We start from the raw sequence: 288,358 nt of genomic DNA, 5'->3' as shown, positions 1-288,358 counted from the left end.
ATCCCAGGAAATAGCATCATACAATTAAGTAAAACAGTTCCTGAGGTAAGAGTATTTGCTTTATTACTAACACACTAGGAGTTGTGTATTTCTAAACTACCCTATTAAATCTATAGCTTTTGTTGAGAAAAAAACAACCTGATACAAAACTCCGACCAGTTGCCTTCTATATCTCTGTAGATTTATCTTGTAACATATACAGACGTAACAAGTACTTCTAAACGGCATGTATGTCTCTGAAAAAAGAGGGAAATTGGGAAGAGGGGGGCAGGAGCATGGTATAAAAATTAAGTCAAGCTGTATTTTAGCACTTTTTTTTCCTTTAAGGAGAGCTATTAGATATCATCACATTCACAACAGCAGAAATACTTAATATTGCTCATCTTCTTTCTGGTCTCTCATTTTTTTGTTGCAAATCAATATGGTAATACATTACCTTTTTTATTAATTAATTTATTATTAAAGCATTTATATTCTACCCTTCTCACCCCAAAGGGGACTCAGAGCGGAGCACAACATATAAACGGCAAACATTCAATGCCGAAACATAACTAGACTATACACATACATAAACATTAAAATCAATTATCTCAACATTTCTTCTTGGTAACTGACTCACTTGTAGCATTAATTGTTATTGTTTGGGGATTATTATTTTTTACCACAACAATATATTTTATACAAATATTGTCTGGGATCCAGACAGTAACGTAAGGAAACCCAGATTCCCTCATGTTTCATGGATTTTTTCTTCCCCTCCCTTTGAATATCACATCTACTGCAAATAATCATATGGGAGGGATGGTATTTAAAATACAGAAGCCCAAAGGCTTTCTTGTCACACAGATCTAGTAGCCTAGATTATGGATTGTAACCAGCAGCTGCAAGTGGGAAAAATCCCAATAAAGTCACCTGGATGGAAACACTTCAGTGTTGTGCTGTCTTGCAACTAATGTCATAAACAAGCTATATATTTCAACAATTGTCTGCATACATATCATACAATATAAATTGATAACTGTATGAATAATGTATGCTTTTCTCAACCAACGAAGTGATTCATTAAAAGTGCCTCCTAATTATAAACCTAATTATAATCATAAATAAAAATAGGGAAAGCAGAAAAACTGATAAGTCTCAACAATAGAAAGGCAGGCAAGCATTTAAATCCATTTACAAAACAATCTTTATATGTGTTTGCTTGGAAGAAAGTCTGATTACATTCAAATACATGTTATTGAAATATAAAATGTATAAAGGATTGCAGCCTTGGAACAGATACATATTATTACTGGGCCAATAAAAAACTATTCTAAGAAAAAGGAAACACTGAGCATTTCTGAAACTTATCCCAATAAAATGCAAACACCTTTCTGCCCCCTGTTGCAAGATATGTGACCAGTCGCATAAATTAATGTACTGAAAGGTTACAATAAGCATGCCAGGAGTACACTACTGCTGTTACAATAGAAAACATAACTGAAAACCATTCCAAAATTATAGAATTGTTATTAAATTGTTAATTGTTATTAAAATTTCAGTGGAATATGCTTATTTTCCCCACACTTAAACTAACAAAATCTGATCCACTTCCACAAAGACATTCCTATTAAGATATAAAAGAACCAAGAAAGAATCACTGCAATGATAAAAAATTAATGTTTTGATTTCTTACCCTGATTTTTTTTTAATGGATAGCTGTTTTTTTTAAAATATCAGGGAAAGATACCAAAGCATCTCATTTTCTCAGATGGTGATGGGTAAAATCTGAGCCAATGCTTATTCTGAGCCAAGATCTATTCTTTCCTAGGTAGTCCCTGTGAGCTAGCTCAACATTTTAACAACTTTTAGTAGGTGTGTAGAAAACAAATCACTCTGAAGCTTTTCTCTTTGGAAAAAAAACCCAAAAAATCCTCCCTGTTCTTATTTTATCATGATGACACAAAGTGTTTTTCTACAGTCACATGAAAACTACAGCTTTCCCCTAAACCACTACGATTTTCTCTTAGGAATTTACGTCAGCTTCTTTTATTATTGTATTTCACCTTCTTTTTAGGTGTGCCACTTGAGTGCCCTCAGTCCCGTTCCCCACAAGTCCTCACATCTTTCTGTTATCAAACTTTGCCTCCACAACCACACTGTTTTTGTTGTTTTTTTTACAACAGTCTTCTGAAATATCCCCCTGTTACTTCAATTTTATTAAGCTTTTTACCTCTGTTTATTTCCTGTCCCTTATAACTGATGCTTCCACGGTGCTCATGGTGATGCGTTTTCCCAAAGAATTACCACCAGGCTCTTGACTGAACATCTCTTGCTCATCCCAACTGATCTAACTAGTGCCACTGCTTACATGAAAATTAATCATGTTTGTTGTCATTTATACAACACAGATGGGAGTCAGATAACCTGGGAATATACAATTAGGGAATTGCTAGGAAAGAAGAGTTACTTTTTTTCAAATTACAGTACACGCAGACCTCTGTATCCATAGATTCGGTATCCACAAATTTGACCACCCACACTTTGAAAACATATAAAAAGATTCAACCATCAGTAGCTTGAAAAATATATATAAAAAGAAATCCAAACAGCAGACTCTGATTCTGCCATTTTATATAAGGTACATAACTGTATATAATGGGATTTGAGCATCCACGGATTTTGGTATACGCAGGGATCCTGGAACTAAACCCTATCAGACACCAAGGGTCCATCATATGCTGAACCGTTATTATAGTAGTAGTTAGACCATAGGTCTTTCACATATAGGACAAACAAATACATAAAAACCAGATTATTAAATACAATATAAAATACACCATTAAAGACTATTTAAACCATTAAAATGCTATATCTATCAATGAGTTCTATCCTTTACAATCTGCTGCTTTGGGACAGCATTAGCAGTACACTGGGGACCTCTAGTGGTATATTGGGACACTATTAACTAAGATCTTGCTTGGAAGAAAACTATCTAAGAAAACAAGGAGTCTTGTGGCACCTTAAAGAGGGAAAAAGTTATCTTTGGCATAATCTATTGTGAAACATGTTTTCCCAGGATCTCATACTGTTCTCTACACTTCCCTTCCTTTCAACACCAGTGACCCCTTTATTGTTTTAAAAAAAACATTTCTTTTTCTATCCTAACCACCACCCTTGAAAAAAGTTTGACTTGGCAGTAGTTTTTGTGGGTTGCAATCCATGGAAACATATGAAAAATAAGGTCTGACATTCTTTAAAAGGGCCACAAGATTCTCTGCCTGTTTTGTTAACCTAACACAGTTCCTGATGGTCTAGCCCTCATTGGAAATTTCTTGTAAAACAATTTTATTTTTCCAAAACAAAAGTGACATCACTGAAATCTTAGACATTTTAGAATGTTTTATAAATTCAACAGGTTTGTCTTCTTATTTACTTAACAGCATTTCTGCCCCAAATTGGATAAACTGCTTTCACCTCAAAACTAAAGCTTTTGGGGTACTTCAAAAATACAACCTAAAACCATAGCATACATTAATATAATTAAAAAAGATGAATTATAAAGCAGATTAAAACAGCCGAATGATAAAATGAAAGAATATATACATTTAAAAAGGGACAAAAATATTTCAGCTGGGTACAACATGATCTGTTATAAAGTGCCTTTAATGGTCGGGGCTCCACAGGCAGCACACTGCTTCACTGTGAATATCCAACACATTATGGTTTTATGAGTGAATTGACTTTATGTTTAAGTTGTGTTTTTGGAAAACACAAGCTAAGGATTCCAAGTCCATCACTGCTTTGTGTTTTGAGCATATGTTGATCTAAATTCTTGAACAAATCCAGGGGTAATGATCCCATGCAGGGAATGAAATGTCCTCTGTCAAGGAGTGCCATGGGAGTGGACAGAAAGATGAAAGAAAAAAAATAGGGTGTGAATCCAGAAGCAATATATTTTTGAAGTGCTGGCTCCAGCAAGGTGGTCAGCATAAAGAGGATCACATGTTCAAAATATTATGTTTCTGTTACAAAATATAGTGTTCACAAGATGAAGCAGAAATAGTATGGCTTCTTATTTTGGCCTTTCCTTGCCAAATGTATCTGAATAAAAGAGGGTGGAAAATTTCATGGAATAATTCCATTTTAAAACATTGCAAGAAGGGAAGAGTATCCGCATTTTTTTTTGCAAGGCTGCCAGTTCAAAAAATGGAGATATGCAACCATTTCTGTTAACTAGTTATGAGACAAGTCTGTGAAGTGTCAAGCCGTGTTTAACAAATGTGTTTAATCTGCTAGTACTTAATTCAGTATAGCTTGCTTGGAGCAAGATAAACATTTTCAAATATTGCAGTCCATATTTGGATAGAAGGAGGAATACCATTTTTACCAAGTCCCTTGAGAACACTTGTGTCTGCCTTGTTATTACAGTGTCTATTCTTGAGAAATGTAAATCCCCCAAAAAGAACCACACATGGTGTCAGTTAGGCAAATATTTTAATGGCTAATGGTCTCCTGCCCTTCATCTATCCAGAATCAAACTGAGCTAAAAGTAATGGATATACACGATGAAATTGTGGAGTGCATTTATATAAAACATTCCTCCAGAAGTTGTGACCTAAGGTCAACACAGCTCACCAAATATGTATTTGGGACTGCTAGGTGCCTGACAAACCTCCCTGTTCTTGCAGGCATACAGAACAGGGGACATATGTAAGCTCTCTAAACAACTCATTACAAACTATTTTGTGGGCTTGGTTTATCAAAACAATAGCTGGAGTACTGTTTTGTGCATGTTTATGTACACCTACAAATAGACATTCTTCTCAAATATGGAAGATGGATGTGCATGCACATTTTGCATGATTAGCATCACATATGGTGCACTTTGCACCTGGAGATGTGCATGCACATTTGGTTGCATAATACTAAAATTCACTAATGAGGTAATATTGCATAATTGTTGCCTAACCCCTTAGATTATGCTCCATTGTCCCCATGGAGAATTGTGGCCTTAGTGTGGCAAAGATCTAATCTCCATCTCGATCATTTTGTACACTATTTGCAAAAAATGTCTGGCTATGCCTTATGATTCTCTGTAATGGGTTTAAGAATGTACACAGAAGTTACATCTGGGGATAGATTTGTGTCATATATTCAAAATGTGTGTGTCTGAGTTTTCACTGGGGGCACATGATAGCTGGTACATGGTAAAGGCACACAAGAAAGCTGCAGTCACCTCTGCTTTTGAAAAAGCCTGGGAAATTTACTGAACGACACATAGACTTGCTGTTAAGATTGTTTTTGATGATAAAAAATATCTCAGAAGTGAAAGGTCATGTATTTTGTTTCAAGCAGTGTGTCCACTCTGAAGTAATCTGCACTTGCACTAGCCAAAGCACTGTTTGCCATGTGTCTAACACTTCACTCTCCTGCTCTCCCTAGCTCCACAAAGATTCTTAATCCCCCAAAGAGAAGATCTTAAGCACTTTGCACTGTCCCTGAAAACCTCGGCTTCCTAAAAAACATTCTTTATTAAGTGTCTGCTTTCCTGTTGCCATGGAGAAGGTGCAGTACATGACCCGCTCTGCTCTGAGGAGAGCCTCAACTATTGAGGTCAACCCACAAACCCGTCAAAGGCTTCAGGAGCTCTTTATAAATTTTTGCCTTATCTTAATATGCCTCTTGCTTATCTGCATCATTGTGATGCTTCTCTGAAACCCAGCATATTTGATTCATCTTCACTCCATTATGAAATGGAAAAAGCACGTCAAAGGGGGAAAAGAACCGAGCAAGAATCTTCCAGAACAAGGACATGCTTGCAAGGAAGTCCACCATTTGGACTAAGCAATGTCTCATCAACTGCACAGTTCACTTATCAACCATTGTAACAGAATTAAAATCACCTGATCTGGACAGCAATTTTGACACCTACTGCCACAAGGCTATGCATGAGCTAAATCTTACTTGCCCTGCTAAAAAGGAAGTCTTCTGTGAAAGCTGCAGCCCACTGTGTTTGGTTTGTTTGTTTTACTGAATTGATGTGTTAGTAAAAACAGCTATAAAATGTTTAGTAGAAACCATAAACGTTTGGTACCAAATGGTAAATCTGAACTACGAAAACACCAAGGTCAGCCATGAATGAACTATTAATAGGTATACTATATATTCTAGAAACACCCTTGAGCAGTCTGTTTTAAGAATGTGATTATCTTGATTTTGAATTCAAGCTGTTAACAATTTTGTTCGATCATATTTTCAACAGAAACTCTGAAAATAATGTTAAACATCTGAAAAATAAAAATATTAAAGTGAAGTTGATTATTCACTTTAATCTATCATCAATTATTCTCAAGTTCAAAAATCAGAACTAGGACCGAGATTGTGCTCAAACACTATTATGGCCTTTATGTTACTTGCAAAATCAGATATTCTTTTTCAAAGTGTGATAGTGAGAAACCGGTGAAAGACACTACTTGATAATGTATAACACGTAGAGATTTTAACATTGATTTTTGTGGAGATTAAACCAAGCAATATATAGTAAAACTAACTTCCCAAATGTAAAATTGAGAGACTGCATAAACAGCCAAATTAATGTTTCCCATTTTTGCAGGACTCAATAGCAGTTAAACCAAAAAACTATTGCCAGTCCACAATGCCTCTTGCACTTTGGTCACATCTTTTTTATTTTTCTCATAAAAGTGAAGTCCAGAGAACTTAAGAAACTGTAAGATCTTTTTTTTACAGAAAAGTAAAACACCATATTTGTTTGAATCTAATACTCACCTTTTGGGGCTAAATTACATAACTAAAAGTGAGGTGTGCGTTATATTCAGTGGCACATTAGAACTGCAAACAAAAACTGACCTGCGCCCATCCATTAGGCCAAGGCTTCCCAACTGGTCTCATTCATGAAGCCTTCAAAACCTCCCCCTTGGTTATGATGGGAAGCCGCTGCCCGTCTAACAGGCCAAGGCTGGCAAGTTCACCAGTGTTGTCCCGTGAGAGGGGCATGACTTCTCTTGCCCATAGGCCATTCTGAGGCAGACTGCAGAATGGCTGGCAGGGAAGGGGAAAACCACGTATTACAGCTGACATTTTTTTTTTTTTTTGCTTTGTGCATTTTGAAAATTGAGGTGTGCATTACAATCAATGGTGCATTATACTTGAGTAAATATGGTAATTTTGGATACATTTTTTTTAAATAAAAAAGAGGTGTACAAATAGGGTGACACATAGCCAGTGATGCAGGGGTACAAAATCAGAGGCTGTATTTTTTCTTTGGAAAATCTTTCATATCAAATATTTATATTCCAGTCTCCCAAATCAAGGGATGCCTGAATGGTTTTCTTGTTAATCATTCATGTCAGATAGACTAAATTATAGGATATGATGATCTAGTTATTCTTTGGAGGGGACAAGTATTTACAAGCCCTAGCACTGAGAGGACTAGACTAACAAATGAATGCAATGCTATGCTTGTTACTATTTCACTGAATCTCTTGCTTCTCAGTCAGTTACTAAGTACAAGAAGTCAAGTGGTAATTTAATTTGCCTGTGCTCACAGACTGAAAAACATTAACAAAATGTTTAAGTAGTTCTACTGAAGTAGTTTTTCCTGAACTTAAAATGGATATGTAGTAAATGAGTGAAGCTGAAGGTACTTTACTTATATCTCAGCAAATAAAAGGGAAAACTGTTGATATGGCATGCTCTCTTTGGGCTTGCTAACTTTTAAAAAGTATTATTTCAGGTATAGCCATGTTTGTGATATATATGGGAAATATATACTTTTCTCTTTACGTTATTAAAAATATTACAATAAAATAATTACTATAAAAAGCTTTGAATGTGTTTGAATGTAATATTTCAGTAAGATGTCCTAACTCAAATAATATTATTTAGTTACACTTTTTTTTTCAACATGGACACCATTGTGCATATCTGATGCATTTATAATACTTCCACTCTCTTAACATGGTTAGGGAATATCAATTAAACTACAAGGTTTTGTGTTCCCTATCCTCCTCTAAGACAAATTTTCTTTCTAACCTCAATCTTGGTTAAAGCTAAACTAGGCAATGAACTTAACAATAGTTGATATTAAATGAATTTACTAATAGCCAAAGCTTTGGGAAAAAACTAAACTCTGGTTCATTAAAATAGTGACGGTTCATTAAAATAGTTTGACTGCTAAGGACAGTTCATGCCAAAGAGGGGAAAGTAATGGGGAAAAGAGGTATATGGTAGAGCAGTCAACTTCCTTAACAACAGTCAGTGGAATGAAATGATCAGATATACATCAATCTGTTGTGCCTTCTCATAACCAAGCCAGTTAGTGGTATCACTTGGTCAGCTGAATGCATGAAAAATCCATTCTCAGATGAAAGTTATCCAGTATATATGTGTGTGTTAACAGCATGAAATCACAGACCGAATTTTCTTATCACTTCTATTAGTATTTGTGCAATCATTTTAACTGTATATGGTATGTTATCACTTTTACTGATATATGGTAAGAAGTAAGAATGTCTAATGGTTTGTTTGATCAAAGCTGTTAAATATGTTAAGAACATTTTCTTCATATAATTATGTTACATATGAACTGTTTCCACCTTGTTGAAAAATAACAATTTCTTCTTAAAATAAAGATGAAGGCTAACTGATTAACAAGATGCTTTGGGGTTATTTCACAATGTTTTAATTTTAGATAGCAAATAAATTAAATATAATTTAGTGAATTTAAAACAAAATGAGTTTGATAATTTTCAAAGCAAAATTGGAAGCACACCTCTTTGATGAGTGGGAAGGGGAGAGGTCATATAAAGCTCCCAGATCTTGGGAAAGTACTTGTGGCCATCTGTGTCTTCTATGTTGTCAAGACAAAAGACAAGAGCTGGGAACAGGAAGATACCGCTTAATAGTCAATATTATCTAGTGAAAGCTTTGAGAAAATATCTTGTTCTGAATCAAAATCCTCCATCTTTCCATGACAAATCAGTTAATATAGACAGGTGTAATCAAATATTGGTTCTGACCTGGTAGGCAAGTCAGAACTTAGTGATCAAGTCTCCACACTACCATCTTTAGCACAATCCTATGGATTTTTATGTAGAACTTGACGACTATATTCTATGGGATTTAATTCAAAATAACATGGGATTATAACCTCATAGATTTTCCACTGAGAGCATTAACAATGGGGTTCTTGCTTTTCCAGATCCATACTATTATGAAAGAGAGGTTGAGTCTAAAGATTGAGGGAAAGACTGGGGCTTAATTTGACAGTGAACATGAAATGTGTCTCTCAGCCAATCACTATCAAAATGTCCAGTCCAAGCTTCCCTCTAGAATTAGACACTGGGGATTTTTGTAAAAGCAGGAGATTCAACCACCTCTGTTGTTCACCACCAAAGCAGCTGATTCTAGTCTTCCCTTCTGAAACCTGAATGAATAGCTGAAATCAGAATGGAAACCTTTTCAAGATGCCATCTCAAACTCTTACTTTAGAACTGGGAAGGGAACTGCCATTCACTATCCATCACAAGCTCATTCAGCCCTATTCTAAGCTACATGATAAAACTGAAAGTCTAGTCCTCTTTGATAAAGTATAATAGACAACTTGTCAAGGTGACTGTGACAACTGGAAATATGGACAGGTGAATAAACCTGAAATGTGACATGGAGATAGAAGCAAATACAATAGCAGATATCTACAGAGGAGCAGTCATTTTTTAGGCACACAAATTAACTTTCAATACTAAATTTAGTTAATTTTTAGTTGGTTAATTTGGCTTTTTCCTAAGGTGTCTCTTAAAGTCAATCAATTAAAAACATTCACAATAAAATGTTGAACTAATTAAAATTAAACAATTACATGTTCTCTGAATAGTCAATGTTATTTAAAATGATAGGAGATTCAAATAACTGAAAACTTCTGGAGCACCTTTGTGTTATTATTAAAATTAAAAATATATTTCAGCACACACACAATGATAAAAATATGGAATTATTCCATTAATTGCAAAAATTAAACAATATAAGTAAACAAACTGCTTCTTATTAAATGTACCAACATTTGTTACCACATGCTACTGAATTCTTTGTATCATCTCTTAAGGCTGGTGTTTTGTTTTTAGTGATATAAGGAATTGGCTTTAACCTCTGTTGCTCATCAGCCATTTTCTCTTAGGTGAATGTCAAGACAGGAGTCATGAATTGAAGATGTGATATTCAAAGCTGCAACCTCAATCTACTGCTACTGAAACTGAGCAAGGCTAAAAACTACAATTAAGGCTTTTGTTCAAGCCACTCCTCAAAATGGATCTTTCTACAAATAGAGGTCTCAACCTATTACTCAATTTCCTGCTTATTTTCTTGGTTCTTGTTGTCATGTACATCCTTGTGAAGTTGATGTGAATTTTTGGTCTAAGACTTACACACCACCATGACAACTTGAACCTTTAAACTACAAAACAAGCAAAAATTGGAAAACTCACGACCCAATAACCTGCTGGTTGGGCCAGCTTTCTCTTTTTTTTAGGCAAATTAAGAATAAGAATTTGTTGGTGTGCATTTTTGTAACAGGACAAAATAAAAATACAGTGTAGAAAAGCGACGCCTTCACGTTTTGGAATTAAAATAAGCAACTTCAGTGATCTATATTTAAGTATCTACTGATCAAAAAGCGGATTTTGGATTTTAGTCCGACAGACTTTCAAGCAGAACGGGGAGAAAAAAACTACATCACCACAACCTAAAAAACAATGAAAGAGAAAATGAAACAGCAAACATGAAATGTCCATCAAAAGAAGATAACAACGGCAGAGTTATGTAAAGAAAAATGTAATCTCCTGTGACTTTGATCTGGGGGGAAGGGAGAAAAAATAGTCATTACAAAATGTACAGAAAAATACTTAATGACAACAAGTAGGCATCCTCATTCAGAAGCAGGCCTCACCACAGGCAACACTAAGCTTTACTCCATATATACTTGGGGATAAAGCCCACTAAACAGAAGTGAAACTTACTATAAATATCTATATGTAAGTCTAGAAAAACTGTGTGATTTTCCATGGGTCAATAACTACTGTGCCTTAACGTTGGAAAAAAAAAAAGAACCACACCCTTCTCTTGAGTGTTTCTTTTAGGTTATCCTGGGATGTACTAAGCTGTTTTCTTTTATCACACTAAGAGAACAAATAGCCCCCTTTTTATAAGAGTTAATACAGCACCTTAACTTTTGTCAAAAAAGAAACCATCACCTTTTCTGAGTAGACTGATGAAAAGCCTTTTTTAATGCCTGGGTGGGAAAATGACAGTAGTGGTGGCCAGGGGCAACTGGCCTCATAGAAACGCTGGTGCTTTCCTGTCTCTGTGGAATGACTTATCCATGGGCCACATCAAAATTCATAATTTTGGCCTCAAAACAGGTCTTCAACTTCTCTATTAGTATATATGGTGCTTACAAACAAACAAACATGAAAATGATTTTAAGAAGATATGTAGATTCCACAACAACATGCTAATTGTGACTAAAAATATCCTCTCAATAATATACACATTAAGTTATTCGTAACCTTATGTTATGAAGGTCATAAACTCAAGCCCACACTCCAAATCTAGGCCATTCCCTCTCCTTATTTTCAGACCAAGTTTGATTCCATCTTTAGCTTCATAGGCCTCCCAAACTCTAGAAGATAGTATTTTACAGAGTACACATCATAGTGGGTGTACTTAAGAGTTCCTTTCTATTGGTTGCTCTTTGATCTGATGTAAATACAGACATGCAATTATTATTTTAAACAAATCCTTTAAAAATTCTGAATGCAGATGTCTCTACACTAAAATACTACCCAAAAAAATTCGCTAATCTGTTGTAAGGTCATGTAGAGCCCAATTGTACACTTCTGGATCTTCGAGGTCCCTGCACCCTCCTGCAACTCCCATGTATCAGAAAGTGCTGCACTGGAAAATTGAGAAACCATCAGCAGATTTTAGGCAGAAAAATGCAGTAATAGGATGAAGGGAAGAAATTTTAGATCTGCTGCCACTAGATACTTAAGTATACTGTTGAATCCTGCCCAGTTTCATTTATAAAACCACTACGTTTCACAAATGTAGGTATTTTTGCACCTACTCCTTTAACATCAGAAACATGACAGAACTCTGGATGTATACAACAAAGACTCAAACATCCCCCATTGCCCATGCTTGAAATCCTTTTACCTGTGTGTTTAACTCTTTTTAAAATATGAAACTTACATAGGAAACATCCTCAGTATTTATCATTCGTACCAATTTTGCTTTAGTTCCCAAGGTTTAATCTAGTCTCTAATAGTTAAAAGCTAAGGAATAATTAAAACCACTTAACTAGATATTTCTAAGCCACATTGTTTTGTCAGTCATTGTTGTAAAAAATAGAAAGGTCACACTTAGCAGAAAAGCTATATACACCCATAGATATAAAACAATTATCAGAATGTACTGCTGTTAACGTAATTTGCCAGTATTAAGAACTGCATCAGTTTAAAGAAATAAAGATGGAAATAATCTTAATACATGAATTTTATTAAAGAACGAAAATTGAGGTTATGTGATTCTTTCTTTCTTCTTATTGTTTTCTTCTCCACATCCAGAAATATTGAAGATGTTTTGTTTTGTAAGCTCATGATCACGTATAATAAAAATGAATGCAGTCCCATTTTATTTCAATTAAAGCTTTTGCAATATTTCAATTACAATGAATAAAAGTCTTTATACAACAGTTATGTACTAGACTGAACACTAGGGAGAGCCACTAGTCTTAGTTATCAATATATTGTTTGATACATCAATGCATCTGAGGAAGTGGTCTGGAATCCACAAAAGCACATACTAAAATAAACTGGTGTCACAAGATTCCTCCTTCCCTCTATTCCATACCAAAGCAGACTTAACCAGGCTATGTTCTTTAATACTGTATTATATCATTTCTTTTTCTATCCACTTGAGGGCAGTAAATGCTGCTTTTAAATTCTTACCTGAACATGATGCTCACTTCCCGTTCTAAATTCTTCAAGCTGCTGTAACTGCCAAGAAGGTAAACTGTATGACTCCTCAGAAGACCTAGGCTCTGGTGGGTTTGTATGAAATTGTTCTGTAAGCCACCGCTGAGTCCTCTCAGAGGGCTGAATGGGAAGTCCGCTCACAGCCTGTGCCCCCAAAGTTATATATCCAGGATGGAAAGCCTCACAGTTTGATATAACAGGCTTGCTTTCAGGTAAGGCACTATAGGTCATGTCTAAGGCATGTCTCCTGTTTGAGGGATCAGGAACTCCCAAGTCTTCTTTGCTGCAACTTTCAAATTTGTATTTGCAGTCCAGGGTAGAAGTTCTCATCTTCCCTGTTTCTCTGTCTTCAGTTTTGAGAACTTCCATACTACTGTGCAAGCAGCTTGTCCCATTTGTTCTTAATGGTGGTGACACAGTCTTGTCTCTTCCCATTTTTTCCATGCTGACCCTGCACTCTGCTGTGTAAATGCCCCCATCCTGGCTACAGCTCATAGACGGATTGAGCTTAGACAAAGATGACCATTTTCTTACAGGTCTCAAGTCCTTCATGTCAAGAGAGCTGTCCAAAATGTCCTGATGCCTACTTCCAGCAGACCTCAAAAGGCTTGTGCTCCATTTTGAACAATCAGTCTTGAGAAGTTCCCGATGTTTGGAAAGTGAAGCACTGGCATTAGTCGGCATCACATGGGCAGTGGGAATTGAGACCAGGGAGTGGCTGGGCTTAAACGAGGAGGTACCACTTGAGGTGGAATGATCTGGGGAAAGAGATTTTCAATGTGTGAGTGAAGATAGTACTAACAAAAATAAGCCAACATTGCAGGCCACAATACACAATGTAACATGATTTTTGTTCCTGGTTGGGAGGCTTAGAGGGCATGCTTTGTGTCCCATCCCTCAACCCATCTCTGACAATCTATGCAGTATCTGGAAGATTCTAGGGCAAAAACCTGACCAAGAAACTGCAATGCCCCAATAGTAGACAGTGGCTTGGATCTTGAGTTGTAGTTGTACAAGAGGAAAATACGATCACTGGACTTCCACGTTTGATCCTCACCTTAACGCTGCAACCCTCCCCTCCCCTTTCTCAAACACATGAGAAGGCTTCCTACACTGTCTGACAGAGCCTCTGCAGATACTTTTATGGGCTGTAGAGAGCTGAACTGGGAACAGGGAGGCTTTATTTAATGGAACATAAGTTAAGATTCAAACCTTTGTACTAGGAAAACTATGCAATATGCAGCAAAGATAGAGTTACTGCTTTGGCTTTCAGCACTCTGGCTCCATCTTGAATCTGAAATGTCAGTAGGCTGACAAAAAATCCCAATGTACCAATGTTCCTAGACAGACAAGCAAGTTAAAATTAACAAAGGTGAGGCAGAGGTTATGGGAATTTGAGTAGCAGCTCTCCTATGCCCAGCAACTGCTGTTTTGCATCAGAGCCAGCAGACAAGCAAAAATAAGCAGCTAATCCTGGCATTAGAATCTTAGCCTTTACTATGGCACATGGCTCAACCTTCTCCCTAGCTGTTCACGTTGCTCCTGCATGCAAAGCTTTTTTAAAAGTCTTACTATTTCACTCTAATCATGGTTCTGGAGTTACATTGGTGGCTTTTTAAAGAAACTAGAAGTGGACAAACTAATGTAGCTCCACATGTTTTTGAATTCAACTTCCATTCCAACTAGCCAACTTAAGCAATGGCGAGGAATCCTAGGAACTTCAGTTTCACAACATCTAAAGATTGCCCACTGCAAAAAGCGGCACTATGGAAGATAGAAGTTTAGCACTGGTTTTCTACATGTTTAGTAAATCCCATTGAATTCAAGGTAAGTTTGTATGTGGTTCTACAATTCACTAAACTGAATGGAACTTCTGTCTGAGTACAAGTGGTAACCAGTGCACTGCAAAAAATGCATTGGCATGTATTGCAGCTGAACACTCATACCTTAAGTTTTCTTTTATTAGTCTTGTTAGAGAAGGAACCACAGCAGTTCTAGTTTGAATGTCAAACCATTTGAAAAGCACTGGATGGCAAGTAAAAGAAAAGGTCATAGTTCAAAGTCCCTCTTCAATTAGGACACTAAGGACATACAGAATATGGTTCTTTATGCCCTGCAATACACTGGTCTTTGTCAGAGCCACACATCCTGAAGTCTTTAGTAATTTACAGTTCCACCAAATAAGCAGGGTGAAAGAGAAGATGTTAACCTTTAATTATTATTTTTGTTGATTAATCACACTGATCAATCAATTAAAGCTAGCAGCTTGTGCTTCTAATGCATGGCACGGGGACAGCAACAGTTCTATTATGTTTGTTGGAACAGAGGCAAATTCAGATATGTTACATGCATTGTTTCTAAGTTTAATTTCTAGTGCTTCATCTATTCAGCCATAATTAAATTAATGCCCTTGAGAAAATGGGCAAGTGTACCCTTGGCTGATTTTCCCCTAATTGAACTCAGAACATAGCAAGACAGTGAAGCTGTTTCTATTCAAAGAGCTGTTTGCCAACATTCAGACTAATAAATATTTGGTTACAAGATTCTATTTTGCTTCAGAGTTCAATATGAGTATTCCTGTCACACAATTTAAGGGAGGAGATGCTTTTAGATTTCTCTATTCCTGTTTTTAAGTCATATAGTGCAGAATTTAAAACAATAAAACAATGTTCTGGTCATTTTCAAACTAAATAGAAATTATTTGTGATTTTAATGCTCACGATTAGTTATTAAGAAAGAATATAACAAAAAAATATATCCCAAAGAATGTATCTGGTTTGGAATTATGCAAACCATTGTGAAGAGATGGGACCACCTGCCCACACTGTATAAATCTGAGATCAGTGTTTGGAGGCAACTTCTCCTCTATCTCATTATCGCCCTCTGGAAATTATGACTAGCAGCAATAGTGTACATGGTTGCTGTAAAACTACCAGATGTTCTTAATAAAAAACACAACATAAGCAGAAAACACAACTAGTTCCTTACGTTCTTCTTGGTCCCAACTGGTTTTAATGTCAGAATGGAGAGGTGCTGTATAAACTAATGCTGCAACATTGCTGTGTTCCCAAAGTTCAGAAACAAAGTACTGGCGGTCCCTGAGTTATAAACATCCGACTTACAAACGACTCATAGTTACAAATGGGAATGAGATAACAGGACATGAGAGAAATCCACCCCTAAAAAGAGAAATTCACTTCAATGGAGTTATCATGTCTCCATTGAAGCTTTATCAGAATCCATGTTTCCACAAGCCAAAATTTTCAAAATACAATTATCATAGGGATAGAAATCTTCTGATCGGGCACACAGACAGCAAAGCAAACACCACAGGGGTGTTAACCCTTTCCTATGATATCCAAAAGTTGGAATTACATTTTTAAATGTACCTGTTCTGACTTACAAACTAATTCAACTTAAGAACAAACCTATAGAATCTATTTTGTTTGTAAGCTAGGGGCTGCCTCTGGTGTCACATGATAGAATTATTAATAGGACCCAGAAGAGAAGGGAAAATATAGCATTATGACAGAACAGAGAGCTAACTATTGTGAGGGGGGCAAACAGAGGCCCAGAATCTAACTGTATTATTATTATTATTATTACTACTACTACTACTACTACTACTACTACTACTACTTTATTTGTACCCCGCGGCTTACACAGGCCAAGGCCTCAGAACACAATAAAACAATACAGTACATAAAGCAAATTAAAAACAGTTAAGCAGAATAAACAACAGCAGTAAACAATACATCAAAACACTATAAAACTGGGCCGGGCCAGAGTAATGGGTACAAGATTAAAAGTGCTGATGTGGCAGGAGGTTTGTAGGATTATAAGTAAGTGCAGTGTGCAGTAATCTTAGTTCTACTAAAGTGCTTCTGGGACTTGGTATTGGAGGTTCCTAATCTGAAAAGGCACATCAGAACAGCCAGGTCTTCAAGTTCTTTCTGAAGACTGCCATTGTAGGGGCCTGTCTAAGATATCTTGGGAGGGCGTTCCAGAGTCGGGGGGCCACCACAGAAAAGGCCTTGTCTTGAGTCCCCACCAAGCGCGCTTGCAACGCAGGCGGGATCACGAGAAGGGCCTCTCCAGATTACCGAAGTGAACGCGTGGGTTCATAGACAATGATGCGGTCATGCAGGTAGGGTGGTCCCAGACCGTTCAGGGCTTTGTAGGTAAGCACCTGCACCTTAAATTGGGCTCGGAAAATAAATGGCAGCCAGTGGAGCTCCTTGAACAGGAGGGTTGACCTCTCTGTGTAATGAGCCCCGGTTAACATCCTGGCTGCTGCCCGTTGGACCAGTTGGAACTTCTGAGCCGTTTTCAAGGGCAGCCCTACGTAGAGCGCATTGCTGTAATCCAATCTAGAGGTGACCAAGGCATGGACCACCCCGGCCAGATCAGCCTTCGCGAGGTACGGTCGCAGCTGGCGCACAAGTCTCAATTGTGCAAAAGCCCTCCCAGACACCGCCGACGCCTGAGCCTCAAGCGTGAGCGATGAATCCAAGAGGACTCCCAAGCTGCGGACCTGTGGCTTCAGGGGGAGTGTAACCCCGTCCAACAAAGGTTGCCACCCTATACCCTGATCCGGTTTGCGATCGACCAGGAGGACCTCTGTCTTGTCGGGATTGATCTTCAGCTTGCTCCTCCTCATCCAGATAGACACAGCAGCCAGGCACTCGTCCAGCACCCGAGAGGCCTCCTTGGAATTAGGTGGAAAAGAGTAGTAAGAGTTGTGTGTCATCTGCGTAGAGATGGCACCCAACTCCAAAACTCCGGATGACCTCTCCCAGCGGTTTCATGTAGATGTTAAAGAGCATGGGAGACAGAATAGAACCTTGCGGGACCCCACAGGTCAAAGGCCAGGGATCCGAGCAGGCGTCTCCCAGCTTCACCATCTGGGTTCGTCCCTCCAGGAAGGACCAGAGCCACGACAAAACCGTGCCCCCGAGACCCATCCCAGAGAGACGACCCAGAAGGATACCATGATCGATGGTATCGAAAGCCGCTGAGATGTCCAAGAGAACCAACAGAGTCACACTCCTCCCGTCTAGAGTCGAAGTGGTCGCCCTCACAGCCCCAAGGACCTCTTCCACGGTCTCAGGAAGAACAAGCCTAAAAGAATCCCACAAAATTGGACAAGCAGATGCCTCCGTCACCTCATCTGGTACTGTGATGAAATTGGAGTCGAGCTCAAGGTGTATCTGAGCAACTTTGCCTGCAAAATGGTGTGCGAAGTCGCAACACCGAGTTGCCGGGTCGTAAAAGGTCTCCTCCACCACAGGTGGGTGAAGGAGTTCCCCGACAACCCGAAACAACTCCGAAGATATATTTGCTGCAGACGCTATACAGGTGGTCGTGAAAGATTCCCTGGCCACCCGTATAGCCACAGAGTATGCCTTAAGAGAGGCTTTAGCCCGTGCTTGATCAGACACGTCCCGAGATCTCCTCCACTTGCGCTCTAGCCCCTTCTCGTATGCTTCATCACAGCCAACTCCCCAGTGAACCAGGGAGACGGCCTGTCACGACGCAACGAGATGGGGCGTTTGCGAGCGATCATATCTATCGCCCTGGACATCTCCCTATTGTAGAGATCCACCAAGGCGTCAATAGAATTGCCAGGCTCCATGGCAGGAAGAACCCCAAGATTCCTCAGGAATTCATCCAGATCCATCAGTCTCCTGGGGCGGACCACCTTAATCTGTCCTCCACCCCTGCGAAGGTTGAGGGTCGCAGAAAGTCTAAAACTGATCAGATAGGGATCAAACCATGACACCGGAAGGATGTTTTGTTCTTCCACTCTGATCATTCCACTGTCCGCCACAAAGACTAGGTCGAGTGTATGTCCAGCCTGATGGGTGGGTCCAGATATAATTTGTGACAGTCCTATGGTCGTCATGGCGGCCATAAAGTTCTGAGCTGCGCCAGACAAGGAGGTCTCAGCATGGATGTTAAAATCTCCCAGCACCACCAAGCGCTGGGAAGCCAGGGCCAAATTGGAGACCACCTCTGCTAGCTCAGACAGGGAAGCTGCTGGGTCGTGGGGTGGGCGGTACACCAGCAGAAACCCCACACTGTCACGGTTCCCCACCTTCAGGTGGACACACTCAAATCCAGGTGCTTGCGGAGCAGTGCATCTGACCACGGCGATGGATTGCCGAAAGACTACTGCGACTCCTCCTCCCCCCCCCCCCCCGTCTGGCCTGCTGATGCACCCCGAAACCCGGTGGACACAGCTGAGTGAGGTTTACTCCTCCCAGCTCGTCCAACCAGGTCTCAATAATGCATGCCAGATCCACTCTCTCATCCAGGATCAAGTCCTGAACGGCAGCGGTCTTACCATTGACGGATCTAGCATTTATCAGCAGGACCTTGAGACCGAGGGGACTGCCATGGGGCCTACCACTACCTACCTTCTCCAGGGTTGCAAGAACTCTGTTGCGTTTCTCCCTGGGGCGTTGGTGACCAGCAAATCTCCGCCCCCACACAACCTGAATGGCGCCCCCCTCCTCCGGGCCCCCCTCCCCCCTGCATGGTTGGACACTGTGGCTAGTCAGCTCTCAGAAGAAGTAGGGCTGGAGTATAGTCTCTCTTGGGTTTCAGATAGGGATGCTTCCGATGTTAAGGTGGACAGAGAATTAGTGAGGGAACTGAGTGGGCTGAACAGGGGGAGTGTTCTTGGGCGGGAAAGTGTGGCTGATTGTGAGGGGACAACTGGAGCAGATGGGGTCTCAAATTGGTACTGTATGTCTACTATCAGCTCCCTTCTTTTCACGTGATCAAACCTGAATGACAAATGGCCACAAAACCTTACTGGATATACAAGGTATTTCTTCATCCACTGCTACAACTCTTAGTACATATGCAAATGTTTGCCTACAGCATATCCTCAGAGAGAAGCCAGGTATATGTTCATGTATAAGTTGACCTCGCGTATAAATTGGGGATTATTAATTTTGATATGATTAAAAAAACCTTGACAAATCTTGCAAAGACTACAAGGGTTGTTTTTATTTCTATTTTTCTTTATTTAATCAAGCTGAATCTAATCTAAATCCACAGGAGAGGTCCCCCCGCCCTTTGTAAATGGTATAATTCAGATTATATGTAATAAAGCAAGACCTTTAAATGGTTCAAAAGGAGAATGAAGACATAAGAAAGTGATGCTTATAATAAAATTCACTATATTACAGGCACAATAAATTAGCATATATTACTTTATTTCTTCTTCCTTTTTTCAACTACAGACAGAAACAATGGGTCTTATAAAAACACTGAGATGGTGCAAAGCAGAGCAAAATTTAACTGGGCATCAAAACTCCAAGGGGCCAGTTACAAATTAACCAATAATTAATTCCAAACACTTGTGATATTTTAAAGTACATTTGCTCTTTTTGTATTTTGACACTCAAAATACACACTGAACATCAATAGAGATTTTTTTCTTCCTCTCTACACCTCCCACCCCAGTCATATGACCTATAAAACTTACACAGAAAAAAATATCTAGGACTGAGTATTTGCTTTAGTTTTGTAAGGATTCCATTAAACCACAGGATGCAATGGCATGGCAATCTTGTGACAACTGCAATGTCAATACTACATAAACTAAAAAAACAAAAGTTGCATTAAATTAGCTGACAACTCAGCAGGCAGAAAGCGTATTATAACATCTAGAATACCATAAGAATTGACTTATGGTAGGCATTTGTGCATCACCTTGAGATCTATAAAAATTGCCATCTGCTACTTACTAACTGCTTTTCTGACACCTTCTCATTCTTCATTGACCTTCTATTTTTCTGTAGGTCATGCTATGGGTCATTTTCCTAGCTCAGTAATGTGTTGCTCATTCTGGCAAACTGCCCAAATTCATTGTTTTACCCTTCATTTGTACTCTTACTATGTGCCTTCTAATTTAGATAACTGTTTAAAAATAATGGAAATACATGGAAAAGTTCGGCTGAACTGAGTTGAAAGTCAAAGCTAATCACACATGAAGGCTTTATATTTAAGTACAGTGTTCCCTCACTTATCGCGAGGGTTCCATTCCAGGACCACCCGCAAAAATGAAAATCCGTGAAGTAGGGATGCTATATTATTTGTAATATTTATACAGCCAAATATACAGCCAAAAATTGGGCCAAAAGCCCAAACAAATCCGTTTCCAGTTGCTTCCGGAGAAATCAGTGCCTGATACAGGGAAGGAACACTGCCTGGCGTAGCCTTTCACAGCCCTTTTGAAGGCTGCCCGGAGCTCCTAAGGGTGGCCAGTCCACCCAATCGAGGGAGAGAAGGGTCTGCCTCCCATTGGCTGGCCACCACACTGGAACTTCTCCCGCCGAGGAGGGGGCTGCTGAGAAGAAGAAGCCCCCTCTGGGACAATGGCAGCGGAAGGAAGGCAAGGAGGGTGGGTGGGAAGGTGAGGAGGAGGAGGATAGATGTAGGGGTGTTGGGCTCGCCTTGGAGGGTTCGCAGGGAAAATTGCAAAACAGCGAGTCCACAGTAAGCAAACCACAAGGCAGTGAGGGAACACTGTACATTTAATCTTATTTGCTCCCTCAGCCATTCTCTTTACCATTACTGGACTTTTTGCATTACATTTTATTCCTGATACTGTTGCTTCTCCTCTGTTATACCCTTTTACCACTGGTAAAACCTTTTACCATGTGCATCAGTAGGATTTACCAAGATGTTCTCACCATGTGCTATGTATGTTTCTGAACAATTTACTGGAAGGAAAATGCTGTGATCTAATTATGGATGTTTTTGACAACAATGGCAACATATGCAGTATCTTGGACTTTTCTACTCATTTCTATATATTCATGAAGGATTTATGAAACAGAATACAGGCATGTCCCCAAGAAAGGTTCTGTAGGTTTGTTCTTAACTTGAATTTATTTGTAATCTGGAATAGATAAATTTTAAAGTGCAACTCCAGCTATATATATGCTATGGGCATTCTGATTCAAATATAGTAATTAATTATTGTTCGTTGCTACTTCCATTAAAATAACAATAATAAAAAAATAAAACTTTATTTATATACCGCTCCATCTTCCCGAGGGGACTCAGAGTCGTTCCCAGGTAACATCACAAAACATACAAAGTAAAAAAACAACATAACCATAAGATTAACAAAACAAAATATAAGCATAAAAATTGTCGCCATAGCACACATATATTAAAAGAATCCTGCCTGTTCAAGGCAATTTTAAAATTTTAAAAGGCCGGGCCAAGATTTGTGCAAGCCCAAAAATTCTAGGGGGCCTAGAAATTAAGTGCAATGCTATGGCAGGCAACAATATTAGGTACGGGTCTGTGTCTGTTCATTCAGGGGCTGATTAGAGGAAATGATCTGGGTAATTGGTAGGAAGAATAAGGCCGTATTCGACAATGTGTAGGGCTGAGTTAGAACTGGTCATTTTCAAAGGCTTTCAAGCTCTTACAAAAGTAGGGGAGGGATGGGGCCTGTCTTATTTCCCTTGAAAGGGTGTTCCAGAGGCTGGGGGCCACCACTGAGAAGGCCCTCTCTCTCGTCCCCACCAACTGCACTTGAGATGGTAGTGGGACCGAGAGGAGGGCCTCCCCGGAAAATCTTAGAGCTTGTGGCAAACCCGAAGTTTACAACTCTCCTTCAGTCGCTTCTCCCACAATGTGAGTTTATAACAAACAGCAATGCTCTATTCTCCTGAATACAGGAAACCGACGGTTCGGGCCCCACCTATCTTTGCGATCGCATCTCCATCTATGAACCGGCACAAACTCTAAGATCCTCCAGGGAGGCCCTCCTCTTGCTCCCACCTCCGTCACAAGCATGGTTGGTGGGGACGAGAGAGAGGGCCTTCTCAGTAGTGCCCCCCCCCACCTCTGGAATGCCCTTCCAAGGGAAATAAAGACAGGCCCCATCCCTCCCCTCTTTTCGTAAGAGTTTGAAGACTTGGTGGCTTCAGCAAATCCTCTAGAGTGACCAATGCTAGCTCAGCCCAGACACTCTCCTGACACGACCTAGCCCCCTATATACTACCCTGGTCATTCTCCTGACAGGCCCCTGGGCAAAGATACCATAGTATAGCTTTTAGATTATATGTTATATGGATGCACCTGTCCATTTTTCAGCAATCCATCCAACAGCTTTTTATTCCATCGGGAACTGTTACCTGGGAGTGAAGAATTACTTTCAACCCACTTACTTTTAGGATTAAGCCATGAATCTAATTGGTTTTTGTGCATAACCTCACTTCAAATTATTGAACAATCTTCTGTTAGCTGTTTTGAAGATTCTCTAATGATAAGCAGTGTTGTTTACTAGTGTGATTTATATAGGACACAATACATTGTACTTCAAGGTGCAATCATCTGTTCTGGGTAGAAATTACACATAAAGTCAGATGATAAGCTACTATTCCAATACTATTTGTGAGCCCTTGTACAGAGCAAATTCATTTCACTTCAATCCTGTTTTTGGGAGGGGGCAAGAGGGGACTGCACAGGTTGTATAGCAGTTTATCCTTCCACAACTTTCTATATTCAGTTGCCTATCTCTTATGTGTCTTCTTCAACTTCTTCCATCTAAATAATTTTATCTTCCAAGATTCTGATTTTCATCTGCATGGTGATATTACTTTCCAGTGGCTTTATTTTTTCCATTACAACAAAATACAGACATTTGTAATACTATCATGAAATAGTAACATTATTCTTAACCACCCAAGCATTGCCTGATACAATAAAAATCTGGCACAACTATTCTTGCCAAGTAAATCCTCTTGGAATGCCCAGTATTTCACTAAATATGTATCACAGATAAATATGAGGTGTAAATACAACAATCCATTTCTTTGACCAACTATCCAGAAACTTTAAATCATTCAGCCTCCTACAAAACCTCTTCTGCAAAATGGCCTACTCATGTTACTTTCCCCCCTTAGTTCTTAAAGGAGAGGAGTAGAAATATAAAGAGTTATTTTACATAGTGCTATTTCTGACTTGATTTTATGTCCCCTAATAGCAACAGCAAATCCTTTATTGAAATGGTATCTGATCTACAGCAAAGCTGTAGTGCAACCCCTAATATATGCACAAACATACATACTCAATGAAGAGAAACATACGAGGATTTTTCAAAGCCTGAATGCTATGTTTTCACCATTATTCACGGAGAGATTTAAATGAGTAACACACCAAAACAGTTTTGCACATGACAAAAGGACACAAGTGATCTGACAAATCAAAGAAAAAAGTCAGTAACAAGAAGATGTGATATTTTAAAGAAAAAGGGTTTTAGCAGAAATACTACTTTACAAGGAATCCACAAGACAGAGAAACTGACAGAAACAAACTGACAGAAAGAATGTTCTGGGCAAAGATACCATAGTATAGCTTTTAGAATTCAGACAAACATTGGCTCAGAAAATTAACCTTAAATATGCTGATTGCTGAGCTCTCTTTTAATAATTCAACCCTTCTACTGTATAGAATGAAGAAGAAAAAAGTCCCGGACATCCAAATATGTGGTTGTTAGATACTGTGGTGCCAGGAAGAATGGTTAAAAGTATAGAGTTAGCTTTGATCAGAGAAGTACCAATGTACTACAATTCCCATCTAATGCATACAAAATATCCTAAACCAGCAAATCTGTGGCCCTTGAGAAGGCAACCAATTACTAGTCTCATCATTATTGGCCAGGTTTGCTAAGGCCGAGGAGAAATACAGACCACATGTTCTCCTGCCCAAATCTATGTTGGTGGACATTCAATGAAATATTACATCAAATAATAAGGAGGCGCCCCCGGTGGTGCAGTGGGTTTGTCGGCAGGACTGAAGACCGACAGGTCACAGGTTCGAATCCGGGGAGAGGCGGATGAGCTCCCTCTATCAGCTCCAGTTCCTCATGCAGGGACATGAAAGAAGCCTCCCACAAGGATAAAAACATCAAATCATCCAGGCGTCCCCTGGGCAACGTCCTTGCAGATGGCCAATTCTCTCACACCAGAAGCGACCTGCAGTTTCTCAAGTCGCTCCTGACACGACCAAAAAAAAAATCAAATAATAATTGTTTTCATTTGTGATTAAAAGCAGCAAAGCATAATTCATGTCCCCAATACTGAAATCCATATTGAGATCTGCCACTATGTCCTTATTTAAGTAACAGAACATTACAAACTACTAAAACATCTTTATATAAGATGTAAGGTAATTGGTAGATTATGTTTTATTTAATAATTCACTACAAACTGTTTCAGAGAGAACTAGGCTGTAAGAATGTTCATAAATGTTGAAACCTTCATTTTTCAAATGCAGTTAATATTACAAACATTTACAATGTATAATCAATGAAAGTGCTGACCACTTAGAAGCTTTGCTGCAGAGGACAAGAAAACAAACCACTGCAGGTCTTGGCAATCCTGTTATGAAGGTATGTTAATCCAATTTCAATTCATTTTTTATTAGAGAGGTAAGCAAAGAACATTACTGGCATGCAGCATTCCGATGCTTTATAAAACCTAGCATGGTAGCTAGATATGGGTTTGGATCGTAAAATAATATATAACTCATTGCCAACCAGTTGAAATTCCCTGAAATTCAGCCTCCAATAACATCCCTCTAAAGTTGTGGGGACAAAGGACATAAAGATTATATAATTTGCTTTATGATTAATACCAACAATGTGTCCAAAACAAACTTTTATCAAAATGTCTAAAAATGCATTTGTGAACTTTATGTTAGGATGTATTCTTCTTCCTTGAGACTTACTTCCCATAAGCAAATTTTGCTTCACTGGTGCTAATCTTGCAATTTGTGTGTGTATGTGCGTGTGTGTATTCTTGTTGAGGCTGACAGTTGGTTTGCTGGCTTCACTGGACATTTAATATTTTAATATCTGTTTTAATTATTGTTATATGTGTTTCTATAATTTATACTTAATGTTTTATATAAGATGTAAGGTAATTGGTAGATTATGTTTTATTTTTAAATTTTGTCGTAGCTGTGGTTTCCTTTCAATATTTGATTAGTTTGCTTTTGGATTTTAGTTTATGGATGTTTTTGGCACTGAATGTTTACTATTTTTATTGGAATCTGCCCTGAATTCCCTCGGGGAATGGAATTTCTTTCATTACAGCCATTTCTAGAGGCCGTAAAGTTGCGAACCCAAAAGGCTATAAGCATGTGGTAGGTAAATCTTCAAGCAGACAATACTAATAGAAGTGGTTGTTAATGGGAAGAGAAAGCCTGAGTTTCTCATATAGCCTGATGTAGTGAGATGGCATTTTGCCTATATGAACAATTAGCCTTGGGCAATGCACTGACACATTCAAATTGGCTATACTATACAGAAGCAAGAGAACACCAACTGAATCAAATCTTTATAAATAATGCAAATGAGGCCCATAAAAATACACTGCTTTATATTTAATTCATAAGAACAGTCATAAATTGACACAAACCAACACATATGGGTGGGGAAAAACAGAGCCCTTTTCAACGTTGTAAAGGTTACCTGCATGAATTTTAAGACAAATAAGATTCTTTACACTTTTCCTCTGCATTTCTGCGCAAGCAGCATGTTTCCTTTCCTGGCAGCAAGTCTTAAAATGTAGTCTTTTCTGTAGAAAATGTATTTTATGTACAAAACCCTACATGTATTTCTAAATTCCCAAAGCACAAATGGTGCTTGAAAACTGTACAGAAGCCTTCATATTCCTTTTTCAGAATGGAAATAGTGGGGAAATGGTTATTTTGTCTGAGAACAAGGAATATGCAGAGTTACATCTCTAGTTTGTACCTTTCAGAGGTTTCTTTACAACAAAGCATTATACCAGATGCACAAAGGGGTCACACAAGACACAAAAGAGCTGATTTCTACATACTGTGTGAAGACTGCAGTGTTAGTCAAGAAGATTTTTTTCTCCTCTATTTATGGGGTCACCTTCATGCGACAGGCAACTTGAAGGCACATACACACCTAACACATTCCTGGATTCCCTGTTCCTTGTGTTCTGACCATCAAACAAGATTAATATCCTAATGAAAGAATTGTGAAACCTAAGCTAGAGAAGCCACCAGAAACATACTCTTACAATCAGAAATAATTCTACATCTCCCATTATTCCATGCAACAGAGTTTCTTCAGAATCAAGAAGCCCTGCCTTGATAAGAGAAATGAACACAAATCTTATATTACTTTCTCCCTAACATAACATACTGGTTGAAGTACAATTGAACTGTTAGAAATGTATTGTCAAATCTGCAAATGATAAAACTTATCAATGATGTTTCATTCTAAGCACACCAAAGAAAAAAATCATGCAAATCTTTGCTTTTTGTGGTTTAGTTGCTTAAGTGGTGTCACTTTCAACAGCAGTCCTATTTATACGTATACTATGAAAAAACTGGGTCACATATTTACTTGAGAACAGTTCAATGAAGGCTTAGTGTGAAGCATTCCTAATGAATTTCTTGTGCTGTTAAGATCATCAAGAAAGATATTCTAAGCAAGGTAAATCTACAGCCATTCTCATCAGGTGTAAGCCATGATTATCCAAAGTATTAGAGGTTCCCTTCTGCAGGTGGGGCAATGAACTCTGGAAAACTGTGAAATTAATCCTGCTGCATTTGTACACATGAAGCTGCTGTAATTTTAAACCTTTGATAATATCAATTACTCTACCAACTACCAACAAGATCCCACAGAATTAGTTTGTTGTAGTGACCACTGTAGTGACAAATAAATATTTAGTCAATAAACCAATGACATTTGGCTTTACAATAACAGGATCTAAAGCAGGGATAGATGCCATGTAGGTTGGGAGATACATGCACCCTTAATGCTGTTTTGACTGCCCTGGAGCCCTCAATCCTCTACACCAGAAAAATATAAGGATCATACTTCCAGAAATCAGAATTCTTCTCTACAACAAGATGTCCCAACACATACATGTTGTTTTAGCACACATAAAATAAAAGTAAAATAAGAAGTGACCACTTCTGCTTTGGCCACAAAGGGAATGATCCGGGGGGTGACGGGATGTGGTTCTTGGACCTTCTAAGGTTAGCTACCCTTGAACTGCATGAAGGATATATTTTGGCTATCTTTGCTTTAAAATAAGTACCTCCACCTCACAACTAAATACATAGATACAAGTATGCTCTTTTTTGATGCTCATCAGCAATTTCATGATGAGCATCAAAAATCATTTTTGTTTTATCCTTACATTGTTTATTAAATATTAAATTTATTAAATATTAAATATTCATTGGCAAGGAAAAAGTAAAGAAGCAGGAAATGTACCTCCAGATAAGTTGGGCAGAGTTGCAATGTGGCACCTTGACCCTTCAAATTTGCCTGCCCCTGCTATACAGAACTGATGACCCAATAATCCAATATAACTTCAAGGTAGTGGAGCCGTCATAGTGCTAAAACCACACGTTATCTCAAAGGAAGGTACTCCTCATTTCCCCAAAAACAACAGAAATGAATGGCCACTTTCAACAATGCTTGTTACTTTAGTTTGTATTCTTGCCAAAAACACACGTCTGAGCTTAGCTTATTTTATACTGAGACAGAAACTCTGAGTACTTTTGTGGGATTTCAGAACAGTCTGGTCCTTTAACTGCTATAGGCCTTAGAATAGATTTTTTAGGTTTACTCACAAATATTACTTGCCAGAGTATGGTATGAAAATGTCTATTTTACATGCATTATAGCAATTTGTTTGTTCAAATTTCTTATCATTTCTGTGATAGTTTTACTAGGTTGTTTTTATTATACTGGTATACACTTTTAGGGAGGACATTATGAGCCCACAAATTCATGCTGTGTGTGTGTTTGCATAAGAAGCATATTGTAGTTATTCTCCTTGCTTCTTTATTTATGTTTATATTCAGCTCTCTTTATCAGATTCAATTTTTGCATTGGATTTGTTCATTAAAAAAACCCAGCAGTTCTTTGGCACGACAGTTGTTGATTGCTACAACTAAAACACAATGGATCACTCAAATGCTGCTCTCTACAGGATCTTTCCTTAACAAGCAGTTTTCAAATAGGTTTTAAACACTTTATACCTTTTCTGGTCATGTTGAACTTGATAGTGAGCAAAAACAGTTTGAAGGAGTTGATTTCTGTATCATAATTTTTGATGGCAAACACACAAACATTAAATACTTCAAACACTTGTTTAGTTCAATGAGGAAATTAATCACTTCCTTAATGTCTTCCTTCATTAAAGGGAGATTCAATGCTTAACTTGAACTGGGGGATGTCCCAATTTTGAGAGTCTGAAGTAACAGACTGAGGGCAGGCAGATAAATACACACTTCATACCTACAAATCTATAGAAAATAGGGAGTCCGAACACCTTCCTCATTTTACATTTAGATGTGGAAATGTAAAATCTCTAAGAAGATAAACATGTTTTTAAGATGTCTGTTTTGATGTAACTGATCCCTATGTTTTTCAAAATATCCCACATAATTTATCAGAACACTTGATTAGTTCTGTAGCAAAAAAAACTCAGGCAGCAACACTTAGTTTTCTTTCTCTTTGAAGCTGAGAAAAAATGGCTGTAGTATACTTAAATGTGATAAGCAGGCATATATTTGTATAATTCACTGTAATACTCAGTCACCTAGCAACAGTTCAACAGGAATCCAAAAGCAAGAAAGAGAGACATCTTTAATTCCGGTCCAATATAAAATCAGCAGGTTGGCCAACGAAGATATTTTTGATTTACAGCCAGTTTGCTTTCCAACTAATTACAGTCTTCTATTAGAGAATCTTAGAGACTTAGAGTCTACAACCAAAAAAATCAATACATGTTGCCAAGAGAATCACCCCCTGCACTAAGTGCATTTGGTGTGAGGAAGAAATCTGTCTGAAAGCTTTTTGCTTTTCTCCATGGAATTACATTCTGTGGCAAGACAGTCTATTCCCTTTCTCTCCAATTTTTCATTTGCCATCTTAAAATCAGATATTTTACCGCTGCTCAAATTATTCTGCTAAGTTACAGTTCCAACATTTTAATGCCATTAAAAACGCATGCATCATGTGACTGTTTACTAGTATGGAATCAATGTGTCTTTTAGAACCGTTCAGTTTGCCCTTTAATAAAGATTCTATCCTTCCATTTGCCCTAAAGTGACAGCCAAATTGAGAAGGAATTTGTTTCTGTAGCTTGTATCTTTTGTATTAATGAAAGGATTTTTTTTCATTTGTCAAAAATAATTCTTACAATATAGATCAATTCCCAATGTTTTACCTGGGAAACAAAGGCTGAGACACAGTCAGATAGATCTTCTACAAAACAATTTCCTTTTGTTTGCGAAGGGGTTTGGAATCTAGAGGAAGTTTTCCGCTGGAGGGAAACTGAAGTGAAAATGTGGATTATCCCTGCTTCTCCCTTCAACCTTATAATGATCTCCCACACTATTTCAAATGGTTCCTATCCCAAAGAAAAAGTCCCCATTCTCCTCCGGTCTCAGGATTCATCCCATGTTCTAGTTAAGAGATTACTTGTGTGAAGTGAATAGAACATGAACTCAACACTGCTTTTTCTATATGAAAAGTAGTGAGATTAAAAGGCCACAGCATAACATTATTAGAGCTAAAAGAGACTGGGTTGCCTTTTTCACCTTATCCTTAAATACGCAGATGAGGGCGGTGGATGTATAGAAATGGGGCACAGAAAATCTAGTCTTTCTTTAACATCTTCCCTCCCTTGCAACTATTTGTTATACAAGAGCTTTCCTGGTACCAAGTCATTGTCAGGATCTGAAACATGAATGGTATCCCTTAACCTGGATCATCTGTGGAAGGAACAACCATCAAATTAAGGATGGCAAGAGATTCAGTGGCTACTCTGATAGGGTGCTTTAGATTCTGAACACTATCTTCAGAACACACTATGGAGGAGTTTGATTTCTGAAATCAGAGACTGGAACTTAAACCAGCCGTCCTGGATAACTGAACCTTGACTGCAGTTTATACTGAGAAGAAACAGTACTCTGCTTGTGCTTAAGGGCAAAATCATTTAATCGTTTTTTTCAGAGGCATGTTGCACTCAAGAAAGAGATTTTATACAAGCTGTGAGAGAAGGCATAAGAGGTAAAATACTTGCTCACATTCCTCTTATATTTTCTCTAATCACTCTCCCTTCCTTTTCACTGTTAGCTTATAAATGGTTGATCTTATTTGTTCCTGTTGCAGGCACCACATGCCCATGGTTGGACTATCCAAATAATAATGGAAATAACTGATTAGAGAAATAAAAGAATTCAGTAGACCCCAGAATGACCTCAGCTAAAGAGCAACAGGATGCAGTCAGCAGCACACCCCAGGATTCACTTCCTGTACAAACACACCAGATACCTTGGATATGCTTCACTATGTAAATAAACCCAACAACAATCACATCAGTCATGACCAAAACTATAAAAACCTTCATCTGTAAGGTTAAAGGTTTTCAACAGAAATCAGTTTTACCACCACATATTAGATCTAAATACCAACAATTAAATGCGAAAAGAACCACCAGTACTAGCAACAGTGAATCAGAATGCATTATCTGGATGCTTCTGCATATCTGAACATTTAATTCAACAGCTCAATTAAAATGGTACAGGTTTCACCAAAAATTATGAAAACATGGACAGCTGTTATGTTTTAATACTGGTAAGCTGTGGGACAGACAAAACAAAATGATGTGACATTAACAGCCCCTTATAATGCTTAAATGTGAACAGGATGCATGGACTTGTAATTTCCTAGACCATATTTAACAATAATAAACTTTGATATATATTTAGCCCAATCTAGGAAATGTATTACAAGAAAAGTCCTGTTAAAAATAAAATTTAAATTAAACACCAAGCAATAATGTAATTTTAAATGAAATAAGCAAAACAATAAATGTGAATGTAGGCCTTCAAACACAGTCAAGCAGCCCTTTTTCTACTGAAGATGCTCTCTAGCACCCCATTTCTTGTATAAAGAAGGGGGAAGCACTAGACTAGTGGTATCAAATTTATGACCCTCCACGTATTTTGGATGACAGCTCCCAGAATTGCTAGCCATTGGACAAGCTGGGCAGGGCTTCTGGGTGTTGGAGGCCCAAACATTTAGAGGGCCACAAGTTTGACACCTCTGCACTAGACAGTCTCAAGGATGCATCTAGCTGTGGTCAGTTTTATTGCTTTGATTGCTTGTGGCCATTTTATTTCATATTAATTGTGAGTATCCTTGTGAGTTTATTTTTTTACCAGAAAAGTGGTTTTAAAATTGCAGAAGTAAGTAAAGCTTATCTATCTGGAAATTAATGTTATATATAATACAGACATAACTTAGTTAATGTGGATCTATGACAAAAAAACTCTTTTTTTATTTATAAAGTTTCTGTATGCCTGCCTATTTTCTTTTCTTCCTTGACCTCTATCTAAATTCCTTGGCCTCTATCTAAATGGAATCTTTTCAGTGGCATCAAAAGTGGGAAGATGGTGAAGAATAACTAGAGAAATACATATTTATAGAATCATAAAATCACAGAGTTGGAAGAGACCTCATGGGCCATCCAGTCCAACCCATTTCTGTCAAGAAGCAGGAAAATCGCATTCAAAGCACTCACAACAAATTGCCATTCAGCCTGTGTTTAAAAGCCGCCAAAGAAGGAGCCTCCACCACACTCCAGGGCAGAGTGTTCAACTGCTGAACAGCTCTCAGTTAGGAAGTTCTTCCTAATGTTCAGGTGGAATCTCCTTTCTTGCTTGCAGAAGCAGGTCTGTAGGAAGCAAAATAATAAAGCTAGAGCAGGGAATGAGTGGGATTGTACTTTAGCCGCTTCAGCCACTGTGGTATGTGCCTTTCTACAACAGGAAAAGTAAACAGCAATTGTCTCCCAAATCCCTCACTGAGCATATGTGAACTTTAAAAAAGAGATAAAAGGAGAAAGTTTGTCTCACTAGCTTCCACCAAAAGCACAGACCTATACTTGTGACCACAAAAAATGCAAATCATAAGAAAAGGGGAGGCTTCAAGTAGTCCCTAGAAGGTTCAAAATGTTTTATTTACTTGTGCAAGGCTTACCACACCTGGTTGCTCCATTTCATACATGCATATTGTTAGTTGCTGAAACAGGGTGATCTATTATTTTGGGGGAGGGTGTGTAGAAACCTAACCTTATTCTTACGATGAATTTCTGCCTCAGTACCACATTTTCTGTTAAAGTTGCAATGCCCAGGAATTGATCTACTTCATTAAATAAGGTACATCTTTACTAAGTCAGAAGTCCAAGCAAGCATATATAAAATATGCTGAGCAATCCCAATTAAAATGTGAGTAGTCTGTGGAATTGACTTAAAATTGACAGTAGTTGCTCTGTATTTGCTTGAGTTACATGCCAATGTTTACTGCAAAGGGACTACAGCAGAAATTCTCTGTCTCTTTTTCTCTTTTCAGCAAGAATGAATTGAACTGCTCACAATGAGGCATCATATACACACAATTATTTCATTAGGGCAGAAATGGGACAGGGGAGGAAGTAATGCAAAACCACATTAGGATATCTGAGAAAGTATAACAGGAATGGAATTCTGACTGTTGATACATTTATGATATTTTTGGTTATGTTGAGGTACCATTCTTTGTTGAGATGAGTTGCTAAAAGTGTTATTTCTTTATTGATCTGACTTAAAATACAAAACTTTTCACTCACGGCCTTAGTAGCTATTAGTACATCTTGCAACAAGGTTTGCTTCCACAAGGGAAGGGAGAGACTTTAAGCTTCACTTCCGCTCCTGGCAGCTTAAACACTGCTTACATTGTATTGCAGTTTTTATGAGAAAACACATTTCAAGAAGGAGCCAATGAATGGTCTTGGGAGTAGCTCAGGCTGAAACACCGCTCAAGCTAGGCCTGGATCAGAAGCAGCCCCTTGTAAAAGCAGCAATTAAGTATACTAAATAAATGGTTATGCTTTCCTTTTTAAAAAGAATAAAACAATGTCAAGGAACAAATTTTAAACATCTGTCAATCTACTGAGGAGTGGACAGGCCAAATAGTGCTGGCTGTCATACTTTCCAAAAAGTACAGAAAATAGCATATTCAACAGAATAAAACCAAAAACACAAACAATAAACAACAGCATCTTAATTACATAAAACATATGAATGCATAACAATATAAAATTACAATAAACACAATCACAGTGACAATGGGCGGGCTACATGTAATGATTAAAAGAGAAACTAATTAAAAACTGATTAAAAAACTCTGGTGAGATAAAGGAGAAGCAGGTTATTTGCGGAGGAGGAATGGGAAGGGGTGGTTGAAAAAGTGGGAAAATTAGGTAGAAAAGGGGTAGCTAGAAAAGTAGGACAGATTAGGGTGGGAAGGGGGCAACTGGGGAAGGGGACACAATTGAAGTATGAAAGGGGGGCTGGAAACTGGGAGAGGTTGGGATGGAAAGGGGGCAGGAAAAATGGGAAAGACCCCCAGTATAGAGTGTGAAGGGGGGTATTGGGAATAGCTGAGGAAACTGAGGTGGGAAAGATGGACAGCTAGAAAAAGATTTGGATGGGGAAAGGAAGATTGCAAAAGACTGGGATCCCAAGACTGGGATCCAAAAGGGGGGGGGTTGAAATGTGGAAAGACTAGAGTGGGAAGAAGTTGACTAGAGTGGGAAGAAGAACGCAGAGAAGTTGGAAAGATCGAGGTGGGAAAGGGGGCTGGGAAAATGGGAAAGACCAGAGTGAAAAAGAAGGGCTGGAAAAATGGGAAAACTGGAAAGGGAAAGGGGGTAAGACTGAAATGGGAAAGAGAGACTGAAACCTGGGAAAGTTGTCTATTATAGAAGGGTTCGGGAATGGCTTTTTAATCTAGGTCTAACAACTGCCTCTTTTAGACAAGCTGGAACTTTGCCTTGTTCTAAGGAGGCACTGACCACCACCCACTCTGCCCTGTTTGATCAGCCAGGAAGGGCAAGGAACTAGAATACATGTGATAGCTCTCACCTCTCCAAGAATCCTGTCCACTTCCTAAGGTTGCACAAACTGAAAGGTATCCATCAACACTGGACAAGCAGGAGCCAAAGTTACATCAATTGGAACTGTATCAATAACAGCATCCAAGTCAGAAAGGATCTGTGCAACTTTATCTGCAAAGTGCCTTGCAAATTCTTCAGTGGGCTGCCAAATGGTCAGGGATTTCTCCTTGAGGACCAGTATGTAATAGTCCTCTGACCACTCGAAATAGTTCAGCTGGACGATTCTTTTAGTCTGAATATTGGCTGTATTCCCAACCTGGAGTGAAAAAATGTTTCAGCTAATACCATTTTACTTTCCCTTTTTGTTTATTTGCTCATCTTCCACCCTACTGAGTTGGCACTTTTTTTACTTCACAAAAAATTGTGTCTTGACAATTTCCCCATAAGTGTTTATTCAATTTTGAATAAGATAAATGTTCTGTGACATTTGCTGAACAAGATGGTGCAGTGACAGGCTCTAATAATAATAATAATCTTTATTTGTAGTCATGGTACAGAATATTTGTATCTTCAAATTCCTGTCAACTTGTAATAACCTATAAATTTCATGTTTTCTAAGGCAAAGAACTCTCAGGAGCGATTTGCCAGTTTCTTCCTAGGAAATCGAGCCAACAGCGCTTGCTATTTATTGTCAATCTCTTAGGCCTACAAATGTAGTGTCAGTTGTAGCTAAGTCTGTGTCTTTAAATTAACAAAAAGGGAGGGATGCTTTAAATTTGGTACTGTTCCCCAATAATATTGAAAATTGTAGAGCTGTCCTCCAAAAGTGAACAGCTTTATTGATGAGGAAGAAGAAAAGCACTATCAAAGATTTTGCTCATTATTGTGAAATAGTGTTTTATTCTGAGCAGTTTCAAATCACATTCATATGCATCTTTGTTAAGATCTTGAATGGTCGAACTCTGATTTTATTTCTTGTATCTTCTAAGGTTGTTTAACAGCAACTTCTGTTATCAATAATTAAAGCAGCCTCCTCAGCATTGTAACTGAGAACAAACAGCCAAGTATTAGCCTGAAAATAAAAATCTTCCTGGCAGGATACCTGTGTTACATCATAAAATACACTGCAACCCTACTATTTCTTCAAAAAGATTTCATAAAGTCTAGTTAGTGCAGAAAAAAAAACAATCCAATGAGCTGATGTGGAATTCTGTTATGCCTCGTAAGGTTTTCCTATTTCTTTGAAAAACAGTCAAATGCAAGAATTTAAGACAGGAAAAAAAACTGCATGGTTTAAACTAACAGCACGAAAACAAAATAGATGAGTTGCGTCAGCAGAACTGATAAGTGTTTTATTTCCTCTGCAAGTAAAACAGGAAAACAAGCAGTAACAAGAGAAGGTTAAGCAAGGTTGTCAGACCTTAAAGTTCAACCCACTGTAATGACATGGCTTTTCAGATCTAGAGACAACTGAAGACTTGTGCTGTGATGTGCCATACAGCAACATGCCTGAGAGAAACAAAATCAAAAAAATTGCAACCAAGCTAATTTGTAGCCACCAAGTTGCCATTTGATCACTTCATTGCTCATTCAATGCACCAGTGACCACATACGAAAAACAAACTTTAACAAATTAGTTCTCTAATGAAGCAGTAAAAGGCCAAACCAAGCAGAAACTCGCTTGGCATGAAGTACTCCATACATGTGTAATAATTAGATACTTCAGTAGTTTCTTCTAGAAAATCTCCAAAGATAAAGGCTACTCAATGCACTGTTACAAATTGTAATCCAGAAATTGATTGCTTTCTGATTGTAACTAAATCAAATGCAAACTAAAACTTAGTTCACTATTTTGGGGTCCTACCTTACATTAATAAAATTACAGAGTTCACCTTTATCAATACCTTTTAGAAATTTTAAAATATTTGCAGTGCAAACTTTCAATCCTTAACACATTTTGCTCTATGTTAAATTATTCAAGTACCTGTAGGTTTTCCTTGTTGGTCACATTTTCTAACCACTTTGTTTTCCTCAGAATTCCCTTTTAATTTTTATGCTTTTGTACTTATGGTGCAAGCTTATGTGTATATCCCACAGAGGAACGAAAGATGACTAAAAAAATTAAAGCAATACTCTTATTTCCCTGGAAATAAGCTTTGTTGAACTCAGTAGCATTAGTTTCATAGTAATCACACAGTGGACTATTGCATGTTTTAAAACAAATCCTACTCACCTTCCACACTATCAGAGCAAGAGGTCCCGATGCCAGTGTCCCCACTGTCAGAAGCTATGCTGTGCCTCCTGATGTGGCTACTCCGACCACTTGATGGAGCAGTTGTGGCTTGCCACAGTGGATCAGGACCAGGCAACCATCCCGATGAGGAATATTCTGGGCCTGTAGAAGGAAGTATATTATTTTAAATCAACTTTACATAATAATGCATCTGCATATGTAACATTAAGTAACAACAAATCCTGTAGCCCTTTCTATGCTACGCTAATAGCACACTTCACTACAGAAGTAGCAAATGGACTGGAATTCATAAAAATAAAAACACACTTTCTTATCTAAAATAATATTCCTGCTGACCTGTAACTTCAGTTCACTTGGAACCCACAAAATATTCTACTAAGTAAAACCTGTAAGACCCCTGACTAGAGAGACCAGATTACATAACTGTGATATTAAGCTATCACAATGATATAAGGCCTCTATATTAATCAACTGTTAGCCTTCCCCCATCCACACCTACCATTATAGAGTTTTATGAAATAATAGTTGTTGAACATTTTCCTGGCTTCTATAATGCAAGATACGCAGAGTTCCAAAGTGTTATTTTATTTAAATGACAAAAGAGATTTTCATGACACAGTTAGATAATGAAAATCTCGCATATTGTCATTTAAGTGGAAACTCCTTTCTGGGAAGCTTTTAAACAGAGGCTGGGTGGCCATCTGTAGGGGGTGCTTTGGTTGTGCTTTTCCTGCATGGCAGGGAGTTGGACTAGATGGTCATGTCATCTTTTCTATTATAAGTAACTTCACATCACATCAACAAATATTTTATATTGGATTGTGTGAAAATATTCAGCTAGTAACCTTCAGTGCACTATTTTTTAAAAAAGACCTTTAAAAGACACAGAGATTCAATAATGCTGTTCGTGAAGTGTAACAAAAGGGGTCCTTGTAAAAGAGAAATTAAAATCATGTCAATTTATATAATAAACATTTATTTATTTATTTATTTACAGTATTTATTTTCTGCCCTTCTCACCTCGCAGGGGACGCAGAGCAGATTACAATGTACACATACATGGCAAACATTCAATGCCAAAGACGCACAACAATCAGAGGCTATTTAACTTTTTCTGGCCGCCAGGGGAGCTGTCGCTTTCATCGTCCATCTGCGACACTGATGAAGTACTTCCGCATTCCCCGCATGCTTTTGCTTGAGTGCTTTGCTGGAGTCTTTTTATGGCCTCATAAATTTTGTTAAATTAGCCTCCCCACACATAGGTGGTACCTAATTTTCCTACTTGATAGATGCAACTGTCTTTTGGGTTGCAAAGGTCAACAACAAGCTACACAATTGGTCGGAAGCTCACTCCCACCAGGGCTGGCTTTGAACTCATGACCTTGTGATCAGAAGTGATCTTAATGCAGCTGACACTCACGACAGCTGCACCACAGTCCCGGAGCAAAACAACATATTTGTCCTCAAGAATATTTTGTAGTTTTGACTAATCTGGAAATCTCATTAAAATTAAAATGTGAAAATGCACACTACTGATTATATTTCACATTTAAATTACTTTCATGTATTTAACATTTATAGTTGTTTTCCATTCAGTTACTATGATATCACCTTTTATGAATAGACACTTTTTCATGAGCCATTCATTCAGGATTTTTTTTTTTAGTTTTTTTCATCTTTATGATTACATGTTCATGCATGTCCCTTAAAAAAGATAGAGAGGTACAGTTTTTCCCCAATCTGCATCACCTTATGTCTGTACATATTTATTTATTTGTTTGTTTACTTCAGGCATTTATACCCCGTCCTTTTCGACCTTCAAGGAGGGACTCAGAACGGCTTCCAAACAGGCAACAATTCAATGCCAAACATGACATACAAAACATAATAAATACATCCATATACATTAAAATAGTTATAATATATACATTAGAACTAGGTTGCCATATTAAAATCGCCATATTAAAATAGTCACCCAAAACAGTCCAAGTACAGTCCAATGAAATCTTGTCTTCCCAGTAAAACAACTATTCTGTGAACTCTTGATCTCATAACAAGGATGTAAGTTTCTTCCAGAAGGTCAGAAGGGAGGGAACTTCCTCCCTAACCTCATTAGGGAGGAAGTTCCACAGTCGAGGGGACACCACGGAAGCCCTGTCTCTCATCCCCACTAAACATGACTGCGATGGCAGTGGGACCGAGAACAGGGCCTCCCCGGATAATCTTATGATCCTAGATGGTTCATAGATGGAGATACATTCAGACAGGTAAACTGGACTGGAACCGTTTAGGGCTTTATAGGTTAACACTAGCACTTTGAATCGAGCCCGGAAGCTAATAGGCAGCCAATGGAGCTGACTTCGGAGGCAACCCCACATAGAGTGTGTTGCAGTAGTCTATTTGGGATGTAACCAGAGCATGGACCATCGTGGCCAAGTCAGACCCCCCAAGATACGGGCGCAGCTGGCGCACAAGTTTTAACTGCAAAAGCTCAGTGGCCACCACTGAGACCTGGGGTTCCAGACTCTGTGATGAGTCCAGGATCACTCCCAAGCTGCTCAGTGATGAGTCCAGTGATGACTCCAAGCTGACATATACAGGCAGTCCCCAAGTTACGAAAAAGATAGGTTCTGTAGTTGAATTTGTAGTTGAATTTGTATCTACACCAGAACAAGTATATTTTTAAGCGTTAAGTCCAGTCAAATATATATAGAAAGAAAGAGAGAGAGAGAGAGCAAGCTTTGGACAGAATACAGAAGGGTCAACATCCCAGTAGTGTCTATTTTGCTGTCTGTGTCCCTGCTCAGAAGATTTTACTCCACTTTCTGTCCCTGTGATTATATATATATATATATATATATATATATATATATATATATAAAAATAGATTGTTGTGGAAACAAGGATTGGTAACAAAAGCTTCAGCTGAGACATCTTGTACACTTGATAACCTTCTCAGGAGTGAATTTTCCTTCCAAGAAGTAGATTTCTCTCACTTTCTGTTGTCTCACCCCAATTCTTAACTATGAGTTGTTTGTAAGTCGGATGTTTGCAACTCAGGGACTGCCTGTATACAGAAATTTAATGTTTCAGCAAGATTATATATAGCATACTCTTTAACTAGACAATATTGATTCTCGTCCTGAGCTAGGCATACACATTTATAAAGCTGAGGTACCAAAATGTTTATAGAGTACTGCAGAACACAACTGTGTTGACTGCCATGTCATGAGTATTGTCTCCAGTTTTCTAAATCCCTCCCCGCCTTGAGAATTCATTATTTATTTATTTATTGCATTTGTATTCAGCCCAAAGGTGACTCAAGGCGGCAACAATTCAATGCCCCAACAGATATAAAATACAATTAAAACATTTAGCATTAAATAGAAAAACCACATAAAAACAATAAAACACATAAATCATCAGCACCTCCTTATTAAAATCATTTTCCAATTGCATTGTCCAACTTGACTTTACAATGGCAATATCAGTGTGTATCAAAATAGTACTGAACAAAGCAAAACGTGGCACACAATATGCAAGAAGCAAGAATGCATATGATGCTAGTATTGACTTGCTCCTCTTTCTTCAATCATGCCATTCAGAACAAAGCATGACCCACTGATTACAGGAAACATTTCCGCAAATTATGAAACCTCTTCAGATGCCAAAATAGTCCTGAATTCTCAAATGTACACAATTCTATGAATATGTACAGATATGTACAAACAAAGCATTTCTAAATATTCACCAGGTTAGTTTCTTTCCATATCAAGCTTTTTTATAGTAAGAAAGTCTACACAAATTAAACTGAACAATGTAATTAAGGAAAGACCATTCTGAGGTAATAGTTACATGTTGTTATAGAGCAGAAGCTGTGGATCTCATGCAACTACACATAAATTCTTACATGAACCTTGTTCTCAGAGAAAATGCTGAAGCCTGCCATAAATACTGGAACTTTTGCATATTAGTTTGGAGGGCAGATACCCTAATAACATAGCACAAAAGCCTCTGATGCAGTGGAAAAATTATAAATAGCCGTTCACCCAGTCACTTGATAGAATTGTCCACAGATGATTAGCTTATAAAAATTGTTTCATCCAGGTATTCCTGGAGAGCAAGATTAATAAGAAATGGCTATCTAAAAGGGTTATCGAAAATAAAACTAATAAAGAGGGAATGCTCATCAGCTATTTTGCTTATATTACTGTACTAGCAAATATATACTCAGAACTAAATGAAGCACATGCTTTGACACAATTACATTCTAATATGCTCTTTTCTAACCAAAAAAATGGCCCAATTTTGTTCACTGCAGTAATGGAACATAGAAAAGAATGATGTTAACAGCTACCAATAGCTGAATTTGTGCAGAGATGGGTTTATGGGTAAGAGCATTACTCTGATAACTTCTACAATTATCTTGACTTGTTATTTATTTATTATAACTTACTCTGCAGGTGCAGTAATTATGATCTTCACCACCTCTTCTCAACTATCTTCAAAAAATAAAGAGGAACTCTTACTCAATTAACTACAACTGACCCAAGGGAGTGGGGTGGAATGTAATGGGATCCAAAAAGAGGCAAATCATGCCCCCTGCGCCTTGCAGTTTCAAGGGTTGTGCAAGATGATACATGTTTTTCAGATCTTTCAGTGGTCAGTTAGTGTTTATGTGTGAAAGCAATAAATCTAGTCACCAAAAGTCAGTGTTGTAGGTTTTAAAGGGCTTTAACCCGACTTGTAGCAGCACACTAAACATATCCTTTTAGATAGCTCAGTTCTATCAGGAACTCCCTAAGAAGGGACTGCAATGGCATCTGCAAGATGAGAACCAAGTCTTCCTGTACTTTTTCTTTAATATACACATGTTAAAAAAGTAAATGAGGAATCCCAGTTAAGAGAAGGGGGCGAGGGAGAAAGATCAAATATTAGCTACACAGGTACACAAAAGTATGGTAAACATTCTGGCTGATGATTAGAAGTAATGTCCTCATACTGTAAGTCTACATTTTTACAAAACAAGTAGGTCTGCAAGACCAACTAAAGACACTACAGTAAAAACACAGAAAGAACAATATTCCTTGGTAGAATATGAGTTTTTCATATGGTTTCAATAATTTTCATCATCGTTAATATCAAAATCAAGACATTCGTTAATTGCATTTACACCTAGAATAGGGTGGGGTTTTTTTGCTGTCTGCTTCCCTGTTCAGAAGATTTCACCTCACTTTTTGTCCATGTGATAATTGGATTTTGAAAAAAATGGCTTGTTTTGGAAACAAGGATTGGTAATAATGCTTCAGGGGAGACACTTTTTCGCCATGATAATTCTTACAGGAGCAAATTTCCCTTCCTAGGGGTAGATTTCTCTCACTTACTATTATCTCACCTCCATTCTTAACTATGAGTCGTTTGTAAGTCGGATGTTTGTAACTTGGGGACTGCCTGTACATTTGAACCAGCAACCAATTTTGTTAAACATAAAAGTAAATAATATGTCTATAGATCTCAACATGTGCAATTGTGTTTTGTGGACTTTTTATGATGTGACAGTCTTACAAAAAAAAGTATTTTAATATATGTTAGACTAAATATGTTAGGGGCTATATCAGACAAAATTCTCTAAAGGAGCACACAAGGAAGATCAAAATGGCATAAGAGAGGAAAACAAGATACAAGAACATAAATCCTGGACTTCAGTCTCCCAAATCTGTAGATTTAAGTGACAATTCAATTAGAATAGAAATAGTTTAATTTACTATTCTACTTATGTAAAAGTTCTGTGCCGATCTATATTATGTCATAATTCTAAACTCGTGGCTATTAATTCTTCATGACTCTAATGAAATAATGCAAATAATTTGCTTTAATTTAAATGGTATACAGTAATCTCCGTTCAACAAATAATAATAACTTTTTACTAAATAGCCAATGGTCATGGAAATGTATAAGGTAAATGGCATTTGCTTCAAAAATTAATGATATTCCATCTAATAAAGGGAAGAAGAAAAGATGAACACTGGTCAAAGACGATATGGGTGTTCTGAGAACTAGCCAAGAATTTTAAGTACATATACATATGCAAGAATGGGGAAAGGAAGATCTCAGTAGGAAAAATGTTCTTTGATCTCTTCACCCACCACTTGCACCAAGCAGTCATCATCATTTATACAGTGGTGCATGAACAAGGCATATTAAGTCACACCCCAGAGGGCTGGAAATGCAATTATAGAGACACAAGCAAGACAAAAAGAGTCTGTAAACAATATGCTTCAGTACAAACTGAAAAGTTTTTTAAAGCTCATGTTTAAGTTTGAGCACATCTGTGTAACAACTAAAAATGGATGGGAGCTCCACCAGCCAGTTTTCAGGTCTTTCATATTTTATTGATCTTATTTTAGTGGAGACTTTGGAAATCATTGATATCATAATCAAAGAGAAAGAACTATGGCAAATGACATTTCATTATATTCTTCTGTTTACAATGCTAAATTTAATTTTTGTACTGCAAATTTTAGACTGTGCATCAGGAGAAATATGTTTGAAATACAATGTAAAGAGGGTACACTGAAAAACAAGTGTATTAGCAGGAAACAAAAGATGAGGCAAGTTCCATAAGCTAACTGATGATCAATTATTTATACCTGTAAAATTACTGAATGGTCCAACCTTTTGGAGAGAGTTGTCTACAACTTCAGATTTCTCTAGTGAATGCTGCTGAAATAGGCCTTTCTTTATACAGGCTGAAATGAGTTGAGCTTTTAAAAAAATAAAGAGTTGACCATCTATTAGCACGTGGAGCTCGTCTCCTTTTCACCTCCTGTTTTTAAAAAAATGGCCTCACAAGAACTTCAGTAGCCACAGAGAAGCTTCTTTGTTCCATGCAACTAACAGCCCCTTCTCATGGCAAAGATCAATTTCTTCATTTTAAAACTTATTTTCTTTCAGACACTCACACACAAATACAAAATCCAATGTAGCACTCCAAACTGTGAAATAGAAAAATACTTCTCCGATACTGTTTATGGAACAGTGCAAATTGCAGCAATCATTCAATGTATATACATGAAGATTCATTTGGCTAAATTATTTCACTTATCCAAACATGCCTTATTATTCATCAGTGGTGGAGTGGGGACATCCCTCCCTATTATTTCTCTGCCTATCAACTTTTACATAGCCATAGCAAAAATAGAAATCTGAGTTGCAGATGTTTCTTATTTCATTTTGGCATACAAAAGCAAAGAATTAGCTCATGCCTGCTATGCTGGCTCACCTCCCTATTCTTTCTAACCAATGCACTCTTTACCCTATAGTCACTGTCCTCCATTATTGCAAATGAGAAGGCTCTTTTGTACATCTTCAGGGTGCTTTACACCATGTTTGCCGAACTGAATTTTATGCAGTTCTGGACAGAATGTGCTATCACCTGTAGGTTCTGAAAACTGTAATGCGGCCTTTTCAGAGTTTGCAGTTACTGAAAACCATTTTTAAAAGGAAAATATAACAACAGTTGGGGCTGTTCTGTAAAATTAACGAACTGTAGAACACTAAGCAAGGCTTGACTGCACAAAGCTTTTGCATACTTCCAAACAAAGATACAGATTTGCCAAAACCAAGCCTCGGGACAATCATATTACCACTGCACTACATTGTAATAGCTCAAAAGCTCACTGAGTAGCTACACGTTGAAGAGCGGATAAGACCTTTAAGAAAAATGACCCTCACCACACTATTACAACCACTCAAAAACTGGACAATATTAGCTATATGTGTGCTGCATTTTTAAGTTGTCATTGTATTGCTAAGAACTTTTCATCAGGAAATTCATCTTTATCCACTTAAACCAAGAAGTTGTGATGGAGGGAAAGGACAACAGGTAGGATTGGGAAGTGATGGTGGCAGCTGCTCTTATATTGGAAGACTCGGTACTCTGGAATTAAAAGGGAGATACATTTGGATAGGTAAGTTTGACTGGAATTGTTTAGGGCTTTATAGGCTGAACACCTCCTTAGCTGCAGGTGAAAAGGAGTGATAGGGTTGTACATCATTTGCGTACTTATGACAACAAACCCCATAACTCCGGATGATCTCTCTCAATGGCTTCATGTAGATGTTAAGTAATATGGGGGGAAGTAATGAGCCCTGCAGAACCCCACAAGACAATGGGGCTGAGCAGGTGTCTCCCAACAACACCTTCTGGGAAGGATCGGAGCCACTGCAAAACAGTACCTCCCAGAACCATTTCTGCGAGGCATACCAGAAGGATACCATGGTCTATGGCAGGGGTCCACAAGCTTCTTAAATAGAGGGCCAGGTCGCCATCCCTCAAACTGTTGGAGGGCTGGATTATAATTTGAAACAAACATGAATGAATTCCTATGCACACTGGACATATTTTATTTGTAGTACAAAAAACACTTTAAAACAATACAATAATTAAAATGAAGAACAATTTTAACAAATATAAACTTATTAGTATTTCAATGGGAAGTATGGGCCTGCTTTTGGCTGATGAGATAGAAATTGGACTGGAAGACATTGTTATAGATTTTTATAGTTTTTATAGCCTCTATGATTTTTATATGGATTTTAGGATGTGTTTTATTTGCTTTTAACTAATATATGTATATATATATATATATGTGTGTGTGTGTGGCATCTAATTGTTGCCGGACTGTGTGCCGGCCTGATTCGCCTTTGGGCTGAAAAGAGCAGGATAAAAGTGACGTAAATAATAAATAAATAATAATTGTTGTTGTGTGCTTTCAAGTCATTTCAGACTTAGGTTGACCCTGAGCGAGGGCCAGGTAAATGACCTTGGAGGGCCACACCCGGCCCACGGGCCTTTGTTTGAGAACCCCTGTTCTATACCTTGCTCTTTGCAAAATTTATACAAGATCATACAGACCCCCAAATAAACTTGTAGAGAATACTCCGCTATGCTCAGAGTTTACCCATGTGAACATTTTAAGCTACGGAATCCAAGTGGCATATACAGTAAATGCCTTTTATCTGCTCTTATCTAATAACCAATTTACATTAAGCATTCCTCCCTGGTGCCAAATAATTCCAGCCTTGTAATAGTTATGTATGTCAGGAAAGAAACTCAATGCAAAGCACAAAGGACAATATAACCCTTGTACTATTCACATTCATACAAAAATCACCCAAATATATAAAAGACATATGAACAAACCCTATACTACTTTTACAACACTCAATTCATAGTAATCCTACCTGTAATCAAACAATATGAGTCATGTAAATTTCATAATCAGATTGTTTCATCACCTTTAGAAGAGGGCACTAGAATAAAGCAACAGCAATATTTACAGCAAGCTGGGCAGTATTCACTATCCTTTCTCTCATTTCATTATGTCCTGATGCGAAATATGAGTAGATGATTTCACAAACCTATGGTTATCTCTAAGTTCCTACACTTGGGAAGTGGAAACTGCTCCTTGTTAATGCCATGGTTTGCCATTATTTTTTAAAAAAAATAATCCAGTAAATTAAGACACATCAAACTATTGTAGTACATATGTCAAAAATATACAGTATTTTTCACCCCATTAATGCAAAAATGTCAGTTTTACCATAAAAGAAACATAAGCAACAAATTGAACTGGCAAGACATATTTTGCAACATATATATAGCACTAACATCCCACTACTAGACTCAATTTTGTGGAATCTTTACAACTGAATGTAATCAGAGAAGAAGGGAAAACCAGAAAAATTTAAGAACTGAGTTTAATGTATGGTATGAATTACTATAAATTTGGTAAAGGATGAGAATCTTTGAAAAGAAATGCCCCAAATGCTAACGAAGTCTCTGAAAACACAACTGGTTAATGAAGAACAGAACATATAAGTGCACCTATGTAGTAAATGAACAAACAGCTTGTATGTTGTGTTCAACTCCTACACATCAGATTACAAACCAAAGATAGGATTTGAAAGTTATATGGAAGGCAGAGCAGTTGATCCTGGAGACAAGTGCACAAGCAGCTTACCTCCTATTATAGCATATAAGGAACAACAAATGGCTTTTCCTTTAACAATGACATCTGCTCCTCCATGTACAATCAAACAACTTCAGGACCTTTGGCCCTCCTAAGATTATCAATTTAAGACGTTTTTTATCTATGAAGCTGGACTGTCACTGTCCATAAAAGCAATGCACAGAAAAGGTATTTTATATGCTGTACTTAATATTAACAAGCAAGCTATTTAATAAATGCCCATTCTGCTAGGATGTTAGGCGAAGACCACTGTCTACTGCCAAACAAGGATGAATCTAACATGCAACTGAGAAGACTGCACCCTTTGTGAGATTGAACAATGAATGTATTTTTCATTCATTACTGATTCCCAACAATGCTGATTTTATTTTACAATGTTTAATAAGGATGGTTGTTTACAGTTCTTTATCTGAAATATGATATTCTTAAGTCTAAATGTTGGAGAAATGATCAGCTGCTCATCACTGCAGCATAACCAAGTGCATGAAGATTGCAACTGAGCATTAACTCCAGAAACTGCCCATCACAATGGTTAGGTGCAAATATAGACACAGCTGTGTTCTTGTTTCCTCCCTTTCAGCCACCCTCAGCCACCATCCCCAGAAGAAAATGCGATGTTCCATGTGAGCCTCCATCTGCTTTGAGATTTATTTTATCCCTCGCTTGCTCATTATGTAATTGTGTGCCCAGGCACGTTACAGTATTTCTTCAAAAGACATTTTTAAAAAGTCAAACTGGGTGACCAGAGAAGCAATGCCACTATTCAAGGCAATTCCAGCACAAATCCCCATCATTAAAGGAAAGACAAAGAAATTGCCAGAAAGACATGGGAATTATTATACCTGTTAAGTGGCAGGTATAATAGAAATCCTTGAAAAATCAAGGTTGTGCAGACCAAAACTACTGTATTAAAGATGCTGTACTGTTAGAAAATTGTTTTGTATTTTACTGTACTGTCAATATTAAAAAATACTGTATGAAAGATATAAGGTCAATGAGAGTTCTTTAGCTTTCAGTTCATCCCAAAACATTTTTTTTCAAGTTACTGCACTGTGTAATCTGAATATGATGCAGAATATACAGGAAGTCTAAGAACACCAGTAGTACAAATTCAAACAAGACCCCACTTTCTGTTCAGATCGCATGTCATTGGTGCATTTACTGAGTCAGAACATTCATCAGTCTAGACCAAGTTCCCAAACTTACTTGGCCTACCTCCCCTTTTCTGAAAAAAAATTACTTGTCCCTCCTTCTTTAAGAGAACAAACAGAAAGATGCAGTAACAAATTTGCACTCTTTTATGTATATGTATTTCTACCTACATCCTACAATACAATAAGATGCTGTATTTTTTTTTAAAAAATAAGAAAACTAATAAAATGGGTTTTGTTCACTGCTCTGCATTAGATGTATCTATTTGATATTAAATTGTATCAAGAAATATCATGACATGTGGATATTCCTGCTGATGCATGCTGGACTTCCCGACAATGCATGACACTGTCACCTGCCAGCACTTGCTTGGTAAGACCTGTCAGTAGACTTGACTACTGACAGTTATAACTTGGATTTTGTATGTTCATTTGGTAAATAAAGTGATCACTGTGACTCTATGGTACACAACAGTGAAACATTTACAAACTTAAAAAAAATAAATCTCTTATTTTCCTTATGCTTCCTCTGCCTGCCCCCAATGGCACCCAAGATTACCACCGCCCCCATGGATTTTTCCAACAAATCCCAGAGGCAATATCACCCATTTTGAGAAGCATTGGTCTAGTCCAGGGGTCCTCAAACATTTTAAACAGAGAGCCAGGTCACAGTCCCTCAAACTGTTGAGAGGGCCGGATTATAATTTGAAAAAAGCATGAATGAATCCCTATGCACACTGCACATATTTTATTTGTGGTGCAAAAAAACATTTAAAAACAATACACTAATTAAAATGAAGAACAATTTAAACAAATATAAACATATTAGTATTTCAATTGGAAGTGTGGGTCTGCTTTTGACTGATGAGATAGGATTGTTGTTGTTGTGTGCTTTCAAGTCGTTTCAGACTTAGATTGGCCCTGAGCGAGGGCCGGGGTAAATGACCTTGGAGGGCCGTATTCGGCCCTCGGCCCTTAGTTTGAGGACCCCTAGTCTAGACCAATATTTTTGCCAGGGACTGGCAGCTCTCTGGGTTTCAGACTGATATCTTCCTTCCCTCCTTAGGTCCCTTTCACACAGCTGTGTAAAATCCTACATTATCTACTTTGAACTGAGTCACATGGCAGTGTGGATTCAGATGACCCAGTTCAAAGTAGATATTGTGGATTATCTGCATTTATATTCTGGGCTATATGGCTGTATGGAAGGGCCCTTAGAGATTCTGGGGATTGAACCTAAAATCTTCAACATAAGCTCTATCAGTCCAGTGCAGCTCCTCACAAAGGACCAAATCATTAATCAGAAAATATCATAAACTCACCATTAATTCCTGTTCTTGCAAAGACCAGGCAGCATTCTTGCAGACTAGCACTTCTCCATTTTTGTCTGTAGGGCTCCAATTTTGAGCTTTAAAAGCTCAAAACATACTTAAAAATACTTTATCCTTGCCACCACAGGCCCCAACCCATCCCACCACTCCAAAGACAAAGTAGGATTGAGTTATTCCAGACAGTTATCTTCATCCATTCAGCAGTTGTTTCATGTTTGAACACAACTATCAAATCTATGAGACTCCTAAAGCTCATAACAGATTGTGATCTCACCACATAGGTTCAATTTTAAATTATGACATTACGTATGATGTTGGTCACACTCATTATATACAACCTGTGACAAAGATTTGACAAGAAAAAAACCTTATTGAAGGAACAGTACATATTGTCAGCAGATTGTACTTCTCACATATAAACAACAGCACAGATTTGGATAATTATTTGATGAAAGTTTCTGGATCAATGATCCAAATTATGGAATAATTAGGCAGTTATGTTTCCATGAAACATTTAGAAAAGCAGAGTATCAGAAATTTTTATCATGGAACTCTCTTTTGTACTGTTTAAACATGTTACAAAGAGTTGTCCAATACTGTAATTAATTACTCAATCATGACTTTTGCGGGATAATTTAAATCTAATTCTCTTTCACATACTTGTCAATACTTGAATTTGTAGATACTCAAAATATAATGATATACTGTTTTATTATTGTATATTTGTACATTTGAAATTGTAATGTTTTTAATTGTGAGCCACTTTGAGTGTCCGTATGGAGAAATAAAGCGGGATATATAAAAATAAATAAATAAATAAATAAATAAAACAAGTAAGGCTTGGTTGATTCACTCATGGGCTAGCACTGCAATTTGCAAGGATGAGAAAAGGTGTTGTGCTTTCAAGTCTTCTATCAACTTATGGTGACTCCACAGACATAGTGTTTTCTTATGCAAAGAATACTAAGAGGTGGTTTTGCCAATTCCTTCCTATATGATGTAGCCGACACCACTTGATATTCATTGGTCCTCTCCCATCCAGGTAAAGAGTACATACCTTGTTTTGACAAACATGGGGGGAGGAGAGAAGTTTGAAGACATTGACCAAAAATGAAAACCGAAAGAGAGAGAGAGAGATCTAACACAAACCTTATGTTGATCATTTGTTTTCTTTTCTATGCTGGACTCTAAGGAGTTTTCATGAGTTGAGTCATGTCTTTGCTCATTTTAAGGCAAGAGTTTATTTTTAAGAGTGCATCAATAATGTCTAGAACCTATCCATTTAACCAAGCTATATACACATAGTTCTAGCTAGTGATGTATAGGTAAATTAACTTTTCGTCTTGTGGTTTAAGAAATGCATCTACAGTCCAATCCTGTGCACATTCATTTGGAAACAAGACCTATTTTGTTGGATGGGACAGTGTCTATTAATTGCTGCTATGGGTCAGCACTCAGTAGGTACCAAACCTACTGAGGAAAACATGTGCAAAGAATTATTTGCTAAAAAAACCTAAAATTAAAAAAATGAAAGCCCCTTCTACACTGCCACATAAAAACCAGATTACCAGCTTTGAACTGGATTACATGGCAGTGTAGACTCATATAATCCAGTTTAAAGCAGATAATGTGGATTACCTGCTTTGATAATCTGTATTATGTGGCAATGTAGAAGGGGCCTAAATCTCCTAATAGTTACATGGCATCAAAAGAACAATACCTGTATCTGGGTTAAGCGAGTTTATCCAAAGGTGAGAAACACCTCCTAAGGTCTTCGGTGGGCATCGCAAAAAGTATTCAATTTTACTCAGGAAGCCCCCCTTTCACCTTTTCTGGAGGAGATAGGGGGGAGGGTAATTTCAATGTAATCTGGGCAGTTGAACTGTTCTAGGCCCATGGAGTCTTATTTTTCAAAACCAAAGATGACTGGAAATCATTTTCTTATGAAAAAGGCATATCCTGGATGCCAAACACTGCAGATTTGTATACTGCATCCCTAGAATATGCAAACAGTCTTTTAAAGTTTTTTTTAAAAAGAAAACCTTGGAATGCTAAGGTGCTCAATTGGGGCCTTCATACAGCCCATGAACTGCACTCACTTTAGTTGTATTTTCATGTAGGGGGACCATGAATTTTGTGTTGTTGTTTAAAAAAAAATCAGTAACCTGTGGCCTTGGAGAAAAGGGAGAGTGGACACATTCTTCTGGATACACACACCCCCGGCCCAATCCCCTCCCCCAATTTCAAACATTTACAAATGATGGGGCACTGTATACATAATCTATTTTCCTCTACCCCTTTTAACAGACCTGCATGTTGCCATGGGTGACATATTTCATATTTTTTAAAATACAATAATGATCTTCATGACTATCAATGTAAGGAATGGTGCCAGTAATAATCATGCTACCAAATACCACCTTGGAATGATATCAGTATTGCATGAGCAGGGGCAGATTAGAAAGAGTCACATGTTGTAAGAAATCTGAAGGCTTCAAACTCTAGTATAGTTCTGGGGTAACTATGCTGGCTATAAATAAACAAAACAAAAATCTTGTGTTGATAGCATTCTTTAGCCAACCAAAAGATTAAAATGAATCCACTTATCTTACAAATCTCACAATACTTGCTATCAGGCAAAGATACTAAAATGGTATCATAGGAGGCAAAGTGATGCCACAGTATCTACATTCTTCCTTTGAAATATTAGAGAAAGTGAATTTTGATTTAAAAGAAATCTATTGCTATGGCTCTAAGATAATGAAGTGATATACTTCAGCAAAATCTAAGTACTAGAACAGAAGCAGACCCACTTTGAGGGGAAACATGAATCTCCTTCATAACTTGTAACATCTATCTATTTATCATACATAAAAAAGAAGAAAAAGAATCATCTGAATGTGGAATAGCCCATGGTGCACTTTGTCTCAATGAATTATTCAGTGCCTCCCAAAGCCCTGTTGTGTAATTCAGGCTGGTGCCATAAAATGTCTATAAATCGAGGGATATAAGTGATCAAGCAACTACATATAAATGTTTTGAGTTCCTAAACAGCTAATTTATTGATCACTGTTATCTTTACAGCTGCCACCCTTGAAGACAGGTTTTCAGAACTTATTTTCTAAAAAGCAGTCTTAATAGCAATATGACCAACTCATGTCCCACCTACACTGACCATTTAATGCAGTTTCAGACATTGAAGAAAGTGGTTTTGTTGTGCACATGATTATACAGGAAATCTTGGAAACAGGTTGAGGCTTGATTTGTGATTACACAAACCACAAAGGATTGATACTCATTAAGGGCTTTCTTTCACACACTTTTGTGGGAGTTTGTAGTTTGGCTAGCTTCAAACTGCATTAAATAGTCAGTGTAGATTGAGCCTTAGTGGGAAAAGGAAACAACTCAGTAGATATGACTATTCACACATTCCAGAAAAATACATGGGACAATTTTCTTTGGGGCTTAATAGTTGCATAATACATACAGTACAAGATTAATTATGTGAGAGATGCTATAAATCAGGAGTTCTCACTGTTTGGTTCTCCCAATACTTTGGACCTCATCTCCCAGAATCTTTCATCATGTGCTATAGGGGTTAGCCTATTTGAAAACTGAAGTCCAAAGTAACTCAAAAACAAAATGTTGAGAATCATTGCTTCAACGATCGGTAGAGTGATAACTGTAAAAGATCTCTCCTTGTCAAATAAATTTGGAAGCAATGAGGTGACTAGATTACCAGAGAATGATGGATGATGAAGGGGTTCCACAAACACAACAAGAAGTATGGAAACCTGCAATAGACACCATTTGATAGATTGAAGATATAGTACAGAGCTGATGGAGGAACAACCTCATCCTTCCGAACAGTAATTGGCATTTGAAACCTATGCCTTGAACAGGTGGACTCCTGTTAGATCTGGGCTACCAATGAAGCAGTGTTCCCTAAATAATATCTCTGCATATAACTTCATTGAACAGCAAACATTAAAATTTTGTGTTTAAGACACATTTTCGTAACAGTTTGCATAGCAACACTGAACAAAAGAATTCTTTACAAACAGAATTTTAATGCCAGCGGTTGCTAACCATCAAAGTAATAAGAAAAAATATTCAGCATGGCTAAAGTAGAAAATTCTTACTAAACTATTATGCCATCATAGTTAAACTAATCTGATTGGTTCAGAGAACTGTTATATTCTGGATGCCTCAGCCAATGAAAACGCAAAACCAAACAGTCAATTAATGGAACTCCTACTCGCTCTCTAGCACTCAACAGGCATAATCATGGCTTCAAGTGGATGATATGGATTTTGGTAAACATAATAAACTGAAATAAAAATCAACATAGAACAATGAGCTCCAGCTCTGACAACAAGAATGTCAAATTCTGTTTGTCAGCAGGACAATTCTATCCAACAGCAACAAACTTTTTATCATTCTGTTTTATTCCTCTCTTCAGCATTATTTAAGTAATCTAGGTATACAACAATATTGATGTAACAGTAGAACATGCTAGGAGGCACTGGCAATTCTTAGTAACAGCTGTGCATTTTTCACAAGCCTCTGTGTCCTTTTCCTCCAGGAGACTAAACTGTCATTAAATTCTACTGATTGTTGTGAAAGGCTTATACTCTTTTAACCACTTGTTTTTCTGCTACATATTTTCCTAAGATGAAAATAACTGTGGTATATCATTTTTTCCTATCTGGGGCTTCCTGCTACAATAATAAATCAATATTATATTAAGAATAAAAGTAATTAAATGTTTATTATTGGGCTTGGTTTTCATTGTCCCAATATCAGGGGTGATGTATTCAAAATATTCTGAAACATCTAACAGCCACACACTGAGAAAGGTTGGTTCACTTTAGAGAATAGCAGTTTTTGAATACTTATTTTAGTTTTACTATAGCTCTCTAAAATGTGCAATGGTCTATTTTTTCAGCCCTTTTGAAACTGAAAACTTTATCAGGTAAGTCAATACAAAGAGGGAGTTGCTCTGAATAGGAAAAGTCCAAGTGAACAATATTTTGAAAAGTAAACCTTGCATATGCACACACTGTGCAAATAAATTAATAACTAATTGTTATTTTAAAAGTTGTCCTATTTTATTCTGCAATCAATAAAATAACAAAAGCAATTTGAGGAGGACCCGCTTTTGCACCTGATAGCATCTCAGTATATATAACCAAACAATGAACTTAAACATTTACAAAGAGTTATCATGGAGAAAAGGCATCCCAACTGAAGCTTTATCGCCAAGCCTTGTTTCCACAACAAGCCAATTTTTTTCAAAATTCTATTATCACAGGGACAGAAAGTGAAGTGAAGTCTTCTGAACGGGCACAGACAGCAAATCAAACACCACAGGGGTATTCACCCTTCCCTATGCTACCCAAAGCTTGCTTATACATAGAAATATGTATTTATATATTTGGCTGAAGTTACACTTAAAAATGCTCCTGTTCCAACTTAATATAAATTCAACTCAAGAACAAACCTCCATAATCTATTTTGTTTTGTAACTTGGGGACTGTAATATTTTCCTGTACACTACAGGGGAAAGAAACCATTTCTATTTTTAAAAAATACTAGCAAATATAAAATTATATTAGTGACATACACTGCAAATTCATTTCTGGAACTGCTATCACCTCATAACATCCTCACCAAATCAAGAAAACTTCTAGGTTTGTGTGTGTATGTGTTTTTGTTTTTTCTTTGGGGGGGGGGGGTCAGTACATTAGAAAACAAAGTCACTTATTTAAGAACAATCGTCTCTCTCTTTATAAAGTCAGTGAATAAAGAGGCAGCCAACAACAAAATCAACATGATATATACAACAAAACCAACATGGTCTATTTCAATATTATAACATATGACTTAAAGCTGACTATTTAAAGCTTTTACACCCCCTGGCAATTTATAACTGTATATCCCACTCATCAGATTTATTGAATTCAGTGTTACCAAAAGGATGACAATTTATTCTAACACACTGCGAAGCCAAGAACAGCTAGTTCCCAGATACTGCAAGCAAACTGCTCCACAACAGTAAGAAAGTTTAAGGACTGACGAATAAATCAGTCTCCTTTGGGATAAGAACATGAGGCATAATTTGATCATAGTTTAATCTGTATCATTTAATTAATCAAAATACTGGTATGTAAACCAGACAAGCCAAAATGACCACAGATCTAAACAACAGGTTTTTAAAAAAATATGCTAAGCTAACAGTGGTCCTTGTTGACGTCTCAACAGGAAAGGGTTTCTTTTCAAGACTATGAATGTCTGATTGCTTTCCTTCACATAAAAAAACCCCTAAGTTCCTCCTTTCAGCTATCACCACTTCCTGGAAGCAGAGAGGACACATTTTCTATAAGGCAGCTGGAGGTGCATTTACGCTGCTAAATTAATGCAGTAAATTTCACTGCCATTTCTCAATGCAATGGGATTGATAGTTTGTTAAGGCACTAGCACTCTTTGGCAGGGAAGGCTAAAGATCTTGTAAGATGACAACTCCCACAATCTTAGGCAGGGAAGGCTAAAGATCTTGTAAGACTTTTCCACAATTCCTTAACATTGAACAATGGCAATTAAAAGTCATGTCAAAGTGCATTAACTCTATAGTCCCAATGTGTCTTCGTATCCATGATTGCAGCCTGACTTCTATATTTATTTTAATGCCATGTGCAAAAAAGAGAGAGAGACTATACAGAGGTCTAGCCTTCAAAATTTTTCTCAATTTTTCCTAAGCTACCCCACATAAAGAAAAACACTGGACAGGGCTGAATTTTCTTTTCCCTATGGGCAACATCTACTCTGTAAAATGAATGCAATTTGTCAACACTTTAACTGCCAGGACTCAAATTTATGGAAGCCTGGCAATTGTAGTTCAGGTAAGGCACCAGCACTCTCTAGCAGAGAATCATAGACTTGGAAGAGACCTCATAGGCCATCCAGTTCAACCTCCTGCCAAGAAGAAGGAAAACTGCATTCAAAGTATCCCCGGCAGATGGCCATCCAGCCTCTACTTAAAAGCCTCCAAAGAAGGAGCCTCCACCACACTCTGTGGCAGAGAGTTCCACTGCTGAAAAGCTCTCGCAGTCAGGAAGTTCTTCCTCATGTTCAGGTGGAATCTCCTTTCCTGTAGTTTGAAACCATTGTTCCATATCCTAATCTCCAGGGCAGCAGAAAACAAGCCTCCTCCCTATGACTTCTCCTCACATATTTATACATGGCCTTCATGTCTTCTTTCAGCCTTCTCTTCTTCAGGCTAAACATGCCCAGCTCTTTAAGCTGCTACTCATAGGGCTTGTTCTCCAGACCACTGATCATTTAAATCACAAAGACCTTGTAAAACTCCCACAATTCCATAGAATTTAGCCATGACAGTTAAAGTGGTGTCCAAATACATTAATTCTATGCAGATCAAAGCTTCCCAAATTGTGTGCTGCAACATGGTTTGTGTGTTAAGAGTGACTTGAGAAACTGCAAGTCGCTTCTGGTGTGAGAGAATTGGCAAGGGGGTGCTCGGATGTTTTACCATCCTGTGGGAGGCTTCTCTCATGTCCCTGCAAAAGAAGATGGGAACTCACCCCGCTCCCCGGATTCGAACCACTGAACTTCAGGTCAGCAGTTCAGCCCACACAAGGGTTTAACCCATTGCACCACTGCAGCTCCACATGTTAATGTGTCAACTGCAGTGTGAAGGTTTGTTGCGTGAACTTAACAAGAAAGTTCTATGATGGTTGTATGATGGTTTATGTTTTTATGATTTTTGTATATGTATTTTATTGTGATATATTTTAACTGTTTGACTGGGCTTGGTCCCCATGTAAGCTGCCCCAAGTTCCATCAGGGAGATGATGGCGAGATACAAAAATTAAATTATTATTATTATTATTAAAGCTCTGTGTCTGTGAAATAAGCACTAAATCATGTATCATATATTTAAATATATACATAAAGGAAAGGTTTTATGTTGTCTCCACCATACACTTCATCATCACTATTTACATATATGTCTGAATCCCTTACGAGGGGGTTGGTACTAAATCATGTATCATGTATTTAAATATACACATAAATGAAAGGTTTTATGTTGTCTCCACCATACACTTCATCATCACTACATAGAAGTCTGAATCCCTTACGAGGGGGTTGGTTTAACCTCCGGTTTGGCAATGAAACCGAATCACTGTGTCTTTAAATGGTGTGTGTCTTAGGGGCCTTCCACGCAGCCATATAACCCAGAATATCAAGGCAGAAAATCCCACAATATCTGCTTTGAACTGGATTATCTGAGTCCGGTTCAAAACAGACAATGTGGGGGTTTTATTCAGTTGTGTGGAAGGGGCCTTAAAAGGTTTGGAAAGCTTTCATGCAGATGCACCCAAAGGCGCCTTGTTCCCATTGAGATAGTATCAAGGTCTTGATTTAGCCTTCCCTAAAAACTATAACTCCCAGAATTCCATGGCAGTTAAAGTGGCATGAAACTGCGATTAGTTCTATTATGTAGATCCGCTCTATCTTTTGAAAGCAGGCTTGGGGAAGCTTGGGCCTTCCTTCCTTCAGCTTAAGCGGCTCAGAGGGAAAAGGAAGGGGCCTGAGGCTGTGAGGAATGGTGGGAGTTGGAGTCCAAAACCCCAGGAAGGCCTAAATTTGCCCAAGCCTGCTTTAAAGCATAGTTTCAACCCTTAGTATAGACACACACGAAGCAAGGAAGACCAGATGAAGCAGCGTTGCCCAGATTTCCAGGCGGAGAGGGAGAAAGCGCTAATTATAGCCCCAAGCGAGCTGCCTGGCCTTCTGGCTCCCGAGGACAGAAGGGAAACCCGCTTCCTTTCCTTCCCCTCCATCCCTCCCCCCCTCCTTTCCCCCGAGGGAGAGGCAGGCCCTTTTCCCAGCCCCGACACGGGTCCGCGTTCAGACGTGACGCGCGGCCTTTTTACCTGCTCGGTAGTCGCCGTTCTGCCCGAGCTCGGAGAGCAGCCTCCCCCACATGGCGGCCGAGAGGACGCGGAGAAGGGGGGGGGACTGCTAGTGGCTGCTGCCGGCCTTTGGCTCGCCCTCCTCCGCGGCCATCTCGCCCTCCTTCCCTCCCTCTCTCTCTCCGCGCAGAAGGACAAGGCTCCCCTTCACTTCACTGCGGCTCCTCCTTCGCGGATGGAGAGAGAGAGAGACTGAGAGGCAGAGAGGGAGGGAGGGAGGCGGGAACTGGGAGACGGAGCGGGAGGGGGCGGGGCCACTCGCGAGGGCGCGCGCAGGGGCCGTTGCAAGCCCGTAGCCAAGGGGAGGGGAGGAGGGGAGGGGAGGGGAGGGGAGGGGAGGAGGGGGGGCGCTTGAGGAGTTCAACCCCTCCCCCTCCCAAAAAATAAAACCCTGGTTTACTCATGAATTTTAACTGTGGTTGACCAAATCCCCCTGCCAAGCCTATTAGAGTCCCTCCAGAACTCCAACCAGATTTTGATACTTTACTCACGCTATCATGACCTATCATAAAAATTGCTGGAAGAAACATTAACAACCTTAAATATGCAGATGATACCACTTTGATGCTGGTTGCTTCTTTTGATAGCTGCCAGAAACAATATCATACGAAAGCTGACTGGCACAACCTGGGGGTCACAACCAGATACAGTGAAGACATCTGCCCTTGCGCTGTGCTACTCTGCTGCTGAGTATGCATGCCCAGTGTGGAACACATCTCGCCACACTAAAACAGTGGAGGTGGCTCTTAATGAGACATGCCGCATTATCTGCGCCCTACACCACTGGAGAAATTACACTGCTTAGCCGGTATTGCACCACCTGACATCTGCAGGGAAGTAGCCGCCAATAGTGAAAGGACCAAGGCAGAGACATCTCCAGCTCATCCCTTGTTTGGGTATCAGCCAGCACGTCAACAACTTAAATCAAGACATAGTTTTCTAAGATCTACAGAGACACTCGCTGGAACACCTCAGCAAGTGAGAGTCCAAAACTGGCAGGCTCAAACCCAGCACCTCAACCAATGGCTGATACCAAATGAGAGACTCCCCCCTGGGCACACAGAAGACTGGGCAACTTGGAAGGCACTGAACAGACTGCGCTCTGGCACCACGAGATGCAGAGCCAACCTTCAGAAATGGGGCTACAAAATGGAATCCTCGGCATGCGAGTGTGGAGAGGAGCAAACCACTGACCACCTGCTGCAATGCAACCTGAGCCCTGCCACATGCACAAGGGAGGACCTTCTTGCAGCAACACCAGAAGCACTCCAAGTGGCCAGATACTGGTCAAAGGACATTTAACCAACTACCAAACTCACAAGTTTTGTATTTGTGTTTGTTTGCTTTATTCTGTTAGAAATGTAATATAATGGACTGGTTGCTCTGACACGACAAAAAAAACCCCAAAAAAACCACTTTGATGGCCAAAAGCGAGGAGGAGCTGAGGTGCCTTCTAATCAAGGTGAAAGAAGAAAGTGCAAAGACTGGGTTGCAGCTAAACATAAAAAAACCAAGATTGTGGCAACCAGACTGATTGATAACTGGCAAATAGAGAGGGAGAAAACGTGGAGGCAGTAACAGACTTCGTATTTCTAGGCTCAAAGATGCAGACAGCAGCCAGGAAATTAGGAGACACTTACTTCTTGGTAGGAGAGCCATGACCAATCTCAATAAAATAGTGAAGGGTAGAGATAACACACTGGTAACGAAGATCCGCATAGTAAAAGCAATGGTATTTCTCGTAGTAACCTACAGATTATTATTATTATTATTATTAACTTTATTTATACCCCGCTAACATCTCCCGAAGGACTCGGTGCGGCCAAGGCCCTCAATAAAACAACAGCATAACAAATACAACAATAAAACTCATAAAGCAAAATAATAAACATTAAAGCAATGACAATAAACATTAAAACAATAACACCATGATGCATTTAAAACTAAAGGCTGGGCCAAATGTAGTGAATAAAATTTAAAAGTGCTGGACATGACAGGTAAAATGTATAGGTGTGATGTGCAGACAGTCTTAAATCTCTAATAAAGTGCATTTGGGACATGATGCTAGGAGTTTCCTATTCTGGAAAGGCAGATGTGAGAGCTGGTCCATAGGGAAGGCTGAGCGAAGAAAGATAGATGCTTTTGAACTGTGGTGTTGGAGGAAAGTGCTGAGGGTGCCTTGGACCGCCAGAAGATCCAACCAGTCCATACTTCAAGAAATAAAACCCGACTGCTCACTGGAGGGAAGGATAGTAGAGGCCAAGATGAAGTACTTTGGCCACATTATGAGAAGAAAGGAAAGCTTAGAGAAGAGGATGATGCTGGGGAAAATGGAAGGAAAAAGGAAGAGGGGCCGACTCAGGGTGGCTGACATATAGGCAATTATACAATACCTTAAAACACATACAATTACAGTAACATTAAAATTAAAATAATATTATTACATACAGTAGAGTCTCGCTTATCCAACATAAATGGGTCAGCAGAACGTTGGATAAGCAAAAACGTTAGAAAATAAGGAGTGATTAAGAAAAAGCCTCTTAAACATCAAATTACGTTATGATTTTATAAATTAAGCACCAAAACATCACGTTTTACAACAAATCGACAGAAAAAAAGCAGTTTAGTACATGGTAACGTTATGTAGTAATTACTGTATTTACAAATTTAGCACCAAAACATCACAATGTATTGAAACTGCTGTACATCCAGGCAGGAGGTAGACTGCGTTGAATAATACAGAACATTGGATGAGTGAAGGTTGGACAAATGAGACTCTACTGTATTAAGCATTTAAAAACATTACATCTAATATAAAATCACATCCATTATTGTAGACCAAAGAAGTTCTGTAGTCATTGCACATATTCCATCTCTGTTATTGCACTGCACTCCTCTCTGAAAGCCTGATACCAAAGCCAAGTTTTTTACTTTTACTATTTTACTTTATTCTGACTTTATTCTTATATCCCACCACCATCTCCCTGGAGGGACTCGGGGCAGCTTACATATGAGTCAAAATGCCCACAAAACATAAAAGCAAAACAATCCATTAAAACAGAAACACAATTAAAGTAAGATCATAGTAAAATATAACATCTACTGTTATAAATTATAACAGTAGATGGCTACTGGATGGCGTACAAGAAGCTTGGCCTCTCATTAAACATCAAGCAAACCAAAGTGCTCTTCCAGTACTTACCAGCCAATCCCTCTCCTATGCTAGAAATGGTGTAATATTAGAAAATGTTGACCATTTCCGCTACCTTGGCAGCCACCTCACCACAAGAGTCTACATTAACACTGAAATACAACACCGGCTGAGCTCTGTGAGCGCAGCATTTTTCCAAATGAAGCAGAGAGTGTTTGAGGACCAGGATATCCAGTTTTACACCAGAAACAGCCTTGACACAAGTAAAGCAAATAAAAAGGCTTTACTTCAACAAAATTTAAGATAATACTCTTCCAGTAACATAAAATAGAAGTTTTCACATCAGAAAGCAAAATAAAGTCTTTAGTAAACAGGGTTACAAGTTGCAAAGGACAAAAGCCCTCAGAGATCCAATGCTGGAACAGCGGTACATGCTGGGAACAGGAACTCCCCTGAAAATAGGTCAATTGCAGCCAGCACCGAGGCCCTGACCTTGCTGCTAATTTATAGCCCTGAACATCCCAGCACAGCTACCCCTAGGGAGTGGTGTGATTGCTCAGCTTTTTCTTTGCAAGCCTGATCTTCTTCTGTCCTCTTTCTCCCTTCCACGTTCCAAAAATATAGGGATTTCTGATGTATCTGCTGCCTCTCCTCCTTCTTCCTTCTCAGCACTCAACCCCAAATCCCCAAGTGCAGTTTCTTCCACCACCTGCCCTTCTTCTCCTTCAGAATCAGAAGAGCAGTCCACAACATGAGACATCCATAGGGAGGCCAAGGTACTTGTTTATAAAGCTATTGTCCTCCCAACCCTGTTATACGCCTGCAAAATGTGGACTGTCTACAGACAGAAGGCTAAAGACTGCAAAACTATAGCTCCTAGCATTGAGCCACTGCAGTTAAAGTGGTGCCAAACTCAATTCATTCTACAGTAGAGAGGCACCCCAAGATGTTGTATTTCCTTGTGCACTCATATATTTCCCCCCACAAGTTTTAGAAGTTCATTATAGTCAGGGTTTCAAGAGAATGCAAAGCTGGCACAACAAGCAATTGTGCAGAGCTCATCCTTCACATATCTGAATCCATTTGAGATTGGTGGGGAAGAGTGCATTTGCCGTGGCAGCCAGAAATAAACATCTGGAAACAGGACAAGTCACAGGCAATAAAATACAGTTCTCCCTTTGCACTCATTCAAGACTTGGCAGCCAGAGATATCTCTTGGCTTGTAAAATGCATATTGCATTTATCAATGTGTTTTTCTTTGAATTTATGCCTATGTATTAGGCACATGCATTATTTCACTAAGTTTTTGAGACATTTCAAATTCAAGAGATGTGTTAGAACATGACATTGAAAGGGGCAATGACAGATCAGATCACAGACCCCTCTACATTGATCATTTAATATAGTTCGAAGCTAGCTTCAAACTGTGGCAGCTAGGCAACAAACTCCCACAAAAGCACACAAAAGAAAGCTGTTAATGTACATCAGTGCATTCTATTTTTCTTTTAATAATAACTTTTTCTCCTCTCCCTCCCTTTTAAACACTGAGCAGATGGTATAATTAACCACTTATCATTCAGGACCAAAGAATGGAAGACACTAATTGATTCTGGAAGAAATAATACAGTTGACTGATGATGGGCCTCTTCTCTTCCAGTTGGTTAAAGTATTAAAAATACAATTTCCCTAAATTACATGATTGACATTTGTGTAGTTTTACACTTGATACACATTATATGTCTTGTGCAAGTCTGCACTGCTGGAAAGATATAGTTGCTATGGCCCCTTTTATGCTATTTACCTAAGAAGCACTATAAGTCTCTGGTTTGCATGTTCAGCCTTCTCATACCAGCATGACGAGAACAGATTAGACATTTTTCTATCCTTTTAAAAACTAACCAGAGTTCTTTACTACAGCCAAACTAAAAGAAACTCTTTCTCCTAGTGTAAACTACTACTGGTTCAAATGAGATAGAAATCATGATCAAACCAACGTTTAAGCTATTTAGATTTCACTCCAGATCAGATATAATGAGAAACATTGATTCGTTTTAGAACGAGGGTGGAGCAAGTGTATTTGTAGGCTCACATCCCTCTCCTTTGATTTTTTTTCTTTGTCTCTCAAAAACAGCAAAAAAATGAAACTTTTATTAACAAAAAAGTCCATTGCCTCTCTTGTTAGCCCTCCAGCAGATGTTATTCATCTTCCAAATGGCATGCATCCACACTACAGAATTAGTGCAATTCGATACTACTTTAACTACCATGGCTCAATGCTATGGAACCCTGGAATTTGTAATTTGGTGGAGGCTCCAGCCCTCTTTGATAGAAAAAGCTAAAGACCTTGTCAAACTACAACTCTCAAGATATTATAGCATTAAGCCATGGCAATTAGAGTAGTGTCACACTGCATTAATTCTACATAAGCAATGTGTGTATATGTGAAACATTTTTAAAATATCAATTTGCCGAACCAGCAGTGGTCTTCTGACCACTTCCAGATTTTTATTTTTGACAGTCTGTACAGCGTCCTCCTGTGTCCCCAGCAGGGGTGCAACATTAGAAAATTAGTCCCACTGCAGTTGTCTACTCCTGGTTTAGAAGTAAAAATTGGTGAGGTTCAAGAGGGGAGAGGTTGTAATCATAGTGAAATGCGAAGAAAAGTTCTATGTAAAGCACATGATGAGCAAAGTGACCTTGCACAGTGGCTGCAATTGGTAATAACACATTGCTATGTTGATTAATACTTGTAATGGGACAGAAGACCGTAACCTTAGTTCACGCCTGAATAGACAAAATCAATCTTCTTTATATGTTTGAACTTAGGCGTTTTGTCTTGTCTTTTCAGTTAAGAATTCTTTTGCAAGAGAATGGCAACTTTCTATAATTGGACTGTGGAAATTAGCCTTGTCCTGGTATTTTCTTCTTATCTTGCCTCTGATTAACACTGAATGAAATTTTTCATGAGAATCTAGTATTCTGCTATTCTTATTAAGAACACTTACTTAGTTTTACTAGATCCCAGTATGAGCACAACGTACACATCATGTTCTTACACGGTATGTGCAAACACAAATGCTGGCCTGAAAGAGGATTACGTGGGTAAGCTTAGCAAACTGTGCCTAGTGTTTATGACATCATTCACGAGTCAAAATACTGCAGTCTTCTTATGCAACCAAGAAACAGATAAAGTAAAAGCAAGCATATTCACCCACAGATATTTTCAACTGGAATAATACCAATAGAATGCAACTGATCCAAAAATGGGAAATTATACAGTTCTGCATCTTGGATTTCACTGAGCAAAGTGAACTTTGCATTCTGTACTCAAACACAAAAAGTACAGTAGCATCCTAATCTCTGTTTCTTACTCCCGGCATGAGAGAAAAAATTGCAAACTGAAAGGTTGCCTCCTCTCCCTTAAAAATACCCATTAAGTGCAGAGGTGAGATGCTTTTTAAATTTAGCTCATGTTATGGTCAGCTTCTTACTCCAAGCCCATCTGAAGAAGTACAAATTCCTAGGAAGATACTTGACAGTTCTCAAGACCAAAATGTTCACTATTAATAGAAGAGAATAGAGGAGAAATAACAAACCCATTTTTTCAGTGCAGTATTATTGTAAAGCAAAATCAAGTCCTTCTCTGCCAAATCTCTCACTGATAAAGGTTGCAAAAATGTCCAATTGAACTGCATCTGGATGTGGGAATAGGGTGTGATGGATCTAGACAACACTGGAGGCTATGGGTCAGCTAGAACTTTAAAACTTTAAAACACATGTTATAGTACATCCATATTGCTTTTAAGATCTTGGTCTATTTCCTGACCCATTAGGTAAAGGGATGGGCCAAAACCCTGAACTAATTTGTAGCCATGAAGCCAAGGAAACTGTAGTCTGTAATCACAAAAGGAGCAGAGGTGCACATGGGTGGAACAACAGGCAGAAATAACAGGGTCAAGAACTCTAAGATGAACATCTGGTGCAGGAAGAAATGCAGTCCATTTACTGTACACTTGGACACAAATTGTGCAACTGGGGGAAGAAGTGTGCAGTCTGAACACTAATGTGAAGGTCGAACAATGGGAGAGACATATTCAGCATTTGTATGACAAGCAATCTTGGTGACAGTGGGCTATCTGGATGAAGATATAAGAAGTCCAGATTTAGAGAAGTATCAATTTTGCTAGCCTGACCTAAATACCCTAAAGGCACCAAATACCATTTGATCTTAGACACTAAGCAGGGTTATGTATTTGGATGGGAAACCACCCACAAATACCATGTACTATGGGCTATATTTCAAAGAAAGAAACTCCCCATATTATCCCTTTTTTTCCTCCCTCTCCCTCCTCACCCCCATTTCCTCAGTGTAAAAGTCTTTTATTTTTATCTGGAAACTGGTAAAAATGCCTCTTAGTATTACTTGTCTAAGAAAATTCTACGAAATCCATAGCGTTACGATAAGTGGATAGAGAACACCAATTTTGTCAGTACAAATTTGATGAGCAGGAGGAATGTTAGTTGTTGTCTTACTCCAGAGCAGGAATACCCCTGACTTGTAACACTACATCAGCCTGGTAAAATCAGGAAGCATTTTATTGTAGAATATATGTAGACAAAGCAGTAAAAAATAGTCAAAGTTCAAAATCCAAGATAATCCATAAAGGTTAAAAGGAAACCAGGTCCATTAGTACATAAAATTCCGTGAAGCAAGGCACTTGAAACTATGAAACAAAACAGCAGGAACTCTCGGGCAAAAACTTGGCAACAACTTGATACATGAAACATAAAGCGCTTGAAAATGAAACTGACATGAATGAACAACGTTGACTTGACTGAGTCACTACACTCCCATGAATAATTATAAACCCTTTCCAAAGGCCGACAGGAAAGCAGTCTTTCTCACTTTACCACTAGATAACGGTTTGTTATCTTTCTTTTGCTGTAAACGAGCAGAAAGCCTGAGATTCTGAACATTCTGCCTGTGTTACTAAAACTTTGCTTTCTGTCCAAGGTTTCACTATCCTCACCCTCTGCACCTGGCAAAGCAATCTCAGCATCATTTTCAGGCTGTTGCTCTTAGAAAAGCGGTGAAAGGTCTTTCTCAGGAATGTGACCTTGCTCAGGCTTCTCTTCTGAACTTAACTCTGGCCCGGGCAAACCCGGATCCCCAGGCCCATCATCAAGAACATAATACCCATTCCCATTATGCACATCAACATAAACATCATTCCCATCAGACACAATCACAGGTGAACAGGCTGACATACAACAGTTGCACTCATATAAGCACCATTGACTTCACATTTACATTTGCATGAGTCATTTGTCCTGTTATGAACTGAGGCAGATTCATAAATGAATTCTTGCTGCACAATAGATAAGCACTATTGATTCATGTAGATAAATTTATCAGAGCAATATACAGGACAAAGACATAATAACAATAAAAATAGTAAAATATCCAGTTCACATAATCCCATAAGATGTACATATCCAATATGCAATAAAATAGGGAAATATGAATACATACATATTTACAAAAGTAATCATACATGGTGAGCATGAATTCTTCGGGGAAATCCCGAGTGGAAAGAAATGTATTTAGAAGGCACCTAAAACTGAAAGCACAAGGTTTGAATCCTCTCCCTCTCCTACTCAGAGTACAACGACGAGCATTAAATTGTCTTTTTGTAGTGGCTGAGAAATGAATGTAGGCAGCATGTGTGGAACCTCCAAAAAGTCACCTTTGATGACTGATAGCAAATAAATGCAACTAGGTAAATGCAGAAGGGACAACGTGGTCTGATAAACAGGCTAGCCCCCAGTCAGTCCAATTGTGATATTCATTTAATGGAAGCCCAATCTTCAATCACTCTCTTATAAGTACATGGGTGACCTGCATGCTACACAGAGGCGGCCCTAGGTAATTTTCAACGGTAAGCAAACAGTATTTTGGCGCCCCCTCCCCCAACCAATATATATATATATATATATATATATATATATATATATATATATATATATATATATAAATGCTCTGTACATAATGAGTACCTTAAAAACAAAAGAACCAATGAAAGAAATCCCACCAAATTTGGCAACAAAACATCTCACAATACAAGGAGTGACAATCACTCAAAAATTATGATTTTGTCATTTGGGAGTTGTAGTTGCTGGGATTTATAGTTCACTTACAATCAAAGAGCATTCTGAACTCCACTAATGCTGGAATTGAACCAAACTTAGCACACAGGACTCCCATGACCATCAGAAAATGCTGGAAGGGTTTTGGTGGGCATTGAACTTGAGTTTGGGAATTGTAGTTCACCTACATCCAGAGAGCACTGTGGATTCAAACAATGATGGATCTGGACCAAACTTGTCACAAGCACTCAATATGCCCAAATATGAACACAGATGGAGTTTGGGGGAAATAGACCTTGACATCTGGGAGTTGTAGTCACTGGGATTCACAGTTCACCTACAATCAAAGAGCGTTCTGAACCCCACAAATGACAGAATTGGGGCAAACTCCCCACACAGAACCCCCATGACCAACAGAAAATACTTAAGGCCATCCAATCCAACTCCCTTCACCAGGCAAGAAAATGTAATCAAAGTCCTCCTGACAAAGAGCCATCCAGCCATAGATACAGATATATGATTCACACACACACACAGATATAGTATCATAGATTTGAAAGGGACCTCTAAAGAAGGACTATGATATGTTGAATGTTCCAGAGTAGGCAAACCAGACAATCTCCACATCAACACTGGCAAAGAAACAGCAAGAAATACTGTTTAACCACAAGCATAAAGACATTACATATATTAGAAACCAACACTTTCTCATTACTTTATTTTCCAGATCAACAGACTGGGCCACAGCAATGCGTGGTAGGGGACAGCTAGTCATTGATATATATTTTCTGTTCGTAGTGGGAGTTCTGTGTGCCATATTTGGTTCAATTCCATCAGTGGTGGAGTTCAGAATGCTCTTTGATTGTAGGTGAACTATACATCCCAGTAACTACACTTGCCTCACTTGCTCCCTTGCCTGGCCCGCTTTGGGTCCGGAGGCGTGTCTGAAGACCCTGGTGTGTGCACCAAAAGTCACCTCTTCTCCTGACTTTCTCCTCAGCCATTGGGACCAAGAGAGAGAGAGAGAGAGAGAGAGAGAGGTGGAGATGCCCACCCTTCCTGAAGGTAGGCGCAAAAACAAAGGAGGGAGCGGAGGTGGGAGATACCTCCAGCCGGAGGGGCTCTCTCTCTCTCTCTCTCTTGGTCCCAATGGCTGAAGAGAAAATCAGGAGAAGAGGCGACTTTTGATGCGCACGCTGGGGTTTTCAGACATGCCTCCGGACCCAAAGCGGGCCAGGCGTGGCAGTTCCGCCCCTTGGCCCACCCGTGGATTGGGTAGAGGAGAGGAGGTGGGTGGAGCACCGGGGGATCGGGAAAGGCAGCCGGTCATGGGGAAGGAATCAAACGCGGAGAATGATTGAGTGCCGGCTCTGCTCGCACACCCGGTGGCCGGGTGGAGCAGGAACGAGAGGGGCTAGGCGAGGCTCAAGGGCCCAGCCCCTTTGGGAAGAGGATCGCCCAACAGCAAAGCAAGGAAGCCGAGGCTCCCCCTGGACTGCTAGGGCTATTGTGAGCTGAGGGGGCCCCTGGCAAAAAAAAGTGTTCTGCGATCGCTTACTTCGCGTAATGGACAAGCAGCCCCTGATGTTACACTATACATCTGGGAACATCTCTCTCTGGCATTTATAGTACCAGGGTTGTTATGTGCCCAGGGCTCAGACATGTAAAGTTCTTCTCAATTACCACATTTGGAGGATATATATAGTCTTATATAGTTTACTATGTTATCTTTAACTTTGTTGACATGCTCCCATCTTCTATCTCATCTCCTGTGGTACTATATTTATTTTTATGATGCCTAAAAGTAGCTGTGAGGAGCTTTTTGGCACTCAAGTCATATGAGCATGGATTTAGGAATAGCAATGGAGAAATGCTTAATTTTCTTGCCAAGTGTTTATAGGGATTGAATTTATCTTTCTCACATTCTACTCTTAAGCATATTAGACACAAAATCACATTAGTTTCATTCAGGCCAGTTTCCAAAGAAATATGGTATCATTGTTACATAGTGAGTTTTGAGTAATCTTTCATTAAGGATTCTGTATACTGGGGTTTGCTGCTAGTGAGGCAAATTAACATATGGATGAAAAAACAGTTTTAAAGATACCTTCCAACAGGTAAGTTTCCATTCTGTCCTTCCTTTCCTTCTGAACCTTAAGCAGGCAATATGAGAACTGCCCCAAACCCACACACTTGTTGCTAGCTGCCCTAAAACCACTCCTTGCAGAAAGCTAGCAATAAGTGTGTGGGTTTGGGGTAGTTCCCATATTTCCTGCTAAAGGTTCAGAAGGAAAGGAAGGATAAAATGGAAACTATACCTGCTGGAAAGCATATATGCAACATAAATGAATTTCAGTTTTAGACTTGGGTCCTATCTCAAAGACATCTCATTATGTACATAGATGTAAATACAGGTATTCTAAAATCTGGAGGCGGGGAATCCAAAATTCCAAACACTTCTCTTTCCAAGTATTTTGAATAAGGAATACTCAACTTGTACTATGACTGCTGTGAATATTTTGTATTTTGTACTAAAACAAAGGCACAAATATATTGAAATAAATATATACCAGAAGAAGGAACTCAGGTGCTCAGAAAGAGGCCTTTCCCCATCACACCATAATCCTTGCTACTGGAAATGCGAGGGACAGAGCATGGCACATATATTCAGTCATTGAACCACTTTTCTGCTCTTTTTCTTTGCATTCCGACTCTTCCACGACCACACACTGCATAGTAGATACTGCAGCTTTTATTAGCAGTGAAGACGTAACTGCATTTCCATAATTAATTCCTAGAGCTTGCAGCCTGACAGCAGCATGCATTCCTTCAGCTGAACATAGGATAGTGAATGTACAACCTAGCAACAAAATATTTGGATCCCATCCACCAATTGCTCATTCATTGCCTTATAAATATATAGCCTTGAAAACCATAACAATGTGACATACTAAGATATTTCCCATGAAGAGTTACTATAAGAGAAATTATTTCAGTTACATTAAAAATACATATTTAGTAAGTATCACTACTGAAAAGCAAACCTGAGTCATCATTTATGTAGCAGAAATAAATATGCAGGTTCTACAATTTCTGACTGACGTTACTTTAGATATTTCAAAGTATGATGGCATATGATACATGTGTATAGGTTTCCCCTGACTTTAAGTTCAGTCGTGTCTGACTCTGGGGGTTGGTGCTCATCTCCATTTCTAAGCCGAAGAGCTAGCATTGTCCGTAGGCACCTCCAAGGTCACGTGGCCGGCATGACTTAATGGAATGCCGTTACCTTCCCACCAAGGCGGTACCTATTGATCTACTCACTTTTGTATGTTTTCGAACTACTAGGTTGATAGAAGCTGGGCCTAACAGCAAGAGCTCAACTCGCTCTCCAAATTCGAACTGCCGACCTTATGGTCAGCAAGTTCAGCACCTCAGTGGTTCAACCCACTGCTCCACCAGAGGGCCCAAGGTAAAGATTTCCCCTTGACATTAAGTCTAATTATGTCTGACTCTGGGCGGAGTGAAGCTCATCTCAATTTCTAAGCAGAAGAGCCAGTGTTCTCCATAGACACCTCCAAGCTCATGTGGCCAGCATGACTGTGTTCCCTTCCCGCCGAAGCAGTACCTATTGATCTATTCACATTTGCATGTTTTTGAACTGCTAGGTTGGTAGAAGCTGGGCCTAACAGCGGGAACTCACCCCGCTCCCTGGATTTGAACCGCCAACCTTTCAGTCAGCAAGTTCAGCAGCTCAGCGATTTAACCCGCTGCGCCACCAGGTGTATAGGTGCAGCCAAATTTTTTGTATGGTTTCTCAGATATAAGTTTACTATAGCTTATTCTCAAGTAAATGTTGATAGGATTGAAAACCTAGGAACAGTCAAGCTCTGCACAATCCAGCAAAATGTACTTATATCATTGAAATCAATGGACAAGCTGGTACTCAATAAAATCTTAGTAGCCATTATTAGTGACACTATATAGTTGTGACTAATCATTGCAGCATTGAACTTGTTAACTTTTCCAAATTACAATTCATTGGGATACATTTTTATATAGTTGAATAAGAAGTATTCACAAGTGGATATACTAACAACTGCAATCCTACTCTGTAGTCCCTTTTTTGTAGCAAAACAATATCCTGCTCCTCTTGGAAGAAGAGAAGGGTACATGGTGTACCACCAGAGGAATGACAACCCCCATGGGTGAGTTTATGATGCCATGCTGACATATAACCTGAGAAGAATGCTTGTAATGACAGAGCTGCTTTTAAATCTGTACAAATGGACTTATATTTCCAAAGTCTAAGGTAGAAGACAGAAAAATGTCATGAGAATTATGGGTCACCAGAGGTCATGATCAGAGGACATGATCATAAGAGGCCATGACAAGAGGACCACGACTATGTCATTTTATGGAAACCCCTTGGCAACTCCATATTTCATGCCCTTTTGTAGGCAATATACCACTGACCTTGGGTTAAATGTAAATGGCATTTTTCCTGTTGTTGTTTGATGTGACACATTTAAAGAACAGCCCCCAAATTACATATTATAACGAAAATCTCTCTCACACACACAGCCACAATATTGCTACTATCTAGGGAAATAGGTTAAAGAGGGAAAGGGAAAAAAGGAGAGTGAAGGGGGATTTGCATTTGACTTCCATTCTTCTTCATCCTGGTAAGAAAGTTTTTATTTTATTTTATTTTATTTCCTGTTGATTACTACTTCCCCTCTTCATCCTTCTTCCATGTGGAAACAGTTTTTCTCTTTTTCTTTCCTTAAACTGTATTATCATTTCCATTTTCTCTTGTTTCGGATATAAGCCAAGACACCTAATTTTAGCACAAAAAACTTGGAAAACTTATTGACTCGAGTATAAGCCAAGGGTGGGAAATGCAACAGCTACATTACAGAAATAAAAGAACATATCAATAAAATTACATTAATTGAGGCATCAGTAGGTTAAAGGATTTTGAATATTTACATACAACTGTAATTTAAGATAAGACTGTCCAACTCTGATTAAATCATTATTCTAACCTTCTTCAAAGTAAATGTGCTTACGTATCCTTCCAATAATCATCATAGTTTATTTTAACTATACATTTTGGGGGAAATGGTGTGTGTATATGAATAAGGAAAAGTGGGAAAGACTCGTGTGGGAAGGGGGTGGGTAAGAAGGACTGGAAATATGAAAACACTGGAATGGGAAAGGGTGGTTGAAAAGGTGGGAAAATGAGATGGAAAAGGGGTGGCTGGAAAAGTAGGCCAGACTGGGATGGGAAGGGGGCAACTGGGGAAGAGAAAATGACTGAGTTGTGAAAGGGGGGGGGGTGGAAACTGGGAAAGGCTTGGGTGGAAAGGGGGGCTGGAAAAGTGGGAAATACCTTAGTCTACAATGCTAAAAAGGGATTTCTTTCCCTCCTTTTCCCCCTTTCTTTCCATCTCTTCCATTCCTTCTTTCCCACTCCTTTCCACCAGAACTCTTACTCAAGTATAAACTGAGGGGGCAGGGGGTTGTAGCCCTACAAAAGGACTGAAAAATGAGGCATATGCATCTTTGTGCATGTTTCCCAAAAAAGAAGCATAAACCCGCAGAGTGGTTGGTTTAAGGCCCTGCTCCATGTTCAATGAAATCACCTTTCTGGCCTCAAACTAGTTCCAGGCATGCCAATCTAAATCACCTTCGCAGCAAAGCTAGTTCTTCCCAAAATGGTTTCAAGCTGTATTATAGGCCGCTTCCACCCTGCCCTATATCCCAGAATCTGATCACAGATTATCTTTTTATCCCAGATTACCTAGCAGTGGAGACTCATATAATGCAGTTGAAAGCAGATAATCCGGGATCAGATCCTGGGATACAGGGCAGTGTAGATGTCCCCCTGGCCCTCCAATGCAATTCTGTGGCCAGCTTCCGGTGACATTCAATCATAGAGTCATGCTATAATTTGAACTGAATCTTGCACTTTCCCTTGGCTCTATTTAGGAACCATTGCACATACCCTGAGCCCTCTGCACTCGGCACATCTTTCAGCCATGATACTATTTTAAAATGTGGCTTGTGATTGTGAAATGTTTTTTTTTCAGATGTTTGTTGTTGATTTTATTTTATTGTGTGTGTTTTAATTTGTATTTCTGTGGGCTTGTCTCCTTGAAAGTTGCCCGGAGTCCCTTTGGAGAGATGGTAGCGGGGTATAAAAATAAAGTTGTTGTTGTAGTTGTTATTATTATGCTGGGAAACCTAGAAATTTCCATAGTGGTGTTTTCTCAGATAAAAAAATAGCCATTTCTTCATGGTTTTTTTCCCCTTTCATGGGAGCTCTGTGCTAAATTCTGAATTACTATTAATGACAGAGCAAAACAACAAATCAAGTAACTTAAATCTAACTGCAAAATAGTATACTGACATGTTGAAGCATAATGTGTGAATTGGGAATCAGATAGATGTTTCAGCAACTAGTTTGGAACACATTTCATAGGAAGATGCTAAAAAATCAGCAGCCTCTTTCAAAAAATACCTTTTGATTTCTCAAGGTATGGCAGTCTTCATAGCAGCTTCCACTCATTAACCCAAAAAATGGTCACAATAAACAAAGAGACACAAAAGCACAACAGCTGACTTTCATCACAGGCTGCAGGCTGCATTTCTCAGAAAAGGGGGAAACACTGATTAAAGCGAAAGTACTCTAATTCGACAGTCCAGTTTCCCTCCACGGCCCCTACTTACCCTTCTCCTTCTACACATATTATATGTTTGATCTCCTTCCTTTCATGCAATTAATTGCAGGTTATGAAATAACGGAGAATAGAAAGCAGATGGGAAATATGCTGAAGATTTCCCTTGGGATATTATTATTGTGATAGCACCTACTTTCATTACTGCACTCCAGGATCTGACTGGCACCCAATTCACTATAAATCCATTTCCCTTTATTTACAACTCAGCTGCAGGAAGTTACTCCAGACTGAAACATATAAACCAGAAAAGATCAGCATTTCTTTGCTGCAAACTAGATGGTCATTTCTAGGAGGGGGGGGGGGGCAACAGAGAAACACCACAAGGGAAATAGTTTTTTTTTTTACCTCCATTAGCTCTAAACACAGGGTTGGTGCTCAGTATTTAACATATGGTTTATACATCACTCTGGACTCTCTGCTGAAATGGTTCAGTTGCAAGAATAGCTAGAAGTGAGCAAGGATGTTATAACTGAATAGTTGGGTGGAGCTGCTTTCCAACCAGCTTCCAATAACCAAAAGTTACCTTATGGTCCAGAGTCTATTATATTTGTGTCACGCTGTTGTAGGCTTGGCAAGGGGGAAAACAGCATTATTTAAACTTGGGACATTGTATGTGTACGGGGGAACCTTTCGGTTTATTCTGACAGTAAACAGGAAACTATATCTGGGCATGAAATGGAGTATGGGCGGGTCTATGTTCCAACTCAGGATTGTGCTCTAGTGTTTGCTATCAAGGCAGAAGTCCAGGCAGGAAACAGCCTCCTAGCCAGGTGACTAAACTGTATTTTTATGCTCAGAGAAAAAAATCACCACAATCTTCCAGTGTGAGAGTTGTGGGGTATTTTCTGATGGGAATTCTGAGCTATTGCAATGTATTAAAATGCTAGATGTTTAAAGAAATATTTGTATGTACAAAACAGAGGATGTTTCATCCTCAATACTCAAAGCTAGAAAACATAACATAGAATAAAATTAAATGAGATGTAACAAAACATAATAGACATTTGTATTGTGAGGTATTTCGGGGACTTCCAATATTCTCCTCATGGAAGGAACTTTGACTTGCCCTAAATGGGGGTCAACCAATTGATTTTTTTTTTTGTCGTGTCAGGAGTGACTTGAGAAACTGTTGGGGGTCAACCAACTGATAATGACAACATACCAATTCTGCATTGCTGCATCACTTTGAAATGACATGGGAAATTTTGTCCCAGCATGGTGCACTAGAGGCTGTATGGTATAATTATAGCATTGGATGATGGCTTTGGAGACCAAGGTGTGAATTCCCTCTTGACCATGAATCCCACTGGATGATCTTGGGCAAACCATGCTCTCTCAGCCTTAGTGGAAGGCAATGTCAAACCTCTTCTAATCAAATTTTGCAAATAAAACCCTTTGTTAGAGTCATCATATGTCAGAAATTACTTGAAAGCACAAAACAACTGTTGGGTTTTGTCCTCGGACTACACAAGTTTCTTGTGTGATCAAGTTTCCAGACCTCAATGAGTAGCTAGGCTAGAGACAGGCCTAGGCTGAGGGATTCCTCCCCCTCCCCCCACATTTCTATGCATGTTTCCCGAAAGGGCTTTGTCTTTACTCTTCCTGCCAGCCACCGTCTCCTCCACCTTGGATGATATCGTAATGGAATTCTGTGAGGAAACTTCCTTTTAAAGTTTGGGGTTTTTTTTTTTTTTGCCTTGGATTGACCATGCGGTCTCTCCACCATTTTCCAGTCCCTTCTGCCTTTTCTTCCTTCCAGTAAGGATGCATTTTGCCTCTCTCTAGCTGCATGGACTATTTACCTTTTACCTCCTTTAGAAGATGAAATTTAGTAAGCTAGCTAGCTCCAAGCGCTTTTCTATCAAGAATGTATCTCTTTTACTTCAATAAATATTTTGAACCTTAAGTTGTGACTCTGAAATTCTGATCCATCCTAAAATATAGAAGGATATCCCAGTTCACCACACCAAGTTTCTGCTGGTTATGAAGTTTCCTTCTACTACTCTGCTATATTTATGGTGGAATCACCCTAACAGAGGGTTATTTTGAGCCTAACAGCTCAGATTTCCCAACAACAACAACAACAACAAATGGTACATTGAGTGTGATCAGCAAGTACTAGTCCAATAGCAAATCCCAACAGATTTTGAAGGAACTTTGTTTTATTCATTTTTGTTTTGTTGTTTAAACAAAATCAGGAAGTTGCTGAGATTTGGAGAGATTGTTGACAAATATGAAGGTGACAACGTGAAAGAATAGCCACACTGTGGGCCCGGTTCTGTGTGGATCCTGCAACAAGATCTCATTCTGGAGGACTAAAATATCCAAATTTAGTACAGGAGAGTTCATTGCTAAGATTTTTTTTTTTTAAAAAGGATTTGAGATCTGCACTTTTAAATGCATCTTATTTCTCTCACACACATGTACTCGAATGGAAATGGGAAAACCAATTATCCCAACATCAGAGGGGCTAATAGAAATTGGTCACCAAAATCCACAGAGAATAGCAATTTGCCCAGTTCATTCCACAAAACAAATGTTGAAGCGCATAGCTGGCATATATGGTTTGTTGTGGTAACCATGAGCCTTTTCATCCACAGTGCTACTATTGTTTTTGTGACATTTACCACTGAAAACAAATGCCATGTTTGACATTTGGCAGCCAATGGGAGTTTTGTGCACAAAACATCCCAAGACAGCTTTGCAGATTTCTAAGACCGTCATTCAAAATCCAGCATGTGGTAGTATTTTGCCTTGCGAATAGAAATGACCCACAATGCATGCATGTGTGTGCACGCGCATATGTATGTATCAGATAGATGTAGAAACTTTAAGCAAAAACAGAGCCCCTTACCCAACACAGTCTAAATGAAACCTTCTGTGAACTAAGTAAAGCCATATTCAACTATCATCTCCATTGTTTAGTCCTGAGGGAAGACTGGGACAGGAACAGAACTAAAAAAGCCACAAAGTTTAAGAGATAGCAGATCACTTTGAAATTTTCTCCAATTTTGACTTATTTAGTTTAGTAAGGCATGAAAGCCTGGAACACATCTGGTTCTACTATTACTTAGAGCTAAGTTTAGTTGGAACTATATGCATTGTCTTCAATGTCTTTATTCTCAACTTGTTCTATGTTGGCCAATTAAAACAGTTTTACACCCCTGTAACTGCCATGCCTCAATGCTATGTAAGCGTGGGATTTGGTGAGATACCAGCAGTCTTTGGAAGAGAAGGCTAAAGGTCTTGTAAAACTACAGCACCCTATGACACTTTATCCTCTTTCTTGCCCTTTGCCATCTCACTCACTTGTGGTAAAAATGGAAAGAATATTAACTGGGCAATTTTAAGGGGAGAAACTCTGTGACTATACCAGCAGTTTCTTGACTTTCATTGTTGCTGCAGGCACAGGTATATTCTTGGAGTGTTGTTATTGACTATGGGTGATGTGTAAACGGTGACCCTGCCTGGATAGAAATACTCTTGTTACTAAAGCAGGCATGAGCAAACTTTTTTGTCTTCCAGCCACATTGTGGGTCCAACTGAGAGGACCGGGCTGGGAGGGAGGGTGGCTGGCAGGCATGTAGCCGGGGGGGGGGGGGGCTTGAGGGGCTTCAGCCCCCCCCCCCCGAAATTCTCATGGTAGTTCGCGAAAAGGCCTTACTGGTGCATTATTTAAACTGTTATGTTTATTCATATCATGATCTGATCACCATACTCAATATATCCCATATGCATGGGGTATTGGGGTAATGATACAAAAGGTTTGCTAGGCTGGACCCTCTTTCACTCAGACTCAGCCCCCCCCCCCCGAAACTCAGCTCCCCCCCCGAAACCCCTCTGAAAAAAATTCAGCCCCCCCCCCCCCCGAAACAAAATCCTGGCTACGGACCTGGTGGCTGGGGACGTGCTGTGTGGGATGGGCCCAGGAAGGGGAGGGCCTAGGAGAGGGCGAGGCCAGGAGGGCAGGGCCTGGGTCATACTCAAGTTGTCCTCCTTGCATAAGGAAAGGGCTGCTCATCCCTTCCTTAGGCCAGGAGGAAAACAAGACATGCGGCAACTGCCCTGATGCTCCTCCATTACCCTCCTCCTCTCGATCTTCGGGCTGTCTTCTCAGAATTATGCCAGGAGGAGGATAAGACAAGCGATGGCCAAAAGTGTTCCGGAGGGCTCTTAGCATCTGTGTGCCTTCCTCAGGCAGTTCTCTCAGCATAAGGACAGTTTGCCGAGAGGAGGGCGAAACATGTGGTGGCTGAGAGAACTCCAGAGGGCTCTCAGCTGCTGTGTGCCTTCTTTCCCCGTCCTTTCTGCATAAGGATGAAGTGGGCCACATGTCCTTATGCTGAAAGGACAGGGAAAATGAGAAGGGCCTAAGGTAAGCCCCCAGGCCTTAGTTTGCCCATACCTGTACTAAAGTCACCCATGCCCTGATAACCTTTTCTTTGGATTATAGCAATTCACTATTCAGGAACCTAGTTTTTGAAAACAGCTTGTTTTCAAACTGAGACTGGGCAAATGTATTATATCATGGGCACATATTCTACAGTATTTCTGGCATTGCTTATAATGAACATTGCACCAATTACTCACAAACCCATACATCTTTCTTTTAATTTTTAAACATTTTTCTTCTTTTTATTTTGTAATGTAATTTTTATTTAATAATAATAATACTTTATTTGTATCCCATCACCATCTCCCCTAAGGGACTTAGAGAGGCTTACACTCAAAAGGGTTCTCAGTTACATACAATAACATTCCAGTTTAATAAAAGCAGGAAAATAAAAAACCACAAAAGGAGGAATAATAACCACACTAGCCTTAAGTTTCTATAAAAGCTGACCAAATGTCCAGTATACATCCTTCTTTCAAATGTTGCATTGTAAGATCCTCCATCCACCAGATCAAGGCAAATGAAATGATCTTTCCAATAACCAAGCATCGATCTCAGTAGTCAAAGAGATGTGAAACATACATTTCCATTGGCCATTTTTTAATTTCCAGGAATTAAGTAAATAATTCAAAAGAACATGCATGTCCGTTAATATCAAGGAGCTTTCCAGAACCAATTTTACTCATGTGATTACTTCTTCCCAAAACATAAGCACTATGGGATAACTTCAAAGCATGTGCATAGAAGAAGCATTAGGAATATTACACCACCAATAATTGGCTAATTTAAAAAGCTATTTTTGAATAGACATTGTGATGACTAATATATCCAAAAAGCCATTACTGCTAAGTAAGATATCATTGAAGATCTATAGCCATACTAGTTGTGTTAAAATGGATGACTATTGATTAGGCAGACTTGGATATTCTGGTTCTCTAGAGGCAAAGATGAAGTACTTTGGCCACATAATGAGAAGACAGGAAAGCTTGGAGAAGATAATGATGCTGGGGAAAATGGAAGGAAAAATGAAGAGGGGACGACTAAGGGCAAGATGGATGGATTTTATCCTTGAAGTGACTGGCTTGACCATGATGGAGCTGGGGGTGGCGACGGATTACAGGGAGCTCTGGCGTGGGCTGGTCCGTAAGGTCATTAAGAGTCAGAAGCAACTGAATGAATAAACAACAACAACAAAGCCTCAGAATTCTGCAGGAGGCAGAATCTGGATTTAATGTGCATCCATGCCTTTTAGCTAACAGGGGTAGTTTAAACCGCTCTTGTAAAATAAAAAAAGGCAAAAAAAAAAAAACCCATAATCAGCATCAAGCATCTGATTTAAGATGTCTGTCTTCCAGAACTTCCATAAAAACAATTACTCATTTATTTCCAAATTAGAATTCCCCCATAAAGTCAATTTGGCATAAGCATATTGCACAAATTACTTTTAACAAGACAACCATTTTTTATTTTACCATTTTCCCCTGGTTGATATTCATACTGCTATAAAGTAAGATAAATGTTTATCTTTGTCAAGCCTTGACCATGGGTTAATGCTGCTATAAAGTAAGATAAATTGTTCTCCAGACAAGGGTCTGGAGAACAAGCCCTATTAGGAGCGGCTTAGGGAACTGGGCATGTTTAGCCTGAAGAAGAGAAGGCTGAGAGGGGATATGATAGCCATGTATAAATATGTGAGAGGAAGCCACAGGGAGGAGGGAGCAAGATTGTTTTCTGCTTCCTTGGAGACTAGGACGCGGAGCAATGGCTTCAAACTACAAGAGAGGAGATTCCATCTGAACATTAGGAAGAACTTCCTGACTGTGAGAGCCGTTCAGCAGTGGAACTCTCTGCCCCGGAGTGTGGTGGAGGCTCCTTCTTTGGAAGCTTTTAAGCAGAGGCTGGATGGCCATTTGTCAGGGGTGATTTGAATGCAATATTCCTGCTTCTTGGCAGGGGGTTGGACTGGATGGCCCATGAGGTCTCTTCCAACTCTTTGATTCTATGATTCTATGATTCCTTGAATTGTGAAAGAAAAGTTAAAATCACCTTCCTGACATCCAAAAAACCCCCACCCTAATGAAAATCAACCATATTCTTTGGTGGTCTCTGAAAGAGTAAGAGTTCTAGGAACTGTGACAAAAAGAAAAGATTATTCTGAATCTTCTGCATTAACCCATGGTCAAGGCTTGACAAAGATAAAGCCTGGGGCTTTGATAACTGAGTCTGATTATTCAATATTATTAAATTCTAGAAATTGTTACCTGTGACACTGGGCCCTTCCATACAACTCTATGTCCAAGAATATCAAGGCAGGAAATCCCACAATATCTGCTTTGAACTGGGTTATCTGAGTCCACACTCAGATAATGTGGGATTCTCTGCCTTTTTTTTTAGATCTTTTAAATCTTTGTGAGCAATAATTATGCTTTTTAGCTGGAGAACATTACTGTAGTTGCGGTGATACAAAGCTGAAGTTGACTGCAAAGATCTGTCAGTGAATTAAGGGTGAAGAATTCTTAATCAGAAATGTTTTCAGTGCTTCAGACTCAGAGCAAAATTTCCTGCAGAACTGAAACACTGCATGATCTCTGCAATAGCACAAGTTCCGCTCATTTAACTTTCTTCTGAATAGATTTTTTTAAAAAAATGAAAGACATAAGCAGAGATGGCAAAGTGTATGTTTTGGTTCCATCCAGTTAAATTCAGAGTTCCCCATCCCTGTTTATGTTGTTCTTTTCACAAGAAAGTATCATTCAGTTAAATGAGCAGAATGTGCACTATTGAAAACAGCATGCAGTGATTCTGTTGTGCAGAAAATTTTGCTCTGAATCAGCCCTCCACATTTGCAGAGTTTCTGCATTTCTCCAAGGCACTGAAAATAGCCTAAATATCCTAAATACCCATCTGATCTTGGAAGCTAAGCAGAATCAGCCTGGTTAGTACTTGGATAGGAGACTGACAAAGAATATCAAGAAGGAAATTCCTAAGAAAATTCGATAAAATCCCTTGCCTAAAAAAACCCATCTCTTCTAATACATTATAAATTTTAAAAGCTGGGATTGGCAATTGCAGGATTGGTTGGAGGCATTCCTTCTTAACCCTCATGGACTTCACAATTGGTCTTTTTTATGATGTTGCATCACTCATAATTACAGTAATGTCCGAACGTATTTCCCTCTATGTCCTGCCTCAGAGTTTAAGATCATTCAGGGAGGCCCTGTTCTCGATCCCACCTTCTTTGCAAACGTTATTTGGCAAAGACAATAGACAGGGCCTTCTTGGTGGTGGCTCCCCTCCTGTGGAACATACTCCCCAGCGAAATTAGGTCAGCTCCATCCCTCCTTTCCTTGAGGAAGAAGCTTAAAACATGGTTCTGGGATCAGGCATTTGGGTAACAGACTTGACAGCAATCGCAATGTTTTAGAACGGACTATGGACAGGCTTTGGACTGCATCGTTGGTCACTGAATTGGACTCAGTTATGGCAATATGGCTAATAACGTTTTAAATGGATTTTAACCTAATGTTTTTACCTACCCTGTTATGTCATATTGTATTGTGTTTTTGTATGTGTTGGCATCAAATTGTTGCCATTGTAAGCCTCTCTGAGTCCCCCCTTGGGGGTTGAGAAGGACGGGATACAAATGTTTGAAATAAATAAATAAATAAATAAATAATCAGCCTATATACAACTGATTTTCATGTGGTGGCAGTGGATGCCCAAGGAACTCACTCACTTTTGTGTGGGTTATGTTTTGCATTTATTTTTCAGCTGAAAAAAAACCTTGGAGAGATCTGGGGGCTTAATGGACTAGGAGTGTTATGACAATGCAAAAGAGGACAGTGGGAACTACATAAATCCTGTAGGCTATACTCTCTCCAATCCCAAGTTTAACATGGGTTAACACATTAAAGCATTTGTTTGACTGCAACCATCAGTCAAGAAATCTAGGAAAGTAAGCCACACCAACAGAAAAATAGGATAAGAACAAGTTAATCAATTACTTATTCCTGAGCTGTGCCCAGAACATATAGGAATTTGGGTAACATATAAGGTAACATTTCTAAGATATTCTCCACTGTATTGCCCTGCTATTTTATGAATCGTTCCTTCTTTCCCTCCTTATTTAAATATTATTGGATCTTGTGGTCCTGACTCTCATTAATAGGATATTTGTACATTATGTACTAGCTATTGCTACTGGAATAGAACCAGCTCAATTACAGCACTATCACAAGGCAGGTGGGATCGGGGTTTCTCAATCATTTGGATAAGGTCTCACGGAGTTTTTTCGAGCTAGAGTAAAAAGTACATGTAAGCCTATTTTAAGACATCACCTCCTTCCCCCCATTTAGCCTTGTGGATGAAGTTTATTTTACTTTCATCCCAAGACAGATCACCTGGTGACATGCGAGGGAGGCCCAAGGAGGGTCAGCTCACTTCTTGGCTCCTCTTCTCCTTTTTGACGAAGGGAAGCTCACGTTGCACCCACTAAAGGTTGTTGCCACACATGCAGCACGTTCCATGACATGTGCTTCTGCACTGGCCGATGTTGCTCCTCTTGGCCTCCAGTGAAAAGCAATACCCAAGAAACTTAAGTAGGGCCAAGACAGAGTAAACAGATTTCTAATTATAGTGAGGCTTTCCTGGTAAGAAGAGGTGGGGGAGATGTCAAGAGGTGTGGAATCCTCATTGGATAGTCTCAGTTTCATTCTGCATCCTCCCCTCTGTAGTAGGTTGTGCACAAAAATCAGGAAAGTCAAACCTAGCAGCAACTGCAGACAGTCACACCCTGTATTTGTTAGGTTGGATGACAGTACATAGGGATAACTTCGGAAAGAAACCCCTGCTAATCCTTGAGAAAAAAACAGCATGCTGTTACAGGAATCCAAAGCTTCCCTTCAATCCCATCCTCTAATGAGCTAATGGTGTAAATTAAGTTAATTATGAGCAGTGAAAATAGTAATTCCTCTTGCTTATGGTATATGTTTTGATTCTGTTTCACGGAGTGATATTCCCTCCCACATTTTATGGTCATGAAAAAGAAACTTTTTTTCTGTTCACCATCTATCCTATAAAATTAATTTCAAAAATGTATTATTTGGTGAGCAGGGGGCGGAAAAGTTAAATGAAATCCTAGAATCCCTTGAGGTTTTTTTTCCCCCATGTGAGGAATGACTTGAGAAACTGCACGTTGAGAAACTACAAGTCGCTTCTGGTGTGAGAGAAATGGCCATCTGCAAGGACATTGCTCAGGGAGCGCCTGGATGTTTTGCCATCCTGTGGGTGGCTTCTCTCATGCCCCCGCATGAGAAGCTGGAGCTGACAGATGGGGGCTCACCCCGCTCCCCGGATTCGAGTCACCGACCTTTTGATAGGCAGTCCTGCCAGCACAAGGGTTTAACCCATTGTGCTACAGGGGGTTTCATCCCTTGAGTACCTTTGGTGGTCATGCAATGGGTAGTTTAGAATAAGTAAAATTTTGCAGCTCCAAGGGAAAATATTTAATTTGCTCTCATCCAAATTCAATGCAGCAACTTTTAGCATAAATGGAATATTTCATTTTTATTTTTATTTGTCAAAAAACTTTTAATCCACAAATTTTCTAGAAAGACGGTAGCATTTCCTTCCAATTAACAAGCTCCTAACCCCCTCCTGTGCAAGTGATTGAGTATGAGCAGTGAAGGCAGTTCTGTGTAAATCTGGTTTCAGGTGGTTTTATTACTGGCTTAGGCATATTTAAAGCAGCTTGGCACAGAAGGCCTGACCCAGTCTTTCAGCAAACTGAAGCAATTGCTTCTGGCAACCAGTGACAAGGGAATGGCAATTGCAGAAAACTATACTACTAGCCTTATCTGCTCAGCACTCCTCTCTACCATGTATTTATCTTTAATACACTTAAAATCTGGTTCCCGCCTCCTGCAGAATTCTGGGGTTTGTAGTTTAGTGAGGCTGTTAAAGGCTCCTCCCTAAATACATACCTCAGAGTTCAACAGGAAGCAGAAACTGGATTTTAAGTGGATTTTTTCTCTAGTGTAATGAGGCTGGGGGTGCATCTACACCACTTTAACTGCTATGGCTTAATGTTATGGATTCATGGGAGCTGTAGTTTGACAAGGTCTTTAGCTTTCTCTGCCAAAGAATGCTGTTGCCTCACCAAACTACAAATCCCAGGATTCAAAGCATGGAGTCCCTGGCTGTTAAAGTGGTGTCAATTCTACAGTGTTGAGCTGTGTGTCCCAAGCCCTCAAAATCAGCTTGTTTCCACAAGCATGGGGTGGGGGGTGGGGGAGAGGGGGGTATCACATCCCCAGCTTTGAAGCAAGATTCAGTTGCCAACTAGTTCACTTCTGAAATTTCTGATATTTGGAGTGGCAGCCCAGCACCCTGTCCTTTGTCTTTGGCAGCAAATGTCTGGTCCTTGTTCTGTTGAAAAGGATGTTTTCTACTGTGGCTGGTCACTGCTGCACCTCGCATTTGACCATATGAGAATGTTATGCTGAGAAGCAGCTAAAATACTTAATTTACAGGTGCATGCTCATTCTTTCATTCCCTCTTTTGCCTTCATATGTCAAGGTACAGGATTTCCAAGAGTACAGCAAAAATATAAATCATATAACGTGGAAATTGGAAATACTATAGCTAGGGTGATTCAGACTTCGGTGCATTAAAGACTATATAGAAACAACATGCAAATCGCACTGTTATCTGGTACATGACAAACAAAAACTGAAGACAATACACATGCCAAATAAAAACATTATTTCAACAGACAATAAATGATACTTTTTGGAACTTGACAAACACAAAGAGGCAGCTGAGATGGACTCTGCTTTAACCTTTTTGCAGTAAATAAAGATATTTTACAGGGACACAGTTGTAGACAAATATTATTTATTATTGTATCAATTCCTGTGCACCAACTACCAAATATGGCATTTATTATGTGTTTTTGTAAATTGCTACTTCTTAGGCGACAACATCCATCCCACAGTCCTGAATTATATCTGTTTTAACTTTTCTATGTCAGGACTAGGAAAAGGGCAGTATTGATACAGCTATTATTTAATAGTGCTGATTGTTATACCCACTTTTAATTCATCTGTAGCATTACGTGCGGTGAGATATTATTGAGCTTTCCTGGGATTGAATAATGTAAGCTTCTAAACCACACTTCACAAATAGGAGGGATTTTGGTGGCAAGATTAAAGTTCAAATAACCATAATTGGTTAATTCCCTGTCCTTTTCTTTTTTTCAAAAGTGTGGTAGCTGCAAAATAATGCCCTCTGTAGTATCAGCCATTCATTACAGGCAATATCCTTTCAGTTCTGTCCCAGTTGGAAGAAAATACATGTAAATTGCCATTTAAATTGGTAGATGACAAATGCCAAGCCATTTTCTTGACCTGTATGTCTTTGAACAATCCATTATTTTGGGCACCATTGTTTTGCAAAGAGTAGAACATTGTGCAAACAATTTCTGAAAAAATGCTGCATGAGTTTTATGAAAATAATTTCCTTCAAAAGATAACTCGGCTGTCAAGCTACAAATAATGCAGATGCTGGAACTAGTTTGAGGCTGCCTTCTGTGGTAAATGTAATCACCATCCTGGCCTTGAACCTGTTGCAGAAATGGCAGTCTCATCATCTACACAGTGACACTCATTTCTGCCAAACCAGTTTAGAACTGAACTAAGTGGACAGTGCAGAGGAACCCAAAATTAGCTTAGATCACTGCTAGTCAAAGTGGTGGCCCCTGGACTGGTTTCAGTGTCTCTGAATCATTGACCACTGGCTCCTGACAAGTTTGATGAGAAGAAAGAATTACGACCTCATCAGATGGGATTTACTTCAGCGGCATACACCAGTTCAGCCCTAGTTGACCCACAGAGCCCACTGGTCCCATCTCATGACACAGAGGAATTTCCGGTGGGTCTCCATGGGTCAACTAGTGTGGAGACGGTGTATGTCACTATATCAGCTACATAGGAGGCATCCCATATTACCAGGAAGCAATGGGGGGAAGCCGCACAGTCAACACCCTCTATAGGATCAACTTCTTGGTAAGATGGCTGATGCGGAGCATGGGGGCCCCCAATGGTGGTCACCGGATTCACCACTGGGTGGTGATTCTTGCAGCCTGTGTGAAGAGGTCGTCAATTGTACCCAATGGGCAAAAAATGGATGTTGGGGAAAATATGCCAGTTCCCTATCTCTGATAGGAGCACTGAGCTAAAAGCTTTTCAAAATCCTTCCCAATTCTACCTATGACATAAAATCTGTGGGATTGGCATTGGCTTCTAATCTGGCAGTGTTTAGACAACAAAATTGTATCTTCAGCTGCATAGATTCTGTGCATCTATTGCAGAAAACAACCAAATCGGGACCTTAGATCCACCACTCTACCATGGCCAACCTTCCAAAACCAAAACAAAACAAACCACAGAACAGGATAACTATATCACATCTTTTTTGTCTGTCAATGGTTGCAATTTCCCTGCAATTTGTGAGCTGAGCAAGCATGTAAAGCCCTTAGCAAAACATGCTAATCTGAAAGACGACTTTGTTGTTTTCATTTAAGATAAGCAGATAGCATCAACTCCAGCAATTGCTTATCGAGGAAGGAGCTGCAATTTTGACAGTGAGCAAACACTCCACATTTAAGAGTGCTGATTAAACCTGAAGGACCTTGGGTTGTTACAAAAGCCAATGAAAACAGCCTCCATGCCTTTCTCCACTTTGGATCATTTTCCACACTGCCAATTAAACAGAAGCACAGCAACCCATGATTTTCTTACAACACATAGGGAGAAAAATGCATTTTTGGGTCATCCAGTCTTTTGTTTTTGAAATGCAGTTGTCATTTAAGTGCATTTCTAGAATCGAACTGCAAGGAGAGATCTGCCTCTAAATGGGTTTATATTGATAGTCTCCGAAGAGTATCATAATTCAGTGTGTGGAAAATGGGTTATCTGAACAGGTCAGACGTGCCTTCCGCTCCACCCCATTTCCTGTTGCCAGCTCCAGGAAACCATTACCATTAAGCAAAAGGTACAAGTAATAGTCTTCATGCTAAATGATGTCTTTTATGACTAGGGTTAGGAGAGCCATGCACTCCACCAGCATATCAAAGGCTCATTAGGAGACATAAATCATTCTTGACACTTCCTCAAAAGCATGCATATAATGTTTTCAATGTATGTGTTTAAAGGGAATTGTCATCTGGGCTACACACGAAGCCAAAAGAAGGGACCAGCCCTGGTTGGTGGAAGGCCCTGTACCTCATAAGAGGGGTGCTATTTTCAAAACTTCATTTCTAGTTTTAAAAACATCAAAAATGCAAATCTGGGATGATTAGAAAACATGGTTCCTGCTATGCTAGTATTATCTTTTTACTGCTTTATGTTAAACTGGGGAATCATTGAAATACAATTCCCAGAAATAATGTGGAAGAGTACTATTCACTGTAAACCTTATTCTCTTTCATATGTCAATAAGCAGGCCTTCATGGGAAAATGACAAGGGCTCACTTCATTTATGAGGCATCATTATTGCAGGATGAGTCCCCAGTGGTGCAATGGGTTAAACCCTTGTGCCAGCAGGACTGCTGACCAAGAGGTCAGCAGTTCAAATTCAGGGAGAGCAGGTTGAGCTCCCTCTGTCAGCTCCAGCTCCCCATGCAGGGACATGAGAAAAGCCTCCCACGAGGATGGTAAAATATTAAACATCTGGGCATTCCCTGTGCAATGTCCTTGCAGACAGCCTATTCTCTCACACCAGATGCAACTTGCAGTTTCTAATGTAGCTCCTGACACAAAAGAAAATCATTGCAGGAATACTTTACAGCCACCTCTTTAAAAGTCCCTTCAACATTTTACTTCAACCACACAATTTTTTTGAAAAAAAATCATGAAACCCAGTGCAACTTTAAGTTCTAGATCATGTGCCATGGGGAAACCACCTTTGTTTTTCAGGTGAGATAGTATTCTTATTTGATCCATAGCCCTTAAAGCACTAAAGCATTTGAAAAAACCACAATGATTAAATTACAAAAAGCAGAGCAAAGTAACAAGAACATAACTAAATGCTTGTAATTTAGGCAGCACCAGTGGACTGTCAGTAAATGCCAGAAAGGTAAAGGTAACGGTTTCCCCCTGGCATTAAGTCCAGTCATGTTCAACTCTGGGGGTTGGTGCTCATTTCCATTTCTAAGCCAAAGAGCCAGCGTTGTCCATAGACACCTCCAAGGTCATGTGGCCGGCATGACTTCATGGAGCGTCATTACCTTCCTGCTGGAGCGGTACCTATTGATCTACTCAGATTTCCATGTTTTCAAACTGCTAGGTAGGCAGAAGCTGGGCATAACAGCGGGAGCTCACCCCGCTCCCCAGGTTCGAACCTGCGACCTTTCAGTCAACAAGTTCAGCAGCTCAGCTCCAAAAATTCCAGATATTGAGGACTATTTATGAAAGGAAGATACTGACATCTTTGAATATTTGCCCAAGAAAACCTTATGAAATCCATGGAGTTGCCAAAAGTTCACAGGTGACTTGAAGGCACTTAAAAAAGAAAGAATTTGTTTGAACAATTTCCTGTGGAAATATTCATTTGAGATGCTACTGACAGGAAACTGTGGTATTTTTCTGCAGATTACGAGAAACACAGACTGATGTACAAACCACACACTGTAGTTTGCAACATCAAATCAGCACACAAATGCAGAACCTTCGTTTCTCTCTTCCCACTTGCTTTGACTTTACATGCAAATTTTAAACTGACAAGTTAAAACAAAACCCTTGTGAGGACCTCACTACAACCTGACAAAATCCATAATAATTCTGGATATCTCAGAATTATTCACACTTACATTGTGCTATTGTCCACATATTAAAGTCATCATATCTACACTGGGTGATAAGGCCAAATATTTATGATCTGTCATATCAGAAGGTTTCCACATTTGCATTTTAAATAAAACATTGTAATTTTTAACCCACTCAGATTTGCTGGATAAAAATGAATTATTTTCAGAAGACTCCATTGAACAGACATGGCTTCTAACAATGCAATCTTATGTGTGCCTTGCTTAGGGTTAAGGTGCAATTGAGTCCATTGAGGCTTGCATCCAGATGCAGGGTTATAGATGAATGTTCACTCTTTGCACAGTACTTTAAAATGTGCCTATAGCATAACCACCACATGCCCTAGTCCTGTACACTGTAACATTTGAGGGAGAGATGCATATGTGCAGACATGCACCTGGAAAACGGTTGCCTGCAGCTGTGAAATTGAACTCATATTTATATTATGTTTGCAGACACAGGTTTTATGGTGTCACCATAGGGGCAGGAAGTGGTCACACCTTTTTTACTTCTCTTTGGAAGTGAGCCTGAGGCACATACATTCCTCTCTGACTCATTAGAAACTCTGCTTTTTGTTGCAAGTGTTTAGGATCATCACAGGAGCCGCTGAGTCAGACTATTGCTCCATCTTGATCAGGGCCATCTTTTGTGCCTGAAAACTGATTTCCATGGTTTCAAATGGTAATCTCCACCTATCAGGAGAGGCCACTGACCATCCCAAGGACATTTTACATTAGAATGCTATTCTTTAGCACTGAACAATCATGAAAGAATAAATACATTAAAGACATTACTATCATTTCTGATCTTGGAAGTTAACCAGGATTAACCTTGCTTAGTGGATGGGGGACTACCGACAAATATGTGGTGCTGTAGGCTCTCTTTCAGAGGAAGGAATTGGCTTAACCAGCCCTTGAAAACCCTATGAAATTCATGGGTGTATCAACAGATTACTTGAAGACATGTGGAGCCCCCGGTGGAGCAGTGGGTTAAACCCCTGTGCCGGCAGAACTGAAGACCGACAGGTTGCAGGTTCGAATCTGGGGAGAGGTGGATGGACTCCCTCTATCAGCTCCAGCTCCTCATGCAGGGGCATGAGAGAAGCCTCCCACCAGGATGATAAAAACATCAAAAATCATTCAGCCGTTCCCTGTGCAACGTCCTTGCAGACGGCCAATTCTCTCACACCAGAAGTGACTTGCAGTTTCTCAAGTCGCTCCTGACATGACAAAAAAAAAAACCAAACAAACTTGAAGACACATATATACACACGCATTGTGAAGGAGCTGGACATGTTTAGCCTACAGAAGAGAAGGTTGAAAGGACACTTGAAAGCCATGTGTAAATGTTTGAAAGGCTGTCATAAGAAAGAGGAGCATGATTGTTTTCTGCTGCCCTAGAGACTAGGACTCGGAGCAATGGGTCCAAATTACAGGAAAAGAGATTCCACCTGAATATTAGGAAGAACTTCCTGACTGTAAGGGCTGTTCAACAGTGGAACTCTCTTCCTCGGAGTTTGGTGGAAGTTCCTTTTTAGAGGCTTTTAAACGGAGACTGGATGGCCATCTGTCATGGGTGCTTCGATTGTGTCATTCCTGCATGACAGAAATGGGGTTGGACTGGATGGCCATGTGGTCTCTTCCAGCTCTATGATTCTATGATTCTAAGAACCTCATCACATGGGGAAAATTCCCCATCCTAGAACACCCGGCATGGAGACCGCCAGATCTCATCTCATGATGCACATCTACTTCTGGCAAGTTCCATGTTGCCTGTGTCAGCAAAGTGTGGTAAAACAGAGCAATCTGAACACGGAAGATTACCCGTGTCCAAATAGGAAATTATGAGGATAGCGCGGGCACATGATGGAAAGGTACATTTTCAGGAGTGTGGTGTGCAAGTGGGCAATGCAGGTAATGCAAGCTGCTGGGCAACAGATTTGGCCCAATGCCCTGCAATTTGCCCCAGTGTCCCCCACATCAAAGTGATGAGGTCCTTAGTTTTTCACACAAACTATAATCATTCAGTGCAGAATTTGGAAATTTTACCTTTCTAGACTGCTACTCCCACAGTTCCCCAGGAAGTATGGGCATTCTGTATCAAGCTCTGATACAATTTGAAATCCAGTATTATTTTAATGGTTTAGTATCTTGAACTAACTTGATACAGCTAGCTCTTAACCCACTGGTGTCCCAATAACCAAAAGTTTAACTGAAAACAATCTGACATAGATATTCATCCCACCATGAAATGATAGTTTCAATTGCCATAAACAGCAGTTTATTGATAGTCACATAGACCTACATTACAGGAAGACCCAGTCAGCATTGCCAGTGATAAAGGACTATGAGAATTGTAGAGTGAGGCCCCTTCAACACAGCTGAATAAAATCCCACATTATCTGCTTTGAACTGGAATATATGGCAGTGTGGACTCAGACAACCCAGTTCAAAGCAGATATTATGGGATTTTCTGCCTTGATATTCTGGGATATAGGGCTGTGAGGAAGGGCCCTGAGAAGGGAGAACGAGAGTCCAAGAAAGAGCTTGACTGTTGGCATTGATCAAGAGTAGACAAAGTGCAGCCTGTGGGCAGCCTGCAGCCCTAGGAATCAATTCTTTAAATTGCTGCTCCAAAATGCCACCAAATGATCTCTAAGGATGCGGTGGGGGATTTTCGGCAAGTCTGGAGTCTCAGAATGACCCAAAATGCATACAAGGGGCCTAGGAAGTTGCCAAAGCATAGTGAGAATATTCCCTACAAGGCTTTTGGAAATAATTTTGTTGTTGTTGTTGGAGTAGGTGTGGTGGGAATGTAGCCTTGCAAGGTCTCCCGAGGAGCCAATGTGGCCCCCTAGCCCATTGGTGCCTCTTTCTTGGTTTCATCTATTTTGATTGCCTCCTCAATATTGCCTATGCTTTTATGCAGGTTGGAGTGACTGAGCCTGGGACCATACATATGGAAAAGCTGTTCCCCATCATTGAACAACGGGTCTTAACAATTAACTGGCTAAATTCCTCCATTGCATTCTCAGGTCCTGATTCAGAGTCTGTTGTGGACTCAAATCCTGCTGATCAAACATGCAATAATGACCAAACAACATTCCTTCCTTGTTCTTATGAATAATGCCTGAAATAATGCACAGAGCTTGCTAGTGAGTCACCATGGCCCTAGCAGCGAGGAATCTAAAAATATTGCTATTTTAATATGTCCCTTTGAGACAACTAAGAGAAAGGAATAGGTAACATAAGCTTTCGAAGAATAAGTCTTTTTCACCACATATGTCTCATACATCCTATTTGAAATATGCTGTGATGCAAAAGTATGTCTTCTTCTACCACACTTCTACATCATAGCTAAGATCAAGGTAGATATTTTCCCTTCACAGTATGGAAGAAGCTATGTGGGCATTCACATTTCTGATGAGATGGGAATGCATGAGAAATTTATATTCTGTATCGCATCATGTCTGAAGATAACCAGAATTGGTCTAAATAGCAAACTGTTTTCTCTGTCTCTGCAAAAACACCAACAGAGTGTATTGTTTTAGGAATCTGATAAACAAAAGCCATCCGTTTTACAAGAGGCATTTTAGAAAATGGGATGAGGAAGCTGTAGAGCAAAACACTTATTTCAAACTAACCCTGTTCTGCTGACATGAGAAATATTCTTCCATCAATTACAGACTGGGGAAACTTTTCGGCTTTCCAATCTGTACACACTGAATGCTTTCCAAGAGCAGTGCTCGAAAACACAGCCTTCTGTTGTGGTATTTCCAAGATAACATTTTATTTGACTTTTTAAAAGTGCAGCAATTTGTACAAACAGATGTGCATCAAGGGTTTTCTAAATTAAGTGCCAATTGTACAGACATCACACCACTCTTAGCCCCATAGAAGCTATCACATAGTTCATGGTGGACTACGTCATGCAAACATTTAAAACTCTAATGTATGAGAACTGGAGATGCCTCAATGCATTGAAATACATACATACATGCTAATTCATATAAGATTGCAACCTTGGGATTCAAAGTATACTGACTTCATCTTGGAATTGTACTAAGGGATAGCTACACATACCAAAAAAAGTGCCAGCATCCAATTTTGCTCACACTTTCCTTTTCCCCAGTGATACAACTCTTACAGGCTGTGTCGGACCTGGCCCAAAGTTAGCACAGATGGAGCTCTGAATTAAAGCTGTCCTGCACATTGCATACAATTTATTGCTGAAGCCTAGCCAGCTGAATTTATGGCAATCTGCTATAGGCTGCATGGAACTTCAGCAGTGCGTAAAATAATTCTGCTTTATCTTGGAGGCACTAATAAAAGGCATTCAAATTTGATTAAGAGAAGCAAAAGATTAAATGTAGGTGCAACTGACTCACAGCAAAACTGCATCCGATCATTACTGCAAAACAGGTCAGGGTTTTGCAGGTGGGAGTGTCTTTGTGAACAGAGACATGATGGTAAGCATTGCTGCAGAATAGGCTGGGAGTGAGTATCAAAAGATCTCTCTCTCTCTCTCTCTCTCTCTCTCTCTCTCTCTCTATATATATATATATATATATACACATACATACCCCCTGGTGGCACAGCAGGTTAAGCCGCTGAGCTGCAGAACTTACTGACTGAAAAATTGGTGGTTCGAATCCAGGGAGCAGGGTGAACTTCCACTGTTAGGCCCCAGCTTCTGCCAACCTAGCAGTTTGAAAACAGTGCCCGGGCCTATGGGTGCAGGCTTTGGGCCTAGGCACCTGTGCCTTGCAGGACTTGCAGCCGAAGGCTGAGTAAGGCCTAGACATTTTGGGCCTATAGGTGCAGGCTTCCCAGCCTATGCACCCGGGCTTGGTAGGGCCTGTAGCCAAATGCTGAGTAAGGAGCACCCCTTACTCGAAGCTCAACTGCAGGCCCTGCCAGACCCCATACAATCAATTCGAAAAGCAGGCCTGTCTGCCATTTTGTATCATTTTCATTTTCACTTCGGGAGGGGACTTTCCATTTCGTGCCACCCAAATGAACGGAACAAAATGGAAACACGAAAGAAAAGAATGGGAAAAATTTCAGGCCCATGACTAATAGCTACCCAGAAGCAATTTTCACCGAGTTCAGTGGCCTTTCCATACAGACAAGTGTGCATAAGATTACACTCGAAAAGTGCTCAGCTTTTAAAGTCCAAAAAGAACTATGTATATATTCCTTTGGTTTTTTTCAAATCAAAGGATACAGTTGTTGCCCTATATAAAACTGGTAAAGTAAAATCAGCCTTTGCTTTCTATTATGTACAACTACAGAAATAGCAAGAACCATAGCACTGAATTCACGACCATATTTCTACAGTCATGAAGTGTATATATAAAAAAGTAACTGGCCCCACTCACAGTGCAGGACATACATTGGACTTAGTTTTCTGCCAGGGATGGGAGGAAGGTGGCGGTGTTGAGGAGTTGACCATCTCTCCGTTGCCATGGACCGACCACTACCTGGTCAGATTTAGGCTCATTGCACCCCCTAACCTCTGCAGAGGTGGAGGACCCATTAGGATGGTCCACCCCAGGAGGCTTATGGATCCGGACGGATTCCTGACGGCTCTTGGGGAGTTTCCCGCCGCCTCGGTAGGTGATCCTGTCGACGCCCTGGTTGCTCTCTGGAATGGGGAGATGACTAGGGCAATTGACACGATCACTCCGGAACGTCCCCTCTCAAGTAGCCGAGCTAAACCAGCGCCTTGGTTCACCAAGGAGCTGGCAGTGATGAAGCGAAGGAAGAGGGAACTAGAGAGTGTGTGGTGTTCGGACCCGAGCGAGCCAAATCGAACACGGTTTGTGTCCTTTCTGAGGGCATATGCCGCGGCAATAAAAGCCGCAAAGAAGGCTTTCTTTGCGGCCACTATTGCGTCTGCAAAGAACCGTCCGGCTGAGTTGTTCCGAATTGTCAGAGGCCTTTTGAATCCCACCACCCAAGGTGGGATCCCTGACAATTCAACCTCTCGCTGTGAAGCTTTTGCTCGGTTCTTCACAGACAAAATCGCTTTGATCCGTTCTGGCCTGGACACCGTGTTAAATGCTGTCTCTGTGGATGTAGCAAGAGCACCTGCTTGTCCTATTTTGATGGATTCATTTCAATTGGTGAAGCCCGAGGATGTGGACAAGATACTTAGAGGAATGAGGCCGACCACGTCCATCCTAGACCCCTGCCCATCCTGGCTTCTAAAAGAGGCCAGAGGGGGATTGGCTGAGTGGGTGGAGGTGGTGGTTAATGCCTCCCTTCGGGAAGGCAAAATTCCAGCGAGCTTAAAACAAGCTATAATAAAACCGCTGTTGAAGAAACCATCACTAGATCCCACTAAATTTGACAACTTTCGGCCGGTTTCCAATCTCACCTTTTTGGGCAAAGTCCTGGAAAGCGTGGTGGCCTCACAACTCCAGGTATTCTTGAGAGACACGGATTATCTAGACTCGGCACAGTCTGGTTTCAGACCAGGACATGGAACTGAGACAGTCTTGGTCGCCTTAGTGAATGATCTGTGCCGGGAGCTCGACAGGGGGAGTGTGTCCCTGTTGGTGCTTCTGGACCTCTCAGCGGCCTTCGATACCGTCGACCACGGTATCCTTCTGGGGCGCCTTGCGGAAATGGGTCTCGGAGGCACTGTTTTGCAGTGGCTCCGGTCATTTCTGGAGGGTCGTTCCCAGAAGGTGTTACTGGGGGACACCTGTTCATCCCCACAACCATTGTCTTGTGGGGTTCCTCAGGGTTCCATTCTGTCTCCCATGCTGTTTAACATCTACATGAAGCCGCTGGGTGAGATCATCTGGAGTTTCGGGGTACGGTGTCACCTGTATGCAGATGATGTCCAACTCTGTCACTCCTTTCCACCTGCTACTAAGGAGGCTGTCGAGGTCCTGAACCAGTGCCTGGCTGCTGTGACGGTCTGGATGAGGGCGAACAAATTGAAGTTGAATCCAGACAAGACAGAGGTACTCCTGGTCAGTCGCAAGGCCGAACAGGGTATAGGGTTACAGCCTGTGTTGGATGGGGTCGCACTCCCTCTGAAGACACAGGTTCGCAGCTTGAGTGTGACCCTGGATTCGTCGCTGAGCCTGGAGCCCCAGGTCTCAGCGGTGACCAGGGGAGCATTTGCACAGCTCAGGCTCGTGCGCCAGCTGCGCCCGTACCTTGGGAAGTCTGACTTGGCCACGGTAGTCCACGCTCTTGTCACATCCCGCTTAGACTACTGCAACGCTCTCTACGTGGGGCTGCCCCTGAAGACGGCCCGGAAGCTGCAATTAGTCCAACGCGTGGCAGCTATGATTCTAACAGGAGCGGAGCGCAGGGAGCACACAACCCCCCTGTTGCACCAGCTCCACTGGCTGCCGATCTGCTACCGGGCCCAATTCAAGGTGTTGGTATTGGCCTATAAAGCCCTAAACGGTTCCGGCCCAAGATACCTATCTGACCGCATCTCGGCCTATGAACCCACCTGGACTTTGAGATCTTCCGGGGAGGCCCTGCTCTCGATCCCGCCAGCCTCTCAAGCACGGTTGGCAGGGACGAGAGATAGGGCCTTCTCGGTGGTGGCTCCTCGGCTGTGGAACACCCTTCCTGTAGACATTAGGCTGGCACCATCTCTCACGACATTCCGTAGAAAGTTGAAGACCTGGATGTTTGTGCAGGCGTTTGAATAATTCAGTGCAATTTTGGTAATTTGAACATAGGAACGGAACAATGGATGAACGAATTTGGATCACGCTTGAATGATGAGGCGATCGGAGATGGGATTTGTGATAATTTTGTATTGATGATTGTTTATTAGTTATTAATGGATATGTGTAACTTAACTGTAATTGTATATTGTTATTGCTGTTTTTATTGCCTTTGCTGTTTGGAAACCGCTGTGAGTCGCCCTCGGGCTTGAGATGCAGCGGTATACAAGAATAGTAAATAAATAAATAAATAAATAAACGATGTACAGGAATAGCTAGCCATCAGTTGAAACGATGCATATTATTGTTGTTGTTGTATTTATTTATATCTCTCCTTTTCTCTCCTAAAAGAGAAGTGTGACTCAATGTGACTTTAAAATGTACACTTGTATCTAAGTGCCCCCAAATGTCCCCTTTTAAAAAATGTTTACAAAATTCTGTATGAAATTTAATACAGGTGGGAATCAAAATTCAATATGACAATGAAATGGAACAAACTTTAGTATAAAAAAAACAGCACTCTAAGAAAAATCCAGCTTGTCAAATCTACCACTAAGCCATTTCTTTCTGATATGCATCTATATTTATGTCACTTATGATTTGGTATTCAATCACATCTTGTGAAAACCCAATATAAGTGGTGCAAATGGAGGGAGAATAAAGAAGCATTAAGCTCTCAGTTGATTGAGCTTCTTGTTGCTTTATTTTGTTCCAATTGCACAGAAGCCAGATTATTTTGAAAAGAAGAAATGCCACTAAATTGTTGATAAGTAATTGGTGGAAGCGTTGGGCTTGTTTACGGCGAGTCTTTAAATTGGTGCAGTGAAAATGAAAATCAATAGCTAAGCACTGAGGCATGCAGGCTGGAAAGGAGTGCAGGGAAATGAAGAATGGGAGCTCAGCAGAACTAACAACGCTTGAAATTCAGGACAGATGCAGTTGAATTGGGTCTTTCATTCAGCTGCGTGCATGTTAAACCCAGCACATTTTAGTGCAATTCCTATTTAAGATTTAGTCACAGAATTAAATATTTTTAGGATTGTAAACAATAACAATGTTCTTCTTTTTGCTTCAGAAATGTAGGAAGTCAACATTAATCATACATGATGTTTAAAGTGCATTAAGATGGATCTCTGTATAGACAGAAGAAAACTGTTTGAGAATCACAAAGTTCGGAAAACCAAGATCTGCAAACACAGCAAATATGACCGTATCCACAAAGCAGAATTGTAGCAGTTTGACATCACATTAACTACCATGGTTGAATGCTATGGAGTTCTGGGATTTGTAGTTTTTAAAGACATTTACCCTTCTCTGCTATAGAGTACTAGTGCCAAAACAAACAAATTTCAGGATTCCATAGTGTTATGCTGTGGCAGTTATAGTGGTTTCAAACTTCATTCATTCTAAAGTGTAGATGCACTTTATATCATTACTTGATTGCTTCCAAGCAACAAGGAATTCTGTGGCAAAGAAATTCCATGGAGAAAACATATCTAATTCAAAAATAAGCCTGAATGAGTTCAATGGATTACCTCCCAAGTAAATGAACATTACAGTGTTGGTTTCTATGAGTCCTTTCATACTGCACAACTATGGTGCTATGCTTCCAGTTTAATTGCATGATTCCATCCTATAGAGATTTGGGATTTGTGTTTTATTCATCTAGTTCCTTTCCAAACTACAAATCACAGAATTCCATGGTTTGCATCCATGACAGTTGAAGTAGAATCAAAATGCTATAATGTTGTGGTGTGAAATGATTCTTGGGTGACTGAGCATTAATGATTTCTGTTGGGTTGTTGTAGGTTTTCCGGGCTGTATGGCCACGTTCTAGAAGCATTCTCTCCTGACGTTTCGCCTGCATCTATGGCAGGCATCCTCAGAGGTTGTGAAGTCTGTTTGTCTGCCCTTTTGTGGGATTAAACAACATTGCACCAATAACATTGCACCAATAACATTGCACCAATAACCATGTCCAGATGTGATAGTCTGAAGTTTCAAGGTTAACTCTTTTTCTTTACCTGCTTGGAAATGTGGGTGTTCACAGAAGTAATCACAGGCTGAATCAGGTATGCAGAAGCTACTGTCAACCTCAACTATTCCATGCAGATACAGCAGTTTCTAAAAGTTACTTTTTAGACTACAGTTCCTAGAAACTTCCAGCCAGGCTTCCCACTAGACAAGCTGGGTAGAGGAGTCTAGTACATGTAGTCCAGAAAGTAATTTTTCCAAACATATAGGTGCCATTTTGACTATAGATATCTTATTGACTATAAGGCTTCACTGATCTTTTGCTACACTAACAACTTAAAAATGATTACTTTGTTTCCCTGGTCACACCATCGTCACTTTTCTGCAAAGCTATTGTAATTTTAAACATCCCTTTACTGAACTGGCATTGCATTTTGCATTGCTTTTTTCTTGTATAACTTATGAAGGTAGATTATGAGATTTTAGAGCAAACAGATAAATAATCGCAAAATGCAAACAACCCCCCCCCAAAAAAAACAAACAAACAAAGGGTGTTATCTTGCCTTGACAAAGAAGGCTTGAAACTGAAGATTGAATCTATATTGGATTACTTGGTATGTCTAGTTCGGAAAAGAATATGGGCTCATAATGCAGGTGAAAAGCCAGTGGGTTTTGCTTTTGTTCCTTTTCTTAGTACAACGTCAGCTTCCTCTCCCCATTAACTTATGAAGCCACAAACCCAGTAAAGTAGCTAAAGAGGTGGGTGGAAAAATACTTGGTGCCAAAACAGTATAATTGTTGTCAAACACAATACCACCCCAGCAACAATTCCCAAAGGCACAGGAATAGAGAAAAATGAATTTTAATTCTTTTTTAGCAGCTGCAGATATTTGCTGATACACATCAGTGGAGGCCGGCAGCAGCAGCTTTCCCACAAAGACTTTATTGTTTCAATCCTTGATAACATGTATCCTTCTATTTTAAACTCTCTGTCTATATTCTATCTTTTAATATTAGATCTATGTGTGTATTGTATAATGTATGTGATTTGTGCCAAAATATAATAAGGCAAATGTCAGAGGTCTTCACCTCTCAGCCACCCCACAGATACATTTCTAAGACAGGAAAGGTTGGGCTAATACCCCGGCTATTCCCAGCCAAATGCTCCACTTGGGCTGAGAGATTGCTGACCATGGAAATGGAAGCTCAGAATATGTACAATTATGGGCTTCTTTATTTCAACCCAAACCTTGATTGCAGAGATCATCATTTGTTCGTGGAGTCTCACACCTTTGTTTTCACAAATCATTTCGCTGTCACCCAAAACTGGACAGTTAAGCCAATTGGAAACTGATTAACATTCCCAAATATGGGCTTGGACCTTCTGGAGCTTGCCCCCTCCCATGGAGACACCCCCATAGCTGATTGGCTCTCCCAGAACAAATTCTCCATTGTTTCCTCCCCACAAGAGGGAATCCCCACCTGGAAGTGGCGACATCAGTGGAGCCCCAGCCAATCAGGGCACAGATCCAAACCAGCCCCTTTTTTGACCAATCAGGGAGGGGAGCTGGAGGTTTGAATAGCTGACAAATGTATAAAATCTCATGTCTCTGTATGTATGTTATGCTTGTACCCTTTAAAATATTTTTCCTGTACTGTACGTGCATCCCCTCTGGCCAGATTGAAGAAACCCCTGTGGCTTGTCTTCATCCTGGTGAGTGGTTACTCTGTTCTGGTCTATTCGGTTTAGTTTAAACGCTCTCCAGGCACAGATCCTCTTATCCTTGGCCTTAGCTTTAAATTTGACAACATAATCACTTGGAAATCAAGGTTAAGACTCAGCTGCACATGTTGTTGCTATGTGCCCACAAATCAACTGTAATTCATTATGACACTATTCTAGGGTTTTCCTGGCAACATGTATTTGGAGGAGATTTCCCATTGCCTTTCTTTAAAGATGGATTGCCATATAATCCAGATTATCAAACAAATAATCCATATTATTGGTTTTAAACTGGATTATACAAATTTACACTGCCATATAATCCAGTTCAAAACAGATAATATGGTATTTATATCTCAGTGTAGATGGGGCTTAAGACTGAGGATGGATCTACACTGGCATATCATCCACTTTCTGAATCTAGGTTATCTGATTTGAACTGGATTATATGAGTCTACACTGCCATATAATCCAGTTCAAAGCAGATAATCTGGATTCAGAAACTGGATTATATGGCAGTGTAGATGGGGCCTGAGAAAGCATTACACAGCCAAAGGCACCATGACGGTTTCCATGTCTAAGCAGAGAGGGATTGAAATTCTGATGTACCAGAGTCCTGGTCAGCAGCTTGGAAAACCTATTATAGCATTATCTTTCCTCCACATATATCCCATCTCTTTTATGCATGTAATCTGCCACATCCTTCTGCTTCTGCATGTAAATATTATATCTGCTGAGTTTACCAATTTTCTGTTCAGGCTATGTTATCAATAAGATGGGAGATTGATTTACAGGGACCTTTGGGCTGGAGGTGAATTTAGCTGCCTTCATAGGCAGCCCAGTGTGTCTTGTGGAGTGAAACCAGAACAGGAGCCTGGCAGCTGCAGTTCTCAAACAAACCAAGCATGGGACAGGTTTAATTTATTTTTTCTTGGTCAGCACTATTTGCCTGTCAGCCTATATTCCTGACTGATTTGGTATCTAACTCCAGAGTTTTAGGTCCAATATTTTTGGATCAAAATTCCAATAATGCATGGTTTTTGGTGTCTTGAGCTTTGTTCTTTTGTTTTATTTCATTGTGTTATCATTTTTTGTCTTATCATTACGATTCTGAAGATGTGAATGCATGCATACATATAGATTCTATATAGTGTTGGCTCAAATCCAGAAGGGCAACTGCAGGACACATGTACTGTGGGCAAAGTACATCCTGATCTTGCCCTCCAGCATGTTTAGGCTTTCCATTAGTGAAGAAAATGCATTTAAGGGTGGCTTCTCACACAGTGTGTTGTCCTTGGCTATCTGAGTGTAAACAAACCTCTCTTTCATGGAAGACATCCTCATATGAATAATTTGTTCATTATTCATTTCACATTTTTAAAAAAATTGTCCTGGGACTATAGAGGTGAGGTTGCAGCAAAAATTTTAGTTATATGATTGATATGTTTTGACACTATTTAGCTGAACATTGAAGAAAAACCACACTGGAAATCAAAAATGTATATTGTATGTTGGATTTGGTTTCTCTGGAGTGCACCAGTTTGCTTCTCCCTTAGTCTACACTGCCATACAATGCAGAATAGCATTATAATCTGCATTGTAATAACTGGATTATATGAGTCTACACTGCCAGATAATCAGGTTCAAAGAAGATAATCTGGATTTTCTATGGCAATGTAGAAGGGGCCTAAGTCTAAAAGTTGTGTTTCTACAGTATTTGAAGGGCCATTATTGCCCAACCCAGGCTCTAAAGTTGTTCTTGAAATGAGAAGAAGAGGGCCCTTCTATGCTTCCAGATAATCCAGATTATCAAATCAGATAATCCACATTCCTTCTGAGGAAATCTACCAAATTGCACTGTTAATGAAACAAGTAGTGAAACAAACCAACACAGCATCAGCAGCTAATATATAAATTGTCACCAGATTGACAGAAATGTTCATTGAATTGTTAAGAAGGCAACTCCTGTGATGCCTACCAAGGTATCTTGAAAAACAGCAGTCCAGAAATGAGAACCAATATATAGATATTAATGTGTTAGGGGCTATGTGTGAAAAAGAACAATAATAAACATTATTAGTTTTTTGGTTCAGCACCACTGCATTCAATTTAAGGCATTTTCCTGCAAACAGAATGGAGGATAGTAGTTTCCCTCCTGTTTAGTGCCCCCTTCACCACCCTCACAGTCGCTTTCTTTAAAAATAATATCATGTATTGTGAGCTATCAGGAATAGAAATGTGTGGGTCTTGTATCTAGTTTATTTATAGCTAAAGGTTTTTTTTACTGTCTTCTTTTGCTTGTTTGCATTCATTTTTAAAGTAACCTTTCAGTAGGCACATAAATGAGAAAGGGGGATTTAAAAAATTCATACAGCTGTTTCCTTCCTTCTCAGGCTGCAACTGAGCAGGGCCAGCGGGAGGAAAATCATGCGTGGGTTGTTCATACCTTCCAGGGTTTTATAGATAAAAAGAATACATGAACCACAGTCAGAATAGTAAATGTTTTATAAATGAAGATGAATATTCAACCCAGAAGAGGCTGCAGCATTTGGTTTTGCCTGAGTCTACAGGGAAAGGCCAGATTGCATCCTTTCCTTTCCTTTTCTTTCCACTGAGTTAATTGAGTTTGAACTCCTTTTGCACTTTGAACTCAGGCCTCTTTTACACTGTAAAATAAAATCCAGATTATCTGATTTGAACTGGATTATTTGGCAGTGTTGACTCATATAATCTTGTTCAAAGTAGATAATCTGAATTATCTAATTTGATTATCTGGATTACATGGCAGTGTAGAAGGAGCCAAAGTTTGCAGTAATTGAAGTCAACTAAGAACAAACAGGAAAGAAAAGGGGAAGAGAAACGGAAGAATTTGGACTATTCTTGCACTTGGAAGGTATGAGTTTTTCTCCTTTGGTAAAGTTTCAGTGCACTTTAGTAACATAAAAGTAAAGGCTCACATCAGTGAAAATATCTACACTGATGTAGATATTTTCACTATAGGGCTGCAGTGGTGCAATGAGTTAAACACTTGTGCTTCTGAACTGCTGGCCTGAAGGTTGGCATTTCAAATCCGTGGAACGGAGTGAACTCCCGCTATTAGCCTAGCTCCGGTCAACCTAGCAGTTTGAAAACATGCAAATGCTTAAGGTACCGCTTTGGCTGGAAAGGCATAAGACGTTCCAAGCAGTCATGCCGGTCACACGAGCAGGTGGTGACAACGCAGTCTCCTCAGCTTGGAAACAGAGAACAGCACCTTCCCCAGGGCCAGAGATGAGCACTGCCTCCAAAGCCGGAAATGAAAGGAGAAGCCTCTGCCTTTGTTTGTGTTTGTGTGTCTCGTTGTGTTGTAACAAGGCATTGAATGTTTGCTGGTATCTGTTTACACTGTAATCTGCTCTGAGTTCCCACGGGGAGAAGGGCAGAATATAAATAAAGTGCTATTATATTATTATTATCTACCTGGGAGAAACTTAAATGTTCTCCGCCATTAACTCCGCTGGACCGGCCACGTTGTCCGGATGCCCAACCATCGTCTCCCAAAGCAGTTGCTCTATTCCGAACTCAAGAACGGAAAACAGAATGTTGGTGGGCAGGTAAAGAGATTTAAAGATGGGCTCAAAGTCAACCTTAAAAACTCTGGCATAGACACCGAGAACTGGGAAGCCCTGGCCCTCGAGCGCTCTAGCTGGAGGTCAGATGTGACCAGCAGTGCTGTAGAATTTGAAGAGGCATGAATGGAGGGCAAAAGAGAGAAACGTGCCAAGAGGAAGGCACATCAAGCCAACCCCGACCGGGTCCGCCTTCTGTCTGGAAGCCGATGCCCTCACTGCGGAAAAACATGCAGGTCAAAAATAGGGCTCCACAGTCACCTACAGACCACCGCCAGGACACCAAACTTGGAGGACCATCATCCTCAGACTACGGGGGGTCACCTAAGTAAGTAAGTAAGTAAGTTAAATGTAACAAATACCCTCCTTCCCCACTTTTCAACATAAAGTAATTAATAGAGAGAAGGCCATTTTGGTAACCTTTTTGTGTAAATATAATATATTTGTGAACTTCCAATAGTTTTCCTATTTCTGCTTCACTCCTTGCATGCCTCAAGAGGGAGGATATATTTGCATTTCCCACATCAGTTGCTAATGCAAATCCTTCCTTGGAGTGAGTACTGTGTGTACATTTTTTTTAAAAAAACACACACACTACATCCTTTTTGGCATTAATAACTTTCACACACGTGCTAATATTGCCATTGAATCCTCTGTTAGAGTAAAAAGTTACGTTTCCATGCCCGAGCAGGATTCAAACCCTGATCTTCTACAATCCTAAGTCAACACTCAAACCGGATCCTCTGGGATGGTTGTCACATAGGAAATATTTAATTTCTCCTGCAAAGCACCAGTTATAAAGGGAAAGCCGCCACCGGATCAGTGGATTTATAGGTTAATCCTGTTTGACAAATCCAAACAAAGGGTACATCTCAGAGAACAAGAAGAGTGTACATTTAAAAAATAATGAATCTAATGGAGGAGAGGACTGCTGTTGTAACGGAGACTTTGATGGTAGCTAAAACGAAAAGATTATAGGATGCAAGGTCAAAAGGGGTGGGGGAGATCAGTATATGTGGCAATGGAGTAGAATGTGTGTTGGAAAAGTGTATATGTGTGCATGTTTTTTCAAAAACATAATCCTTCAATAAGCCTCTGCCACAACAAACAATAAATCCCCAAAGATACATCCCAGCTATAAAGGCACCGTTCCTTCCACTCCAAAGGCTGTCCTTGAGCCCTGCCCTCCATCCCTCCTGGGGAGACTAGATGAGTGACTGAAGGAGAGCAGAACATGAATGGGAAAGAGACGGCATTCTAATATCTATTAAAAAGTGTTTTGAACTCAGTTTATTGGCAATCGCATAAAGCTGTCTGTCAGACGGCAGCTTAATCTGGCTGAGGAATCTGTTCGTTTGGAAAGGAAAGATCACTCCAGATGGAATTGGCTGAAATCAGGGATGAATAACTGCTCTAAAATACGATTTTAATAATAAAACAGCAGAACAGTAATAAATGTCGTAGTAATAATTATGAGAATGACAATAATAAATAGACCAGTGTCTGTAGTTTTTAGGTCATTTTGCATGGATTTTATATGAAGTCATGATAGGTTTCTCAGCCACCTGAGCCCCGGTATTCTCAGGAGAGGGAATAGCCCTTGATACGCCAGGATCTACAGAAAGGGAGCTAGATGGCTAATTCAATATTTCTCCTCCATCAATATTAATCTTTTCACTCATGCAACAGCAAATGCAACCTGTCAGATCTCCTCCCAACCCTCATCTTTATGTTTTGCTTTGGAAATACTGTAGTGCTGAAATGGCAGCTTTCTGCAGATATTACCCACTCATCATTGCTGTCCCCTTTGAAAAGGATTTTTTTTTTGTATTTCTAATAAAATGGAACATAAAACGCAGAGCACTCTCCCTTGCTCCTGTCGGCTCCTCCAGCCTAGCAATTTGTGCTACATGGTGGCACACCGTTTCATGTTGTTTCTTGACACATCCCTGTCCGAATGATCTGCTCATGCTTTTAAAAAACCCCTGTAAGGAAGAGGCATGTTGTGATTTATTTGTAGCCATCCTGCTTGTGGTGTGGGTTCTGACATTTGATGTGGCTGTGTCCAACCCGTTTGAGCCCTCTGTTGCACACCAATGACTCTTCACATGGAAACCTTTCTCCCCTAAATTTTTATTTTTTGAAAGCGAAGTTTTCCTAGGACTTTAGAACTTTATAGGCTGGATTCCTGTTAGCAGTTCAAGCAGAAGTCCAAAACCAAGAACAAGCCATGAGAGTAAAGACAAAGGTCCACCCAGAGGAAAATTTTTATTGCCATACATCAAGGGAACCACTGACTGCATAGGGAAGCTGATGAAAAAAACACAGCCTACAAACAATCAACAGACCCACTAAGGAAATCCAGCAAATGCTATGTTCAGCAAAGGACAAGAGGGATCCTCTCACCTCTGCAGGAGTCTACTGTATACCATGCATCTGTGGCCAAGTCTACATAGGGACCACCAAATGCCGCATTGCCCAAACACGAATCAAGGCACATGAAAGGCACTGCAGACTAATTCAGCCATAGCAGAGCACCTGATGAACCAACCTGGACACAGCCTATTTTTTTGAGACAAAAGAAATGCTGGACCACTCTCACAACTACCATGTCAGACTACGCAGAGAAGCCACTGAAATCCACAAGCATGTGGACAATTTCAAGAGAAAGGAGAATACAATGAAAATGAACAAAATCTGGCTACCAGTATTTTTTTCAAAAAACACTAAAACCAGGACAGTATATAAAGAACAACATTAAAAAAACAGGGGAATTCCAGACAGGAAACAATCAGGGCTAGTGAATCACCTCTCAACAAAGGATTTCCCCAGGCAGGAAGCAGCCAATCCTTGAAGCTGCAAGGCTATTCAAAGCTAATCAAGGCAATCAATTGCAATATCCACACTTGCCTCAAACAGATGAGAGTTCTTTCTCCCACCCTGGATATTCCACAGATATATAAACCTCACTTGCCTAGTCTCCAACAGATCTCACAACCTCTGAGGATGCCTGCCATAGATGTGGGTGAAACGTAAGGAGATAATGCTTCTGGAACATGGCCATACGGCCCAGAAAAGTCACAGCAACTCACAGCAATCCAAATTATTTCTTTGTACAGTATATTTTGGTGGACATTGTCCTCCCTGAAATAAATATTTCTTCCCTACAATGACTGCCCACCCTAAGAACTCACCTTCCTTTTATGAACACCCCACATTTAGTGTTTCATGAATACACAGTTTTTTCCTACATCTAGATGCAAAACAATATCATATTTCAGGACCTATGGAAGACCACCTGGGAAGCTCTGGGAGATGCCTCCATCATGCTTCAGCCTAGATGTTCATAGCACCAAAGGTGAATTCTCTTCTTGCAGAAAGAGAGGAATGTGCATTTCGATGATTCTTGAGCTGGTCCCTTGACAGCTAGGTTCATAAAAAGAACCCTTGTGCCAGCAGGACTGCTGATCGACAGGTCAGTGGTTCAAATCCAGAGAGAGCAGGTTGAGCTCCAGCTCCCCATGTGGGGACATGAGAGAAGCTTCAGCTCCCCATTTAGGGACATGAGAGAAGCCTCCCACAAGGATGGTAAAACATCAAACATCCAGGCATCCCCTGGGCAATGTCCTTGCAGATGTCCAATTCTTTCACACCAGAAGCGACTTGCAGTTTCTCGAGTTGCTCCCTGACATGAAACAAAAAAACCTTGAAAGCCTGACAATTTATTGAACCCACTACGCATCTTTACTGTTCAAGAACAAAATAAACCACATATTCTTGTTTTATTTCACAGAAGAGTTTGTGTGTCTTCTTGAGCATTCTAGTGAAGGAGGTGGCCTGTGGAACAATAAAAGGTGGCAGCAAAAGAAACCTTTCATAATTAATTGGTGGCAGCAAAGACAAATATAATATACAGTGGTAGCATCCCACTGTCCTGTGCTGTGTGTGTGTGTGAGTGTGGGCCCTCTGCCCACACGGCCTTGTCTGGCTTGTCTGTCATTCCGTCTTTATTGCAATAATATTCATATTAAACATTAATGCCTGTTGCTTTTAATTTAATAAGAAAAGAAGCAACCTAGAATTGACAGGTGCAATATGAGAGCGTACAAATCAGCTAAGATTTTTGAAGAGCAAAACTGAAGTGGAATAATATGGCATGTAACAATAGAAACACCCAAAGGAATAGGTGAATAACAGGCCACTGGGAAGATGATCTCAGCCAGCAAGGTCGAAGCTGTTTCTGTGGTTGCAACACCATCGGCAAATCGATTGCCCTTTCAGGGTTAGAACTACACTCTTCAGCACATTTCTTTCAAGACATCAACAGTGAGTCATAGGTAAGTATTTTCGATTTATTTGATTTGAGTGGGAAGTAGAATGGGAAGATTATCCTCATGCTAGCTAGAAAGAGTCATGGCCCCAGTGAGTCATAGCAGGCAGCCAAGAAACACGAGGAATTTTGCACATGAGGTTACCACCAATTTCTGAAGGACTAAAGCAACCCGTCTTCCCGCTGTTCCAAAACCAGAATAATTCTTTAAATCGTTTATTTTAAAATGGAAAAAATCATATTGTAAAAAAACCCCATCTATTTACAATTAAATACACATCATTAAAGCTTATGAGTTGCTTCCTTGCATGTGATACTGCTCGTATAAGTACACCACATGGGTAACCATTAGGCAGGTTTTTTGTAAATACAGCCACCATAATGTTATTGAAACCAGCTGTTATTTTAACATAGTTTTCAGAGTTATTCTGAGACCAAAATGAACCATTCATTCTCCACTCTCCATTTTTCAGAGGGTGAGAAGACAGAGCAGATTTAACAACCTTTGTACGGGGTTAAAAACACTCAGTGATATGTTGTGGTGGTATTTTTATTACTAATATTGTTTATAAACAATGGAAATAACCACTATATTTTTAACATCTGCCATCTAGAGCAATTTGGTTATAGGACTGTATAGAAGTACTATAAATGAAATAAAAGAAAGGACTCTTGCTGTCTCGAAAGACTACAGGACATCATGGAGGGCCCAGAACAGTGCAGACTGATTGTGACTCGAGCCTCCCATCACAACAACAACATATTTATATTCTGCCATTCTCCCTGATGGGACTCTGAGCGGATTACAGTATATAAGCAGACACAGGCAAACATTCAATACATTGTTACAAATGACATACAATGAGACACAAACCCACAGACAAAGGCAGAGGCTTCTCTTGATATTTCTGGCTCTTGAGGCGATGCTCATCTTCTGCTCTGGGAGAGGCGCTCTTTCTCCATTTCTAAGCTGAGGAGCCTGAGTCCATAGACACATGGTTGGCATGATTGCTTCAAGTGTCTTTTTGCCTTTTCCCGCCAAAGCAGTACCTATTAATCTACCCACACTGGCATGTTTTCGAACTGCTAGGTTGGACAAGAGCTAAGGCAAATGGCAGGAGCTCACCCCGTCCCATGGATATGAACTGCCAACTTTCAGGTCAGCAGTTCAGCAGCACAAGGGTTTAACCCATTATGCCATCACTGCACAATGGGTTAAACATTGGGGTGGCTAAGTTCCCTTAAATCAGGCATGGGCAAATCTTGGCCCTCCAGATGTTTGGGACTTCAACTCCCAGAAATCCCAGCCAACTTACTGGCTGTTAAGAATTGTGGGAGTTGAAATCCAAAATACCTGGAGGGCCAAAGTTTGCCCATGCCTGCCTTAAATGAACAGGTGAAATTGGTCCAGAAGGACTCCTAAGTAGAGACCTCTCTGGATTAATCAGACTGAAGTGTACTAAATATTTTTTTACTCTTGTTTTAGGTCAGTGTTTCCCAAACACAGATCTTCCAGAAGTTTTGAATTTCAGCTTCCAAAATCCCCAATCGTTGGTCAAAGCAGCTGTGTTGGAATCCAAAACACATGGAGGAGTAGAATTTGGAAATCACTGCTTTAGATAGATGACAATGATTGTTTCATTGTCATCTATCTTTGCATATAGTCAAAAGTAATAACAACCTGCCTGCCAGTGTTGATACCTGCTCATCTGGGGGACGGGGACGGGGACGGGGACGGGGGGGGGGGGGGAGGCTGCACACAAATAAAAATTCCTACATAGACAAAATATAACAAGCACTACACTACTTTCTTGCAGGCAAGCTTTTTCTTCACCAAGGGAGGGTCTTTGTGATTCTTCCTCTCTCACCCAGATATTTTGGCTTGGCCCTTCATATTTCTATTCTCTCGTGTCATTTTGAAGATTTTTCTGAAGGTAATTCAATGTGTAAAGTATAGTATAGTACTTTTTCTTTCTCCTTCCAGGCAACAAGAAAGAAAGGAAACTGTCACTCATGTTGTCCCCACTTTGAAATGAGGTGAGGAGACGAAAAGCTGCTAAAGCCGGTTGCCAAGACAATCAGGCTGAGAGTTCCTGTCTTCCCACATTTGCTGTGTTTTCACTGCCTGCCAGCTCTGTTTTCTTGGCAGAGCAATGTATTCCCTCTTCCCTGACGCAAACATTTCCATGGCTATTTAGGTCTCCCAACTGGTCAAAGTTGGAAGGAAGGCAACGTCTTTCTGTCCTAATTTCAGCTCAGCTGTACTGAGTTTCTGAGGCCATTAACATGAGAATTGAGATACAACATCCTATTTATAGGATGAAGAATATCAAGTAGTGTGAGTCTGACAAGAATACAATGTTGAAGCTAATGAGATATAACAGGGAGATAGGTGAGACAAAGGAAGGTGGGGGGGGGAGGTGAAGTGTAATGCAGGTGTAGAGAGGTGAGGCAAATGAGAAAAATAAAAACCTAGGTCTGTGGCAAAAGTGTGTGGCTACCCAACCTTGAGATCTGTAGAGACTGAGATCCTGTATGATATCGTGTAGCACAATAGTTCTATATCTACCACATTGCTCTTCTGAATCTCCTCTCTGACTTATCATACTGTGCCCCATGACACTGCAATTCCCACTGATATTGGAGAGTAAAAGGGTGAGTCAGAGAAACATCTGCCAATGTCCCTGTGGCCAGGTGTAAAATGAATACATCATCCACTGATATCCACTAAGGTCCTCATGATCCTCATGGTTTTTTTTTTATTGTGTCAGAAGTGACTTGAAAAACTGCAAGTGTGGGAGAGAATTGGCTGTCTTCAGGGACATTGCCCAGGGGACGCCTGGAAGTTTTACCATCCTTTGAATGAGTATAAGACAGGCATGTGCAAATTTTCTAACTTGGGGGCCACATGGCAGGCCGGAGCAGGCTGGGCAGGCTGGGAAGGAGGGGGTCCTCCCCAAGTCCCTTCCTTGCCAGGAGAACTGGCTGCCCAAAGAGGAAGAGAGCTTTTCCCTCCCATCACACCCACCTCTCACTTTCACTCTCTTTCTTCCTCTCCGCAACACACCAATAGGCACATGCCTCTCCCCTTAGAAGCTCAGCCTTTACACAAAAGGGAATGTATGAGAACTGAATGGGGTCTGGTTGAGATGGGAGCAAGGAGAAAGCTGAGGGCAGCTGAAGAGAGGAATTCTCCCTTTCCTTCCCTTCCTCTTCTCTTTTGGAGGTAGAAAGTGAAGATAAGATGGGAAACATTTGGATCCCAAAAGGGTTGGCCTTGGTCAGGATGAGATGGTGGAAGGGAGAAAAAAAGTGTATCCATTAGGCTCTGTATTGCCTACTCCTGATATAGAATCCTAGAACCCTAGAGCTGGAAGAGACCCTCAAGGGCCATCCAGTCCAATCCAGTCCAACCCCCTGTTCATGTAAAGAGGCACAGTCAAAGCAATTCCAATAGTCAGCCTCTGTGGAAAAGCCTCCAGAGAAGGAGACTCCACCACACTCCGAGGCAGCCGATGCCACTCTCCAGGAAGTTCCTCCTAATCTTTTCAGTCAGATCACTTTCCCTGCCATTTGAATTCATTGCTTCCTTGTGCCCTGGTCTCTAGAACAACAGAAAATCACCCCCCCCCCCTCAATGGGACATCCTTTTAAATCTTGAAACATGGTTCTCATGTTCCCTCTCTCTTTTCTCCCAGCTGAACATCCACCAGGAGGAAAGGAGGAAGGGAAAAGAGAAGGGAGGAAGAAAGAAAAGGTGGAAAAGAATGATGGAAGGAAAGGTGGAAGGGAGGGAGGGAGGGAGGGAAGAGAGAAAGAAGGAAACACAAAAGGGAAAAAGGAAGGAAGGTAAAAGGGAGAGAGGGAAGGAGAGAAGAATGAGGGAAGGAAGGAAGGACGGAAGGAGAAAGGGAGGTAAGGAGGGAAGGGTGGAGGGAAGGAGGAAGTAAAGAGAGAAGAAAGGAAGGATAGGATGGTGAGAGAGAGGAGGGCCTGAGAAAAGAGCCCAAGGGGCCGCATCTGACCCCCGGGCCTGGGTTTGCCCATACTTGGTATAAGACAATACCAACTTCCATGATAGCAGAAGATAGATAGGTAGATAGATAGCTAGAAAGATAGATAGAGAGACATAAAGTGGACTTACATCCGCATATTTCACTAACAGGATGTCAATTACAGAATGTGAAATTCAGGGGGGACCATCTTGGGATCAATTGGGCCTCTTAATGCCTGGCTCAGCAGCTTCATCCTTCTCTCCTTCATCATTTGTCAGTTGCCACTTAACTCTCTGGAACAGCAGATACTGCAGTCCCCAGTAACTGGTAATATATTTGGAAAAATCAGTCCCAAGTGCACTGATAGAGATCTAGCATATAGTAGAATACGTCCTAAGTCCCCCTTCGGGGCTAGAGAAGAGACGGGATAGAAATACCATAAATAAATAAATAAATAAATAAATAAATAAATAAATGTCAGTCCTCAGAAAACATTATTGCAGGTTTCAATCATTATGACCATTAGTCCGAGCTTCTGTAATCTAAGAACCCTTTTTGGGCACAAAGTATAAAGGGTCCACCAAAGCCAACACCAGAAATCTAAAGCCAGCTTTCTAATTATTTTGGCAGTTTCTGGATCAGGAGCTAATAGGTTACACAAAGTACCCATTCAAAAACCTTTAGATGGATAAATTGCTAGGCCACTGCAGACATGCCCTGTCAGAAGCATTAAAATATACTACTTCCTTTGCAGGCACAATAGAAGGCGCAAGAGACGATGCATCCAATAGATCACTCTGCACTTATTATGTCAGCTCTGGTTTGATTCTTCCTTTCAACTTGCATTGGGAAAGCAAGATCTAGCTGGAAGTAGACTAGGCCAGTCCCAGCCTGAGGCATTGATAAGAAGATCCTCCTTCATGAAAAGAAAAGGTTTTGCTTCTGCTCTTAGTGAACGTTAGTACAAAGGTTTGGTGGAATGTGAATGACTTTTAAAGAAAAGAGATCTAAGGCAAAAATAAATAGAGAGAAAGAGGAGGGGAGGGAACTTGGTTGTACAGGCTGGAGACGTAACCAGCTGATATGGGGTTATTTAATACACACAAGCCTTTTACTGTAGCACTTAATATGAAAAAAAAATCCCTAAGGATACGACCCATGCTTAATATAAAGTGAAACCAATGGATACAACCCATTCTTCTGTGAAGAAAACAATACCACTTCTCATACAAGAATGAGGTATCAGCAGATTTGAAGAATTCTGAAGGTTCGCAGGAGTACAAATGTGAAATGAAACAAATTGATCCGATTTATTTATCGTATCAGAAGCGAACTGAGGGTACAGTAGTAATGTACAATATTTAAACACACAAAGTTTAAAAACTTGGCATTGTACTAAATGCCCTTTGACCAGTAGCTGGCCACTTGGAGTGCTTCTGGTGTTGCTATAAGAAGGTCCTCCATTGTGCATGTGGTAGGGCTCAGGCTGCATTGTAGTAGGTGGTCTGTGGTTATCTCTTCACTTTGTGCTTCCATTTTTTAAGACTTGCTCTGCATCTTGTGGTGCCAGAAGACAGTCTGTTCAGCGTCTTCCAAGTCGCCCAGTCTTCTGTGTGCCAAAGGGGGAGTCTCTCCTTTGGTATCAGCCATGGCTTGAGGTTCTGGGTTTTAGGCTGCCACTTTTGGACTCTCACTTGCTGAGGTGTTCCTGTGAGTATCTCTGTAGATCTTAGAAAACTATTTCTTGATTTAAGGTGTTGGCATGCTGGCTGGTATCTGAACAGGGGATGGGCCGGCGATGTCACTGCAACCAGAAGCGACCTGGTCAGATATACCTTGCAAAAGTAAAAAGCCCATTTTGAATCTTTTTGAACAGTTATTCCCAAGTTGTGGGTCATGACTCCCATGGTTGATGGGATGGGGAATCCATGCTGAAGTTTAGTGGAAATTTTAAAGGAACTGTCCAAGGTACTGGATGCATTTTGCCAATAGGTCTTTGCTCCTCTGATGTTTAGAATAAATCCACCACCATCCCTTACATTATATCCTGGACTTGGAAATGCAACCAAAGGCAGAGTGAGCTGATAACTAGATTAGAATCAGGTTGGGTATAAAACTATCTCTGTATCTGATCATTATGCAGACTTCATTTGTATTTTGATATTTAAAATGGAGATTGTATTCCTGTCTGGCTTTGGAGAAACCTCTATTTCTCAAATAGATTTGGTATTTGGTTAGTGTAATATATGGAGCCCATGGTAGCACAGCGGGTTAAACCACTGAGCTGCTGAACTTGCTGACCAAAAGATTAGCAGTTTGAATCCTGGAACTAGAGTGAGCTCCTGCTGTTAGACCCAGCTTCTGCCAACCTGGCAGTTCAAAAACATGCAAATGTGAGTAGATGATTAGGTACCACTCCGGCGGGAAAGTAACGGCACTCCATGCAGTCATGCATGGACCTTGGAGGTGCCTACGGACAACGCCGGCTCTTCGGCTTAGAAATGGAGATGAGCACTACCCCCCAGAGTCGGGCATGAGTAGACTTAATGTCAAGGGAAAACCTTTACCTTTAGCTTTACTAGTGCAATATATAATCAGCACAATGTAGCATGCAAATGACAACCTTAGGACTGGGCATTATTTAATGATTTTATGATATTTATATGTTTTAATTGTTTATTGCATCGATGTATTGTATTTTATGTTGTTGGATATGCAGCATTGAATATTGTCATGTACACCATTCTGACTCCCCTGCAAGGGTGAAAAGAGGGTGATAGAAATAGAGTAAATAAATAAATAGGAGGCATCTGCCACTGTTGGAAGAAGGTACCCTTGCCAGACATGTCAAGGTGGGTGCTGAAAAGCATTGTTCACATTGCTTCCTGTGTGTATCACACCTGGGCTTCTTTAAGTCTCTGTATCTCTGGCAACTCCTTTTCATTGTCCTTCCTTTATTATCACAGTTTCTGTCTCCTATTCCAGCCTCTCCCGCAATCCCAGGAAGTAGGACTTCATCAAAAGCCATGGTGACATGAATTCAAGGAGAAATGAAAGTGATCTGATGCTGGAGAAAACACTGCAGATTTACTTGGCTCAGCAACTTCTGCTCTTTGGCAAATGAGAGATCTTTTTACACCGGCACCAGCAAAGTAAGTGTCCTTCAATGACACTTTCTCCTTGAACAAAGCCTCCCGAGAGGAGGAGGAGGAGGGGATAATGCTTCTGTCTTCTGTGGCTTTACTTGAAAAGAATCCGGGTTCCATTTATTAGGATGTTTGAGTTTAGAAAGTTAGGACCAGGCAGCAGCCCCTTTTGGATTTGTCCTTTGGGACTTTGTCATGAAACTACTTTGTGTTGCATTTACTGGTTTAATAGATGAGATTTATAAACTGCCTTTCAAGATGTAACTTTTTTTCAAGGCAGCTTATAAAATACAATTTTAGAAAAATCAATAGTAATACAAATAAAAGTAAGCAATCTCACTCCTCAATAAAACCAGATCTTTTCATTTAATTCCTGCTTCCCACTCCTCCCTCAGAGCTTAAAAAAGAGAGGGGACAACAAACAATAGACACAAATTTAGTATACCATCTATAGTACTGCTTCTTAAGCTATCTGATGGAGATAGGCAGAATTTTTCTCCAATTTGCTAGGGAATAGCACCATATTTCTGTCCATTGGCTACGAATTGTACATGTCCTTCCTGGAAACTCACTGTGAATCAGAAACCAGCATCAGTTCCATGACCACTGTCTTGAGTAACATTGTTCTAAATTAAAAATCTTAAATAATATAGCCAGCCAAAATGACAATGGAGCAGGAATGACCTGTGTCTCCTAAAACAACAGTGAGGCTTTGGGGTCAGCTTTGGCTCCCTGTGGGATCTTTGAGGGTCTTTTGCTACTTGACCATACATGTCCTGGCTTTCAACTACACAGTGTTTCTCAGCCTTTCTAATGCTGCAAACCCTTAATACAGTTCCTCATGTTGTGGTGACCCCCAACCCTAACATTATTTTTGTTGTGTCTTCATAACTGTAATTTTGATGCTGTTATGAATTGTAACATAAATATCTGATATGCAGGCTGTATTTTCATTCACGGGATCAAATTTTGGCACAATACCCGATATGCTCAAATTTGAATACTGATTGGGGGGGAGGGGTTGATTTTGCCATTTGGGAGTTCTAGTTACTGGAATTTATAGTTCATCCACAATCAAAGAGCATTTTGAACTCCACCAAGGATGGAATTGAACCAGTCTTGGCACACAAAACTCCCATGACCAACAGAAAATACTGGAAGGGTATGGTGGGCATTGACCTTGAGTTTTGGAGTTGTAGTTCATCTACATCTAGAGAGCACTGTGGACTCAGCCAATGATGGATCTGAACCAAAGTTGGCACCAATACTCAATATACCCAAATATGAACACTGGTGAAATTTGAGGAAAATAAATCTTGACATGTTTGAGCTGTAGTTGCTGGGGATTATAGTGCACCTACAATCAAAGAGCCCCTTGAACCCCACAAGCAATAGAATTAGGCCAAACTTCCCATGCTGAACCCCTCTTGTGACCCCTCCAGGGTTCCCAACCCTCGGGTTGAGAAACACTAATCTATGAGGTGTTGGTGGTTATGCAAAAATGGGATGACAGGGATCGGAGAGGACTATTGGAAGAAGTGATGACTTCCTTGTGTTTTTCCAACAGAGACAATTTATAGGAGGGAGTCTTAACCTATGATCTATGGAGCCGATGGTCTCCATGGAAGGCTTTCGGGGAGGCCTGTGAACCAATGCAATAAGTGACTCCTCCCCATCACATCACTTTTGAATTTATTTCCTGTTACTTAGTAAATTGTGGTTGAGCGTATTTTATTAGGCATGGGAGTTCATGGATTTAATCAGATTTTCAAGAGAGAACAGTGGTGCAATCAAAGTTAACAAGCATTATTTTAAATGTATTTAAATGCTATTTTCTTTGGCTTGTTTGCATCCAAAGGAGGCAAAATGCAGGAAGCTATGCATGTCTTAACTGTAATGTGGGCAGCCTTGTCTAATTTATTAATGACCAGTCAGTTTCAGAGTCCTTAAACTGGCACACGTCACGGTCTGATGAGCTCAAGCTTTGAGCCAACAGCAATGGAGTCATTTTCTCAGCCAGCTAAGTGGTTTATCTACACTTGAGTGCTTGTAAGGTTGTCAACTTTTCACCCTGGCCCATTAGCTGGTCATTTAAGTGCTAGTTGTCTGTAGTTATTAGCAGGTGTCAACATTCCTTGCTCTGAAATCTATTACTAAAATGTTACCTAAAAGCTGCTGCTTCTTCTGTCTCATTCCTTATCAGTGGCTTCCATGTCAGTGGGACTAGGAATCCATTTCAAGGTTGAGTCCAAACATTTAGGGGGCTGTCCAAGCTGCTCAACTTTTGGAGGAGGAATAAGGTTGTTGGATAACTCCTTTAAAGCCCTAAATGGTTCTGGCCCAGCTTACCTGTTTGAACGGATCTCCTCCTATGAACCATCTCGGAGTTTAAGATCATTTGGGGAGGCCCTGCTCTTGTTCCTGCCTCCCTTGCAGGCTTGATTGGCAGAGACAAGAGACAGGGCCTTCTCAGTGGTGGCCCCTCGGCTATCCCTAAGGATATTAGATCAGCCCCTCTCTCCTGACCTTCTGTAAGAGAGTGAAAATGTGGCTGTGACCAAGCCTTTTGAAAACTTGTGCAATAGATAGATATGGAATGATGTGCAGTGACTATTGGAATGGCCCAGATTATGTTTGAGGATTATGTGATTAATTGTGATGATATTGTCTTAAATGTTTTCAGTTGTTTTAATGTATTTGATAATTCTATTTAAATGTTTGTGTTAATTGTACATTGTTTTGTGGCACTGAATACTTGCCTATGTGTAAGCCACCTTGAGTCCCCTCTGGGGTGGAGAAAGGTGGGGTAGAAATAAATAAACAAATAATTTATTTATTTATGACATTTATATGCTGCCCTTCTCACCCTGAAGGGGACTCAGAGCAGCTTACAAGATATATATACATACAATATATTATATTATTAGCATAGTACAATATCAGTATTAAATATTACTATATTGTACTATACCATTATATTGCAATATTATTAGTAATATTACATGTAATATAAATATATAATTATAATATCATATTATTATTAGTATTATATTGCATTACATTATAATATTATAAATATTATATGTATATACAATATATTATATTATATTACATTATATTATATTATTAGCATAGCACAGGAGACAAGGTGGAACTGTCCCCTGGCCCCCTCTCCCTTCACTATGGCCCAGAGCAGCAGTTGGTGTTGGGGGGGGGGGAGGGGGTCTAATTAAATTTAATCTAAATTAAAATTTGGTCTAAAATCTAGAGCAGACTCATCATTTCATGAACCCAAAACATCAGCTGTCATCGTTTCTTAGGCATTCACTCTTAAGAAACTGATTACATGAAGTGATGGATGGGTGACAGGTTAATATCTTCCTTTGTCAGAAAGTTTTTGGGAAATGGTTTTATCCACAAAGAAAAAAGGGAGGGGAGTTTTATTATGCTGTTCTGCTTTTAATCTGTTTTAAAGTAAGGTTTTAATTAAATTTAATTCATTTAATGTTGTTTTAGTCTTAAATTTGTGTGTCTTTTAAGTTATACAGTATCCAGATTCAGCTACTCCGTTAAAATGTTTTCTAAATCTAAAAGCCAAACTGTGATTCTGCTATTTTATGCAAGAGACACCATTTCACTACAGCAATGTATATAATAAGGCTTCAGCATTTGTGGATTGTAGTATCCATGGGGTAAGAAGGGCATACTAGAACCAAACCCCAGTGGATAACAAGGGCCAACTATATATGTTTTATTGTTTTCTCTGCTTTTTGTAAGCTGCCTTGAGTCCCAGCATGGAAGAATGGTAGTTGATAAATAAAGTGATGGACAAAGACATTATTTTGTTCCAGAATAGGCAACTGGTAAAGGAAGATGCGGGGACTGTGGGATAAATAGGGTTAAGGCAAACCTGGTCATCACCTGGCTTTGCTGGTAGAGAGAACCATCAAAGGGTTATGCATTTTCTCTCCAGATTGCAACCTGAGTCCTGCTGGATACTGCTATTTTAACAGAAGTGACATTAATGAAGGAAGACAGGATTAGATCATCCACATAGCACTTCTCAGGATGATGTGGGGGATTTCTTAGTGTGCCAGGGAACAATACCATAATTAAGCCTATTACTTACGACTGTTCCTTTCTTTCCTTTCTGCAGATCTGCAGCCAATGGTTCATGGACTGGCACAGTGAGTAGCACTGATCTAAGCCTCCCCACATTTGGATCAGATTCTTATTTAGTTTTATTAGGATTTCTTGGGAGTCCCCAGTGACAAAGCTGCTGAACTTGCTGACCAAAAGGTCAGCGGATTGAATCTGGGAAGTGGGGTGAGGTCCCACTGTTAGCCTCACTTTCTGCCAACCTTCCAGTTCGAAAATATGCAAATATGAGTAGATCAAAAGGTACAGCTCTGGTGGGAAGGCAACGGTGCTCCATGCAGTCATGCCAGCCACATGACCTTGGAGGTGTCTATGGACAATGGCAGCTCTTTGGCTTAGAGCACCACCCCCCGGGGTCGGACACGACTACACTCAATGTCAAGGGGAAACTTTTACCTTTACTTAGAATTTCTTGAACACACAAATGGTCAGTTTCTCCCCTCCTTTTCTTTTTTTCTTTGCTCTAGGAAGTGGTTGGAAAGATTGGAGAAATCAAAATAGCATCCAACATGAAACAACAGCCATGGCTGGAGTTTTCTATTGCAGCCTATGTTGCATAACTTTACACATGATTTACATCTACGTACATACGTAGGAGATGAACTAAGAAACCCTATTTGTGGATTGCAAAGACCCAATTAGGACTCTGAAAAAAGTATCCTCATATGCATTGAATCCCATTGTCATTCAGTCTCATTGTGCATTGGTCTTGATGTGTTATTGTCACTTTGTTGTCTCCCTTACGTTGTAATGTCACAACAGCCCCTTTCTCAATAGGGATGTTCTGAAATTGCTCAATTCCATTTCTCACAGATGTCCACTAAGCCCACTAAAATAAGCTAGAGCCTTTGTTTTTAAAGAATAGAAACAATCCCCTTGCAGTAAAACAATGACACATCATTCAAACAGAATTAGCCATGGTTTTGCAATCAGCATTGACCTATGAAGGATGAGAGAAAGGGGAGGAGATGATTGATGTACATCGATGGCGTTATATAAACTATCATCATCAATCATCATAATCAAAACAAGGCTCCTTGAATGACAGTAGAAAACCCTTCACTATTCATGGTGTGTGTATTTATTGCTGATGTCATCTATATACCCTCAAGTAAGACAACTGCAAATTGCAGAGATGATGTCTTCAGGCATTAGGAAAACAGCCATCTTAAAGCCTATTAAAATAACGGAAGTTTTAGGCTATGACCTTTTGTTATGTTTTTAAAAATACAATGTTCACTTGGGGTGCTATAAGTTTTTTCACCAAGTTTTGCTGCAATTGAGCAAGTGGTGAAAACTCTCTCAATTGAAAAGTTAGAGCGCCCTCTGGTGACCAGAAAGCAGCATTTCTCCAAAAATATTGTTCCAAACTCCATCCTAACCTATCAAGTAACATGAAAAGGATTTATTCATTTATTGTGCCAAAAGCAAATTGAGGGTACAGCTAAAATGCATTTAAAAACGTAGGAGATTAATTAAGAAACCCTATTTATCTTTAATGTCCTTTAATCAGAAGCTGGCCATTTGGAGTGCCTCTGGTGTCGCTGTGAGAAGGTCCTCCATTGTGCATGTGGCAGGGCTCAGGTTACATTGTAGTAGGTGGTTTGTGGTTTGCTCTTCTCCACACTCGCATGCCATGGACTCCACTTTGTAGCCCCATTTCTTAAAGTTGGTTTTGAATCTTTGGTGCCAGAATGCAGCCTGTTCAGTGCCTTCCAGGTCGTCCACTCTTCTGTGTGCCCAGAAGGGAGTTTCTCATCCAGTATCAGCCACTGATTGAGGTGCTGGGTTTTAGCCTGCCACTTTTGGACTCTTGCTTGCTGAGGTGTTCTTGCGAGTATCTCTGTGGACCTTAGAAAGCTGTTTCTTGATTTGAGATGTTGGTATGCTGATATCTGAACAAAAGATGGTCTGAAGACATCAATGCCATGGTCCTTTCATTGCTGGCTGCTACTTCCTGGCATATGTCAGGTGGTGCAATACCAGCTAAACAGTGTAATTTCTCCAGTGGGTGGGGCGTAGACATCCTGCGATAATGTGGCATGTCTCATTAAGAGCCGCATCCACTGTTTTAATGTGGTGAGATGTTTTCCACACTGGGCATGCATATTCAGTAGCAGAGTAGCAAAGCACAAGGGCAAGTGTCTTCACTGTATCTGGTTGTGATCCCCAGGTTGCACCAGGCAGCTTTCGTATGATATTATTTCTAGCACCCACTTTTTGGTTGGTATTCAGGCAGTGCTTCTTGTAGGTCAGAGCACGGTCCAGAGTGACTCCCAGGAATTTGGGTATGGTGCAGTGCTCCAGTGGGATTCCTTCCCAGGTAATCCTCAGAGCTCGAGGTCTTGTCTCTTCTTAAGATGAAAAGCACATGTCTGTATTTAGATGGATTAGGAATCAGCTGGCTTTCCCTGTAATAGGCACTAAGATCACCTAAAGCTTCAGATAGCATCTGTTCAACCATTTCAAAGCTCCCTGCTTGAGCGGTGATGGCACAGTCATCAGCATAGATGGAACTCTTTGTCCCGTCTCGCAGTGGCTGATCATTTGTGTAAATGTTAGACATTAAAAGGACTAGTCTAATATAAAGAAACCCTGCTGCTGTGTTTATTCCTGGATCCCCACCGCCTTTGACTATCTCTTGTAAAAACTGTACATCTGCATGTTTATTTATAGTGTCAGAAGCGAATTGAGGGTATGTTATAATGTATTTAAAAACACACAGTTAAAAACTTGGCATTGTGCTAAATGTCCTTTGACCAGAAGCTGGCCACTTGAAGTGCCTCTAGTGTCACTATGAGAAGATCTTTCATTGTGCTCGCAGTATGCAACCTCTGCATGTGAACAGCAGATACTTGCAGAATCAGATAGGATAATTTCTCCCCTTTAAACTGCATGTACTCCCAAAATGAGATTAGAAAGTTTGGGAAAGTCCTGCTTAGAGTGACAAGGGGAGCAATATATTTTGTTGTTGTTGTTGTGGGTTTTTCGGGTTATATGGTCATATTCTTGAAGCATCCTCTCCTGACATTTCACCTGCATCTATGGCAGGCATCCTCAGAGGCTGTGGGGTCTCACAAACATACAGCAAACCAGTGATTCTGGCCATAAAAGCCTTTGACAATACAAGACTTTTTTGTGGCAACATTCACTGGGATGTTTGGTTTGAATGTGCACAGTGTTGCAGCATATAGTGGACAGATGCAGATACAAAACCAGGCAATGCAGTTACAAATCAGCAGGATAGAGTTAGATAAAAGGATTGTTCTGAAAAGAGACAATTATTATTACATAAATTTGTCTCAAAGGAAGAGCAGCGTCATTCTTTCTGTGCAATTATCATGCTTAACAGAAAGTAAGCTGTTCTGAAAAGAACTTGATAATCTAGTCCTTATCGGTATCTGTGGTTTTAAAAGCATACAATTTATTATTAATGGAATTAATGATTCCATTGCAACAAATACTGATAATTTAATACTTAGTTTTCTATCAATAAGTACATCCTGGGAGACCCAATGAATGTTTTATTAGCTAAGAATTCTTGGTTTGCCTTTCATCCTGACCTTGTCTCTTCTCTGCTCACAGACACTCTGTGCGCATTAATGCTTCTTGTGACAAGAGGGCACTTCAAGGATCAGGTTGGTGCATCTGTGGTATCTTGATTCACTGCTAAATCAAAAAGAAATTGATCTTTGATATTAAATATCACCAAGCTATAATAAAATTCGGACCAAAGACTAGGCAATCAAAGAACAAGGGCAAAGGCTGAAATTTATGACATCCCAAATACAGTATGCAGTTACAATACTTGTAAAAAATGTACCTGGATTTATTGAAATGGCCAAAAGTACATTTTATAATTAAATTACTTGATTACTGTATACAAGGCTTTATCAAGGCAGTTTGAGAAGTTGTTACATATCTAAATCATGATCATGTTTCAACATCCTGCAAATGGCCTATATAGCGATATCACCATAGCTACATCCCCTGGTGCTACCCACCTTTATAGTGATTCAGTCCTACTAAATATCAATTTCTGTGTTGTAGGAGAGTAGAGGAAATCTATGGAGAGATGCCCAGCTATTTTCCTGTCATTGGATATGCTGCAACATTCCTCTATAGGTACCTCCATGACTCTGTAATTGATGTCCTTGCAGAACGACCAATAACAAGGAAACAGAGGGATGCATCTCTGTTGATTCTTTTGCTCTCTGACAACACAGAAATTGCTACATTTGGGGGTGGCACGCAGATTTGGATTGTTGTGTGGTCCATAAAGAATTCTGACCTTCACAGTGACCAAAAAAGTGAGTCAAAATAGTGCAAGTTGGAGTTAGCTATCACAACTCACGATTTCAGCTCACATATGCACGGCTACAACATACCTCTACACTGTCCTTGTTCGTGCACACATGCTTTTCAACACCTTTAATGATGTTTAGAAATGAACAAACAGTGGGATGAATATCTTTACTATTTGGAATCTGACTGAAACAAAGCAGGAAATGAGGAATTGTGAGCTATGATAAAAGTTTGCATGGAGTGGAGGAAGCTAAAACATGAGCAACTGAAGATGAGCTTTGGAACCAGGGTAGGGAAACTCGGACGAGTGACTAGACCTTTGATGATTGACAATGTCTTTTCTGGCATTAAAATCCTTGCTATAACATTGAACACCACATGAATTCTCAGAAGAAAATATCCCTGTGTTTTAGAATGAGTTCTTTCATCTTAATGCAGGAAGAATATTTGACAGGGGGAAGAAATATCACCATGCTTCATCAATTTAGGACTTTCAGGAAAAAATGGGCTTTTTCAGTGGCAGCTAAAGTAAAGGTTAAGGTTTTCCCTGACTCTGACTCTGGGAAGTGGTGGTCATCTCAATTTCTAAGATGAAGAGCTGGCATTGTCCGTAGACACCACCAAGGTCATGTGGCTGGCATGATTGTATGGAGCACCATTACCTTCCCGCAGATCTACTCACATTCGCATGTTTTCGAACTGTAGATTGGCAGAAGGTTGGCCTAACAACAGGAGCTCACCCTGCTCCCCACATTCGAACTGCCAATCTTTCAATCAGCAAGTTCAGCAGTTCAGCGGTTTAACCAGCTGTGCCATCGGTGGTTGGATTTTAGCCCAGACTTTAAAAGAGGTATTCAAGAGGTAAAACTATTTGGGAGATGCATTTCAAAATTGTGGATAACTCTTATTGTTCAGTCTAAAGCAAGCATGGGCAAACTTCAGCCCTCCAGGTGTTTTGGACTTCAACTCCCACAATTCTTAACAGCCTACCAAAGTGCCAAAGTTTACCCATGTTCACGTCTATAGCCTGGAGTTGGTTTACTACTTCATTGTTGTATATATGCTTTTTGGATCACTGTAACATGTCCTATGGGACTGCTTTGAAAAATGTTTTAAAAAGATACATCAACTAGTACAACTTTGCAATTTGGTTATAAGTTGATTGAGAAATACATCTGGCTGGGCAATATTTAACACAGTGGAGGAGCAGGGAGCCAAGCTTCCTGTGGCTACATTTAAGTAATACATGAGTAATATACACAAGTTCTCAAATGTTCAAGGGATTTTGATAGGATTTTTCTGTTAATGGGGAAAGGGGTCAAGGAAATTATCCATAGTATTTCTGCACATACAGAACTGGGCATGGAGGACCCATACTGTGTTATGTGAGGTACGTAATTTTGTGAAAAGAATGAACTGATTAGGAAATGACTCATCTGTTTTAGCAAAGCACATGTCTTAGCAAGTCAGTATGGATTTCTATTGGCAGCCTTGCCTTTTTGTTGGCTTCAGCTGCCTCACAGCAAACGAAGGGCCAGTCAATGGGGCCGAACTTTCCAGATCTTTATTCTCATCCAAATATGGACTAAACCTCTTTTCCTTTGGGCCAGCACATAACTGCACTGGAGTGAAGGCAAACTAGACACAGCAGGTCATAGATCTGGGGGCAAATTACAATGACCCCATCTTTACCACTTCCCTGAACATACAAGACCCTGCACAGAAAGATGACTGACTCTTCCTAGTAATACATGCAGCAATAACAGGACACTGTCACACTGCCATGTGCATGGCTGGGTTCAGGTTTCAGATAAGCTGTTTGTTTTGTTGTCACTGCACAGCAGAGTGCAAGACTGGAATGCTTGCCGTTCTCTCAGTCATTCAAATACAGGCAACAACACGTAGTTAGATGGAACTGTATGCATATAATTGCATAAACATTTGCTATCCATGTGTTTCTTGATACAATTAAGAGCAATTCTCTTTTCTTTAAGGCACCTATATTTATTTAGGATTTTTTCCACTCTTCCTCAGAGCTGGTTGTGACCTTCTTGCTATGTATTAAATGCATGGATTGCAGCCAATAAAAACCTGCTAATGGATATTTTACTGAAGGACAAAAAACAGAGGTCATAATTTTTAATTGATGCATGATAACCGAAATCCACTTGCCTGACATTGAGTTAACCTTCCCAATTTCTTTTGACAAAGCTCCTAGTTAAACAAAATATTACAAAGCTCATCAATCATACAAAGCAACACTGGAAGGAATAATATCACAAGCCAACAAGTATTTTTCATCAAATTAAAAATTTAGGTCATTCTTATAGAGTTTTTTTTTTGCGCTGGATTCAGATCTGTGTTCATTTTTTCTCTATCATGTGTAATTTTAAAATGCATTAATTACTTTATTTGCCTCACTGCAAAAACTACACGTGATGGAGCAAAAAATAAACACAAATCCGAATTCTGTGCAAAGAATTCTGTAAGAATGATCAAAAATCATACCTGATGAAAAATACTTGTTTGCTTGTGATTAATTAGATTCTATTGATATCAGTTCGTAAATGCATTAATTATTTGATTAGCCTCATCGCAAAAACTACATGTGATTGAGAAAAAATAAACACGGACCTGAATTCAGCACAAAAAAAAACCTCTATAATGATCTAAAATGTTATCCAATGAAAAATACTTGTTTGCTTGTGATTAATAAGATTCTATTGATATCAGTTTGTAAATGCATTAATTATTTGATTAGCCTCATTGCAAAAACTACATGTGATTGAGAAAAAATAAGCACAGACCCGAATTCAGTGCAAAAAAGCTCTATAAGAATGATCTATAACTATAGCTGATGAGAAATACTTGTTGGCTTGTGTTACATGAATATAATGTGAGATGTGCAGACTTTACAGTAGTCTGCTGCAATGTACCATTTGTCATATTTTAAAAAGGTGACATGATGGGAAAAAATGAAGACATATTTAAAATCAGCCTAAAAATTGTTTAAAACTGTGCTACCTTCATTTCTGATTATTACAAAAAGTTTGTTTTTGTTGGCTTGTGTATGTGTTGAGGACTCCACAGTAAACAATGAAATTAAATAATGCAGAATGACTAGAGTAGCAGAGCCTACTTACATTTATTGCACGAAAAGATGTACATACACAAGGGAGCCAAGAAAGTGACTTTCCTCATTTATACCTAATTGATACAGTGTGAAGATCACACAGTGTGAAGATCACACATTATGGAACAGATTGTAAGTTTGATGAAGCAGTGAAGGAAACAATGAATGCTAGAAAATACACAATCACGGTGTTTTATTTTTATATATATAAAATATAGTGTGTGTGTGTGTGTTTCTTCTTTTATTTGAATGAGAAGTCAAACCGAAACTGACCCAATTGTTGCACAGGGTAATAAGCAGACGGCAGGAAAGAAATAAGCTGGGGGGGGGGGGGAGGATCTGTTTCATTAATATCACAATTTTCTCATTCTGCAATTTTACCAAAATATTCCAAATTAAACCATCAATGGCATTAGGCATCTTGAAATAGTTAGCTTGAAAGAATTAGCTACGCCAGCATCTGATCTACTGCTTTCTTCAAAGGACTCCTCTGTAGTTAGTCCTGCTGACTTCAATAAGATTTATTCTGTTTGAGGCTAAGAGTCTGAGTGCCCTAAAAACACCACCATCCAGGGGAGTGAGATTTCAAAGTAGGATCTGTTTTCCGTCTGATGCCTTATCTATAACAAAGCCATTTGGGTCCTTATTATTTCAGGGCAAGATGAAACTAGTATCTGTCACTCCCCTCTTCCCCCAATCTCAAATTAAGCCAATTATGGAAACTGCGTATCTTTCTGACAAAATTATGTTTTAAGATGTGGCTTTTTTCTGGCTCTCTTCATTCCAATCGAAGTCTAAGTCTGTATCATCAAAATCTGTTACTGAGAACAAAGATATGCCTGCGACCACGCTACTTTTGCCAAGTTCAAAGCACTTCCTTGTGTGGCCTGTGCTATCGTTTCGGGGCTGCTTTGGCCTGTCCTCATTTTCACTGGTGACATTCAGTGAAACTGAGCGAGGCTCTTCTTTTGATTCTGGAGCCTCTCCTTTGGATTCAGCAGATGGCGTGAAGGCAAACTTGGCCAGTTTTGCTAATGTGCTGGAACACACTTTCTTTGTGTTGAGGCCACCTAGTACTTCTCCTTCGCTGGTATTTTTTGTGGTTGAACGAAGACAACTTTCATTCTGTTTCTGTTCCCCTCTTTTGTTATCACAGACTGGTTTCATCATGCTCTTACTTCCTACGTTAGCATCCACTATTTTCTGGCATTTCTCAGAACATACTTCCTTCGGCCTCGCCTCTAATGACACATTTGTGGTAGAAGAGCTAGGGCCGCAAACAGTGGGTAACTGGGCATGAGCCTCATTTTTAGAAGAATGAGAAAGCCTTGGCTTCTGTTTAAAGGAAAACCGAGTCAGCTTGGGAGGTGCAGGTCCTGAGTTCTCAGGCATTTTAGGTTCCTGGAGACTCTCTCCCTTCTCTGCTTGGTCTCTATTTCGCTTTTTGTTTGAAGTTACCAGTTTCTGGTCCCTTGAAGGCACATTGTGCAAAAGTGAAGCCTTGAAGTCCATGATAGGAGACCGGGGAGCAATGCCTGGATGAGAAGACAATGAAGCTGGGGGGTCTTCAGACTTAGGGTCAGGGGTGCTTGCACAAAACCCACGGACCCTTTCAATGTTTACCTTCTGCCACTTCTTAGAGGCCCTCTGAGTGACCACTAAGTCAGGGGAGGGAGGGTGAGGTGAAGGCTTGTTGCTTGCTCTTGGAAGCAATGCCAAAGGCTTGCCTGCCCTCTCAGGAAAAAGGATTTCTTTTGTAGCAGGATTACAAGGATCTCCTGCAGCTGCTGTTGCCAGTGATTCCTGCATTCCAGTTTGCTTGGCTTCTCTTAAACAGGTTCTCTCTTCAGAGCAGACCTGGTTGCTTGGTGTTTCTGAAGCTAAACGTTCTTGAGATGGTCCTGCAACTGGAGACTTGCAAGAACTCTTTTCGGCCTCATCGCTGCCACCGGCTAAACTATCAAACCAGTTCAAACTGCTATCATTGCTGCTCTTGCTAGGTTTGGCAATAAGTTCTATTACTCTGCTATCATTCGACATTTGGCTGTTTGTGAGCACTGGATCTCTGTCAGTTGCAGGGTCTTTTTTGGCAACTGGCGGCTGCAAATGAATTATTGGATTGTTTCCTTCTTTGTCTGAATCTTGAGGATGAGATGTCTGCTTTGGTTTCCCAAGTGAATGATGGTTGAAAGATGCTTCTTTGGACAGCAGCAGCTGAGATGAATTTTCATGCTGTAGTCTACAAAATAAACACATATATCTACATTTAGAAAATGAAGACCCAAATTTTCAGAATGCCTGAAAAATTCCTTGTATTACAAAATACACAGAAAACGCTGAAATCTGAAAATGAAAAATCTAGTATAATTGCTTTATTTGGAATGAACAAAGGATTTCACATGCAAGACTACTGCAACACGTTCCACATTGGGTTGCCTTTGAAGATTGTCTGGAAGCTTAAATTGGTCCAATGAGTAGCAGCCAGATTGCTCACTGAAGCAGCGTACAGGGAGCACACAACTTCCCTGTTACAACAGCTCCAATGCTTCCAAGTTTAATTCAAAGTGCTGGTTTTAACCTATAAAGCCCTAAACAGTTCTGGCCCACCTTACCTGTCCGAATGCATCTCCTCCAGTGAACCACCTCAGAGATTAAGATTGTCTGGGGAGACCCTGCTCTCAGTCCCACCCCCCCTCGCAAGCCTGACTGGTGGGGATGAGCTACAGGGCCTTCTCAGTGGTGGCCCCTCGACTGCAGAACTCCCTCCCCAGCGAAATCAGGTCAGCCCCTCCTTCCTAACCTTCAGAAGGAAAGTAAAATCTGGGCTGTGGGATTAGGCTTTCGGAGAATAGTGCAGTGCAATAACAGATTTGGAATATGTGCAATGACTATGGAATGGCTTGGACTACGATTATGGATGGCATGATTTTAATATGGAATGGAATGTTTTTAAATGTTTAATATGTATTCATTTTAATTTAATTTTAATTTCAATTTTAATATTTTGGAATTGTATGTGTTTTAAGGCACCAGATAATTGTCTCTGTGTAAAATGCCTTGAGTCCCCTTTGGGGTAGAGAAAGGCTGGGTATAAATAGGGTAAATAAACAAATCAAGTCTTATTCTTGATTTTGTTTACAATGCAGGCCTATGTACATTTGCTTAAAAACAAGCCTTTCTTTTTTAATGGAGCCTGCTCCCTACCAAGCTTGTTTCAAATTGCCACTGCAGTTCTTTACGGTGATTTTGTATCTAAACAAACAAGTAAACAAAACTGACCAACTCCCTTTTCAGCTATTAATTATTTAGTATCATGTGCTTTCGGACCATTCCTCCGAACAGCAATGCTATTAGCGGTCATCATTTAACCTTGCCAGTGGAAACAGCATGGGTATTATCTTAATCCAACTGCATTTCAATGTCTATTTTTTCCTCTTGGAGAAATGTTTCCCCACCTGTCAAGTCTTTTCAGTTCTTCATGCAGGAGGTCTCGCAGCTCCAGCTTCTCCAGAATCAGTTCACACTGCATTCGGTATTGCTCCAGTGGGTTCTCAGGAAACGAAGTGTGCAGTGCATTGACTCCTCCGAGAAGGGCGCCTCCCTGCGGAAAGAAAAGAAATGCAATGCAAAAGCCAAGATAAATTAAACACAGTAAAGACATATTCATTTCTTTTAGCACCAAATAAAATTATTGGGCTATTTAAACCTTTCTTTTACAGTAGGAGTGGGCACTTGTGGGAGTCTATGGGGCTGCATTAGACTATCCTGGAGATCTCCCATCTCCATAAAAATATTTTTTGTTTTACCTCTAAATGATGCCAAACACACTCTAGGGAGCATGGCCCTATACAGGCCATCTCGTGCACTGCAGTCAACAGAGGAGGCCCTGCTCTTGGTCCCACCCCCCGTCTCAAGCACACAGTTGGTGGGAATGAGAGAGGGGGCCTTATCCGTGATCACTCCCCGTCTTGGGAACTCCCTCCCTAAAGAAAACAGCACCCAATCTCCTTTAAAAAAAACAAACCCAAAACTCTTGAACATGCACTTATGCACTTTAGCGCATGGAGAGAAGGAGAACTAGGACACTTTCAACTCCGTCGGAATGCTGGCTAATTTATTTATATTCCACTGCTGCTATGGTACATAAGAAAGAACAACGATGATAGCCATATTTAAATTGTTTTTCAGGGTCTATGCTTAAATTATTAATTATGTTATCAGTATAATTATATTTATTTGACTATTTGCATTTTGTTTTTCATTTTGATGTTAATTTTTCTTTTGTTATAAGTTTATGGTTATTATTTTGTATTATCTTGTAGTATTTTTAAGATGTTTGTATTCATTTTAGGGCATTGGATGTTTGCCTTTTTTGTGTGCAAACCACCCTGATTCTCCCTGGGGAGATAGGACAGTTTATCAATAATAATAATAATAATAATAATAGTTATTATTATTATTATTATTATTATTATTATTATTATTATTATGGCATCATTTCTACCATGTTTGGGGATCTTCCTCTTTGAAACTTTGGTATCCACAGCTTCTGCTCACAGGCATCTGTAAGGCTATTTTAGTTATATGTTGTAAAATAATATCTAAAAGGAAACCTACCTGCATAGAGGACTCCATCACTGAAACCACAGTTACAGCATCTTCCACAGTTACCGTCTCCCTAAACATTAACCGAGCATGTGCTAAAAGGTAGTGAAACATGAATAAATGTTAGAAGCAGACAGTGGGATTAAATGTAGTGCCGAATTCATAATGGCAGGTGAAGCAACATAAAGTAAAGGTAAAGGTTTCCCCTGACACTAAGTCTAGTCGTGTCCAACTCTGGAGAGTGGTGCTCATCTCCATTTCTAAGTCCAAGAGCCAGCACTGTCCTTAGACCCCTCCAAGGTCATGTGGCCAGCATGACTGCATGGAGCGCCGTTACCTTCCCACCGGAGTGGTACCTAATGATTTACTGACATTTGCATGTTTTCAAATTGCTAGGTTGGCAGAAGCTGGGTCTAACAGTGGGAGCTCACCCTACTGCCCAGATGTAGCAACTCAGTGGTTCAATGTGTCACCAGGGGGGCTTTAACTAACTGTATAAATAGTAAAATTTCAATTATTCCAAGAATATGAGCATTTTTTGTAAAGCTAACAAATAATAAAGAAGAAACTGTTTTCAGAAGTGCCAATATTTATTCAAGCTTGGCAAGTTCTTAGAAATAACATTTCCTTCTTTGGGACAACCAGCAACTTACAAAAGTGAGAAATGTGGCTTTCTTGTCACATTAGACTCTCTCCCACACTTAGGACTTTCCCCATTTGATCCCTTTTGCTTGATGTAACCATTTCAAGAGAAAGGAAAAGAACCACTGAATCCTCACCTTCAGCTAACCGTATCAAGCTCTCCAATAAGCGGATGGTGGTTCGTGCAGCATTTCTGCAGTCGCTCTGCCTCTGCATCTGATAATAGCGGACAAGAATCAGGTTGCTTTCCTCAGTCAATACTGGCTGCAGGCTCTTTATAAGGCAAAAATATGTTTTCATTTTTTCCATAGTCCAAAGCTTTTCAGACACACTTGGGCAGCCTGCAAAAAGAAATTTTCAAAAGCAATGTTGCTGAATACACGAAGTTTGAAGTAAACCAACTATGTTAATTTTAACTAAGACTACTTTATTTTTGTCTCTTGAGAGCATGATTTAAAAACAATATATTTTATGGGAGAGTGGATTTTTTGGGCAACTGAAATAACACTTCTGAAGATCTACTATATATTTTGTGAATTGTCATAATCTTTGTTTTTAACAGTTCGAAGAGATAACCAGGTATATGAACCTAATTTGCCTTGCATGAATACTAGTGGATATATACAACTAAAGAGAAGATTCAATCAAATAAGTTTTTAGCTCTTCTCAGGAAGATCATACTTTACAAAAAAGTTACGATTTTCCAAATGGTAGTGAATGCCAATTAATCTCCAAAAGGTCACACTTCCAAAAAGCTTTGGAGATTCTGGTTTTCCAAAAGGTTATGATCTCAAAGATCATCTTTTTCCAAAAGCTTTCCATTAAATCAACATTATTATTTGGGGTATGATAGAACATCCAGAGATGCAGAGAAATGACTTTAAAATTACTAAAATTAGGAAAGCCCAATTGCTTTGAGCTCTTAGATGCTAGATTCATTTCGCTTTGTGTGCATGATTACATTGCTGTTGTGTGTAAGGTTGGGTACATCAAAACACCTAAAAAGATTGAATTTCACTGTCAAAAGTAAAGTTAACAACTTGTAATGATCATATATATTTAAAATATTGCAAAATAGCCTGAGATTATTTATTTTCAAAATGTTTTGTAATCTAGTATAATCAAAGAATATAGTACAATTGGTGGCATACTTTTTTGTTAAAATAGTAGAAGTCAAATGGGATAAATCAAAATACAATTTCCCTATCAGCTGTTGCTATTGATCAGTTTTAAGTGTTTCGTGAACACATGAAAAAAATGTAGCTAGTGTACATGTCAATACGTGGTGTAGAATAAATGCAAACGTCACCATACCTTTATTTTCTAATATGAAGGAAGAAATGACGCGATCCCATTCTTCGTTTTTTGCATCCAGCAATACCAAGACAAGATCAAACCTGCTAAGAAGAGGACTTCCAAGCGCTATGTTCACTGAGACAGATTCATTGGGATCATACTGGCCCTTGGGATTGGTTGCTGCCAAAATAGTGGTCCTTGTGTTCAGTTTGCACACTAAGCTAAAGAGAAAGATGATAGAAATTTAAATAATCAAACTATGAAAAATGTTTAAACTTCTTGACATCTTTCATTTTAGACTCCACCTGCCCCAAAAGCATTTCATAAAATTGTATGCAGAGTGAAATATATCCATGTAATAAATCACATATTGGGCAACAGATGAAATCAGGATCTGGGAAATGACATTTGGGCTGGAGGCCATGCTCACCATTTTAAATGTCAATTAGCCAGTATTTGAATGATTTAATTGGTACTGCATTTCTTTTATTCTAAGACGCACTTTCCCCCCATAAAAACATCTCTAAAATGGGGAGCGCCTTAAAATAGCAGGGGCTTTAAAAATATATAAATAAATCCTTTTTTTTTCTGTTGGTGGTACTGAAATTTGTGTGTGTGTTACAAATGATGGCATCTTAGAATTGAAAAAAATACGACAATACTCTGTTGTTGCTGTTCTTGTTGTTAGGCAAGTGAAATTTAAGTTTGGAAAGCCAGTCCTGAAATCTTAAATCTAGATTCTGTCAGGCACTACATATCCAGCTCCATCCTCATCTTGACTCAAGCTACTAAACTGCTATTAAATTCTACCCAAAAAATCGCTATTTTTAAAAAAAATTGAATAAAAAAATCCTGACTCTCTATTTAAACCCTGGCTCTTCTGCTGTGCCTTTGGTGAGTAGATGCACAACATGACACTACTGCTCCCCACAAAGCTTCTATCACTGGAGTACATGCCCCCCCCCCCAAATTGGAAAGTTTGGTTCCACAACCCTGTGTTTTTTATGAGCTCCCCCCTCTTGTAAATAACTTGCTCCTCTTCTTATCTCATTTGAGTTTTTTAACATTTTATCCTGCACATGTGGCCCGCCCACTGTCACCTTGATTGTGTTATTGTAATGTTATATTGTTATTGTATTCATATGTTTTTATGTAATTATGATGCTGTTGCTTGTTGTTTATGTTTTTGGTTTTATTTTGTTGCAATATGTTGTCTGGGCTTGCCTCATGTAAGCCGCCCCGAGTCACCATTGGGGAGATGGTGGCGGGGTATAAATAAAGATGATGATGATGATTATTATTATTATTATTACTATTATTATTTTCTGGGAGATATGCTGAAGCAGAACAAGATTTCATTTAGATTAAAGAGGCTGGAAGAAATTACCTTTACATATAGAGAGGATCTCAAGTGAACTCTTTACAGCAGTAATTCCCAACTTTTTAGTGCTAAGCCCAGTCTCTTACTATTAAAACACATAATCGGTTGGTAGGAATTATTGCAATTTTCCCCTTTGCCTTTAACTGTATCTTTCTTTGTAATTCTTTTCTTTTCTTTTTATTTTTTTGTTTTTATGTATTTGGAGGTGTATGTGGGTGTGAGATATACATACATACATAAGCAACATGTTTCTTAATACTTCCAACACTGATGTTCTTATGTAGTGATAAACATACTGCATTTAGGGTGAGACACAAATGCTCTTTCTCTCTCTGTATATTATGGTGCGCAGATGTTTTCACAGATGCTTACAGAGTTTCGGTATGCAAACAACTCTGGCTATAATAAGAGTATCTGGAACCAGTACACATTTTCCCTCTTCCTTAATGTATTTGACCTTGACTTAAGGTTTGGTTTCAGAGCTCCAGAAGAGTGTTTTGGTTGCGGCAGTCATAGCATGCCCCCCTTCATTGCAGACAGCTAAACAGCTGTGCGAAATCAGATTTAGGAATAATCTATTTCGAGGTGGTGCCATCTTAGCTCTTACCTCATGTATTGAGTGGGAACAAGTGTAGCACCAATAATCTTAGCTTTCATATCAGTAGTACATAACATGGGAAAAGTATTTTGTCTCTTAGCCAGAAACAACACAAATTCAAAAAAGAAATCGATGTTGACTCTGCTCTATAATACCGTAAGGATTTCTAAATATGGAAGCAAAACCTTGGAGCCCCAGAACAAATACTTGGAGTAGAAAAGGGGTCTAAAATTCCATCTTCAATACCAAACAACGGTTTCATTTCTCTCCTGACTAAAAATGGGTTTTCCCTCCCTTTTTGTTCAAATAGCATCCAATAATGGTCATTTTAAGGCTGTGTTTATGCTCAGTCTTACACTGGTACAAGAAACGGGATTACAGCATAACAATCAGAGCACACGACTTATAACAACTATACTGGTTTCATATAAAATTCTACAGCACACAGCACACTTTGTTCTATTTCTTGAGACCAACCAAGAACGGGCAACTTGGAAGTTCCTGAACAGGTTCAGAAGTGGAGTGGGCAGATCAAAAGACAACTTGGCAAAATGGCACTACCAAGAAGAATCCTCCACCTTGTGTGACTGTGGAGCAGAACACTGCATCTGTATGCTTACCCACTCTGCATCTGTATGCTTACCCACAATGCCTGTCTTATGGACAGATGAATAATTATTTAAAGCTACAGACAATGAGGTCACTGTTGCCCATTTTGGATCTAAAATTATTTAGTCACTGGTGCTTCCTGTATTTTATCAGTTTTATACTTATTTATGCAGTGCTTTTAACATGAAATAAATATATTTCTTGGGAGTGCAAACATATGCAAGTGTGAATATGTCCAATGGAGATATAACCCAGGATTTGAATTTAGGATTTATCTCTATTGTAGAAAAAAATGGCTGTTTGTTGGGAAAGTGGAGGGACAAATAGAGAACAAACTAGCAAGATTAGAAAACTGCTGGTACTCATCATAAAGTAACATCAAGAAAATCTTTCAAAAATCATGCAGTTTGACAACGATGGGACAAAGAAATATGTATGAACACCATAGGGAATAACATCACCATCAAGTTACTCCAAACTCTCTTTAAGGAAGGCTATTGTTTCTCAGGAATGAAAGGATATATTTTGTAGGCCAGGAGTAGGCAATTCCACCCCTCCAGATGTTTTTGGCCTACAAGGCAAGGGATTTCTGGGAGTTGTAGGCCAAAACACCTGAGAACCCACTGGTTGAGAACCACTGGTCTAGAAAGTCTTCACCTAGGAGCCCTTTCTTAGACCTAGAGAGAGGACACCCTGGGCTACACAGCATCAGGAGTAATGAATCACGTCATTAGCATTCACTTGTAGTGCCTTGACTCACAGTGCCTGCCTCTGGAGAAGGATCCCTCAAAACTAATAATTTGGACTTGCTCAACTCTATATTCATCGCAAGGCCCTTTTTCAAAACACCTTTTGTTTCGTTCTCAAATAGAGGCAGAAAGGGGAGGGAAGCATCTCTCTTCTGTGAATGCCTAAGCTGCCACTATGGACCACACTGGTTCACATGGAATATCAGTGAAAGTGTCAACAGACAAAAATGAAAAAAAGGGGGCACAGATGCTAATTCATAGCACATAAGGAAAAACAGACACTTACCCAAAGGGCACAGATGCTAATTTGTAGCACATAAGGAAAAACAGACACTTACCCAGCTTTTGCTACACTGATTGTTTGTTGCTCCATGGCCTCATGAATGCTGGTTCTGTCATGTTCTTTGATGCTGTTAAACTCGTCAATACAGCAAAGACCCCCATCAGCTAGAACCAACGCGCCAGCCTCCAAATTCCATTCTCCAGAGTCTTTCACAGCAGTGACCGTCAAACCTTCGGGGGGGGGGGGGGGGATGTTTTTTTTAATAATTTGAAAAGTTGTTTTTTTTACAGTGAGTGTTCAACTCTGGCTGAAGAGTAAGCTTTGAGTAATGCTTGTTAAGGTACCTTTCATACTATACAATTATTGCATTATAGTTACGGTGGTGTACAATGAAAACTCTGGAGACCATGGCTCAAATTTCCACTTGGCCATGAAACCAATTGGGTGATCTAGAACAAGTCACTCTCATAGGTCCTTTCCACACAGCTGAATAAAATCCCACATTATCTGCTTGGAACTGGAATATATGTCAGCGTGGACTCAGATATCTCAGTTCAAAGCAGATATTGTGGGATTTTCTGCCTTGGTATTCTGGGTTATATGCCTGTGTGGAAGGTGACGAAAACCTCTTCTGAACTAATCTTCCAAACAAAACCCTGTGATAGGTTCATTTTAAGACCACCTGAAGACAGAAATCACTTGAAAGCACACAAAACAACAACAGCAACTTCATTTCAGCTGCCAAGTTTCTACCCTATGAAGTCATGGGGAGCTCACTGGCTGATAAATTTAAATATCATTCCCTGAAAGGAAAAATCCCAGGATTTCGCAAGAGGGAACCGCAGTAGTCAAAGTGGTATGATAGTGCTTAGCACAGCGGGTTAAACCGCTAAGCTGCAGAAAATCCTGCCGCTCGAAAGGTTGGCAGTTCAAGCCTGGGTTGGGATGAGTGCCTGATGTCAGCCCCTGCTTCTGCTCACCTAACAGATCAGAAACAGAAATGTGAATAGATAAATAGATACCACTTTAAAGCCGGAAGGTAATAAAAGGGGTCCATAAGGACATGCCGACGATTCAATTGGGACGATACCTATAGACGTCAAAAGCTCTTTGGCGTGGAAGATGGAGTGACAACACCCCCCCCCCCCCCCCCCCCCGTGGCCAGAGTTGAGCACAGCCTCCAGATGCTGGAAGCAAAAAAAAAAAAAAAGATGAGAAAGCCTTTTCCTCTGTTTAAGTGTTGTCTGTCCTTGTTAACTGTATAACGGCATTGAATATTTGCAGTATATGTGTTCTATAATCTGCCCTGAGTACCCTCAGGGAAATAGAGAGGAATATAAATAAAGATGATGATAATGATGATGATGATTATTATTATTTGAAACATAACAAGATGAGTCCACAGCAGACAAGATCACTCTGCTGACTGTTGTATTGGATCACACGTCAGATTCCCAAGTGTCTAGTATTGGCAAATAATGCCTGCTGATCCCAGTAGGGTAGCCTTTTACAGCTGGTAATTTTGTCAGTGCCAATTGTGTTTAAGTGCAGGCCAAGGTCTTTAGGCACTGCTCCAGTGTGCTGATCACCACTGGGACCATCTTTACTGGCTTCTTGTTTTTGTTTTTGTTGTTATTATTATTAGTTGCTTAGTGTAAAAGATCTTATGGTCTTAGAACTCATGAATATGACAGAGTTACTGAATATAGGTGAACAGAAACAAGAAACTCCTGGCAATGATCCAGTTACAGAATGAGGGAGTTGTAGTCCAATGTACTAGGAAGACTACGTTGCGAACGTTTCCTCTAGATAAGGGTGCAATTGGGCAGCCTGAAAGATGGCTGCGGGCCACTGGCACAATGGAGGGATAAAAACAATTTGTGGTGTGGCCCTTCAGGCATGGGGATCCCCGGGTCTACTGCTTGGGGATCCAACAGTGCACCAAACCGTATAAAATTCTTCAAGGAATGCCTGATTCATAGCTCTGAGCCATGGCACTTAGTGGTGCCACACTGCATTGATTCTATAGTGTTGGTGCACCCTCTCCAAACTGCAATATGCTGAAAATGAAACTGATTTGCAGCTACTGTTTTCCCTTTTATGGACATAACTGACATTTTTGCCCTTAGCAACCAACCAATGTTGGTTATCCACGAGCCTGTTTATGTATGTAATGCAGGGTCACAATTGATTAAAAATAATCCGTCAGCAGTGACTTGAGAAACTTCAAGTCGCATATAGTGTGAGAATTGGCCATCTGCAAGGACGTTGCCCAGGGGATGCCCAGATGTTTTGATGTTTTTACCATCCTTGTGGGAGGCTTCTCTTATGTCCCCGCATGAGAAGCTGAAGCAGACAGAAGGAGCTCATACACGCTCTCCCCAGATTTGGACCTCCGACTTGTCGGTCTTCAGTCCTGCCGGCACAAGGGTTTAACCCACTGATAAAATATCATGCTGAGACTGAATTGAAATGTATTTATATGAGTTTGGATCCTTGCAGTATTAGATAACCAATTCTGTTTCCTTATCCATCCCTCTCCCTCCACACACATTTCAGCAGACTGCTTGTCCTTGAAATCATAAATGTCATTTGAAAGGGAGCTGCAGCGGGTTAAACTGCTGAGCTGAAGAACTTGCTGACAGAAAGGTTGGCGTTTCAAATCTGGGGAGCGGGCTGAGCTCCCATTGTTAGCCCCAGCTTCTGCCAATAGCAGTTTGAAACATGCAAATGTGAGTAGATCAATAGGTCCCACTTATGTGGGAAGGTAATGGTGTTGCATGCAATCATGCTGGCCACATGATCTAGGAGGTGTCTACGGACAACGCCAGCTCTTCGGCTCAGAAATTACCATTATCTTTGCATTAAAGCCTTGAATGCACTGGTTCTCAACCCAGCCAGTTTACCAGCTGTTGAGATGAGAACCGGAGGCTTGCAAGGTGAACCACTGCTTTAGTGATTCACCCACGGGCTGCCAACAGAACAACAGAACTGGAGTGTACTTCCCCCACACAACCAAGACAATACCACGATCAAATAACCAAGAACACTGAGTGCCATGTCCCACGACTCAGATAATGAATAGCAAATGAGTAATAAATACTCCATAAGCCACACAAGTGAATAATCAGACGCTACTTCACAATACAGTCATAATTCACATGCTGAACAAGCACTGACTAGGAAACATAGAGATAAATTGTCCAGAAAGTCAAATCATTATAAGCCAGCCTCATATTCATCAGGAAATAGCAGTGTAGGACAGGTGACTAAAATGATCAAAGTTCTGGAGAACAAGCCCTATGAGGAGCAGCTTAAAGAGCTGGGCATGTTTAGCTTGCAGAAGAGAAGGCTGAGAGGAGACATGAAGGCCATGTATAAATATGTGAGGAGAAGTCATAGGGAGGAGGGAGCAAGTTTGTTTTCTGCTGCCCTGGAGACTGGGATGCGGAACAATGGCTTCAAACTACAGGAAAGTAGATTCCATCTTAACATGAAGAAGAACTTCCTGACTGTGAGAGCTGTTCAGCAGTGGAACTCTCTGGCCCTGAATGTGGTGGAGGCTCCTTCTTTGGAGGCTTTTAAACAGAGGTTGGATGGCCATCTGTCAGGGGTGCTTTAAATGTGATTTTCCTGTTTCTTGGCAGGGGGTTGGACTGGGTGGTCTCTAGGATTGTAGGCATGGGCAAACTTTGGCCTTCCTCCAGGTGTTTTGGACTTCAACTCCCTACCAGCTGTTAGGAATTGTGGGAGTTGAAGTCCAAAACACCTGGAGGAAGGCCAAAGTTTGCCCATGCCTGGTGTAGGCTGGAGGCTCTTCCACATAACTTCAGAATATGGAGGCAGAAATTCCCACATTATCTGAGTGTGGACTTAGAATCATAAAATCCTAGAGTTGGAAGAGACCTCGTGGGCCATCCAGTCCAACTCCATTCTTCCAAGAAGCAGGAAAGTTGCATTCAAAGTAACCCCGCGAGATGGCCATCCAGCCTCTGTTCAAAAGCTTCCAAAGAAGGAGCCTCCACCACACTCCGGGGCAGAGAGTTCCACCGCTGAACAGTTCTCACAGTCAGGAAGTTCTTCCTAACGTTCAGATGGAATCTCCTTTCTTGTAGTTCTGAGCAAATATTGTGGGATTTCCGAGATATAGGGCGGCGTGGAAGGGCCCTGGCTGCAGTCTGGATGGCGTGGGATGTTGGGCACTGAACCCGGGAAGCCTTGGTCAAGAGGAGGCAGCTCCCTTGTCTCCCTCGGCTGCTTCTCCGGCAGGTGGAGCGCCAGGCGATGCTTGGCTCTGCTTCCAAGCCGGGCGCCCTTCTTGCTGGGCCCGGGAAGGAGCGGCCTCGCGGCGGGAGCAGCCAATCCGCGCCTCCGCAAGCCCGTTTCCACGCGCGGAGTGGGCCCGCCCGGGGAAGGAAGAGCGGCGCAAAGAGGCGAGCGAGCGAGCGAGCGAGGGAAAAAGCGAGAGAGAGGAAAGAGCTCCCTGCGAGGGAACCAACTGGGGGAGCGTGGCTTGGCAAGGGAAGGAGACAAAGCGGATTAGGAGCGGGCTCACTCCCTGGGAAAGTTTCCCCAACTCCTGGCTGGCTGGCTGGCTGGCTGGGGCCCCGGGGCCCTCTTTGGAGGAGGAGGAGGAGGAGGAGGGGCCATGGCCAAGGTGCAAGTGAACAACGTGGTGGTGCTGGACAACCCCTCGCCCTTCTACAACCCCTTCCAGTTCGAGATCACCTTCGAGTGCATCGAGGACCTCTCCGAAGGTGAAGGGCTGCAAAGGGAGAGAGAGGAGGGAGAGAAGGGAGAAAGAAAGGCACAAAGACAGCACTCAAGTTGGGAGGCACTTGTTGGGCCAAGGCTGGGAGCAGCCATGTTGGGCAGCCCTAGGGCGGGGAAGCTCATTGCACACACAGGAACACGCCTATAGACTTCTACACACACACTGAAGTTATACACATAAACAGTTGTACAGACACTTATAGAGAGGCATGCTCACACAATTGCACAGAGAAACACTTATGCAGAGACAAACACTAGAACACAGACACAGGCAAACACTTGTACACAAACATATTTATGGAGACATACAGTAACACCTTTGCACACACAAACACTGCTGGGAGCAACCATGTTGGGTAGCCTTAGAGTGGGATTGCAGGGGTCTAGGCTCTTTGCACACACAGGCACACGCTTATAGACTTCTATATATATACACACACTGAAGTTATACACATAAACAGTTACACAGACACTTATAGAGAGGCATACCCACACATTCACACACCGAAACACTTATGCAAAGACAAACACTGACACAAACACTACGACACACACACTTATACACATGCAAACACACTTGTACACAAACATAGCAATAGAGACACACAATAACACATTTGCTTATGCAGAGACAAACACTGACACAAACAAGAAAACAGTAGAACACAAGCTCACTTAATAGACATGCAAACACACTTGTACACAAACACACTTTTTTTGGCACACAGTAACACACAGAGACAAACACTGACACAAACACAGGCTTACATGCAAACACTAGAACACTGACACACTTATAGACATGCAAACACAGTTATACACAAACACAGTTATGGAGACACACAATAACACATTTACACACAAACACTTACGCAGAGACAAACACTGACACAAACAAGCAAACAGTAGAACACAGGCACGCTTATAGGCATGCAAACATTCTTGTACACAAACATACACTGTGTTTTTGCATACATAAGCACTTACACAGAGACAAACACATGCTTACATGCAAACACTAGAACACAGACACACTTATAGACATGCAAACACTTGTACACAAACACACAGTTATAGAGACACATGATAACACATTTGGACACAGAAACACGTAGAGACAAACACTGAAACAACCACACATTTACACGCAAACAGTAGAACACAGAATTGTGCCGTTTGTAAACCGCCCTGGGTCACCTTCAGGTTGAGAAAGGCAGTATATAAACATGGTAAATAAATAAATAAACACAGACACACTTATAGACATGCAAACACGTACATAAACATACATTTGGTTATAGAGACACACAAGAATACATTTGCACACAGGAACACTTACGCAGACACAAACACTTGACACAAACACTAAAACACAGACACACTTATAGACGTGCAAACACACTTGTACACAAACATAGTTATGGAGGCACACAATAACACATTTGCACACAGAAACACTTATGCAGAGAAAACACTGACACAAGCACACATGCTTGCATGCAAACACTAGAACACAAATACACTTACAGACATGCAAACACACTTGTACACAAACACACTTAGTTATAGAGACACAAAAATACATTTGCACACAGAAACATGCAGAGACAAATACACAAGGCACAAATACAGATATATGCTTACACACAAACACGTTTATACATGGACGCACACTTGTACAGACACATGTTTATATATGCAAGCACACTTTTATACACACACACACACAATAGTTACACAGACATTTATGCGGACATGGTAACATATTTGCACACAGAAACATTTATGCAGAGAAATACTGACTAACAAACAGACCCAACTACACACAAACACACATACGCTTGCATGCAAACATACTTATATATGGACACACACTGTTAATACAGACACACATTTATATATGCAGTTACAAACAGTTACACAGACACATGTATACTTACACTAACACACATTTGCACAGAAACACTTATGCAGAGACACACTGACAGACATGCAGAGACAAATACACACACATTGACACATGCACTCTTACATACAATCACATGTATACATGGACACATACTCTTACACACACACACATTTATATATACAAACACAGTTACAAACACTTACACGGATACATTGACACACAAACATTTGCACACAGAAACACTTATGCAGAGAAACGCTGACACATACACAGACACATGCAAACACACAGAGACACACTTACACAGACACATTTAAGGTATACAAACACACTTATACAGAAACAAACACACTTATACAGACACTTACATTAACAAACATTTACATGCAAACACGTAGCAATAAGCACTGACACATATACAGATACAAATACACACACACAGACATCTAAACACTCACACATACACTTACATGCAGATACTAGCAGGCACATATACAGGCACACATACTGACACAAACTTAGATATGCAGACACAGACTTACGTGCAGACATGTGGACACAGACTTACTTGCAGACATGTGGACACACACATACAGAGACATGCTTATTCACAGGCACACATACTTCCATGGCTCAATGCTGTGGAAACTTGTGAGTTGTAGCCTGTGTAGATAAAGCTAAAGACCCTGTCAAACTGCAATTCCCACGATTCCATAGCAATCGACCATTGCAGTTAAAGTGGTACAAAAATGCATAAATTCACCAGTATGGACACAACCAATACCTGGTGCCACCACACCTGGCAGAATATTTATGGCTCATGCTAAAGTACAATTAGCAGAAGGCTCCATTTGATTTGACTGAAACCAATGGTAAGGTATTAGTAGGTAAATAATAACAATGTAGCTTCCCCCCAAAAATTAAGTGGTGCAGAAACATTTTTGGAAATAGTGATTTTCAAGATTTGTCTTTGGATAAAGATGTTTACAATCTCAAGCTCTTTTTTTCCTCTCTTGCTTAAACATTGCCATATTAGGGATTGGGAAAAGTGACACTAGAAGTCAATTCTGATACTTGTGGAGCTTCCAAGTACAATTTCATGTTGTTTTTTGTCTTCTAATGTAGATTTGGAATGGAAAATCATCTACGTGGGCTCAGCAGAAAGTGAGGAATACGACCAAGTTTTAGATTCCGTTTTGGTGGGCCCTGTACCTGCGGGAAGGCATATGTTTGTTTTTCAGGTAAGTTTTCTCTTATGCCTTACTGAATTATGTTTAGATGACATGACTATGCGACAGGTCACAAATTCTAATGTTAAATGTCCACAAAAACTTTAGACTTATCACATAACTGTAGTGGTTAGGAGATCTAAGCTTTAACTCATATGTGCAAGTCTGGATGCATCACTCTTTATGATAATAATAGTCAATGGTTTCTCTGCAGAGGAGAGAATGCGGCTGAGCATTTTCAGTGTTTCACCAATACCTGATAGGCAACGAGAAGAACAGGACAATCTTGGCCTCATCTCCACTGACCATTTAATGCAGTTCAAAACTGGCTTCAAACTGTGATGGCCAGACAACAAACTCCCACAAAATTACACCCAAGAAAGCTCTAGTTTGTGTGATAACCATCCAGGCCTCAGACAGGTTCCAGGATTCATCAGCACAGCAAAAACACTTCGTTTAATACTGGTTTGAAACTGCATTAAATGGTCAGTGTAGATTAGTGTCCTTGTTTTATACCCTTTTGTTTTATTTGGTGGTGTTTTATCTGATTGTTATGCTTTGCTATGTTTTATTATAATTGTATTTTTTTTTGTTTTTAATGGACTGTTTTGTTTTGATGGAGGCCCGTTCTTTGGAGGCTTTTAAACAGAGGCTGGGTGGCCATCTGTTGGGGGTGCTTTGAAGCCAATTTTCCTGCTTCTTGGCAGGGGGTTGGACTGGATGGCCCACGAGGTCTCTTCCAACTCTATGATTCTATGATGTTTTGTGGACATTTTGTCCCATGTGTAAGCCGCCCCGAGTCCCTTCCAGGAGATGGAGTCAGGGTACAAAAATGAAATTATTACTGTTATTATTATTGTATTGTTGAAGGCTTTCATGGCCAGAATCACTGGGTTGTTGTAGGGTTTTTGAGCTGTATGGCCATATTCTAAAAGCATTCTCTTCTGACCTCACAACCTCTGAGGATGCTTTCCATAGATGTAGGCGAAACGTCAGGAGAGAATGCTTCTAGAAAAATCTACAACAACTCATTATTATTATTATTATTATTATTATTATTATTATTAGCGCCTAAGCCCCAGAGTCCAAGCGAGGCAGTGCCCGCCAGGTATTCAGGTGTCCTAGTGGTGATAGAAGTTGCAGCTGAAGAATATCTGAACAGCCACAAGATTCCCGTCCATGCGCCTTCTTTTTCTAACGTTGAGTGAGTGGCAGAGATAGCCTTTCCAAACATGCATTTAATGTTGTCCAGCTACTTTGTTTGCTTATTTATTTATTATGTTGGCTTTAATAATTATGGCTTAACTCTTAATTGGATATCAATAGCATATTGGGGACCTGTTGTCAGAGATATTGAAAGTTTAGCTAGGCCACTTAAGTATTCTAATATTTTGTGCGTGTGTGTACACATAAGCTTTCAGGTGGCCCAACTTGGCTTCCAAGCCATTCACATCTTGAAAAACAAAGATATATCACTTTTCAAAGCACTCTTTAATTGATTCAGCCCCTCGATTTGGATTATGTTCAGAGCTCCATTTCCCTCCCCCACCTGCTCTTTTGTGAGGACTTTATTTAAAAACTAATTTAGATATGTTTTAAATTTTATCTAAATGCCTGAGCCCAGTGCCTCACAAGTTGCAAGACACAGAAATGCAACATTAGGTTAAATTATTCAAGAAGCAACTTTTATATGATGGATTTGGGGCATTCACATATGTTTTTTTACCATGCTAAGTGTCTTTATCAAGGAGATAGATTATGAATTGTTTATTTTAAAAGTGGAAAAAATGTTCTCAGTACTTTCCTAACTTTTATTTGTTTGATTTGGCTGCAGGCAGACGCTCCTAATCCAGCACTTATTCCTGATGCAGATGCCGTAGGAGTAACAGTTGTATTAATCACATGCACCTATAGAGGTCAAGAATTTATTAGAGTTGGCTACTATGTAAACAATGAGTACACGGAAACAGAGCTGAGAGAAAATCCTCCAGTAAAGCCAGACTTTTCTAAGGTAGGACATACATGAACGTACTTCAAATTTAATTCAAATAGAAGAGAAATGAAACCCACGAGCAAGCTAGTGGTTTCTTAAACAAAAAAAGTGACTTGTATTTGGAAGTCTGAAAGAATAAGAGTTCTAAATCTGAATTCATCTTGGGCAGTCATCAATAAGTATATCTTGCTCTCCCTTTTGGAAGCCATCAGTTACTGTGTCTTATTCCTATATATAGGGGATCCCAACCTGTGGTCCGTGGACCACCAGGCATTGTCCGTAGATGCCTCCTAGGTCATGTGGCCAGCATGATTGCATGGAGCGCTGTTACCTTCCCACAGAAGCGGTACCTATTGATCTACCCACATTTGCATGTTTTCAAACTACTAGATTGGCAAAAGCTGGAGCTAACAGCAAGAGCTCACCCCACTCCCTAGATTCGAATCGCCAACCTTTCAGTCAGCGAGTTCAGCAGCTCAGCGGTTTAGCCTGCTGCACCACCAGGGGGCCCTGACTTACCCATTTATTATACCAAAATCCATAATGTTGCCCCCCAAATCTGCCTTTATACATTCGTAATATTACCTTGAAGCCTGTTCATTTATAATTATACATACTTGAATTGGAAAAAAACCCCAAGTTTGTTCTAAGCTATATACCCATACAATCCTTTTTTGTCTTGTGTACCAATCTATTACTTTACACATCTTCATAAAATATTTTTAAAAAATATTACTTTACAGGTGCATCTAATATAAAATGTCATTAGCTATAGTGTAGTAGCACAGCCCCAGTGTGAGACTGGGAGTGGCTCCAGATTATATGAGATTAACATTGGAATGTATGAATAATAGCTACTGAGCCATGTATAGAGAAAATTTTTCTCTTGCAAAACGAACATAGCTATCCTCACAAATGAAATGTGCTATGTTTTGTTTTGTTTTTTAAAGTAGAATTTAAAGAAAATCAAGAGTGAAAGAATTGTTCTCTTTTCCTGCACCCTGGAGTTTTACTATAATATTTCAGCTGGCAAAACAAATATGTCCAGATCTCTTACAACAATTAGTCTCGCATTTAAGCTTACTTGTTCTGTTTGCTCCAGACAGTATCGGTTTGATTCCATTTGAAATAATGTGTGTTGGCATTTAGAGTAGTGGCACTGGTTTACAAAATTACACAAGTTGACAAAACAGAGCTCATTTTAAATTTTAAGCAAACATTAAACATTTAGTTTGCACAATAAAATGTGCATATAGCTGTCAGCATAACAATGAAACTTTATGGGAAATATACATGATTTATGATCCTTTGCTGAGGCAGTAAAGTCAGGTGAGGCCCCAGCAAGAGCTCCTCCATGGTTAGTTTTAACAGTTGAGTTACTACGAGTTCTTACAGTGGAACACCATAGTTTGTTTAGTTTTTGAGTATGAAGATCTGGGCCACAACTGCCAAGGACATTAAGTAGAAAATAGGATTCATGGTATGAGAAATTAATGGGCCCGAATGATGGTATGTTATATACATGGCAGGGGGTTGGACTAGGTGGCCCATTGGTCTCTTCCAACTCCATGATTCTATCACTCTATATATAGTAGAATGACAGTCAGCTTCTGTGAAGGGAGGATAATATGTTAGTAGCTATATGCCAGCATTAGCTGGAGCAGGTAGTACTTGAGCCTTCTTTGACACCCTATTTCTCTGCTTGATTAAGGGGAGCAAGCTACCTATTTAGAATTTACTTGTTTTTGATATTGAAACTATTGTAATATTTTGCCAGTATTATAAGGAGCCCTGGTGGTGCAATGGGTTAAACCGTTGTGCCGGCTGAACTGCTGACCTGAAAGTCGGCGGCTTGAATCTGCAAGGGACATGAGAGAAACCTCCCGCAGGATGATAACACATCCAGGTGTCCCCTGGGCAGCATTCTTGCAGACGGCCAATTCTCTCACACCAGAAACGACTTGCAATATATTCTCAACTTGCTTCCAACACAATTAAAAAACCTTCTTTCATGGTCTAAATTTAGCCTGACACTATTGGGATTTTGGGCCTTTTTTAATGCTCCATAGAGCTTCTTGGTGCTTTGGAGCAAGTTTTGATGTTGAGGTGTGGGTGAGGGAGAAGGGACTATACTCCTGTTTTCACTTATTCAAGAGGTCCCTGTAAGCACCACTGCAGCATTAGGGTTTGCTCATTAAGCCAAACAATGTTCCAGCACAATTGGATAACTGTGATGTACTTTGGGGCCAGTTTTTTTGCCTCTGAGACCCCACAAGCAGTACATACACACTGAAGTCTATTACTAATTTTCCTTTTTAAAAACTATATTTAAAAGTGCAAGTAACCTTTGTAACCTATTCAACGGTTCATTGGTGCACTTGGAACCAACAATGGCAATTCACCAGTAAAAGTGGAGTCTGGAGGGAAAGGACAAGGGCTAGAAGGAATGGTTGCTTACTTGTAACCGTGTTTCTCCAAGTGGTCACCCGTGAAATTCGCATATCCATATGTATATCATATGTTGCATTTCATGGGGACCATGAAAGAGAAGAGGAATGGCTGCTTACCTGTAACCATGTTCCTCCAAGTGGTCACCCATGAAATTCACACATATGGTATAGATATGGGTGTGTGCATTTCATGGCGACCATGAAGGAGAAAAGGTTTTTCGGATCAAATGTGACTTTGGGGCCACTCTTTGCTCATCTCTGTACTACAACATTAGCAGCTACATTCTTCCTTCTCTCTCCTGTACTGAAATTGTGAAGATCTGTTTCAGGAATCTCCAATACCTGGTACTATTCCTAAATACTCTTTAATCCCCTTGTTTTCCAGCTCCAAAGGAATATTTTGGCATCTAATCCTAGAGTCACAAGATTCCACATTAACTGGGAGGACAACACGGACAAACTGACAGACGCAGAGAGTAGCAACCCAAATCTTCAAACACTCCTTTCTACAGACGCACTGCCTTCGGCTTCAAAAGGGTGGTCAACGTCGGAAAATTCATTGAATGTCATGCTAGAATCTCATATGGACTGCATGTGACCATCTGCCCTTCAGTGCTTTGCTCTGTATGTATTTTTGAGCTGTACACACACACACACACACACACAAGGCAACCACCACCTTGCACCTATCTCCTCATTCAAACCAATGTGAATAATTTCTTTCAAAACACCCCACCGTCTGTAGAAAATTTATAAGGAAAAAATATTTGAGTGGCTGTATAAATAAAACTATTTTTAAATAATCCTGAAGCTTTGTTATTAATATACTGTATATATATTTGTTTCCACCTTGCAATGTAAGGGGGGGGACGACAACTTCAGTTTACCCACAGGTAACAAGTAATCCCTTCAAGGACATGTACTGATTGCCTCTGTTTCAGAAGCAAGGTCCATAAGTGACATCTTAGCTGCCACTTTAATAACACTATCTTAACATATGCTGTAGGAAGGAGAGATGACAGACTAAAGGCCTCTGTATCAGCTGCTTTTGTCATTATTGGGTTTTCAGTCAATAGGGATTTTCAGGAATCAAGAGGGCAACAATGTATTGGCTTGCAGAATGTGATACAGCAGCTTGGGAAAAGTCAGTAAATCACATAGTTGGAGAGTTAATTATGTATTTATTTATTTTGAACTGCTGGGGGCAGAAGCCATGAGTTTTGGGAATACAGGTTAAGTTCATTACCTGGAATTCCAAAATCTACAATTATCCAAGTGACACCTTTGCTTTTTAAAGGTTCAATGTACACAAGTTTTATTTCATGCAAAGAAAAATATTTTAAAAATGTGTTTAAAATTAGCTTCGTGCTATATGCACAGGGCATGTATTTCCTGCTGGGGCTAACAGATGAAGAAATCGAATTGGACAAAAACAAAGATATCTTATTTAATATGATATCTCTATTTACCTGCACTGGTAGATCCAATTCCTGCAGTAAGCACAGATCGTGGCGTAATCTTTACTGCATATTTCAGAAATTGAGATTTTCCTGTCCCAGGGTCTCCAACCAATAAAAGATGAGATTCACCTTGCAAAGAAACAAATGTACAAATGTTTTCTAAAATGTACATGGAATAAGGAGTCAAACCAAGAGTTGAACTAAGGAACACGGAACCTAGCACAATCCCTATTTAGACTTTTATTATTCAAAGGAAATGCATTTCCAAAGCTACCTGAAGACCCATTGCATGGAAAGATCTTATCCATCTGCTCCTTGCATTTCATCCGTTCTGTCCACTGAAACAAATCAGTTTTCATGCACTGTAGCCAATATGAAGTCTCACCCACAGGCATTATACAGCTAATGCAGAGCTTTCAATGAACATGAAAGGCACTGCAGACTAACTCAGCCAGAGAAGTCAGCCATAACAGAGCACCTGATGAACCAAAGTGGACACAGTATATCATTTGAGAACACAGAAATGCTGGACCACTCTAACAACCACCACATCAGGCTACACAGAGAAGCCATTGAAATACACAAGCATGTGGACAATTTCAACAGAAAGGAGAAAACCATAAAAATGAACAAAATCTAAATCAGGACAGTAAAGAAAGAACACCACTAAAAAAACAAGGGAATTCCAGACAGGAAACAATTAGGACTAGCTCATGTCTTCCAACAAAGGATTCCACCAGGCAGGAAGTAGCCAGGTTTTGAAGCTGCAAGGCTAGTCAATGCTAATTAAAGAGGTTAATTGCAACATTTACACTTGCCTCCAGCAGACAGTTCTTTCTCCCACTTTGGACATTCCACAGATATAGAAACCAATTTTTCCTAGTTTTCAACAGACTTCACAACCTCTGAGGATGCCTGCCACAGATGTGGGCAAAATGTCAGGAGCGAATGCTTTTGGAACATGGCCATATAGCCCAGAAAAGTCACAGCAACTCAATGTTTGTTTTCTGCATAACTCATCAAGAGCAGGAGTTTAAATATCAATATAGCCCTAGAAGTAGAATATATTGGCTGTCTTCTATACACTAAAATGAAATTGTGACAAGATATACATTATCTTTAGAGCATATATTAATGGTGTCAATCTTAAAAAATAGTATTGCAAAAGAGAGGAATAGTGATTTATTTATCGACAGATACATGAACAGCTGTTTGTTTCAAGTGGTTAAAATGTCATTCTGACTGAATTATTACAGTGTGAAATACATTACACTATACATGATGGGCAGTTTAAAAATATATAAAGATTTAAAGAAAGAAGGATAAATTGTGTGTGAAGGGTTGAGATAAAGAGTATAACAGTAAACATAATTTTATGTTTTATTAGATACACTGAAAGAAAATACTTCAAGAAGATGCATTTTTATTTGTGAAGAAAATGTTAATTATAAGAAAGATAGCCATGTCACAGCAATTATGAATGTGGAACCTAAACTGATGCATTCATAACTGAGAGGATGAAATGAGCAGCATAAACGTGTGTTACCGTCTAAACAAATTCAGGCCAAGATTTCATCTTTTTGATTTGGTTTTGTTTTTAGATGTTGTATTGGCCTATCCAGAAAAACCAGAAAGTTGCTGGTTTTGTTTCTGCCCTTTTTATTTTTTTATTTTTTGTTTGTTTTCCATCAATTATAACTCTTGTCATTTGCTCATTGTTTACTTAAATACGACATTCCGTTTTGTGATATTTTGAAGTTTAGCAGAGCTACTTTATCAAAGGGACACTAAGGTAGATGATTTCTCTTTTAATGTGAAGTGCTATTGGGAGTATCTTACACGTTCAGGGATAATAAAGAGCACCTTTCACAGAGTGGGAATAAGAAGGAAAAGGAGCGTTGTTTGCTAACCTCTAACCCGCGTGCCCGCAGCATCTGTTCTCTGTACGCCGCCTGCAAGGACCATGGCTACAGCCAGCTTCACGAGATACAAGCCAAAAATCTGAGGGCACAAGCTTGCTAAGATCTCATTCCTGCCTGGAAAGGAGTGAAAGGAGAAAATGACAGCAGATAAGACAAACAAATCTGAAACAAACAAGCCTGTTAATTCTACCCGTCCACTGCTCTCCTTGCATTAAAGTTGAGAAATTTTCAAGAGACAGCTCTGTTTTATGTGGTTTGGTCTTGTCTATATAAATAAAAATGTAATGTTTGTTTGTGGGATTAACATAACTCAAAAACCACTTGACGAATTGACACCAAATTCAGACACAATACACCTATCAGGCCAACAAGTGGCTCTCAGATGTTGGGGGGAAATACTTCCCTTACCTTCCCCATTAACTATACTGGGAAGGGCAGACAGAAGGTGGAAAGCAATAACCTCTAGAAAGCTATGCTTTCCTGGAAGAATCAAAGCACAGATCCGGTCTTTCCACTGGAATGAGTTAGAGACTGCATAGGTAGAGTGTCAGTCTGCATCTTTGGAGGCATGCTCTTCATTGGAGACACTACATGACATGATGTATTTATCACATATACAAATGCCCATTTCCTGTTTCTGTTCCTTGGTCAAACACTAACTGGAGGTCAGCTGTGACTAGCAGTGCTGTGGAATTTGAAGAGGGATGGATGGAGGGCGAAAGGGAAAAACATGCCAAGAGGAAGGTGCATCAAGCCAACACTGATCGGTACCGCCTTCTACCTGGAAACAGATGCCCTCACTGCAGGAGAACATGCAGATCAAGAATAGGCCTCCACAGCCATCTACGGACCGACCACCAAGACACTACAATTGGAGGACCATCATCCTCAGGCTATGAGGGACCGCCCAACTAACTAATCTTTGCCCAGAACTCTTTTTTTGCTTTCCACAGCTGCAGCAGTCTCTAGGATAATCCTTCCTGACCCACCAATCCTGAGGGATAGAGCACTTGATCCATCAGATAAAATAAAAACTACTCTGAAATTAAAGTAGATGCCATATATTACACACAAAGCACACAACTAACCCCCCCCCCCTTCTTTCTATTAAGAATGAAACAGGTTGTATTATTTGATGTGATAGCTGGTACAATAAACCATTCATTCATTAAGAATGAAACAAGGTTTGTCATCTCCTTTCCTGTTTTCTTCCTGTCATTATCCCCTTCCATACAATTTCTTCATGCTGATTTTACTGGCAAAGAGATATAACAGAATGAATTCCCTCCTCTTATGCATTGATTCTCACACCAGGGAATAAAATTTCACGACACATTGCCTGTCTTTTGGCACAGAAAGTTACATATACTGCTTTGTCCTTTTCACATACCTACTAAGGTATCATTCCTATGTTTTTCCCAAAAATCTTCAAATTCCTTCCGGACCTCCTCATCAATTATAACTCCTGTCATTTGATCATTGTTTACTTGAATATAATTGGCTTTCAAAACAATCTCCACATCACAGCGTGAATCTTGGTGAAAAGGTTTCCACCTCTGCATTACTATTCCATAAACTGTTATGTCATCACCTGTGGAAAAAAAAAAGAGAATTGTTGTAATACTATTGCACATCTATGTCTGTGAATATGAAGTTTCCTTATGCACAATATCACATATGAATAAATTCTAGATATATAAAGAAATAATGTATCCATAAAATCATTACATTTTTTTACTTGTCCCAGAGGATAACAACAACAATTTTCTGAATTCAGATTGACAAAGAGCTTTGGAGCACAATATTCCTGACCTCATGATCATGGAAAAAAACAAAGTATGAATTGTCGATGTTGCAATCCCAGGCGACAGCAGGATTAACGAGAAGCAACTGGAAAAGCTTACATGATATGAGGATTTAAAGACAAAACTGCAAAGACTGGCACAAGTCAGTAAAGGTAGACCCAGTGGTGATCGGCACACTGGGTGCAGTCCCTAAAGACCTTGGCCTTCACTTAAAAACAATTGGCGCTGACAAAATTACCATTGGTTAGCTACAAAAGCCCACCCTACTTGGATCTGCACGAATAATTTGCCAATATATCACACAGTCCTAGACACTTGGGAAGTGTCCAAAGTGTGATCAAATACAAAAGTCAGCATAGTGATCTTATTTGCTGTGTACTAATCTTGTTGTGTACCAAATAATAATTCATACAACGAAGGAAAACAAAGATAGATAGATAGATAGATAGATAGATAGATAGATAGATAGATAGATAGATAGACAGATAGATATCTCAAATACAGCACACAGCTTAAAAGTTACCAATAAAATGCAGGTTATAATCCACAACATAAAATCGACTGGATAGACCTGCCGGAAGAATTGTGACTTAAGAGTCTTCAATTCTGACAGCTGGTTTAGGTTCTTTGTAAAGGTTAATAAAAATGAACCATCATAATTCTTAACATGGAGGAGTTCCACCTGATAAGACAACACATGATTTGCAAAGACGTTTCAAAGACTTCTACATCATCCTGTCTCTACAGCTGAAAGCCAAATGCTGCCACTACCTTCCTTGGAAAGGGGAGCACATCTTGGAGGGTAAGATTCTCCAAACAAACCTTTGTTGAGCTCTCAAAAACCTAAAGAGATGAAAGAGTTCAATATAACAAGAATCTACCTCCCAGCACAGAGACACCGCAGAGACATAATTAAAACTGTGGAATTAACAGCCCTAAGATATAATGAGGGCTGTCAACTTGGAAGGCTTTACAAGGGAATTGGATAATGCATTGAAGTGAGATTCATTAGTGGCTACTGGTTATAATGGCTATATATGCCCTCTAGTACCAGAAAAATTGTCTCTCAATATCTGACACAGAAAATATGAGACGAAGAACATTCCTGTCATGCTGGTGGACCTCTTCTCATAAATAATATTATAATAATAACTTTATTTTTATACCCTGCCACCATCTCCCCTAGGGGACTTGGGGTGGCTTACAAAGAGACAAGCCCAAAAATTACAAATAAAACAGAGACACAATTAAAATCAATCAATAAAATAATAAAACATCACAGTCATAAAACATCATAAAACAATATGGCTGGGATAAAGGGAACATAGCTGAGTTCAGGCTCAATGAGTGCAAAATTCCTAAAAGGAGCCCATGGAAGGTGTCAAAATCAAATGAACAAGGGCTGGGGATACTATTGTCGAAAATGTTGAGGTAGCCGATAAAAGGGACAAAATGCGGTGCAGAACTTAAAGTAGGGATAGGACAGTTTCTGGTGGATTGCCTAATCAAAAGCACAGCGGAACATCCAGGTTTTTAATTCGCTCCAAAAAGAGGACAAGTTGGGAGCCTGTCTGATTTTCCTAAGGAGGGAGTTCCAAAATTGGGGGGCCACCACTAAGAAGGCCCTCTCCCTCGTCCCCACCAACCGAACTTGGGACAGTGGCAGAAGAGAGAGCAGTCGCTCCTCAGAAGATCTCAGGGCATGCACTGGTTCATAGGGGAAGATGTGATCATGAAGATAGGCAGGTCCAAAACCGTGGTCAGCCACAAAGTAGATAAAATGCTGGACTAGACCAGCGTGACAGTCCTTATGTTTTCAGTGTGCAACAAACAAGGCCTTGTCAGCAGAGATAATGAGAGTAGCTGTTCATTAAAGGGAGCATGGTACAGTTCTTGTGTATTCCTGAGTATGCTCTATTCCAGGCCTGTACAACATAGAGCCTAGGGCCAAATGCGGCCTGCAAAGGAGTACCCTGAGGCCCACTGAAGGCAGGCAGAGGCCAACCAGTGAAGGGGACAGGGCAAACTGGTGGTCATGTGATGAGTTACAGCCAATCATGATGAAGTATGAAGGGAAGGAGGAGGCGTGGCACGGAGAAGTTTTTTGTTTCCTTTCCAACTACCAGTTGTATAGACCTGCACTATCTTCTTTTCCAGGCACTTTCTCATTTGGAACTGAAAAATCACCCCAGAGACACTAATAGGCAAAATACCTGGAGCAGTGGTTTCCAAACTAATTTTGACCAGGGACCACTTTGACCAGGGACCACTCTCCAACATTAATACCAAAAAGGTTACGAATCAATTTTTGGTCAAATTTAGATTTGGTTTGGCTATTTGGGGTACTGATTCAAAAATTGCATTGGATAGACCACATCAGTTCTAGTTTCTGATACAAAACATGCCATCAAAAAGTCACCATCTACTCACCCACAGAAAACCATACTTAATAATCTAGAGCTGATGTGGTCTATCCAAGGGGGCAGAGCTGGTCAGCGACAGGGAAGAAGTGGCAGGCGGTGCAAAAGGAGCAGTGATAAGATTAAAAAAATAAAGAGGAAGGAGGCTCGCAGACCAGATTTTCGACCTCGTGGCCCACTGGTGATCTGCGGACCACAGGTTAAGAACCATTGACCTGGAGGAAGTGAACCAGTAACTTTCCATGGCACCACCTACCCAACCCATAAGTCTCTGCGTTTTTGTATGTTCTGATGATAGCATTCCCCGAAGAATAAGTTGGAAGGCACAGATTCCCAAAGAGAAAAAAGTTAATTTAGATTTAATTTAGAGGTAGCTTATAGTTACTTGGCAAACTACTTTAGTTTAACCTGCAGAACTCTAATAAGTTAAATTAGGTTTTGTTGAAGGCTTTCATGGCTGTACTCATTGGGTTTGTTGTAGGTTTTTTGGGCTATATGGCCATGTTCTAGAAGCGTTCTCTCCTGACATTTTGCCTGCATCTATGGCAAGCATCCTCAGAGATTGTGAGGACCTCACAACCTCTGAGGATGCTTGCCATACATGCAGGCAAAACGTCAGGAGAGAATGCTTCTAGAACATGGCCATATAGCCCAAAAAACCTACAACAACCCACTTAAATTAGGTTGATTCTTTTTAAAGCTGTATCCTATTAAAGACACAGTTGTGAAGAGTTTCAGGGAAATCAGCAAGCCTATAAAGATGGTTTAATTCATTCATTTAAGGTAATTAAGATCAGCAATGAAGTTAAGACAAATTACCTCTCTTTCCACCTATACTGTAGTACAGAAAATAACAAGAATAACTAGTCAAGATTCCACAAGTTTTAATAAAATGGTTGGAAACCTAGAAAATTTTAGTGCAGGCTAGAGTGTCACACAGTGCTTATTGTAGACATCTCAAAATAGTATTTCAGGGTTCAAAAATTTCAAGAGGCAGAAGTTATATGGTTTGATGCTTTGACATAAGACAATGAGTTTTTCATGCTGTATGACAACAGTGATTTTAACACCAACAAAGCATCCTGACAGCTGCATTCATACACTCAGACAGGACTTCAACAGTAACAGCTGAGTTAAAATAGCAGCCCGCATTTTCCTTTCTCAAGTAAAAATTATTCTAAAAAGATATTTTCTGTAGGAAATCGAACAGCACTCACCAGATTTGCAACTGTCAACTAAGTCATCTTCTAGAACAACCATCATAGAACGAGGAATGCTTCCAACAGACAGCCTTTGAACCTGGAAACATGAAATTTACTTTATTTCATGAAAAACAATACTTGTGAATCTGAGCTAGAGTCTTGAAAAGAACTCTGCAGACACTCTCAGACAGATTTTTTTTATATGCTACCATTTGTTGTTAATGATGATGAAACACTCCTTGGGCCTCAGCAATTTGTGTGTAGATTGTCTTAATTCATTGCTTTCTATATTGGTTGGAAATATATGTATACAGAAAGAGCAATTAATCAGCAGTACCCAACTGTGCTGTCGTTTGTGGTTTATTTAACCCACAGATAATGAAAACTAAACTGTTCCTCATTAAAGGAAACAAAATGAGATTTTGCTGTAGCACAAGGATTTAATCTAAATGTCTTATTGTTTTGTTAAAAATGGAAAAAGAAATAAATAAACAAAATTACATTAAAAATCAAACAATAGAGAATATATGCGTGTGTGTATGTATGTGTATGTGTGTGTGTATGTGTGTGTATATATATATATATAGGTTTCCCCTTAACATTAAGTCTAGTTCTGTCCAACTCTGGGGAGTGGTGCTCATCTCCATTACAAAGCCAAAGAGCTGGCATTGTCCGTAGACACCTCCAAGGTCATGTGGCCGGCATGACTGCATGGAGTGCCATTACCTTCCCATCGAAGCACTACCTATTGATCTACTCACATATGCACGTTTTTGAACTGCTAGGTTGGCAGAAGCTGGGGCTAGTAATGGGAGCTCACCCTGTCCCACGGATTCGCACCACCAACCTTTCAGTCAGCTAGTTCTGCAGCTTAGTGGTTAAACCCGCTGCGCCACTGCATCCATACATATATATATATATATATATATATATATATATATATATATGGGGCAGAAAAGGTAATATGCCTCCAATGAACTAAATGGCTCCTTTTACCTATCCCTCATGTACAGACATGGTTCTATAAAAATCCTCAGTTGCCTCTGAAGTATTGGGGGACCCTCTGGAACCATGCGTGAAATTGCACAGGGGACTGAAACCAGTGGGATGAAAATAGCAATGCCATTTTATCAGAATATATTTGCAATCTCTGGCATGATTTCTATACAATAATACTTTTCTGCTCTTGAATCCATGCGAGTGGCAATCATCAGAGGAAAAATATTTTGCTTGTGTGATCCTTATTGTGAGTTCTTCCCATTCTGAACTGTGGAATACTCATGTAATATGTTAGGAGTAGACAACATCCAACACAATTCACAACACAATTCAAATAAACCTGGGTTGACAATCTTCCCAATCCATTACACCCCAAAACTGGTTGTGGAAAGTTAGGAGATCCGCTAGAGCCCATTTTTGGGTGAAGCAGGGATTTGCAGTGAGGAGGAAAAGGAAAGAATATCCCATTGCGAATACAGCTCCATTTAAACAAGGCTACATCTCCTCCTGTCAGTTATCCAGGAAATAGCCAGTATTACACAGAAACTAGTGACTTAAGTCTTGGACTAAGACTCCATATGAGTCCCACTCAGCCATGAAGCCCACTGGATGGCCTTGAGAGAGAAGTCACATTTTCTCTGCATAAGAATAAGGCAATCACAGACTCCTTGAAATAAATTTTGCCAAGAAAAAAGGATTGATCTGAAGGCACATTATAACTATACAGCACTAGAGGAAAACGTGCAGATGATAATGAAAAAACTTGTCATTGCATCTAACATTTATCCCCTATTCCACAGCAAATTCATGGTAATAATTAATTTTTTTTTGAAACCTGCTCTTGTATCTTTATTTCTTGATAGTCTCTGCAACTGCTGGGAGCAAAGGATGTTCCAGAGAGACAAGTGAACTTGGATGAGTTGCAGCCTTCTTTGTTAGGGCAGGATGACGGGCGGCAGAAAGCGTAGTATTGCTCAAAATCGGCCTTGACCACAAAAACATGCTTGCACTTGTTACACATGTAATCCCGTTCAAACTCCAGAACTTTAGCTAAGCTGGTACGAATCACCGTGCCAGTGACCGAAAGGAAGTGTCCAACATCTCTGGTTTTTGGGATGTGTTCTCTGGTTAGCTCTGGGCAAACAGGTAAACCTGTTGAAATAGCACACAGAAAATGCTTGTCAAGCCAAGAAACCATAGCTTCAATTGCATCACTGACAAACTGTACAAAGGTAAAAAAATAGCGCTACAGAGTAGTAATAACAATAACAATAATAATAATAATAATAATAATAATAATAATGGGGGACATGAGAGAAGCCTCCTCGCAGGATTGCAAGACATCTGGGCGTCCCCTGGGCAACGTCTTCGTAGACAGCTGATTCTCTCACTCTAGAAGCTACCAGAAGTGACTTGCAACATGCAAGTAAGCAAATAATAATAATAATAACAATAATAACAATAATAATAATAATAATAATAATAATAATAATAATAATAATAATAATCTCCCCAATGGGACTCAGGGCGGATTAGGGACTCAGGGCGGAGTAGGGACCCATTTACCTAAATCCATTGAAATGATAGTAAAGTATACTAGTCGTATTCTTTCTGGTTGTGCAAGCAGTGGGACGTGTCTTCTTGTAGCCCAGGCCATGCTATTGCTTTCATAACTGGTTTTATAGCTAGGGTCCCACCACTGCTCAGAGTCTGTAACTCAGATGTAACATCATTCAGGAAGGGCACCAAGGGATAGATACCCAAGTTCTCACATACACATTTACCAACTGTACTAGATATCTAGTCCACTGTTTATTATCTATCACTTTATTATCTACTGAGTCTCCTGTAGGAGAAAGGCAAGATATACATTAAATCAAAATATCCAACCATGGAAAGGAAAGAACAAGTGACAAAATTAATCAAAGTACCTTTCCACACACACACTAACGAACCAGTGTATTAGTTATGTCATACAACCATAAAATTCAATAGTTCAGTAAAATGCAGTGTTTGGAAAGCGCTCCAAATTCCTGTTCATAAACAAATCCCACTGAGTTCAATGGGAGTGATATCTGCTGAAAAATTCTCAATCCTCGTTTGGAGTATTTTCCATCTAAGTAAGGTTATACACATGGAGTCCTCGGTAGCGCAGTGGGTTAAAATGCTGAGCTGCTAAACTTATTGACTGAAAGGTGGGTGGTTTGAATCTCGGGAGTGGAGCGAGCTCCCGCTGTTAGCCCCAGCTTCTGTCGACCTAGCAGTCCGAAATCAGGCAAATGTGAGTAGATCAACAGGTACTGCCTTGGTGGGAAAGTAACGGTGCTCCATGCAATCATGCTGGCCACATGACCAAGGAGGCGTGTATGGACAACGCTGGCTCTTTGGCTTAGAAAAGGAACTGAGCACCTTTCCCCAGAGTCGGACACAATTAGACTTAACATCAAGGGAAACCTTTACCTTTACCTTTGAAGATTATACAAATTTAAGAACTAGGGATTTCATAGGACACATATGAATAGTATCTATGCACATGAAGCTCATTACACTATAGGAAATGTAAACACATTTTTGAGAATAACACAAACGAGGGGCACCATAAATCCTCAGAGGCAGATGTCAAACTAATAATGTACTAAGCTCTCACATTTTGGGGAGGTAACCATTAAGTGACTGTATAGAAAGAGCTTTCAAAATACACTTTGTTTTTGTAACAAATATATTCTTCCACCTATGAGTCAGAAAAACAAAATAATTGCTAATTCCTCCTCCTAAAAGAGCTCTTATTTATGCTAGGAAGGCTACTTTGGATGTTTTATATTCCCTACAGAAATTAAGAAGAGCTTTGTGTTTTCTGACAATTTGGCCTGCAGCATCTTTTCCCCCCCTATTAATAGGCCTAAACTCTATGACCTTCTTAAAGCGCAGCTTCTGTACCTCCAGCCAGAGAGCGTTACAGAGCTTCAATGTACCACTGCACATCTTTTTGGCATAACTGTCAGACACAGCATTAGACAAGCAGACAATTGGTACCTAAAAGTAAATATATATAAGTAGTTGAACAATCAGAGAGGTTGCCTTCTTCTGTTATTTGTTCAACAAAACATATGAAAATATCCAACACAGGAAGCCCACTGAGGAAAGGAATATAGTAGCCTAGAGGAGAAATAATGAGGCCATTGATCAAAGAATAAATGTAGTATGACAGTGAAATAATTTACAATCAAAGACAGCAATGCAATTTCCCCCCAAAATCTAGGAGATGGCAAGATTTATTAGCACACACCTCAGAAAGAAAGAAAATGGCTCTCCCATGAGATTTTCCTTCTGCTTCCAAATTTCTAGCAGTACATTAAAATTTCAGTTGATAATTTAGAAGTACAATTTAGGCATCTATAGAAATGGGGAAGCCATAGCTACCTATGGAATGTAAACAAAGCAGGTTCTAGGTCTAAAATATATTCAGTGTCTCATTTTCTGGGATGCCAGAAATTTGGGGCCCTGGTGGCGCAGTGGGTTACGCCACTGAGCTGCTGAACTTGCTGACCAAAAAGTGGGTGGTTTGAACCTGGGAGCAGGGTGAGCTCCTGCTGTTAGGCCCAGCTTCTGCCAAGCTAGCAGTTCGAAAACATGCAAATGTGAATACACCAATAGGTACCACTTCTGCGGGAAGGTAACGGTGCTCCATGCAGTCATGCTGGCCACATGACCTTGGAGGTGTCTATGGACAACGCCGGCTCTTCGGCTTAGAAATGCAGATGAGCACCAAACCTCAGAGTTGGACACGACTGGACCTAATGTCAGGGGAAAACATTCACCTTTTACCTTCACTATAGAATCCTTCCTTCTTCCAACTTCCAGGGGCATCTTGGGAACTGAAGACTAGATGTTTTTTAACTGAGAATTCTAAGTACCACACTGAATTACTAATCCCAGGGTTTAGTAAAAGAAAGCCATCAATTGAAGTGGAATCAAACAGCTGTAATTGTCTACTGTAGACACTTACATAGTTATACTATAGTACTACAACAGATAATATACTATAAAGGTTGAGTATTCAGTTTCTCAAATGGTTTCTCAAATATTTCAGATTTTGGAATAATTGTATTGCAGACATGTAGATAACGAGATGTCTTTGAGATGAGACCCATGTCCAAAGACATAATTAATTTATTTTTGATATACACCTTATACACATAGTCTGAAGGTAATTTTACACAATGTTTTAAAATAATTGAGTGGAGGAAGGAACACTTCTGTACAGGGTCGTAGCCAGAAAATCTTTCTGGGGGGGGGGGGGTGGTTAGGGTTTGAACCTCTACCCCCCCCCCCCCCCCCCCGGGCTACAGGCCTGCTTGTGTACATTATCTTAGCCACCGATGTCGTAAAATTTGGAGTATTCTGGATAAGGGATTCTCAACCCATATAACACAATCAATGAATGTTGGGATCATTAATAATGGTGAAGCCCAGAGAAGTTTTTTTTCACAATACTGCCCTAAGGAATTGTGCCTTACCGGATATTCTGGCATGAAGATTCTGCTTAATGACGAAACCATGATCTTGAGAGACGGACTGAGAGACGGTCACGGCTGTCCTGCGCAACGCACTATCAAAAATGGGAAGCACTTCATTGGGGGCTGCATTAAAATATTCACCGATTTCCATATTGGTCTCAAAAAGCGTTAGAGCGTCGACAATAACTGGGTAATGGGCATCATCATTCTTTTCTCCTAAAATCTGCAAGATATCATTTTTGTGGTGTTCCAAAACATACGACTCAAACACCTGACCAATGAGGTTTATCTGATCCGTATTCAGAGCCATAATGATCCTACAATTACAAGAAAATGAAGTTAGGTCAGCAACATGAACTGTTAACAATACATTCTCTTCTGGAGAGAGAGAAAAAAAGTCCAGATTAGTATTATCTTAACTCGTAATATAAAACAGCACTTTCTCTTCAGAAAGTGATTTTCCAGAATATATACATGTTTTCTTTTGTGAAGAATAGAACGCAGACTGTGAACGGTCCTTGAAAATTGTGTAGTCCTTGAAAAGTCAGGGATTTTTTGTACAGCACATTTACTCGTTACCAAATTCACAAAAATGCACATCCCTGCATCACAGGCAAGGATAGCTACAAAAGATTACTACAGGAGATAAACTTACAGAATGAAAAATGGTGCAGCAGGAGCAAACATAAAAGTTTTTCTTGTAAAGCACCAAACTCATTTAATGAACCCTATTGTGTATCTTCCTTGGAATCAGAGCCCACAGGTGGAGTGGAATAATACCCATAATGCCTTGCTAGCTGAACTTTCCAAGACATCTGGTTGGCCACATTGACTTGACCATTAGATCATTGGCATATTAGATCTGGCTTTTATTGTCTTTCTGTCACAACATATTCCTTCTTTTCTGCCTTTATTGATTTTAATTCTGAATTGGAAACTTGCAACAAATGAGGTTTACAGGTTGAGTATCCCTTATCTAAAATTCTTGGGATGTATTTTAATTCTCCCCCCCCCTCCATTTGCATATATATACATAATTGGAGGGGGCGGTGGCACAACGGGTTAAACTGCTGAGCTGCTGAACTTGCTTACTGAAAGTTTGGCAGTTTGAATCTGGGTAACGGGGTGAGCTCTTGCTGTTAGCCCCAGTTTCTGTCAACCTAGCAGTTCGAAAACATGCAAATGGAAGTAGATCAATAGGTATGGCTCCAGTGGGAAGGGAACGGTGGTCCATGCAGTCATGCTGGTCATATGACCTTGGAGGTGTCTAAGGACAACACCGGCTCTTCGGGTTAAAAATGGAGATTAGCACTACCACTCAGAGTCAGACACGACTAGACTTAATGTCACGGGAAACGTTTATCTTTATTTAGCCCTTATCCAAAATGCTTGGGATGTATTTTACTTCTCCCCCCCCCCCCCCCGGATTTTGGATTACCTCTATTTGAATATATGTACATAATAGGGTGCGTTGGTAACAAAGTTTGTGCACAATGACCATCAGAAAGCAAAGGTGTCACTATTTATCTATTTACAGAATGTATATGCCACCTTTCTCACCCCAAAGGAGATTCAGAGCGGCTCACAATATACAATATCTAATATTATTAGCATAGTATAATATCAGTATTAATTATTACTATACGGTACTATACCATTTTATTATAATATTATTAGTAATATTTCATGTAATATAAATATATAATTATAATATCATATTATTCTTAGTAGTATTATATTGTATTACATTATAATATTATAAATATTATATGTATATACAATATATTGGGGAGCCCCCGGTGGCGCAGTGGGTTAAAGCACTGAGCTGCTGAGCTTGTTGATCGAAAGGTCGCAGGTTCGATTCCGGGGAGCGGCGTGCAAATGTGAGTAGATCAATAGGTACCGCTCCGGCGGGAAGGTAACGGCGCTCCATGCAGTCATGCCGGCCACATGACCTTGGAGGTGTCTATGGACAACGCTGGCTCTTCGGCTTAGAAATGGAGATGAGCACCACACCCCAGAGTCAGACATGACTGGACTTCATGTCAGGGGACTACCTTTACCTTTTTATACAATATATTATACCTCAGGCTCCATCTACACTGCCATATAATCCAGTTTCTGAATGCATATTATCTGCTCTCAAAATGGATTATACGGCAGTGTAGACTCATATCAGAAAGTTTAAAGCATATCATAGAATCATAGAGTTGGAAGAGACCCAATGGGCCAACCTTATTCTGCCAAGAAGCAGGAAAATCGCATTCAAAGCACCCCCAACAGATGGCCATCCAGTCTCTGTTTAAAAGCCTCCAAAGAAGGAGCCTCCATCACACTCTGGGGCAGAGAGTTCCACTGCTGAACAGCTCTCACAGTTAGGAAGTTCTTCCTCATTTTCATGTGGAATCTCCTTTCTGCATTCAGAATGATCTGCATTCAGAAACTGGATTATATAGTATATAGATGGGGCCTTGGGCCCCCTGGTGGCACAGCTGGTTAAACCACTGAGTTGCTGAACTTGCTGACCAGAAGGTTGGCAGTTGGAATCCGGGGAGCTGAGTGAGCTCCTGTTGGGTCCAGCTTCTGCCAACCTAGCAGTTCGAAAACATGCATGTGTGTGTAAATCAATAGGTACCGCTTCTGCAGGAAGGTAACGGTACTCCATGCAGTCATGCTGGCCAAATGAACTTGGGATGGTCTACGGACGCCGGCTCTTTGGCTTAGAAATGGAAGTGACCACCAACCTCCAGAGTCGGACACAACTAGACTTAATGGGAAACCTTTACTCAGTGTAGATGGGGTCTCAGCCTCATGTATGAATAATTATGGAGTATTTAGAATTTGGGGATTGGCTATGGGATGCTTAATCTGTACCAATCTCTTTGGTGATCTTATTTTACAGTCATAACCCTTTTGTACAAGGGAATTGAACTCCAACAGGAGCCTGATAAACCATTGCAACGGAAGTTCTGAAATATAATTCACACATAAACAACACCATGCTCTCCAAGGGCATAATGAAGAAGTTGCAGAGACTCCATGTCTGCTGTTGTGCAGGGATACATACTATTCCCTATGCTATTCATGCTAACCTAGGCATGGGCAAACTTGGGCCCTCCCTCCAGGTGTTTTGGACGTGGGCTCCCACCATTCCTAACAGCCTCAGGCCCTTTCCTTTTCCGCGTAAGTGGCTGAGGGGGGAAAGGAAGGGGCCTGAGGCTGTTAGGAATGGTGGGAGCCCACGTCCAAAACACCTGGAGGGAGGGGCCAAGTTTGCCCATGCTTGGTGGAGACGCACCCCCCTCCTCTCCCTTTCTTTCTGCTGCCTTTGCTCAAGGCGCCAAAAGAAGCCCGGGGAAAGGGATTGCTTGAATGGCACGAGGCTCCTCCCAGGTTCAGGCGCGCGCGCGAGGGAGCCAAGCGGAGGAGAGCGAAAGCGCGCGCCTTCCGAAGTTGAGCCCCGAAGATAGGGACAGAGAGAAAGAGAAAAGACAAGAGAGGCGGAAAGGGGAACGAGGCTGCAGGCGGACCTTACCGTCCTCCGCGCGCATTTGGAGGGCGAGGAAGGGAAGGAAGGAAGGAGGGAGCAGAAGGAAGCCTCTCCTCCGCCCGCCTCTGAGGCCGAGCCCCCTTTTTTTTCCCGTGAGCGAACGAGGGAGGGAAGCTCAAGCCGCTGCGGAAGAGGCGCGCCTCCTGCCCTGAAGCAGCATTAGTACTAGTAGTGAAGGTTTCTCCAAAGCAGGCAGCTCCTCAAGTTGTGGCCCTCCAACTCCCAGAAGTCCTGAGCATTGAATCAACTGGGTAGGGCTTCTGGGAGTTGGAGTCCCAAACTGCTGGAGGGCCGCAGCTTAAGGACGCCTGCCCCAGAGTCCTTACAAAAGTCTCAAAGCAGCTGTGTGTACGTATATATGTGTGTATAGCAGTGGTTCTCAACCTGTGGGTCCCCAGGTGTTTTGGCCTACAACTCCCAGAAATCCCAGCCATTTTACCAGCAAAATTAAAACAGCAGAGGGAAAACAATCTAATCACCTCTCAATAAAAGATTGCTCCAGGCACTTCCAGGCTATCAAATGCTAATCAAGGTGGTCAGTTGAAACATTCACACCTAGCTCCAACAGACAAGAGTCCTTTGTCCCACCCTGGACTTTCCACAGATATATAAACCCATTTTCCTAGTTCCAACAGACCTCACTACCTCTGAGGATGCTTACCATAGATGCAGGCGAAATGTCAGGAGAGAATGCCTCTAGAACATGGCCATATATCCTGAAAAAACCTACAACAACCCATTTTACCAGCTCTTAGGATTTCTGGAGTTGAAGGCCAAAACATCTGGGGACCTACAGGCTGAGAACCACTGGTGTATAGGATAAGGTAAAGGTTTTCCCCTGAAATTAAGTCCAGTCGTGTCTGACTCTTGGGGTTGGTGCTCATCTCCATTTCTAAGCCGAAGAGCCGGCGTTGTCTGTAGACACCTCCAAGGTCATGTGGCCAGTCGTTACCTTCTCACCAGAGTGGTACCTATTGATCTACTCACATTTGCATGGTTTTTTTTGGGAGCGGGGGTTGGAATTAAATTTTTATTAAAAGTATATAGTTACATGAAAAGTAGTAGGAAAAGAAGAAAGAAAGAAAGAAAGAAAGAAAGAAAGAAAAAAGCGGTCCATTCTCTAATTATTTTTACTTCTACTTCTTGGTGGTGATATCAAAATATAAATTTGTATTTTTCCAATTATTCTAAAACGTTTTCTCCGCTATCCCTTTCTTTATTATGTCTTTTGTTCCTAAACAACAATTTTTTATACATAAATTTAGATCCTCGGGTTATCCTTTATATCAATATTTTTATTTATTATTTTTATTTATTTATTTACATCATTCTTACCCCGCTCTTCTCACCCCTGCAGGGGGACTCAGAGCGGCTCACAATGGCAGTGATTCGATGCCGCAATATTTACAATTATAAAAGCAGAATAAAATCATGCCAATACAACACATTAAAACAACATTAATTATCAATCATAAAAACGTTTCCATTATATTTTTATATTTTCTTTTCTGAGATATATAGGTTGCTTACCATAGTTCCCCGAGTGGTCACCTGTGAATTTGCACATATGGTATTTCCTGTGCCTGCGCAGGCACAGGAAATACCATATGCAAGATTCACAGGGACTACAATGGGGAAATTCTTTTACCATTGTCCAGTCCATTTGGGGTTTCCTTCTCTGTTGAAATGTTGTCATTAGATTAGTTAGTCTATACATATTCATGATCTCCGTCAATTTTAATAGCCATGTGGCTGGCATGACTGCATGGAGCACCGTTACCTTCCCGCCGAAGCAGTACCTCATCTCTGGAACTCCCTCCTCAGGGAGATTAGGCTGGCACCCTACCCACATTCTGCAACGTGGATGTTTCTTAGTGCATTTGATTGAGTCATGATCTGAACCCATCCTTAGAATTCCTATGTCACATTATTATATACATTTTCTAAGTTTTAAGTTGAATTATTTCCTGCTTAATCACTCTGTTCCATGCTATTTCCTATTCTATTATACGTTTCTATCCAGCTTATTCACTTATCTTTGAATTAGTTCACACAGTGGCCTTCTTCCCCTCTCCCTCCAAAGTTTTAGCCTGTTGTTGCTTGATACATGTTTATTAATGTCTGCTGTTTTAAATTTTTGTTTTTTGTTTTCATTATACTTTGCCTGTAAGCCGCCCCGAGTCCCTTTGGGGAGATGGAGGCAGGGTAGAAAAATAAACTTCTTCTTCTTCTTCTTCTACCTATTGATCTACTCACATTTGCATGTTTTCAAACTGCTAGGTTGGCAGAAGCTGGGGCTGACAGCAGAAGCTCACACCGTTCCCCGGATTCGAACCAGCGACCTTTTGGTTAACAAGTTTAGCAGCTCAACTATTTAACCCACTGCGCCACCAGGGGCTCCTTGTGTGTGTGTGTGGCTGTGTGTGTGTATATATGTGTGTGTGTGTGTGTATCTCAGGCATGGGCAAACTTCAACCCAAACACCTGGAGGGCTGAAGTATGCCCATGCCTTATATATATTGCACACACATACATATGTTGTGTACATCCCCAGGTTACAAACAACATAGGTTCTGGGTTGTTGTGAGTTTTCCTGGCTCTATGGCCATGTGCCAGAAGCATTCTCACCTGATGTTTCACCCACATCTATGGCAGAGGTTGTGACATCTGTTGGAAACTAGGCAAGTGGGGTTTATATGTCTGTGGAATAACGTTCAGGGTAGGATGAAGAACTATTGTCTGTTTCAGGCAAGTGTGAACGTTGCAGTTAGCCACCTTGATTAGCACTGAATGATCTTGCAGTGCCAAAGGCTGGTTGCTTCCTGTCTGTCGGAATCCTTTGTTGGGAGGTGTTAGCTGGCTCTGATTGTTTCATGTCAGGAATTCACCTCTTTGTTTTGTTTTTTTAGTGTTTCCATTTATTTACTTATTTACTTACTTACTTACTTACTGTATTTGTATACTGCTCCTCTCAGCCTTCCAGAGACTCGAGGCGGTTTACAAGGCAAAATTTAATGCCACCATAAACACAATTACAATATAAAAACATTAACATCAATAAAATCATAACAACTATAAAACATAATTCAATAAATGCTCATTAAAACAATGTCCAGTCCCATCACGTAGTTGTTCCGTTCTTATGTCCATTACTCAGTATTTGCAAATGCCTGCTCGAATAGCCATGTCTTGAGTTTTTTTCTGAAATGCTGTCCTGATTTATTTACTGTGTATATAGTATGGGAAAACGGTGATGTTTGGACCTTAAAGAGGCAAGGTGTAGAGTCCCATGATTTCCCCCCTCAGAACTAGCAGAACTAGAAAAACTGCTTCTTATCTGCTGGACTGGACTTGGATGCACTTTTCAGCCTTCAAAGCATTTTTAAAAATCTTGTCCTCCTTTTCAAAAGAGATTGTTATTCAACCTGACCAGTATGAAACTGAAGAGGTAATAGGGGGTATGCAACCCAAAATAGGCAAAGGAGTAGTCTAGGAATACCTGGCTTCTCTAAGTTAATTCAAGTCTCCAGGGCCAGATGAACTACATCCAAGAATATTGAAGGAACTAGCAGAAGTGGTTTCATAATCCCCTGGCAATAATCTTTCTTGGAGAACAGCAGAAGTCCTAGCAGACTGGAGGAGGGCAAATGTTGTCCCTATCTTCAAGAAGGGGAAAAAAGACCCAAACAATTACCATCCAGTCAGACAGACATCAATACCAGGAAAGATTCTGGAGCAGATAATTAAGGAGGCAGTTTTCAATCACTTAGAAAGGAATGCTGCGATTACTAAAAGTCAATATGAATGCCTTAAAAACAAGTCATGCCAGACTAATCTTATCTCTTTTTTTTTTTTTGATAGAGTTACAAGCTTGGTAAATGCAGGGAATGCTGTGGATGTAGCATATCTTTCAGTAAGGCCTTCGACAAAGTCTCCCAAGACCTTCTTGCAAACAAACTAGTCAAATGTAGGCTAGGCAATGCTACTATTAGGTGGGTCTGTAATTGGTTAAACAAACCCAAAAAGATGTCACCAATGGTTCCTGGAAAGAAGTGACTAGTGGAGTGCTGCAAGGTTCAGTCCTAGGACCAGTATTGTTCAACATCTTTATTAATGATTTGGATGTTTAGAGGGCATGCTTATCAAGTTTGTAGATGACACCAAATTAGGAGGGATAGCTAATATTCCAGAGGACAGGGTCAGATTTCAAAATGACCTTAACAGATTAGAGAGCTGGGCTAAAACTAACAAAATAAATTTCAACAAAGACAAATGTAAGATACTACACTTCGGCAGAAAAAATGAAATGCAAAGTTACAGAATGGGTGATGCCTGGCTTGACAACAGTCCATGTGAAAAAGATTGGAGTCTTCGTGAGTCTCCAACAAATTGAGCATCAACCAACAGTGTGATGCAGCAGCTAAAAAGGCCAATGGGAGTTTGGACGCATCAAAAGGGGTATAGTGTCTAGATCAAGGGAAGTCATGTGCCCCTCTATTCTGCTTTGGTCAGAATTCTGTGTCCAATTCTGGGCACCACAGTTTAAAAGAGATATTGACAACCTGGAATGTATCCAGAGGAGTGCAACTAAAATGATCAAAGGTCTAGAGACCATGCCCTATGAGGAGCATCTTTGAAAGCTGGGTATGTTTAGCCTGCAGAAGAACAGGCTGAGAGGAGAAATGATAGCCATGTATAAATACGTGAAAGGGTGACATAAAGGAGAGGGAGCAGGCTTGTCTTCTGCTGCGCTGGAAACTAGGACTTGGAGCAATGAGTTCAAATTACAGGAAAAGAGATTTCATCTGAACATTAGGAAGAACTTTCTGGCTGTAAGAGCCTTCCGGTAGTGGCTCTTACAAAATGTGGTGGAAACTCTTTCCTTGGAAGCTTTTAAATAGAGGCTGGATGGCCATCTGTCAGGGGTACTTTGATTGTGTTTTTCCTGTAATGCAGGGGGGTTGGACTAGATAGCCTATGTGATCTCTACCATCTCTATTATCCTACAATTATATGATAGTTTTCATTTTGCTTATATTTGCAGCCAGGCATGTAGCCCGAAATTTTCATGGTGGTCTGCGAAAAGGCCTTACTGGTAGATTATTTAAACTGCTATATTTATTCATATCATGATCTGAGCACCATGCTCAATATATCTCATATGCATGGGGGTATTGGGGTAACGATACAAAAGGTTTGCTAGGGTAGACTCTCTTTCACCCAGACTCAGCCCCCCCGAATCAAACGCAACCCCCCCCCCCCCGAATCAAAATCCTGGCTACTGGCCTGTTTGCAGCAAAGGAAAGGTTGCAATGATAACCTTGGTTTTACCCTAGCCCTGAACTCCTGTTATCTACAGCAGGAATGGGCTGTTTTAGACTATGAGAGGCTGTTTTAAAAATAGTGAATCCGAAAGGACTTCAAGTCCTAGAGTAACTAAATGATAGCTATATAGGTTGGATTCATGTATGACTCAAATTACACATATTCCCTTAGGCCTTTAGAAGCACATCTAGTTATTTTGGAATATTTGATGTATCTAATGAAACATCCTGTGTTCTGTGGTGATATTCTGGTGAAAGAATGTATTTCTAAGCTTAAACTGTAATATTTTCAGAAACTCACTGACACAATTTTTATAGTTATTTTTAGCTGGTGTGGATAGACGAGAGATGTGCCTTTCTGGAATTTTTTGAACTAACTGATGCTTACAGAATACCTTTTCACATATGTAGGTTGAATATAATCAACAAATTATAATGTATTGTATCACAGATCTAAGAATGAAAAACTGTGATCTTGATAGAAAAAAGTATAGTCACCCTCCAGAAAATCTGTATTAGCAGTTGTTCTAGATCAGTGTTTCTCAACCTGTGGGTCCCAAGATGTTTTGGCCTTTAACTCCCAGAAATCCTAACAGCTGGTAAACTGGCTGGGATTTCTGGGAGCTGTAGGCCAAAACACTGAGGACCCACAGGTTGAGAACCACTGTTCTAGATCATACTTCAAGGTTGTTATATATGTATCCTGAGGAATTTCTTCCTTTAGTGTTTCTTCATTTTAAATCAACACATTAGAAAGATACTGGTGCAATCCTATTCCTCCTATATGCTTGTGCTCTGTTTCAGCCATGTTTGGCTGTCAACATCTTCATTTCATTTTCATGGGTTGTAGCTGCTGCTTAACAAAACCAACTTCCTTACCCCAATCTGCCACACTTCTCCACCAATGTCCTGCCAACAATGCCAGTCCCCCACTCTCTTCCCCACTGTTCCATCCAAGCCTTGCCCAGGTCTTAAAATCCTTCTTCCATGGTTCCCCTTCCCACCTTTCCATTGAAGCAACATCCAGATCTTAAAACTCTTTCCTCCATTGACTCCTCTGACCTCCCATTGAAGCAATGAATCTGTAGCATATGTTTGGGGTTGCTAGAGTTATTCATGTTTTTCAAAAAACCCTTTGTTGGATTCCTGTGTGGATTGCTGTCTGTAGTTATGTACCAAGCCTCCATACATCAAGTTAAAAGGGGAATAGCACAGGCATTCTAGCTATTTTTTAAAGATGCATTTAACTATTAGACATGTGTATGTCTCACAGTAAACAAAAACTAGATTCCCATCAATTAATGTTCAAGAAGGGAAATGAGGCTAGAATCAGGCATGGGCAAACTTTGGCCCTCCGGGTTTTTTGGACTTCAATTCCCACAGTTCTTAACAGTCAGTAAAGTGGTTGAGATTTCTGGGAGTTGAAGTTCAAAACACCTGGAGGGCTGAAGTTTGCCCATGCCTGATCCTGCCCCTCTTCCACCAAACTTCCTTTATATATATCTGGTGCAAAAGTTTCTTTTAACAATTCATGTATAGAATTAGCTGCTGTACCTATGATCCTGTTGGACTCAAGCCTCAGGCTAAGAGCAAAAAAAGTAAAATATGCTATGATTTCATTCCAAATGTAGGAAGGCTGACCAATGTCTAACACATGTGGGATAAAATAAATGTTTAGGACTTTGAGCAACAGGGTCCAAATCTTTAAAAGTAAAACAAATTTTGCAGTATTCTCCTTGTGCAACCAGGCTTACCATCTCCTCCATCCTTCTGCAGAAATTTTAACAATAACTGGGATACAAAATGAGGTATGGGATAAAATGCTTCCTAGTGTGACTATCTCCACTCCCTTTTAAAGCCCATGGTTGGCTGCAGTGTAAACCACAGCAGTGGCCCTGTGCCACATGCTCTGGAACTAAACTCCAACCAATTATGAAGGTCCACGTATTTTGTGCAGTAAAATATGTAGATCAGGGGTCCTCAAACTTTTTAAACAGAAGGCCTGGTCACAATCCCTCAAACTGTTGATGGGCCGGATTATAATTTGAAAAAAACATGAATGAATTCCTATGCACACTGCACATATCTTATTTATACTGCAAAAAACACTCAAAAACAATACAATTAAAATGAATAACAATTTAAACAAATATAAACTTATTAGTATTTCAATGGGAAGTGTGGGTCTGCTTTTGGCTGATGAGATAGGATTGTTGTTGTGTGCTTTCAAGTTGTTTCAGACTTAGGTTGATCCTGAGCTAGGGCCGGGTAAATGACCTTGGAGGGCTGGATACGGCCCCCGGGCCTTAGTTTGAGAACCTCTGATGTAGATAGTCTGCTGCCGAGCACAATTCAAAGTGCTGACTTTGGCCTATAAAGTCCTGGCCCAACTTACCTGTCCGAACGTATCTCTCCCTATGAACCGGTGAGAGCATTACGATCTGCCAGGGAGGCCCTATCTTGGTCCCACCCCTGTGGGAACTCGGTCCTCAGTGATATCAGATTGGCCCCCTCTCTCCTGGTTTTCAGGAAAAGTGTAAAGAGCTGACTGTGGGAGCAGACATTTGGATAAGTGCAATAGGCAACCAGGATAATTGTAGCAGCACAAACGACGGCTCTGACTTGGTCTCATGGTTTTAATAGTTTTATAGTATTTATATGTTTTTATTTGGTTTTGTATATGATGTATTGTATTTTTATCTGTTTGTATATGCGGTATTGAATTTTGACATACTGTGAGCCGCTCTGCGTCCCCTTTAGGGTGAGAGAAAGCAGGATGTAAATATAGTAAATAAATTAATAGTTAGACAGGCATAAGGCCCAATCTCTGCTTTGTATTAAGTTTGATATATAAATTACTTGTCTTATATGACTAACTTGACCCAATGACAACCATTCTATGACTGGACAAGCCCCATAGCAGCAGTTTTTGAGGGGGTTTATCAAATTTACAAATATATGAGTTGGGATGTATGTGACTGTATTCTAGGTCAGGAAATTGAACTTAATTTTTTTGTGTCAGGAGCAACTTCAGGTCGCTTCTGGTGTGAGACAATTGGCCGTTTGCAAGGACGTTGCCCAGGGGATGCCCAGATGTTCAATGTTTTACCATCCTTTTGGGACGCTTCTCTCATGTCCCCGCATGGGGAGCTGGAGCTGACAGAAGAAGCTCAACCAGCTTTCCCCGGATTCGAACCACTGACTTATCTGTCAGCAGACCTCTGGCACAAGGATTTAGCCCACTGCACCACTGGGGGTTTCTAATTAAACTTAGTGAGACAGATCAAGATTCTAGAAAATGTTCTGAATTGATAAGTAATGATGATTTAAACTTAATGAGCCAAATTCATTCCTTATTAATTCAGAACATTTTCAAAAATCTTGATTCACTGTTCATAACAAGTATTTTATTTAAAATATCTGGTGGGTTTTTTTAGTAATGTGAAGTGGAAAGGGTTAGTCACTAAAATTTGGGATAAGCTAAGTTCTCCTGCTTCTGATTTATACCCCACGCAGGAGGGCTTAGGGCGTCACCCAATTAGCTCATCAATCTTTTAGCAGCTAATCGAGCTGACCGCCGCCTGTTCTCTGACTCCCTCCGTCTTTCTACAAAAGTAGGCACCTGCAAAACCTCACTGTCGGATTCTTCTTCCTCTCCCTCCAAGACCTGAGCACCTCCCTGCTCCCCTTCCTTTTCTGACGATGAGGAATCCTCAACAATAGTACATAAAGGAATAGGATGAAGTCTGGTTAAAACATTTGATGCTAAGTTTATGCCAATTATTTTAAGCTTTGGTTAAGTTAGAATACGGGACCGAATTGTCTTATTGCGTTTTGTTGTATTAGTTGGGCAAGGGAGGTTTTCGCTGCTAACAACAACTCTGTTACTGTCATAACCTGCTTTGTGTTAAAGACTTCGTGATCTGTACCTTATTGTCTACTGATTTTGCTGGGACTTTTGCAAAAGACTTTCATTGGTGTCTGCAGTAAGACTTCCCTGTTTTCTTTTTCAATTGCATTTGCTTATTTTGTTTGCTGGAGTAAAGCATTTTTCTTTTACATTCAATTTTGTATTGAGGCTGTTTTTTAAGAGCAAAACAGGGCAACTATGTATAGTTTTCCCACAACAGAGGGAGGTATAGGAATGAAACTCTCTTTCCCTGTTACTGTGATGGCAAATACCATTTGCATTAACACATCTTAGGAAGAACAAAAAGCATTTTGTTAATTAGAAATTTTAAGTGGGCACTAAATACTGCTACACTTAAGAAGCATGTACCTCTTTTATATTTAGCACTGTTCTTGTCAAGTAATATGATCACCTCAGAGCAGAAAAATAAACAACACAACAAATACTTCGGAAATCATAGCAAAATTATCGAGTGTGTTTTATTTCACGTAACAGCCAAAAAAAATCTGTCTTTGATTCAATATGGCTTTCTTCTAATGTAAAGGCTGTGTATACCTACAGTTAAAACCATCCACCATAGGGTATCTGCCAAGCACTGCTGTAGACTTGCAGGAGAACATTAGAACACAGCTTCAGTGAAGTTTTCAGGCTGAGTTTACACGAAATATATTTTTAAAATTTTGATTTAGAATATTTTATATTTTTATATGAAAACATACAAATTATTCTTTTATACATATGCTACATATAAAACTTATTTTAACTAGTGATGGTACCTTTCTTTGAGTATTATGCTTCTGCATAATGGGAAGACATAGTCAGGACTTCAGCTGAGATAATGAAGAGTTACACTTTGTATCTAAGGATAAAAATCTTATTTAAAATAACCAAGCAATCTCCCTCTTCCCACATTTAAGGATATAAAGATCAAATCTTAATGTACATTCATAAAGCAAAGAAAAATTTCTCCCTGAGATTACCAATCTTGATTACATTTGTGGTAATCTTGGAACTAACAACAGCTTAAACATAAATATATAAACCAGATTTGCCAGTGTACTCCTTCTTTTCTGGAGAGAACTCGTACAACTGAAAGCCAGGTGTAATAGAGTGGAAAATCAGACTTGCTCTGTGAAAAAGGTCACATGGTTCCTGGCTTAATTTTATAATGGAAGAAGGAACATCTTTCCTTGCAAATTAAGTATGCTGGAGTTCTTATGAACGATTTACATGCTTTCTTATGCATAATTGACTTAGCACTATTTTTTTTGTAAAGCCTGAGTTTTGCCCAAAGGATGATAATGTCCTCAAAATGCAGATTTCCATAAATGATTCTTTGCTTACATAGCATGACATAATGTAGTACTCCAAATGTTCTAAAGAACATTTCAAGTATTTATAAAACATTTAAGACAAAATTTAGCTGAAATCCAACAGTAAAACATATTAATTATAACTCCTAGAGGGCAGATCAATTGCAGACAAGAAATAAAGATGTATTTTTCTTTTTTACTAGGATCTTAAAACCACTCAGTTCTAAAAGCCATCTGCTATACTACTATATGCATATTTATTTTGCATTCTTCACCACTTTTAGAGTAAACACAATTTCCAAAGTCTACAAAATAAATAAAAATAAAAAGATTTAAACATATCTTGCCACAGTCTGCTTTAAAAAAACAGTTGACAGTGTATTTTGTATACAATAACCATGCAACTGGTTGCATTTGGGGAGGGCAACAAGAAAGGAAAGCTGGTCCTGAACCAAAGAAAATACGTATTTATAGGAAAAGCAGAAGGAAACTTTAAGTTTCTTCTACAAAAATTTATTATGCAATAATTACAAAGTTTAAATATTTTTCATTTTTAAATAAAAATAAGTGTCATTAAGCACATTTATATTACCATGTCGAGTGATTCCAACAAATATCACATAAAATACAGTGCATTTTCAAATCAGAGACAAATACTTTCTCATTCACAGTGTTTGACATGTTACAGGAAAGCTTGTTCACATAAGGGTTTATTTTAAGGTCATGCTGTTATGAACAGTCCACACCACGCTGTGCCACACACAAAAATAATCTCTTAGAATGTGAAGTAACGGGCAAACCATTCCTGACGCTGTGGATCCGGGGAAGCCACGGGAGAAGCTTCATTCTGAGGAGGGCTAAATTCGTAAAAAGAAAAGAGAGGTTTAACCCACAACCAACAGAGAACCAGCAAAACGCCTAGAAAAAGTACAATGACGCCAGTTCATAGTGAAGCACATCATCTACCTTTGGAATGTATTACATCTGAATTGCATGATTCATTTTAATACCCTTTTTCTACCTCTGATCATCCACTTCATTGGAGAGCATCAGCAGCACAAAGTCACTAAGCCACATCACAAGGCGGAAAAACAATATTTTGAAAAAGAAAAATGAATGGATTGCTGATCTTGTTTAAAAACTGTAGTGTCGTATGAAAATATTTTTTGGGAGAATATCCTCTTTTAGCATCCTTTTCTTCTGGTCAAGTTTGTTGTTCGAAGTATGATGCAAGCATCGTACTCTCAAAGGCATGCTGAATGACTACTTGTCCTTAATGGAACAATTACAGACATTAAATGTCTCATAATGTAAATGAAATACTGTGACTGCATGCACATGAAGGGACACATTCTAGCAAGGAACCCAATGTAAAACAAACATTCCTAAACATAATTTCCAAGTAAACCTTTATAATGTGATTTCTACATGCACTTTAATGCTTCATTAAATTAAATGTTTGGCTATCAAATTAAGAAAAATAATCCCTACCGTTTGGAGGGCAATACAAGGCACGAAATAATTTGCAATGGAAACGCCAGCATCACAGTCCATGAATTCATGCACATGCATGTTAGTGCCGCCTGAACACACATACATTCCACATGCATAGGGAAAAATAAGGAACATTACATATTACCGGTATTTAACTTCACCTTTAGCAATAAAATGCTAATATTCTTCTATTTCCTGTTCCCAGATCTAAGCAAGACGGAGAAGGCATTTGCTCTCTCCAAAATATGAAATATTACATCTTTTGGTCTGGTAGTAAAATTCATTTCCTCACTTCCTAAAGCAAGCTAAACGTGAATATTTTAATGCTGAAGCACAGCATTAAATAATACCTAATACATGCACATACTGACATATATTCTAAGCTTGCTTCCAAGGAAGTTTTTTTCTGAGGTAAGGAAAAGGAATAAAACAATACACATTCATCTAACAAGGTAAATAGTTTGTCAGGGAAGAACCACTCTTACAGAATAATGATTTTTATTATGGGGATTATAACATGTTACAGCCAGCATTTACACAAACATTTAACACAATTGTTCATTGAGGTAAACAATTGAAAACATGAGAACTATATCTGATAAGTGTATCTCCTTAAAAATTTAAAGGATGGGTTTGAGACATTAGGCAAGGGGTGATCACATTTCAACAAGTTTTACAATAAAAAAGGGATACTGGAAAGAGGCTTAAAAGAGAATGTAAAAATTAGAATTTCAAAATAAAATTTTGTACTCTTTTGTTCAGTTAAGACAGATAGGATTCAGCTAAAAAGAAATCAAAATTTTCTCCAAGTCAGGAAAAACAAAAACTGGTGAGGCAGTGCTCACCTCAAAACCGTCTTGGGCTCTTTGGGTGGTATTGGCTGTGGAAGTGGTCTGCTGCTGTTGAACTCAATATCATGGATGGGTGAATTTGGAATAGGGTCCAGACGGTTAGCATGTCCATTGCCCACTCCGCTAGATTCCAGGGCACTTAGATTGGGGACACTCACAAACCTGTTTGCTGATTTATCATTCTTCTTCTTTTGCTGCATTAAGAATAACAAATGTGAGGAAGGGCCTGTACAAATGAGGAAACTGATGGGGTGGGGATTTCAAGTTTGTTTTTATTTACCTGGATGTTATGGCCTTAGGGGTTATTTATTTATTTATTGCACTTTTAGCCTGTTACCTTTGGAATATTAAAAGTAAACGCTTCAGTCAGATGAACAATATTGAGTGAAACTTTAAATAATGTTTAAAGATCTAGTCTGTATCAAGAGTTCTGCAGGAAAACAATGGGAACTGTTTCTTTGTTATGGTTAACAGTCTTAATTCAGTGACACCCAAATATACTAATATAGAAGAAGATTATCATAGCGTAATTTTTAAAAAGCGTTTTAATTCCTAGTCATCTTCTTAGTCCTGTACAATTAAAACTGGATTACAAAAAAACTTTTATATCAGTCAATTTAATTTCTAAGACAGAAATAAGAAACAACATTATCTATGCTAAAGAATGTTTAAACTTTAATTTTTACCTGAATTGCTTCTGTCAAACAAAGCTTTTTAAAAAGTGGGTTGCAACCAAATTTGTCATCCCCTAACTGAATGTTGGGGTTGAGAAAAACTTTGTAGTATGCCACCTAGTGGCTGTTTTAGACATTTATATGGGTATGTTAGAAACAACATGCAGCAAATGCTTCTGGTGTACTTCAGGGGGGAAAAGGGAAATCTATCTGTCTGGATTAGCAAGCTTTGCAAGTACTGATTTTGCTTGATGGCTATCTTTTCAGTTTCAGAAATACTTCCCTTCAAATTTTGATCCCAAAAAACAAAGTTGAGTTCATAAATCATACTCAGTTGAAATAAAAAAAGGTCAGTCATCTGCCACGAAAAGTTAAAGAAGGATTTGCCTGCAACTTTTGCAGGTAGGGAAGTATGAATGCTGCCTATTTGTTTTGGAGGGAAGAAAGGCTATAGATTGCATGCAATTACAGGAACAGACCATGATGGGAACAAGAGGGAGGTGGGTGTGGGTCTATTTAAGGCACATGACCCACTCTGCAACCTGAAACCTTTTATATTAGAGGTACGGACCGCCCCCCCCCCCAAAATACCCCATTGTAGTCCCACCATTCAGGAAAAAAAGAAGCGTTAACAGAGTACATTCTGCCACTTGAGGTTGCAAACCAAGCATGCCAGTATGGTATGAAAAAGATCAGAGCACCTTATTCAGAACTAAACTTAGTTTGAGTAAAATGGCTTGATCTGTCTGTAAAGCTGTAATTCTCACTGATACCTGATTGATTTTTTTAAATATTATTTTTAAATGTTACTATGCATGAATAGAGAAACTGAAATTGTAGATGACCTCAAAGAGAGGAGGATGAAACCAACACATAGCTTCGTAAGTTTCAATAGCAGTTTTCCTTCTTCCTTTGAGGAAAACAGACACTGAAAACAATTGTTTTCATGCCTGAAAAATAACAGAAAAATCAAGGGGTTTGTTTGAAATTGACTAGAAACAACAAGTGAATTTGTTTTTTTTGGGAAGATTGTAAAACTAACCAGAAAATAAATCAAGATACACAGTTCATCTGAAACCCTATTTAACCTGTGTGGCACATCTGAATGAACTACAATGCTAAAGCTCATAAAACTATGTAAAAATGTGCTAAAATGGCACTGAGAATCTCCACTTCAGCATGCAGAGAACTTTGTGTTAATCTGGAGGGTTCTGGAAATAGTTAGATATAACACTGCAGCTATCTTCTGTCCATTGTATGGATGGCACACAGCAAGAGGCACTCCCCTCAAAATCAAAAACTCCCCAGTATATATACAGTCAATGAGGATTTCACTTCAGCTTACACCGTGAGATCAGTGATTGACAATGCTCTGAAAGGATGATTTTATTTGTTTTAAAAAAATCTAGTTCAGCAAACTAATATAAACATCATTATTCTTTCCACTAGATGGCAGACATGCATCTATTTTTCAGATACAAAGGAAATAAACTGGCAATGTCATTGATTGTACTTTCACATATATTATTTACAGTCAACAAAATAGTTATTTGCTTTAGATATCGAGTCAGATTTTTAGTTTCTCAACATTATTTGTGACATTTTCTTTGATCCAAATACAGTCCCTAAGTATGAATTTTGTCATTTTTCTTCTGGGCCAACATGACTTGGCTTCTTCCTCATAGCAGATGTGCCAAGAGGAAAAGCTTTCTGATCTCATCAGGAAAGACTGCACATCTCATGCATGACACAATGCACAAAAGAAAGGTCTCTTTCCTTTAATGAAAAGGACATGTGGATACTCCAGATGGAGGAAAGGCAGGGAGAAGGTTTTGGCCATTTTCTGGGTCCTTCTCCAGCTCCCAGTGCCAACTGTCACCCTGTTCTAGATAGAACCCAGGTCTTTAGAGAAGATTTTCCTAGGGCTGAAGGAAATATTGCCAGAAGTTGGTTCCACAGAAGAGTGAAGCGAGTGAAGCTCCACCTCAGCAAGTTTGGAAACAACAGTAACCAAGTGGGAATTACAAAGAAAGGAAGAGGAACCATCACAGGTCGCCTACATTAGGATCAACATACAAAACCTATAATTCCATATAATTACTTTAAAATGCAAATGATGTTGAACTGGATAACTGTCAAAATGTCCTCTTTCTGTCTATATGTCTTGTATGTCAAAAACGGCATTGAATGTTTGCCACATATATGTACATTGTGGCAATGTACATTTTATATCATGTACATTATGATATAATGTACATGAGAAGGGTGGAATATAAATACTGTAAATAAAAAAATAAAAAATTGACATTCAAGAAGGACAATGGTAAGCCAAAACCGGGAAAAAAACACAGGCAGCATATCAGTATCCATATATTTTGAGAAAATCCTTTATCAAGTGGAAAGTTTCTGTAAAAAAAATAATAATAATTCTAAACAGCCAAAATAGCAATTGTATTAAACATTGCTACATAATACACACACATATAATATTTTAACAACATTACAATAAACTATATACAAAGATATAAAATCGTATCGGCCTCAATACTTGAAAAAAAACCCCAACACTTCCAAAGTACAGGCAGTCCCCAAGATACGAATAAGATAGGTTCTGTAGGTTTGTTTGTAAGTCAAAACAGGTACATTTTTAAGCATAATTCCAGCCAAATTATATACATGTAAGTTTTGGATAGCATAGGGAAGGATTAACATCCTTGTGGTATTTGTTTTGCTGTCAGTGCCCCGGTTCAGAAGATTTCACCTCACTTTCTGTCCCTGTGATCATTGGATTTTGAAAAATTTGGTTTCTTGTGGAAACAAAGATTTGTGATAAATCTTCAGTTGAGACACTTCCCCCCGCCCATGATAACTCTTCCCTTCTGAGGGGAAGATGTATCTCACTTCTTGTTGTCTCACCCCCATCCTTAACTAGGAGCCATTTGTAATTAGGATGTTTGTAACTCAGGGGCTGCCTGTATATGTTTTCTGATAATGTTGAATTGAGGATTATTTTATACTGTGTCTTATATTTTGCACCTTGTTTTTTGCTATGTTGTACACCGCAGTGAGTCGCCCCTGGGCTGAGAACTGCGGTATATAAGCGAAGTAAATAAATAAATAAATAAATAAATAAATATATAAGAATGTAATATTTCACTTATTGAAAAAATGTGTTGAGGTTGTTGAGGACCACATCCACCTGTCCCTATGTGTTTTGAACCCCCCCCCCACCCCAGTTGTTATTCTTCTGTTCTCTTTGTTCAGTGTTAGCAATTCAAATTTTACTCATTTTAACATTATAATAATGATACATACCTTCACCAGAGGGTTAATAACACCAACATTAGGACTTGCATTAAACACTTTGTTGAAGTTAGTCTCCCTATTGACTAGTTCCAGCTGATAGAATTTTTTGTCATCCTGACAAAGAACAAACAACAAAATTCATATTGTATCAAGCATGTATAATAACTAGTATAATAATTATATTTCCATATCAGTCATCCTGGCATTTCAAGCTACTATGCCTGTTCACAAATCATTAGGAAGAACTCAAATCTGAAGGTGCCAAATTTGAACTAAAAGTCAGAAGGTATAAACGGAAGATGGGCATTTCAATTTGCAGCAGAACAATTCCGACATTTATATGGTAATTTAAGTCTAGCTGCTACCAAATACACTTACCTAGTTCTTTCTTTAAGGGGTTGTAGTGGGTTTCCTATCTTTTGATACAATTGTGTGGGTTGGTTTCATCTATGTACCAACTCTGTTGGCTATATTGAACTTTAGCAGGTCATTTTACTGTTACACTAGCTACGAATATGTTCTAGTGGAATATTAATTGTGGCCTTGTACTAATATTAAATGTCTAATACTGACTGAATCATATTACCAACTGTAGTGACATAGGGGCTCACGGGATTTGGCTACTCAGGAACAGCTGAAGAAAATGGTATTACCATTACAATGAACATTGTCATTCTCACTTCAGTGTCATCAGTTGGGAGCCCCCCACCCCTCCAACACCAACTGCTGTTCTGAGATCAGAGTGAAGAGAGGGGCCAGGAAGACAGTTCCATCTTGTCTCCTGCACCGTGCTTATAATATAATATAATATAATATAATATAATATAATATAATATAATATAATAATATAGCATTGATAATATTACAATGTAATACAATATTATACTACTACTAATATGATATTATAATTATATATTTTATATTACATGTAATATTACTAATAATATTACAGTATAATGTTATAGTACAATATAGTAATATATAATATTGTGCTATGGTAATAATATAATATATTGTATTTATATATTACTGTAAGCCGCTCTGAGTCTCCTTTGGGGCGAGAAGGGCGGCACATAAATGTCATAAACAAACAAACAAACAAAACACCCAGACAATACAGTTATTCACATCTTGGCTTCCCAACCTCATCCAGTGTAAGGGATCCTATACAGGGTTCCCATGATTGCAGATCCCGCCATAAAAGGATCATAGGCCTTTGACTTATTCCTACCAAAAAGAGAACAAATCTTACAATCAGTTTCTTTATCAGTTGATCCCTCTCAGCAATCAGGTCTTTCAACTCAGCAATAAGCTGCAAATCTTCTGGTCTTGATTCCCTGTTTTGATATTTTTCTTCCATTTCTTCTAAACTTTATAGGAGACAAAAGCATAGTTTAATAACAATACAGACTTCAAACATAATGTCATAACTTTGTACTGAGAAATCAACTTCATTAAGCAACAAATCACAAGGGCTATGATATCACCCCTCCACACCTAAGTAGGTTTCTCCTTGTTGGCTACAATAATGGAAATAAAATGTTGAACTCACTGACTTCCCTATGTCACAATTGCCAACAGAATTCTACTTTTTCAGTAAAGACATAATGTAATAAATCAGCTAATGTGGAAGACAGTATTAGATTAACTGCAGAGGAAATATAGTAGAAACAGAATGCAAACACACCACAAAAGAAAAATAACAGTTAAGTCAAGAAAACTGTGAAAAAAGGACTAAACAGTGAAGAAGCATTAAAGGAGAGTGTGGAAATAAGCATACAATTTATAAACTGTAGAGAAAACCCAAGAAAATAAAGCCTTGCATTTGTGGAAATGTTAGTAATTTCTGAATGTTAGTGATTTTTGAATACAACTGCAAACTGCTATTTATTATGAAATCATCAGACTAGTTCTGAACAAACTAATTATAAACTGTGACAAAACTAAAATTGTGTGCATTGTGTGCATTAGGAAATCTGTTGCTATGATGGAGCTACATAGTTTATTCAGCATGTCTTATATGGGACTGCACCCTCCAGTAGAGCTAGGTATCAAGTCTGAATGCTAAATCCAACTCTGTGCTTGCAGAAATCTGCTAGCCTGATCTTTTTTCTCCCTAGTCCCACAATCAACATGAACATTTGCTCTGTAGGTCACCAGTGCTTCAAAGCATATTTTATAGCCATTATGAGAGGCACCAGTGTTGCTGGTTTCCCAGTTCCGCTGATGGAAGAAGTCCTAATTGTGGAATTATGCAACTGGTTTTGATGCTTTCGGTGGAGGTGCAGGTGATCACAGTATCCAGGAGTGCTCAGATTTTGTAACTTTGACAATTACCATGTGTGGACCTTAGGGTTGTTGTTGTTTTTGGTAGCCTCTGACTACTGCCAGACCCCCATCCCTATTCCTCCCATCTTCTGTGCCACAAAAAATGTTGAGCAAAAATCGTCCAAATTGACTAAAAAGTAATGACTAGTTTGGGTGCTCATCAGCCAATTTCCAGGGCTATGACCCCTTGGGGGGAGGAGGACATAGATAATAATTAGTCCCCTACACTTTCTACAATGAACCAAGCTCAATGCAGTATCCCACAGCTTCTCAAACAGATGCAGGATTTCAGCTTGTTGTTTCATTTCACACGTGGCCTTTGTTTCACATCATTATTTTTGGATAAAAGGTTTGTTGAAAATTATTAAACTGGTCTTCTTTTCTGTGGTATAGGAACCTATCCCAATTCTTTCAATTTCCCCCTTAGTACCAACATTTATGTTAAAGAAGGACTGTCTAGGAACACATTTACTTGGTTATCTGAGGGATACTTGACCTTAATTTAATAAGCTGTTTGATAGCTGTTTCTTTTTTGTAAAATAATACCATAGAAGCTTTAAACGCTGTTCCCATTCCACTCAACATCACAGCTACCTGCCTCTGAACCTTTTCAAATCCATTGATTGATCATCCCTAATATCAATGTCAGACAAACCGGTCTGTATTTTTTCAGATCTTCCTTTTCACTTTATGGAAATGAAAAGGAAATGTATCCAAACTCACTGATGTCTCTGAAATTTTCAAATGAAAATGAGAATATACTTGTGGATTTCTTTTGTAGCCTAGGATGCTATTTGTTTGTTCCTCATACAATAATCCCGACCACCTTCTTGCTAATCTAAAACTGAATTCCTGGCCTCTCATAAGCCATATTACTCAAGCAAAGTTGCACATAGTTCCCATTTTTGGAACTTATGTAAAACCCACATTTTTCTTTTATACCTGTGTTTGTTTCTCCATCCATATTGTAAACAAAAGGCCCAGCTTTTTCTTCCTCTATGCTTGATAGGGCTTTCTTGTTAAATCCATCTCTACAATTTCTATCATTTTATTCTGAGCTTTAGTTTTTTTGACACCATAGCTGCAAAATCTAGGCCACTCTGCTGTGCTTGTTGTTGGGAACGTGCTTCTTCTTTCATTTCTTATAACAAGCACTTTTAAATTTTCTTTTTTTTCCCAATCATATAAACTTTTTTAAAGGTCCATCTCCTTTTTCTTTTCCACTGGAGCTGAGTTTAGGCCAAATGTGTATGTTTACCTATTGGGCATGTTATAGAACTAGTTTGCACAAAAAGCAAACCAGGTTATCAAACTGATCGGGCTGTACCTTTCAAATTTTAGATACAGTCGTGAAGGAAATCATGTTGTTAAATCATCCCACAGGGGTATGTTAGATGAGCATGTCAGGGACAAGAACTTGAAGTATAGCCCTTTCTTATCCATACTGATTTTCTACATTCAGAGATTTTTTCAATGTGGAAGAACATTCCAACATGCAAAGTAGTTTACCTTTGGTTTTCAAAGTATGGATTAGAAGTTCCATTTATTTCTATGTTAAGAATAGTAATTTCATTAAAAATAATTTTGTTTTTGTTGTCAAAAATTAAAACTAAAATTATAATAATGTTAGTTTTCCCCCTCCTTTTACTTCTCTTAAAGAATAAAACCACAAACAGATGGAGACAGAGATAAATGACATGAAAGGAACCAGAATCACACATTTAAAAAGATTCAAAAAGACACAACTTTAAGTGAAAACAAATTACAAGCCTTATTAAATATATATTTTGTGTATCTGTTGCTCCACTGGTAATAAGTTGAGAACATCTAGGCACACTTTTTGGTCATATTAATTCAGCAGAGGCACTCACCTCTAGCCAACATTAGTATACATCTGTTTCTCAAACTGTGCTCCTCCAGGTGTTCTGGACTTCACCTCCCACAATTCCTAACAGCTGGTAAGATCGCTGGGATTTCTAGCAACTGAAGTCCAAAAGAACCTGGAGGAGCACAGTTTGAGAAACACTGATGTACATATTTAATGTTTGCATTTTATACAGTGGTCTGTACATGTCTGAGGACTCTGAATCCATTGATTCAACCGAATGTGGATCAAAAATAACCATACAAAAATAAGGTATTAAAATATTCCAAGCTCTTCTGCAGAACTGCCCTGCTGAAGGAGAAAAACCACTGAGAAGGGTGGGGGATATGGCAGGCTGAAGCTTGTGTCATGGCAGCGAATTCCTTTGAGGGAGGATTGGGTGGTGAGGAAGAGAGACTTGAGCATCCACTTTTTTGGTATCTGCAGAGGCCTTGAAACCCCTCATACCAGGGCACCATTGTACTACAATTCATACATTTGTATCTGTGTAACCTGGGATTATAAAGAATGCTTGCAAATGTACTCATCCACCATGAAAAAAGGGCAAAAGCTGTGAGAGTTTTAACACTGGATACTGTGTGAAGATATCTCCTGTTTCCAAACTCCCCCTTTTCTCCAAAGCATTTTTGCACAAAGTAATGTGTTTTACATGCCAAACATTTGGGATTTGTATGCACAAAAGAAATTACTTGCATAAGTGATTGTTTTGCAAAATAAACATTTAAAGTGCAAAAACTTTTGAAATGAGCCAAAATGCACAATTATGTCCAACAAGAAAGAAAAAAACCCTCTTTGCTCTAGCATGGAAGGACAGAATAAATGGTAAGTTCTAGTGTAAAAGACAACAGTCAGTACAATTGAACTCGGTGTGTCTAAAATGTTTGAAAAGACATATATATAGGTTACCAATCATCTGTAAGATTGGTGTATACATATTTTGAAGCAAGCAAGAAATTAATCTTTTAAATAATTTTTAGAATATTTTATAATTATAGAAAGAAAATAAAAATCTCCCATTTCAAAGAAGAGCCTTCTAGAAGACAAAGAAAACACAAACCTTGGTAATGTTCAAATAAAGTTCAGTTTGTTTACCAAAACTTGGGTTGTTCCTAGTATGTGTCTACCTATGACTGTCATTTCAATTTTTTTCAACAGTTTTAAAACGAAAACACAGAACATGAGTCAACTCTTTCAAAATGATAAATGTTGATAAACTTCTATATTCCTCCTGTGTGTTCAATACTATACTTATTGTAGTCCTAAATGTTTCCAAAAATGTTAAGTATAATTGGGTGTACCAAGCAAGAGAAGCATAGATTTTTCATTTAGAAGTGCTTCCACATGAGCATACCTATCAAATACTATTACAGCAGTTGTCCCTCCACATTTGTAATTTTAACTTTGGCAGATCTGATTATACACAGATTTGATTTAAAAACTTTCTCTCTAGGAATTTCTAGGTCCTCCAGTGCAATTTTGTGGTCAGCTTCCAGCAAAAAATAATCAGAGAGACATTCTGGAAGACCTAGAAATGTATACAGAGATGTTCTCTCAGGTAAAAATAGCATTTTCTATTCATGGTTTTTCACTTTCATTGGGGTCTTGGGCCCCTAACCCCAGCGAATGTGAAGGGATGACTGTACTACTTCACTGAGTAATATTATAGTTCACGCCACTCAAACTCGGTCCACACATGAAATTGTTTAATGTAATAAAACTTACGAAACTTGCAAAGCTGAATTAATTTCCTTGAGCAGCTCTTGAGTCTTATTAAAATCTGCCAGAATGCTTTGTTTCTCTCTGATGTGGTCTGCTGTCATGACATCCAGCTCTTTCTCATGTTTCTTGTTTAAATCTTGTTCATACAGCCTGTTTAATTTATTTTATGTTAAAAAAAGTTATTCTTACATCAGTCAACTTTGTTCATATTGCTTTCCTGCCATATTTGCAAAGGCTTTGTGTTCAGTATCACTGATAACATTTATGAAATCTAATTGTACTCCATGTGTTTCTCTGAACTTCTAGCTTATTTCATGAATATAAGTCATCTCCTTTAATGCTTTATAAACATTAAGAGTTTAAACAAAGTGCACATCAGGCTATTTTAGTTAAATTATAAAATTAACATTATAACTAACTGGTCAAGAATGTACTTTACTGTTAGGTTCTACTCTGGGCAAATCAAGACTGTCTTTTATGTGATAGGTAGTTCAAATCTTAAACTATGCTGCCACATCAATCAAGACATTTATACTGACAAAGCAGTTTTAATCTGACAGCATAAACTATTCTATGACTTTAAAAAAAAACAAAAAATCCCACATTGAATCCACCAGAACATATTACCTGACATCACCAATATTCATACCTAATCTGTTGATTAGATTCACTTCGTATTCTGAGAACTTCTTTTCCTTTGAACTCCAGTTCTTTAGTTAGTGCACTTATATTCTCATGCAAAGTAAGTATTTCCTTATCTAGTTCAGATATATGATGATCTCGATGCCTCAGTTCATCCTGGAGATCTGATATCCGGCACACAAACTCCTTTTCCTATTAAGCAAATATCAATATCAATATAAATATATATAAAGAATTGTTTATGACATTTCTGTGATGTTTTGTTCTCCTGTTTGAAAATAAGAGACTTACTTCTTTTGCATATTTTTTATTTACAAATCATTCAGATCAAGAAAGGTTAGCTGTGTTAAGTTATAGGGATGCAACTGAGCTTACAGAAAAAGCTGTGCCTGCTCCTTTACATTAAACAGACTTTTGAATCATTCTGTAGGTCACCGCCCTCCACTATCAAGGATGATTCTCCACTCCCCTGCAGAATGAGGAAAGCCACATGCAGAAACTTAACACAGAGTTGAAATGAGGCAGATTTCCACTCTCTTCCTGGGCCCGGTCCTGTTCAACATCTTTATTAATGACTTAGATGAAGGGTTAGAAGGCAGGATCATCAAGTTTGCAGTCGACACCAAATTGGGAGGGATAGCCAATACTCCAGAGGACAGGAGCAGGATTCAAAACGATCTTGACAGATTAGAGAGATGGGTCAAAACTAACAAAATGAAGTTCAACAGTGACAAATGCAAGATACTCCACTTTGGCAGGAAAAAAGAAATGCAAAGATACAGAATGGGGGATGCCTGGCTCGAGAGCAGTACGTGTGAAAAAGATGTTGGAATACTCGTGGACAACAAGTTAAACATGAGCCAACAATGTGATGTGGCGGCAAAAAAAGCCAATGGGATTTTGGCCTGCATCAATAGGAGCATAGTGTCTAGATCTAGGGAAGAAATGCTACCCCTCTATTCTGTTTTGGTTAGACCACATCTGGAATATTGTGTCCAATTCTGGGCACCACAATTCAAGAGAGATATTGACAAGCTGGAATGTGTCCAGAGGAGAGCGACTAAAATGATAAAAGGTCTGGAGAACAAGCCCTATGAGGAGCGGCTTAAGGAGGTGGGCATGTTTAGCCTGAAGAAGAGAAGGCTGAGAGGGGATATGATAGCCATGTATAAATATGTGAGAGGAAGCCACAGGGAGGAGGGAGCAAGCTTGTTTTCTGCTTCCCTGGAGACTAGGACGCGGAACAATGGCTTCAAACTACAAGAGAGGAGATTCCATCTGAACATGAGGAAGAACTTCCTGACTGTGAGAGCCGTTCAGCAGTGGAACTCTCTGCCCCGGAGTGTGGTGGAGGCTCCTTCTTTGGAAGCTTTTAAACAGAGGCTGAATGGCCATCTGTCAGGGGTGATTTGAATGCAGTATTCCTGCTTCTTGGCAGGGGGTTGGACTGGATGGCCCATGAGGTCTCTTCCAACTCTTTGATTCTATGATTCAGATACTGGGTATCAAATTGATGCTATTCCTATTTTTGTACAAGATTAAATAGCCTCTGACATATATATTAAACAAGGGTGAGTAATGGAACCTTCTCCAGCTCCAGAAACATGCCCTCCCCCACCAGTCTTGGTGTTTTTTCTTTGAAAAGGCCACTTACATATATTTAAGCACATGGGCTGAATCTGGCCCATCACATCAATTTATGTGGCCCATGAGGCTTTCAATACCAGAGCAATATATATTTATACAATTTTACAATTATGAACAACCCTTTGGATATAACAGTAAAGCTGATGTGGCCCTCGGTGAAAATGATTCTGACACTGCTGATTTAAGGAATGGGAGAGCCGATGTTATCACTTTATCCCCCCCAGCCCCTCCCTCCAAATTTAAACTGAGGGAGGGTTTTTTTCAAAATCAGGAGTAACCAAAAATCAATTCTTGTTTTGGAAAAAAGCCCCTCACTGTCCTAAAACAGCCTGGAAAGGCTGAAAATATGACAAAACTGGTCAACCTTCCATGGAAGGTATAAGGTATCTTATAAAAAAACACACACAAAAAAAAAGGAATATGGAGAAATGTAACAAAAAAATAAGGAATATGGAGAAATGTAACGTAGCTCCTGACTAGACTGCTAGTGGCTCACAGGCTACATTTTGCCCATTCTGGATCCAGATGTTACCAATATTTAAGTGTTTAGGTTTCTTAATATGGTGGCTGGGATTCAAACTTGCTTTTTTGTAAATTCAAAAGTTATTTTCATTCAGTGATGGGTATTTGACTCAGCAAATCTTTTCACTGACAGAAGCTAACTGGGGAAAGCATGGTTTTTCTCTATTTGCCTCGATCACTTCTTAAACTATCCTGCAGTCTGGAGGTTCCCTAAACCCTAATATGGACCAGCCTCTCAGTTCCAATCAGAAAATCTCTTGAGCCTAAGCTTCTAGGTATTAGTACAAAGCATAATGGAAAGTAAGGTTTGTATGTAATGGAAATAGTTAACAGAAGCTCTATGTACCCTTTGAGAATCTGAGCATAGGCAGAATCGGATTAAAATACACCTTGTTCGGGTTTTTTTTTTAAAGCCACTGAATTTAAGAAACAGCTATATTGATTAGGAGATGCTGTTATTTTTAAACTGTCTTACTTTTGCTGTGTGTGCATGCATCTGTGCCTAGGGGAATGCACATATAGCTATTCTGCCTTCCTCTTATCTTTGGTTCCTATGACTAAATTGGGACAGCAGGGTTCTTATTCCTTCTCCATTCAGACAGAGTCTAGGAAGAATCTGTTTCAGGAATGTCTTTGTCTACTCGAACGTTCCCTTATGCTTTAACTGTTGTAGAACTAAGATCCCCTCAAATACCCAAAGTCCAATTTAGTGGACAGAAGGAGAAGGTATCCCCAGATTCACATATTCACCACAAATTGAGCATCTCTTGTAATGTTTAGGACCAGAAGTGTTTGGGATTTTGGAATACCCTTATTGTTAGTATGTATATAATGAGGTAACTTGAAAATAAAACTCAAGTTTAAACTCAGAATTCATTTATGTTTCATATACAACTGCTACTCTGAAGAAATTTTATGCAATATTTTAAATGTTTTTGTACATTTTGTTTGTGTACAATGAACTGTCACAAAGCAAAGGTGACACTATCTTAGTCACCTATGTAAACATTTTCAGATTTTAGAGTATTTCAGATATCGGAATTCCAGATAACGTTATGCTCAACTTATATATTTTACTTCCATTTACTTTATATACACAGCAGCAACAACATTGATTTCTTAATTAATCTTTGTCCTTGCATTCACTCTCGTCTTTCTTTTGTGCTACTTCCCTCCGAAACATTCATGCATCTTGGGTTGCTGTGAGGTTTTTGGACTATTTGGCCATGTTCCAGGAGTATTCTCTCTTGAAGTTTCGTCTGTATCTGTGGCCAGTATTCAAAGATGCTGGTCACAGATGCAGGCGAAACATCAGGAGAGAATGATCCTGGAACATGACCATACAGACCGAAAAACTCACAGCAACCCAGTGATTCTGGCCGTGAAAGCCGTCAACAACATTAATGTATCTTTCTCCTACACTCCTACCCTCAGAGTGATCCCTCTTTGGATATCTGCTTCTGTGAGCATTAATACTCAAAGACTAGGGGAGTGTCTTCTCTAGATTACCTCATATCTGAAATAATGATATGGAGCATATTTCTGGCATGTGCCATTATTTAAGGTGCTTTGAGGAGAATGGGTCTCCTCCTCCTTGTGCCATAATTAAAAAGGATATTTACATTTTTGAATAAAAAAATACCTGGTGCCTACTGAGATCTATGTTTCCTTCCAGTTCCATTTTGGCAGCTGCTAGTTCTTGTTGATGATTATGTCTTAGTTGATCAATTGCTGCTGCATGCTGATGATTTAATTCTGACCGCAAAGATGCTAGAAGAAATAAATGAATTGATTTCTAATTTTAAACCCCTCCTTAAACAATAAAAGCCCAACAGCCTATGTTTGAATGCACTATTACCACAGAATTATTGCTCTCTAGAATGGTGGTTCCCAACCTTTTTTTGACCAGGAACCACTGTGATCAGGGACCATTCCCCAACATTAGTACCAAAAGGGTTACGAATCAGTTTTTGGTCAACTTTAGATTCGGTTTAGATGTTTGGGGTGCTGATTCACAAAATTGCATTGGATAGACCACATCAGCTCTAGTTTCTGATACAGAACATATGCCATCCAGCACTCGCCCTCAAAAAACCATATTTAATAATCTAGTGCTGATGTGGTAGTAGTAATCTTTCGTGGGTAGTCAGCCTCCCCTCCCCCCCCCCCCGACATCCCCACTGCCTCAGCACTTTAAGAGGGTTTCGTGAGAACAGTTACTTTCATTGCCATGTGGTTTCGAGGCAACAGTGTACCAATGGTGAGGTCATGGACCATAATTTCATCTTGTGGACCACTGGTGGGCCATGGACCACAGGTTGGGAACCAATTTCCTCCTATTTTCTACCTTTGGGCAGAAGAGTGCTAAGAGGAATGAATAAATGAAAATGTATGACAACGTAACATTTAAAATTTTCTAATGTGCAACTGCTTAATTCCAGATTTAGCATTAAAAAGAGTGCTATTAGTTTGCCCTCCAGTATTACTCCATAGTTACAAATAATCTGCCTAGCTATCACATTTTTTGAGATTCAAACATCATAATTTCATTGTTCATAAAATGCTAGCAACTTTGAGTATTACATGGAATATGGCTACTTAAGTGTAATTTTATGATATCCATAAAGGGCAACAACACTCTTTTGTACCATAGTATGGTATTTTTATGCTTTAAAATTTTATTTTGGCTTCTATTATTTATGTACCTATTTAGGCTGAGAACTCTTCTGGTAAACTACTCAACCAAGGCAGTACTAATATAGTTTCTTAAAAATTAAGCAAGTAGCAGTAATATTATTTGCACCACTCCAGATTTCCACACAGAAGAGTGCTGTAGGAATGTAGATATTTGCTTTTTCTGTTCTTGGGTTCATGAGAAAAAATATCAAAAGTATATTTCCTGCTAAGACAGTTTGTGCATTTTTTCTGGATTTTGATGATTTGGAAACTTCTGTGTGAAGAATGTTTTTGAAAAAACTTTGTTTTGCAAAGAAACAAATTAAAAGTTTTGTGTACAATGTTTGTGTGTCTAGCAATTTCTTGTTTTCTGAATAAACCACTATTTCCTGCACAATTTTAACACTTTTTTTTTTACAAAAAAAAGGGAATGTGGAAGATTTTACAATATTGTACAACCTCTGTATCCATAGGCAATATATTCCTGGACCTTGCATCAATACATGAAACTGTGGATAATAGTAAGCCCTATTAAAATAAAGGACTTCTGGCCCAGGAATACCAGAGTTTTGCTGGAGAAACTGGAAAATGCCTAGAGGGAGCATATTTTGTTATATAGGGATACATGAATTCACATATACAGACCCAGCAGATACAGGGGTTATACTGTCATTCTCCATTTCCTCCATTGAGTGTTTCGTTGTGTTAAGAAACTCTATATTGTTGAGAATATGACAATTTGTGAGTTTTCTTTACATTCTTCTACAAAGATACAACTGATTTTTGACTGAAACTTAATGGGGATACAATACATGAGGAAAATACTCTTTTTATCTGACTTGTTTCAAATTGGATTATTCTCCAGCATTCAGAAATTCCATGTGGTTTATGGCTGTCTTGTAACCTCATGGTCAATTTGTGGCACCTAGAGGCTCACCAGGCATTAAAAAATTTCAATGCAAATGAGAGGTGGAATTTCCTCAATAAAAATTGGGAATCAAATGTCCAGGTGCTTGGTTTTCCTTTGAAACAAAAAGTGTGCCTCTCTTGCCCTTTTTAAAATGAGAATATCCACTGAAATATCCAGATGTTTATTTATTACACAGAGGTGACTTTCTGGTCACTTCCTGTTTTATGCAGAGGGAATGAGGCAGCTGCAGAGGCCTACCCAACCAGTTGCCCTCCAGACTTTTGGGCCTCCAATTTCCAGAAGTCCTAGCCAGATTTTCCAATAGTCAGGAATTCTAGGAGATGAAGGTCTACAACATCTGGAGGGTTCATGTTGTATAGGCCTTTGCTTGAAGTTCCTGGATCTATTACAATAGAGCCCTTGAGCTTGCTCACCCCAGGCACAAAAGCATATCCAGAAAAAAGGTGTTATATGATCAAATGGTAACAAGCCACTCAAACAAGATATTATTCAAGTTGTATCACAGCACTATACAATGTATACTTTACATGTTTAAAAACCAGTGGTTGTCAACTTTAGGCCCACAGATGGTATTGCATGACAATTCCACAAATACCTGATAACTGGCAGTGCTTGCAAAGTATTCTAGGAATTTCAGCCCCCAAATATATGAGAATCCAAAGTTAGCAATGACCGCCGTACATTATAGGGTATTAATATATCTCAAAATCAGTCTTAGTCTCCACCTTTAAAAAGCTAGATGTACCACAAGGTAAAGCAAACATATATAGTCTTGGCACAACACGCTAGCTGTTCTCAACACCAGAAATAATGGTTTAAGTTGTAAACAGTAACAGGAAAGTACAGTACCAAGCATAGCTTTTCCTTCATCTTCCAGTTCGAAACGAAGCGTCTGTAGTTCCTGTTCCATTTCCAGTTTGAAAGCATCCATAGATTGTCTGTGAGCATCTTTCAGTGCCTGAAGTTCTTCTGAATGCTTTTCTTGTAAATGATGCTCCAGTTCCTAAGTAATTTTAAAAACGAAAATAAAATGTTCAGCACTGATTAGGGATTGAAAGAATATTCTCACATTGTTGTCATCCCTGGAAAGAAATGGTGCTTCAAAATGTTATGATAACTCCATAAAGTCAACTGCCATGACATTTTCTGCATGCAAGAATGTGAAACCCAAATATTTTCCCACTAGCGGTAGCAAAGAAGAAGTATGTATGTGTGTATATATATATAGAACTTTATGAAAATTTCACCAAAAGATCTCAAAGTGAAAAACATAATTAAAAGTGTGTAAAAATCCGCACAATCTCACCCAGTGAGTACATTCTTTAAAATGTTTTGTTCTCACATATAGAAAAAAAAACTGATTACAGTGGTAGCTTGCTATGTTTGAGGTTGGGAAAGTAGAATTTCAGAAGTTACTTATAAATCAAATGTAGAGAGATAATTCCTGTGAGTAATAAATATTGGTGATTTGTACCAATTTTGAGCCAAATCATAATTATCACTCTAACAGTCAATGGATATACAGTATGCCAATATATTTACAATTGAATCATGATTACTAAAAAAGAAAGGTACTCATATTCTCAGGGGAACCCCATTTGCAGAAGATAAAATAGTCAGAACTGCTAAACTGCAGTCCCTGGGACAGTATTCTGGATGTCACAGAATAGATTAGAAATCCTTCTCCAAGGCTGGATATAGACTCCAGGCTTGGATTCTACCTCCCTGATCTCATCGCTTTTCCTCCTATGTCCTTTCCTCTTTGATCAATTGGCAGAAGAATCAGTCAACGTGGGGGAAAAATGTGGGTGGAGGCCCCAATACATGCACAGGTTACACAACTTTAAGAGAATATGGGATAACTGTATAGATAATAGACAGTTGTTGTTGAGTGCCTTCAAGTTATTTCCGACTTATGGTAACTCCAAAGGTAAATCTATCATGGGGTTTTCTTGGCAGGATTTACTCAGAGGGGCTTGCCCCACCCTTTTTCTGAGATTGAGAAAGTGTGACTCCGGAGTGCCCAAATGAAGATGAACAACCTTTGTGTGAAAACACAGCGCTGCTTCTCAGTTTCTTGTGGCCTGTCATTTGAAAATGTCATAAAGTTGCAGAGGTACAAATAAACATGCCTTTTGTTCTTGTTCTTTTGTTTCTTCCAGGTTCTGAAATGCAAGCATATGAGCTTCTTTCATAGACGTATGTCTGTGCCGATGCTCTACTTCCAGCTCTTCAATTTCATGGGCCAGCCTCTGTCGCTCCTGACTAAATTGTGCCTGCAGCTGCTGCATTGAGTTCTGAGATTGGGAAAGCTGCATTTCCAGATTTTGCTTTAGCAGGGATATCTAGTTTGCAGAAAAACAAAGATCAGTAGAAATTCAAATTAGAAATATACTCTATTTATATTTATTTATATCCCCCCCCCCACCAAAATGGTACATGTTTCACCCAACAAGTAGCCATCCTATGATGTATCAAACAATTTATAATATAAAAGATACACTTTCTCAAGTGTAGAGGACACTTTCTCCATCATGACTTCTTTTGTTAAGTAATACATTTATTTTAAGCAGAAATTCCAGTACATAATATCTCTAATAAATTAGGAACCCAAAACAAACATTTTTAGATTAAAAATAGAAAATAAATTTGCATTTTTATAACTTATGCAGCAAACACCTCTGTGAATTACTCACATATTTGATAGACCAATTCATGCTACCACCCGCTTTTCCAATTTTTTTGGAAGGGCTCTGTTATCCCAGCTATATGGAAGAAAGCTCCACTATGTTCAGTAAGATTTACTTTTGAGTAGCCATATAGAAGAATGTCATATAAGCCTATAATGCTATCCAATTACTTTGGAGTAAACACTAAGAAATTTAACTGTATTTTTTCTGACTAGACAAGCTGAGGATTCTCCTGTAAATGAACTGTATATTTTAAAAGCAGCACCCTAATATTATTTTCAATAAAATAAAGGTATTTAACACTTCTAAAATAAATTATAATACTCTATGCCACATAAGCAATGATAAAATTATTTTGAATTCCTAAGGAAAATTCACACTCTTTAAATAAGTTGCAATTAGACTCATATTTTGACTGCAACTTTTTTTGAATCGGGTAAAGTCCAAATGTCAGTTTGGACACTCCCAAGTCAGTGTACCAGTGAAACACAGGTGCAAGCTACACAGGAAACCATATACAAATCACACACAGAACATTTGAGTCAGTGTAGCTCTTTTTAGAGTGAATTTTGTGACAAATACAACATTAAGTCCAACATGAGCAGGCAAGAAAAACAGTGCTAGGACTGGTACTCTTTTCCACAAAACATGAAAGTACTCTGCAGGGTGTGATATCATGGATTTGTATATAAAAGTTATTTGATTTAGTACATGAGTATGAGATATGTAGCTGCTGGGAGGGAGAAGCAAATGGAGTGGTGAGGTAAATGTTGATTAGTGAAATGTTTCAGGAACTAACATGTGTTAGAATGACTGATAGCATATGACTTAGTAGAAGTCAGTTATTGTAAAAAACTAGGAGGGGGCAAAGGGGGTCAAGGAAAGCTGGCCTAAGACCAACGCCTGAGTAAAAAGACAGATTTCCCAAACAGTGACAGAAGTAGCTCAATTGTAGTTCTCAGTACAGATATCTTGAACATTTCTCTTTTTGTCTCAGCATTTAAAAAGCTAATGAAATACTGCCTTTTAAATATATATATATATATATATATATATATATATATATATCTCAAATTGTTTAAAATAAGCCACTTAAGAACCTTCCATTATTTATTATGGCTGCAATTAATTCAGCCATTTGATTAGGCAGTAGAGAAACATGCACATAGGTTACACTATTTTGAAAATCTTTTCTATAGTGAAATACCCATCTGAAGAAGCACGATTGCTTAAAAAGAAACAAACAGTACAAGTGCCAAGCAAATCTCTCCAGGTGCAGATGCATTTCTCCACCCAGGACTACATCCCAAATCTAGACAACCATTGACATCACTCCAATTGTTGGTTCCAGTGTCTATTGGTGTAACATATCATAACCAAATTATCAGACTTCTTTTGTTAGGATTTGGGCATAAAGGTTTAATCCACTTGGCTGAGGCTACCCTCCACTGGCATTTCTTTATGAATAGATATCTAAAGGATTGCATTGTAAAGGTTTTTTTCAATAGGAGATAAACTACTGAATATCAACTGACATTGTATATTAGTGAATTGTGGTATAGCCATGAATTGTGGTATAGCTATGAATTGTGGTATAGCCCACAAAACCTTTGTCACTATAATTCAATGCCACAAGGATATCTGATATTTTGATAGTCCTTAAGGGGAAACATATTAATATTTTTGCACCATTCTAAGAATCACTTTGAAGTATTAGCTGGCACATGTCAATGTAAGTCAATTCTGTATGCAGAAAGGAAAGTAACTGTTTTCCATCTATCCTTGAATTCTTCTCCGAAGGGTTCCCCAACCATCAAGTGTGGTGTGTGTGTGTGCACCAGCTCACATGTATGCATGCACGGTATTCTACACAAGAGAATCTGATTCCACCCCTTTTCTTTCATAACAGAAGAAACTACGGGAGTTCAACCATAACTGAATTACAACATAGTATCACACATTTCATGCTTTAAAAAAGCTTTACCATGTGCAAACAGACTGCCTGCAAGCTTGTTTTTACAACACAGATAATGACTGTGTGATGTCGAATGATATGAACACATACACATATGAATGAATGAAAGAATGAATGCAGCACAGAGCTTTTTATTAAATTAAAGGGTAATACTTTCCCTCGAACACCTTTTTTTCAAATTTCAAAGGCTAATGCTTAGATGCAGCACTGGCCAGTATGCAAGCTGAGAAGTGCAAGCATGCCCTCATGTATAATTTGTAAGTGCAACTCACTTACATTGCTGATAGATTTATGCAAAGCTTCACCGAGACAGTGCCGCTATGAAGGAAAGATCACAGAAATAAAGGGAAACATTCAGAAATAACTAAGACGATGGGATAAAGGGAAAGTAAGACACAGAATACTAATATTAATTTGACAAAGAAAATATGTTGAAAATTTATTGGGAAAAGCTGACATAGAACACTTTTGCTATGGCTTGTGATAGAAGTCCACTGAACACATACGAAATGACAACATTAATAAAACACGGTGTCCCATTTTGTTAAAACATGAAAAACTAGGGCAAAATGGAAGACATTTCGTAAATTGTATTCTGCTTTGATGTTAAATTCTCAGTTTTAAACTCCAAATTGATACATATGAAACTTCAATAAATACATTTTGGAGGAACAATAATCTATTGATTTTCATTGTTCATACTTGATAGCGTATCTTTTTGAATATTTTAACCAAGTGTTCAGCAATGTTTTGGAAATAATGACCACATTATTTTGCCATTTTTAAGGCTGGCAACATAATTATCTAGGCCTACCTATACTGCAGATTCAACTTAAGTGAGCCTAAAGTTTACTGCACAATATTCATTTTTAGGTATGACCCCCCCTTAAAATATTGTTATTTAGTGATCCATAGCAAAATTACATTTTACATATAATAGTATAGTGCAATTTACTAACAAGCTGAAGATGCACGGTCAGCATGTATAAGTGGTGTATCACCATATACATCAGATGCAACACATATATGAGCAATACAACTGTTCAAATTGTGTGATGGATCATTTTGTTCTGGATACATGATTTATGAATCAGACATCACTCACTTTAGATTATTTCATCTTTCAATCAAACTAGCAATGGTCTTGATGTAATTCATACTGATTTATGTGCTTTTCTTCCTCAATGTCTTTGCTAAAGAAGCATGAATAATAGTTCTTTTTCAAAGTCTAGCTTTACAAAGAAAGAAATTCAATTTTGTTCAAAAGACTAATATCCTGAGCTAGGAAAGAGACTGCTATTGTATTTACAGCAAAGCTGCTTGCTGCACTGGAATCATAGACTGCATTAGTCTGTCACTGAAGCTGACCCTTCATGACTTGCTTACTTAAATCAGGTATGTATCAGACAAATCTTTTAGAAACAGCTTAATATTTTTGTTTGCATTTTATGAGATTAGCAATAGGATATTGTTAGCCATGTTGAGTGCAGAGTAAAATGTATTTAAAATTACATAACCTGTAATCTACATATACTGGAAATTTACATGATTGTTTTGTTCTCCTAATATATGCAGCTGGATATCAAACTCTATATTGAAGCAGCTTTCACCTCATTTACCCCCTTGGCGTGAAGAACATGGGAAAACTATCTATCATTCCCTAATTGTCGACACTACAACCCTGTGCAAAGAATTTCAATACGCAAAGCAATTTCCAATATGAAGTTAGTTAAGTAAGTGTTACAATCCACGGAGTTGTTCCTTGACAGCTACCACCTCAGTGGATACATATATCTTTTTAAAGGAATGCAAAATATGTTACTCTAGCAAATTCACTTACAATTTTTTCTCCCTCTCCCTCTCCCTCTTAGGTTGTGTGCTCTATGCTGGGTAACAATGGTATGGTTTCATATTTTAGATTTAGTGCTGTACTTTACACTCTGAATGGCATGGGCTTTTGAAAGAGAGGATGGAAACAAATTGTTGAATAAAAACACGTTTTTTTTTTTTGAATAAAAACACATGCTTCAATACGTAAAACAAAGATTCCACTTCAACTTGTATTTCTGCCTGTTCCTCTAATTCAGACACCTTGTAGGAATGAAACTCACATCACCCCTAGCATACACAGTGGTGAAGGATTAGGCAACTGCAGTGCAGCAACACCCAGAGGCTCACCACCCAGAGTGCAGAAGGCCTATTTGAGCCTAAATTTGCAAACTAGATGAAACAAAACTATGGTTTAGCCTTCACAGGCATCTTTCCAATTCACCACTAATGTCTGACATCTTCAATATTATTTTCATTGTTGTATGCCTTCAAATTATTGCTGACTTATTGTCAAGGGGCTTTTTCTTTGCAGAATTTGTCACATGGATTTTTGCCTTTTCTTGAGAATGCAATCTGTCCAAGGTCACCCAGTGGGTTTCCATTGCTGACCAGAGACTTGGAGACTGGTCTCCCAGTGCCGTAGTCCAACATTCAAAGCACTCTACCACATTGGTTCTTTTAAAATATAAAAACACTGTAAACAACACCAGTAAAACAAATAACCACAAACGTATGCACTGGATTCTTAAAATCATCCCTCAAATTCTAAACAAATTGTCACCACAAAAAATAGCCCTCTTCTCTTGTATTTTAAACATGTCAAGGGTACGCAACCAGTATGATTACCTGATCCAAGAGATCTTCCACTTTCTTTTGCCAGCTGTCTCTGGCAGCATTTTTTTCCCTCTCTTTTAGTTGCAACAATTGTGTCATTGCTGACTTCTTATCTTCTTCATGCTGAAGCCTCAACTCTTCTCGAAGTTTAGAGCATTCTTGCCTGAGAAGAAGAGGGAGAACTAATACACATTCTTCCATTTAGCAATGTTGTGAATTTCTGAAATTCATTGTTTTGACTTAAACTACACTTCTGCAGTTATAATACTTCCTCTCAAACAGAAAAAACATAGAAAGGAAAAAACCAGTAACATTTACCGAAGATTCTCTGTCCATTTTATTTCCAGATCACGGGCCATTCTGTCAACTTTGAATTTTTCCTCTTCTCTCATGGCCACAATCATTGTCTCATGCTGTTGTCTTTCCTGCTCTAATTCCCCCTAGAAACATAAGCGATTTTCATCAGAGTTAAATGAGAACAAAATCCATGGCAATATTACGTCCTGAAACAATAGTAATGCCCTTCTCAAATGCAAAAATAATGTCAGCAATGTTTAAATAAACTGCCAGAAATACATTTCAGACCAGAGAGAGAGAGAGATGAAGAGAAGCCAGCTGGAGGGCCTGGACTCCAGATCTGGGATCTGGCTTCATTCTCTCTCTTTGTTTCTCTGTGCTAGTAGTGATGCTTTTGAGAGTGGAAGAGGCAGTGGCAACAAGGCAGGGACATGTGAGGAAGAAACCCTGTGTACCAGGAGTAGTTGAGAGCTGCCCTTTTGTCTTCCTGGCACAAAGGGCTTCTTCCTCTCATCCCCCTGTCACAGCGGCCTCCAGAGAAAAAGTGAAAGACTCCCACACCCTCAGCTGCCACTACCACCATCATTCCTCTTCCTTCAAGACTTACCTGGCAACACTGAGAGGATGGCAAACAGTAAGGCTGGCAACAGCATCTGGAGTGCAGAAGCTCCATGTATTGACCATGCTGAGCTTGTGGCAATGCAAAGCATGTGAGGTTGGGAGTCAACATCTGCACTAGATGAGGGTTGGGGGCATTCCTGAGGCTGGCCATGAAAGTTGGTTTCCACTCTCTCAGCCAATGCTCCTGATCTTCTTTTATATTTTTTAAAGAGACCCACAATTCTAGGATGCCACCAATTCTAAGACACACACCATTTTTGAACCTCAATTTTTTTGGGGGAAAATTGCATCTTAGAATCTGTGAAATGCAGTATTTAAAACAGGTTTCTCAAGTGTCTGAAAACCCAGTAAGGAACAATCCAGATGGATAAGAGCTAATAGTCTGGGATTTACTACATATGAAAATGCATGTGGCTTTTTCTAATGAGAAAAGGGCATTTTAAGTGCAAAAGAAAAAAGAAAAACATTTCCACAAAGAAAATAAAATTAATCAGAAGAAAGCAGCCTTTCATGTACAAAAACACCCAGTTTCCTGAATATAAAATTCCATTTTCTGCAAAGTTTTTTTTTACATAACGTTTTTTAAAAAAATGTCCCTAGATTATTTTCCTCCCCAAAGAATAAGTCCCAAACTTTGAATAGCTGTTGACAACTGCACAATTTCGATGACTTTCTTGCAGGAGAATGTGACATAAGTATCTCGCCTTTAGAAGATTTCTAACTATTTTCTCTTTGACCATCTCAGACTTATTTTTCACATATTAATTTAAAGATTATATAGGTGAAGTAAGTAACATTAAATGGGGAAATATCATGCGTTTGGGATGAGAGCTTTGTATGAGCATCAACAATTCTATAAACTTCTTAATCTGAGGCACCTTCATTGGTTGCCTGTCTGTTTCCAGGCTCAATTTAAGGTGCTGGGGGATCACCTATAAAACCCTATATGACTTCAGTCCAGCCTACCTGGAACACCGGGTCCCCCCGTAACATCCCAGTTTGATCTAGTGAGCACTTAGATCTAGTGGGAAAACATGCATTGCCGCACACGTTCCTATCAGTATGCGGCTACACACTGGAAGAGAAGGATACTTTTAGGGCACAGCACCTGCTCTCTGGAACACCCTCCCAGAAGAATTAAGAGCAGCACCATCCCTACTTAGTTTCAGGAAAAGGGTCAAGGCCTTCCTATTCAAGAAAGCTTTGATTGATACATAGTGGGATCCTAGGAAATTTTAAGCCTGTAAATAACTGAGGTGTCTCCGGTGGAGATAGTGATGAATTGGAATTAATTTATATATGTTTTTACCATGTTTTATTGTTGGTAACAAATTTTAACTGTTGGAATTTGTATGTTTTTATGCTGTGTGCCTTGAGTCTGCACACGGAGAAAAGTGGAGTACAAATATTCTAAATAAATATATAATCTGGTTGGTATAGCTTATATATAAGGTGTTACCTCAACATTATACAGAGAATCTGTGGTCTCCCTCAGTCTTGCTCTGGTTAATTCCAGCTCTTTTTGTAGTATTTCTTGGGTTTCTTGAAGATTGGAGATGTGTCCTTCTGCTGTACCAAGACCTTGTTCACTTTTTCTTACTAGATCTTGCAGACGGTTCATCTATGATACAGACAGAAAAGAAAAAATAATTTGCAACCTAACATAGATTAACTTTAGGTGATTTAGTGTGTTTGCTGAAGGCTGTTTAATTTCTTAGTATTTTAGATTTCTTAATTTAAATATCACATTACTATGGAGAAAGAAACTCTATCCTCAATAAATATTATTGTTCAGCTAAAACACACACACCACAAATATTCTACACACAAAAAGATGTGTTATAATGTGTCTACCTCAGTAACAGATCTGTATGTTTCCTAGACAACGTAAAAGCCTACAAAACTGAAATAAGAGTATGCATGTGGTTTTGGTTCTGCGTACTGAATCATGAGTATGAGCAGAGGGTCAAGGTGTGCACATTTGATATAGTGTCTAAGTTCTGGAACTTCTGGGCATTGTGAAAGAGACTGTCCTTGGGCTATCCTAGTGGGTTTGCTCTCTTTTATAAAGTCCCGTTACTTGGGAGTGATGGCCAACTGTACTGGGTGACAACTATCCTGTCCTAAAGTTCTCGGCAGTCCCATGATCCTCCCCTCCTGCTTGTTGAATGTTAAGATAAAGAGATTAATTTTATAAGGTTATATCATTGACTCTATTCTAAAACATTTTTGGGAACTTTAAAAAAATCTGTAACAGGATTTTGAGAAAAAGCAAATATTTTTTAACTTCTTAGTCATAACCTATAACTCAAAAGAAAGAAATCAACACTTTTATTTGTTCCCAATTACTACTACAAAATATGAGATTCTAAGTTCAAAATACAGATTGTCCGATCTCTCTTTTCATTAACTGCTAACCATTTAAATGAGAATGTGTATCCTTTCTACTTATTCTGACAACAACCTCTGAAAAAGGTCATACAGCGACTGGGTGAGTCAAGATCAACCAGTGCATTTCATGGCTCAATGAGGATTGTGATCTCTGAAATCCACATACAATACTCTAATCATTGTATGTCACAGCCATTTTAACTTCCATTTCTCAATCAATTACGGCGCCAAAATCTTTTTTTGTTTAAGCTATTGAAATGACAAACTGCAGTTATCAGTCATACATTGATGCTCTCACTTAAGAAATAAGGAAAACTGTATACTACTGATATGAAATTGCCAAGTCTGTTAAAAAAATCAAAGACTTAATAAATTAATTCCTCACGCTGGACAGTTCTTTAGATCTTTATCTTTCAAACAGCAATCTACTCCACTGGATAGCCAATTGTTTTTAAGACTGTAGACATGGAACAGTGTTCCATGGTTAAGAATTATACAGCCCTCCACATGTTCCATGAGTCCTAGACAGTAGCCAATGGAGATGAATACATATCTCCCACGTCCAGGATAAATACTTTTTGAGGCAATTAGTCATTGTGCATACCTGAAGTAGGTCCGTGTACTGTAGTGGACACACGGAAGATTCTTCTCAAGTGACTATGCTCATGAAGGTGCCTAAGATTGTACTAGACCTCTTTATCATCTCTTTGGAACTCACTCTTTGATGATCCATAGGATTCTATTTAATTCCCGCATTTGGTGTGAATGCTAGTAAAGCACATGGAATGTATGGAAAGTGGCAGCTTACACCTTCTAAAGAACTTCACTTATATTTTGGTAAGTTGGCCTAAAATATCTAATTCACATCTTTTATCTAAAAAATGTTAATCCCTATTTGAACTTTAAAAACTCATTGAAATCTGGAAAGAAAATAGCAACTAACTGATAAAGAATTGTAATAAAATATTTATTTATTTATTATTCAAACTTATATGCCACCACTCTCCTAGGGCTCGGTGGACTGTCACCTTGTCGTGGTGAGGGGGCTTGCGCGTTCCGATGAACCTGTAGGCACAACAACTGGAGTCGTGCACTCCCAGGAGTGGCCGCGGGGGGGGGGGGGTTCCAGACCAAGCACAGTCCGAAGACCCAAAGACCTCAACGGCGGAGCAGGCGGAGGATAACATGGCACATGTTACAACGGCTGCGAAGGCGGAAGAAGGCTGCAACAGTCTGAGAAGCCACGGTCATTGTGTTAAACTACATCACCAGTGGAACCTCACTCTGTGAAGTCTGTGTGTTGATCAGTTGTGCACTGACCTCCACACATTAAAAAAACCCACGCACAGGCGTCTTCCAAAGAAAACAAAAGAAAACAAAAACCAAGCAACCAAAGTCCCATGGCGATCAGCGAGTGGCGACGGGGGCAGGACTATGAAATCTGGAAGCCCCTAGTCACAGACTGGCACATGGGTGGTGGGTACGGACTCAGTCATTCTACCTCAAGGTCCGAGGCAGTTGAGTAGTTCGGCAGCTGTATCCGCGACTGAGCAGCCCTATTGAGGACCCACTCTGCTCACCCCACATGGGGAGGGGGCTAGAAAAGGTGCCCTAAACATAGTCTGCCTCACTTATCCCTGACTGGACTGCCACGTCCAGTGGGGTCACCACCCTGCGGCCAAAAAAGGAAAATGAACTTCGGTACGTGGAACGTACGGACTCTGATGGACAACAGTGGCAGTGAACGCCCCGAACGCAGAACTGCCATCATTGCAAGGGAGCTGGGACGCTTCAACATCGACATAGCAGCCCTTCAGGAGACCCGGAGAGCAGGAGAGGGACAGCTGAAGGAAGAAAAAGGAGGCTACACCTTCTTCTGGAAGGGACTGCCCGAAAAAGACCAAAGAATGCACGGAGTTGGCTTTGCCATCAGGAATGATCTGGTGAAACATCTGTCCGAAGCACCCACTGGCATCAACGAACGACTCTCAACCCTCCGAATCGATCTTGCCAAAAACCAACGGGCAACCATCATAAATGCCTATGCACCAACACTAGATGCTGACGAAGACATCAAGGAGAAATTCTACTGTCAGCTGGATACCGTCCTATCGGGGATACCTAAGGAGGACAAAATCATCCTCCTGGGGGACTTCAATGCAAGAGTCGGGCGAGACTTCGACCTGTGGCCAGGGACCATCGGAAAAGACGGGGTTGGAAACAGCAACTCAAATGGCATCCTGCTTCTCACCAAATGTGCGGAGCACAACCTTGTCATCACCAACACGCTATTCCGCCAGAAAAACAAGTTCAAGACATCATGGAAGCACCCCCGGTCAAAGCATTGGCACCTCTTAGACTATGTAATCACACGCGCCAGAGACCGCCGTGATGTGCTCCTCACAAGAGCCATGACAGGTGCTGACGACTGCTGGATTGACCACAGGCTAATTCGATCCTCGATGGCTCTCAAGATTGCCCCCAAGCGCAGACTCCAAGGAAGGAAGACAAAGCGCAAAATGAACACCCAAGCCCTTCAGGAGCCCTCCAGATGAGCCCATCTCCAAACAGCACTCAAGGACCATCTACCCACAGTACACCCCGAAAATGTCGAGGAACATTGGAACAAACTGAAGACCTCCATCATCCAAGCCTGCGAAGAAACTATTGGATACCAAGCCAAGAAACATCAAGACTGATTTGATGAAAATGACATCGAGATCCAACAGCTAATTGACAAGAAAAGGAAAGCCTTCCAAGCATGGCAGAGAGACATCAACTGTGTTGCTAAGAAAAAGATCTATGCCAGTGCAAAAGCTGAGGTCCAAAGAAGGACAAGAGAACTCAAGAACATCTGGTGGACAAAGAAGGCCGAAGAAATCCAACACCTGGCAGATACCCATGATGCTCAGGGATTCTTCAAAGCCACAAAGGTCATCTATGGACCAAGAAACCATGGCATACAGCCTCTACGCTCATCAGATGGAACCAAACTCCTGAAGGACCAAAACTCAATTGCACTACGTTGGAAAGAACACTACCAAAGCCTCCTGAACCGCAGCTCCAATGTGGCCGAAGAGGTCCTCTCACAAATCCCGCAAAAACAAACCAGGGACGAGCTTGCAGCACTGCCTAGTTTGGAAGAAGTCAGCAATGCCATCAGCCAACAGAAGAATAACAAAGCCAGTGGACCAGATGGGATCCCTGCTGAAATCTTTAAAGAGGGAGGACCTGAGCTGACACACCAACTCCACCAGCTCATAGAAAAAGTGTGGGTGACCGAGAAAATCCCAGCAGATTTCAAGGATGCCACCATCGTCACCCTCTTCAAAAAAGGGGAAAGAACAGACTGTGGAAACTATCGAGGTATCTCCCTTCTAACCTCCGCTGGGAAAATCCTCGCAAGAATCCTTGCAAACCGCTTTCTGCCCCTCTCAGAAGACACCCTCCCAGAATCCCAGAATGGCTTCCGCCCCTCCAGAGGAACAGTGGACATGATCTTCACTGCAAGACAGCTCCAAGAAAAATGCAGAGAACAAAACCAACCTCTGTACATGGCATTCATCGACCTTGCAAAGGCATTCGACACAGTGAATCGCAGCGCTCTCTGGACCATCCTCCACAAAATCGGGTGCCCAAACAAATTTGTGAACATCCTGCGGCTCCTCCACGATGACATGATGGCAACAGTCTTGGACAGCAGTGGCTCCCAAAGTGACCCATTTAAGGTGGAATCAGGTGTCAAACAGGGATGTGTTATTGCCCCAACTCTATTCTCCATCTTTATCGCTATGATACTTCACCTTGTTGATGGGAAGCTTCCCACTGGAGTGGAAATAATCTATCGGACAGATGGCAAGCTATTCAACTTCAGCAGACTGAAAGCCAAAACCAAGGTTACAACAACAGCTGTTATAGAACTCCAGTATGCTGATGACAATGTCATCTGTGCGCATTCAGAAGAAGATCTACAATCCACTCTAAACACCTTCGCAGAAGCATATGAGAAGCTTGGCCTGTCACTGAACATTGAGAAAACCAAGGTGCTGTTCCAGCAGTCACCAGCCAATCCCTCTCCAATGCCAGTAATACAGCTTAATGGTGTCACATTAGAAAATGTGGACCATTTCCGCTACATTGGCAGCCACCTCTCCACCAAAGTCAACATCGACGCCGAAATACAACACCGCCTGAGCTTTGCAAGTGCAGCATTTTCCAGAATGAAGCAGAGAGTGTTTGAGGACCGGGACATCCATAGGGATACCAAGGTGCTTGTTTATAAAGCTATTGTCCTCCCAACCCTGCTATATGCCTGTGAAACGTGGACTGTCTACAGACGTCACATGCAGCTCCTGGAACGTTTCCATCAGCGCTGCCTCCGGAAAATCCTGCAAATCTCCTGGGAAGACAAGCGGACAAACGTCAGTGTGCTGGAAGAAGCAAAGACCACCAGCATTGAAGCGATGGTCCTCCAACATCAACTCCGCTGGGCCGGCCACGTTGTCCGGATGCCTGACCATCGTCTCCCAAAGCAGTTGCTCTACTCCGAACTTAAGAACGGAAAACGGAACGTTGGTGGACAGGAAAAGAGATTTAAAGATGGGCTCAAAGCCAACCTTAAAAACTCTGGCATAGACACTGAGAACTGGGAAGCCCTGGCCCTTGATCGCTCCAGCTGGAGGACAGCTGTGACCAGCAGTGCTGCAGAATTTGAGGAGGCACGAGTGGAGGGTGAAAGAGAGAAACGTGCCAGGAGGAAGGCGCGTCAAGCCAACCCTGACCGGGACCGCCTTCCACCTGGAAACCAATGCCCCCACTGCAGAAGAAGATGCAGAGCAAGAATAGGGCTCCACAGCCACATACGGACCCACAGGGAAATCCATAATGGAAGACCATCTTACTCGTCCAACGAGGGATCGCCTAAGTAAGTAAGTAGTAAGTAAGGGCTCGGAGCGGCTTACAAGAACAGACTAAAATCTAAAACATTTTTTTTAAAAAAAAAGACAACAAAAAACAGCAATATCAAAGATCAAAAGCCTGTTGAAACGAATTTGTCTTACATGCCCTGCGGAACGCTAATAAGTCCCGCAAGGCATGGACTTCAGGTGGCAGAATGTTCCAGAGTAATGGTGTCACTGCTGTGAAGGCTCTGCTGTTACACGCACGGTCTTAAAACTGGGAACTTCCAATAAATCTTGGTCCTCAGAACGAAGGGATCTCTGAGGTTGGTAGGGGGTGAGGCAGTCCCGCAGGTACATCGGCCCCAGACCATATAAGGCCTTAAAGGTAAATACCATCACTTTGAAAGTGATCCAGTGCTCAATTGGTAACCAATGCAGCTGCAGTAAGATTGGTGTTATGTGGCATCTCATTGAAGCTCTCGCAAAAAGCCGAGCAGCTGCATTTTGTACCAACTTGAGCTTCCGGATCACCGACAGAGGAATGCCAATGTATATATGTGTATATATTACATTCTCTGAGGCACAGAAAAAAGATAAAGAGATAAGACTCCTGATTTAAACAGGATTTAAATAGGTGTAAAAATACAAAAAAGTAATGAAACTTCTTTTAAATCATTTAACAACATTTTAACACAGGACAAAAGTAAGCAGCTTTCTTAATCTACAGAATAAAAGGACTGCCTAGATCCATGGTAATATAATCAGTCTATAACCTATATAAAACAAATGCAGTAAAACCCGAAGTTCCCTCGTATAGACTTTATTCAACATGAAAGAAGCATTTTATATAAAAATCCAATATAACCATATTTTGCATTTGGTGTAAGTGCCTACAGATTCAGTAGACACAAGATACATGAGTGATTCATTTGGCCTTTGGTCCTCAATCAGTTAGTGACAAATCATCTAAGCCAAGAGAGAATTTTCAGAGAGAAAAAGACTTGTCAAGAAAACAAAATAGAACAAAACAAAACCCCTTACAGCATAATCCTATTTCATGCCTTGCCTGCAGACTCAGTCGCTCCCAAATATGGCATAGCAACCTGGATACGATGAAAGAACAAATCAGTACTACCCTCATAATGCCCTTGAACTGGTACAGGCTGTATTGGCACAATCCTGCTAGTATAAAAAAGTGGGTGGAGTACAGAAGAGCAAAAATGAAGCCTAGCAAAAATCCATATTTTTCTCCAAAGCTCATTCAGCACCCTGCAATCTTCCTGTGTAAGAGTCTTTGGATCGAATGTAGTAAGAACTAGAAGGTCTTCCCTTGTAGACACTATTTGAAAGCTTTATGTATGATTGCCTGCAAGCTTTATCTTTATAATGCATATTTGTTCCTAGTCTGCCTTCAAATAATAGCTCACCTTCAAATAGTTTGGTGGGGGGGGGGGGAGAAGAAAATCATTTTGATAAAGCATCTCTTTCTATGAACCGTCATGAGCTTTGAGATTAGCAAAGGAGGCCCTTCTCTCGGTTCCACCACTGTCTCAAACATAGTTGGTGGGAACGAGAGAGAGGGCCTTCTCTGTAGTTGCTCCCCCGATCTAGAATACCCTCCCAAAAGAGATTAGGTTAGCTCCCAGCTTTGACTCCTTTCAATCCAGCCTAAAAATATGAATTTTTAAGCAGGTTTTGGCCTCAAGTAGGCTGAAATGGGCCCATATGAGGTTGACACTTTGCCACTTCAGTTGTGATTTGAAGGCAGCTAGTTTAACTACAGAAAGACTGCGTTTTAAATTGTGTTTTTGTTTTATTTTATGTGTTAATAGTGGTTGTTTTTATGTGATATTGTTATGTGATATTGTTTTTATACTCATGTACTGTTTATGTTATATACTACATTTGTAGTGCCTTGTAAGTTGCCCTGAGTCCCTTTTGGAAGATTATTATTCTTATCTTCCTCCTCCTCCTCCTCCTTCTTACTCACACAAAATGTTTTGCTATTTAATAAATGAATAATTACCCCTGTGGATTATTTGGAATAAAAGTTTCTAGGGTCTAGTTTTAAGGAAGTGCTTGGGTCTTTTCCTGACTATAACTTTGCAATACAGTAAAGTCTCGCTTATCCAACCTTTGCTCATCTAATGTTCTGTATTATCCAGTGCTGTTTGCCTCCCGCCCGGAATAATGTCCAGAGTGGGAGAAAGAAAGAACCCTTGTCTGTTTTTGTGCCAAATTCGTAAATACAGCATAACGTTACTGTGTATTGAACTACTTTTTCTGTCAATTTGTTGTAAAACGTGATTTTTTGAGTTTAATTTGTAATATAATAATGTAATTTGACGTTTCATAGGCTTTTCCTTAATCCCTCCTTATTTTTGCTTATCCAACGTTCTGCCAGCCCATTTATGTTGGATAAGACTCTACTGTATCACAAAGAGATGATTACTTCGACTGTTTTTCAACAGGAGTTGAAACACAACAGCAAAATCATAATGTAACTAGTGAGGAGCAAGCTCTACTGTAAAAATTTGCAATTTTTCATTAACCTGGGATATATTTTATTATAAAAATAATAATGCGGCATTAAGATTTTCCTGGTTCTGCCCATTTTCATTATAAATGTATTTCAGAAAAATAATCTTTTTCCAGGAAAACTGCATGACATTAAAAATGAATGCACAAAAAACTGGAGGCATAAAATGGAGAATACTGCTGACATTTTATGACAAAGCTACTCTTACTCAATATCAGGAAATATGCAATTCCTCTGCTTAACTCAAAATTGCTTAGTTTTAATGATGGTTAGTTAAAACAAGTCAATTTCACAAACTTCACTTTTGAAGTGGCATGCTTCCATTAGTTATAGTTAAGATTAATCAAGGTCTCCCCAACTTTAGATAGCATGGCAAGCTACAATTAATTTACATGAAAATGCATGTTTTCATGACTGCACAATGTAAGAAGCGAACATGCAAGCATGGTGGCAAGGCTAGGTTAATTTTTGGAACACTAATGTTTAAAAGGATATATGAACCAGCTCCCTGAAATCTGGCATAGCTCACATGGTTCCTTACCAATAACATATAAACCGGGACTCCATCTATTTACTTAACATCTGACCCTAATGCTGATTCCAGAAGCACAGGAAGAGGATAAGTAGGGAAGAAGTTGATTAATTGACAATTAAACTCTGTTGACAGCTCTTCATATTTAACATATCCATTAAACAACCCTCTAAGTGGGTAGACATTTAATATTTAAAAAAATGTTGTGGTTTGTTAATCCAATTCATTTTAGATTTCATTTTTTAATTAAAAATACTAAAACGTGACAATTTTTCTTGCTCTCAAAAAAAGATAAGTTCATAGCATTTGGTAACAGATTTACATTACGCTTGTTGCTATTTCAGAATGTTTAAGGCAAGATTAGATGGGGATTGACAGCATATTTGTGGACCAGTTTGGATTAGACTTTTCCAGTCTCTTTTGAAAATAATATTTATTTATTTATTTAAAACATTTATATTCTGCCCTTCTCACCCCGAAGGGGACTCAGGGTGGAGCACAGCATATACACAGCAAACATTCAATGCTGGGACACAAATTCACATACAATACATAAACATTAAAAAACATTTATCAAAATATTAAAATACAGCATTTAAAACTGTCCTATATACTCATGTATAAGTTGACATCATGTTTAAATTGAGGGCAGGTTTGAGGATCAAGATTATGGATTTTGACATGGCCGGCGAATAAGACGAGGATCATTCTGTGGAAAGGGGGGGGGGGGGGAAGCACCAGTACCTCAGGAAGATCACCCTTGCCCAGGCATGATAAAAGTATTTATTTAGCTACAAGAAGAAACTAAAACCCCAATACAACTCATTTACCAAAAGGAAAAGAAAACAAAAACTCTTGTAAAAAGTGGCTTGCTTTAGCGGACTACATAAGGTATTCATAAAAGCCTAGGTCTTGAGAAGCATGCAAGAAGCTTATGCTAAAACAACTTTTGAGGTGCTATAAGACTTCCTTTATCTTCTGGGAAGAAATTACATGACCACTTACATGACCACTTTCTTATTTGTGTTAAGAAAGAATTGGAAAAAACAGTGAAGTACAATGAAAGGGAAGGAAACTAAAGTTCAACTTCTTCTTCAGCCTTTTTCTTAAAAGTGGCCATGTAATTTCTTCCCATAAGAAGGATGGAGTCTTGTAGCACCTCAAAGTTATTTTAGCATACACTTCTTTCGTACATCTCAAGATGTAGGCTGAACTCCATGTTTTTATGAATATTGTCTTAATCTCCAATGCAAGCAAGTGATGCCCAAAATTCTTCAACAAAGATTTTCTTTCCATATACATAGAATGAGAAACGCCAGACCTCTAAGATGACTTCAGGGAGAGAGAGAAAGCAGCACTAGGGATCATATTGCAAATATATGTTGGATAATGAAGCACACCAAAGAAAATTAGCTGCATGCCACACATTATGATAAAGCCTTTGATTGTGTAGATCAGTAGATCATGAAAACTATGGATCTTTCTTAATGAAATGGGTGTACACAACATTTGATTGTCTTGATGCATAAGCTATACTCAGAAAAACAGATTGTCATTTGGACAGAAAAAGGAGAAAAGGAATGGTTTCCAATTAGCAAGTGGTCGGACAAGGCTACATGTTGCCACTCTATCTGATTAACTTGATATATCACTGAACATATCATATGTAAAGCAAAATTAGACTCAGAGGAAGAAGCCATGAAATTTGAAGGAAAAAAAACATAAACAATTTAAGGTATGAAGATGACACCATATTACTAGCAAAGGCAGAAAGTGTAAAAACAAGCTTATAGCTGAACATTAAGGAAAAACATGACCACAGGTGATTTATATGATCTTAAAATAGATACTGATGACAACTCTGGCTCAGTGATCAATCAGAATGAAGATTGAAGTCAAAAACTCAGAAGACTAAGAGAGCTTGTCTACACTGATTAAAAAAATGTACTACCTTGTAGCTTCCTCACAACACATGACATTAAAGCAGGAAACATGCTTCTTTGAGGCTTCAACACAATATTCCAAAACTCATTTCTTGTTCTCCTCTTTCCAGGAAAATCCAGTCTTGTGCTGTGTTTTATTACATCTGTGAATCAAGATTGGGATGGTTTGGGGGAGGGGAGCAGACAAATTGTTGGGTGGGAAGCATTGCCATTTGCTTTGTCCAGTGCTATTTGCTGGGTGAATGCTTTGTGACATTAAATATCCCTTTATTTGCTTTGTAAATTAACAGCACTGGGGCTTCCACCAGCTTCCCAGTTGAGTTCAACCACACTGCAAGGGGGAGGGGAGGGGAATGTGTACTTTGGGTAGAACTGGGAAGCGACAGAGTGGTAGAAGGTCACAATCTTTCTTTCTCCTTGTGGCCACTGCCTTACCAGCAAAGCAGCTTCCTCTAAAGTGATTTACCATTGCATTCCCTTCTCCTCAGGGCTGATGCCTTTGCCTTCTTGGCCAAACAGCATCTTCCTAAATAATTTGTTATTGCCTTCCTTTCTGCTCGGGTCCATCATTGCTACTACCTTTCTGGCCAAACAGCTTCCCAGCCATAAGATCAACGATGTGGGGGTCTTTCCAGGAAGCAGTTTGGCCAGGAAGACAGAAGCAGTAGTGGACCTTAGAAAGGAATGCAAGGCAATCCACTTATGGGAGAAGGAGAAATAAATTCCCCCTTCTTTAGATCATTCATACAAATATAGGTTAGGCATAGAAACACTATGGATATATTAAAATAATTTTGAGAATGCCGCCTTTAGACAAAAATTTGTAGAACAAATCTTAAGACAAATAATTAAATAGGAAATATATAATTATTGCTCAATGTCTGATACATATGACAATTAAGTGATATGACTAAGTTGATCCTTGCCTCCTGATTTGATGAACTCAGCTTGGTCATCAATTCTTCTTTCAGATTTTCTAACTGTTGTCGAAGCTGATGCTTCTCACCTTCAAATTGTTGCTTTTCTTTTTCAAATTGCTGCTCTAGCTCCTGAAGAAAATGAAAAACAGAACACAAAAATGTTATCCCTGGCCAATAGATGCTTATAATTTAACATCTATTACTAGAGTAAATCCAAACAAACCATTGAACCAAATATTCAAATACATTATGGTGTTAGTCTGAATCAATATACAAAGGGATCTTATAGCCCCTTTGAGAGTGAGGCCCCATCTACACTGCCATACAAATGTCAGATTATCTGCTTTGAACTGAATTATATTAGTCTGCACTGCCATATAATATTATCAAAGCAGATAATCTGGATTTTATATGGCAGTCTAGATGAGGCCTGTGAAAAAGAAGTTAATATCTAATAAAGTAGTCTTAAGTCTACAAAAGCTAATGCTACCACTGCATGGCTACTAAGTAAAAGGTTTTTATAAAAGTAAAGAGGCTGTCAGTTTAATACTTATTAATCTAAGCTGCTGAAAACAATGCAAGAACATTCCCAACTGGACACTTTTAAGTTCTTTGTATTTTTAAATAGTTTTGCTTTGCTGTTAAGGAATCTTTTTAAAACAATTTTATTATTCTGTAATATATTTGATTTTTGGCTTTTTAACTTTTTCTGTGAGAAGTACTTTGCAAAGATGTATCCCAAAAGGAACCAGATAGATAAAACAGTAGGAAAAGCAAGCGTGCCCTAAGAGGAATAGAAGGCAGAGATCGAAAAGGATAAGAAATCGGAATTACAGTAATTTTTGCAACTATCATAGAGCAAATGTTCACTTTTTAATCCAACCAATATAATCCAACAATAATTAGAAACATGCAAGTGAGCAAAACCAAACTTTTTATCCATTATTTTCTACTGTCAGCATGTACCTTAAACATTTAGAGAACTGGCCCTCAATGATCAGAACACTTAAAACACTACTGCCAGGTCAACATATCATTACATGCAGCCAGGAGTTTGTGAACAATCCCAACCTATAGTTTCATAGACAATTTTGCTTTCTCCCACTCATCCATTAAAGGAAACAATGCAAAAATCTAGTAAGACTGACAATCGTCTCTAGCAAGTATTGTGGAAGGGCAAGAAATGGCCTCTTATTTATTTACACTCAACAAGAAAAGTGAGTTAAGGGCTACCTATTTTTTAAAAATTCAAATTGCAGAAATATACAGTTTCTCTCTTCTTAATTAAACAGTTCATGTAGCTAAAATTTTGCCAAACCTCTGAGTGAAAAAAAAATTCAGTTAAAGATACACTGAAGATAATTTTTTTATTCAAAATCTCTTTACATAACCCAACCAGGAATGGTCTTCACATTACACAGTTCTCTTACCATTTGTAATTTCTTTTTCTCTTTGTTACTATTGGCCTGTGCTGCCTCAAGAGCAGTATGATGTTTCCATGCCAACTCCTCCAAAGTCTTTGAATGAGCCTCATTCAGATGCGTAGCCTCCCCTTCTAGCCTTGCTTGAAGTTTTATCAGCTCCTTCTCATAATACTCTCGTTGTGTTTCTCTTGCTTCATTTACTTTCTGTTATTTTAAACAATACAGCAATTTTAAAATTATAAAAATGAACTTAAACATTTTAAAAACCGCATTCACTTCAATGCATCGCATATTCTATTAATTTATTTTATGTTAAAATTTAGAATTTATCTATATACAAAGGAATCTGTTGCATCCTCTTACAGTAAAATAATAAGAAGTTTGATCTAATGGAAAACTGGTAAGTAACAAATAAAAACTTTTCACTCATACTTTAACATGTCACAGTCACATAATCTGGTGGGTTCTACAGAAGTTATTGTCATGCCAGTCCAAGTGACAATCAAAATTCAGTCTTTGGGCTAATATGAAGCAATATGTTGTTACATTTATTTATTTACTTATTTTCTGGAGACTTCTCTTAATTTTCTCACTGGCTTATGTTTATCACTGACATCACCTACGGCCTTGACTAGAATGACAGCAAGGTCGATTTGCACTAAGCTTAGCAAAATAAAAAAATAATAATCGATGAGTCTCCACAATAAGTGCAATTGATTTTAAATGTTTTTAATGTTTAATCTTTATTTATATCTTATTTCTGGACATCATTATGCTCTGTGTGATTTTTGTCTTGTATTTTATGTTAAATATGAATATATTTTTATTGTTATGTTCATATGTGGCGTTGAATTTTCCTAGTGTCTGTAAGCCGCCTTGAGTCCCCTGCAGGGTGAGAAAGGCGGGATATAAATGAAGTAAATAAATAAAAATGTGCTTTGATTTGCATTGCATTATATTGCAAGCCTCTTTGGACCCCGTTAGGGAGAAAAGCAGGATATAAATAAAGATTTGTTATTATTCTTTGAAACACAACAAGGTGAGTTCACAGCAAACAAGATCACTCTGCTGGCTGTTGTACTGGATCACATGTCGGACACTTCCCAAGTGTCTAGGACTGTGTGATGTATTGGCGAATAATGTGTGCAGATCCCAGTAAGGTGGCCTTTTGCAGATAGTATATGGTAATTTTGTCAGTGCTGATTGTGTTTAAATGCAGGCCAAAGTCTTTAGGCACCCTGCGCGCTAATCACCACTGGGACCACCTTGACTGGCTTGTGCCAGAGTCTTTGTAGTTCAATCTTTAAATACTCATATTGTGTCAGCTTTTCCAGTTGTTTCTCTTCAATCCTGCTATTGCCCGGGATTGCAACATCAACGATCCATATTATTATTATTATATGCTAATCTTATTATTACTCTCCATTTCACATAATCAATTCTATTGCATATACCAGGGATGGTAATTATGTGGCTCTATGGCCCCCAGTGAATCCACAACCTTTACTTGAAAGCAAGTAACTGAAAAATGCTTCCTGCAGCCAAAACTGGCCTCTGGATGTATATTATTACCTGCCTCCCTGAAAAAGAAAAAAAGAATCTAAGTGATCAAAAAGTACTTCTACTTGTTAGAAATGTCTAATGCATGCAGCCCTGCTGGTGTAACCTGCCAAGGTTTGGAAGACACCAGCATGGACATACCTCAATTATACCTTATTTACATTGGCCACCAACAGAAACACAATTTGGAAAGTTGGAAAAAACCCCAAATCCCAATGAAACATACCTCCTATGACCAATGACTGAATCCAATGTCAGGACTGCAAGATTTCCAAGGCAGGTTTTGAGATGTACAGGAGGCCAGTACTGGAAAAAGAACTGTTCCCTTCAGATTCCAGTACTGGATCCTATAAGTACTGACTCACAATTTTGATATTTCATAAAGAATATTACTCATACCTTTTCTAGTGCAAAAATTTGCTGTCTTTGTCTCTCATCTAGACTTTGTGTTTTGCTTTGCAACAGATTTCTTTCTTCTTCCAACTGGGTCAGTTTTTCTTTTAATCTAGATTTTTCTGATTCCAAATCCCTTATTGTAACTTCCTGGGTCATTTGAGTAGCTTGAAGCATTCCAATGTGACCTGTAAAAATGAAGCAATTTGCTGAGAAAATGTAATATTCCCGATCTCTATTGTTAGAATGATTTAACGTACAAACTATGTTCATACTGTCATACTATAGCTTCATTAGCCAAAAAATATATGAGTCTTTTGCCGATGTACTCTGCCCTTCACCCTCCAATCTTCCTACCCTCTTTCTATCACTCTGAAGTCTTCAATTAATTGTAGTTTCCTATTATTTCTAAACCAAGAAACTAAGTTACCAGATCAGTACAAGCCAGTATTACAATGTTAATTAGGTTGTTCTGCAAAATGTAAGCCCCTGAAGTGTGAATATTAAGAGTATAAACATATCTCTGCAGAATAAAAAGCCAGATGTCTGTGTAAAAAATACCAGCTTGGCAGCTAGTTCTAGGCATCAAGTCACTAAGCCAAAATAAAGGCAATAATAGTTTGGCAAAGAAAATGATATGCGAGTAACCAAAGTATCTGTGTAATAGTATTAGTAGTAATAATAATAATAATAATAATAAATGTGTATCCCACCCCAGCTTACAACAAAATAACAGTGCAAACCATAAACAATAATTATTAAGATATACAATTAAATTAACTTAAATAAACAAATATAGCGACACAAAACAATATAAAACTAAAACAATGTGTTAAATTGACACAGACAACCATCATTCATAAGTAAAAAAAATGGTGGTTATATTATGCAAACCAGTTAAAACATCCCAGCCACTGGTCTGGTCAAAAGAGCAAAAATCCTATTAAACTTAGTCCCATTTAAATCCTCCCTCCGTTGAATATTGTGTTAACCATTGTCAAAGGCTTGTTAAAAAAGCCAGGTTTTCAATTCCTTCCAAAAAGTCAAAAGCGTGGAAGCTTGCCTAATCTCCCTGGGGAGGGCATTTCAGATCCTGGGGGCAAAAATCGAAAAGGCTCTCTCCTTTATCCCCACCAACCATGCTTGTGACAGAGGTGAGACTGTGAGGAGGGCCTCCCCAGCAGATCTTAATGCTCGAACAGGTTCATAGGGAGAGATGTGGTCACGTAAATAGGCTGGACCTGAACCATATAGGGCTTTGTAAGTAGTAACCTGCATTTTGAATTGGGCCCGGAAACATATAGCAGCCAGTAGAGCTGCTTTAGTAGGGAGATGGTATGTTTCCTGTAATGGTCTTCTGTGTATACAGAAGAAGTCAAAAAGATGTACTTGCATTGGTATAATTGGCCTTAAACGGGATGATCCTGATCTAATGGCTGATAGTCAGCTAGCAATAGTGACTGTCAGTGACTGGTATCCTTGTGATCTCATACATAAAATCTCATTTACGATTGAACATGTCCAGAAAATGAGGGATCAAAATGATCAAAGGTTTGGAAGCCAAGCCCTATGATGAGCGAGTTAGGGAGCTGGGTATATTCAGCTTAGAGAAAAGAAGATCGAGAGTGGACATGATAATCATGCTTAAATATCTGAAAGGATGTCATACTGAGCTTGCAGCTCTAGAAACTAGTGTAGAAAAATGGATTCAAGTTGCACGAAAAGAGATCCCATGTAAATATTAGGAAGAACTTCCCGGTGGTAAAATGTGTTTTGCCCCAAGGAGAGTGAGCATGTATGTGTTTATCCATTATAATAAAGCAGCCTAAAATATAATTGAGATGCCTTCTCATTCTCCCATGTTAAAATATCCTGAAATCCAATATTTAAGAATGCATAAATAGAGTACTGATGTTATATATGTCTGTTTATATTACACTGTTGATTACAAGTTAGGAACCCAGGTAAACAGAAGGTGGTGAGTGGGACTTCCAAACAGGTACAGGATAACTAGTAGGTAAAGGTCAAGGTTTTCCCCTGACATTAAGGCCAGTCATGTCCGACTCTGGGGGATGGTGCTCATCTCCATTTCTAAGCCAAAGAGCCAGTATTTTCCATAGACACCTCCAAGGTCATGTGGCCAGCATGACTCCCTGGATTCGAACCTGCAAATCTAGTACATAGCAAAAAAAAAAAAAAAAAAAGACCCTTGAATTCATTGGTCTAAAGAGATAGGGGTGAGAAACCATGCCCATTCCTCCAAGATCTTAAATTATGTTTTAAAGTTGGCTAAAGTAGCTACTTATTCCAAACCTAAAAAACAATTTCTTTTTCTGGAAGTACCAGGCCTAAAACCTATGTCACACTGGCCCTGTGTGGGTTGTATTAAAACTAGCTCTGGCGAAAATCTATTACAAGAACTTCTACTTTTGATTTTGATCTCTGTTTTCATTCTAAACTTTAGAGGCAAACCTTAATTATATAGTTATATCAACTGTTCTTCATTACTGATATCACAAGGCATGCATTTAAAGGCATTAGTAGTAGTTTCCAGTTTTCTGACTTTGTGAAACTTAAATCCACTCAAGATTGCCTTAACTCTGATATTAATCTGGCACATCTCAAGTAAATTAGTAATTATGTCAATTGAATGTTTTGTATAATTTTGTAATGAGATTTTAATAGTATTTATTTTGCAATACATTTCACATGTATGTTGCAAAGTAAAAATTGTAAGCAAGATAATTCCAGTATGAAGAGAAATGTTATGCTATAAGTTTTTAGTTGTGTGTCTGAGTTTTTCCAAAACAATAGGCAAACAAACCTGTTTCAAGATCCAGAACTCACATTCAGTATATTTCTTTAAATATAGAGAGCTTTATGCATAAAATGTATGACACTTGCCATACAATTTCTATTAAAACATCATATGAAATCCAACATTCTGTAAATCATACAGAAAGCATATAAATACATATACACACATACTGGCTTTTAGTACAAGGTCTGTGGCCTGTTGCTGTAAGCGTTCTCTGGCAGCTGCTAGCTCACTTTCAACCTCCTTGTGTTTGCTTAACAATGACATTTCCTCTTCTTTGACGTCATCTAGTTGTTTTTGAAGTGCCTAAGAGAGCAGAGAACATTTATTAAAAGGACAAAGCAAAGCTTTTAGAATTGGAAGTTGTAGGAAAGAAATGTATTAGTACAGATAGCATTACAGCATTGAAGTATGATCCAGTTTATAAAACAAAGGTTGTTAATCCCCCCCCCACCTTATGTTTGTTTTGTACACAAAATGATGAATAGTGATGCAACACTTATATGTGTATCATATGTTTACATTTATTTTGATGCTTTCATGATGCTGGAGGAGGAAGTGGTCTTCTTGGGACTGTTGATGGTTCCCAAGGTGTCTGGGTATGAGGTGAGGCAAGGCAAGTGAAGGTGAAAGTGACTGGGTAGGGACTACAGCAAGGATGGGCAAACTTCAGCCCTTCAGGTGTTTTGGACATCAACTCCCACAATTCCTAACTGGCAGTTAAAAATTGTTGGACTTGAAGTCCAAAACACCCGGAGGGCAGAGGTTTGCCCATGCCTGGCCTATAATGGAGTCCAGATGAAGCTGAACAAATTCAACTAAATATTGTAATAATAGTGATGTTGATATACAATGAATCTAAATTAGTACCATAGTGATCAGTACCAATGTTGGTACCGAGTATTGATGTTGACTAAGCTTGCACACAATTTTATTGTCCAGAAGGTGGAAAAGGCAACAAAAATATCAGCAATTTTAGTTCTGATTCTAACCAAGAGTGGTTACCTGTTTAATAGAGTTGAAGTGGTGGATCCTTGGGTGGGAGTAGCCACGTTCTCCCAAAGTTTGTTATACATTGCAAAGGTGAAGTCAAGCATAGTCAGTCACACATTCCATACCAGGGATCCTCAAACTTTTAAAGCAGAAGGCCAGTTCACATTACCCCAAAGTGTTGGGGGGCCAGACTATAGTTTGAAAAAAACATGAACTAATTCCTATGCATACAGCACATACCTTATTTATAGTGCAAAAACCATGGAAGAACACTATATTATTTAAAATGAAGAACAATTTTACCCAATATAAACTTACCAATATTTCAATGAGAAATGTGGGCCTGCTTTTGGCTGGTAAGATAGTCAAGGTTATTAGGACTGTTGTTGTTGTGTGCCTTCAAGTCGTTTCAGGACTTAGGGCGACCCTACGTCTAAAGTTTAGGGTGGGGGCTGGGTAAATGAACTTGGAGGGCCACATCCAACCTGTGACCCTTAGTTTGGGGATCCCTGTTCTATAATGTACAGAAACTGATTTCAGAAAAGCTAGGGAAATACTGAGTGTGTTCCCATGGTCAAGAATACTAATAGAGAAGTAAATTCATGATGGATGGCTGTTTTTCCCCATTGAGATTTTAAAGGCACAATTTCAAACAGTTCCAATGAGGAGGAAAAATGGGAGGTGTCTAAAGAAACCACGATATATGACCAAAGAACTTTCAACTGAGCAAATAGTTAAAAGGGACATGAACAAGAAATGAAAAAAGTGGGAAATCACTTCAGAGAAATTCAGATGAATAGCCAGCACATGTTGGGAGAAAGTCTGAAAAGATCAAGTATAACATGAGCTTTGGCTTACTAGAGATCTTAAAACATGGATTCTGAATCTATGGAATCAGCCATCTCCAGTTTTAAAGTATTTTTTAATTCCAAAAAGTAAACCTTGATTTTTCTATTTTAGATAAGGGACACCAATTTACTGAGCCTTTTCTAACGTATACAATGTGATTTGGGCATCCAAAGATTTTGGAATCTACATGGGGTCCAGGAATCAAACCTCTGTAAATTCCAAGGGCCAAGTGTAATTGGAAATACCCTGTCACATTCTTACTGGTTAGATGAAGTCTGGAACATCTAAGCATAAGCCGCCTTGAGTCCCCTCCAGGGTGGAGAAAGGCGGGGTAGAAATGTCATAAATAAATAACTCCTTGCTGCCTACAGTTCTGCCTTCTGGTTGGTCTGGAACGCTCACTAAAGCAAACATCTGGACTGATCAAAGCCTTCAATCAGTAAGGACATATGAGTCAACGTGTGTTAAAAAATTAAAATCGAATCTAACAGATACATTTAAAAGTTGCATTATGAACAATTAATTTAAGGATCAGGAAACATAAAAAGCATCTGAAAAGAATATTTCCAACAATCTCTCTGAGGATGAAGGGGAAACAAGTGTTTGCAAAAAATATTCCAGAACATCCTGGCTTCTGAAAGAGGCCAGAGGGGGATTGGCTGAGTGGGTAACGGTGGTGGTTAATGCCTCCCTTCGGGAAGGCACGATTCCAGCGAGCCTAAAACAGGCTATTATAAAGCCGCTGTTGAAGAAACCATCACTGGACCCCACTAAATTTGACAACTTTCGGCCTGTTTCCAATCTTCCCTTCTTGGGCAAAGTCATGGAAAGCGTGGTGGCCTCACAACTCCAGGTATTCTTGAGAGACACGGATTATCTGGATCCGGCACAGTCTGGCTTCAGACCGGGACATGGTACCGAGACGGTCTTGGTCGCCTTAGTGGATGATCTCCGCCGGGAGCTAGACAGGGGGAGTGTGTCCCTGTTGGTGCTTCTGGACCTCTCAGCGGCCTTCGATACCGTCGACCACGGTATTCTTCTGGGATGCCTTGCAGAGATGGGCCTTGGGGGCACCGCTTTGCGGTGGCTCCAGTCATTTCTGGAGGGTCGCACCCAGAAGGTGTTATTGGGGGACTCCTGTTCAACGCCACAGCCTTTGACTTGTGGTGTTCCTCAGGGCTCCATACTGTCCCCCATGCTGTTTAACATCTACATGAAGCCGCTGGGTGAGATCATCCGGAGTTTCGGGGTGCGGTGTCACCTGTACGCAGATGACGTCCAACTCTGTCACTCCTTCCCACCTGCTACTAAGGAGGCTGTCGAAGTCCTGAACCGGTGCCTGGCTGCTGTGACGGTCTGGATGAGGGCGAACAAACTGAAATTAAATCCAGACAAGACAGAGGTACTCCTGGTCAGTCGCAAGGCCGAACAGGGTATAGGGTTACAGCCTGTGCTGGACGGGGTCGCACTCCCCTTGAAGGCACAGGTTCGCAGCTTGGGTGTGACCCTGGACTCATCGCTGAGCCTGGATCCCCAGGTTTCGGCGGTGGCCAGGGGAGCATTTCCACAGCTTCGGCTCGTGCGCCAGCTGCGCCCGTATCTTGGGAAGTCTGACTTGGCCACGGTAGTACACGCTTTGGTCACATCCCGCCTCGACTACTGCAACGCTCTCTACGTGGGGCTGCCCTTGAAGACGGCCCGGAAGCTTCAGCTAGTCCAGCGCGCGGCAGCCATGTTGTTAACCGGAGCGGGACGCAGGGAGCGCACAACGCCCTTGCTGTCCCAGCTCCACTGGCTGCCGATTAGCTACCGGGCCCAATTCAAGGTGCTGGTGCTAACCTACAAAGCCCTAAACGGTTCCGGCCCAAAATACCTTGAGTACCGCATCTCGGCCTACGAGCCCACGAGGACCTTGAGATCATCCGGGGAGGCCCTTCTCTCGGTCCCGCCTGCCTCTCAGGCACGCTTGGCGGGGACCAGAGAGCGGGCCTTCTCGGTGGTGGCCCCCCGGCTGTGGAACTCCCTCCCTGCTGAAATTAGACAGGCGCCCTCCCTCATGGCCTTTCGTAGGGGCCTAAAAACCTGGCTCTTCGAAAAGGCCTTCAATTAAGTGCTATGCTTTGGAATGACCACCGGAATGGACTATGACGATGAGATTGATTATGACCCAAACAAGACGAAGCGGATTTTTAGTTTAATGGGATGTGTGTTAGTAAGACGTGTGTTTTTTGACTTACTGTAACTGTTGTCTGTATGTTCTATGTTTTGTACACCGCCACGAGTCGCCTTCGGGCTGAGAGTGGCGGTAAATAAGTGCAAATAATAATAATAATAATAAATAACCTTTCCACTATCGACAAAAGATCCTGTCCCATTTAATCTCAAAGTGAGGGTGCTTTAAAAATTCTACAACCATTCCAACAAGTAAAATGTTCCAAAAATACTAGTCATCACGGAATTGTGGTATAACAAAAAAAGGTTAATTTAAAATGGCAAATAAAGATGTAGTTCAATTAGAGAAGATATTAAGTTCTTGATCCAAAAACTATTATTAAAGAAAATGTGTCAATTCAAAAAGCAGCTTAAAAGCAAAAAAGAGAAATGAATGACTAAGCTATCTGCTGTTGAATGCAAATCAGTGTCATTTATTATGCATGCACAATACACAATTTTTATTCTTTTTTCAAAGCCTTAAGCTATGTTAGATGACAGTCATAGAAAATTGATAAGTGCTTAAAATGAATGAAGACAGAGGAGTGAAAATGCAATTGTATTCAACATTAATGATGGCATTATTTAGCACAGCAATGTATGCCAAATTCACAGGAAGACTTAGTATTCTAGAAAGTTACTCAAGTAAGCCATGCAATGATATAAAATTTAAAACAAGCAACACATTCCTCTTATTAGCAGCAAAAAGACCTATACAGGCCAACCAGTTTAAAATTCTCAAGCAGCAAGCAATTCGAAAAATATTTTTGATGCTGATGATTATTATGGTTACACCCCACTTTTTCTCTCCACAAAGGAGACTCAAAGCAGATAACATTTATGACAGTGTCACACAAGAACTTCACATAACAGCAGAATTAATGAGGCAATCTATATGAATGGGGAGAAAGTAAGAATGCAATTTCAAGTTAGGATTATAGAAGAAGAGATTTCAAAAGTACATAGCATGATTCAGGAAGCTATGAAAATACAGTCAACTATAGTCAATATTTTATATTTGCCAGCAAACTTGAAACTACTGGTGGAATGAACGTTTAAAAGGATTTGAGATTCTCACATATTTGGGGTGTATATTCAGAAGGGTAGGATGGGAGAGCAAAAGAAAGACTGCATGATACTAGATGGAGCCCAATAAATATAAAATTTTGAAAAAAGTGCTTTATTTTTGTTTTTCTAAGTTATAGTAAGAGATGAGCATTCAACTATGAGATTAGGGTTCACCAGTCATGGAACACCCCTGGGTGACTTTGACCAGGCTCAGAGAAAGGCAAAGTCAAACCCCTTCAGAACAAATCTTTCAAGGAAAACTCTGTGACAGATTCACATTAAGGTTACCATAAATCAGAAACAATTTAAAGGCACACAACAACACTATAACAGTATCGGAACATGGGGCGGGGTGTTCAGTGCTGTTTTGAATGAAAGCGATTTCTGCTTTTAATATGCAAGGGGAAAATGTGGTCGTTTAAAATCATGGTGAATTAAACACATCTATCACTGTGGCTCATGTAGAGATCACGACATCAAATAGGTGGGGCTAAAATACTGTTGCCATATCAAGTAATCAAGGGCAGTCAGAACAAAAAAAATATGAGCTCTACATATACAATATAACAAATAAAATCCCCTATGCATATATACAAATATTTTTTACAACTTCTTCCTACGTGGAAACAGTTTATGTGTAGCAAATGCTTAACCTCCAAATGGCCCTGAAACTCAATATTCAAGAAGTGATTCATCAAGAAAGTTTGTTAAGGTGTATTTTATTATCAGACTCCACTAGAATCGACCCATTGAATAAACAAGAATAACTGATATGCTGACTTACCATTCAGCCATTAATTAAGTGGCCCTATTTTAACTGAGACAATGTTTGCATAGTTTGATGCACTTCAATACAATTAAACTTCTAAGAACAAAAATGTATTCTAAACAAAGAATAACAAGTCTTAGCTCACCTGTACATTGTTTTCAGCTGTACTTAGCGCTACTTGAAGCTTCTGGCATTTTTCTCGTAGACTGCCTGCTTCATCCTGTACCATCTGCAATTCAGTCTTAAGCTTCCCTAGGTTTTTTCGCAAAACAGATTCTTGATTTTGAAATTCCCTTCTTAGTTCCATCTCTTTCTCTTTACAAGATTTCAGGCTTTCAGCTGTAAACAGTTGTGATCTTTTCATGGTATCAAGTTCATGTTCATAGAAAGACTGAGCTTTACTGAGTTTACCTTCATAATCCTCAATGAGCTTTTTTCTTTCCAATCTTAGCTCTTCAACTTTGGCATTCAATTCTTCCACATCCCGCCTGTGCAATTCTTCTAACTTTTCCTGTCCCTTACTTAAAGTAGCATTCTGATTCTGGTGGGTTTTCATAAGTTCTTGGACCTCCAGTCTGTGTGCAGCTCTCAGTTCTTCAAGTGCTGAGCGTTTATCCTTTTCAAACTGTACTTGTAATTGTATAAAATTTCTCAATCGCTCCTCAAACTTTTTTCTTATTTCTTCTACTTCCCGTGACATAGTTACCACACGCTGAACATGCTGAGCTTCTGCACAAAGTTGCATATCCTCAACTCTATCCTTATAAGCTTCAAATTCAGTTAAAGCTTGATGCTTCATCTTTTTATGATCTTCCAATGACTCTTCTAATACTTGGATCTTTCTTTTCAGATCCACTTCTTCAGAAACTTTGCCTTTATACTGAAGGATCTTTTCTCTCGTTTCTGCAATAATTTGTTGGATTTCCTCCTCATGGGCATCTTTAAGGGCTTGAATAGCAGCTTCATGTTCATCATTCTTTGTGTTCAATGCATATATTACCTGCATATACAAATAAACAAAAGCTTACTCACATGAAAAAAAGGCCAAGATAATCTGACACAGTATATTTTGTGGCATGGCTCAGATTTCAGCACTAAAGGTTAGAATGTTTGATCATGATGTAAAATAAACTATAATGACTACATTACTATGAAACAATAGTACATATGAGTAGCAATACCAAAATTGCTTGACAACTTTTTCAGAAAAAGACACAATAAAGCTATTAGTAATTATTTATATTAGGTTAAATCAAAATTAAAATAATAGAAACAATTGCTAATATCTTTATTGTGTCTTTTTCTGAAATTATATTATAGTATGTTTGATTATATCTAAATTAGGAGCCATGGTGGCAAAATGGGTTAAATCCTTGTGGAGGCTGAACTGCTGACCTGAAGGACAGTGGTTCAAATCTGTGAGATGAAATGAGCTTCCTCTGTCAGCTCCAGCTTCCCATGCGGGGACACGAGAGGAGCCTCCCACAGGATAGTAAAACATCTGGGCGTCCCCTGGGCAATGTCCCTGCAGACGGTCAATTCTCTCACACCAGAAGTGACTTGCAATTTCTCAAGTCACTTCTGACACGATAAAAAAATACCTTAATTAATTTGTACAGATGTCTCCTCACATGACAGTTCTTTCTCTCTTCTCCTTTCACATTAAAACTGAAACTATAATCCAAAATAATCTCAAATATGCTCCAGAGTTTCTTTAACCTCTGGTAGATGGAGAATCTATTCGATCAGATCTGCAAATTCCACTGATAGGACTGCCTCCACAGGGGCGGCTCAACCCATTACACAAAGTCAGCATTCGCAGTATAGTTGATTTTGCCCAGGGACGCTCTTGAGGCACTCTTGGGGGAAAACAGATCTTGAAATATGCGAGTTGTAGTTACTGGGATGTATAGTTCACCTAAAATCAAAGAGCATTCTGAACTCCCCCAATGATGGAATTGAACCAAATATTGCACACAGAACTCCCATGACGAACAGAAAATATATGTCAATGGTTGGGGGGGGGGGGCAAAATACTGTTTGCTTACCGTTGAAAACTACCTAGGGCCACCTCTGTGCCTCCATTAGATACAACCCACTTAAAAATGACTAGCTTTTGTTTTGATAACACTTGAAAATGACTAGCTTTTGTTTAGCTAAGTCTATCAACTCCAGCTATTATAATACTATATATAATATGCAGGGAATCTCTTTCTCCCTAGAAATCCACTTGCACTTTAATATCAAACAGACAGCACTTACAGTTGATTTCTCTAGGCAAAGAGCCTGGCTATGCAGAGTTTTTTTAATGGTAGCCTCAATTCCATGCAGCCTCCTAATCTTGCATGAGCAGAAGCTGAACTATTAATATGGTTCTCCAGTTGAAACTCCAAGAAGACCAAACCAGGATAGTCAATGGTGAGGAATGATGTGAGTTGTATCTGATAGGCAACGTAATTCCCACTTTTGATCTAGCACCCAACAGTTGCTGGGATCCTTGCAAAACCCTACTGGCATAAATGAGCCTTAATAGGAATTTAAACAAGAGAGCCCAGTTAAACTCAGTTGGAACAGATTGATTGTATCTTGAATTAGGGATGAGAATTGCTCTGCCTTCCAGATATGGTTAGGTTGCAACTCCTAGCATTGCTCATACTAGCTATATTGATTATGGCTACTGGAAGTTGCAGTCCAACATCTGAAAGATTGCAGAATTTCTTCCATACTTTAAATGATTGGAATGTCTGGATATAATTCAATACCCAATTAAACACATGTGTGCCTTGCACAATTTCAATGTTCTTATTTATTTATCGTGTCAGGGGCAGACCAAACAGTTGCATTGCAGGGTTGTTGTAGGTTTTTTGGGCTATATGGCTATGGTCTAGAGGCATTCTCTCCTGATGTTTCGTCTGCATCTATGGCAAGCATCCTCAGAGGTAGTGAGGTCTGTTGGAACTAGACAAAAGGGTTTACATATCTGTGAAATGACCAGGGTGAGACAAAGGACTCTTCTCTGCTGGAGCTAGGTGTGAATGTTTCAACTGACCACCTTGATTAGCATACAATGGCCTGACTGTGCTTGGGGCAAACTTTTGTTGAGAGGTAATTAGATGTCCCTGCCTGCTTCCTCTCTGTTGTGCTGTTGCAATTTTAGAGTTCTTTAATACTGGTAGCCAGATTTTGTTCATTTTCATGGTTTCCTCCTTTCTGTTGAAATTGTCCACATGCTTGTGTATTTCAATGGCTTCTCTGTGTAGTCTGACATGGTGGTTGTGAGAGTGGTCCAGCATTTCTGTGTTCTCAAATAAAATGCTGTGTCCAGGTTGGTTCATCAGGTGCTCTGCTATGGCTGATTTCTCTGGTTGAAGTAGTCTGCAGTGCCTTTCATGTTCCTTGATTTGTGTTTGGGCGCTGCGTTTGGTGGTCCCTATGTAGACTTGTCCACAGCTGCATGGTACACGGTAGACTCCTGCAGAAGTGAGAGGATCCCTCTTGTCCTTTGCTGAACGTAGCATTTGTTGAATTTTCTTGGTGGGTCTGTAGATAGTTTATATGTTGTGTTTCCTCATCAGCTTCCCTATGCGGTCAGAGGTTCCCTTGATGTATGGCAAGAACACTTTTCCTCTGGGTGGGTCTTTGTCTTGACTCTCGTGGCTTGTTCTCGGTCTTGCAGCTCTTCTTATGTCTGAGGTGGAGTATCCATTGGCCTGTAGAGCCCAGTTGAGGTGGTTCAGTTCATCTTGAAGGGGATGGGGTTCGCAGATTCTTGCATTGCATTGTATTTTTTAACAAACAAACAAACAAAACACAAAGTTTGCAAGTTTGGTAGTTGATGAAATGTCCTTTGACCAGTAGCTGGCTACTTGGAGTGCCTCTGGTGTTGCTGCAAGAAGGTCCTCCATTGTGCATGTGGCAGGGCTCAGGTTGCATTGCAGCAGGTGGTCTGTAGTTTGCTCTTCTCCACACTCGCATGTTGTGGATTCCACTTTGTAGCCCTTTGTAGCCCCATTTCTTCAGGTTGGCTCTGCATCTCGTGATGCCAGAGTGCAATCTGTTCAGCGCCTTCCAAATCTTCCAGTTTTCTGTGTGCAAAGGGGGGAGTCTCTCATTTGGTATTAGCCATTGGTTGAGGTTCTGGGTTTGAGCCTGCCACTTTTGGACTCCCGCTTGCTGAGGTGTTCCAGCAAGTGTCTCTGTAGATCTTATTTCTTGATTTAAGTTGTTGACGTGATGGCTGATATCCAAACAGGGGATGAGCTGGAGATGTCACTGCCTTGGCTCTTTCACTATTGGTTGCTACTTCCCGGTGGATGTCAGGTGTGCAATACCGGCTAAACAGTGTAATTTCTCCAGTGGTGTAGGGCGCAGACACCCTGTGATAATGCGGCATTTTCATTAAGAGCCACATCTACTGCGTGGTGAGATGTGTTCCACACTGGGCATGTATACTCAACAGCAGAGTAGCATAGCGCAAGGGCAGATGTCTTCACTGTGTCTGGTTGTGATCCTCAGGTTGTGCCAGTCAGCTTTCCTATGATATTATTTCTAGCACCCACTTTTTGCTTGATATTCAGGCAGTGCTTCTTGTAGGTCAGGGCACGGTCCAGAGTGACTCCCAGATATTTGGGTGTGCTGCAGTGCTCCAGTGGGATTCTGTCCCAGGTAATCCTCAGAGCTCAGGATGCTTGTCTGTTCTTGAGGTGAAAAGCACGTGTCTGTGTTTTAGATGGATTAGGGATCAGCTGGTTTTTCCTGTAATAGGCAGTAAGAGCACCTAGCGCTTTGGAGAGCTTCTGTTCAACCATCTCAAAGATCCCTGCTTGAGCAGTAATGGCACGATCATCTGCATAGATGAAACTCTCTGTCCATTCTGGCAGTGGCTGGTCATTTGTGTAAATGTTGAACATGGATGGAGCAAGCATGCTCCCCTGGGGCAGGCCGTTCTTCTGTTTCCGCTATCTGCTTCTCTGAACTCAACAACAAAGCTCTGTTTTGTAGCAGGTTTCCTATGAGGCGGGTGAGGTGGTAGTCCTTTTTGATATTATACATTTTTTTCAGGAGGAGGCGGTGGTTGACAGTATCATAGGCTGCTGACAGGTCTATGAAGACAGTTCCTGTGATCTGCTGCCTTTCAAAGCCATCTTCTATGTGCTGAGTCAGGTTCAGCACTTGTGATGTGCAGCTTTTGCCTTTCCTGAAGCCAGCTTGCTGTGGAATCAGACATGGGTCTATTTTTTCCATAATTCTATGCAAAATATGTCTCTCCAGATCTTTGTAAAGGTGGCACTACAGGAGATTGGTCTATAGCTTTGTGGATCGTTACGGTCTTTGCCTGGTTTCAAGATGGCTATGACTCTTGCTTTCCTCCAGATTTTGGTGATCTGACAGGATCAGTGCAGTTGTTTATCAGCTCCAGCAACCAGCACCTTGCTTTTGGACCAAAGTTCTTGATTTGTTCCATTTGTAGATCATCCAGACCAGCTGCTTTGCCATTTTTACATTTATTGAGAGCCATGTCCAATTCAGTAGAAGTAAAAGGTTCATGAAGGTTGTTGTTCTCAATATCTGGTTGTCTGGCTATTGGTTTCTTTCCTACTTTGGTGGCAAGGTTGGGTTTCCCATTCTTCAATAGTTGGTGTGCTATCTGATCTGCCTTTATATTGGCATGGGTATTAGTTTGTGAGGGGTCATTGCTCAACCGTCTTAGCAGCCTCCACACCTTCTCCATGCCAATGTGCTTAAGCATACTGATTGTGCTCCGTTGCTGAATTTAGTGATGGTGTATATGTATGTACCTTATACTCAAAATTGATGTACTATGGGGTTCTAATATAAAAGAAAAATGTAGAACTCAAAATAAAAATAACCCAACTCTGATTAAATATGTATTCAAAAGCCTAAAAGTCAGTTTTGAAACAAGCGAAACATAACATCTAATGCATCACTTGTCAACCACATTGAAAACAGGCTTTGGAGAGGGGACTGATGAAGGGTTTCTTTTGATTGTGTGGCATGATTATGGTTGAAGGTGAAAAAGTTAGATCTTTTTGGGACTGATGGAGAGGTGAGAAGGCATAGACTTCCTCATCCCTAAGCATACTTGGTTGTAGGTTGGGCAAAGGAATCCAGACTCCTTGCCTCCCTTGAACATCCAAGAACCAGAGCACCCATTATCTCATCTTGCATAGAATTGGAATGTTCAGCTACTCACTTTAAGGTAGCTGAATATGATTTAAGATGTTTAGTAACCCTCTAACTACTCCTAAGTAATGATTGCAAGAAGGTTCTTCCAAGATACTCTTTTATTAAGATTGCTTCTTTAGATTATGAGCTTTATTTAAAAGATCTCTTTTTCACACTCTCCTCACATGCCTTTGCTTTGTATGTGCACGTGTATAGGATACTGATTTCCCCCAGCAAAGGGAGGAAATATTTCTGCAGGGTAGAGGTGGGAATAGGGCAAGTTTCATCACTAGGTTACTTGGGCCCCTTCCACACTGTCCCTATATCCCAGGATCTGATCCCAGATTATCTTCTTATCCCAGATTATCTGGCAGTAGATATTCATATAATCCAGTTTAAAGCAGATAATCTGGGATCAGATCCTGGGACACAGGGCAGTGTAGAAGAGTATTGGTTGAGATCAATTACCTTCCTTATCTCGATCTGCTTCGACGTTTCAAGCATCTGCCTGAAGGCACAAAGTTGAAAAATCATCTGACTCCTTCAATTCACTTTCCAAAGCAGCACTTATCTTTATTGATATTTACACTACACACACACACACACACACACACACACACAAGAGCATTGTCAATCATGTCCACTCACATCTTGGCACCCCGAAGCACATCCCAATCTTATCAGCTCTCTTTCATTTGGTCAGCACAGGAACCTTCTAAAGTTACACTCTAGCAATACATTACAACTCTATGTATTATAAAGTCATGAATTACTTAACCACACAGTTTATAAGCAATTTTCACATCATATAAAACAATATACTGACAAAGTGGCCTTGGTTACATTGAGTGAAATAGTGATGTGGCAACTAGATAGTCTTCAGGGGGTCCTTCTTAAGAGCAGGAGATGGGGCCCTTACAGGTGGAAAACTAGTAACGTCTTGATAAGTGCTGTCAGTGACAGTAGGAACTGCTGGAAACAACTCTCCTATAATCTTGGTTTTTCTTGATAGTTTTACATTCCTGACACACATTTAGCTGTACTAGCATCTGGCCCTGTCTTGACAACAGATTCTATCTCTAACTGTTCCCCAATGACATTATTTAGCATGACATCCTTCTCGGCCCTTTCTATGAGAGTACATTTGATGTTTTAATATTCACATTAATGGATTTTCTGAGTTACAATTTGTCTCACTATAGAAGACATACAAATGGAATTTTCCTTAACTGAAATCCAGAATACTCTGAAATGCAAAATGGTCCATATGGGTGACTGAGAATATATATATATATATATATATATATATATATATATATATATGGTGTATGTAAAACATAAATGAATTTTGTGTTTAGACTTTGAGTTTCACCACCAAGATACTGCATTATGTACACATATTACAGAAACAAATATTCCAAAATTCAAAATATTTCTGGTCCCAAAAATTTGGATAAGGGATACCTATCCTGTATTTGTAGATTGCTTTTCTGATTTTGCAGCTGATGCTTCTGATTTGTATCAGAATCAGGGAGGATATCTTCTCTCTGCTTCTCTTCCCCCAGCCCTTTCAAATCCTGACACATTGTTTTCCTCTCCCAGAAATAAAGAAGTTTGACTCTGATATTTCTGTGAGATATCAGATTTTTATCATGGCTAAAGATTTTTTAATATGTTAAGACAAAGCTTAGTAGTCCATGTTACTCATGATACTTGCCTTCCCAAAAGAGATATTAAGAACAATTTAAATTTGTATAGTTAAATTTATTTCCACCTCACTTCAGAATCAAGTCTACACATTAGCCCACAGGGGAAATTACTCCATGTTTTTCTTCGCAGCCTAAACAAAAAGGAATGATAAAAGCATTCTATGTATAATTTAAGAACACTGAGTAGCCTAACATTACAAAATGTGAGTAATAAAATGGAAGACAGTTTTAAAGATATGATCCCTAGTACTCTTTTTCTGTGCAATTCCTCATCATTTCAAAAGCATGGTATGACAGCAACAAAACACTCAGAAAATTAGGCAACAACTTTCAAATATTTAAAAGCTTCTCATATTAAAATATAGAGAGCTAATATAAATATTTGTATACAATATTGACATAATTACACTATATTTGGGCAATCCTATTGCCTTATGGACTATTATCTAAGTTTGTTAAAAAAGTTACACTGAAGTGGCCTCCCAAACTTTTCATACTTGGGGACTTAACATGCAAAGGTTAAATATGTCTTGGAGGCACTAGGATCTTTCCAAGATTTGCATTAATCTATAACTGGCTACAAGCATGGGGCAAGAACGGTTTGGGACCCGTCTACCTGCGTGACTGGATTACTGTGTATGAACCCACACAATCTCTTCGTTCATCTGGGGACGCCTTGCTCTTGCTCCCACCTCCCTCACAGGCGCGATTGGTGGGGACGAGGGAGAGGGCCTTCTCCATGGTTGCCCCCCGACTCTGGAACTCACTCCCCAAGGATATCAGACAAGCCCCCACATTGGCAGTCTTTAGAAGGAGCCTGAAAACATGTGCCTTCCCTGAATAAAGGAAATAATTCCCTGCAAAATATCCTGAGAAGCACTTTAATTACCTGTTGGGTTGTTCTCTACTTTTAGTTTGAAACCCTCCTGGACATGAACATCCTCTGTTCATGTCCAGCATTTATTTTTAAAGTTTTAACTATTACATCTGGCCCAGACATAGTTTTTTTAAATTCTTGTGTTATTGCCTACCTGTGAGTTATATTAACTGTATTGTTTATTTTTGTTTATTGCTTGTTGTTTTTATTATTGCTTGTTTTTGATGTGTTGTTGGGCTTAGCCTCATGTAAGCCACTCCGAGTCCCTTGGGGAGATGGTGGCGGGGTATACATAAAGATTATTATTATTATTATTATTATTATTATTATTATTATTATTATTAGAGACACTTTGTTTTGCAGGACCTTGCTGGTAATACAATCCTTTGCATTTAACCATTTCTTCCCAGCGGAAATACTGATTGAGCACCCCTTATCCCAAACTTCAAAATTGTCCACATGGCTTGCTAAGATAGTGACATCCCTGCTTCCTCATGGTTTAGTGCTACCTTCACAAAATTACTAAAAATAATGCATAAAACTACCTTCAGACTGTGTATAATATTACAGGGAGCTTAAAAAAGATGGACCTGATTTGAAATTACTATATCTCTGCAATCACGAACCACCCAGAAATGAAACCCTTACCACCTGAAATGATTACTGCTAGATGCCTCTCTCATCACTCCAACAGCCACTGGTTTCTTCACAATTTCCTTTGTCACCCATGCATACCAGTTGCAACTGGGATGGCTCATGATTAAATGGTATTGATCCACTCATGATTAGTGGAGCAATACCAAAACGCCAGACAGTCATATGAATCTGGCGTGTCCAGCAAGTTGTTGGCTGGCACGATAAGTAGACTTCTGCAGGTGACACAGAAAACACTCTTAAATTCATTTCCTTTAAACTGTGTGATCACCCTGTGCTCTTCCCTTTATATGACACCTTTCCCACCCCCAGCATGGAGGCGAGGAAGCGCTTTGCTCCCTTCCAGTGAAGGGAAGACAAAGACTCCCAGCCGGGCCTTGTTGTGGGTGGGGCCAAGGCGAGGTGAGTTTAGCTCACATCACTTGGACCAAAGAAATTGACCCACCAACCCACCACTTGACAGTGTACTTGTCAAGGGTTACCATTAGGGGCCAGGTAGGAATCCCCCCCCCCTCCCATGTTCTGGTTTTTTTTCCGCATACCCTACACTGGGCAATTTGGGCTGATTGGGTTCAGGGGGGTCTTAAGTAGGCGGCAAAATATATGGCAGGCACATGCATGTGAACCACAGGAAGGGGGAGTACGCTACAGTCTCCATCCATTCCCTGAAGAATCCCCATGGGAGCAACATGTAGGTTGCATCCAGGAATTATAGTGTCTTGCCCTTGTCGGAGGATGACATGGTCATGCGGGGCCACCACCTCATCTGATTAATAGCAAATTCAAGTTCAAGCTCATGTTCAAGTTCATGTTGAATCGTAAATTGAATTAGATGATTACACAGATTGATTGGTAACATATAGTTAACCCACAACATGGTGTTGTCTGGTGATTTCGCCGGTTGGAGAACAAACAACCTATTTCCTCAAATTATTGGTATAAATGACGAATGTTCTTTGGTATTAGTGGATCAATACCAAAATGCCATTGGTGCTCACACTGCACTGCAATTACAGGTTCAGTCTTGCTGAGCAAAGAACACAAAAGCCTTATGTTGCAGGATCGCTATCCTGCTAATGACCAAGGCTAGGAGTTGTTTGTGCACTGAGAGAGGCATCTAACAATAAGCATTTTAAAATCTATGCCCATTCCTTGAAAGTGGTAAAGGTTTCATTCATGGGCATTTTGGGATTGCAGATATAGCTATTTCAAATCAATTCCATCTTTTTTGAAAGACTCTGTATGTAAAGCATACATAAATTTCATGTTCAGACTTGGGTCCCATCTCAAAGACATATTATTATGTACATATATGCATTTACAGGTATTCCAAAATCTAAAACACTTCTGGTCCCAAGCGTTTAGTATAAGGGGTACTTAATGTGTAGATGCACAAAGAACGCTCTGTTATATCTTCCTTCAGAGTAGAAGGTGGATCAAAAATACATAACTAAAATTCTGAATGTAAATGAGCAAACGTTTTCCCCATATTCTTCAAATAGTACTTGATTTTGAAGTGCTACTGACTATACTTAAAATTTAAAAATAAATACATAATACAAATCACACACAACAAAAATTAACACAAAACATGCAATAAATCGGTAAAACAAATAATCATATATTTTTATACATGCAATCTCTACGTGCATCCACCATACATGGGACATATGTCCATCCTTAATATTAATTATTCTTATATTGACTTATTATTCTTATATCTTATAATCTTCTTCAAAATGCTAGTGTATGTTCATTTGGTTTTATTCCCTTTTCTTTGATAAATATATATACTAAGAACTTTCCTCATATTACCTCAAAATCATTTATTTTAATTAATTCCTTTTTACATTTTATTTCACAAGTTAGTCCATTGTTTATTGTGATGCTCCACACATCTTTGTACCAATCATCAATTTCGTAATCATGATTTTCTTTCCATTTTTGGCTATAATTAATCTTAAAGTAGTAACAAAAATCACTCTTAATTCTTTCTTTTGCAATTTTAATCTTCTTCCTCCATAATTTAATAGAAGTGCTATGTTCAGATTTATTTTGTAGATTAATCGATAGTATGTTATTAATTCCAACAAATACTTTAACCCATTTTTTATTTTTTCACACTCCCACCATAAATGTATGTAAGTCCCACTTTCCTTATTGCACCTCTCTTTAATTCTGACATATTTTTCATAATTCTTTGTTTCCAATTTTTTAACCATTCCTCTTCTGTAATATTGATTCCTAAGTCCCTTTCCCATTTAACTTTTTGTTCCGAATTGTACTGAATCACTTTCTATCATTTTATAAATTTTACTTATTAATCATTTTGTTACTTTATCAGTACCTGTCTGCTTTAATTGTATTAATTGTTCAAATGTTGTTAATTGTATGTATTTACCGTGTTGTTGTATTCCATGAATCCAATTGTAGTACATTATACCAAGATATTCTGCTCTGTTTAAATATTTCTATTATGTCTTCTTTTGTAGAGACTTTATTTATCCAATCTTTTAGTCTTATTACTCCAGCTCTTTCCATGTCCTTTGTGAGTTGTGTCTTAAGGTTCTTTGAAATGTTTATAGCTCTATAACTCTAGTCACTACTTATTATAGGTGAGAGAAGGAATGTTTGTGGTTCAGAGCCAATGCTTTGTGACTAGGGAGAAGGAACATTTGTAGTTCAGATCGAGCAATATGCCCTGGGATCACTAACAGCCTAAGTGAGAAAAATTGACACAATATTAGTAAAAGTACTTTTGGCCACTGGATAGGTAATATAAAACATAAAACATTTAGCTATTGTTGCACTCTGCATGCTCCTGGATAAATAAGTCACAGGTGTGGATAGAAAAGTTTTGTTTACCTTAAACTAATTTGCTAAAAGGGTGGGTATGCTCATCATCACATGAAAGCCAATTCCAGTCAGCCTGGATTATTGAAAAAAAAAAGCATTTGAAAATGGAAATTGGTGCAAAATGTGCAAATGGAAATTCTAACTGGAACCCATGTTCAATATTACATAAGTCTTGTACCAGCTTGACTAGTTACCAATGTAATAATCTCAAAACAGTCTAGAATTGCTACACAAACCTAAATTCCTGCTAATCTAACGAAGATCTATGTAAAATGCCTACACTTTGGAACTCAATAGCTAGAAAGACCTGTGTATGCCCTTCTTTCATAATGTCCTGCTTTTTAAAAAATAGCCCCAGAAAACTGGCATAAACTATTTCTTTTAGGGATAAAATTACTCTATTATGCTTTGTCAGCACGGAAAATGCAAACTATAACATTGTTATGTTTATAAAATATAAATATAAACATGTAGCTTCACCTGTATGCTTACACATTTTTGCCTGATGTTCCCTGTTTAATTAGTAATTTCTGTAAGTAAATTTTTCTGTAAGTTGGATGATTGTAATTTAGGGACTGCCTGCATATATAATCTCTGCTTTAGATTCATACTACCATGTGCCTTGCAAGGATTCTACACAAATGAGTTTAGATTTTGTAACATTTATTGCAGTAAAAAGCCTTAAGAGTCACTTTTTTTTGGCAGAGAGATAATTCTGACTCTAGAGCAGATGGCATATTCTTGCATGATCAACTGTAGAAGAGCCATTATCTGCTGCTAGCAATCTTATCAGTGTGGTGCTCTTTTCATCCTGACTAAATCCTCTATGCTGTTCTGCCTAAAAGTACTTCACAGTGTTAACCAAAAGATAGGATACAGTTCTCCTAGGCAAGACTCAAGATGATATGTGGCTAATTGCAGCCCAAAAAGCTGAGAAAACACAGTTCTGTAATACGGCAACCTATTATCTGGCTAGTATTTCTTACATTACTTTCAGAATACAAATTTTCAAATTAATCTTCCAATTAAAATGAAAATACAATCACAATAAATTAAAATTGCCAGCAAATAAAACTTCATCAGGATCCTTGCCACATGGCCCCAGGGCATGAGAAGTTTTCTGCTTGAACAAGGGGAGGTTCCAATATCACCATCACATTCTTCATCTCTCTTCAGAGAGAGTCTTCAAAGGAAAGTTCAAGCACATGGCCATGTTTGGAGGTGCGCTGGAGTATTACTGTATCAGGCCCTGAGATATTGACACAAGATCCTTACATATGGAGATTAGGAAACAAGCAGCCAGATACATTAAACAACCAAGGGATATGCTAACTGGGAATGATACCACAGGCTTCTGGAGGGCCACAGAGTAGAGAAGGAAGCACAAAGACTACAAAAAGTACATCATAATACCCCTTCTTTTCACTGTGTAATAGTCTGTCAAAAAAGGGATAAAAGGTGTGACTATTGTTCTGGTACAGCTGTACCAGGAGCTCCAATTTTGTTTGCTTTACATTAAATGTTTGTTTGCAGTCCTAGGTTTCAGGGACTCTGCAGATAGGTGGCTTCTTTTGGTTGCAGTTATAGGGCAAGCCACCCATCCATCATCATTAAGTTTGGTCCCGCCCCTTGCTCAGGGCAATTGGGAAGGGAAGGGAGTCATTTTTAGTTAGTCTCAGCTAGGTTAGCCAATGTACAGGACGTGTGTAAAGCTTCCCCTGTACAAAAGCTTCAACCTTTAAGAATTCCCAGGGGAGAACAGCTTTAAGAGTCTCCTAAGAATCTCCAGGGAAAGAATTTCCAGGGAAGCATCCTCACAGCTTTGAGAATTTCCAGGGTTACAGGAATCCCAACAGAAACAGAAGGAAAAGAGTCTCCAAAGACCTTCCAGGGAAACAGCCCTAAAGATCAAAGAACTCCAGCTGAAGAGACTACAGGCCTTGCTGGTAGGTCCACTCGGTGCTTTGAGATGCAGTTCAACCTGGTAGTGGTGCCCACATCAGTTAGGTTTAAGTTTACAGTCAGTCTGGGAGAAGTTAAAAAGGGGATTTTCCTTTAAAGTAAAAAAGAAGTTATTGAAGACAGTTGCCTGTCCTTCGTGGGCAAGATTAGGAATTCACCAGTTACCTAAAATCTTGGGATTATTTGCTTAACTTTACTGAAGACAAGAGAAGTTTCTGTTTGATTGTTCATTAATAAAAGACTTTGTTGTACTTCTCAAACCATCTAAAGACTGTTTGTTGTGGAAACCTCTGAGAACTTCTCTTTAGGCTTCCCGTTGGGCAAAGGTTGCACATCCTGTTTTAAAGACAACTATTTACAGGCCCAGCACGCGACAGAACAACTACTATGCGATGAAATTCGGCATAAGATGTAATATATACATTGTGCTAGATCTTATTTTTGTAAAGTATAACATAACTTCTGTTTACATTACTTCGATAGAAGAGACTTTATATTCCTTTTAAAGACTATAGTAACTCCTAACTTTTGCTTAGGGCAAATCTATAAACCAGAACTTAGCATTCCGTCCAGCCAGTAAAAAATAAGACATTATATTACACTGGTCAACACACATTTTGGTCCCTCAAATTTTAGCCCTTTTTCTGTGTATATGTCACCTTCTGATTCCAAAAATGGCACCCCCTTTTTCCCTATTAGTATTCCAAATAATCTCGAGAAAAGGCCTAAAAACCAAGACATCAAGAATTTCTTTTTGGTTGGGCTATGTTATCAAGTTTTATATAGCTGACATGAAGACTTTTTTCTGCTGCAAATATATTTAAAATACATTGCAGTTTGAATGAATTACCTGCAATGCTATGGACTCTACACCTATACAGAGAATATTTTGAGAATTGTGTTATCGAAGGCTTTCATGGGTGGAATCACTGGATCACTGGGAGTTACATATGGAGGTTAGGAAACAAGCAGCCAAATTCCAGACAGGAAACCATCAGGGCCAGCTAACACCTCCCAACAAAGGATTCCCCAGGCAGGAAGCAGACAGGCTTTGAAGCTGCAAGATTACTCAATGCTAATCAAGCTGGCCAAATACAACATTCACACTTGCTTCAAACAGACAAGAGTTCTGTCTCCCACCCTGGACATTTCACAGGTATATATAAACCCCACTTGCCTAGTTTCCAACAGATTTCACCACAACCTCTGAGCATGGCTGCCATAGAAGCAGGCAAAACGTCAGGAGAGAATGCTTCTGGAACATGGCCATACAGCCCAGAAAACTCAAAGCAACCCATTTTGAAAATTATTGATCAACTGAAGTTTTCCATTAGCAGTTTTTCATCAGTCATATTTAAACAGGATAATTGCTTCTGTTTTGCATTATTGTAAAAAAAAATATTGAAGAGCACCATATATAGGTCATTTAACAACAGCCACAAATATGACTTAATTCCCACTCATACAGCCAATTCAAATGCCATCTTTACACATGAGGAAGTACAATATGAAATATTAATTAAATTTAGCTATATAAACTATTATATCAAGACTTAGGCAAGTGTGGTAAGGCACTTCTTCCCTTTCCATATTCCTTCCATCTCCATAAAAATTGGATGATATTCCAGAGAAAAATGAGTTCTACACATATTAGGAAGAATAATGTTCCAAGTTTTAAAATGACTTTAAAATAATTTATTCTATTAATATCATATGTTTCATTGTAGTTTAGTATTTTAACTTATTGTGGGTTTTACCTATTTTTAAAAAAATAAGTTGGGAGGTACCTTGATTCCAAATCCTGGCGAGAACGTGCCATAGTAATAATTCATATGTATCAATTATTTTTTAGATATAGTTTTTATTCAAAATGTTCCAGGAAAAGGATTTCTCTGCTGGCCTAAGATCAGGTCGAATCAGGAAAACAGGGGTTGTACTAAGTTCATGTTTGAGCACTGTAAATAAGGGGGGGAAATGACATATGGATCTGTGCAGTCTAGTTCATACAATGTAGCCTTCCAGACAGTTTCTGAATATTTTACCTGCACAAAGTAAAAAGTAAAAGAGTGAACTTGCTCTCTACTGTTACTTTTATTCAGTCAGTATTTGCTGAGATTTTTAAAAGATTTATGTAAAATTGCTTTAGGTGTCAGTTCTGCTTCTATCATACTTCCCTCTAATCCAGTCTTTACCTCAGGCTCAACTTTATGTTTGAAGGGTATTGACTACGACAGAATGCAATGGTCTACTGGGAGTTTTTTTAGAGCTTACAAGTATCAATCATGCAAGTAGGTACATACAAATATCACATATCAATAATGAGCATATTTATTTATTATTTATTTATTTACAGTTCTTATATTCTGCCCTTCTCACCCCGCAGGGGACTCAGGGCGGATTACAGTAAACACATATATGGCAAACATTCAATGCCAGTTTGACAAATAACGTTTAACAGACAAATACACCGAGGCTATGTAACTTTTTTTTTCTGGCCGCCAGGGGAGCTGCTGCTTTTCATCGTCCATCAACGACACCGATGAAGTTCTTCCGCATTCCACATTCCCCGGAGTCCTCTTTCTTTATGGCCTCATAAATTAGTTAAATTTAGCCTCCCATACAAGGTGGTACCTTATTTTCCTACTTGACAGATGCAACTGTCTTTAGGGTTGCAAAGGTCGACAACGGGCTACACAATGGCTGGATACCCACTCCAGCCCGGGCTGGCTTCGAACTCATGCCCTTTTGGTCAGAGTGATCTTAATGCAGCTGACACTCAGCCAGCTGCGCCACAATCCCAGTGTCATTTCATGTTTGATACTTAACTAAAAGTAGTATTAGCATTTTAAAAACTTGTTATTATAAGAGATTTGAGAATATATATATATATATATATATATCAATAAAAACTTAAAAATTTCATTGTCAGCCAATTAGCAACTGAAAAGGAAAATAAGTTATTTCTGAGTTTTCATCTTGGATGAATTCGTTTTGAATGGGTGGCATGCAAGGGCATTTTGAAAGTGTGTACATTAATGGAGGCCACTAGGAGTGACTTTTGATAATTTTGGAGGACCCCCCCCCCCAAATTAGAGCATTGTTGTTGTGCTGCTGATGTTTATTTGTACACTTTTTATCTCCACAAAGAAGCCTCAAAGTGGCTTATATTAAAACAGAATTAAATATTAATTATTTTAGAAATTTGGTTAAAATTAAAAAAAAAAAACCTAATCAAAAACATAATCAAAGCATCCCTTGACTTGAGTTTTAAAACCTCCTTCTTTAAAAGCCTGCCTGAATAAAAAGGTTTAGCCTGCTGCTGGCAGGACAGCGGGAAGCGGGGGGGGGGGTGCATTCTGGCTTGGGGGTTTCATAGGGTATCTGAAGGAGATAAAAATGCTATTCAGTCAAGGTAAAACCTACAAGCTGCACACCCTACTTTAAACAAAATGGTAATGTTGTCACTATTTTTTTCCACTAATTTAATAACCAAATTATAGACAACAAATTCTGGCACCCTACAAACCTGAATCTTGACTTACATCATGCATGCTAAAATATACAGCCTGAGATTTTTATTCTTATACGGATTTTATCATTTGAGCATTCCTTATCCAAAAATCTTGGAACTGAAGTGTTTTGGATTTTAGATTTTAGAATGTCTATATTTGCATATGCATACATAATGAGTTATCACAGATATGGGATGCATGTCGAAACATGAAATTCTTAGACACTTTATATACATAGGTTAAGGTTGCTTTATACAATATTTTTAATAATTTTGTGCATAAAACAAAGTTTGTGTACACTGAACCATCAGGAAGCAAATATGTCACTATCTCAGCCACCCAGGTGGGCAATTCTCAATTTTCAAGTAACTTGGAATTCTGGATTTTAAAAGGAGCTCCAGTTAATGTCATCATTTGAACTTTAAAAGCAACCATGCTCAAGATTAGAACCAAAACCACTCTCAACTTATATTTTAATTGACTAAAATAGTCATTTCCTGGAATCTTTTTTTCAAAGTGAAACACTGAAAAGGGGGCATTACTATTAATACATACTAAGAGAGGATGAACAGCTTGGCCTGCTTATGTATGCTAAGTTATTTTCAAGTCTTATTTTTGGAATATTTGCCCCTGGTTATTGGCATATTTGGAGGTCATTAGCACATACGCCTAGTTTGTATTAGCCAGAAGATAACATGATTGCTTTAGGTTTCCCACTAATAGATCATATTAACTGATCCTCCTCCTTAACACCAAACAGAAAGAAAATCAGAGATTAAGTAAAAAATATTAACAAGCAATTAACTTGGCAAAATAAATAACAAACTGTATAAATAAGCATGTTTAGAATGTTATTAAATATATATAGTCTAGAAATTTCAAAACTTTTTTGGACATTCAACAAAAGCTGCAATCGCAATTATGAATATATGGATCAACCTACTCTACTGGATGCAACAAGATGAAATGACAACTTCTTGGAGCCTTCTAAAGACTTGATTCCTATGTCAGAACCTCCTATAAATACAAAATTTTCAAAGTGTCTTCAATTCTGATTATAGGCATAAAGAATGCTCTAATGAACCTAATGGGACTTACTTCTGAGTATCTATCTGTAAGATTCTGTAGGGTCTCCTGGATTTGGAATCTCCTGGGAGACTGAAGTGAATCTAATGCTGGCTACTTTTTGGCAGCAAGTTTAAACCGGACTTTTTATTAGAATTCTTTGTGGCCTTCAGCCTCAAGAAGCTTGGCTAAGACCATTAGCCGCAATATGGTCTGACTCAATGCAATCCTAATGAAATACTGAAGTTTCACCCTCATGTCCTCCAGCAGAAGGAAAGAAGGAAGGAAGGAAGGAAGGAAGGAAGGAAGGAAGGAAGGAAGGGAAATTGTGCCCAGATGTTGGTAGTAATTGAATCAGCTCTAGTTGGTTCTTTTCATTGATCAGAAAGCAATGAGACTTCAAACAATCCATAGTAATCCACACATTCCACCTTCCCTTCTGCAGAGACAGTGAACAACCCAATTAATCTAGATATGGATCTAGATATGGATGTCCATGGACCCTTCTCAACCTCAGTTGACCTACTAAAGCCATCTTTGTGAACTCCCATGGAGAAGATGGCAAACTTGGCTTGTTGTGGAAATAAGGGTTGAGGATAAAGGTCCAGCTGAGACACCTTTCCCCCATGATAACTTTTACAGAAGTGAATTTCCCTTCCTATAGGTAGATTTCTCTCACTTCCTGTTGTCTTGCTCCCATTCTTAACTATGAGTTAGATGTAAGTTGGATGTTTGTAACTCGGGGACTGCCTGTATATAAATTTATAACACTAGCATGAGAGCCAATGTGGTGCAGTGGTTTGAGTGTTAGAATAGGACTCTGCGATCCCAGGTTTCAAATCCCTGCTCAACCCTGGGATCCACACTCTCTCAGCCTTAAAATAAGGCAAGGCCAAACCCTGATTACACATAAACTCCCGTGACAGGATTGTCTAAGAGCACCATAAGTAAGAAATGAATCAGAAACACACAACAATTAACATGCTTTCTGAATGCTAGCATCTGCAAATAATTTAGGTATTTTAAAAGAATGTGTAGTCAAATAAGCTTTAGCCTTATTATCCACATTCATTTTTTTAAATCACAATTGATGCTTTGCAGCAATACTAGCTGCCATGGCTCATAAATTAAATTGGAAAGGATCCAAACTTGTATCAGCCATAAAGACTGGTGCCTTAGTAACTTTTATTAATTCCGCGGGAGACCTTAGACTTTTCTTTGGGCATAAAGGTGAACAGAACCATAGCCTAATGAACCAATAATAAAGATACAGGCACAGTCTGAATAGTAACAGCTTTCCTAAGAAAAATATCAAGTCTTCTGGATTTCTAATAGTCTTCAACATTTATCAGAAACAGTGAACCTGAGACCAACCCAGCCACAGAAGTGTCAATAAGCAGAAGCTATATTTTTTCCATCACATTAGGTAACACTGAATAAAAAATCTCTAGAAACCACTGATGTTGCATTGGCCACCTAGGATAGATTCACTCTTTTCTTATCTTCCACAAACACCTCAGGGAAAGGAACAAACAGACTGATTATGCTTAGTTTTAATCCTGAGCTTTGGCAATTTTTCATCAGTTGCACTACCAGCCTTATTGTTATCAAAAGACTTTTCCAGGACATTTCTCAGATTAAACCCCCCCCCCCCCAAGATTAATTATAATCAAGCAGAGCATCTCCTCCCTTAGGGGAAAAATACCCTCTCCTTCTTCCTTGTCTGATACATCAGGAGATATGGAGGACTCCACATCTCCCACGTAGAACCATTAATATTTATTTTTTCTTTACACTTTATTAGAGGGGGGGACCACTGTAGACATTGGCTGCACACAATCTCCCTTTTCCTCCTGAGAGGAGGAAGAAGACTCAAACAGACATATTTGACTTTTACTTGCTTCTGGCAACCAAAGGGCTCCTAAGCAACTCAGAGCTCAGAATGTAGGCTATGCTTCTTTTTGACCTTCTATTTTGATTCTCAACACATCCACCATATCAACAAAGGACTCATCACCGCTTCCTCCACTGCACCCCTCAAGTCTCAGCTGACACTGTTTACTTAGCAATCAGACCAAGTTTCAAAGCACATGAAGGAGCTCTCAAACAATGATAACAAGGAGAGAGAAAGAAGAAGGGATGTGGGATCCCTCACAGCTTCATTCACGGCTAAAACTTCACAAATTACCTCAATGCTATAACAGAAGGAACAGAAAAAAATCCTGACCACTACCAGAGGCGGTCCTAGGTAATTTTCAACAGTAAGCAAACAGTATTTTGGCGCCCCCCAACCAATCACTGATATATATTTTCTGTTCGTCATGGGAGTTCTGTGTGCCATATTTGGTTCAATTCCATCATTGGTGGAGTTCAGAATACTCTTTGATTGTAGGTGAACTATACATCCCAGTAACTACAACTCGCATATGTCAAGGTCTATTTTCCCCCAAGAGTGCCTCAAGAGCGCCCCTGGGAAAAATCAGCTATACCACAAATGCTTACTTTGCGTAATGGGTTGAGCTGCCCCTGACCACTACAGAGAAACAGGTTGGTCTCACTGACTTCTTATCAGAGGAAAGATTGGAGCTGCATGCAGTAATCATAACCACCAATTGATCCTATCCCCATTAGGGTGAAAATCAGTTAAGTAAAGAGCAAAAAAGTGGCCACTACCACTGAAAGAGTCCTAGCTGATAAGAATGATGATGTTCAGGCAGAAATATCCAGGAATCTACCAAATAAAAATAGCACAACAAAGCTATTCTTATCTATACCATCACAACCTACATAGATTAAAGAGCTGGGCCGAAACTAACAAAACTAATTTCAAGGACAAATGTAAAATATTACACTTAGGCAGAAAAAAATTAAATACAAAGATACAGAATGGGTGATGTCTGGTTCCACAACAGTACTGTGAAGAAGATCTTGGACTCTTTGTGGACAACAAGTTGAACATGAGCAAAAAATGTGATGCTGCAGCTAAAAAGCCAATGAGATTTTGGGATGCATCTGAAGGAGTATAGTGCCTAAATTCATGATACCCCTCTCTTCTGCTTTGGTCCGACCTCACCTGGAATTCTGTGTCCAATTCTGGACACTAAAATCTAAAAGATATTTTGACAAACTGGAATGTGTCCTGTGGAGGGCGACTAAAATGCTCAAAAGTCTAAAGACCATGCCCTATGAAAAGCATCTTAAAGAGCTGGGTATTTTTAAACTGCAGAGAGAAGGTTGAGAGGAGACATGATAGCTATATATAAATATGTGAAAGGATGTCATGAGGAGTGAGCAAGCTTGTTTTCTACTGCCCTGGAGACTAGAATTCGGAGCAATGGGTTCAAATTACAGGAAGGGAGATTCCACCTGAACGTTAGGAAGAACTTCCTGATTGTAAGCTATTCAGCAGGAACTCTCTGCCTTGCAGTGTAGTGGAGGCTCCTTCTTTGGAGGCTCTTAAACAGAGGCTGGATGGCCAACTGTCAGGGGTACTTTGCATGTGCTTTTCCTGCATGGCATGAGGTTGGACGAGATGGGCCATGTGGTCTCTTCCAACTCTATGATTCTATGATAAATTTGCTCACACATTGGGCAATCAGTTGCTTATGGGAGGCCTGCTAGCAGAATATGAATGGAAAATACACACTCCATCTTGTTTCCCTGAAATTAATAGAGATATAGCCACCCTAAGGAATAACCACTCATTATTCCATTTTCCATGAATGTCATCTTTTAAAGCCATCAAGTAAATTGTGTGACACCGATGTGCACTGAGTTTCACTGTTTAACTATGTGCTGTATGAAATATCTGCTACTATTTGTCCTGACTCTCCCACATTTAACTATTACATTGGCCCATACAACTTTACAATATTAGTGCTTAGAAAATTTAGTTTATTCACTTTTTCTAACATTTTTCTAAGCACTGAAACTATCACTGCTATCAAGAACTATTTAGTAGAAGAAAAGAAAGTGAAAAAGATATCTTACAAGAACTGTCAGACGCCAATCCTACCATTGTTTAGGAAATAAGCATCTTAACAGCAATAGTGATTCAGCACATACAGAAGCTGATTTTAAAAGTCCACAAAGGTTTCCCCATAGTGTTTTGTCAGCCAGTTATCTCTTTTGCATAGGAATAAAATTTTAACTTCTGGAGTACTTAACAACTAAAGATAGATCTTCACCTACAAAATGTGATCCCATAAAAATTCTATACCTTCACAGATTTACTTTTCTAGAATATGAATAGGTTGTATCAGATATACTTAGGTGAAAATGCAGTGCACAAGTGAGTAGTATGACACTTTGATTTGCAGGGCAGTAAATTCACTCCAGGATTTAGTCCAAACTACAAGACAGCTATCCAAACTGATGCACTTTCAGAACCTCACACAAAGTTCCGAATAAAGCCCAGACTGGACTGATGACTCCTGACACAGAAACCACCACTGGCCTGATCTAGTCACCTTATCCTTATGTTAGGTTGCTGGTTAAAAATAGAACCCTGAAAACAAACCTAAGATGACAGACTAGCTGTCTACGCCATATGACTGTTGTGCCTGTTCAACAATAATACGAGAACCTTTTATGCATAAATTAATTGCATGCTTGTACAGGATTCTTCAATTAGTTACATCTAGCAGGATTCTGTGTGGGTTTTCACAAATAGAGGTGGACTTGATTTTCCCTCATATGCAGCAAGACATGGTATCAGCTGAAAGCAATTAACTACTCACTGATCCATATACAATGGAGGTGCTTGATTATGGCAACATTTATTAGTATATCCAGTGATGTAGGCTATGTGTCAGAGGAAAGAACTGACAAAAAGCACCATTGAATATTTGTTGCCTAAGAAAACCCTATGGATTTCATGGGGTTGATATAAGTCAATAGGCAACTTGAAGACACATGCGAACACACACACACACACACACACACACACACACACACACAAAGACATTAAATCACACGTATCAAAGGTAAGGCCTAAGAGCCAAATCTGGCCCACCATATCATTTTATGTTGTATCCTCGATTCAAATATTATTTTACTTGTTAAATCGTAAAGAGAATGTGATTCAATTCTTTATATTTTCTTTCCTCTTATACTCTAGCTATCAGAATTCCCCATTTCGAGCCCCAATTCTTCTTGAAATGGCCTGCTGTGGAGCATGAAGTCTGCTAAATATACAACTGTTCCTGGAAAGGGGGGGGGGTGAAGGGGAGGGAGGGGAAGAAAAACAGTTAGACACAAGTAGAAGATAAGTGTGGAATTGGTATGATTAAGAAAATAGGACATATCAAATTGAGAGAAATGTAAGTGGAATATCATTATTTGTTTGTTCTATTTAACCTTGCGGAATTGTTACTGAGATTTGTATCACTCTACTTGTGTTTACAATAATAAATAAATAAAAAGCATTTTATGTAGCCCATGAGGCTTTCAATACCAGGGCGACATGGTTAGATTTATATAGTCTTCCAATTACAACCACCCCTTTGAAGGTAACCATAAGACTTATGCGGCCCTCAGTGAAAATGTGTTTTACACCCTTGCTTTAAAGCAGTGGTTCTCAACCTGTCAGTCTCCAGGTGTTTTGGCCTACAACTCCCAGAAATCCCAGCCAGTTTACCAGCTGTTAGGATTCTGGGAGTTGAAAGCCAAGCATCTGGGACTCACAAGTTGAGAACCACTGCTTTAAAGGCTGGTTTGTCCTAGAGATTTCAGCCCTTTGGATAGTACAAATAAAGGGGTATGCCAACTCTCATGAAACAGACTAAAACTGTGCAGAGCTCCACACAAATAGTTGTGCATCCAGACATAAAGACTTTGATTCAGGGGTTTCTTGCGTAAGTAGAAAATAACTTCCACCTAAATTAGACAAGCCAACTCTCCCAGTGTGCCATCAAATCATATTTGAGAGGATTTTATTTTTATTTTTTTGTTGTGTCAGGAGCAAGTTGCTTCTGGTGTGAGAGAATTGGCTGTCTGCAAGGACGTTGCCCAGGGGACGCCTGGATGATTTGATGTTTTTATCATCCTTGTGGGAGGCTTCTCTCATGTCCCCGCATGAGGAGCTGGAGCTGATAGAGGGAGCTCATCCGCCTCTCCCCGGATTCGAACCTGCGACCTGTCGGTCTTCAGTCCCTGCCGGCACAGGGGTTTAACCCACTGCGCCACCGGGGGCTCCTATTTGAGAGGATGATTTGACCTTAAGAAGTACTCTAGGGTGGAATAGAGGTGTTTTAGTTATATGTAGATCCTGAATATACTCAATGTGCAAGCCAAATTTGATTGGTCTATCTCTGTATCGATCCCATGGGATAATCAGCATGATAGTAGAAGACACTGATTATGAAAACACCATGTGACATCCAGCACCACACAAATAGGCTGCTTTTTGTACAACAGAAATTTCCTTTACCCTCCTGTCCTTACACACTTCCACACCCCAACAAAAACTGTTACAATCCTCCACAATAATTTCTGTAGAATGGGTGAAGGGGCCAATTCATTTTCAGTAGCAAGAATTGTTAACTGGATACAACCTAGTAACTCTTGGAATCTCTGTAATAAATTCACAGTCATCTGTTTCTGAGATTTTATGATGGGTTGCTTATTTAGTGTTGTGCCAATATTTATTCAATATTTCTCAATTCAAATGTAGCTCAAAACATAAGTTAAAAAACACTGCCATTTAGAATCCACCCAATAATGAATATAAGAAAAATAGAAATAAAATTTCACTAAACACATCAAACCTTAGCAACTTACAATCTTCTGTAAAGTTTTGTGGAATTGTGAACATCAACGACTATCCACTGATTGTTTCATATTTACTATGAAGTTGTTCAAAAATTGTACAAAATGCTTAAATAAGTCATCAACAGCAAAACTAATAAGCTAAGTAAAAACTAAAGCATACTGATGAGTATTTTACTACTGTTTAAGATAATATGTCCATTTAAAAAAAAATAAAACAGGTTTCTAACAAAATCCCCCTAAAAGAATTTGATGATAGACATTAGCCACAATTAGTGGTTTACTAAAATTATGTTGGGTGGCATTTGGTCTTACCTTAGTTTTAGAAAAAAAATTCAGTAGTTTTTGGCCATACAGAAAATAATTTGGAAAGCTGAAGAGAAAATATGAAAACTGAAGAATTGAGTATATTTTTTAAAGTCCACTATAAGAAGAGAATACCGGTAGTTGAATATTTTCCTAACCATGGATTTAGTTACATAATTCAGAAGTGTAACTGAAAGAGGAAAATATTTTCCTCAATTTACTTAAAATGAAAAACTCTTTCATTTAATTAGCATAGGGGTAGAAGAAGCACTCACAACGTTCCATCATTGCTGTAATTTTATTTGCAATGACTGAGGAAACTATAAGACCAATGAAAACAATAAACAAAAACAATAAAGACAAATAACAATCATCCTACAATCATCCACAGGAACATGTATATGTAACCCAATGTCCACTGAAGAAAAACAGAAAAAAGTGTGTTACATTAGAAAATGATCACATAAACAAGTCAATTTCCAAGATACTATAGCAATTTTTGCATGATTGTTGTATACCAATGGAGTGATTCTTTTGAAATTTCACTTTGGAGAAGTGTCTACCCTCATTAAATCTCAACTACCATAAAGAAAAAGAAAGGAACTCTATCATAAGCATTTTCATGTAGACAAGCCCTTCAGTCTGAAATAATATTTGTTACATTCCAGGAGAGTTGTCAGCATTTCCACTCCAATGCATTCCTTGATAAAAAGGACAAAGTTTCCTTCTACAATAGGAGTAACATTAACCTGCCCTCTCAAGTTGGGGACCCCCTCCCCCAAAACAAATACCACAGCAAATCTGAACAAACATGCTTGTGTAAGGTTAGGATATTTCAAGGCATAGCAGAGAATTGTTTTCATGTAACAAAATACTGTATACAAGTTATCTTCATTCATGTAGACCCAGGATGGCACACACTGTGATTCTTATTCAAGATTGCATTCACAAGTAGTAGTCTTGATTCTCATGAACCCCTCCCCCCCATGCTGTTCCCAAGGGTCTTGCAACTCACAGGAATATCTAGGTAAGGGGCAGATGTATTCAGTCATAAAAAGGAGGAAAAGCGTTATCTGCAAGCAAAACTCTACTTACAATTCTTAAGAGTGATCTGTGCTATTGCTCAAACTTTTATAGTTGTTTTCACACACTTTGAGTTATTGCTAGTATATACAGCTGAAATATGCTATCATACTACACTAGAACAATTTACTGTTAAGGAGCCATAAATTAGATATACTAATGGGGATTACACAGGTATTTTTTATAAGATTGATAATGCATATACAGCACCTGACTCCAGTCAAAGCATGTTACTCATGATTAATCTTCCTCTGAAGGTAGTTTCAGAATTTGCTGTCTTGTAAATTATTTTGACATACATTTCATTTTGAGCTGCACAAAACACACTTTGTAATTCAATTAAAAATAAAGACTTTATTCCATTCTTTTCAGTTCCTTCTTTTTATATTTAAATCCTCTATTGAGGCCTATAGAGTTGTTTTCATTGTATAGCGCTCAAAATAGAAGGGTTTTTAAAATAAAGAATATTAGTGCATCATTTACTTCCAAGAAACAAGTTTAGAGCTCCATTATTAAGCCTCATTGAACTCAGCGTAGCTTACAAACTAGTAAGTATGTTTAGGACAGAAGCCTTAAGCTGACAACAGCTGTTCAATCTTCCTTGGTGGGCAATGGTAGTTGCAGCAATATTAAAGATATTATAGAGAACTAGAGACTGTGGTTTCTACCCCTTCAAGGGCAGAGCTCTACCTTTTTTTCATGGAGTCCAGGGCATAATAAGGCAAACCATTCTGAAAGACCCTCCAATTGAGGGGTCTATCTGCAGTAGTGGTAGCACAGAAAAAGTAATAGAGGGGTTTAAATAGATGTATTTCCTTGTTATATATGAGCATCTCCAAGGCAGCAGTATTGCACCTAGAACACCCCAGCAGGGGTGAAGAGTCTCTGCACATAAGGAATGAATGTTGGACCACAGAATGCAATGCAAGTGGGACTTTTCTCACTAAATTCAGAACACTGTGTTGAGTGAGCATGATTCTCTTGCTGAGTTGTAGGAAAGTTATATAGAGTTTTTCAAAAAGGAAGTGGAAAAGGCATTCCAAGCAAAAGTGGAAATTATATTTTGGGGGAGAGGGGACTGGGGCAAATGTAATGTGTGTAAGACATATTTCACTTGCCCCATCATATCTCCCTTTTTCATACACATTAAATGTCTGTACACCATTAAAAAACATTATTTTCCTGGAATTATTATCACAAAACCCCCTTTTCTCCGCGCGGCGACACTGTATAGTTGTTGAGTGAAAACTCCAGCTGAATCATACAAAGACCAATGTTACGGGGCTACCCCTATCATTAGGCAAAGTGGAATTAATGTCTCTAGCAACATATTTGGGACATTACAAAAAGGACAGCAAATTCTCATTTATTTTGCTATTATTGCATTTTTACCGGCAGTATTGGGGAGAATCACTTGTGTTGTGCCAAAATCACTTGCATAAATTTAAGTACTAAGCATCATATCTTGATTTGGGTGGTTGATATGCCATTAGCCGCCACAAACAGAAAAATCTCATTCACAGTTCCTGAATTTTATCCAGTTTTTCACAGTGGCCAACAAGTTGCCTTGTGGAAAATAAGCAGGGCTAAAAGTTATAGCCCTTTCCTAAATCATTTCCCCAAAGCTATGCTAACTGGCATATTGCCTAAGAATCTGCATATTTAAATATCAACTGACAAAGCTATCATCCAAGAATTGGTCAAATTCCCACTTGAAAACCAGATGAACTTGCCCACTTGAAAACCAGATGAACTTGCTCCAAAACAGATGAACTTGCTCCAATAAGATAGTGTATACAGGCAATCCCTGTATATCAGTCAAAATGGATTCTGTAGGTTTCTTCTTAAGTTGAATTGGTATGGAAGTCAGAACAGGTACATTTTGAAGATGACTCCAGCTATCTCCCTCTCCCCCCCCCCCCTCTCTGTCTAAGCTCTGAATAGCATAGGGAAGGGATAACATCCCTGTGGTGTTTGTTTCACTATCTGTGCCCTGTTCAGAAGATGTCACCTAACTGTCCCTGTGATAATTTGATTTTTTAAAATGACTTGTAGTGGAAATAAAGGTTGAGGATAAAGCTCTAGTTCAGACACCTTTTGCCCATGATATCTTTTACAGAATTGAATTTCCGTTCCTAGGAGTAGATTTCTCTCGCTTCCTGTTGTCTTACCCTCATTCTTGACTATATGTCATATGTAAATTAGATGTTTGTAACTCGGGGACTGCCTGTATAAAAATTCTGTCATCCCTGGGTGCATTTTCAAGAAAGCCATCAACTGATCTCCAGAAGGTTCAAAAGGCTTTCCTTTACATATGTAAAGGTATTTTATTGGGTTATTTCATTTCATGTGTTCATATTGCTAATTTTCCTAAACAAAATGTTTGCTGAAAAACATTGGTTTGCTTTTTCTTTTATGCTGAAAGAATATGCTCAGATTCTTTCCATGTTATTTCAGCCTCTGGAACCAATTTTTGTTAAAGCTGTAACTGAGGTACACCTGTACAGTGATTACTCTGAATTATCATCTGACTCACTTTTGAAAACTGACATGCCTAACAACTTTGCAATTAAAAAAACTTTTCTAATTTTATAATGTTTTACATTATTTTCTTTTGCATCATCTCAGTCATGAATAGTTTCACTCTCACTAATCAGGAAGGTTCCACATGGGTTTCCAAATGCCAATTGCTACTTTCAATAAAAGAAGACCAGTTCTATAAGGATTCGCCAGAGTATTAACTATTCAGCATTTGATTCAATAAGTCTTCTATAATTGGAACTAGCAAATCGATGCATGTAAGTATTCCAAACAAGCTTACATATTAGCAGACTGGTATATGCTTGAGCTTGTTTTCAAAAGGTAACAAATCCATCAGAACAAATTTTACAGGAATAAAAAATGTGCTTAAGATATGCATTCTTTTTCTATAAAATGCAAGTTCCAAGCCCTGATACATTTTGATAGTTTTGATCTGTCCTCTACTCCTAACCAATAATGTGTTGCCACCTATAACTCATTTATTGATTGAATAATTGGGGGGGGGGGATTTGGTATTTTTTGTAAACTATGTCCACAATTATGCATGTTAATATCAGTTTTCAAATCTGCCAGATTAGGGCCTGGATAGCCCTATTTTAATTTGTACCAACTGAAGTTTACAAACACTGTTCAAAGGCAGCCCCACATAGAATGTGTTGCCATAACCCAAGTGGAATGTAACTAGGGCCACATCAAGTATATCCAGGAACAACCATAATCTGCACACAAGTTTTAAGGATTCAAAAGTACTCCTGGCCAAAAGAGAAACCAGGACCTCTGGGTTCAAGGAGGAGTGCAGGAGCACACTCAAAGGAACCTGAGTTTTCAGAGAGAGTATAACTTTACCCAGGAATAACATCATGCTGCCTTACATCTGGAAATGCTAAAATACTGCATGCACTCTCACCATTGACCAAAAAAAAACAAAAAAAAACCACTATATGGCACATTTGAAGCAGAAAGCTCAGATTTGTTACTGTGTACAAGTCACGATAGGTATAACCAATCTTGATTCTGACAAATTTCTTTGATACATGTGTAACTTGACAGGATCTATTTTTAAATCTGAACTTGGTATCAATATAGCAGGACAAGCCACTGTGAAGTCTGAAATATCACATACATATGCTTTATAACATATGCTAGAAAAATATACAAAAAAATATTTGGAATTAGGGTGATTTTGCTATAACGAAAGCCCTGGTTGCTAGAATGCAGTAAGATCTCATAATGAGGCTCTGCTCCAGATTACAGCTAAACAACTGCCTTTATCGGGAACAGGGCCTTTTCTGTAGTAGCCTGAAGGCTGTGAAATCTTGTCTGTAAGACATCAGCGCAGACTCCTCCCAACCGGCATTCTGAAGGCAAGTAGTAACTTCATTTCAGTTGGTCTTTGAGCAGTATTATCAGGGCTGTAGCGGGCGGGGGTTCAACCCCCCCCCCCATTTTTCAGGTTAAAAAAAACCCCTGGTTTACTCATGAATTCTAACTGGTTAACCAAATCCCCATGCTAAGTCTATAAGCAGCAAAAATTAAATTGATTCAATTAAGTCTGTATGAAATATAGAATGAACCATACTTTTTAAATTATTTTGTGTCATGGAAATACTCTTCATGATTTTCTAAAAAAAAAAAAAATCAACCCCCCCCCCCCCCCCCAAATTTTCTGGCTATGGACCTGAATATTATCATGTTATTTGTATATTATTTTACTCTATTGCTACTTTTCCTTTACTTTGCATATTATTTTACTGTAAATCACATTATACATTGCATTATGTCATGACTGAGTACTCTAACCACTTTGTAGGAAGAGTGTGAATGCTAGGATTAGTTCATTGTGGGAGGAAACGGAGATACAAATAGAATTTCTAAATTTAATAAATCTGGGGAATCATTAGACAAAAAAGGGATATGTAGCAGAAATATTTTTTTTTCTTTTAAAGGTTATTACTAGCATAAGTGAAATGGACAAAGGTAATCACAAAAAAAATAGAGACAAGGACTAAACTCATGGTTCTCAACCTGTGGGTTCCCAGATATTTTGGTCTTCAAGTCCCAGAAACCCAACAGCTGGTAAACTGGCTGGGATTTCTGGGAGTTGTAGGCCAAAACAACCGGGGACCCACAGGTTGAGAATAATTGGAAATGAAAGATACTGAGTAAAACACATTAGAATGTGCATTGCTTGATTCCATAGCTACAAAAAAGGAATAGTGGAAACGGAACCTAAACAAGTCCCTCTGAGCTCAGGTGGCTTACTACTATGTGCAAGACTGCAACATTTACTCTATGTATCCCTATATGGTTCTGGCCCAGCTCACCTGTCTGAACGTATGTCCCTCTACATCCTGCCTCGTAGTTTAAGATAGTCCGGGTAGGCCCTGCTCTTGGTTCCGCCAGCTTCGCAAATGTGTTTGGTGGAGACGAGGGATAGGGCCTTCTAAGCAATGGCCCCACGCCTGTGGAACTCACTCCCTAGCGAGATTAGGACAGCTTCATCTCTCTTTTTTTTAAGGAAAAAACTTAAGTCATTGTTTTGGGACCAGGCTTATGGACAGCAGGCATGATAGCACTTTGGATGATGAATCAGACTAGATACAGAGATATGGTTTGACAATAATGCTTAATCTGTTTTTAACTCAATGTCTTATTTATGGTTTTAAATTGTTATAGTTGTTTCTGATGTTTGTATGTTGCAGCATTGAATTGTTGCCGGTGTAAGCCGCCCTCAGTCCCCCTTCTGGGGTTGAGAAGTACGGGGTAGAAATGTTGGAAATAATAATTCAGAGACTAGCATATGTGAGGATATGCTCTATTATTAAGTAGATGTGACGATATATGTTCTACCAAGGCATCTCTATAAGGTGACAGGACAGCCATGGTGGCATTAATGTAGCCCATTGTGACAACCATTTGGGCAAATTTAAGGGGTTGTTTGCAACCTACCCAAACTTTTATGCAAACATTTATTAGCTAGGAGAGAACAAGGTGGGGAAAAAAAGAAAAGGGTGGCCTGTGTGTGCCAAAAGGGAGAGAATGCAGAGCAATTAAGTTGAAGGATGGAGAGCGCCCTCCTACCTTGGTGAGCTGAGCGATCTTCTTGCTCATTTTGAGGTGGAGGTCCTGATTATATTCCATACCAAGCTGGGAAGAGGTGGCGGCCGAGGAAGAAGATGAAGAAGAAGAGGCGGTAAATTTGCTGCTCCCGGTCGAGGAGGAGCTGGCGCCGTAGTAGTGTTGCTGCTGCCAGCTCATCCCTGGTGTCGCCATCTTCCACAGCAAAAAAAAAGAAAAAAGAAAAAAAAAGGACGGGGAGAGGGGAGAAGGAGGAGGAAAGAGACCCTGAAAACTGTTCTGTGAGAAGATAGCGAGGATGGCACAGAAAAGGAGAAAGAGGAGGGGAGATGAGAAGCCGGTGCTTGGGGCAGGGGAGGGGGAGAAGGGGGGCAGGTCACACTACCTCTTCACCCCCCCCAACCTCCTCTCTAGCGGGAGCGCGCGCACGGGCACGCGCATTCACACACACACACACACACACCGCCTTCCCCCTCCTCCCTGGTTTTGTCACTCTGGCTCCCTCTGCATCATTTTCCTATGCAAGAGGCCGGCAGGAAGGGAAGAAAGAGGAAAGGGCCTTGAATTCTCTGAGGGAAACAAATGGGGAGGCGACAGGCTTCAGCCCTCGGTTCTGCTGGGTAAAAACCGTAAGGATATAGCACTAGTGCTCCCTCTTCCTCCTCTGAGGAGTCCTGCCGCCCTTTTTCTGATTTTATTTTGGTAAGACAAAAAAAGGGGGGTTCTAGATAAGGAGGGAAGGCCCTGAGGGGGAGCCCAAGCCGAGCGCCGCCTCCTCCCGCTGCCCCCGCCGGGCTCCCCCTCCTCCCGACTCTCGCCGCGCGGAGAAAAGGGGGTTTAACTGACGCCAAGGAAACCAAAAGGAATGCAACACAACGCCCGCGAAGGCCCCCTCTCCTGGCGGCTGCTCCGTCCCGCTTTCGGCCCCCTGAGGCGGCGAACTGGACGCCGTTACCAGGGTCCCAACGAACTGTTTACACCGCGCGCTAGCGTCATTTCCGGCTGCGGCTTCTCTCGCTCGCGGCTGGCTTTTAGGCCCCGCCCCTTTTCAGAACCTCGGAAAGAGGCTTTTGAAGGAAATGCGAGGGGAGCTGCTCTCCACCGGGGGAGGGGGAGGGGAGGAGGGGGTTTCAAAAGCCGCATGCGCACTAGAAGGAAGAGAAGGAGCGGGGAGGGAGAATGGCGCGCGTGCCAAACACTTAAGAAACCGTTCTGAAAGGAGAGCCAGCGCTTCTGCAGCAGCCCCTCCCCCCTCGCGTCACCAACAGGCGCGCGCGCTCCTCTTTGAGAGCCAGGCAACGGTTGACGGTCCGCGCGCTCGCTCTCATCTCAACGTCAAGCGTGGACGGGGAAGGGGGGGGGGTGTCCCTCGTGCCCGCCTCGCGGGCCTCCCTCTGCCTTGCCCTCACGCCAATCACTTCTCACCTCAAATTTCTTCATCATGTTTGTGTGTGTCTCCATTCAACTCTCCTGGCTCGTTCTTATCATGGCAGTTGTACTTTTTACCAGGTCTTGAGCCTTCTCTGCCAAAGAGTGCTGGTGCCTCATGAAGTTACAAACCCCAGGATCCCATAGCATTAGGCCATGGCAGGGAAAGTGGTGTCCAAACTGCATTCCTTCAGTCATTCCTGAGACAAGGACTACTCAATGGTGATTTTGTCCCTTCCTGCCTCTGAAATACAGCACCTGGTTTCATTGGCATGTCTGGATTGGGGGAAAGCTTCTACTTTTTGGACTGCGCCTCACAATAGAGGCACCCTTTCCCCATACTCTAGAGCAGTCATGGGCAAACCTGGGCCCTCTGGGTGTTTTGGACTCCAACTCCCACCATTCCTAACAGCCTCAGGCTCCTTCCTTTCCCCCCTCAGCTGCTTAAGTGGCTGAGGGAGGAAAGGAAAGGGCCTGAGCCTGTTAGGAATGCTGGGAGTTGGTCCAAAACACCCAGAGGACCCAAGTTTGCCCAGGCCTGTTCTAAAATCAAAAGGGAAGGTTGGGCCTGGGGGCTGCATGAGGTCCCTGAGATTGTTCCACCTCTGACCCTTGGTCCCCCACCCAAACACTAACCAAGTACTGAATTGGTGCCTGTAGCAACCCTCACAACAACTGAATCTCAGGTGAAGATTAAGGAAATTACAGTACAAAGGGAAGGCCTCGGGAGTTGTTGGTATGAACGTTGGTTTTATGAGTCCTGTTAGGAATGCTGGGAGTTGGTCCAAAACACCCAAAGGACCCAAGTTTGTCCAGGCCTTCCTCTGGCCCTCTTTCTGCTCTCTTCGAGGCTGGATTGGCAGAGGTGCTGCATCGCTCCATAATGATCTTTGGCCTTGATTTGGGTGGATCGGTTTTTCCTGGTTTGTTGTGGTTCCAGGGTTGGCACAGGGATGAAGATGGACTGTTGACTTGGCAGCACTGCAGGAGGTAAAAAGCAGCTTTCTATTTTTTCCCAACTGCACCTTCTTTCTGTCCCAGTGGACCAGTGGTTCCCAACCTGTGGTCCATGGACCACCAGTGGTCCCCAAGTACTAAAATATGGTCCATTGCATCATCATTACTACGCTGTTGCAACAAGAGCAAATGGCTTCGCGAAACCTTCATAGTGCCGAGGCAACAGGGATGTTGGGATGGGAAAGGCTGACTAACCACAAAAGGCACAACAAAAAACCTCCTGACTGCTGCTCCTCCTCCTCCTTTCTCCTGAGCGAAGTCATTCCATGTGCAACCTGGAAGCAGGACGCCTTGGTGTCTTTGTTTTCAGACCTCTTCCTGGGGTTATTTGCGTTGCTTAGTCAGAAAATTGCATTGGATAGACCACATCATGTAGTCTATCCAATGCAGTTTTCTGAATCAGCACCCCAAATACCCAAAACAAATCTAAAGTTGCCCAAAAACTGATTCGTCCCTGGTCAAAGTGGTCCCTGGTCAAGTGGTCCCTAGTCAAAATAGATTGGGAACCAGTGCAGTGGACAGTAGGGTTCTAGCTACTATTCGTTTGCCCCACAGGCATTCACCCTGTCATTTGGGCTGTTTCAGCCTGAAGCAGTTTAGGGAGGAATTTCCCAGCAGGGCATAATGCAGGAGTGGGGGATGTCCAGCCTGGGACCATATGAGGCCCACAAAATCCATTCGGTCTAGCCCAGCTCAGGGAAGGATGCCTGCCTCAGTCCGCCCATTTAGGCTGGTTCCTATTGCTCCTCTGAGCTGCCACACTGATTCTGCTGTGGGTTTATTTGCCCTTTACTATTCAGGCCGAATCCACTTCCATGTTCCTCTCCTTAAGCAGGTGCACTTTGCTTCTTTCAGTCTTGTTTTTGCTGCTTAAGCCAAAACTCGTAAGAGTTTGTGTGCACAGGCAGTTTGTGCTGCATGGTCTTTGGAACTTCAAATCAATTTTTAATAGATATTTTGTATAATTTATAATAATATTGCAATACATAATTTTATAATTATTACTTTATAATGTATAATAAATAGATAAAGGTTTGGCCTGTAAATGATATTATACATATCCAAATGCTCCTAGGCAGAAAAAAGTTTCCCCACCCCTGCTTGAGAGTATTCAAGACCAATGTATCACCTATATTTACCTATTATGTTTGTTTGTATTGATTCACTCACCTGTCATTCATATACCCATATTAATGTCAATTCTTTCTTGTTAACAGAGTAATTCGTAATTAGGGCCAATATTTGTTCACTAACAGAGTAATTAATGAGGTGATAAACACCCTGATAACATGGATTTTAGAAATGTTCTTATGTCCAACACAGCTTTCTCTACTTTTTCTATTTAAATGTGAAACACTTTCACACCTTGCTCTTTTATGTAGGATCCCCATTGAAACTTGCTTAGCTTTAGAAAGATGATCCAGACTGAAAAACAATTCTTCATTGGTATTTATTATACAAAGCATAAGTAGCAATAATTTTAATTTATTTTGATAGACAGAGTGTTAAATTATATGCAAATAAATTGCCAAAAGGAGGCATAGCAGATTTATTTGTAATATTTATTATCTATTTTATTTATGTATTTACAATATTTCTATCTCATCTTTCTCGAACCCAGAGATGACTCAAAGCAGCTTACAACCAGGCAGCAATTTGATGCCTAACAATATACAATTACAGAATTAAAAGTACATTCAATAAAACCTTTTAAAACATATAAAACCAATGCCTTCATGGTTAGTCTAATTGTCCAAAAATCATTCTTTAAGCCATTCCAATGTTTCCTTTCATCTAATTCCATGTTTGACTGTAGCATTAGATTCCGAAGGCTTGTCAAATAGCCACATTTTCACTTTTTTTTCTGGAAGGTTAAGAGGGAGGGGGCTGATCTAATATCTCTGGGGAGAGCATTCACAACTGAGGGGCCACCTCTGAGAAGGCCCTGTCTCTCATCCCCACCAGTCATGCCTGTGAAGAAGGCTGGACCAAGAGCAGGGTCTCCCTGGATGATCTTAAAATTTTAGATGATTCATAGGGAGAGATATGTTTGGACAGGTAAGCTGGGACCATTTAGAGCTTTATAGGCTAAAGCCAGCACTTTGAATTGTGCCTGATAGCAAACTGATAGCAATATCTACCATCCCTTTTGGCTAGTCCAACCGATGTAATCAATGAAAGTGTTTTAAAATTAAAATATTTTAAGATGTGATGGAAAAGTGCATACTATGCAGTTCTACAAAGGTATGGAATTCCAAAAGAAGAAAACTTGCAATAATTAATATATAAGGATTTTGGCTGCTTTTTTGGCGTTGAGTAGTTTGTTGTCAATGTAACCATTATATGAGAGAGGAAATTCTAAAAGAAGGCTCTAGAATTAGATATATCAGCTGGCGGAACAACAGGGTCCAGTGGAATTCAATGCAGCAGTCTTTTTTCAACCCCAAAACTAATTTTAGAAGGCTGGGAAATCCTCCAGAGCTATTTTAATGCAAGGCTGCAGAAGAGGGAAGCAAGGGAAAAAGAAAGCAAAAGAAAAAGAAGCAAGGGAAAAAGTTTCATGATAAACATTCATAGAGATTTGGATTTATATTTTCTGTAGATACAGAGATGACTAATGAAAAGCCAAGAAACCACATGAAAAACAGTGTTAGGTAAAGAAAAAAGGCTTCTGTCCATTGTTATGGGAAAATCAAGGAGTGCAAAAATTACATTAGCCCTTACTATTCAATAAAGAATATTTGATTTGCTGAAGTAGAAAGCCTCACTTTTTGGTGTTTAAGTCATTATGTAAGAAACGGCAAGTCCACTTCACTATTACAAAGAATGAAGAGAAGTTGCTGGGACAGTGTAAAAGGATTCTCATCTTTAGATAAGAATATATAAAAGACTTCTTGCATCTTAACAATATTTGTTCTTTGTACAGATTCGAAAGCAGAAGAAAGTCATATAGGATGTAAATACTGTTTCACTTTCAGCCCACAGCATTCAAGTGTCTAATTTCAAATGCCAGATTCTTTTCAAACCTATTTTTGTAAACTTCTCCTCCTCCCCCCCCCCCCCCCCCCCGCTTACTCCAAACAGGCTAATACATTCTGAAAACTAAGTAGTTCCCAAAAATGAAATAAATGAAATTTCTTTGTTAAATTCCTGGTTCCCATCAGAATGTACTCTTCTTTTTTCCCCCCCTTCCTTTTGTTAATTTCATCTTTCCTTTTCCCCATTAAAATGTAATGATTCAATTCAACAATTAGATAGCAAACTCATAAAATGATAGGTATACTTTGAATTTGGTTCAGAAAGGGACCCAAACTTGGTGAAAATCACATCATTCCGGGTGGTGTTTAGGGGCAGATCTCTCTTGCAGTAAGAAGACGGGCTGAGGAGTGCAGCTCTACAACAAGATCTCATGTAAAAATACAACCACTAAGTCTTCCATAGTTTCCTACCAAGGTCTAGATGCTGACTTTCACTTGTATTGTGGAAGGAACCCAGTGACCAGAAATAAATGTGTGCTATAAAATAACCCTGACATTCCCTAAAGTTGGAAGATGGGGCAGGCCTAGGAGGGAAATTCCACAGGTTAACCAGGGGACATTTCTAGGATGGATCTGTAGTAGTTTCCTAGCAAGAGGTTCTCTATCTCTGTCCTGGAGACTTAAGACTAGAATTATATGTTTCAAAAATCATATTTAAATGAACAATTAAATAATGGAACTGAGAGCGGGTATCTGGCCCTTCCCATTGTAAATCTAAATTCTCTAGAAGCCAGAAACTGTCCTTTCTTCTTTCTGTTAAGATGCATTACTTCTGATCTTGAAAATAATAGGCTAAGGAATGAACTAATGGAGAGCAGTGTGCATTAATTAAGAGAACAAAAGACACATAAAGCGTATAAAATATTAATGATATGCACAATGTATTCCCACCTGTTGCACTTTTAAGTAATTATGATATAAATTAGTCCAGAAACGCCTCCGATTTTCCCTATAGGACTAATTATAACTGCATCATTTATTGTTTCAGCTTCTCTTGGCACCTGTAGGCCCCACATTTTTTCTCTTTTTGTTCCCTTGCATTCTACTTATTTTTCCAAAATAAATCATTTTCTCTTGAGTCCAAGAAATGGCTGACTTGCTTGGGCCCAAAAGCTGCATCTTTGAGAGGTTGAGGTGACAGAATATTTACCTCCAAATCTGTCAGAGTTTTATTGAGGTTTTGTATCTAGTCTGCTGAACTTGGAAGGACATACAAGAAAACTCTTTTGGCTCTCTGCAGTAACCAAGGCCACTAGCAAGAAGGCTATGTAATTCTATGAATGAATGTATAATTCCCTTGAGCACGTGCCCTGATTGGAATATATATCATGCATGGTCCACACCAAACAGTTAGGGATTATGTGTTACAGGAAAAAAATACTCTCTTCTTGTTGAGAGCTGAAACATTTTTACATAAAGAGAGCTTTTATCTTCAGATTCTGGAACTATTTTAATAGGACTCAGCACTGACAGCTGCTTATTAACTTTTTTTTCTTGTCATTGAAGTATCCATAAATACAGGCATGTAGCCAGGGGGGGGGGCTCGGGGGGCTTCAGCCCCCCCCCCCCCCCGAAATTTTCATGGTGGTTCGCGAAAAGGCCTTAATGGTGCATTATTTAAACTGTTATGTTTATTCATATCATGATCTGATCACCATACTCAATATATCCCATATGTATGGGGGTATTGGGGTAATGATACAAAAAGTTTGCTAGGCTAGACCCTCTTTCACTCAGACTCAGCCCCCCCCCCGAAACTCAGCCCCCCCGAACCCCCCCTGAAAAAAATTCAGCCCCCCCCCCCCGAAACGAAATCCTGGCTACGGGCCTGCATAAATATGATCATATATGTACACATTCTACCTGTAATAGAAGTATCCTTCATGTTTGTTAGTTTATTTTAGAAATCACAATCCCATCCTTACTTTACTAAGAGAAGTGTTCTGGCGGCAAAAACAAAATGCAACAGCTCACAGATTCTTATCTAACTTCAAGCTAAAGCCCACAAACTAATTAAATGAGATTCTAAAAATCCTGATTATGTAATTTCCCTCTGCAAGATCCACAGAGAAAGGGGTGGGTTGGAGGGAGGGGGTGAGCAGGGATAAATAGACAAATAGTATGACCTAGTATCCAGCATTTTCTTGCACCACCCATCAAATATAAGGAAAGTGTGCAACTGCAATGGGGAAAGATGATGCATTAATGGCATCGAAATTTAACTGTTTGGGTATGCAGAATCCCTCAGCCAGTAAGGTCACTGATTGGAAGATATTAAGAGTCATTTAAAACAAAACGAAATGTTTCTCGTGTTATTTGGAAGACAGTTATTCTCAGTGTACTAAAAGTTTGAGCTATTGTAGTGAGTACTTCATTGCTCAAATTCAGGAGTCAGATGCACTGCACACAATCCATCTAAAGTTAAGGACTTTAAGTATGTTGAGCTAGCTAACTTGAAAAAGTGTCACTTTATCATGTTTGCACTGATTCAGTGGTCCTGTTGCTCTAGTTTGTAATTTAGTTCTCTTATTTGAAAATACATTTGATGGGTTAAGGTCTTGCATTGGTAGACATAGCCATCAAAACATCTGGGACTACATATGCCTGTCGTATTGCCTTGAACTACAAGAAGGGGCCAGAGTTCTCTGCTCATCACCTCCAGTTTTCCAGCAACTTGGAAATGACTGTGCACTGCTGAAAAATGATTTTTTTTCAGGGATTTTGGTCATTACATGCACAATGTGAATTGTGAAGTCATGAAACATACTTAAAATATCGTAATTACTAAACAGGATGCCAGCTAGGGTAATTAATATTGGATAGATTATATCCAGACTCAACCATTTTGCTAAATGTGTTTAGTCTTATTGATGATCATTAAACACGTTGGCTGAATGCTAATTTAATTTGAAAACTGAAATATGTAAAGCAGAATATGATTCATCCTGTCTTTTGCATTTTATATGTAAATAGGTCTCCACTTTCCTGACATCTGACATACGAGATGATACTGATGAAATGAAAAATGCTTTTATTAGCATAACCTCATTTTAATAGATCAGATCTCAGTCTTTTGGCCTAGTTATTAGATTAATATCCCAGTGATATGCAGTATTCACAGTTGGATCACAATACTGTCAAGGTATAGAGTCATCAGTCAGTTTTGGAAGCATCTCCCAGGTAGTTATTAGTAGTCTTTCCTGATTATATGTTGCTGCAAGTCTGCAAAGTCAAACTGATAGCCTAAGACTTTAGCAATATTTGTTGACATATGCTGGTTATGAAGATACATTGCCTCTGAAACAGTAATTAAGCAATGAGAAATCCGTATGGGATTTTGGAATAGTAAAGCTATCTAATATGAAAGCAGGGCCAAACACTGGCTTCTCAGGGAAGCAGCTTACCAACATTGGCTGAGAGCCTACATCTGGAGGTAGCTTTGCATGCACAGATTTGCATCCCTTTGCCATTAGCAGCTGTCAAATCTTGGAAGCACCCCCACTGTTTCTGCTGCTGCTTACTAAGAGGAGAAGGAACAGAGCAGTTGGTCTCAGCCTGGCCACCAGGGAAAGGGGAAGAAATTATGGTGCATCTTCAAATGGAATGAACCCACCTCTTTTTCCTCAGAGCAAAGAGTAGCCTGACCCTGATGATTTGAAGCATTTTCCCCTCCCATTCTTCCCCACTAGTAAGAAGTTATAGGAGCCCTTCTTAGGGCTTGGTAGCTGCTGGGTGGTGAGAGTTTTGAGATCTGTGCCCTGTCCAAAATGCTGTGAACACATGAATCAGAATCAGGATGCCATCCATTGGGTCCTTGTATCTGGGTCAACAAATGTAGAGAAGAAGGAAGGCTGTTTGCATCAGATCCTCCCTGATCTTAATATCACTGAGTTTCCTTACGTAGTCCCTGCGAAGCATACAATTGATATTCTCTGCGCTCGTGCAGCAGCATTCGGAACCTTTCAAATTAAAAAGAATGACAGTTAGATAGGCCACGCCCCCCCTCCCTTGGTATATATAGCCCGTGGGCGGGGCCAACCGTCAGTTCTCTTCATCCGCGCTAAACAAAGCAGCGGAGGACCTTTCTACCTCTGGCGAGCTAGACCAGTATTGGAAGGTTATATATTTCACCTGTTTCTTGCCAGTCATGGCAACGAATTCTTTCAAAAAGTGCATAAAATGTCCTAACGTTTTGCCAGACAATGATGGCCATGAGCTTTGCCTCGCTTGCCTTGGCGAAGCTCACCTGTATCAGTCCTGCTCGGTCTGCCAAGCGTTTACGCCGCAGACCAGGAAAAACAGGATCCTGAGATTAAAGGCAGCGCTTTATGAGAGGGCGCTTTTGCCTTCTTCAGATCCGATCAAAATTGATCTGCCTGAGGCGAATTCTGGGACACTGATTAAGAAGAAAGTTAAAAAACCCAAGGAAAAAACGTCCCAAGATGGCCGTGTGGCCGTGGGTAAGAAGACGGCCACACATGAGGGACCGGCAGTCCGTCTTACAAAGACCTCTTCGTCAAAAGCGAAAGACGCCGTTGCGGGACTCCCTCTGGTGGCTGAGAAGAACGTTGCAGCCACTCCGATGCAGGAGAGGCGCGAGGGGGAAGCGAGGCCAATAAGACTTACCCCTCCTATGCCGATCTTGTCACCCAGCCAGCCATTAATGGCGGAGGGAGTTGTTTCAGCTCCACAAACAGCCATCCACAAACAGGCTCCTGCCGATATCGGCAGCCTCCCTCCACGCCAAGCTGAAGACCAAAATCAGGTTCCAGCCAATGTTGGCAGTCTCCCTCCACGCCGAGCGGAGGACCGAGGGCATGTTCCAGCCGATGTCGGCAACCTCCCTGCACGCCAAGCGTCTGGCGTCGATACCGGGACTGGAGAGAGTTTTGAGCGCGCATGCGCAAGTCAGCCCATAGCAGCAGGGCGACCAGTAGAGGCGGAGCGCGCTGCTTCGGCTCCGCCTGTCGGCGTCGAGAGTGAGGAGGGAGAGCGTTTGAGCGTCGCCCCTCCCATAGGGAGGAGCGACCAGCTGATGGAACCCTTTGCTTCAGTACAGAGTGAAGTGGAGAGAAGCCCTGAAGTCCTTTTGCATGAACGATCATTCAGGAGGGGCAGCAAGCGTCCAAGACGTTCAAGGTCCCCCTCAAGGCACAGCTCTCGATCCCGCCGCCACCGGGATCGAGGGGGCTCGAGACGGGGGTATCGCAAACGGTCCCCATCCTCTACATCGTCTTCCTCATCATCATCATCTTCAAGCTCCCCATCTCCAAGATCAAGACACTCAAAGCGACGGAAGCACCGTAGACGTCATTACTTCCAATATCCACCCCCTTATCCACCTTGGGGGGGTCACCACATGGAATGCCATCCTCATCCTCATCTGCAATGTTTTTGTGGGAATTGCATGGACCATGGTGTGTCAACCCAAACTCCTCATACTTCGAGACAGGGGCAGGGAAATCCATTGCCCCATAGGGGGAATCCTAGACTAAGAGTGCACCCTGCAGATATAGAGGGACCTTCCACATCAGCGGCCGCTGATCTCAGGCCCCACAGTATATCCCATCGCTCTCCATCCCCATCTACAGTGCAGGCTGTTCAGCACTCCTCTAATGGAAATGACATTGCGAATACCATCCCCTTAACAACGCAAGTGTTGACTGGATCCGTCGATGTAACACAAGGTGATGACCCTGTACCCACTTTGGATGTGTCAACACCTCAATGCTATGCATCTCAAGTTGAGGAAGTGCAACAAGCGTCCGAGCACGTGAACAGTGCATCGGAGGACTCTGATGTGCCAGACTATTTATGTCATGTTGACAATGACACGACAGCAGTCATACAGTCTGCGGAATTTAATAAGTTCAATGCTATTATAGGGAGATTGATGAAGGCATTAGATCTCCCCGCTCCCAAGACACCGGAGCACGTGGATGATCCGATGTTCCCTTCGGAGGAACAAGTCTCATCCCCGACAACAATTCTACCAGTATTACCATACTTGTTGAAATTGGCACGTATAGTTGATGTATCACCCACACTAGTGCCGGCTATTCCAAAGAGACTTGACACATTGTACAAAATTGATATTTCATGTCACAAGTGGGTGGTGGCTCCTCCAAAACCTAATACTGTGGTAGCGGAGGTCGCAAAAACAAAACGCCCAAAAAATTCTCTTACTGCCCCACCGGACAGGGAGGGGAAGAAAGTAGATACCTTAGGTAAAAAGGCACATCTCTCCGCAGGCCTGCTCACGCGCATGGCGCATTATGCTACTTACCTCAGTGGCTATCAGAGTTTTTTGTGGGCTAAAGTTTTGCCATATATTGAAATGTTGCCGGTTGAAAAACAAAGATTCCCTAAAGCTTTGCAAGCTGAGGCTGTCATATTATCTAAAACACAGAAAGATTTTGCAGAGCACCTGGCAGAGATGGCAGGGAATTTATATTCCACAGCAACCTCGATTCGCCGCCATGCTTGGCTGCGCTCCTCGAATCTATCCGAGGAAGGAAGGGCTTTGGCAGAGGACATGCCCTTCCATGAGGGAGGTCTCTTTAACCCTGACATAGATGTTAGGATTAAAGAGAAACAAGATGTGCGACAGGCAGCTAATAAGTTTGGTTATACATCGCAGCCATATTCCCAGCAACGGCAGCGGTGGCACCCTTACAATTCGAACTTCCGGAGGAATTCCGGAAGCTTCTATTCTAATACAAATAGAGGCCGTAATTACTCCTCTAATCGTTTTCAGTCTGGAAGGAGGAGTCCCAATTTTTCCAAGGGGAGACCCCAAAATTGGACAAACAAAGGGAAGCCGCAAGGGAACACAAAGAAGCGTCTTTGACGTTCTACCTTGTGGATCTGAGGCCATTGATTCTGTTGTTATTGCCAGGGTTGTTACTGTTCCTGTTCGATCAACACCCCAGTTATGTATGTTTGGGGATAGGTTATCCACATTCTATAGTACATGGGCCCAGGTTACCACTGATAAGTGGGTCCTCTCTATCGTTAAAAACGGTTATGTTATTGAATTTTTGGACCTCCCTAGGGTAGGTCATGTTCGTAGAACTCCATCCTCCCAGCCTTTGAGGGATGAAATTCAAATGTTACTAAGCAAGGGAGCTATAACTCCAGTTAATGAAATTGATATTTCGCGTTGCTTTTACTCACGTTATTTTCTCATTAAGAAGCGCACGGGTGGTTTACGACCCATTTTGGACCTCAGATCATTAAATAAACACGTTCAACAAAGAAAGTTTCGCATGGTCACTCTAAATACTATTTTGCCCTTGTTATTCAAGGGGGCATGGTTTGCAACCATAGATTTGAAGGACGCCTACTTCCACTTGTCCATTGCCAATCACCATCGAAGATATCTCTCCTTTATGGTGGAAAATGACCCATATTGGTTTAATGTATTACCATTTGGGTTGTCCTCTGCCCCACGGGTATTTACTAAATGTATGTCTGTTGTGTCTGCCTACCTACATACAAGGGGCGTGTCTTTATTTCCCTATATTGATGATTGGTTAGTGGTGGCCGACTCGCGTGCCCAGATTCAGTCGCATCTTTCTATTGTTTTGTCTCTTATACAGTCACTAGGTCTGGTGATGAACGTGGAAAAGTCGGCCCTGACCCCAACTCAACAAATCCACTTCATAGGCGCCCTTTTGGACTCCACGACCGAGAGGGCTTACCTTCCGGAAGACCGATTTGTAAATCTACAGGCATTGGTCCATCAAGCAATTTCTGCTCCATGTCTTACTGCCAAGCAAATCCAGACACTCCTAGGTCATATGGCCTCTGCTACTGCGGTGGTGCCGTATGCCAGACTACGTATGCGCCCACTTCAATACTGGTTCATATCGGTATACAGCCCACTATTGGACAGCCAAGACACCAAACTGTCCATTCCGGAATCTGTCCGTCAATCCCTCCGGTGCTGGGGGGACAGGGAATGGGTGTGCAAGGGCTACCCTTTTCATGCTCCTCAGGTTACTTGCATACTTACAACAGACTCTTCCCTCTCGGGATGGGGTGCCCATACACAAGGTCTCACCGCTCAAGGAGAGTGGACAGAGGAAGAGAGCACATCTCATATAAATCTTCTCGAACTGCTCGCAGTCGACAGAGCACTGAAGTCCTTCGAGGAGATTGTAAGGGGTCAGACCGTCCACATTCAAACAGACAACACCACAGTCATGTTTTATTTAAACAAACAGGGCGGCACACACTCCTTTCACCTGTTGGATCTCACTCTCCGGATTTGGGAGTGGTGTCTGGAGAGAGGCATTCACCTGGTGACATCGCATGTCCCAGGAGAGGAAAATACACTGGCAGACTCACTCAGCCGGAAACCACTGGGAAATCACGAGTGGGCCCTCAATCACGAGGAAGCAACCAGGCTCTTCAGAGCTTGGGGCAATCCAGAGGTGGACCTGTTTGCGTCCAGAGCCAACACAAAATGCGCCCTATTTTGCGCACGGCGGAGTATTTGTCTGCAGGAGGGATGTCTGGGGGACGCGTTCCTCCAAAACTGGTCAGGTCGACTAATGTATGCTTTCCCGCCTTTTCCCCTATTGCTGAAAGTGGTGGCGAAAATGCAGAGGGAGAACACGAGCTGTATCCTGGTGACCCCATGGTGGCCACGGCAGCCCTGGTTCGCCCCCCTGCTTCGGATGTCCAAAAGAAATTTCTTCAGGTTCCCAAACAGGGCGGACCTCCTATCGACACAGGGGGGCAAAGTGTTTTACCCAGATGTAAACGACCTGAGACTGACGGCGTGGAGAATACAGCCGAATCAGTAATCCCAGTTCATAAATTGTCAAAAAATATCCAGACTATTTTGGAGGCGGCCCATAAAGCATCAACTAAGAAGTCATACATGTATAAATGGTCAAAATTTAGTGGGTTTGCGAAAAATAAGGGGGTAAATCCAACAACAGCACCAATAGAATTAGTGTTAGATTTCCTTATGTCTCTGACTGACGCGGGGCTGTCCAACTCATCTCTCAAGTGTTACCTGGCAGCAATATCCTGGTTCCAAAGGAAGGAGGGTCGCCCGTCTTGTTTCTCTCACCCCCTAGTTAAACTCTTCCTACGAGGAATGGCAAACACTAGGCCTCCAGTGGCCCCAGTAGCACCATCATGGAGCCTTGAAATAGTGCTTTCATACTTGACCAAACCACCATTCGAACCATTGGCTACCACGCACATCTCTTACCTGTCTTGGAAGACGGCGTTCTTGGTAGCCATCACGTCGGCAAGACGTGCTAGTGAGTTGTGTGCTTTGCGGGTGGATCCTCCTTACTTGAGGATACATAAGGACAAAGTGGTACTTAGGACAGATGTTGCCTTTTTGCCAAAAGTATCGTCTTTCTTCCATATGTCACAAGACATAGTGCTCCCTTCATTTTTTCAAAACCCCACTTCGCCTATGGAGCGAACTTTGCACCTTCTGGATGTGAGAAGAGCTATAGCTTATTACACAAACAGAACGGCATCTCTGAGAAAAACTCCACGTCTCTTTATTAAATACCGCAAGGACGTGGAGGGCATGCCCTTGACTACTCATAGATTTTCCTCATGGATAGTATCTACTATTAAGCAGTGCTACCAATTGGCTGGCAAGGACTTACCGTTACAGGTCAGGGGACATTCCACCAGAGCTATGTCAACTACTGCGGCCTTCATGAGAGGAGTTCCTTTGGATGTCATCTGCCGAGCAGCCATCTGGACGAATCCGCTGTCTTTCGTTACACACTACAAGCTAGATGTAGCTTCAAAGAAGGATGCCGAGTTCGGCAGGGCGGTGCTGTTTACGGCGGTGGCATGACTCCCACCAACCACGGTCAGTAGCTCGCTAATCTATCAATTGTATGCTTCGCAGGGACTACGTAAGGAAATTATAAGTTGCTTACCTGTAACTGTAGTTTCCTTAGTAGTCACCTGCGAAAGCATACACACCCACCCTCCTCCCCTCTGGGGTCATGCCGCGCCTTCCAGCTGCTTTGTGGCGGAAGAGAACTGACGGTTGGCCCCGCCCACGGGCTATATATACCAAGGGAGGGGGGGCGTGGCCTATCTAACTGTCATTCTTTTTAATTTGAAAGGTTCCGAATGCTGCTGCACGAGCGCAGAGAATATCAATTGTATGCTTTCGCAGGTGACTACTAAGGAAACTACAGTTACAGGTAAGCAACTTATAAATATGAGTGCTATTTTCTTACTGGAGTAGGCACTGTGCTGGCATGTGAACTGACTGCTGACCAGGTCCAGCTGTCCCTTCTACCCTATGGTTTTTATTTAGCTTGGTGGTGGGATAAAGGCAGAGCCGACTACTGGCAGCAGGTTACTAGTAGCAGATTGAGATTGTAAGAGTTATTCAAAAGGTCACTGGTTTGGGGAGTTTCAGCTCACCTCCTGCACCATTTGTTCTGTATCTGTATATTTGTTTATTCTTTACATATACCTTGGTGAATTCTAGAGGACATTGAAAGGACACGGTGTCTCTATTTGTGTTACTTAGGGCAGAGGAAGTCATGTTACAGGCGCTGGACATGCATAAGGCGAGGGGAAGAAAGGATATTAGATACTTGTGATGATTTATGTGTTTTAATCCTTCTGTCATCCCACAAGGGTGCATCTACATTGTAGAATTAATGCAAAATGATGCCTCTTTAACTGCCATGGCTAGATGCTATGGAGTCATGGAAGCTGTAGTTTTCCAAGGTCTTTAGCCTTATCTGCCAAAGAGTGCTGATGCCTCACCAAAATACAATCACAATGATTCCACAACATTGAACCATGACAGTTGAAAAGGTGACAAACTGAACAAATTCTACAGTGTAAATGCATCCAAGATGTCAGGTCATACTCTGATCTGTTGGTACTGCTGCTGAAAGCCAGATCAGACCACAGTAAAATACCCCCCATCCGTGATATGATTGTGGATAAAAGAGCTGACCTATTATCCATTGTAAAGGGATGTTTGAATACACTCAGCAGACTAGATCTATCCCAATATTGTCAACCAGGTACTGGTGCAGCAGTGATATCTAGGGCACTGTAACTCTACTCAGGCCTACCCAGCAAAGACAATGCTGGCGGTTGTGGTCCAGCAACATTAGGAGGGCTGCCTTTTGCCCAGCTTTGAGCTAAATAATTAATCAAGTTGATTTTTTTTTAGTTTGGGGGTGTTTCTTGAGTCACCTTTGTAACTTAAAATGTTTTCAGTGGCATGAAGCATTAGGATCATTTTATTAAACTTCTTCTGACAAAGCTTATAGTATGATTATGTTTCAGATGAAATGGCCAAGATATGTTTCAACAGGGGTGCATCATTAAGCCCATGTTACAACGGCTGCGAAGGCGGAAGAAGGCTGCAACAGACTGAGAAGCCACGGTCATTGTGTTAAACTACATCACCAGTGGAACCTCACTCTGTGAAGACTGTGTGTTGATCAGTTGTGCACTGACCTCCACACATTAAAAAAACCCACGCACAGGCGTCTTCCAAAGAAAATAAAAACCAACCAACCAAAGTCCCATGGCGATCAGCGAGTGGCGACGGGGGCAGGACTGTGAAATCTGGAAGCCCCTAGTCACAGACTGGCACATGGGCGGTGGGTACGGACTCAGTCGTTCTACCTCAAGGACCGAGGCAGTTGAGTAGTTCGGCAGCTGTATCTGCGACTGAGCAGCCCTTTTGAGGATCCACTCTGCTCACCCCACACGGGGAGGGGGCTAGAAAAGGTGCCCTAAACATAGTCTGCCTCTCTCATCCCTGACTGGACTGCCGCGTCCAGTGGGGTCACCACCCTGCGGCCAAAAAAGAAAAATGAACTTTGGTACGTGGAACGTACGGACTCTGATGGACAACAGTGGCAGTGAACGCCCCGAACGCAGAACTGCCATCATTGCAAGGGAGCTGGGACGCTTCAACATCGACATAGCAGCCCTTCAGGAGACCCGGAGAGCAGGGGAGGGACAGCTGAAGGAAGAAAAAGGAGGCTACACCTTCTTCTGGAAGGGACTGCCCGAAAAAGACCAAAGAATGCACGGAGTTGGCTTCGCCATCAGAAATGACCTGATGAAACATCTGTCCGAAGCACCCACTGGCATCAACGAACGACTCTCAACCCTCCGAATCGATCTTGCCAAAAACCAACGGGCAACCATCATAAGTGCCTATGCACCAACACTAGATGCTGATGAAGACATCAAGGAGAAATTCTACTGTCAGCTGGACACCGTCCTATCGGGGATACCTAAGGAGGACAAAATCATCCTCCTGGGGGACTTCAATGCAAGAGTCGGGCGAGACTTCGACCTGTGGCCAGGGACCATCGGAAAAGACGGGGTTGGAAACAGCAACCCGAATGGCATCCTGCTTCTCACCAAATGTGCGGAACACAACCTTGTCATCACCAACACACTCTTCCGCCAGAAAAACAAGTTCAAGACATCATGGAAGCACCCCCGGTCAAAGCATTGGCACCTCTTAGACTATGTAATCACACGTGCCAGAGACCGCCGTGACGTGCTCCTCACAAGAGCCATGACAGGTGCTGACGACTGCTGGACTGACCACAGGCTAATCCGATCCTCGATGGCTATCAAGATCGCTCCCAAGCGCAGACTCCAAGGCAGAAAGACAAGGCGCAAAATGAACACCCAAGCCCTTCAGGAGCCCTCCAGGCGAGCCCATCTCCAAACAGCACTCAAGAACCATCTACCCACAGAACACCCCGAAAATGTTGAGGAACATTGGAACAAACTGAAGACCTCCATCATCCAAGCCTGCGAAGAAACTATTGGATACCAAGCCAAGAAACATCAAGACTGGTTTGATGAAAATGACATCGAGATCCAACAGCTAATTGACAAGAAAAGGAAAGCCTTCCAAACATGGCAGAGAAACATCAACTGTGCTGCTAAGAAAAAGATCTACGCTAGTGCAAAAGCCGAGGTCCAAAGAAGGACAAGAGAACTCAAGAACATCTGGTGGACAAAGAAGGCTGAAGAAATCCAACACCTGGCAGATACCCATAATGCTCAGGGATTTTTCAAAGCCACAAAGGTCATCTACGGACCAAGAAACCATGGCATACAGCCTCTACGCTCATCAGATGGAACCAAACTCCTGAAGGACCAAAACTCAATTGCACTACGTTGGAAAGAACACTACCAAAGCCTCCTGAACCGCAGCTCCAATGTGGCCGAAGAGGTCCTCTCACAAATCCCGCAACAACAAACCAGGGATGAGCTTGCAGCACCACCTAGTTTGGAAGAAGTCAGCAATGCCATCAGCCAGCAGAAGAATAACAAAGCCAGCGGACCGGATGGGATCCCTGCTGAAATCTTCAAAGAGGGAGGACCTGAGCTGACACACCAACTCCACCAGCTCATAGAAAAAGTGTGGGTGACCGAGAAAATCCCAGCAGACTTCAAGGATGCCACCATCATCACCCTCTTCAAAAAAGGGGAAAGAACAGACTGCGGAAACTATCGAGGTATCTCCCTTCTAACCTCCGCTGGGAAAATCCTCGCAAGAATCCTTGCAAACCGCCTCCTGCCCCTCTCAGAAGACACCCTCCCAGAATCCCAGAACGGCTTCCGCCCCTCCAGAGGAACCGTGGACATGATCTTCACTGCACGACAGCTCCAAGAAAAATGCAGGGAACAAAACCAACCTCTGTACATGGCATTCATCGACCTTGCCAAGGCATTCGACACAGTGAATCGCAGCGCTCTCTGGACCATCCTCCACAAAATCGGATGTCCTAACAAATTTGTGAACATCCTGCGGCTCCTCCACGATGACATGATGGCAACAGTCTTGGACAGCAATGGCTCCCAAAGTGACCCATTTAAGGTGGAATCGGGTGTCAAACAGGGATGTGTTATTGCCCCAACTCTATTCTCCATCTTCATCGCAATGATACTTCACCTTGTTGATGGGAAGCTTCCCACCGGAGTGGAAATCATCTATCGGACAGATGGCAAGCTGTTTAACCTCAGCAGACTGAAAGCCAAAACCAAAGTTACAACAACATCTGTTATAGAACTCCAGTATGCTGATGACAATGTCGTCTGTGCGCATACAGAAGAAGATCTACAAGCCACTCTAAACACCTTCGCAGAAGCATACACGAAGCTTGGCCTGTCACTGAACATTGAGAAAACCAAAGTGCTCTTCCAGCAGTCACCAGCCAACTCCTCCCCAATGCCAGAGATACAGCTTAATGGTGTAACATTAGAAAATGTTGACCATTTCCGCTACCTTGGCAGCCACCTCTCCACCAAAGTCAACATCGACGCTGAAATACAACACCGCCTGAGCTCCGCAAGTGCAGCATTTTCCCGAATGAAGCAAAGAGTGTTTGAGGACCGGGACATCCGTAGGGAGACCAAGGTGCTTGTCTATAAAGCTATTGTCCTCCCAACCCTGCTATACGCCTGTGAGACGTGGACTGTCTACAGACGTCACATGCAACTCCTGGAACGATTCCATCAGCGCTGCCTCCGGAAAATCCTGCAAATCTCCTGGGAAGACAAGCGGACAAACGTCAGTGTGCTGGAAGAAGCAAAGACCACCAGCATTGAAGCGATGGTCCTCCAACATCAACTCCGCTGGGCTGGCCACGTTGTCCGGATGCCTGACCACCGTCTCCCAAAGCAGTTGCTCTACTCTGAACTTAAGAAGGGAAAACGGAATGTTGGTGGACAGGAAAAGAGATTTAAAGATGGGCTCAAAGCCAACCTTAAAAACTCTGGCATAGACACTGAGAACTGGGAAGCCCTGGCCCTTGAGCGCTCCAGCTGGAGGTCAGCTGTGACCAGCAGTGCTGCAGAATTCGAGGAGGCACGAGTGGAGGGTGAAAGAGAGAAACGTGCTAGGAGGAAGGCGCGTCAAGCCAACCCCGACCAGGACCGCCTTCCACCTGGAAACCAATGCCCTCACTGCGGAAGAAGGTGCAGAGCAAGAATAGGGCTCCACAGCCACTTACGGACCCACAAGAACATTGGAGGACCATCATACTCGGAAAACGAGGGATCGCCTAAGTAAAGTAAGTAAGTAAGTATCATTAAGGAAAAAAACATAATCACAGTGGAATCAAGATTAGTTTTCTAGATCTGCAGAAGAAATGTCAGCTCCTCTCTTTGGCATATTTCCAAGAAAGAGGAGGTGCTGAAGACAGTAATGTAGCAAGAGCATTAACATTAAATGCAGATGCTTTAATAGAACTGGAATGACTAAGTCATACACTCTCCACTGCAATAGAAATGAGATGCTTTCAGTCATGGATTTTAATGTCTTTCAAAATTTAATGAAGGCATTTCAGAAGTACACGTTCGATGCTATACTGGGAATGAACTATTAAAGACACTTCTAGTAAATGGCAAGTGTCCCTTGTTTCCATGTGGCTGAAATGGAAATTGCATGAAGCACAGCAGGGCCACCTTTATGTAACAGTGTTACCAATACAAAAATATTTGTTTTGAGGGTTCAATAGTTTTCAGATAGCATGGATACATATATAAATGGATATAACCATGCAACCTCACATATATTTATTTAGTTGTTAGCCACACTCTTAAAGGTATATAATGACAAACATAATAAAATAAGTAACATCTTTTGGAAACAAAAACTTCAAATAAAAGCAGCAGCAATAATATTTTAAAAAAAAACATATATCAAATCATCTTAGAAAAGGACAATTTAAAATGTTTTTTTAAAAGACTGAGGACTAAACCATTGACCATCTGCTAAAAATATAGTCCCCCGTTCTCTCAGAGAGCATATGTAACATTCTTTAAAAGAACAGCTCAAATGCTTAAAACAGCAGTAGTGTTTAAACAAATCTACTTCCCTGCATTAATGCTTTGATCCTTAAGCACACGCACAAGCACAAACAATAAGACATTATTTTGGAATAAAGCCACATGACCTATTTTTTCTTTTTTAAAAAAAAACTAGTTGCAGATACTGCAGTGTGCACAGCTTGGAGCTTAATCCCACTGCCTCTAGATGTAAGTCTGTATTGGTCCTGAAAGCATAAAATGCCATTTCAAAATGGTTGGTCATAAACTCTATATTTACACACAGGTGTGTTGGTATTTTCACAGGAGCTGTGCTTCATTTTTAGATGCATGGTTTGGGGAAAGAATTGTCAGATTGAATCAATGCTTTTGTGTTGAGCAATTGCAACAGCAATTGCATGAATTCATACATTGCTTGCAAACAGAAACAGAATGTTTTCATTTTGCTCAAGTATTTAGTATTTCACTATGATCGCTGTGAAAGCAGAGATTCTCTTAGTGTTAACTGGCTTCATCTAAAGGTCACAGTTAGCAGCTGTCACGGCTGCAGAAGGCAACCGAAAAGGAGAGGTATGACCAAGTTCATTACAGTAGATCAGCGGTTCTCAAGCCATGCTTCGAGGAGTCCTTTGGCCTCCACAAGGTGCTCAGGGGCTCTGTGGGAACCCCACCTCCTCTGGGGTTTCTTCTTCTTCTATTGTTGTTGTTGATGCTGCTGCTGCTATTATTATTATTATTATTATTACTACTACTACTACTACTACTACTACAAAGGCTGGATGACCAACTGGGGGTGCTTTGATTGTGTTTTACCTGCATAGCAGAAGAGGGTTGGACTGGATGGTTCTGGGGATCTTCCACTGAAATACTGTTAAGTTTATGTTGGTTAACATTTATATGCACTGTGTTAATTAGTTCACACAAACACTCTCCATCCATCTGCCACTGGCCCACCCCATGCCTGATATATATACATTATATATATTATAATATATAATACAAAATATAAACATTTCTTGGGTCCACAAAAAACCTTTGCTTCAATAAGGCCTCCACAGCTGGGGGGAAAAAAGAGAGAAACCCTGCAGTAGATAATGAGGATAGAATCAGATTGAAGGCAAAACCCAGTTCAAGTCAAACAGGTTGAATTCATGTTGATTTGGTGGAACAGATAAGAACAGTCCCTTGGAATTAGTGCAATTTAAAGTGCTTACCTCGCTGATGTGAAAAGGCAAATTCCATATTTAGAACCATTGCAAACTGGAAGTGCCACTGTTCAAATATTTGTATAGTGGGCCCTTAGTATCTACTGCGACTTGATTCCAGAACCCCATGGATATCAAAATACCATGGTGTAGAAAAATTGTGCTCCTTATATAAAAGGGCAAGATAAAGCTTCACTTTTTTGGATTTTTAAAAAAGACATTTTCTAGCTACTAATTTTCATTTGGTGGGCGAATCCATGGATGCAAAATCTGAGGACATGGAAGGTTGATTGTTTACAAATTTATAGTGCAGCCATATTTAGTATACTCTGTGCTGTCTTGGTCACTGACATCTCTAAAAAGTTATTGTCAAACAGGAAAAGTTGACAAACATGACTGAAAGGAGGTGGGGAACACGGAATAGTTCCCCACTGAGGGAAGGCCACAATCCACAGGACTTTTTAACTCAGGAGGAAGATGACAGGTGTGCAAAATCATGCTTGGTGGAGGGAAAGAAGAAAGGGAGTTTTTGTCTTTCATGTTTCTAGACCTCAGTGTCACTCAGTAAAATGGAAGGGCTGAGTGACTCACTCAGGGCAGACCAAAGGATCTTCAACTTGCATGCATAAACTGCCTTGAAGGAAATCAAAAGGAAATGAAGATCATAGTGTCGGAGGAGACTGACGACCTCATCAGACAGTTTTGGTGGCATACACAGGTTCCTCTGCAGTTTTGCAGTGGAGCCACTGGCTCCCATCCCTGTAGAGGAACTACCATATTTCCTGTGTTGCATTAGGATCAATGGGGGAAGTCAGGTGGTGGACGCTTCCTCCTATAGGATGAGGTAAGGGGGGGTGGGGGTGGCGGGTGATGTGGTGTATGGGGCAATGGGTTCCCTTGCTGGGTACTACTGGATTCGCCATGATTCATGGCAGTTCCGTGGCATGTATGATGAGGTCATGAGTCCAGCAGATACTGCTTCTTCTTCTGCCCCCCCCCCCCCCCAAGTCCAGAAAAGTGGTAACTGGGATACAGGGAGGATCTTTTATCTCTTTCCGAGCCTAGGTATGAGGTGTGCCTGTCTCATCCTCTCTCCTGTTTCTTTGTTGGGCCAATTGCACAGTTCTACCTATCTGAATCCACTGGATCAAATCTCTACATGAGTCCATGACTATACATCTTTTAAAACATTTGATATGTTTCCCTGCCTTCTGTTTTAATTACTTTGAATCTATGCATCTCATCCCATGAATGGGGGAAAGTGTGAAAATGTGGAGAAAACCATCTTATTTTGTTCCCTGACATCGAGGTTCGTCTTCAACATCCTTTCCTCATATTTTCCTGTTTTTTGCAGAAAATGTATTCTGGCTTCTATTGCCATGTGCTTCAGAAACGGAGTCCCACAGAGTCCCACCAGGAATGCCCTTACATCATGTGATGATCTCAGTTGGACTCTGTTTCCAATGCTCATGGAAACTGAGCCTAGACGGAGCGTAGGATGATGTCCTATGGCTGATTTTGCTTCTTAAAGACAACATTCTAATTGTACTTTGACTTACCTGGCATGCATTCCTGTCTTTGCTTTCCTATCAGTGGGCAATTGTTATTGATATAGATCACTTTCCACACTTAGAGCTGTAGGCTGGATTTCTCTTGGGATGTTAAAATCTAGTAAAGCAGAAGCTCTGTTTTTCCTCAAATGTGTATCCTCTTTAGCCACTGACCCTTAAGCTATGTAGAGTGTTTCACTTTGCTTTCTAGCAAAATCCTTTCAGCTATATGATTAAACATATTCTCTGAAAGCATCAGTGTAAGATTTTCCCCTCTCAGATGCTGTAGGTTTCTCTACCATCATTGTGTCTGATATCACAAGTCATGGTAATTGCTGTTGCTGATCTTTTTTTACCTGGATTA

The 288,358-nt window shown here is 39.9% G+C and overlaps 5 protein-coding genes across 11 annotated transcripts in view; 2 read left to right on the top strand and 3 right to left on the bottom strand.

Annotated features, from left to right (window-relative positions):
- Positions 1–8,657, top strand: part of PLN (phospholamban) — an 8,709-nt gene extending 52 nt beyond the window's left edge. Inside the window, exons 1-2 of the mRNA XM_060753246.2 lie at positions 1–45; positions 5,425–8,657. The exon at positions 1–45 is cut by the window's left edge and continues 52 nt beyond it. Coding sequence (XP_060609229.1) covers positions 5,539–5,697 — 159 coding nt within the window. The 5' untranslated portion in view covers positions 1–45; positions 5,425–5,538 and the 3' untranslated portion in view covers positions 5,698–8,657. The remainder of the gene's footprint in view (positions 46–5,424) is intronic.
- The window catches only part of CEP85L (centrosomal protein 85 like), a 140,725-nt gene extending 57,040 nt beyond the window's left edge, over positions 1–83,685 (bottom strand). The window contains exons 1-3 of one of the 3 annotated variants that reach the window (XM_060753244.2): positions 83,618–83,685; positions 37,248–37,409; positions 13,005–13,789 (exon numbers count right to left, since the gene is read on the bottom strand). In XM_060753244.2, coding sequence (XP_060609227.2) covers positions 13,005–13,789; positions 37,248–37,409; positions 83,618–83,627 — 957 coding nt within the window. In that variant the 5' untranslated portion in view covers positions 83,628–83,685. Of the gene's footprint in view, positions 1–13,004; positions 13,790–32,659; positions 32,813–37,247; positions 37,410–58,741; positions 58,997–83,617 lie in introns of those variants that run through there. The other 2 variants (XM_060753243.2, XM_060753245.2) reach the window with 2 other exon arrangements.
- A 44,691-nt stretch (positions 83,686–128,376) lies between these two features.
- Positions 128,377–168,769, bottom strand: MCM9 (minichromosome maintenance 9 homologous recombination repair factor). The gene is made up of 13 exons (XM_060753248.2): positions 168,531–168,769; positions 164,996–165,312; positions 161,314–161,630; positions 159,495–159,576; positions 155,443–155,643; positions 154,041–154,166; positions 152,140–152,259; positions 138,372–138,546; positions 134,715–134,917; positions 133,538–133,741; positions 132,771–132,853; positions 131,609–131,754; positions 128,377–130,392 (listed from the first exon to the last, which is right to left on the bottom strand). The coding sequence occupies exons 2-13, from the start codon at positions 165,303–165,305 to the stop codon at positions 128,904–128,906; spliced, it is 3,456 nt and encodes a 1,151-aa protein (XP_060609231.2). The 5' UTR covers positions 165,306–165,312; positions 168,531–168,769; the 3' UTR covers positions 128,377–128,903.
- Positions 142,659–151,473, top strand: ASF1A (anti-silencing function 1A histone chaperone). The gene is made up of 4 exons (XM_060753247.2): positions 142,659–143,073; positions 146,124–146,239; positions 148,062–148,238; positions 151,056–151,473. Exons 1-4 carry the CDS (start codon positions 142,965–142,967, stop codon positions 151,266–151,268), a joined length of 615 nt encoding a protein of 204 aa, XP_060609230.1. The 5' UTR covers positions 142,659–142,964; the 3' UTR covers positions 151,269–151,473.
- Positions 168,770–178,233: 9,464 nt separating the features above from the next.
- Positions 178,234–264,980, bottom strand: FAM184A (family with sequence similarity 184 member A). Of its 5 annotated transcripts, XR_009629899.2 has the most exons (19): positions 263,926–264,980; positions 231,471–232,325; positions 225,606–225,741; positions 222,624–222,805; positions 220,671–220,868; positions 219,247–219,369; positions 207,474–207,635; positions 205,415–205,536; positions 205,109–205,259; positions 199,900–200,112; positions 198,617–198,770; positions 195,803–195,930; positions 191,999–192,183; positions 191,353–191,499; positions 186,670–186,787; positions 185,427–185,531; positions 181,432–181,631; positions 180,584–180,675; positions 179,867–179,949 (listed from the first exon to the last, which is right to left on the bottom strand). XR_009629899.2 is itself a non-coding variant. In XM_060753251.2 (18 exons), the coding sequence occupies exons 1-18, from the start codon at positions 264,115–264,117 to the stop codon at positions 179,868–179,870; spliced, it is 3,453 nt and encodes a 1,150-aa protein (XP_060609234.1). In that variant the 5' UTR covers positions 264,118–264,980; the 3' UTR covers positions 178,234–179,867. The 5 variants fall into 5 exon arrangements, 4 of the variants coding, with proteins under 4 accessions (XP_060609234.1, XP_060609236.1, XP_060609235.1 ...); XM_060753251.2 differs by lacking the exon at positions 180,584–180,675 and having other exon boundaries at positions 178,234–179,949; XM_060753253.2 differs by lacking the exons at positions 180,584–180,675; positions 181,432–181,631 and having other exon boundaries at positions 178,234–179,949; positions 263,926–264,979.
- Between the last annotated feature and the right edge of the window lie 23,378 nt (positions 264,981–288,358).

The sequence above is a fragment of the Anolis sagrei genome, chromosome 1 (genome assembly GCF_037176765.1).
Source record: "Anolis sagrei isolate rAnoSag1 chromosome 1, rAnoSag1.mat, whole genome shotgun sequence".
NCBI lineage: Eukaryota > Metazoa > Chordata > Lepidosauria > Squamata > Dactyloidae > Anolis > Anolis sagrei.
Note: the sequence above shows the minus strand (reverse complement) of the source record. Positions and strands in the feature narration are given on the sequence as shown.

What these genes read in the sequence shown, in the direction of transcription:
- FAM184A (XM_060753251.2), bottom strand. Translation starts at nt 264,117, where the DNA reads ATGGCGACACCAGGGATGAGCTGGCAGCAGCAACACTACTACGGCGCC. An exon ending in CAAAAGAACAAGAACAAAAG is followed by an intron (nt 198,771 to 199,899) that starts GCATGTTTATTT and finishes AAAATTACTTAG; the next exon opens with GAACTGGAGCATCATTTACA. An exon ending in AATTCAGCTTTGCAAGTTTC is followed by an intron (nt 186,788 to 191,352) that starts GTAAGTTTTATT and finishes TCTCCTATAAAG; the next exon opens with TTTAGAAGAAATGGAAGAAA.
- MCM9 (XM_060753248.2), bottom strand. Translation starts at nt 165,305, where the DNA reads ATGGCTCTGAATACGGATCAGATAAACCTCATTGGTCAGGTGTTTGAG. An exon ending in CTTGATACGGTTAGCTGAAG is followed by an intron (nt 132,854 to 133,537) that starts GTGAGGATTCAG and finishes ACTACCTTTTAG; the next exon opens with CACATGCTCGGTTAATGTTT. An exon ending in TGATGGAGTCCTCTATGCAG is followed by an intron (nt 131,755 to 132,770) that starts GTAGGTTTCCTT and finishes TTCTTTCCGCAG; the next exon opens with GGAGGCGCCCTTCTCGGAGG.
- ASF1A (XM_060753247.2), top strand. Translation starts at nt 142,965, where the DNA reads ATGGCCAAGGTGCAAGTGAACAACGTGGTGGTGCTGGACAACCCCTCG. An exon ending in CATCGAGGACCTCTCCGAAG is followed by an intron (nt 143,074 to 146,123) that starts GTGAAGGGCTGC and finishes CTTCTAATGTAG; the next exon opens with ATTTGGAATGGAAAATCATC. An exon ending in GGCATATGTTTGTTTTTCAG is followed by an intron (nt 146,240 to 148,061) that starts GTAAGTTTTCTC and finishes ATTTGGCTGCAG; the next exon opens with GCAGACGCTCCTAATCCAGC.